This window comes from Onychostruthus taczanowskii, unplaced genomic scaffold (genome assembly GCF_017590055.1).
Source record: "Onychostruthus taczanowskii isolate IOZ18803 unplaced genomic scaffold, ASM1759005v1 scaffold23, whole genome shotgun sequence".
Taxonomy (NCBI): domain Eukaryota; kingdom Metazoa; phylum Chordata; class Aves; order Passeriformes; family Passeridae; genus Onychostruthus; species Onychostruthus taczanowskii.
The window spans coordinates 5,885,769-6,174,126 of record NW_024499573.1 but is presented as its reverse complement, the minus strand read 5'-3'; the positions used below and the strand labels follow the sequence as shown (position 1 = coordinate 6,174,126).

The 288,358-nt window shown below is 37.3% G+C and overlaps 2 protein-coding genes across 3 annotated transcripts; one reads left to right on the top strand and one right to left on the bottom strand.

The window, feature by feature from the left end:
* Window positions 1-49,683: 49,683 nt before the first annotated feature.
* On the bottom strand, window positions 49,684-190,681 carry TBC1D22A (TBC1 domain family member 22A). Its single transcript, XM_041405396.1, has 13 exons — window positions 190,497-190,681; window positions 188,093-188,149; window positions 185,902-186,242; window positions 184,985-185,164; window positions 170,035-170,105; window positions 165,853-165,981; window positions 164,653-164,715; window positions 159,008-159,122; window positions 139,514-139,623; window positions 129,691-129,766; window positions 116,932-117,059; window positions 82,356-82,451; window positions 49,684-52,910 (listed from the first exon to the last, which is right to left on the bottom strand). Exons 1-13 carry the CDS (start codon window positions 190,556-190,558, stop codon window positions 52,782-52,784), a joined length of 1,557 nt encoding a protein of 518 aa, XP_041261330.1. The 5' UTR covers window positions 190,559-190,681; the 3' UTR covers window positions 49,684-52,781.
* A 34,967-nt stretch (window positions 190,682-225,648) lies between these two features.
* Window positions 225,649-259,015, top strand: CERK (ceramide kinase). 2 transcript variants are annotated; one of them, XM_041405380.1, is made up of 12 exons: window positions 225,650-225,807; window positions 227,023-227,145; window positions 229,262-229,387; window positions 229,903-229,966; window positions 234,095-234,240; window positions 242,908-242,982; window positions 244,449-244,601; window positions 245,402-245,507; window positions 248,196-248,266; window positions 252,942-253,147; window positions 255,114-255,322; window positions 256,299-259,015. In XM_041405380.1, the coding sequence occupies exons 1-12, from the start codon at window positions 225,783-225,785 to the stop codon at window positions 256,396-256,398; spliced, it is 1,404 nt and encodes a 467-aa protein (XP_041261314.1). In that variant the 5' UTR covers window positions 225,650-225,782; the 3' UTR covers window positions 256,399-259,015. The 2 variants fall into 2 exon arrangements, with proteins under 2 accessions (XP_041261315.1, XP_041261314.1); XM_041405381.1 differs by lacking the exon at window positions 229,262-229,387 and having other exon boundaries at window positions 225,649-225,807.
* The last annotated feature ends 29,343 nt before the right edge of the window (window positions 259,016-288,358 follow it).

Genomic DNA, 288,358 nt, shown 5'->3' with positions numbered 1-288,358 from the left:
GAAGTTGACAAGTAAATCTTATTATAAAAGTGTAATGATACAATGAGATATTTTATTCATGCATTTAGCCCTCACTCTCTGACACTTAATTATATCTACTGCTGCATGGTGATCTGAAACATTAATTTGAAAAATCAACTAAAATCCTCCATAGTAGACTGATTTCCTGCCCTGCTCTTAGGGTTCTCTTTTAGCATATACTGAAATTACTTATAGCATGTACAGTGAACCTTAGAAGAGCTTGATGGTAATGGGGAAAAAAAGGAAATACTGTACCAGGTGTATTTCGTAAAGAACTGCAGAGAGAATCGAATCTGAACTTGTGTATAGGATGAAGTTTTGCAAGGACAGAAATGGGATCTTCCCTAATGAGAGCAACATAACACCCATGCATCTGCTCCACCTCTGTACAGTGAGCACATAATCAAAGAGTGTTATGCTATTGCACAGTGCAGCCGAGGCTGCTTCCCAGCTTTTCATGGTGCTTTGGCCCAGGGACCTTGGTTCCCATGAAGACATGCACAAATGTCCATGCTGGCCAGGGAGGCTGTAGTGTGAGCTGGACACTGCACACCATGGAGCCCTGAGCACTGCTGGGATACAGCAGATCATCCTTTTTTTTCCTTTAAGGCAACCAGCATTCAGCCTGTGTTTAGGTTTCCTACAACTCCTCACCATCACAGGATGGATATCCCCAGAGCTGTCTCAGGTCTTGAAAGGAAAAGTAGTAGATTATTGCCCCTGCTCTGCAAGTGTACACCCCTTATCTCATGGTAAGAGCTTATGGGGCAGCCAGTGACTGCAAAGAGAGTCAGGGCCAGACATCCTGCAGATAAATCAGGCCTGGGGTCCACTAAGTAGAAGACCCATTTGATGCTACCCAAGAACTCTAGCAGGTTGACTCCACCGCAGCCTGAAGATACTCCAGGACAGAGAGTTTGATATATTCATTGGAGCACTATTTCAGGGATATTTTTAGAAGCACTATTTAGATGCACCAAAACCCTGTTGCACAGCTCTCCTCCAATGTTCCTCTTGCACCACTGAACCATCCCAGTCTGCATCCTAAAAGATCCCCAAAAGTGCTTGCAGGTATAATGGCTACAGAGACACACCTGCATGGAGTTAGAGCTTGAAGGGGGAGGCAAGTCAATTGGATCTGCAACTCTTAATATAAAAATATTCTGAAATTGAGAAGACAAAAATTATATTTCCCAAACTACCTATAAATTTTGTTCCCAACACAGGGATGATCTCCAAGAAAATAATCTCTCATGCTGAAAACTAGTCTGCCCCTGCACATTTTCAGTAAGGAGCCCACAGACAATAGAACAGGGACATTTTAATTTTCTTAATGTGAACAAAACAAAGCATCTCATAAACATGAACAACACCCACCCTCTTTAACTAAGCAAGGTGACAAAATTTCCTATCTTGTGTAAAGGACAATGGAAGAAAAAAGGCTGAACCTATCCTTGTGGTGATAACTAAGTCTAAGAAAATACCATTAGAGTTGCTGCACAAAATGTAAAGGAGAGCTTAAGAAACTTTGGCACTCAGTTTTTGCTGAACATCAGCTGGAGGTAAATTACTTACTTTTCTGCACTCCTTCAAAAATCCTTCTGAAAACTACATTCACTTCATCACCTCAGTAAAATTTTGTCTTCTGCTTGCATATCACATATCCCATCAAACTTGGGACTTGCCACTTTAAACAGAAGACTTACTATCAGTAAACATGTCTTTTCCAGCCTTACTCTAGCATGATTCTATTCATCAGTAATAAACTCTGAGTATAAATCTTTTTTACTGCTGTACTTCTCTCTGTGTCAAAAATTCACATATAGATTTGGTACAAGCAAGTCCAACTTCCTCTGAAAGTTTAGGAGGCAAACTCTGCAATGACAGAACATTTCAAGTTATAGGCAACTATAAAAACATTCTAGTGACAAAATATGCCTGTTTGCAATTCAGGGGGAGTATCAAGACAGCAATTCATGCTACAGGTTTCTGAATAACTAAACCTCAATAGCTGGGACAAAAGATTTTAAAAAATTCAGATCTCTCTAAGACACTAAAGGAAATGACCAGGTTTTAATATAAAGTGAGCACACAAGTTGTCTACTAGGGGCTCAAAGTCCAACTCTAATTGTGATCAACTCCACTGAAAAATAAAAACTAGCCCATGAATTATTTTCAAGGTCTGTTCCTTAAGGACATTTCAGCAAAATTCTGGAAAAAATGATATGAAGAGTAAAGCAGTTCAAAATCATTACTTGACCCTTATGTCCATACTGCTTAACCATAAGCTTGGGTGCAAATTTACCATATGGTAGTTAAGTCATCTGCAGCAGACACACTCTGAGTCACAACTGTCTCCTTCAGTTAGTAATATTTAGGCAGTAAGCATAAAAATGTGCTGCAATGTTATGAATCATTTAGGGTTCCTATAATGGTTTACCTCCGACTCTTTCTCAAAGTCAGCTATCTTCTGGCTGGGAATAGGTGTAAATTAATCTTTTCATCTAGGAATAAATAATTCCTTCTTAGTACAGTCTTCCTCTGATTTCCCAATGAGTCTTTCTTCTTTAATGATGTTTTAAGAAGTATCTTCAATTAAGGAGTAAACAACCCATTCTGAACTTGTTATTTCAGCTCAAGAAAAATTATTAGTTCAGTTCCTTGTAGTCAAACTATTAACTTGGAAAGTTATTAAGGACCAATTAGTTACTATGCACTTCTGACAATAAGTCCTTAAATATACATATCTGAATATAACCTAAATTCCACCATTTATATGGAAAAAGAATTTTATACAGTAATAATTTTTCTATTTTTAGAGAATTATATAAAACACATTTTGTTTTTAAATTGGCAGGTATGAAGAGCATATGCATGAAAAACTTTTTTGTTTAGTAACCAAGAAACAAGTTTCAAGAATAATGTGACAACTCAAAAATATACGATATTATCCTCAGTAATTGGCAAAATCAATACCTTACTGCATGACCTACAGTATCTGTTCCTAGGGGAACAGTAAATTGAATCCACTTCAGCACAGGGAACAGTGGTAAACAGAACCCTAATCTTTTCTAGAACTTCATTTGTCATGTATGATTTATCATTATTTTTTTATTTCACAATGCAAGTGTCACTTGTTGGTTTCATCTTCTGTGGAAAGCAAATTGTTTTGATGAAGGTCAACTGTATGAGTTGGGTAAAAAAGGAAGACTGGTCATGATAATTCACTTAAATGGAAAACCATCCTACATGAATGCCATTAACAGTATCCTTCCTGATGGCAGAGTATCTTAATGCAGTGACCCAAGAAGGGAAATGCTCAATCTCTGAGTTTTACCTCAGGCATATTGAAATGTAAGTCTGAGTGTAGAAGACTAAATACAAGGTATTTTTCAGCCTTCCTTGCACAGAAAAAAATAGACTCTAATGAAGACATTTCAATTTGCATTGCAAATTTTATTATAACACCTAGAATTTTCCCTTCCCTTAACCATGCTTTACCCTATTAAGCACTCATTTTGTTAAATACTGTTGATAGATAGAGGCCCCCATGGACTGCAGCTCAATTGGAACAAAATGAGTGAGAAGGAATGGGGTAAGAAGGCTGGAAAAAATCCCACGGTTATTATGGTAGACTATTAACATTAAAGAATTTGTTATATGTACACAAGGAATGAGGAAAGGACCATGAATTAATTACCTTTCTTTGGAACTTCTTTATGGGATTAATGATATGGAGCAAAGAGCACATTGTCTGTAGAAGTGATTGAACTAGTGGAAATCAGTACTGTTGACAAAAATGGGGTCCATGGACAAGAAAAATTATGAAGGACAAACTATGAAACCCCTAGAGGACAAGAACCTGTGATGCACCTTGACTGCAGTTTAAGGTTCAGTCTGATACTGACATGACTATCTTCTGTAAAAGAGAAAAAACCATAACAATTCTAGTTTTTGTAGGAAAAAAATGTAAATATTTTGTAAGAAATTAGTGTCACGGAATCTCTTTGCTTTTGCAGAGTGCTAAGGGAGATTCACATTCCACCACAACAGTCATACTTCCATAAAATCCCATTGAGTACACCAGTTTTTACACAGACTGTGTTCTGAATGGAGCTAGCAGAGATCTTCATTATTCAAATATATTTGATATGTAGAGCAGCCACATGTGATGTAAATCACATTTAATAAGAAACCTAAAGAACTCTGCTCCCTCTCAGCCCCAAAATTCTCTTGAATGGAAAAACTAGATGATCTCCAAAATGTCAGTCTCTTGTTTTCACACAATATTAAATCAATCTCTCTCTAATGCTTTGTGTTACTCAATTTGTTTTCAGTAATGTAGTTTTCCCCCTCTTTTCCTACATAAGTAAAAGTTATATTAAATTATTTAATCACTAGAAATCTCTGTCCGAGATTAAACTGCTAGTAATTCAACCACACATCTTTAGACCTTTCATGTCTCCTTTAAAAGTGAGCTGTCTCCTCTGAACAACAGAACTTGCAAGATGAATTTAAGAGTCCATGTCAAAAAGAGGTAGCAGTAAAATGGAAGACTGATGCATATAAAAAAGACTGGAGCAACTACTGTTTTATATTTTATTTCAATACTGAAATCTCTTCTGCACTAAAAGTTGCTAAATCTTTTCCCTTGATCATGATTTGTGAACAATTCACTTATCAGTTGCACAGATTTTTTTTTTTTTAATAATTCCAGAGGAAACAGAACTGTCCATATGCCATGGTCATGCTGCAGTCTTCCGAAGTACAATCAATTTTTTTAATATCTATATCAAGATATCCTTCTGAGTAACTCCAGGAGTAGCACGGGCCAGATGCTCAGTCCTGAAGTGAGCTGAGACCCTGGAGTCCTGGGTAGGGCATTCTGGGAGGGTCTGAGGTGAGGGGGCTCAGGGCTTCCTTGAGGACCCCTGATACTAATAATTCCAATGCTTTTCTCAGCTCAGGAGTAGCATATTATTTACCACAAGTGTACATGTGTAGCCATATTTTATGAAAAAATCGTTTGCCAGAATTTTTTCTCCTGAGGAGCTGAGGAGCCTCGGGAAAGAAATAAACAATAACTATCTGCTGCTGTGGAATGCAACAGGTGCAGCTGTGATTGGGGCATGTTGGTTGTTTCTAATTAATGGCCAATCACAGTCAGCTGGCTCAGACTCTGGGAGTCAGGAGTCTTTGTTATTGCATTCCATTCCTGTTCTTTCTAACCTTCTGATGAATCCTTTTCTCTCTATTCTTTTAGTATAGTTTTTAATATAGCATTTTAATATAACATATAATAAATAAGCCTTCTGAAACATGGAGTCAAGATTCACTCTTGACTCCACATCTCTTTGCTCATGCCGGGAGCCTCCTCACATGAAGCATCGACCAGATACATGTGAAACTTGTTCTATGTTGAGTCCTCTTTCACTCTAAAAGGGTCACTCCCTGGGAAAACTGAAATTCATCTAAGGCATTCTCTGAACAGTTTGGTCCTTCTCTTTTCCTTTCTCATGTCCTTCTTCTTGTTTTCCTCCCAACACACAACTCCCAAACATGGAGTATTCTGCCAAGCATGGTAGAAGCTGAAATATTAAATTCACTTTGAATTATTCAAAGAAATAGGAAAGATTAAACCCACTTCCACCTCCAGATCAATTGCTCAGCTGCTTAACCTGCATTTACAAAAGGGAAGAGGGGACAGTGCTGAGACACAAAATGGTGCATGGAGCCACAGTGACCCATTTCAGCTTTCAGGCAACCTCTTGGGCCCAGGTTTCAGTGCTGGCAGCAGAGGGAACAAGAGAAGGGGAAGAGCAAATTATAAAATTGCTGAAGTGGTGTGACAAGCCTCTTTGGCAACAGTTAGTGACTGTCTGGCAGAATTAACAAGAATCAATCATGCAGTAAGTTCATCAGAAAAAGAAAATGACAATAACAAAGGACAAGCTAAACAGTAGCTCAATAAGGTGGAAAGGCAGATTCTCAACAGGCTGGTGAGAAGCAGTTGATGGAGGATATTACAGCCACTGAGGCAAGTAATTAAGCATAGGGGCATTGTCAGAAGGTGGGTTTGAGCTGGAAAAAAACTGCTGTTCAAATGTGGGAATGGCTCTGGTCAATGCTTATTCCAGCAGAGCTGAGCAAGAGGATGATCAAAGCTGTCAGGATGCAAGAAAGAGTCTGAATAACCCTTGGGTGGATAGATATATTTTTTAACTACTGTACCAGGTATGGACCTGCTATCTTGCAACAGAACATAGCTTAACAGGGCTTATAACCTTTAACAGCAGAGGGACTTTCATATCCCTATTTCTGTGTTGTGAAATGAAAACTTACTTTTACCTGCCCCATACAATGTAATTACATGATCTTATGTCAATATTTAATCCCATTTCATCCACAATAGTCTCACCTGCTTCAGGCAGGTAGTCGTAAAACCCTTAAAGGTTTATCCAAAGGGTAACTTTAGATATATAAAGAAACAAAACTAAGATAGTATATAACCTAATAATATAGGGATTCCAACTTCTGTTTACTTGCATTTAAAATGTTTGATTGTTTTAATAACAGGCTCACTGGCAAACTTCTAATTTGGATCTATTATCTTCCTCGTTAGAATTCCAGTGGCAGGGTGAGCACATGAGCTGCTTATTATACAGGAGTTCATTATCAAAATCTACCAGAGATTGATTATCAATAAAGTGTTTTTCATTTCCTTAGAACTCTCATCACAGCACTCTTTTTATTTATTATCCTTCCACTCTCTTTTCTTTATCTAATCAGCCTGTGTTGAATCAGCTGCTAAGTATTCAAGAGCAAATGGTTTCTTCAGCCTTATAACCATTATAAGTCAGTAGGAGCTATCCTTCACACCAATTGTTCTGCTTAAGATCCAGCTCTCCTTTCATTTTTAAATCCTTATAAATCAAGAGTGTAATGATACCAAATGACAACCAAATGTTTTTCAGTTAGATATATAAAATACACTTCAAACAAAGAATTTACCCTTCCGATCTAGAAAGTCGGAGTGTGGACATGCACACTGGAACCTTCCTCCTCCTCACCAACTGGGGAGATCAAGTACTGCCCTCCCTGAATTTCTGCTGGGAGAGAGAGGGGCTTGAGAGAAACCCAGGCAAGCTGGAACCCAGCAGCTATAGCTCAGTTAAATGGCTGAGGTTGAGTTGCACACAGCTGGTCTCTCTGGGTGCCTCTCTGATTAACAAGGGTGTGTTAGGAAACAACACATGGCAGCTGAAGTTCCTGCTCATCTGCAATCAGTGAAATGGAAATAAGCCTCCTCCAGTGCTGTGATGGGTAGGAAACACGAGAAAATCAGGGGCAATGTTTAGATAACATCTTTTGTACTTAAAAGTTTCCAAAGGTCATATAATAAGTTATAGAAAGAGGAAGTGCTGGGCACACTTTTCAGTGGAAAAGAGGGAAAATAATTCAGGAGGCTTAAAGATCAGATCACCCTGTGATACTAAACCAGGGAAATACTTCATTCACCACCTATTTGGGCTGAAAATATCAGAGGGAACTGAGATGACTGGAAAATTTTACTAGCTCTGGTAAGGTTCATTTATATGACAAGGTAGTTACATTATTTGAGTCTTAGTACTAGTAGGTGGAGATAAAATAAGAACTAACTACCTCCACCTACAAGCCAGAGAGGGAAAAACCTAATTTCTTCTCTATGATTTCTATCCCAGCTGTTCTTATTTACATGAAATGTTGTGCAGGATGCAGTACTATTAGTACTCATTAGCAACTAATGAGACTCAAAACTAATAATGACTCATCTGACTTAACTGATGATGTTCCATGAACTGCTCAAAGCACACTCTCATAAACAGTCACTATGAACTGACTGTGGTCCCTCAGACATTTGGAAAAGAGTATTTCAAGGAGCTTTGAGATGGACTCCCCAAAGCTTTCCAGCTGGGCCATGACATGCTGTGCTGGCTGGTTTTGTGGGACCCTGCTGTGCTGCCTGGGCTATCCTTGGCTGCGGGAAGGTGATGGCTCTGCTGGCTGGAGGCTGTGGCACTGGGGAGCCTTCTCTCTGCAGCTGAGGCAGACAATGCTCAGTTTCAACTCATGGGTGAAGTTTCAAAGTGGAAAGGAGAACAGTATCAGAGCACTGGCTCCAGACAGGACAACCACATCTAACTGGAGCAGCACTGCAGCACATGGCTGATTTCCTGCTGCAGTTTCACTCATCTGTTTGAAAAGAATACGTCACATGTTTTACTCCCAAAAGGCACTTACATATCCCATTCTCAAGCATTTTTTTCATACCTGAGATAAAGAAAAATCTGTAAAGACTGTAAATTACTCAAAAAAACCAGTTAGTGACACTGTATCCATGGTATTAATTTAAGAGAAGTTCCTTAGCAAGTGGCATCTTGGTGATTCTCTCATCCCCAAGGCAGAGGTTTTAAGGAAACCCAAAACTTTTTATCTGAACCTGTCTTCTCAACTCTATCTTTCTAAAGTGACTGACTCAGTTCCCTGATTCACCATTGAGCTTTACTAGAAATAACCCTGCAACCCTGTCCTGGGTGTTCTCCTGCTGTAGAACTACAGAAATAATTTTCCTTTACATTTGGAAAGCTGTCCTTTTTCTTCTTGTATCTTGGACCACAAATCCAGACAGAGTGGGTGAAAGACTCAATTTAATGTTCTTAAGAAAAATTTAGGAGTCTTATAGAAACATAAAAACTGAGGAAGGATCCTGCACCAGAAAAGGTGCATAAAGTGAAACACTTTTTTTTTTTTCAGTTTTTTTGTTTATATGTAGGTAGATGAGGAATGGTTTTTGTAAGCAGATGTTTTCTTAGTATTGAAAAAGGCTTATGATATAATAAGCAAATAACCAACACAGTATTTAGTCAAAATGTTAAAATGATAAAATTTTACCAGCATAAAGTACAACTGCACAGAAAAAGGCCATAGGTAGTTCATACTAGCTGAAGCAAGAACAGTAAACTATATCAACTGAAGCCTGAGGGCTCAAACTGATCAATGCTGGAAGCCAAAAAGGATTTATATCCTCTTACATAATATTTTATTCCTGTCTAGATATCCTGTGAGCTTTTTTCTGCCCTCTTTGACAAGCTAGTAGACTTGATGAATCATTGTTTGTTTTCTGATTTGGCAATTCCCATGTTCTTATAAAGAAAATAACGTATGACAAGGTCAAGAATATGAACACAATTATAAAGGAAGCTTGACAGATCAGATAAAACTTCTGGGGTATAAAGGGAAAAATGTAAATAAGGAGTTTGAGAACGGATATTAGTGAGCATAGTAGGAATACAAGCATAAAAGAGACAGCTTCAGTCCTAGAAAGTCACAGCAGTCAGTTATTTGTCAGTAATAGCAAAAAAGAGGGGAGACGTAAGCATTGTTACCTAGTTGCAAACTAAACCAGGAATGGTAAGGTATACAATCATTGTTGAGTTTGTTTTTTTTTTAACTAGACCAAATTTAAATGAAAGAGAGGGAAAAAAAAAAGATTAATTAAATTCTGAGAAAGCATAATTGCAAATAAATCAAAATTGATGTCAGCCCACTTACATAGCATGCTTCCTGCAAGGATCTGGTCTGGATACACTGCAACTGGTGTTAAAAAATCTGTGCAAGCCAAGGGCACAGAGTTTGTCAGAAAATGAAAGACTGAGATGAATAGATTCAGAACGAAGAAAAATAATCAGAAACTGCATATCAGGTTTCAGGTAAGCAAAGAAAAGAAAGTCTTCTTGAATGAAAAGCAATTTACAAGTGAGCAGAAGGAAAAAAAATTATCTGAGGAACATCAAGTCTTTGGAACAAGAGGGGAAAAGTTCAATAAAAATTAAATTCTTTTGATATATGTTATGGGAAATATGAAAGGATTTGGGGTGACAGTGAGAGATGGGTATAGAGGAAGAAGGTGTAAAGGAGAGAGAAGAGCTGAGGTAGAAAGAGGATGGTGTGGCAGTCCAGATGCTGCGGGTGGGACTGTGATGAATAGCATCTGTTTAATTTTCTGGTTTGCAGTGAGTGTTTTTTATGTTCCTTTTAAAAATCAGTGGCTAGATTGGTAGCAGGCAAGAAGACTGCTTGTCTGCCTTGCCTTGACTACTTTGCCACTGGGCTTTGGCAGTAGAGGAACATTTGACAGACGGGGCAGTTGCTTCTTTTCTGACAGCAGCTGAACTTGCTTAGCAGGGAAAAGGTGAAGGAGAGCAGAGCTTGGCATCTGGGAAGGGACAGACTTGGCAGGCAGGGAACTGCTAAGGTGGAGAAACAGGTGGAGGAGAGCAGAAAACACACATGGTAGTCCAGAGCTAAAGGAAAAGGAAATTTCTGAGGAACTTGGTAGGATGGTAGAAGCTGATCCAAAGCAGCAGGCTATTTAAATGTTCTAGGCTAAAAACAGGGATGGAAGGAAAGTCCTGCCCAGTCCAGTACAGGAGATGAAGGTTTGTAGTCTTTTGTTTTCAGACCCTTACGAGTTTCACACTTAAAAAAATATATACTGTTCTGTTCTAATAAAAAAATAGTGTTAAAAGTTCAATGTATTCTGATACATTTTGCAGCAGCCACTTTAAGAAACAGAGGCAGACTATGGCTTCACTTCAGGGTGAGGATATATTCAGCTCAGTTTCTAGTCCCAGCACAGACATTTTAGGGGATCATGTGTAATATCCTTTTTGTTTCTGCTTCAGTCCAAAGTTTCTGATATGTAGATAATATATAGTCAGTGTATGACAATAAACACTTGCTTAATTCTGGAAATTGCACATATCCATATAAGTATAAAGAAACTACCTTTGTCTGTCCTTTAAGAATTTGTCCAGTTTCTGTCATTTGATACTTGTGCGAAAGCTTTTCCATTAACAAAAATACCCTGGGTTTCAGGTGTGGTATAATACAATATTAGTGCTAGTGAAGGTATGTACTAAACAGGAGTATATGCAAAAATGAAGTGCCTCAGACAACAAGTTAAATTTTAAGAAGGGAGAGGGAGCACTGGAGATGGAATGGCTGTAGCTTTGTTGCTTCTGCCAGTTTGAAGTGATGATTCCTGCAGGCACACACTGTCAGCAGTGAAAACAGGAAGAAAACAGAATGTCATGAGCTTACTCAGACCTTGTGTCCTTCCATTCTGAAAATCCAAAGGAAGACCCACTGCCTTCTTTAAGCTCCTGCCTAAGACCACTGAGCTTGGCTCTGAGCTGTAAGTTATCTGATAACTCCATTCTGTTCAGCAGAAAGAGATAAAAAGGGTTAATTACTTACCCTAATGAGAGCTACTGGCAGCATGCACATCCTGGCTAATGGACCTGCAGCAATGGAAGACACCTTGCCAGTGAGAATGCCTCTCTGGTCAAATGCAAAGAGTACATGAGACTACAACAAAGTAATGCACTTTCTCAAAACCCAAGATATGTATTCATGAGCTCATCATCACAACAGTGATGCCTACAGTAAAGCTGATAACTGCTACTGTGGCCAGCAAAAACACAGGATGCTGAAATATTGTGGTGTGATTTAGCCAGCCATATAGGTGAAACACAAGAGGTACTTTTGTATACTGAAACACAGTTCAGGCACTTAACCTACATCCTTGTAGTAGAGTTCAACCTGTTCAGTAACAAAACTATTTAAGGAAGGAAAGCTGATATCTATTTCATGAGATCATAGTGCCTCTGGCACTATGCCAGTGTTTCAGTGCCTCTGGCTCTGTTTTGGTGTGGATGTTGTTTAGGAAAGAATTCTGATAAGTAGGCTGAAGAAATGCAGCATGTTAATATGTTAAGAAAAGTGACATATTAAATTATGTGTACATTGCATTAGCTGACACTATCTCCATATCACTAGGCAGTGTGTCATACCTGCTTTGAGATTTTTTTTTTAGTTGATCAGTTATAAACAAAGGGAGTAAAATTTTTAAAAGGTGAGCCTGTATTGCACCTATAAAACAGGCAATTTTGTGTCTAACAGGCCATACAAATGCACTCTCATGTTCTTGAGGATTTTCTGAGCAAAAACATTATTATGGACCTAACTGAGATTGAAGTGACAAATGGTACAGCCTGAAGCTATGTTATCTATTGATAATAATAATCTTTCCCTCTTGAAAGCTGTATCCAATCCATTATATGATTTCACGGTAAAATTAAAGAAATGTGTTTCCTGAAATGGAGTATGGGTCGATCCAGCCAGACTTGGCTGGAAGAAAGATAGTTTCAATCCTTTATTGCAGTCTGAATTTGCAGGGAAACACCAACCTTTGAACCTGTGCAACTGGAGAATGGAATAAAGAAGCTATAATAAATTGTGTTACTCTATTAATGGCTAAGAATCTTTCAAGCAGCTGCAGCTAGTGCCTTGCTTTTTAATTATGTAAGATAACATCTTTAAACATAGAGAAAAGCTTTGTTCATGACTTGTCCTTCTGCCACAAAAATGTGTAATATTGCTGAATTCAAAGGCATTATTTTTCATGACCCATTTCAGGCCAGAAGTTCACAAGTGCTTTAAGCTGGCATTTGCCAGCATTGACCCTAAGAAAATTGCCATGCTGACTTCCTCCACTTCTGCTGATTTCCTGCATGTCTCCTGCCTGCTGTTGCATTTCTCCACCCTGGCACAAAGATATATGAAGCTGAGTGGCAGACTAGAGCAAGAAGCTGAAGCAAGCTCAATTTGAAGAGGGAGAGGGGATAAAATGCTCATTACATTATTGCATGAGAAATTTAAGCACAAGGATGAAGGCAATGAACTAACAAGATCAGGCAGAAGCTGCTGGGAAAGGGTGTTCAGCAAGGTTGGCGCTTTGAGCGCCTGTGCCAGCTCCTGGAATTATGGTGTGTGATCATCCTGCTCTTGCCAGTGACACTCTGCACCTTTCTCCTTCCCTTCACTGAGAAATCTTCAAATGCTGAGAGAAGCAGGCTAGACATAGCCCTAACCATGTAAATGTGTGTCTCCAGCATTTCTTAAATCAGTTATAGATACTTCTAAAACTACAGGAAATCTGTAATTTACATCCTACAGAGTTTTCATTTGCACACTGAAAACAAGTCTATTTGAGTTTTAAGTCTTTAGAGTTGTCAAAGCAAAATATCAGTTATTTGGTGTTAGTTTCGTGTAAAATCTGTCCTAGAACTTTCCTTTTTGCTCTTCTGCAAGAGTAGTTGTGACATTATAATACAACTTTGGTCCAATCTAAGAAATGTGTGCAATGTAAGCATAGATATGTTGTATCCTATGCTTCCAAATAGAAAGTAATTAAACATCCTGAATCACAATTTGTTCAGAAAAAGTGTCCCACGAATTCTCTGTGGGCAGTATTCCATATTTTGTCTCCCATTCCAGCACACTAGAGGAACAGCTTTGCTAGAGAATTGCATATCTAAGGAGGTAAAACAGGATTTCTAATAACTATTTTAATAAGTGTTCTATTTTACATGATTTTCTTTTTGTAATAGATATGAGTTCAGAAAAAAGCATCTCCTATTTCTATGAGATAAAATAGGAGTGAGACCAAATACTCATCAAAAGCTGATAGGTCATGGCATGCCTGGTTTGGAGTAGATATTACCTGAGGAGAAAAGCTTTTTTTCTCTAAGAGGGAAAGGGAAAAATATTCAGTGAAATAGAAAACCTGCATGATGATTTCATTATGTCAGGTCAGTGATCCAGTTTGATAGACTAGGACACTTAGTACCAGCAAATCTTCTGGCTAAACATGCAAAGCAGGAGGTTACTCACCCTTCCAGGCTTATTTTAAAAAGACTGCAGGCATCATGGAGCCTTTTAAGGACAGTTAAAGACGGTAGTTGTCTTTGCTGGTCACATATAGTTAGGTAACTTGTTGCCTGGAAACACAATCCCAGTGGTTTATACACTATAAAGAGTCAATTTAAAAGTTGTCTTTGTTCCAAATTTTAGGTATTCTCTTATTTTCAGCTTTTGCCTCCTATAAGACAACTGCTCTATATTTTATAAATTGGCCATAAAAGACATTACACTGATTAAATCCTTTCATAAAAGTAACCCTTAGTAAAAATAGCTCATGGTAGTAATGAGTACTTGAAAAAACACAACTAACTTAGAAGTGGTGTCAAGGACTGAGCATCCTTTTGTCCATCCTTTCTCGATTGACTGAGTAACAGAAAGGTGTGAGATAAAGTAAAAATCACTTTAAAGTGCCCAAGAGGTAAAAGTGGGGAAAATAAAATAGCTCTGGAAAGCTATTAAGGGAGCTGGCTGCAGGCAGCACACTTGTGTTTGCATAAGGGCTGTCCTTCAGACAGCATGCTTGGCCCTTTATAGAACATCAGAGACTCTGAGGCTCAATTTAAAATAAAACCTGATCAAACACTGGATGTAATCTATGCCTACCCTGAAGTGAAGGGAAATACTCCTGAGGAATGAGCTATGTGCTGTTTCTGAATTACAAACACCTCAGCCCAGATTACAAAGAGACAAGGTGCTCAGTCTCACAGCCCCATTTTAGGAATTTGGCTCCGTATCTGAAGAGATGCCTCAAGAAAGGATCACAAAATAAACCTGCTGAAGGGGAAGCTGCTTATCTAGCCCAGAGGAGACAGAATAGGTTTTTCCTTTTTTTTTTTTTTTTTTTTCCTGTTCATCCTTTCCATCTCCTCCCATCTGGAGGAATCTGTCTGAGATACTAACTGCCCAAGGGTAAATCTTTCTTCTCTGAAACTAGCAGGCTTTCATGCAGTTGCATGGTATTTAACCCATGTAAGATGCAGGCTGTTTCATTCCCTTCATCTCTGTATATTTTGAAACTGGAATTCAGAACTATCTCCCTGGAGGAGACTGAACTGCTGGCCAGGCTGTGGACAGGCTGTAAGGATTTAAAGAACAAAGTAGCCCGTCTCAAAACACTGATCCACAGAAGGACCTTGCCATAAGAAAAGCCACCACAGTGGGTACTTGAAATAAGCACAGAGGGGAGGAATTTGCAATAGGAATGTGCTAATTCCCAGTCTGGCGAGGCGAGATCTGGTTTGCACATCCTGGTTAATGCATCCAGACAAAAATTCCCAGTGTGGCAAACTGTGAGGAAGGAGGCAACTGCTCAGACACATATCACCCTAATTATAGGGACAGCATCTGCAACCACCCTGTGGATACCTAGAACTTGGGCTGTATAAAGGTGATATGTGCAGAAGAACAACTCCAGGGCCCCCAGCACTGAGAAGCCCAGGGTGAAGAAGGACCAACAGAACACCACTGGATTCATGGGTGGTGCCTCTCTTCTGCTTGATCTCTCTCTCCTCACCCTGCCACCCCTCTCTATTTCTTTCCATCTCTCTATCTCACTCTTAAATAAAATCCACATTACTGACTTTGGCATATGGTCTCATTTGCACCTTGTTTTGGGCAGAGGCACCTCTCACTAACCAAATCATTGCACCGGCTCTTGCCCTTGTCAAAGTAACAGTGCAGTCCTGGCTGAAAAACCAACAAAGGCACAAAGAAAGCTCCCAGCAATGAAACTGGATTGCTGCTACACCACAAGGGAACACGATGGGGAGGGGATTTCTGGCATTTCAGATCCCACTGTAAGCATTTTACAACCTAGATAGCATTTTATTCAGATACTGCATAATATATCAACAGTCCTCAGTAAAGGACTGCAACTCAGGATTTTCCTTTCCCTTCTTTCAAGTGAGGATCCCAATTTCTGATCCAAGAGCGAGGCTGAGAGCATGTCTAATACACCAAATATCCATGCTGAGACAGATGGCACAGCATCCACTTTGTGAAACGTGAAAGCACTCAGGTGTAACACAGATGCCAAAATGCTCGATGTTGTCAAATAGAAGGCATCTGTGAGCATGCACAGAGGCGAAGTTCCATGTTTCTATAGCACATAGGGTTATCCAGCAGCTGAGCAAAATGCTTTGGGATTTAGTCATCAAACAGTACTTACGTCTTTCTGAGCAATATAGGATTTGATCTTCAAACCCATGAGTAGGATTATTGTTTGATACTTTGTCACTGGCCCATCTGGAGCCTGCCATTATAGCTTCCTCTGGGACAAACCATTTACAACATGTGGAATCTGCCACCGGAAAAGAATTAAGCTCATTTAATTTTCAGGATTAGAAATCAGTCTACAGGACTGTGTTTTGTGAGGAATGGGTAGGTCTGGTACAGTTTCCAAAGTAGCAGACAAGTCTGCAGGCTAATTGCAATATAGGGACATGAATTAGTAGCTGTTATCTTATTATCTGGCTTATTATGCACTCCAGACCAAAGTCCCAAATGCATTTGTATATTCTCTCCCACAGTACTCCCATATTTTATGTCCCAGACATGGATTCCCTTTTCTGCACACAGGAAGAAATGAGACCTTGGTCTGCTTGGAACTGCTGCAGCAGCACTGCAAGTGTGGAGAGAGGTCAAGAAAAAAGAAATGCTGAACTGAAACCTGTATCTGAAGTATTTTGTGCAAAGGGGGTCTGAAAATATTTCTTAGGGTGAGGTACTCATATCAGTCTTGATATACAGACCTTTCATCTATTGGGGGAGGGGGGGGGGGGGTTGTGTGCATGTTTGTATTTAATACAATAAATTCAGGTGGGGAGTGACCTCAGGATGTCTCTAGGCAAACCTCCTCCTCAGAGCAGCGTCAGCTCTTAGATAAGACCAGGTTACTGAGGGCTTTATCTAGCTGAGCCTTGAAAAACTAAAAGGATAAAAATTGCATATATTCTGTGGGCAACCCAGCACATAGCTTCATTGCCCCACAGAGAAAAAGGTCTGTCTTTCTTTCCTTTCTTCCTTTCCTTTCCCATCTGAACATCCCTGTTTCAGCTCATGCCTGCTGTCTCCAATCCTCCTTCCATTTCCTGCTGTGCAGGGCCTGGCTCCACCTCTTCAGTCCCTTCCTGCAGGCCCTTGGAGTGGCTCTTTATCCCACCAGGAGCTATCCCTGCTCCAGGCCAGACCACCCCAGCTCCCTCTGCCTCTCCTCACAGGACAACTGCTCCAGTTCCCCACCATCACGGTGGCCCTCAGCTGAACTCATTCATGGTTATGAGTTATGAGACTCTGCCTGGGGCTGGGGACTAAAAAACTTTTCCTCTCTTTTCTACAACACTTCCACCGGTTGATACAAATACTCAGAAATCTCCTCTCCAGGGCCTTCTTCTCTTTGTGGAGTCAGCTTCCAAGCCACTTCTCTGTGCTCCTTAAGACTTTTAGATACCTGGTACTCTAGGGATGGGAAGGTGTGTGCTCTGGCCCCTACAGCTGGGGATGGAAGGTGGATTGAGCCACTGTTCCAGATTTTTATCTCCAAGTTGTTTGGGAAACAGGGAAGAAAGGTGAGTTTTTTCCTTTTGCACTTCTTTGTTTTAGCTTAACAGCTGCTTCAATCAGTTGAACTTTATAATTTCTCATCCAGAGTGATTTTGAAAGTCCCAGCTTATCCAGCTGTTTTGAATGGCTGTAAGCCTTAAGTGTCCTTGTTAAGATGAACTTAGTTTTCCAGCTATTGATCTTACCTTCTAAATTTTTCATTCGCTTTTTGAAGCTGCAGCCAAATAGAAATGTTCTTGCCACTGACTGTGATTTTCCCAGATGAAAATTAAGCTCAGTGTATAGTGGTATGTGAAGGTAATGAAATCACATCATCATCTGAGAAAAATCAAAGCCTTTACCAAGTAGCTTTTATGAAGTTTTATGAAGTTTTTCTCTGTTTCCCTGTACAATGGAGGGCCATAATCTCTCTTGGCCTAAATGAGGCACTATTCAGATGATAAAAATATTCTGATTCCATATAATATTCATAATGATTCTGTTTACTCTCATAGATTCACTTTCAGCAGATTAATGATTGTTTTCTTTCTAGAGAAGATGATTCAGTACTAATACTTTCAGGTAAGAAAGAAAAACTTACTGGATAGAATTGCTAATGTTTAGGTGAAATATTGTACAGGACAGAATTGTAAATTAATGCCACATACACATACCTGAAATGCCTAAAATTCAGCTGAATTTTTTATACATTTACTCTTCTATGAATGTGGGGAAATTAGTTAGAGAAAGGTGGTGATCATCAGTCAACTATCAGATTAAGAGGTAGGAAATGTTGACTTCCTGGACCTGCAAGACTATGCAATTAAATTTTCTCCTATTTTTAATCAGTGTAACCCTAATTATAAATTCATAAACAAGCCTACTGACCAAACTACTCCAGGTAAATTGTTTCTGTGCACAGCCCCTGAGTTGCAAGAAGGGTATTTGTCATAGAAATGGAGGGAAAAGCAAGAATTAGAAAAAAAATTCCAAAGTTGCTCTGAGTTCTATTTTACCATATCTGGAAGAACTCTTACTTATTGTGGGAAAGCTATAGTCAGACAGACTTTTTAGGCATCTAGTCTAAGCTCTGAAGTGCCTCCTGGAGGCAGGTGTTTCAGTGTCCCTACGTCACCAAGTAGCCCCTGAGGTCTGAGTGCAGCTCAAACCAGCAGAAGCCGAGTGCTGGTGAACAGCTCGGGCACAATGGTGGGATGCTCCTGGAGCCTGCCAGTGTCAGAGCACGGGCACTGGGGGGTCTGCAGAGTGTGGGGCTGCAGGACACGCTCAGCACTTGTGAAGCCTGCTCCCCAGCTGCGGATGGATGCAGTGGCACCTCAGGTTTTCCAGAGCCTGGCAAGGAGGAGCAGTGGCTGCCAGCCCAGACAGGGGTGACACTGCTGCTGCTGCTGCTGGGTGTCCCCCCCTGGGCCAGCTGTGCGGTGTGGGAGGGTCAGGCACTGCCCTGCAGCTGCAGAGAGAGAGCGTGTCACTGTGGCTGAGCAGCCCAGGGACTGGGGGACATGGTGGGGTGTAAATCAAACTCTGGTCCTCAAAGTCCGACGGATGCAAGAGCCATAGGGATGGCACCAGATACAAAATTTCCCTGTGTACTTTCAAGCTAGCAGGACTTCTGGCTACCCTGTACCGCCCTCTGGATTTCAGTGTCAGCTCTCAGTTTTACATGGAAATCACTCAGATATCCCAGGGATGGAAAACTGTTTAAAGCGAACAAACAATTACACTTCCTTCACTCCTAAGCATGGTAACCAGTGCAAATGTTAATACAGCTGTTAATTCCCCATTTCATAATGAAAATGCCTGTCTCAAAACCTGTCTGACTTTTATCTGTAAGCAATGATACTACAATGCTTTGGCCATCCTTTGATCTTAGATACAATGAGACACTGAAAAGCAGCAGCCTGTCCATTCCAGCCTCAGAAGTCTCCTCTGTGATCACAATGTTTCTGTCAGAACAACCCTACTTTAATGCTGCACTTGCAAACAAAGGTCCTGCCTTCTTTCCTTGCCTCTTCACATCTTTTGTGACCTATTTCCCAACAAAACTTTGTTCTTTTCAGAATGGTAGCTCAGAAAATTTTGCATTTTTCCTTAATTTCTGGTTTTTTTCTTTTCCTTTTGTTGCCATTGGTGACATGCTGAACTCAGGACTGCTCTCAGCACTCCCTCCCTCTGGCTCCGTTTGTGCCACCCCTCCCCACCTTCCTGTGCTCCTTCCTCTTTATGCTATTTGGTTTATGAACTCAATGAATATAACTGTTCTGTTTGGGGAAAAAAAAGATCACATTTTCTTTTGATCCACTTCCAGTGCTCATTCTACTACATCTTATTCCATTTCTTCTACAAAAGTCATTGTTAAGACCTTTTTTTCAAAAGTATATGCCTTTTTTTGATTCAAAAATCACTACTTCAGTGCCTTTTGAGAACTCTTTTATCAGTGCTGATATTTTTTGTCAACTCCCACTACATTTTCAATCTCCATTTCCCTCAGCATGATCCCTGAAGAATTGTTGTATTTTTCTTACTTCTCCTCAGTACTCATTTCACACAGGTTCCCATGATACAAACAGCACAGTTACTGTAATCCTTCATATTTTTGGACAAACTGCACATTTTACCTTATAAACATTAGTAACTGAAATTTGCTTTATGCTTGTCATTCCAATTCATTAAAGTCATACTTTTTTGCTCTGCAGAAACAAGAGATTCTGCAGAGCAAAAAAGTATTTACATTCATGCTCCACTAATCTTTGAACAGTTTACAGTTTTCCCTGTCTAAAAAATGCCCATGTTGTGATTTTCCTCATATTTGTGATGTATTTACTTTCTAAACTGAAGAATCAGCATCTTTCTGACCCATAACTTATTTTTGTACTATTGTCCCAAGCCACTTAGAGCTTTTGAGTATACTGAGCTGAGCCCAGCAGTGCTCTAGAGCACTTAAACATTGACTTACTGTTCAGCACACATGCAATCTGCCCCAGGTGGAAGCACCTGCTCACATATTTAAATTTAAGAATGAAATTAAGTCCTCAGATGGATCAGAGTTCATGGGTCAGTCGCAGAGCAGAGCCTCATGTTTTCCTCTGACATCCTGGGGTGCTGCTCAGTGCGGAACCACATCCATGCAGCACTGTGTTCTCCAGAGTCAGACTAAAACACTACATTTTTTGTAATACTAATGTGGGGGAACTCTGTGCCTTCTGTGTCCTCCACATTTAATTTCAGTAAAACCAAATGTAATGCTGGCAGACACACCCACCTGCCAATCACCACATTACCAAGTAGCTGTCTATTGATGAATCAAGTCATTTTACCAGTTCTCTGTTGAGTAATTCCCCCTGCTCTTCAACCACCACCCCAGACACTCCCCAAATTAAACTAGATTTCCTACACTACTGTTGCAATAACTTTAACATGCATCCTAGATTGCTTTTCAGCACAATGATCTGTTACTTGTAGCACAGGAGGAAATACAGCCTGAAATATAAATTTGGAAATGAATAGAGTCCAAGTAATTATAAAACCTGATACTGGAATATATTATAGTTATGAAAAGCATACCAGAGAAAGTGGAATAAATTGAAAACTTATAGGAGAGAGGATATTAAAAGAACAGTACAGTGCAGAGATCAAATTTACTCGTGAATATCTGAGCAAACTCAAAAGTGGTAGTGCTGCATATGCTAAATGGTTAAAAAAATTTTAACACTAACTAATTGTGTGTCTCCTACAAAGCTATCTCATTTTCTGCTTACAAAAGCAGATGATTAGTGTCCCTTGAATCAATATCCCTTGAATATCAACTTTTTCCCATGCAAACTTGACAAGGAGTGATTGAGTTTCAGTAAGAATGCTGTAAGCCAGGCTTTTTTGCACATTTGCCTTATGGAGCTGCTTTTCCTATCTAGATCATTTCTGCAAATTTCATGAGGAATTAATATTTTCACTCTGGGTCAAGATATTAATTTACTTTCTAAAGTGTGTTCCACTACTGAAAATGCAAAATATAAAAGCAAATTATACCAAAAAACCCACTAATTCTCTCTATGTTTTAAAAAAAGCCACTGTCTTGCAGAGAATAAGTACCAAATACTGAACCTAATCTTCAGAAGAATGTGTTCAGTTTTATAGCACCTTCAGAACAACTGGAAATTGAATAAGACATTTAGATTTAAAAATATTCTGGAAAAATGATTGCTTAAGAGCAAGTTTTGGCTGGCATTATTTTTAATCCTTTATAAATTTCTAAAAGAAATGGAAGGTGAGACATGTTTTGCAGATTTAAATAATGAAGACACAGATTAGGTAAGGGGGCTGGATGACTCCCACTGGTGCCTGAATCTCCCAAGTGATATGACCATACAGCCATGCAGTTTCTCTGTGTTACCTTGAAGTTTTCCATCAGTGAAATATCCCAACCTCTGGAGATAACATCAGGAAGTTAGAAGCTTGACTTGAGCATCTGACTCCAGAAAAATAAGGAGCAACTTCAGTATTGCAAGAGCCTGCAATACTTGCTCCCTCCAGGGCTGAGTCCAAAGCAACAAGAGTGACTGTGAGCTGCTTTAAAAGTTTCTTAAAATTCAACTGAGAGCTTGGGCACAGAGCTCACAGCTGAGTAAGGAGAGATAAGGACCTGAAAATCTCTTTTGTGGACTTTCTGGACATGCTCCAAACACATGTGGTGTGAGCAGGCTCACAAGTTTAAAGCTAAACAGATGCTGAGACATCCATGGGCCCGAGGACAACAGCGATCCTTTGGAAAGAGCTGTGATGTTCAATGAAACAGCCGTAGTGGCCCAGCACCTGCCTGCCTGCAGAGATTGCAAGGCAAGCTGAAGAAGCTTGTTAAGAAATGCTTCCAGCAAAGCAGAAAATATCATTCAAAGGGAAAAAAAGGGAACACTTCAAACAGAGCCAAAAATGATTATTCTGCAAATAAGTGCTGCCTTCAATCTGAGTAAAAATACCTGTTAGCATGAAGCCAGCTGTGGAGGAGAGCAGTGCATGCTTTAACTTGTAAAGCAAGAGGAGAGAACCTTTGGGGTCACACAGCAGAGCAGCAGAGCAGGCATGTGAGAAATCTGCTCCCCTGTCCACTTCTGCACAAAGCCTTCCTCTGTGCCTCAGGGGACAGCTCAGCCTCACAAGGACCAGCTGTGGAGGGAAGGGTGCTCAGCCTCCCCAGGCATTCCCTTGCCCTCATGCCCAGGTTTCCCTGGGCTGGCAACACCCACAGCACAGCAAGGCACAGTGTGTGGCACCTGCAGGCAGCACCTGCCTGGCACATCTCCCAGGCCCCAGGTACCTTCCTCAGCACCCAACTTCAGAAACAAAAAGGAGAACTCAGTTTTCCACAGTAGAGACCCATTTAGGGAATGTTTTGCCAAGTTTCTTTGAAAACAAAACAATTATGTAAATACAGACCAGCCAGTACAACAAATTCCTTCTTCCCTTACAGCCACTTTCATTCCTCACTTCAGGGAGCAGCAGGACTTAAAAACAGAATGGGTCCTCTGGAAGAAGCCAGGCTTTGGGGTTTGCAGTGTCTTTGAAACACTGTTATCTCCAGCTCCTTCTTGCTGTCCCTCTGGAAGTTCAGGAGAGGAGGATGCCATGGGCCTTTCCCTGTGTGCAGGTGATGCTGCTGCAGGGCTGGGACACCCCAGACCTGGCTCTGTCAGCCCCCCTGGTCACGTCCAGAGGAAGAATTCTCAGGCTTGGCAGCCTTCTCCAGTGGCTTGTGTGGTGCTTCTCCCCTGCCGTCACAAAGCAGCTCTGTCGTCTCCTGAGTGCTGCCCACCACAGGAGGAGTTTTAGCCCTACTCAGCTTTCTAATGGCTTGGGTTTGTACTTTTGTTGTACTTCCTCTCCTCAGATGGTTTCCTTTGTGAAACTGCCAGGAACGAAGGTTGAACTTTGTTAAGTGTTGCCAAATCCAGTAGCCTGGCAGAGGAGAGGCTGCCACTGCTCCTGTTCCAGGGCCATCCCAAAGGGACCTGAAGGTCCATGCTGCCTACTGGGAATCCATGAGGCTCCAGAGACCATTAACACCAGGCTTCCAGTCCCTCCAGTAGCCAACTAGAGTCTCTGGACTATCCAGTGCCCATCCCAGTGAGGGCTGTTTGCCTGACTGGGCTACTGGAGCTTACCCTCTTGCCTTCCCTTGTGCCCCTGTGTTCTTTACATATGCATGCAGATGGTCTTTTAATCCCGTCATCTAAAAATTTACGTTAGCATCTCCATGTTGTGCTGAAATGAGAAGTTTCACTATGGAAACTATAATTTGGTGGGTATTAAAATATTACTGGAATTCATGTGACAAGTAAAAATATGTACCTTTTAAGAATATCTTCATATTTCCACACCATAATCATAACTTGCTTCAGATGGGCTGAGATTTATCACAAAGGACTAAGGAAAAGATCATGCTGTTTCTACAGCTGCTGCCTTATGTCTCTGTTTTCCTCTAATGCCTGTCCATGTATCCCCCAAACTAGAAAAAGCTTCTCTTTTTGAGCAACTGAAAATCTTGAGTGAGATGTAGAAAGACACTTGCACCTAGTTTTATATTTGAGACATTTCCAGATGAATCTTATATTTCCATTTAGTAGGTCACTTACAAAGAAAAGAATATAAATTATTAATGGAAGAATGGATCTCTTTTTTTTTTTTTTTCTTTTTCATCACTCCCACTGGGCCCTTATCAGTGGAGTTACACCAGAGATTAACTGTACCACAAGCAGGTTTTTTTACAGTCTGCTTTGTACTAATCAAAATGCAGAAGCAACTTGTTAATCAAATTACTTCAGAAGTTGCATCCTAGCGTTCAGTGATTGTTCTAACTCATTACTGCCAGGGCAGAATCAGCTTTCAGATTCTTTCCTTTTTTGCTATTCTAAAGTGTATGTACTTCTACAACAGAGAGGAAAAGAATAATGTTCATGTATTCACAGTAGAGATTTTGTGTCATCAAATGTTACCTTTTCATGCTGGCATATAGTATTGCTCTTAAATAATCAGACCTTCAATTTGTGCCAGTAAAAGTATTACTGTGATTATTGGGGAAGCATATTTTGGAGATAAAAACCCACTCTGAAAGGCCAAACTGTAGCTCTCAACTTACTGAACTCAGTAGGACTTAACTTAGGTCCAGTAACAAAATTTCTGGAAAATTCAGGTGAAAAAAGGATCTGTCTTTTTGATATTACACATCTCCTTTTCCTTTCCATCTCTATAGTTAAAAATACTGAGTTTGTTTCCAATTATCTTTTATTAAGCTTGTATAATAAATTGGGCTTTTTAATTACAGAAATAAAAAATATTAAAAGCAATTTGAAACACAGAATGATTCTTTCTGCCACCAGAGGTGGAAGATAATTACCACCAGAGTAAAGTATTATTTGTAAAAGACATCAGGAGAGGAACAGCTTTTCACAGTCACAAGTGGCAATTATACACTAACCTCTCCAGGAATCTCCATGGCCACTGAATGCTATCAATGCTTCTGTGAAAAACGCCCTTGTTAATGTATTTCAGCATCTCTTGCTAGCACTAAAATAGGTTATAACCTGTTTACAAAATAAAACACTAGAAAAACACTGGCAAATCTACATATGCCACAGTTGACATCCAGAGGTTTGTGAAAGTCTAATGACTGAAAAGCTCACTACTGCCGTTGCCAGGTGAGCAGTGAAGGAGGCATGTCCATAGACAAATTTTATTTTGCAATTATGCGGTCCCTTCTATGGAGTTTTTTTATGCCTAAAAATTTAGTTTTGCCTAAAATATTGATTCATGTTTTACACTACAACCTTCAGTGGAAGAAGATGATACTGGCAAAAGGAAGTGTCAGTAAAAACCTCTCTGGAGTAAATACAAATTTTAGATGCTACTCAGTGGGAAGACGTGTGGTTCAGAAAGTGCAGGGAAATATATTACAAGAGTTAGTGCAGGCTAAGTAATGAAAAACATGCAGAAGCACATTCTGCAGTTATGAATCATTTTTCTATCACAACTATCATTTTTATTAGCTGCAATACTAATTGAGTTTCTTTGTAGCTACTTCAGTTCATCTCACTATTAGCAGAAGAGATATTAAATTGCAAATCAGAGCCTGTGGTGATCTCATGGAGGTAGGTTCATAATGAAGGAATAAAAGTGCCCATTTCTGCAGCTATGCTTCACGAAGCTGCAGAGAGAATTTACTGAGATCTCACTCAATTTTCAGCTTCTGAAGCTGACAGGTAAATGTTTACATGCCACAGGAAAATTAGGAAGAGTGGGGAGAAATATGATATATAGAATGAGTTATGTTCTCATCGTGCCCTGAGCCTCTTAGAGCCTTCTTAGGAGTGAGCTAGTGGAACCCCAGCAGGAACAGTGCCCGAGCCCACCAAGCTGCCCTTTGTCACTTAAAGCCATGCTGGCTGCTGCATCCTCTGCTCACAGGGCTTACCAGCAGAGTTCCCTGCAAACCTGACATCACCCCACAAAGATGTCAAATCCTGAACTTAGTAGAATAACAGGGCAGCATCCGTTTTTCTTTTCCATATAGCACAATGATTCTGAGCACATGAATTCTGAGCAAAACTCTCTCCTAATTATGTTTTTTCCACACAAAAACCGGCCCGGCAGATATCCCTTGTGCCATGTCACAGTTATCAGTTATTAGTTGGCAAGTTGATGAGTTTGCAAATAACAAGTCAGCTGCATCAAAGTTCTGCAATAATGATCTGGTCTCTCTTTTTCTGTTTACTGTAAAATATTTTGTATGCATTTGTGTATGTATGGTTGCTACATTTCTGAAATTAAAAGGTTATGAAGAAATGCTGTTAGTAATTGTCTTTGGGGCCAGAAAGTGGGAGTAGGGGACTGGAATGTCCCCTGCTATCTGGAAGGCTTTTGCATGCAGTGAGCTGTAAGGTTTGGCATGTCTGATATCCAAGATCAAAGTTACTTGCCTGCAGGTCTGTCCATTGTGGACACAGCCAGGTTAATCACAAGGCTGGTTTATGGAGGTGAGGAGGAAAGGGGATTATAAACTCTAGTAGCACAAAGTTGTGAAGGAACCAAAAGGTGACTTAAAGCTGTAAAATGCCATTGGTGCCACCAGGTGGACTGAACCAAGTGGCTGCGAGAGAGAGGCTGGGAATGAACAATTCTGTAAGCAGAAGAGGAGCAAGAGACCGACAATGACTTAGTCCAGAACAGGAGTCTCTGTAAGTGAAGGAAACAGCCAGAATCAATAAATCAAACATTCATAAAGGGATGAGAAAGTCCATGTGTTTGCTTGTTCATTTTGGGGGGTTTAGCAGGGTTTTATTTCCTGCAGAGCTATATGTTCTGTGTTCTGTTGTAGGATATGTTCTTAGACCTCAAAGTCACAACAGGCCTTACCTCTTTCAGTCTGTGAAAGTTCACCTAATGCACATTTGCATGGAGCAATAACTGATTTTGACTAAAACTGTGTCTTCTAGATGAGCCCTAGGAGCTGAAGCATTCAGCACCCTCTCTAATAGTTTGCTGTAACAGTTAATCCTTATGTGGAGGACCTGAGCTCTGTTTCCTCTCTGAAACAGGAAAAGAGCTTTGTTCATGGCAGAGGTTGCTCAGCATATTCCTGTTCTGTTTGAGAGAGCACTCTCACAGCAATCCCATGCAGTGCTGTAGGCTGGGGGCAGAACAGGCTCTGGGGGTGCTGAGCCTGTGTGTGTCCTGGTGGCCAAGAAGGAATCCTGGCTCGTATCAGAACCCATGTGAGCAGCAGGAAGTGATTGCCCCTTGGTACTTGGCATTGGTGAGACCACACCTCAAACCCTGTGTTCAGTTTTGCACCCCTCACTATGAAAGACAGACACTGAGGTGCTGGAGTGAGACTGGAGAAGGGCAACAAAGCTGGTGAAGGGTCTGGAGCACAAGTCCTATGAGGAGCTGCTGAGTTAGTCTGGAGAAGAAGAGCCTCTGGGGACCTTTTCACTCTGCAACTGCCTGAAAGGAGGCTGTAGCCAGGTGGGAGTCAGTCTCTTCTTGCAGGCAGCTGGTGACAGGAAGAGAGGGTGCAGCTTCAAATAGCACCTGATGAGGTTTATGTTTGACATCAGGAAGAATTTATTCACAGAAAGCATTGGAATGGCCTGCCTCATGGAGGTGATGAAGTCACTGTCCCTGGAGGTGTTCATGAAATGACTGGACGTGGCACTTAGTGCCATGCTCTAGTTGACAAGGTGGTGATGGTTCAAAGCTTGGACTCAGTGATCTCAGAGATTTCCAACCTTAATGATTATATGATTCCTAGATATCAAATGTATTTTTCCTGGAAGTACTTATATATTGGAGTAAATCATCTCTCTTTTCATTTTGATAAACCTAGCAATCTCTTTTTAAACTTGATATCATTAGGCTTATTTTCCAGCCTCTAATCATATTTGAAGGGTTTTTTTACAGCCATTTGAATTTTTTCAGTGTTTTTTATTTGTTCAGTGTTTGCTCTAGGACTGTTCACATGTATTTGATGAATTTATAGAAAGACCCTTCTCAGCTTTCCTTCTCCTAGATTGAAGAAGCTGAACTTCCACTTGTACGCAGACTCACCACTCCTCCACCCTACCAGACTTTTCCTGCAGCTAGTCAACACAGAAATCCCCTTTCTTGACCAGGAGTGTCCAGACATACACACATATATTTTAGTCATCCACTTACCCCCATGTCAGTTGTTTTCCTTACAAAAGTCTCTGTAGTTTTTTGTGGGTTTTTTGGTTTGTTTTGTTTTCTTAGCAGCTGCTAAATACTACTAACATTTGTGCCTCTGTACATAATTATTTCCCAGTCTGAACTTTACAGTGTTCCCTCTGTCTTTAGCAGTAAATAAGTTCTGGAATATTCAAGGAATGTCTTTTTCAGTCATTCCCTTGTTGTCCATATCTGCTACCTGGTACACAGTGATAACCAGCAATCTGAGTGTGCTGCCTGTGCCAGTGAGCCCTGCTGGCGCCTCAGACGAATGTGCTTGAGAATGTCTGGGACAGAACAGAGTTCTGCAGGGACCTGAGAAACCCCTCTTCAGCTGTCATTTGTAGCTAAATAGAGACACGTCCATACCTCCAAAAGAACACCTCATATTTATTCTCTCTCTTTCTCTCAGAAGCCATAAACTAATTTTTGCTGTTCAACCCTGGTTATTCCCTGAAACAGGGATCATTTACTCAAGGACTGAAAACCCCAAGTCACCTCAGAAGTCTAAAGATCTGAGTCCAGTGCTCCTCTCAGACAAAAAGAAACCTCTTACTTAGACATCAGCACCTAATAGCCGAAACCACAGAAAAATATATAGGAAATTTATTCCTTGCAATATCTTTTTCCCATCCCTCTGCATTTGAAGGCAGTCAACTTGTTACTCAGGAAATCAGTGCCATGGGATGTGGCTGTTGGATAGCCAAGGTCATTTTGAAATGTGTGTTTCTGATGGAGGCACACTAAGGCACCTGTGGTGCAAAGTTGAGATCATTTAGAGTGTCTTCACAGAGTGCACACATAAAGGAATCAGTTTAGCTTTTGGGCTCCCTGTATTTAACTCACTGGTAGTTACTTCCCCAAACAATAAGAGCATCAGCCATCAAATGATTGCTGCATTCAGCTGTATTTCATTGAAGTGAAATTGAAAGTCCTGACAAAGAAAGGGGAAAGACAAGATCTTGTTTTATCATTTTGTTGACTTTTGTCTTCTAAAGAAAAAGAATAAATTGTAATTAATAAAATAAAACAGTTCTTGAAGTGAATGCCTCTCTAGGTATTAACAGTAGACAAAATGTTATAAAGGCTGTCTGAATAATAGAAACCTTATTAAAGAAATCAAAAAATGGCATCTTATATGAGTCAGAGTCTCAGACTTCTGTTGCAAATTGATGCCTAAAGAGTCATGCTCAGCAAGCAAAAGGCCACAGTTCTGCACCTGTGTTCTCAAATATCCTGCAGTACAACTTCCAAAGAAGCCCTGCTGTGTAACATCTAGGCTCAGTGCAAGACCAGCCACTGAGATCAATACAGACACTCAGAACCCTGCAATACTTATAGGCCATTACAGCAATTCTAAAATCAATGGAGTATTTAACAAGGTGCTAATGTAACTCCATTGAGACCAAGATAGCGAGCCAGCCACAACATGCTTGTGACAGATTTTTGCAGAAGCATTTTCAATTGCTGTGTATTTTTGAAGAAAGGATAAATGGCAGTGTTCTTTGTGCCTGGCATCCTAAACAACTCCTCATCCCCAGCATGCCCACTCTGCAGCTGACACGGTGCTGTAGTGAGGCTGCTGTGCTTGCACCAGCCCGGCTGCTAAGCCAGTCCTTTCCAGCAGTGTTCCTCAAGGCAGCTCACTGCCCACACCCAGCTCCAGTGTCACTGTTCTAGTACACTGCCAGGAGATGGACCAGAGATAAAAAAGCAACACTGACAGCAGCCTCTTCAGCTGCAGCCAATTAAATTCCTCTAGAGTTTAAAGACCTATGCAGAGTGCACCTCAAAGGTCACTTCTAACTTAATGCAGGCCAGTAAACTGCCCCTTTTTAACATCTAGTGCCCACAGCAGGTCCATGGCAGCAACATTGGTGGAAAATTCTCTCTTTGCATGGAAACATGTAACCTGCAACTGCAACTTTTTTATCCCGAAGTAGAAAAGGGAGAGAACTGAAATGATATTGCTGTAATCCATCACCTTGTTCATCCAGTCTTAGGCAGTGACTAGATGCCAGTTCTCTACAACAAAGGCAATATAAGAAGTTCCCATTCTGTCCATCCTCCCTCACTGCAATTTTCTGCATCCAGTTCTGCAAGCATCTGTTGGAAAAATGTTCTAAACCAGACCAGTCAAATGACTGTGTTTTTAAAAACAAAAACCGTTTTAAAAAAAGGACAATTACCACTCATTTATCTTGATTCCATTGCACCAGTGGCTTGGACCGTGGGCAACAGGCAATTGCATTTGTGAGACCAGCTTCAGGCAGTGTGTGGAAAGCTTTGCATCACAAGAGAAAATCAGCGTGGAACCAAAAAACCTGAAAAACAACTTTATGATTGTTGTCTTGGTCCCAGACACCTTGCTTCTGGAGAGCCCATAAATCTGTCCTCTCTTCCACCCTGTTCAGCTGCTATAAGAAGCTGCTGGAGGATGCCCCTATAGTACAAATTAAGATGCCAGCACTATACTGATGGACTTGGGAAACCTTTGGTTCACATACAGGAATCTTTATTGTTTCCCAACTTCTAGAAACTGTTGCTCCAAAATTTTTTCTATGATGTAGCATTTGCACACAGGAATTTGAGACTGCAGAGAGAAAATAAAGATTAATTCTTAAAAAAAAAATAAATTAGGGAATCAGTCAAAAAGGTAGATGAAGCTTGCAGTTGTTACTTCATGCTTTTTATCTCAAGAGTCATAGAATTATAAAATGGTTTGGTTTGAAAGGAACATAAAGATCATCTAGTTCCAGCCCCCCTGCCACAAAACCAAGTTACTCAGAGCCCCATCCAGTCTGGTCTTGAACACCCACAGGGATGGGGCATCCTCAACCTCTCTGGGCAACATGTTCCAGGGCCTCACCACCCTCACAGTAAAGAATTTCTTCCTAATATCTAATCTAAACCTGCCCTCTTTCAGTTTAAGGCCATTCCCCCTTGTCCTATCACTACCTGCCCTTGTGAAAAGATCAGAGAGTAAAGCAGCCATGTAAAACTCTAAAGCAGTTGGGCTCCATGTCCCCCTTCCCAGTCAATATCTGAAGCTGTGGGGTTGAACACAGCTTTCATAAAGGGAGATTTTTTCTTTCTCCCTCATCCTTGTCACTTTTTATCTGTTCCCTGAATTCTGCTTTTATTTGAGATCTTTTAAATTCACTAATCTAGTAATTTTTACAGTTCAGTGTTCTCCTGGAAACATTTAATTGGGTCAGAGCTTTGTCTCTGAATGCTAGATCCTGCACAAAGTAAACTGTGCATTGCTAGGAGCCACAGAAGAGGTGATGAATACCATCACATTTAAACCATGATGCTGCACAAAGCCATTCACTGGGTACCTAAACTCAGAGTGTTTTCCCGTGATGTTCTCAAGCTATTTTCATTGGGATATGATGCTGCAGTCAGTAGTCATTCTGAATGACTGAATTCTGGTCAAATTCTTTGAGTCTTGATTTCAAGAATCTGGAATTATCTACTGCCTAGCAATAACACTTCTGAAAAACAAGCTCTTTTTGCTTGGCTGCTAGTACTAAGTACTAGGATATTCTTAGTTCCTGGTATAAAGTATTTCTATAACACTGTTTTTATAACATGTATCAAGCTACAATTATAAATCAAATTGCTTTAAAATTAAAAGACTTACTTGGCCTTTTTTATCTTGTGAACATTTCTGTGAAATTGGAGCCTTGCTGTGGGGTGTTTTTTTTTACATAATTTAACCTTTTCACTAATCCCTCAATTAAAATGTATAACAGCTTCTTATAAAAAAAGAGCACAAATTCATCAAAACAAAAAACAGCCCAAATTGTCACTGAATTGTTGCATCTGTGCTTCTTAGAGACGTAGTTAGAGATGTGGAAAGTAATGCAGAGGTGCAGATGGCATTTCATTCTTCTTCAGTGATGTCACTACAGACTCTCAGCACTCCTCCACCTATTCTCCTTCAGGACAGCAAAATGAGCAGTTCCTTTGGAGCATGACTGCTATTTGCAGCTCCTTGATAACATCTTTCTACTAAACTATTGTTTTACCTCGCCTTTACCATTAAAAGTGTTTATGTCTGCAATAATACAGCCTTTCTCTTCTCCACAGCCCTATATAAAATCTGTCAAAAGGATTTCTACTCAAATGGAAGAATGCATAATCCACTTTCTAGGACAAGTTATCTTCATCCCTCCTATTATAGTACTACCTAATTTCAGAGAAAATTCATTTATATTCTGTCATAGGCTCCAGCCTTCCCATATTTGTCTGCATCATAGCATGGTGCAGTAAGCCCATGACAAAACATGGACTAATTTTTTGTGGCTGCAGGAAAAATCATGTGTGCTGTAGGCTACAGTAATTGGGTGATCCTACTGGGACACTGATTGTCACTGCTGGATTTGAAGTGGCAGGTGTTTAGTTGTGATGCAGATTCATCCTCTCATGCCTGCACTGCCTAACAGCATGAAGGCAAATCCAAAGCTTCCAAAAGCCTGTAAAACTCTGATAATCCTGCTAAGATTTATTGCAACAGTTCAAGAAAGAGATACAAGCAAGTCCTACAATCAGATAAGAAAAAAGGAAACTTTTTTTTTTTAAGATAAGTGAGTCCACTCTAATGGAAGAAAGCCTGTAATTCACCTTAAGTACTAGCCAAGGAGAAACTAATTCCTTTCAGATGCAGGGTCAAGTTTTATGTGGAGTCATCTTGACCTGTAATCAGTTTGGCTATGAATAAACATAAAGGAACCATAGAGAGAAGATAAAATATGATCACTAACACATCTAGTCCAACTCTCTTGGAGCTCTGTGGAAAGGCTGCCATTGATTTTGATGGGATTTGGATGTAATTCTGTCATTCAACACAGGTGCTTTTATTCAGGACATTTTGGTTCTCTTGGTGTCAGAAAAAAATGCCGCCCACATTATCATCAGGAGAAACCAGAAAAGCTTGGTGCTTGTCAAAATTAAGCTAGAAAATCTTTTAGAAAGAGTTGTGTTACGTCCAAATGAGTCCTTCTCTGCTGGTGGTGAACACTAGTTCAAGTGCTAGTTTAAATTGGAAAAGGGTATTCAGCACAGCTGGAAAAAGCAGGGAGAGATTTTGTGAAGCTGGAGGTTTCTACTTTGTCCTTCCATGAGTGGCAATTTGTTTAACATATGAATTCTGGGGCACTCATTGATGACAGCCATCACTAACCAGTGGTTCCACTTCCTAAAGTGTAGGGAATAAAAATACATAATTGCATTTTGCAATGGTCAGTGCATTAACAAAAGAGTTCCCTATTTCAGTGATTTCTACAACTACCAACAAAATGACCCAAATTGCTCTTTTTCAGACACACCAGCTATAAAACTCAATTCACTTCGCAACGCTGAGATCCATGGGCTAAGTTCTTCTTGGTGCATGACACACAGGGCCATAAAAAAATGTAAATCATATTTCTGATTGTTAGAGCCTTGGAAACTACATAAAGAAAAATATCACTATCCATGACTAAGTATTTGAATTTCAACTTCTGTCTGGAAAAGAAACTAGAGGGAAGTTGTAGAACCTTTGAGGCAAGGCTAGAAGTAGCTGTTTAAATCAGATAGTCATACCAATCCACTCTGATCATAATGACATTGGACAGTAGATCAATGGCTGAGCATAACATTGGCACTCTATATAGCCTGTTGATAATATTTTGTTTCACAAAGTTTGTGTCAGAAAACAGTCTGAAAATGAAAGCAAAATTCCTTGTGGAGAAAAGTCAATATCAGTGATTCTTTCCACTAAGCAGAAGGAAGGACCCCACAGACTCTTGTCAGACTGGATTGAACTGGAATATTTGTGGTTTTCAGATGGCTTATCCTCAGCCCCCAGCAGGACAGACTCCTTGAGGCTGTACCCCAGCCATCAGTCCCCATGCTCCATTTGAGCCTTGCAGCCTGGAGAAGGGGGAATAATGGGGATCCCTGGCAGAGCAGCTCCGGTGTCAGAGCTCACCTGGGCCACCCAGGACAGTCTGTCAGCTCAGTGCAATGCCAGTTCCTAGTGACACCGCCTGTTCCTTTATCCTCCCCCTTTCCAGCCGCATGTCAGACACTTCCTGGCTCCTGCTGGCCACTGAGGACCATTCTTTCTCTAGGAGTTCTGGTTGGCCAAGTGAAAGCCCATTCTCCTGTCCTCAGGATAACCATTGAAAAATTATGAAGCCTTGCCATTTTGCCAGTTACTCTGAAACTGCCCTTAGGAAAGCATAGGAAAAGCCAAAAGCAAATCTGAATACCAAATTCAAGAAAAGCAGTTCTGCTGTCTGTGGAAACAGTTGGACAGAAATGAAGGGAAACGAAGCATGCCTCACACGTGACTGCCCCACTGTCATGGTCCAGCTGAGAAGTTGCCAGCCACTGTCAGCCCTTCTGTTGAGGACACTTTTATCCAACCTTGTGTCCTCCATTTGTACTCTTAGAAGAGGATGGGGTTGGAGGGCATCCTAGTTTCTTTCACAACCCAGCTCCATGCCGGGGTGTAAGTCAAATTCTGAACTCTCCCTGCTTTTTTGTTTATTAGCTCAAACAGAAACATCTCTACCTCCCTCACATAAAGTCACTGCCTGTTTCAACTACTTTGCACAGGCAATACCACTCTCAACTGGTCATTGCTGACCAGAGGCAACCATGCCCAGAATAAACCTTAGTATTAGCTTATCATAATGACTTTTGCAGGGACATTATGCAAAGGCAGGAACAAATTTTTCACATGTAAACCTTAAATTCTGCATATTCATCCACCTTGTTAATCATGTTTAATAGGATGTCACAGCCAGACAGATACATGCAGTGTATTACCATCAGTCAGTTAAGACATAATGGTATCCAGCTCTGAGAAGGGAATGAATTTGGGATCCTCACATCATCCTCTCTCTTACAAGCTTGACTTTAAAGGTTCACTTGGAAGACAGTCAGCTGGATAGCAGGATGGCAGTTAAATTTTCTGGACTCTGAAAGCAGCCACTCACAGGTTAGGTTTCCCTGGAAGCACCTGTCAGACCACACATGGCTGTAAGAGATGCAGCTGACTCAAGGCACACAAGACAGCAAATCTGTAGCCAAGCTGTCTGAAGCAGTTGAGAGAAGAAAAACCTTCAGTCATCCAGGCTGGAAAATCATACTGTTTGGTTTTCATAAGGTACAGTAACACCTACATTGTTTGCCACTGAAAAATTATATTTACAGTCTGTTGAGATGAGATAATGTACTTTAATCCATGAAATTTAGAAAAGCTGAAAGGTTATTTTTTAAATAACATTCTCTGTTGCCTGAAAGTTTTTACTGCAGACTATCAGACACAGCAGTAAATGTAGTCCCTCTTCAGAGCCTGAAAGCTAAAGTGGCAGTGCTGACATGTTAAATAGTGAATAATACAATTAAAGTAGTCTGCTTTCCTTCTAATATGAGCTTGGAGATGTCAGTGCTAGTACTCTTCAGAGTAATAACATTGTGCATTATTAAAGACAAGATCTCAACAGCTGTTTAATGTTAATACAAAACCCCTAAACACATTCTGAGAGGTTCCACATCAGTCCAATATAGGCACTACAATTTTAACTTACTAACTTCTCTTGCACTCTAAAAGTTTATTTCCTATTTTGTCAGGAATCATTAATCTTAAAAAAAAAAAAACTGAGTGTTCAGAAAAGAACTCCTAAAATCTGCCCACAGTTCTCCATATTCCTATTTGAAGAAAGTTACTCTAGAGTCAGCCAAATCTCTGCCCCCCTCCTAGAGCCTTGGTATTCATGCCTCGTCTCCATTTTGCCTTGAGTAGAATTCCACTGTTCCTGTTTTCCAAGACTGAGCAATACTGGCAGCAGCTGTGTTCCTAAAGAGCCTCATGCAAGATCTGAGTTTAAATTCTAGCTGTTCACACACTGTGTGCTAGCATATGTTATAAGGAACTATAAATTGTGTACAGATGTATTCCAGAATTCCAGTGAAGCCAAGCTAACAACATTGAATAACAGCCCCTGTGCTTTGTAATTATACATAATGCATTTGCAGTCATATAACAGAGTCCATCTCTGTGGCAGGATTTATCCACTAGCTTTGGAGGCAAGGAGTAAGAATTACAGTGTTATTTTCTAAGCAAGATTTTTAATACAAGATATGCAAACCAAAGAGAGATGACTGATTTCTGGGGAACATTTTATGTAAGAGATTTTTATTAAATGAGCACACAAGCCAGGGTTTAAAAAAAAAATTGTTTAGAACACTCTTAAAGGTCTAAAGACAAAAACCATCTACATATAAGTAAAAAGTATGCAAACATTGGCCTGGTTGGAAATGCAAAGTGCCAACAAACAGGAAGTAGAGATAAGCACAGTAAAGGAATGGGGTGGGGCAGGGGGAAGGAAGAGGGCAGGCTGCTGTCAGAAGACGACTCTAATGACAAGGAAGTGTAGGGCTGAAGGGAGATGAGCATCCTTAAAGTACCCTGTACATATTCTCTGTTGTACTCTCATGCAAAACTGATTCTTTTCTTAGACAGAAGATTGCTCTCTGTAAATTAGAGTTAGAACAATAAATGTTGGGAATATTGCCCATCTTTGTTGCATGGAGAGGGAAACCCATCATTGCTCACATATCAGATGTGCTCTTTCCATGAGTCCAACAGAACAGCAGCACTGCTTTTCTTCTCCTCTGACCAGTGGCAAACACCAAAAAGATACACAAAGCCTGACTGGAATAATTCTTTTCTTTAAGCTGTGAAAACAATGCAGTAGAGATAAAAAAGGCCTGAACACAGCGTCAAAATGTGTGCATAGGTTAGCTAGCAGCTGGCAGAAGATCAGACTTCAGCAGCCTGCCCCACTTAGAGCCCTCAGGAAAAGTATCTCACCGTGTGTTTTAAGCTAATCTAGATCAAGCTCTGGATCAAGTCCCACTATCCTGCCCATTTCCAGATTTTTGTGCCCTTCTCTGTGACTTGAACACAAGCACTTATTTGTAGTACACAGTGAAGTGGTTCACAGGAAAAACTGAAAGCTTATGAAATAAAAGAATTAGCTTTCAGCAAGGTAAGTTACCCAGATGGGATCCACACGAAATCAGAGAGATGCCAGGGCTAATGCAAGAGTGGGGATAGAGGTGTGTAGCCTTGGTCCCCAGGGAATGTGTAGGTTACAGTCACCTAGTCCTAGATTGCCTTGAGTTGCTGTGGAAGCACGCCCTGATGCCTCTCAGAAAATATCACAACTTCTTTGCAACTCCTTAGATAAAATCCTGCCTCTTTGGCTAATAGAGAGAGACACCTTTTCTTATAAACTAAGATGCTTTGTGGTTCCTCTACCCCAGGTTGCTTTCCTGATTGAAAAAGGGCTTGTAGGTTTAATGAGAGTACTCTCCAGTAGACAGTAGCAGCAAATCATTAGTGAACAGCATCAGCTCAGACAGAGGCACAGCTTTCAAGATTCATCCTGTGTTTGAAGGTGATTTGCTACATAAAAGCTGAGAAAATATATTAATAAGGCAAAGGGAAAAAACTCTGGAACTTTGATTATATCTTGCTTTTTTGTTATTGAGTTTACCTTTTGGTATAGATCTTCTTTCTTCTTGTATTACACATTCCAGTGCATTTCTCCATATGCGTAGTACTTGCATCATTTGGCAAGGAACATGAAAACCTAAATGATGATAAGACTGTGCTGGAAAGGGTCAGTTAACAGAAAACACAGGCAGCTAAATCACATCACATTAAATCAGCAACATTCTTATCCCTGAAGCATGGCATCTTATTATTTATGGACTATTTATTCTTGACTCTTTGGTCTCCTTATATCTCATGAGCCTTATTAGCTACATATTTGATTGTTCCATTTCCTCCTTTCTGAAATTCCTTGGATTAATCCATACAGGTCATTTTGCTAACCCACTTTGTCCAGACTTGTGATACCGTTTGGTACCCTCAGAGTCTACCTTACAATGTTGATAATAGCTTAACACTGGCTGGTCTCCAGCCTTTCCCTGCCACAAACAAAAAGATGAATATTCCTATCCCTTATCTGGGAGGGACAGACACAGCTGTACTTCCTAGCTCAATTTTAACTGCATATTTCTGAAAGATTAAGGGCTATATACAAATTCAAAGTGAATCTTTTGAAAATATGTCTATGGAAAACATGTAAAAGCACAGAACTAACATTAGAAAGGGCTGTGGCTCAAAAAATCTTAGGTAACATTAGATTGTCTGCCTACAGACAGTCAATCACCAACACAGATTTCTGCTGTTTTATTGTCCTACTGCGTTTTATTGTGTTGGATGCTATATTATTTCCTTGAGCCTTCTCTTGAGGCAGACTGTATCTAAATGCTTCATACAGCAATGGTTCTTGATTTTCTGGAAGAACTAGTCTGAATTACATGACATTATGTCACACACTGATGGTGGTAAGAGGCAGAAAACTCTGATACCACTTTCTGGACAGGATAAACTGCAACAGAAACTTGGTGACAAGTTACACTGGAGGACTTTTTGCAAGGGATGACATTTTATCTGTGTGTCCTAAACTTCACCTTAAAGCGTGTCCTGTCTTGGGCAATGGAGTTCGGTGGTAATGGTACAGGACTTCACAAAGGGCCTGCCACCAGCTGTCAGACCAGAGTCATTGTGGCAGACCTGGTATCAAGTCCAGGGTGACTCGGTAAGAAAGAAAAGTATGAAGGTAGTGTTTTATCTAGTCTGCAAGGGATGACATTTTATCTGTGTGTCCTGAACTTCACCTTAAAGCGTGTCCTGTCTTGGGCAATGGAGTTCGGTGGTAATGGTACAGGACTTCACAAAGGGCCTGCCACCAGCTGTCAGACCAGAGTCATTGTGGCAGACCTGGTATCAAGTACACAGCATCCAGGGTGACTCTGTAAGAAAGAAAAATATGAAGGTAGTGTTTTATATAGTTGTGTTTATATGGTGTTTTACATATATAGTGTTTATTCTATATGTACTAGTGTTCTAGAACATATAGAATAACCCTGGTCTCAACAACAACAAAACAGCTCTTGTTACAGGCTCTAGCAGGCTCTAGCCATTTTAATACTTTTTAGAGAAAAGCAGCAGGAGTTGCTCCATCCCAAAGGGTATGTGTTGCTACATCAAAGAGCAGCTAACTACATTGTTAGGACTTCAGCTGTTTAGACTTAGCATGCTCCACTGCATTCCCAGTCCAGCATTCCCTACTTAACAGATAAGGAATTAGTTTGATGATTAAATTATTTCCATCAAATGCTCCTCCTTTCAGCTATGTTAGTTGTCCTTTGTTGCTTTATTGACCCCATTTTCCAGGCCATTGAATTTCCAAACAGCAGTCCTCAGAATTATCCCATTAGGGAAACAGTTTTCAGATTTTAATTTATCTGGGGCCTTACTGGTATCTGGTTGCATTTCTTCACCTGTTAGCTTGCTTCAGGAGGTTTTACATGACTTTACTGCTGTTTTAATTGATTGCTTTGGTTTATTAGGAGAAGAACTACCCCAGATGCAAAGACCAGTGCCCAAGTACTAGACCACATTGTGCTGACATACAGTGCAGCAGCTCCAGAGCTTCCCAGACTTCAGAGGCAGGGAGAAAACTGCTTGCAAATTTTTGCTGCAGGAGATAATTGTGTTGTCTAATGACAAGTGAGTTCGAACTGGGAAAGGTGCAATAAGTGCCATAGCTGAACTTTCAGAGGTCAGTCTTGTGTCAAGACATGGTCTCCCCATTGGAGCAGGAAAACAGGGTTGCCTTGTGCAAAAAAATGAGGCAGGAGCATGACTCTGCTTTTCTCCTTCATGATACCATGGGGCAATATCTGTCCTTGTAACGAAGAAACTATAGACACTTTAACTGGGATTTATCCCTACACGATGCAAGTGCTCATTTTGTCTCCTACCATTTCAATATTGAACCAAGTTGCAGAGACAAATTCTGGCCCCATGGTATTACTCAAGGTGAACAGCTGAAGCATTCAGATAGTCATCTTCTGAATCAGCTTGCAGAGACTAAGTAGCTAGATTAAAAGAATACAGGTGGGAGAGTGATAAATCCCGTGATCAGAGGCATTTACAACGAGCTGTGAGACTCTGCTTTGTGCTGTTTGTTGCTTTAGGCTGGGATTTTTAAATCCCAGTCTTTGTTGTTTTTTCAGCTTTGTTTGCTCAAGGCAAAGTGACTGTTGAATACCTCACACAGAGGCCCCTAATTCTGACTGGGACAGCCTGTAATATAAAACTTTAATGAGACACAGTACCAGTATGGAGAGATATGTCATTCCAATCTTGCTGCTGCTGGTATTTCGCTAATTTTACCATATGGTCCTTGTCTTCAGTATGCTATTTTTCTATAGCTTCAGCCCATATACCAAAGCATAGCAAGACTTACACTAAAGGTCACATTTTGCTAGATTTATTCCCCTGAAGATGTGTCCTGCCAGATCAGACCAGCCCCCCCAAAAAGCCACAAAAGGCACACACGGGATTTTCCTGGTTCTGAAGGCAGCATCATGGCTGGTTAAGCAAATTTCTTTTGACTGGCCTGACTGAAGGGAAGCGAGTAATTTCTGAAGCCTGGCTTGTAATGTAACCATCCCTGTCTGGCATAAGCTTCTGGACCACGGCTATTTTTGCTATTCCTGTGTTCTAGCTGGAGACGTGACTGCTAAAGTCGGCTTTTGTATCCCAGAAGGAAAGGGTTCCTGCTGCGGAGCCGAGCGCGGCTCAGGCGCTGCAATTGTAGGATAAACGCGCCCTCCCGTGTACCAGCGCTGAAGTGTTCGCAGAGCCACAGCCTTGGGACATCAAGGCAACCTCTGGAGATTTGGGATTTGTTTTGTTTTGGTTTTATTTCATCAAATAGCAACTCTGCCAGAAATTATTGATAAAAATTTAATTTGGAAAAAACTGAGCTGCTGAGACTTGCTAAACAGAAATAATAGTGGGGCTGAGTCCTCCCCACATGGCTTTTTTTTTTTGCTTATGCAGAGAATCCAAGTCAGAAAAAACAAGAATACATCCACCAAGAGATTTTATTACTCCCAAAGAGGATCTAATAAGACTTTATACATCCACCTTTCATAAAATCAGTAAAATTTCTGTCAAATAGAGAAGGGCAAAGAAAGAAGTATTTCAAGGTGACAGTCCCTTTGCATGAACTTCTTTGAAGAAGTGTAGCACCAGCTGTACATTTTAATTTCAGGGAAGCAGCAGAGCTTAGGTAGAACCACTGAGAAATCCTTTATTTTTTACATACTTTGATTTTGACACCATCATTGCTCCACTGATTCACCACAAAATATCGAATGAAAATAATGGCCATGAGTATCTACATATAACAATGGAAATTATTGTGTTTTTCAGGAGTCTGTGTTTCTTCCTAATGTATGAGGACATTGTTGTTAAATTGTATATTGTTAAATTGTAAGGTATCCACATTACAAAACTGTAATACAAGAATCTCCAAATTGCCCAAGAGATGTTCTTCATTGGCAAGGAAAGGGTCCTGGAGATAAATCTATTTTAAGTAGCAGAAGAGTTATGTCAGACATTCTTTGTTACATGCCACAGCATATACTGCAGTTGAGATAGCCGTGATACACATGTTATAAATGAAAATTGCGAGTCAGCCAATTTTAATAAAAAATATGAAAAATAAAATTTATTTCGCGACTGTAATAAGGGTCCGATAGCCACCACCAAAAACGGACAGCGTATCACCCCCGGTCGATGATACGGGTGAACGAGAGGAAAGCACCCCCTCACTGGTGCCTTGACCTCCCCGTCCACACCAACTGCTTCGAGGTAGCAGTTCTTATACAGTTTATTTCGCCCGCAGCAGAAAGTCTTTGTTTCTTTCGGAGTTCTTCATATTCATGTCTTTCTCTGGCTTGGGCTGCACAAAGCCTTCGTCTGGGAATAGAACGATGCACTTCCCTGGTTCCCGGAATCTGGCATTCAGATTCAGGGTGATGATGATCCTGGCCCCCCCCTCAGATAGGCATCTGTCTGGGCCATCAACACCTGGCCTCTTTGGGCGTAGGGGCTGTTGAATGCTCGTCCTTGGTGCAGCTGGAATCCTCTTTATATGCAAATGCCGTGAGCCGTGATATCCATCTGCCGTGGGTCATCTGGCCAAGAATTCCCAACCTGAAGGAAAAAGGGATTCTTCCCCCCCCTTCCACAGTTTATTTTATACCCTTATATTTCATACAGCGTTTATTCCCACGAATTACTGACTATATTCCTAACACACAGAGTATCACTATGCAATTTCAGAAAGCTTCAAGCCATGCAGAGTAACACCTTACCACATCAGAAGGCTTCAAGCATCTACCCATACAGCATAACACCATTCCACTTCAAAAAGCTGCAAGCATCTGCCCTTCTTGCTCTTTAGCCCAACCTTTTATCCCCTCATGTTGATGCCCTGCCCCTGTGTGCTTCTGCTCCCTTTGGTGATGGGTCAGTGCCCCTGGGCACTCCATGGCTCATTGCTGTCAGCGCTGCTCACCTTACCTACACAGTTGTGCCCTTGGAGATGAGGCTCCACTCACAATTATCACACACTGTGCACCTACAATTCTTTATATTTTCCCTCACCAATGGCATGCAATGAGGATTCACTCCTATTGCCTGTTTTCATGTAGCTGACTAATCCATCTCAGTTCTTGGCACATGTCCTCAGTGACTGGGAGCAGGACAGAGGTTGGAGGCTGTCTCCATATCTTTGTCTCTTCATGGTCCCCTGGAAGCAACTTAAAGAGATCCTATGAGCAATGTAGGCAGTAAACTGTCTGTTTAAAGGTGGCACTGTGAATAATACCTGTTGGGTGACGACACAGCTGCTTCAAAGATATGCTTTGCCTTCCTTCTTTCTTTATCCTTCTATTCAAGACAATCAAATGGTCAGTGTCTTTATTAGGTGAGAGATGTATTGGACTGCTTTCCTTTCAATAGATTATCCAGTCAGATTAAATCTTGTCTATTTTTTTTTCCTTTTTTCTTCTACAGAAAGGAGTGGTATTTCTGTCCTTGGATCTTTTTCAGGCTATTTCTCTTTATCTCCTATTGTAGTTAGGGAAATTCCAGATGCATTTTTCTTCTATTGATCTATTTTGCCTAGTCACCATAAATTTCAATGTTCTTCCTCTGCTGCATTTGTTTCATCAGTTGTCTTAACTGGCAGTTTCTTTAATAGTCCTTGTTCACGTATGAGATTTTCATGGCTTTGAGCTACTTCATTTCTCTAGAGAGAAAATTAATTTGCACTTTAAACATAAGTAACACTTAGTCCCCATCCAGGCTGCTCTTACACTGTAGGCGGTCTCAGATCTATCAGGTTTGTTGTTGTTTTTTTGCCTGAATTTGTTTCTTTCCTTTAATAAAAAAGAATCTTGTAACTGGAACCTGGTTTCAGGTCCTGAAATGACACTTCCTTTCACTCAGGCCAACCAAGAAAAGAAACCAGCCAATTATTTCTGATGTTTAAATCACTTCTTTTTCAATAAGCCAGAACCTGAAGCTGTATCATTTTCTGATTCTGTAGCTCCTGTTAGTGTGCCTTAAAAGCCAGTGGGGGGAAAAAAATTCTTATAAAGAGGATTATAAAAAAGTGAGGATTGATGTTTGTGCCATTACTAAATTCTCAAATATATTTGATGCATACAATATAAAGTTACCACATAATACAACAGATTAGGAAGACTTTTTAGAGTTCTAACACCTAGGGCCCAAAACTGCCTTTGACAAAAAATTCAAGAGTACACACAAATGTTTTGCAGAGTTGTTTTTTGAACTGAGTTGAAAACCTAGCTGGTAGTGTTTACTAGTCTCCAAGAGGTTGTCCAAAATGCATGCTGGCCCTCAGGATCCCAAAACTATCCTATATTGGTTTGAAACTAATTTCTGTTTGTTGGGGCTGTATCAATCCATAGATAGATTTACAGGTAGCTTGCATGAGCTCCACGATATGTTACCAATTATGGCATCCATGCCCTCCAACCACCATTTTCCTCCAACCATTTCTGATATCTCTGAAGTTAGAGGAAAGTTGGTTTGTTCTGCCAGCTAAAAAGAAGTCCAACAAAATCTACATCAAGAGCCCAGAGCAGTTTAAGGAACTGAAGCAATAATTCAGAATGAAAAGAGGCATCTTCACAATGTTCCTGCTCAGTAAAACTTGATGTATTTTTCCCTACCTCTACTTGATAATTTGAAATTAAGAGAGTACCTGTGCTGTCTTACAGAAAATTTCAACATCATATTTTACAAGAGCATCGTATAAAATACAATCAGTGTATACAAGTAGCAAGACAAAAGATTGATGCTATTAATTTAGTTGAGGAACAACAACTTAAAGTGGACTGGTTGGGCTCTTACGCAGATGGGTTTCAAAACTGAGGAGGGGACTACATGGAAACCTGCCATATCTGAAGCCCTCTGTATCAAAGCTTGCCTTTTCTCCTGACATAGTAAAAAACCCCATTAATAAAAATGAATGCAAGGTTTAAAAGAGCTCTGAGAACTAGTCTTACCTCTAACATGCAGACAGTGTGTGTCACCTTCTATCACATGCAGGTGCTTCTCAGATTGCTGTTGGATTAATTCTAAACTTCAGCAATAGCCTCCAATTTTTCCATTGCTAATACAGCTGCTTGATAGTGTACTTCAACAATGGTTTCACAACACTGAAGTTACTTTGTTTATCCCATGGATTGATAATATGCTACAGGTGGGTTACTAATTTGGGGAGGTTATTTATTTTTGTTTTAATAAAGAACACAGGACACAATCAGGCCATTTTATTGATAACATTCTGTGTTCCCAAGAAACATGCAGGTACATGAAGTCAATGTATTTCACACTAATTTGTGGATTGGCAATCTGGTCAGCTAAGCAGGACCTCCTCTGGACATTTGTCAAATCCTCGGTCCCTGTCAGATATCCCCATCCCAGCCAACACTCCTCGTAGTGCTCCACACATTCCATTCTGTGAGGTAGAATCTTTATCTTCCTTACTGTCTGGAAAACAGATTATACAGTTTGGATGCTACCTAAGTAGGGAGAGTAAACCTGACTATTACTATTACTTTTGGTTAGACAGAATGGGAATTTGTGTCCTATACATTTTAGTTAGCAGCCTATAACATTTATTTACATAACAGGCGGTAGGAGGAAGATCACAGTGCAAAGATTCCGTTTTAAAATGAAGTAATTTGTCAACATTTGTTTTTCCACTCATTTCAATTTGCATGCAAGGATACTAAGTTTTATCTCTGGCTGTGCTACAGGGCTATAGTTTATGCACAGCAGGAGAGAGAACAAATATAAACAGCAAGCTAATGGGCTGAGCAACCATCTAGCTGGAGCTGAAGCTTACCTTCAGTTGATGTCACAGTACAGTAGCTGCAGCAAACAAGTCAACGTGAGCTGCAGATTATAATTTATCTGGGCCATGAGAATGAATATAAGATTTGAAATTCAAGTGTGCATTTTAAGAATGTATCTGAGGCAGCTTGTGATTCTTTCTAATTTATGTACAGGAATGCTGTTTCAAACTGCAGTTGTAGCAGCCACTAAAAAAACCAAACTGGCAATGTTGGCATCTGTCTGTAGATGTCCACTATTTGTCCTCTGAACTCCTTTAGAGCCAGTGGAGAGAAAGAAAACTTTTTGGGTGTCACTCACTTAGAATCACAGAATCATAGAATGGTTTGGGATGGAAGGGACCTTCAAGATCATCTAGTTCCCACCCCTCTGCCATGGGCAGGGACATCTTCCACTAGACCGGGTTGCTCAATGCCCCATTCAACCCAGCCTTGAGCACTTCCAAGGAGGAGACCTCCAGAGCTTCTCAGGCCAAACTGTTCCAGTTCCTCACCAGCCTCACAGTAAAGAATTTCTTCCATATATCTAACCTAAATTTCCCCTCTTTCAGTTTGAACCCATTACTCCTTGTCCTGTCATACAGCTCCTGATGAAGAGTCCCTCTCCATTTTCCCCCCTCAGATACTGGAAGGTTGCTATGAGGTCTCCACACAACCTTCTCCATGCTGAACCGCTCCAGCTCTCTTAGTCTGTCTTCATAGTGGAGGTGCTCTAGTCCCCTTATAAATTTCATGTTCCTCCTCTGGATTTGCTCCAAAGGTTCCATGTTCTTCATCTGCTGGGGGCACCAGGCTCTGGCACTTGGCACAGTGCAGGGGGGTACTCAGAGACAGGCACCTTGGAGGGCCTGAGATCAGCTCAGCTGGCTAGAGCCTGGAGCAAATAACACCAAGGTTGTGTGTTCAGTCCTGAACAGGTCATTCACGTTAAGAGCAGGACTTCAAGATCCTTGTAGGTCCCTTCCACGTCAGAACATTCTGTGGTTTGGAAATAAAGACTTGATTCTCTCTCCTGGCTATGAAAAGAGTGTGACAAAAGCTCAGATGTAATGTTTCTCCATTTCTGACATACTGTAAGACTGGGGAGGTAGCACCTTGTATAAATAAGCAAAGTTACTACTTATCCAACACTAAATCTTTTGTCCATTGACATACCCTGTCAAGACAAATATTTTGTGACTACTACATTTTGTGGGGAATGCTTGTTGGATTTGGGAATCCTTTGCTGGATACAAGTATCAATATAACTTAAACTGCTATGAAAATTGAATAATATTATATATGCATATTGTATGTAAAATATATTGTTTTCAGAACATTTCCATAATGAATACAAGTTTTCAAAACTGAAGAGATGTCCTTGGATGAAGAAAGATGGACTTTTCCTTATTATTCTATCAAAGATAACAGAGATGATATTATCCAGTATGAATTATCTGGATTAGCTATTATAACCCAGAGGATGACTGCACATGCAACAACAGGCTGGCCCTTACCATCAAAACATTCACATAAAATTTCTTTACTGAGAATGTGATGGCTGCTTCACCTGAATGTGAAGAAGTCTGATGCCCTGTATTTGATGATAGTGATGGAGAGAAAAGTACTTCTTTTTAAAATTTATACAGAATTTTTCACTGATGTAATAATAGTAAAATATCTGGGGAAAAATATAACAGTGAAAATTGTCTTTACTGATATGCCAGCTTTATTCATTTCTGCATGCAAAAGCTGAATTATTTATTTGCATGAGGCAATTCATTCTATACAGTTGCATCAAATACTTGTTGATGTCTTAGGAAAAGTTTTTACTTGATCACATAAGTATAGGACTAAATTTCATTATTCAGATATATAGTTTATTGTTAGCTACAGTCCGAAAGTGCTTATGCAAACACAGCTTTGAGCTGGAGTTACAGACTTCTTTTTTGACCACAGAGATGAAAAATTACCAAGTCTTTTTGCTGTTTGAATGAGATTTTATGAGTGAGATAGCCATCTAACTATTCATAAGCCTGGGTATCTCATTGCCTCCTGTGAGCTGTCATGACAGATATATATTTTGTATTTCTGCTGCTGCTGCTAAAAGAGTGAATAGAATTGATCAAATGGGCTGGTAGCAGGAACTGTTCACTGGAAATCTCAGATCTTTCTGGACGAAGAGGGAAATATATGAAAATACATAAGCTTAATTTCAAAAAAGCTCTATGTGAGAGATTGCATCCTGAGTTTAAGGATGAAGTGGTCTAAATACCCCAAGAGGCACATTTTCTCCTTTCCGGAAATCAGAAATTATTTGGAATAAAACTCCTCTATTCTCCCCGTGTGGTTTTGTTGCATTTTGTTGCGTTCTTCTACTGCTGTAAATTTCAGAATGCTCTTCTTCCCATGAGGAGGATCTCTGAGAAGGCACAAGTAAGTGATGGCTGGATAAGAAATTTCTGGAGTAAAGTGGATTGGATCCCCAAATCCAGGTCTCACAGAAATGAGATCTCAGTTCTGAAGGATACATAACAGGAAGATCAGAGAAGTATGTACACTAAATCTTGATTGAATTGATAACAAAGACTGAGCACCTCCGTCCGTATTGGTTGCAATTTCAGACTTTAATTTTCTCTCATGTGGAAGTTTGATTACAAGAACAAACACGGAAACCCAGTTCAAACAACCATGTACTGTGCACATTAATTCTCCTTTGGAGACACTTCAGAAGCTTGTAGGAAATTGTAGGAAATTCTTGTGGCCAGAAAAAGCACAATTTTCAGAGTACCTGTCTCTGAGAGACTTTCACTAGCATCACATCTCTCAGCCTCTCATTTCTGGCACATGCATTGACTGTCCTGTGGGCTCCACACAGATGACTTTGAAGTGTTAAAAGAGTCTCTGATGTAGTGCCACAGCAATTTAATTATTTTCTCCCGTGCTGCCTCAGCTACACTAAGCTTAAGGAATTAGATGGGATGCAAGATTTTAGCTTTAACTTATAAAAATGCAAATGATCTGGAATTAAATTGCTCAGGAACTTGACTCTCCATCACACAGTGATAAGAAGCACTTGAGCTACAGTTCTTTCCCATGGCACAGAATTCTGCCTGAGTGATCGCTGGACTGGGAGCCTTTCCACCTCACCTCCTCTTCCAATCTCCAAAGAATTTAATGTGCTACAAAGTACTTCCACTCCACTCTGTTTTCAAGGAGGAACTGACCTGAAGCACGGATCAGAAAGTCCTTCCTGTTGTACTTCATATTTATATCCATGGAAAGTCCTCCATCTGCCCAGACAGTTTTCCAGGACTTCTTTTGCACAAGAAAAATCAATAAACAAATACTAGCACATACCTTGTGACCCTTTGGGCCTTTACTCCACCTTCTTGATCTCTTCTGCTTTCGAAAAAACAATTTGAAAGACCTCTCATTTCTGATTTTATGCAGGATCTTTAGAGGATTATAGCAGATTAAGAAACACAAGTTTTACTGGAGGTGAGAAACCAGCATGATTACAATTCATTGTCATTCAAGTACATAACAGACAGACTGCCTCTGCATCTCCATCTCTTTTCCCCTGAATGTGGTGTGGAGTTTTAAAGAGAGAAGTTATTGTCTGCCTTCCTTGTATATTTTCTCACCAGATAACAGTGGAATACTGGAAGTCTCCCAGCAGCTTTCTTGACATAAGAGACTTGAGCTACATATACATATATGACATCTCTCCCTGATAGTTAATCTGCTTAAATCATCTTAGTTTCCAGGTCTTATCACCTGTCTACTGTTTCCTCACTGTGAGCTGTTTTCCCCTTCTCCTTTACCCCCAGAGCTGTACAGAATTCTGTGCTTCCTCTGTGCGCCTTGCCCTGATTTGCTTCACCTTCTCTTCAATTTCATTTGCTGTGGTGTCAAATCCATCTTCACCTACTCTTTCCAGAAAATGCTCCACACCCTGTATGTACACAGTCTGTGCACGGACACACCCGTGGAACTTGCTTGTATTTACCAACTTGCAAAACCTGGGCAGAGAGTGGCAGAAATGTAATTGAGAACTGAGGTTCTGTTAACCCATCTCCTCTGGTGATAAAGGCTTTTGGGGCTGTAAAACAGAAACACCGAATCCATGCTTCGGCGTAGGGTGCAACGTATTTGAAGGAAAAATAAACACAAGCTTTCCACTCTATACAGCACTTTATAAATATGTGTTTATTTCCTCATCTTTCACCAGTTTTACAGTTTTAACCAGTGCCTCAGTGGTAATGTTTGTCAGAAGCATACAATGGAACTTCAGCTAGTTCTGTTCTGTGGTTAGGAAACTAAAAAAATGAACAGGCCTTTCCATACGGAACTGCGCCAAATAATAATGAAACTAATTTTTTATAACATATTACAGAGTTACCTAAGATTTCAACTTACATTTCTATCTTACTCCAGGTACTGTATTTACACAGTTAACTAATTTATTATTTACATTTTTCAAATTCTGTAGTGATAAATCTTTTTATATTGTACATTCTAGTTTAAACTTTTATTACAGAAATTATTTAACACGCATTTCAGACACTGCAATTTAAATATTTCACATGAGTTCTAGGAAATAACTGCCTGGTTTCACTAGTGACGTGTCAAGATGCCTCCTTCATAAGAAAATGCATATTACAAAGGAATTTTATAATATTCAGAATCTTGAATTTTGAAAAAACTAAGTACATGGGATGTAATAATGATAATGCTATTTCCTTTTCTATGCAATATTTTTTTGGAATGACATTTTACCTGAGATGTAAAATTGTTAAAATGTGTGGGCTTTTGATAAAAATTTGAAATTTTACATAAATGTTGGCCTTCTATTTACTGATAACTACTCCTATCTGCATAGATATATAAATGTTATTTATATATCTATATCATATTTTCCAAAAAAGTCTATATCTACATAAATAAACATTGATATTATATTAGGAAACTTCCCACTATCCTTAAAAAGCAATGTGCTCAAGTACAATATTCAACTTCTGACACAGACACAATAGTAAATGTGACCTCTAATGGTAATACTTCCTTCCAAGGGAAGTAAGAGGTACCTGTTGAATTTGGAAGACATGACAGACAACTTATGTGGACCCAATGAAGGAAACTTCATATATCCAGTCCCAAAAATGTTATGCAGGAGCATCTGACACAGCAGACAACTTTGGGTCAACTTTCCATGTTACATGTAACTACCTAAATAACATCTTAATAGAAAAAAGTTAATTATAGAAAACCCTTACACCAGTTAATGCTGTGTTGTCTTCTCTCTCATTACAATAATATGCATTTCTGTTAACAAATGATTGCAGATACCAAGTTTAAAGCAAATGGTCGTAGATTTCATGTATCTTTTATTCTGTTATTGGTAGACACTGTTAGGCACAATATGACATTCTTTGTAAACATAAATTTTGATACATTAGACCACGAACTGAAGTTACAGAAAGCAGTACACAGACATGTAAGAAGCACAGATCCACTACACATTCCAGGCACAAATGCAGCCATCTGGGAGGCCTGACCCTGTATCCATCACAACTGAAACACCTGGCTGACACCAGTGGAAAAGAAATGTATCCTAGCTGCTGAACACTCTGGCTTCTGAAATAATAATTTTTTTATCTTCTACCGAAGATTTCATATACTTTTAAAATATAGATGGTCTCATAATCACATGGTGGTGAAAAGGTATTTTACTTTATTTACCCTGAAACACCTAATTGTTATGAAGTCTGTGTGAAGAACTAAGGCCCCTAAAGCAAGTAATGTAACTAATACATTTAGAAAGCTCTCTTCTAAATATGTCTCTACATATTTTTAAGAAGTTGAAAATAATCTTTCAATAACAAGTCATAAGAGAAAATCTCTTGAAGGTTTTTTATTTCCCAAACTTAAAAGTGCACTACACTTCCTGTGCAATGCTGTGCAACTCAAGAACCAAACTGAGGAAGTCTGAACTTTTAAGTGTATTGCTTATTGCAACTCCCAGCCTTCGTAACCTGCACGTGTATGGTAGGCACAAATTAATATGAGTTATTTACACCCAACAGAGCAAAATTAGAACTCTTACCAGGAAATATTTCTTGAAAAAAAACAGTGCACTTGAATTATGTAGGTTTTAAGAAATTATTCAGTATTCCATGGTTATATGAGGAAACGTTAATTTTAGTCTATAAACTCATAGAGCATTTTGGTTCTGCTAATGACCCACAAGCAATCTGAGTATACAGTTACTGTTTTTGTTATTGGGAGCTAGCTCTCTTCCTCTGAGTAATCAGGGAAAGGGTATTAAATTATTTAACAAAAAAGCTTTGGAAAGATATATTAATTTTCCTTTTCTAATCGCTAGAAATGGAGGATAAGGCAACAACTGAGATAAAAATATATCTTGCTTAGTAAACCAACCTCCTTAATACATTTCTTAAAAGTGAAATTTCATGCTGAAAAATTGCAAGGCCTTAAAAGAGAAACTTTAATTACTTTGACAAGACCATGCCTTCTCTTTAATTCACTATTTTAAAGCACTCCAGAATATATTGAGAGGGATTTATTTCAGTGTAATAGATGAGTCTTCCGCTTTAAGTAACTCCTTTTTATGGCTAAAAAGCTTCTATAGCATCCTTCAAGACTGAATAATGTTCAGAAAAATGCCACCAATTTCCATTACAACCTTCTATATTCATATATTATAGAAGTAATCTAACCTAATTCCATGGAAAAACAACAGATGGTGTGCTAATATCAGTGTCTTCTGAGTTACAACCAGACCTCAAAACACAGGCCTTGCTGTCTCATATGGTCTGCATGATCAAGGAAAAGTTCTTTTTTGCCACTCAAAGTAGGCAGATTTCACCAACCAAAACTGGCTGATAAAGTCATGGCAGGTGACACTGAAATAATGACAAAATCATTCCATAAGCAGTTTAAAGTACATAGAAAAGTCGCTCAACATAAATAAGAGAGACAACAATATTATTTAGGGAAGGGGAAAAAAGAAGAAAATTGTAAGACTTCTGAACTCATTTTTCATGCTGAGCAAAAAAATTCACTTTTAAGTTCATTCAGTGCTCGATATCCTGCTTTGTCCGCTTCTTTGGTATTCTGTTCTCATTCTGCAAATTCTAACAGAATTTTAATGGTCATCTTACTTCAAATGAAAGAGCAATGAGCTGAAAGCATAACCAGAACAACAGATGCCATAATACTGCAGAACAGTTTTATTGTTGCTTGTAATGATTTCTGTCTCTTTATATTCACTTCTTGTAATGATTGGGGGCGTCCGCAAATGCAAACTTCAGTTTGTAGGCCTCTGCCAGAAGTACACTGATGTCTTCATTTCCCCAGTGTACTGTGGGCAAATTCTGTAAAAATATCAGTAACTCCTAATTGAAAAAAAAAAAAAAAAAAAAAAAAAAAAAACAAAAAAAAAACCCAAAAAGAGAAGTAAGTATATTTTTTCAAATAGCAGTGTAATAACTACGTATTACTTACACAATGATCATTTATAAGCAAACAGTCGTGTAGCACCTCTGTATCCCAAACAAACCTGAGATCCTATTAGGTTTAGTGATTTTTACATAGATACTTGCTATTCAACCTTTCAGTTCAGAAACCTGCTATTAATTGTAGCTGAAATATGGTCATTTGATAGATAATTTTTTTTGAGAAAAATAATCTGTGTTGCTGCCTATCCAAATTACATTTATGCTCCAGGGCATGAAGTTATACAATTGGATAAATTTTCAAAATTATGGATGATTGCTAAGTCTGGGATTCTCTCACACAATGCACACAATGCAAAGATAAGCTACTTCTCTACTTATACATGAAGAATTATGAAATAAATTATTGTTTCAGTGAGTTGCAGTCAACTCCCACCTCGATTCTTAGCCCACGTTTCCCACTCCCTGCTGGTTTCTGATCCCAAAAGAGTTTCCTGTGGGTCAGGTTTTTTTCTCTCTCATATTAAGTTTAAGCAAAATTCACTTCCAAGAAGCCTAAGCCTAGAAACAGAGGTAACAAGAAGCTCTCTGGGACAGTGCCTCTATGTTCAGTTCTGATGAACATGCATCAAAATCCACCACGATCCTCAGCAGCACACAGCCCCAAATCCTCGTCTGTAGGCTGAAACCTGCCAGCTCTGAGAGGACTCTTTGGAAGATCAGCTACCACAAACTGTCTCCTGACTTCATGCAAATGACAATTTTTATAAGGCTCCCAATTTGACTAAACTCAGGAAGTTAGTTTGCTCTTTGAAGAAAAAAAACTGGTGACCCATAAGGTCAAGAACCTTCAAATGTGATGCAAAAGCCACCCTAAATTTGAAGTTCATGTTTGAAAATTTCCATAGAGCAGATCACCTGTCTGTTTTAATAGTTTGATAAACTGTGGCAAAACAGGAAAATAGACGTTTTGGATGAGTCACAAGAAAATGAATGTGGATTTTTATGATGGGAGGTATTAGGCAATCTTAGGAATAAGTGAAATTGTTAACCCTGCTTGTATCTTCTAGGTGCTCTGTTTTTGCAGAAAAAATGCAGACAATTTGTGCACATTTGTATACATACATATGTATTTGTGAGGGTGTGTATATTTTTGTATGAGTACATCTCCTCAGATTTATTCTAAAGATCAGAAGTAAGTGAATAGGAATGCAATTAAAACCACAGCCATTATCATCTTATAAATCTGAATCCTGCAGTATAATGTAAAATACCCAGGGAAATTAGTCTTCTTCGTAAGAGTTTTATTTTCCTTGCTCCCCCTTCTCCCTGCTCTGCACCTTCCTTCATAGGAGATGGCTGTAGAAGCCCTTAGCAAGGATTCACTGATTTTATGAAAAGCCAGGAGCAGAAATTAACATTAAATTATTTCTTTTTGTTTGTGAGAAAATTATTTTGACTTCATCTATTTCACAGTCTTGCTATACTGGTTCTTGTAATATGAAAAGAGAAAGGCTAGAAGTTGAGCAGTACTGTATATTTAATTATGAATAATAAGTAGCAATACAACACAGCATGAGAATGTCTCTATTACACTTGAGATAACACATTTTTAATAAAGCATTGTACAATTGTCAAAATCCCACTCTTCTAAAAAATTTCTATGTATTTATTTGACAGTTATGTTGATAACTGTAATTAATAAATTAGCAATAGAGTGTAGGAAGGTTGTGTGGAGGGATCATAAATGCCTTCCTCCATGAAAGTTCTTTTCTCCTTTTACAAAACTAACTTTCGAGCAGCCCTAAGACACAGCAATTAATTAAGTGAGCTCTGTGAAATTACCTCTTTTACTCTTTGCAGTCTCAAGACTTTTCTGGGTCAGACTTCTGGTGCAAATGATTCATATTGCTGGAGCAGTGTTTTGGTTTTCTTTTGGGCTTTGGTTTTCTTTGGGCTTTGGAACATCCAAAGACTATAGCTTTGACATCCATGCCATTTAACTTATAGCTCAAATCTGAAATAGGACTGTTAGTGATGAACTAGTTTAATACTTCTACCATTATTTTCAAATTTGATAATAGTTTTCATTTGAATTAAATATATAAATACATTGCAGAGTAATGCATTTACTGTCTCAAAGTCCACTTCTGTTTGAGTGGGCATTTTGCCACTGTTACCAGGGGAGAAGACCAAAGTCTAACACTGATACTGACGAGTGAATATGTGTTATAAATCCATGTAAAGTAACTGGCCAAAGACATACTACTTGTATTACTGTCTAAAGATAAGGCTTATCTTCCTGTGATCTATTACAGAGCTTCAAAACTTGCTCAGATAAAGCTTACATCTTCTTAAAAACAAAAAAGTTGGCAAAAACTTCACTAAAGAAAATGTTATTTTCTTTAAATAAGAAAATTTTATTTATCTTTAACTGCTAAAGAAAATCATGCTGCCTTTATTGCTGCGTATGGAGCATTCTTTGGAAATAAGGAAACGACTATAAAGAAACTATCAAAAACCCCTAAACAAAGTCTTTGGATTTGAAGAATTGTACAAACACACTACTTAATATTTAAAAGACCACATGACAAGTTTGTCTAAAACTGCTCAATTCAGCATTTTACAGTTAAAAAAAAAGGAGCAAGAATTACTACAAGTGACTCAAGATTACTAATTTATTTTTAATTATCATTATTTTTTTTGCCAACAGATAAACAGGAACTACTAAGCAGCATGTACAAATGAGGCATGCATACTAACTTCTTAGATTCATTTTCCTATCCACAACAGTATTAAAATATAAGGCACTCTTTGAAATATGATTACTCATAACGTGAATTAACATTTACCATTAAAAACTTGTAGATGATAAATTGCCTGGTCTATTTCAGATGAAAACTGAGTCTAAAAATCAATCTTTGTAAAATATTCCTGGAAGAGTTTTCTTTTCTGCTTAATTTAAATGGTATTGTGATGACACCTGGCTGAAGAATCAGGGCAGCCAGTACATCATCATCATCAGAGCTGGGGTTTCTAAAAGCCCAGTGCAATGTTTGTTTATATTTTGGCTTTACCAACAAAAAATATGCTCAAAATTATGTCCTTTGAAATTGGCAAACAGAGTGCCCTGGTTTCCTGGACTCTTACTGAGAGGAACAGCTATACCAATCCCTTGAACCGGGGCCCAGCCTGCCAGCACAGCTTCAGCTCTGCCCATTTGTGGTGTCTGCCCTCTCATGCCACACCACGGAAAGGCATCTCCATCCTCCCTCCCTCCTTGCCAGCCAAGCAGAGGAGGATCAAGGTACCACTGGTATTTGCTCCTGCCCCTCATCAGGCACAAAAAGTGAAGAGATTTTAGCCACAGTGTTATTTCCATAGTGAGGGGCTGCAGCTGATGTTACCCAGGAGAGTGTGAGCAAACTGGCATTTGTTAGCAGGGAGAAGAGAAGGCTCCGGCAGGATCTAAGAGCACTTCCACACAGAGGGGGCTGGAAAGAAGAAAAGAGGTGCCAAGAGGCAATAGTAACAAGCTGAAGCTAACACTTGTCACACAAAAACAATCCTTTGCAACGAGGGTGCATGAGCAGCTTGCCAGGGAAGCTGTAAATCTGTCCGCTGGGATTTTCACAGCTCGCCTGGCACACCCCTGAACAGGCTGCTCAAGCTCCAATGCTAACCTGGCTTGCAGCAGCAGCAGGACTTGCACTATGGACCTCCCTTACACGGTGAAATTTTCCAGTGTTTTATTTTTTAAAGGACCTGGGCTTAAACAAAAAAGAAACCCAAATGGGGGGAAAAAAAAAAAAAACAAAAAAGGGGGGAAAAAAAAAAAAAACAAAAAAGGGGGGAAAAAAAAAAAAAACAAAAAAGGGGGGAAAAAAAAAAAAAACAAAAAAGGGGGGAAAAAAAAAAAAAACAAAAAAGGGGGGAAAAAAAAAAAAAACAAAAAAGGGGGGAAAAAAAAAAAAAACAAAAAAGGGGGGAAAAAAAAAAAAAACAAAAAAGGGGGGAAAAAAAAAAAAAACAAAAAAGGGGGGAAAAAAAAAAAAAACAAAAAAGGGGGGAAAAAAAAAAAAAACAAAAAAGGGGGGAAAAAAAAAAAAAACAAAAAAGGGGGGAAAAAAAAAAAAAACAAAAAAGGGGGGAAAAAAAAAAAAAACAAAAAAGGGGGGAAAAAAAAAAAAAACAAAAAAGGGGGGAAAAAAAAAAAAAACAAAAAAGGGGGGAAAAAAAAAAAAAACAAAAAAGGGGGGAAAAAAAAAAAAAACAAAAAAGGGGGGAAAAAAAAAAAAAACAAAAAAGGGGGGAAAAAAAAAAAAAAGCAAAAGAAAAAAAAAAAAAAAAAAAGGCAAGCTAAACATTTACCCCTTCGGATAATTTTAAGAAACAATAAAGGTATGCTTCCTGACAAGTACAGGTTTGTATTTTTCATTTGCAATTAACGGATATGGGGGCTGGTGGCTGGTGCAGCAGAGTTGCTGGGTCAGACTATGAATAAATAGATCTATAAAGATCTATAAATCAAACTGACTTTTAAGTATGGCAAAAGATCTGATAAACTATATACTAGCCTTTGTCAGAGATTTCTGGTGTGAGATTTACATTGGTGTATTCAACCCACAATTCTGAAATAATTCTTCAGTACATGTGAAAGTCAACATTTTTGTTACCAAACAAAAACCTTATCTTCTATAGAATTGCACTCATCATATTTCCACAACTTTAACTACATTTGGATTTACATGATACTTTACACATGTGTGTTTGTAAAATATGCTACAACACTTTATATATAGCATGCTCAACTATGCTACTATATATAAAGTATATTTAAACACTTAGGAGCTGCTATATAGCGTGCAATTTTAATGTAAATGTACTTTCAAAATCTATTTTTTCTCAGAAAATTAACATGTATTCTAGAACTATTGTCTTCACCTTGTAGTCAAGACGAGACCGTGGTAAACATGCTGGAAGTGCTGTGGCATCAAAGCCCCTCTAGATGTATGAAGAGTAAAAGTATGAGGTCTATGTTTTACACACCACAACAGTAAGAGCAATATTGCAGGTTAAGCAATAGCTGTTGTCAGACAAAATTATTCTTGAGGGGAAAAAAATGTTATCCCAGAAGATCCAATACATGTATCTAAAATAAAATACCAGACTACCAGATAGACAGCTCAAAAAAGGTGATTTCCAGAGCCTTTATTCCTCAGTTTCCTCTAAAATCAAAAAGGTCAAGGTCTGCTCCTTGCAGACTAAATCAAAACTGAATATTAATAAAACTTCACAAAATATATTTATAATAATTATTACAAAGTTACCAGCCTCTTTCTCCTCATTGAGATTTTAACCCAGTGAAACCTCAGCATATTAAAACAATCTTTAAAAACTGAAACCTGAGCATATTAAAACAATCTTTAAAAACCCCAAACCCAGAGCAAAGAAAGCTGATTTTGTTGTGTTTTGGAATCTGGTTCATTACCAAATCTCCTTACAGTAGGATGTCTGCTATAATCCTGTTAGAAATACACCTTTTAGCATAAGTTTGGCCAATAATAATGGTTATTTGGCAATGGCTATCTGTAGTTGTTATGCTATTTACTATCACCCCTACTCTGACTCCATATGTGGATCTTGAAGGAAGGAACATAAAAACCAGTTACAGAAAACATGTTGATAGTCTATAAAACATAAAAATGTTATTCTAATGAGTAGAACATGAAGGTATCTTCTGTGCTAATCAAAGCAGTATATTTAATTTGAAAATACAGAGTTTTTGTCTGTGTGAATTATTGACAAAGTTCAATTGCAAGGTTTGTTTTTTTCCTTAAGAGAAGAAACTTAACAGGACATAAAAGCCAGTAATAGTGTTTCAATTTTAGCTATATAAAATGGCAGTAACTAAAGTTAAAATCAAACTTGAACATACTGAGGACATTAGCAGAATTAGTTTTTAGTGTCAAAACTGAGAACCAATCTATTAATTTACCAAATAAAGGCACTCCTAAAATACAGTACATTTCTATGAGAGCTGTTAATCCTTCCTGCTGTTAACTGCAATGTAATTACAGTCTGAGCACTCCTGGTCTACCACAGCTCTATTTTATACTGATAGGCAGAACCTACAATCTTGCTATACTTTATGATCATAAACTTTACAATATTATACTTTAGGACTGTATATAAGTAACTAAAAGGTAAATTAAATTTATATACAATCTTCAATGATTTGATAAGAAAAATATAACAACGATAATTTTAATGAGAGCTGTATATATTACACATTATGAACACATATAAAACACTGCAAAATTTATGCTGGCAATTTGATGAAATGGCCCCTTTATTTGTACTTTCCAAAGTCGTAACTGAAATCCCAGAACATAGCACCTACTTTTAAAGAACTAATGAAGTAAAATTCTACAAAAAAATTATTTAGAGTAATTATTGAGACAATCTAAGGAGGAAACCAATTATTGCCAGGGGAAAAGAAAAGACTCATTATCTTTTCAGATAATAGAAAATAGAAATAAACCTTATGCATGCATTAAAAGAAATCTAAATTTTTTATGGTTTTATGGGAAATTGCATAATGTTGGACCAGAGACAGAGCTGGATGATGATTCATTTGTTTGCAACCAGATGTAACCATTATACAGGCAAAAAAAAAAATCCTTAATATAGGGATTATTTAATTCCTATTTCCTTTACAACATTCTTTTTCACTTGATTGCACTTGGGATTGTCAAGTGTGAGAGGAAAGGATGGCTAGTGCCAAGTGGGCATCCCCTCGGTGGCCTCGGTCCCCTTCCCTGCACTGCGGAGCAGACAGACAGACGGACAGATGTGCCAGAGCTGCAGTGCCTCACACCCTGTAAGAGCTGCAGTTCCCAGGCTGGCACGGTGCTGTGCCATGTTAACCTCTAATCCTCTTCCCAGATATTCAGGATGAAGGATACCTGCTGCTTTGGGACTCGGCCAAGCTCAGTCCAAATGCTCCCCTGCCCGCCTGCTATCAAAGCAGTAACTGCAGCGCCGAGTGACACGAGAGCACAGGTCCAGCACGCTCTGCGGAGCCTGATCACCTTGTTCAGCTGCCTCAGTGCCACCTTTCCCTTCTCTCTGCCCCTTGCTGTTGATATGATAGTGCCCCAAATGAATACAGCTCTAGCTCTGGGACAAGTTCTCTTTTCTTTCTTGAGTACTGTTCCTTGCAATGTGCTCAGCAATATTCCCTATGCTGCTGCCACTTCTTCCTTCCCCAGATGTCCCAATCTGCTACATGGAGTTGCAAATAATGAGCTCTGTTTCTGGAGTGCTGTGCCTCTTATTAATTACCTGTGTCTTGGAGTCAGAGAAAACATTTTTTTCCTGTTGGGCCCAGCTGGAATTGAGAATACTAAGATTTCAAAATCTAATACTAAAGAGCTAGTAGGAATAGGTCACCTACGGCAACTTAAGAAATATTTGGTGCAGATATGGGTTAAAAGGCATAAATAGACCGGGATCCTTCAGTGGTACAGGTGAGTGCCTGTGCTGCTTCCTGAGCATGGAAAGCTCACAGCAGCAATGGCTGAGGTAGCACAGAACAGTCCATTTTGGATCCTGGATGCAAAAATGCCTTCCTGGTTCCTGTAACTTCAAAGACTATGGATGAACCAAAACTTTGATAAGCACAAGATGGGGAAACACTGGTTTATCTGTGCTAAGTGGTAGGAGCATTGAAGTCTGCATTCAACACAGTCTGAAAGATTTGAGAGGCATATTCTTGGTCAGTCATGAAGCAGTGTCACTCAAAAACTTACACGTGGAATGTGAAAGTTTAGAGGAAAAAAACAAGAGTCAAAAAACCCCAACTCAAATATTTGCTGAAACACTGTAACACTGAACTTCCTAAATTCAATGCAAAATTTTATCTTTTCTTGTACATTCCTTTATTGTGCATTACTTACTTTATGCTCCTAGAATTCCTTGAAATGAATATTAATTCTTTCAGTCAGTCTTATACACCTTAATTTTGAACTTTTTTCACACACCACGGCATGTCAATCAATAGACTATAGCACATAGAACTCAGAACAGTAGGAATAAATTTTTTTTCTACAAAGAAAAAATTATATTCAGAATTCCAGCTAGACTTGTTGCATCTTAAAATGAATATTTTTTTAAAAAATCACAATATTTTGAAGGTTAATTTCTTCTGCTACCAGCTTACATTCAGGACCACAACGACAGTGGTTCTCACAAGGATATATTTTTTTCATCCTTTGATTCAAATATAGTATAAATATATATTCTTTTATTCAAATATACATTTTAATTCTTCATTTCAACTGATCAATCTGCCATTAATCTTATGAAAACATAAAGAATTATGCTATTCTTATAATTGATTTCATATTCCTAATAAGAAGGTCACATAAATACACCTAAACATCCTGAAAATGAAAGCTTATGGAAAGTTGATGGTTTTATCATTTCCCTTTCATGTTTTCCTTTTCATGACAACTGAAAAAGATTCCAGGACTCAGCATACTAAACTAGCAATTAAAGTCCTGTTTCATCTGGTATGGATCTCTTACACAAGTTATTAGCAACCTTAATCACTAATCATAAAATATGTAGTTCTAAAGGACTCTGTCAGAGAAGCTGTGCTTAGCTTCAGCTCACTTAGCTGAAGAGATTTACATCTTCATTTCCAAGAGTATTGGTTGGAAAGCACATTAAAGGACCACATCTCAGCTGGTATGGTAGGTAGTCTTATTACCTTGGTCCCAAATAAAAACCAAAGGCACAGGTAATCACCATCCCTAAAACAAGAATAAAATTTGAATGCTAGATCTTTTTCTCAGCTGAACTTACTATCCACACATTATTATCTCAAGTTTATAAGACAAGGTTAAGAAGTTAGAATCAAAGCAAGCATTGCCACAGAACCTAAAGGATTTAAGGTCCCTTCTGTCCCAAAGCCTTCTATGATTCTATGATACTCAAACACTGGTTTAAATTCAAACTTAAATTGGACAGTCAAACAAAAACAGTCCTAGTTTCTTTCTCACATTTAGACTAGAGAAAACAGAACTTCCATTTTACATATCTCTTATGGAAACTGAGTATCTCAGGAAGCTTCTTCACACTTGTATCCAGGAAATAGAGCTGACAGTTCCAATTGCTAGAGCTCAGAACAGAACAGTCCTGAACCACTGTGATTATAATTTTGGCCATATTGTTTTATGAAATATTGTTAAATTGATGGTATTTGGATATATCTGTACTTCTTATGTACCAAAATATAAATCATAACAAATAAATAATAAAAAGCCCAAGTATGTCATTTACCACTAGTTCCATCCAAAACACAACAAATAAAGGAGAACAGATGCAAATATCCAGAATATAAAAAGTCATGAAGATTGGTGGTCATTCTATAAAAAGAAAATCCAAACAAAATCCATCCAAACACAGAATGTACTGTACCAATTAAGGCTGCAGCAATTATGGCAGAATTTAATTTCTGAAATGACCTACCAATAAGTTACTACCTTCTATCTATTTTTTTTTCTGTAGTCAAGCAAGATCAAAATATTCCTATAGCAGATTCCAAGAGAAAATTTACAATTCTACCTTTCCATGAAGTCCATATGCTAACCACTCTTCTTGGTTTGGTTTTCCTGACCATAATTTGGCAATGCATTTTAAGTGGGACAATTCTACAGCTACAAATTCACACATATTTCATTTCCTTATCTACAATGACTTAGATTTTAACACTGTAGTATGTATAGCTAAAAACTCAGCCAAAAATAAAGGAAAGAAAATCATAAAATACCAACTGAATATAATGAAGCACAGGAGAAAAGTGTATAAAAATTGTATGTATTTCTAACCTAAAGTAATGATTATGTTTTGACAAAATGCTGTAAATTGTTCTGAGAAAAATCTCATCTTGTTTTAGAGAAAACATATATTAAGGATGGCTGATGCAAAATTACCTGGTTTCTGTAACTTAAGTAGTATTGCCTAAGATATGTAACTTTTACATCCAATAAATATGTCACAGTGCAGAGCCTACTTAAACTAGTGTATTTTCAGAAGTAAAACAAGCAGTCCTAAACACAGCTCAAATGGAACATTGTCAGTATCCAAGGGGACAGAGGACTGAAAAGCCATTTCCATTACATTGCTCAGTCACCACCAAATGAAGCCACGTTTTGGTGTTTTCTTCTGAATAACAATCTTTCCCCACTTGCCATGACACAGCCCATAAGAATTTGTGCACCTCTAAGAGACTTAAGGACAGCAGTACAGAGAACCAACGACTTGGCAGCGTAAGAGACCTTCATGAAGATAAAGGAAACAAGGAAACAACCTGCCCCATCTGATAACTGAAAATTTCCCAGTTAACTTGAGGAGCCTCACAAAAATCAATAAGAAGTAATCCGAAAATCCCTTCATCTCTGAGGAAAATGCCACTGTTCAAATTAAGAAATCAATTAAGCTTCCTTGGTGAGCATAGCACGCAGGCACAGGAACACAAGACAGGGGATCACCCAAGCTGCACAGGTTTTGCCAATGTACAAAAACAACAACATCCCCTCAAATTTCTATACATTCCTTGATGCCTTAAGAAAAAAAATATATGAATGCTTCAGTCAGAGAGAAATTCCAAAAGTGCATCCATAGACAATAGACTGCAGCATCAATTCAAATTAACACAATGTAATCCAATTGTAAACTATAAGCTAAAGAATTAAAATATCCTAAACCAATAAATACTACATGAGAAACATAATTAATAACTGAGACTGTGCTCAAGACACCTTCATTTTGTTTGGAAAAATCCCGAACCAAGATGAATCTTCCTGTACCACACAATAACATAAATTTATCAAGCTTTGTTAGAAAATATATGCTGCTCTTTATGTCCTGATATTTCACATACAAAATGCTTCACTTTATCTAATGGTTTATAAATCAAAGTGAAATAATTTATATACTTTTGATCTTTCACCAAAATTACATTATGACTTAAATCTTTACCCCCATTATAAAGCAATCCAAAGGCATTCTAGAAGATGAGAATATTCTCTATCAAGGTTTGCTTCACAAGGTTAAACAAGCAACATTCTTCTAATACTCTCTGCTAAGGTCAGTTCTTCATTTCCCAGTCTACTGCTGTTAAACACAATTCTAAAGAAATTACACAAAACCCAAATAAATAATTCTCATGCAAGTCCCAGAGAAATGCAATTTTTAAAAATAAAGAATATATTACTGGAACCACAGAAAAATAGTAATTCTAAATGGAGTACTTGGAAGCCCTAAGGTACATACAAATATCCTAAGGCCCTGAACTTCTAAGATGATTAAAATACTATCACACTTTCTTTATATAATATTTAATTGCCTTTCTTTTACACAACTATACTGATAAAAATAGATATCCACAACTCAACTTCAGCCAGCCAGAATTTGAGGTTAAATTTCTATATAAGTTGATAAATTTTTCATGAAAAAAATGTGTTTGTAAACCAAGAGCTGAATGAAGAGCTCCAATGCAAAACCAGTACATTTCTTTACTTATCTACAAAAGAACAGCCTCCAGACAAACATGAGAGAACTGAATGTCTTTTCTGTACGCTGGGTGACAATGGGCTAGGTTAATCTTTTTGGACTGCTCATTTTTAAAACTTCCAAGATGAAAGTGGTAAAAGCTCTGAGACCATAACTACCTCTTCTTGGCAGTCCACGCACATAAGGAAATAAACAAGTTTACACTCACACTTTAAAGAATCTGCACACTGAAAAGCAGTGGCCTCTGTCATGGTATTAATACCCAAAGAGCAGTTTGGCCAAAAAACATTCTGACAATTGCACAGCAACTCTAGAATGGTCGTCAAAGACCAAACAGGTCAAAGTCCTTCACTTCCCACAAGGTACGGAGAAATATTACAAAACCAGAAAGAATCAAAATGGAGAGAAAAATACTGTTTCCATAATAATTATTTCACCATGTGACTGAATACAGCAAAATACTACTCATAAACTGAATATGAGTAATATTTTGCTATATTTCTCCCAGGTGTTTGTATAAAACCACTTGGTTTTATAAAAACGCCAATCACATTACGAAGAAGGTTGTGGCCTTCAGAGATTCAAAGAAAAGCCTACAAAAAATCTATTTGAAATGGTTATCCAAAGAATCAAAACCACACATAAACCAAATACGTTTTAAGGACAACATTATACCTAAATTAACTTTCTTTAGATAACTGGACTTGTGACAACATTATTTCTTTTACAAGGCCATACCTTGTGAATACAATGTCCTTTTGCTTAAATAAATAAACATGACCAAAAAGTGTTTCAGGGTCTGGCAAAAAAAACATACTAACAGTTCTAATGGATAAACATTTCAGTGATGCATTGTGTGGCAAAACGTGTTTGAGGGGCTGGTCACCGACAGTAATGCATCTCTGATCTGTTTCTGCTCCTTTAGCAGGCAGATGAGAGGAGGAATTCCTGTATTTATCACAATAATCTCCTAGAAAGGACACTATAGCACAGCTTGGAAGATGTGACCTTTTCTCACAGAAGAGAATAAAGAAGTCAACTACATGAAATATAACTTTCAGAGGTATATTGCTGCTGGCAGTTTCGGGTTGCTTTAATAGGCTTGCCTGCAAGCTGGCACTGCTATAGCAGTTCCATGCCGTGCTCTGTCATCTCTTCTCAGGGGTGGCAATATTTAAGAAAGGATGTGGTAGAGAACAACAGCTATTAAGGATTTAAAATGCCCCTTTTTAACCTGCTGACCTATGGGGATCAGTGCCTGAAACTAAGAAAGATGTGTGAGAATTGCAAGAAAAAAATTAACACAAAGCTTTAGCGCATCAGCTCCCGAGGACTGGATGGAACCATTGCTATTTATTCCCTTAACAGCAAGCAAATGCTACTGTGAAGAAAACAAATTAAGATGGGATAAATGAGAGCTCTTTGTATACTTCAAAAGGGATGTCTAATGCAAAAAACACTACAGAGAGCAAAGAAGCTGTGCAAAGATTTTACTCTTTAAGGCAGCTGAAAGATCTAACCAGGAGGCTACGATAGTAATAGTAAATCTGCCATAATGACATTTCTGGAAAAAATCTAATTCTGATTTGTTTACAAGGATTGCAAAACAATAGGCATTTCAATTCTTGTTATTTTTACTGTCTTGCAGTTGCAAAGAGACAATTTTGTTGTAAGACAGCAAAATCTACATGCACTAGGTTTTAGGAAACCATAGGAGAGAAGAGAAAATTGAAAGAAAGAAAATTAATCCTCCTCCATCTTCTTGTCTCAAAGAAAGGCATATGTCACTTCATCCTATTACTAAGCTCATACTCCAAAAGCTTCTGGTTTCTCTTTGTTCTCTTATCAGTAGTTTTGATTGAGTTTGGTTGTCAAGTGTACAGGCTCCTGTGATTTTAGTCTTCTCCAGGGTTACACACTGATAAGGCCAATAATTGACATTGTTATGCAGCAGGTTCTGCTGAACAAATAAACATGGAAAGAAAACAGTTTTCTTTGTAGAGAGATGTCTCCAGTGACAGCTGTGAATTACTAACTAAATGGAAGTCCTGCCAGTGCATTTAGTTTAGCAGGTCACTTAAATTGCACAGGATGAACAGGAGTTCTTCCTTTGTTCAAGAAAAATCCTTTTTATATTGAAATGGAGAAAATGCAGAGATCCCTTTGTGGTATTTACTGAAAATAAATTTTAAAAAATTGGTTGGTGAGAGAAATATAGGATCTAGGAAATACAGGATATAGGAATCAGAAAGTGCTTTTTCTAGAAACTTACAGGACAGTAAAATCAGATTTTCATTGTGTGGAAGACTTGGTTTAAAACTTGGACAGTATCAGCAGCACTCTGAAGTAGAAGCCATAGAGCAAGGCTTACTGGCAATCCCTTCAGATTATACACACCTAGCATCACATCTTCCCTTTCCTGTAGCAGGAATCAGACCAAACACAACTCTTGCCAACATGTGCAGATGAAGGGGACCCCAGTTCTGTATCCCAGCCTCCAAACCACACTGCTCGATCCCTACGGAATTTAGTCCGAGCATCCTTAGAGGCGTAGAGGTCTGAACAGAAAATATACATATATTTCTTTTTACTTCATGTAGCCTTCCAGGACAAGGAAGGACACAACTTGGACGCAGAACAAAATCAACTTGCTTCTAGAGATCAATAATGTTTTTGAATAAAGCCACAAAAAATAAAAGCAATAAGGAAAAAAACAGTGATTACTCAACAATTATTGAATCTTTTTTTATTCAAAACAGTGCTTTTCCTCTGCAAGTAGGCTTTACAGAGAATCATAGTTTTACACATATTTACCACTGCAATATGGTTCTAGCACTGTGTGCTCTCAGTTGGCAAAGATAACTAAAAATTGCTAGAGTCCAAAATGTTTAGAAGGTATTTGTAGACAAAAACATTATACATGTTTCAGGAATGGTGACTGATAATTCAAAATTATACACTAAGGCCAGTTCATTATCTAACTGTTTCAACAACTGTGAGAGCTTCAGATGCTTTTTGCTTTTTTACACATGCTAGCAACCATGTATGTCAGTGGGAGTATTACTTGACAGGTACACAACATAAATTTGGGGCTGGTTCCTACAATCATAGATGATACTGTCAGAGAAGATCATTACTTATCCTGGTCTCACCTCCTGTGTGGATAACAGGAACTAAACCTAAACATATGGTTACTGGTTTTTTTTAAATTTCAGAAAAACACCAATTTGAAATCTTTAAGAGCTACAGAAATTCATTATTAGTTAAAGTCTTGGGGGTTTTTCCATATAAAATTTCTCATATATGAATCAATTCACCTATTGGTTTTCTTTTTGACAAAGTATGTGAAATACTTCACCATGCTCTCTGAGCCCTCTCTATGTCCTTGACCTAAGACATCAGAACTGAATGCAATATTGACAAAGAAAGAAAACCACCAAAAGGCAAAACAAGCTCCAAGTTTCATTAATTCAAGGATCCAATCACTCCCATGTACCACAGCATCATTCTGGGAGCTCATGAGGAGAGATGTAGGCATCACCCACCCTTCTGACGCCACAGGTCACCGGGTACAGTCTCACACTCCAGAGGTATGACCTATTCTAATTTACTTTATTTGCATTTTTTTTTTCATTTGACTATATCAAAATACAGCTTGCCTGAAGAGTTCAACTGAAGAAGTGATTCAAGATTTGTTTATGTAACTGCTCTGTTCTCCTCACTTTGTCAGAACAGTAAATCTGTGTCATCTGCAGATTTCTATTATCAGCTATTTTGTTAGTAGAAATGCTAAATAGCCTCATACTGACTCCCACTAAAGAAGCCTCCTCTTGTAGATGATTAACCAAAAAAAAAAAAATTAGGAGAGTGTATTATATTTTTGTTGATACTGTTAAATGCTATTTAAGTGTACAGAATAAAGTAGACCACATGAAATTATTATACGGCACTTTTGCATCCACCAATCTAGGTTCACTTTTCAGAATTAAAGACAGAAATGAAGATGTTAAGAATAACATGTGGGGGAAAAATATTTCATTTGTTCTTCTTAACTGATAGTAAGAAAACTGGTTAAGTAAATACTAATAAATAATAATTATTAGAGAGATAATAAGTAAGGATAATATAATTTAATACTTGTAATCAAAACTATATCTTTATTATCTTCCTGATCATAGTACTTTCTTCCTACTGTGCCTTCTGAGACAGATAAACAAAAATTGCTACACATACAGGAAGCACTTACGTGTCACAAGATTTCCATTAAAATCCCTAAAGAGAAATTAACATCTAGCTCTTTTTGCAGATAATATTAATAACTCATTACTATTGTTAGGTGGACACACTGTGGTCACTAGAAAACCAGTCTCATCACAGTATTATCCTTTGATATGTTGGAGTTTCCCTATTTACAGTCTTCCTGAAAATTATGAAAAGCTTTGGATAGCCTACTGGTAGAATGAACAAGCCCATCAATTGGATGAGTTCTGATACCTGTGTAGATATATTAACAAAAACTGAGTATTCAAAATCTACATGGAGGCAAAAATAAATTTCCAAAAGTATCCAAATAGCTAAAAATATCCAAAATAATTGTAATTTCTTTCTAAAAAGTAAACACAAATAAAGATAATAAAATGGCAAATTATTTCATTGCAGTTCCATATTCATGACCTAGGGTGTATTGCTTATTGGTGAGTGATCATGTTGCCACAAGGGAAATGATAACACACTCAGCAAGACTGAAATGGGACTAAAGTATGAAATAGCATCCTTGCAGCCCCAGCAAAGCACAAAGTCAGACTACTTATGGTGACTGGAACCATTCCAAGCCTAAAGCTACCCCATTTATTTTCTAACACTGTGTTGAGATAGCAAAATTGCAGTAGGGATTTGGAAAGCCCCAACAGTCCACTGCTGATTCATGCAGTTAAATCACGCTGTTACTACAATATTTATGCTGTTATCACACTACTTCATGATGGGAGACTTCATTATGGTCAGAGCCAGAGCAGATGAAGAACTACACATCAAGAGGAAACATCAGTTGCTTCCGTGCATTAAAATACAGTTTGAATATCAGGTGAAATTAATTCCAGTGATTAAGAACCATTCCCAGTTACAGTCACACAGAACCCTATTTCAATGATTATGCAAACATACAGCCATGTCTTGCCAAATGAAAGATTTAGCTGTTAATTACATGAGAACAGCTTATTTACATTGAGATTCTAACAAGAGGTTTTCTTTTTCTTTGATCCAAAGAGTCCTTCTTTAGCTGTGTGTGTTCTTTGTATCTTCAGGAATACTGTGGTTTGGATTTTTCTAGGGTTTTTCATAGTGTATCTTCACCAATTCTATTTGCCAACTATAACAAAATAACTTGAAGAAAATTCCTGGGAACCCAAACAGCAAGAAAACCCCTGGCTTACTGACAAGATTATATCTGAAAGTCAGATTTCAGATTTGGAAAGCACTATAGAAATACTGTCTACTGATCACCTCCAACCTCCAATCAAAAATTCACCTTTTAATTTCTAATTTCTTTGATCAAATCTTCAAATAAGTTCAATCGTTCCACTGTAGTATAATTTTGGGTACTGAGTTTCTTTTACTGAATACCTGAACTTTGGCTGCTCTGAAATAAACTGGAATACTTTTTTCAATTTTATGATATTAATTACTTAAAATATTTTTAGATATTTTCATCTTTCTGTAAGTAAAATCTAGATTTATTCCGTTTCTAATTCTCTCCCCATTAAGATTGTAGAAATGGGAATTATATAAAATAAATGTTAAACCAGTTTCCAATTTTGTTTCCAGCAAACATTTTGTTTTGGTCAACTTTCTCAATTCTATTGATCTTCACCACAGCAATTTTAGCTGAATTAGCTTCAGTATAATTTGTTGACACACTTGACAGACTGGCATTGTTTTTCTACAGCAAATACCCACTATTATGTAGACATTTTTATCCTAAGGGTCAAATTGTTAAGATAGGCAACTTTACTGAAGTTAAAATATTATAATTCTGCAATTAAGATGAACCTAATGTTTTGTCTGAGAAAAAATAAGTAATTATGATGAAACTATTCAACATACAGCATGACTGTTATGTAGCAAAAATGAAATCTGGACTGACAAGAACATCCAATAGAATTTAGAAGAAACAAAAATTCCCTCCAGTGCCCAGAAGTGTAGTATTCTATCAGGTGAAAATTCAACATCATGGAAAGTTACACATTATGTGCTGTTCCAATGCACAAATCATAGCTGGGATGTATAGAAATGAACCTAGGAAAAAGCACAGTTGGTTTTTTACCAGACAGCATAAACAGCTTCTTCTGGTTTGGATGGTTTTGGCTGGGCTTGTGGGGGCTTCTTTCCTCATTTGCTTGTTTTTTAACATAAACAGACATCCAGTACCTTTGGGGTTTTGCCAGACTGAAAATTTCTGGTGGTAATTTTATTTTCTATTGGTAGAAGGCCTTCTCTGGTTTTGGTACTTAAGACTGGCTAAGAACAAAACAGCATTTTTTAAAGACACCAGAATATGGATGCAAAAGCCTCAGCTCAGCTTTTCCATATGATTTTCTGTCAGGATTTTATGCAGTATTAACAATGATACATGTAAGTCTTCACTATGAAGCAGAAAGACTAAAACCTCTGCATCTTGGTAAAATGCTCTGCAAATTATACTTGAATTGCTCTGCATATTTGCAAAACACTTTTTGTTTTGAAGCCTATTTACTGAACTTATAATCTATTGATTCTCAATGTGCCCAAGTGAATATGCTTTGAAAAGAGGTATGATTATATTTATGTAGCAGCAGCATGCCTCTGGATCCCTGAGAGCCTACTCAAAATATTCAAAATGCTATGCCTTTTTTTTTTCCTCTATGTTCAATTTAACTCTTCAACAGCAGCATTTACTAAAAATGGTGAATTCAATTTGTCAAATAACTCAACTGAAGCCAAAATCAAATTATTATTCTGGTTCACTTAAAGCCATCCAAAGACCTAGAGGGTTATCAAGAATATACTTCATGGATAAGAGAACAAAAATCAATCTGTATTCTTGCATCCTTCCCAAAGGGTTATTAGCCCAGCAATATTCATCAGCTGTTCATTCTGTGTGAATACTTGTAACCATATTCTTTTTTTTCAAATAAGCAAAATAGAATCCTGTTTCAATTATGGCATGCACAATGTGATTTTCAGATGTAACCACAACTACTTAACCTAAAAGTTATTAGAAAATTGTGCCAAAGCCATAAAGATTTAGAAAACGTTATCTAAACTTACTGAAAAAAGGCCAGATCTGTTAGAGACTGTTAAGAGTCCTCTGACCCTAAACAGGTATTTTCCCTCTTCATATGCAATAGTCTTTTAAAGAGTTGGAGGAGAAAAAAGTTTCCTACCAACTTAATTTTAACCTGCAGATTTATGAATTCTAGGATACTATTACATTTTCATAGATTTGAATTCACTGCGCTCTTTGTACATTAGAAGAATTAATGATAAGTGTCCTTCTGAACAGTACAGATTTGCTACAGCTTTTCAACCTCTACCTTCTGCAGTTGAATATAACAAAACTGTGGTTCCCCTATATCACAGGAAAAAAATGGTACTAGGGTTTTGGGCAGTTTGTTTGGGTTTTTTGGTTGTTTGTTTTTTCCTAAAAAACCTATCCTCACCCTGTGCAGTACTCTGATAACGTGAAGAAACATAAAAAACATATGGGTGCCACCAGTTGTATGACTACATTACAGGTCTGTTAAAATTAAAAAAAAAAAAAAAAAAAAATACAATCCACATTATAAACTGTAAAATCATTTCTGAACTGCAAGATCATTTTCTGATCTTCCAATGTCCAACTACTGTTCAAGTACTTGCACAGTAAAATCCACAGCAGAAAACCCAAACTACAGTATTCCTGAAGATACAAAGGACACACACAGCTAAAGAAGGACTCTTTGGATCAAAGAAAAAGAAAAACTCCTGTTGAAGTCTCAATGTAAATAAGCTGCTCTCATGTAATTAACAGCTAAATCTTTCATTTGAAAAAACATGGCTGCATAGTTCTATAATCATTGAAATACGGTTCTGCCTGACTATATCTGAAACTTGTAATAGTTCTTAATCACTAGAATTAATTTCACCTGATATTTATTTTCTTCATGTATTTTAATGCAGGCAAGCAAGTGTGAAACTCCAAGTACTGCTCTTCAGCTCAGGAAAAAGTTGTTATCCATCATTAAATATCTTATGCATGAATGCTTTATGACCCCATCAGAATATCTGAATCCAAACACTGGCTTCTGTAACACTGAAGCACTTTCTGAACACTGTAACACTTTCTGTTCATAAAGAAACCTCCTTTAAAATAGCAATGATGATGCTACATTCTGTCCAGGCCAGTCTCATTCACTCTAAAAGTTGCATTTGCTATTCATTCTTGTTGCTACATCTGGACCTATTTATTAGGTTAATTCTGCAAGGACAACCATCAAGAAAAACAATCACATAAGGGACATAAAGCCATATTAACATTTTCCTGCAATTAAAAACAGCATTAACGAAAACAATAAAGAAAAAAAGCACTTAATCTAGCACAAATTTCATTAAGCAATTTCCATTAAAAACTGAGAATTAATTCCTGGGGAAAACAGGAAAAGCTGACCAACTACATTATAAGGTTAATGGGATTAATCTAATCACATTCAAAATATGAAATTTTCAGGGAGCAAAATGAAATAAAGACTTTGGTAAACTGCAAAACTTTGAATACGCTATGTATTCAGCTTCAATAATTTAAAGAGCTGAGATCCTAGAGCTATTATAGTACCCAGAGTTCGAGACAGAAATTATAACTATGCCATTGTTACTGCAATGATCTCTGAAGTTCTACATCCAGGAAAATCTCCATGTCTTCTATTTGTTTTAATCCTTTGCATTTCCTTCTTCAAGAAACTCTGATTCTGAAGAGACTGGCAGGTAGTCAGGGACCAAGTGATGTGTTGGTAATGCCCTTTTTTTAGGTTGTTCTGCTAATTAGTCACTATGCAAAATGGGTAGTAATGGAAAGGTTTAAACCCAATCAATAAAATACATTAAATCAATCATTGGCAAGAATATACAGGACACATAGTATGATTTTACAGAATAACTATGACGTAAAGTAAAAATTAATTCTAGAGCTCACTCAGTGACAGCAAAAAGTAAGATCCGTTACTAAAAAAGAGTTAAAGTTATTTTCCTACCATGATCACAAGAATGCATTTCCCACAAAAAAAAAAAAAAAAAAAAAAAAAAAAAAAAAAAAAAAAGCCCAAATCATATTCAAATCCATAACACTAAATTCCTTAAATTCAAAAAATAAGAATAGGGGTGCACACAAAGGGGCTCAGGGGTCTCTGAAGAGTCAGGTAAGTCTGTCTGAAGAAGGAATGCCTGCTAACGAAACAGACACCTTTTCCATGAAAATATGCAGAATGTAAAGGGATCTTCCAAGCTATATGAATTTATAAACACTGTGTCCTACAGCTTTTCTCCACACAACAGCAAGTTTTAGAGGAATTATGTTCAATATGTCTTTCCCTCTATCAAGCAATCTCTACTGGATTTGTTCCTGGATGCTTCAGAGCTTCCATCCCTCTTCTTTACTGGCAACACCTCTGGTAAAAATCAGTACAGGAAACAACATTTGGGCTTGCAAAGAGACATTCACATCCTCAAGCAAATCTTCACAGAGTATTTAATATTCAGACCATTAAATGTAGGATTTAACAGATGAATTCTAACTTCTGTCAGTGCCATACTCCTTCATAAATAATACAGTGACATAAATATTTGTACAGGATGGAGTGAGATCAGATGTGACTAATTCATACATGTCTTTCCACTGACTACAAATGTAATTTAAAAATGACTTTATTTCTAATTTAGATCTGAGTTGGAGGATTCACTTTATTTCACTAAACCTTAAGCCAAAGTACATAATGTAACACATTTTCAATCTAACTGGTCTCTGAAACACGAATCATATCTTCGTATAATATTTGTACTGAACTATGCAGCTGGTTAGTATAGTATCTTCATTACTTAAAAAATAATATTTGAAAAATAAGGAAGGCATTAGCTAATATCACAATAATTGATTTAGAAAACAAAAATAACTGCTCACTTTTCATATAGTTGCTTAGGGTTTTTTTTGAAGAACACAAACACTAGAGTAAGAACTCTATCATACTAATATAAGGTATAATGAACTCAGCTGTCAAATACACTACAGCTGTTGTTAAAGATTTTGCTCTGTATGAAAGAAGGGTTGGAAGTTAATGAATTGCAGTATTCACACATGAAATCCAAGCACAAATCTGCACTTTCAGTGCTTACATTTGAACTTTTTAATTTGATGTATCATCTAAAACTGCAACACATCCCCTATCAGAAAAACAAACTATTCAAATAACAACTTAATTTGAACTCAACTGTAGGAAAAAACCTGATGAAATACAATTTTTCAAATGGCGTGAACATTTACACAGAAGAAAATACAGACTATTCAGGACTGTAAATTACTGTCTCCCTTTTGGTATTTTTTTTAAATAGTAAGCAAACGTGAAAGTGTTACAAACTGACACTTGTGTGCAATGAGTCAAAATGTATCTCCAACAATTCTCTGTACTCTTTTTACATCTTACACATTTCCTCTAGAAAGAGCCACTGCAGCTTTTACAGTGAAGTACCTCATTCCCTTTTAGATGCTCTCAACTGGGGTGCTAGGGAAGAAGGCACATTTTACTATCTCCCAGTACCTCGATTTTCAGATTTGTTGAACACCTGAAGCGTAAAAGCCACATGCCTTGGAATAACACTTAAAACAGTTGAGGGTAGAAAAGAAGTTACTAAATCTCAACACTCTGTCACAAAGATTACAGTTAGAAATATTTATAAAATAGTAAGATCTTCAAAAAAATTTTAAAATATTATTCTACTTATATCAATATCAAAAGTTGAAGATCCTTGTCTGTTTCTTATCAGCAAGGTTTCAGTTTTTCACTTTTCATGCTGCATCCCAAATAAAATTTCTACTGATACAGTATGCTGGCCCTGTGGAGCTAGTTCCCTTCAGCAGGAATTTAAAAAATTTCTTCCTGTTTTGATCAACCAATTACAGTACCCCACAAAAAAAAACAAAACAAAAACACAACAAAACAAAAAAAAACCTGGATAGATTTCCAAGAAAAGTCAGGGCTGCAGTGATTAGGTGTTCAAGGACTACTGTTCTTCCTCAAGTGCTTTGGAGAGCAGGGCTTACTGACTGCTGTGATTTATCTGATAATATTAGACTAGATCATATCACAGAATAACTTCTGAGTTTCAGTAGCAAATACATATATTTAAGCTACTTGTAATTCAAAATGACTGTACTATAGCCAGTTATTTTATTATGTGCCACTGTTCCAAATATCTTGAGGAGGGAGAAGGACTTCTGGGAGAGAGCTACAGAGAAGGAGGGCAACAGAAACAGGGGCAAATTTCAAATTCAGATATTACAAAATTTACCTGTATTACTGGTAGTATATTAAATATTATTTTTACAATGCCAGGCATGAGTAATATATTATTCCTATAGGCTCTTGGCCCAGAAACTCAAGCAAAACAAAGAAAAAGAGGTGAATTTAGGAGTGAAAATACACACATTCCTAGGTATGTAAGATGATCAAAAGTGGGATTGGTTTGTTTGGTTTGTTTTTTTTTAGACTATTTTCATTCTCTGCTGCACACTTGGAGCCAAACGTTGGGGGAAAACAATGTATAACATAGGAAAAGTAGGTCTACAGTATAATCAAAAGAAAATGGAAAGCCATATAGCAAACGATAAGTAAGGGTAGCGTTACAATTTTAATTTCCTTTTTCATGCTACTTAAGCCTGTTTTATTGTATTATATAAACTATAGAATCTTCTAGTACCTTTCCAGACAGAGGGCAAGTTCTCCTCCTAGTACTAGACAAGTACCAATGTTAAAGGAAGAGTGACCTACAGTCTGTTACATTTCAGTTCAATGTTAAAATTTTGCAATAATAATTTCTGTGGGACAAAACCTGTACTTCTAAGACTGAGTGTTAAAACATCTTTGCACTGTTCTGTGTAATTTACAATAGACTCACACATGGAGACCAAGGCAAGACATTCATGACAATCAAAATATGCAGAAACTTTTGACAAAGTTGAGCTGGGTTGATAACGGAGCAGTTAAACTATTACCACTCACATCATTCTCTGTTCATTAAGCTCTGCGTGCAAAAATGAAGTCAGCAATGTTATTATTGCAAATTGGCTCTTCTGAACATAAATGATTCAAGAGTGTTGAATCCCAGCTGTCTGCTACCAGTACTCAGAGATTAAGAAGTGATCTCACGTTAGGTTGCCAGCTATGACTTTCCAAGTCTAAAACAGCAGAGCTTCCAGTTTCTCGAAACACATTACAATATATTGAACATCTTCCAAAAGTGCTCTCAGCAGGGAATAAAATCACAGCAGTGTTGCTAGTCAGGCTCTTTACAGTTAGAAAGATTTCCATGTTCACAGTTTTTAATTCTTTACAAGTTTTGGAACATCCACAGAAAAGACCCCATACACAGAAGAATGAGGGCACAAATTCATCTAATCATAGAGCTTAGAGGGAAGGAGGGCAAACATTCCTCTGTTCAAAAAACTAATCCTTTCTGAAACACATTTTTCTCTTTCTTTAATTGAAAAACATTCATTTTTACTGCAGGAGCAATGGAAATTAATTTTTTAGCACAGTACATACCAGGAAGCTAAATTAAAATAGATTTATTAGCTACACCTCATATGATATGAATTAAGAACTCCTATAGTTTCAAGCAGAAAAAGTAAAATTTAAAAATTTACATCATAAACTATGTAAAGATCACAAAAAACTAATGAAATCTATATTACTGTGGTTCAGTGTAAAAAGATAGTATGAAAATACATTTCTGATATCTGACATGTTTCTACAGTAGATAATTTCTAGGAAAGATATTGATATAAAACTTTTTTAAATAAAGCCCATTACTTTTATAGACAGCAGACATGAATTTGTCTTCTAAGCACCTTGTTATTCAGCATTTATCTAAATTCTAATAAGACATACAATTGTGTGTGCAATCATTTTGGCAAACAAGTCAATAAAACTTACTTCCTATATACAAAATAATAATTAAATAATAATTATTTAAAATATTATGTAAATAAGAATAAAGCACAGTCCCTATCCTGAAGATTTTATGGCTGAAGTGTAAAGCAAGAGACTATAAATTCACAGAAAAGTAAAAAGAAGCAACACAAAACTCATCAACGTGACTCTAAGTGCTACTAACAGACTAAAGCCAACCTGTCAAATCTATTCTGGGCAAAGCAAAAAACTTAGCATGGCTTAGAGCAAAGTAGCTGAATATCTGCATTAGGTGCTCCATTTAAGTAAGGTGGCAAAGAGGCAGATAGCACTGCTACTTTCCTGTGAGTGCAGGTGGGTGATGAAGCTGTCATCACGGGCTGATAGACTGCAGGCAGCAGCTCACTGCTGAATCTCAGATGTACGCCACGTAAGGTGTCAGCACCAGCCCATTAAAGGCCTCAAAAGAAAAAGTGTCTAAGTTTTCCTTGGTGCTCTAAAAAAGAGGGAGCTAAGGGAGACGCGGAGCAAGAAAGCAAGAAAAAATGATGGACTGAAAAATTACCTTTACAGCTTCTTTGCAGTCTGGGTGAATATAATTGGAGCAAAAATGCATTTGTCAATGACAAAGAAAAGGACAATGCAGTAACAAAGATGTGAGTTGGTGACAGCATGGGTGAAAATGTCTTTTAGACAGACAGAAAAGCCTGTATCTTAAAATCATGAGTAAGAAAAGATCTGCAAGAGAGATTCCTTACTACAACATACTGAATATATTTTTGTAGCTCAGCTATGTCAACAAAATGATAATTTCCTTAAAGTACAAATCTAACAGATAAGCCAATATGAATTCAACTATTACTAACTAAATTATAATTACCATTAGCTTATATTTAGTTCAACAGTTGAATCTAGTCCCTGAAATCTAGTTTCTGTAAAAATCTTTCCAATATCTTGTATTTTCCAACTCAGTAGCCCTATTTTCTATTAATATTTTAATTCCAAATATGTTCAAAATCATACATGAATATTTTATCACTTAACAGCATCACCTATCCACACCTCTCAAGAATTCAGGAGAATTTTGGATTTATGGCTGTAGTTAGGAAAATGAGTAACAGCAAGCCAAAGTCTGAGACATGCTGATGAGTAGAAAGATTTTCATTACTTGCACATTTAATGACTTACGCTTAGATACTTAAGCTAAATGAATTTTGTATTCAAAAGGCACAATGTATCACATTTTTAAAAAGTATTTTTATTTATATTAAGCTCATTGCTTTTTTCTTTTTTTTTTTTTTGTCTGACACTAGTATAGAACCAGTAAATTAACACAGAATATTCATATAATGAACAGAAATGTCAGAAACCAAGAATGACCTGTTTGAGTCTATAAAACATCAGACTTGTTACAAGGGAAAAATCTAAGGCAGGATTAAAACTTCTGCCATTTACTGCTTAGCCATTGTGTTCTCTGCTGCCCCACATGTGAAGTACACACTGCTAATCAGAACTATGAACAGAGCAACAGAGGCATCCAAACTCCCTCTCTGTACCTGGCTTTGTGGGGCACCCTATCTAGATAAAGAAGACTGTCTAGAAGTGAGAACCAAGAGAGAATAACAAGCTGTAATGAAAACTAAAACAACCCGCATTTTTTTCCATAATATTAATCTTTCTATTATACATGGGCATGAAACATTTAAAACATCTCCCAGAAAACATGTCAGCTTAATTTCAATGGTATCAAAAGGTGACTCTGGGGATTTTGAAAATTGCTGAATGTAACAATTTTTGTCCCCATTACATAGCATTGCATCACACAGCTCGTTGCATTAAATAGCAAATTTCAAAATGGGATTATAACTTACTAGAAAGATTACTGAATAAGCAGGACGAAATGTAAGCAGCTTTAAACTCCTAGGAAAATAAAACCAGCTGATATTTTGTACTTAATCAAATGAATGTCAGTGCGAGCAATATGATTCAAATGATTCAAAAGAGGACAACTATCATCGTGACTTGATTATCACCTTACAATGAAAAAAAATTGACACAGTTTTATATGCCTGTGTTCCAAGTCCATATATATGCCTGTTTAGGTGTATACATGTACATCTGCAATATATACATATCATATATGCACAAGAACATTTGAACATTTGGAGGCCTGACTTGAAACATTTATTTCTTCCACCCTTCCCTTAAAATTTACTTCCCTTAGTATCTTAATATTTAATTTTACAGATATAAACCAAATACCAAGCAATTTTCAGGTTGTATCACTCTATAGTATGAGTCCAGCCTAACCTCTTCCATTTCAAAATTTATTTTTCTCCTACCTGACAATACACAAAAGAAGTCCCCAGAACTACAGTCGCACACATTGTGTGTCTGTAATAAGGAAATATTGAGGAATTAACATTTGGTTTCTAAGTCAATTAATCTGCTCATATCAGGAAGAATAAAAATCATACTTTTACTGATTGCTTGGTTGCAGACATACTTAAAAGAACAAAAACAAGTATCTTAATAGCAAAGACTATTTTCTATCATCATCCTGTCTGTAATATTACTGATAATGTACTTCATCAAATAACAAGAATAAAAGTATTGCATAACCAATTCCTTTAAAATTGGTCTTTCATTCAAAATCTGTTCAGTGTCTCTTCTGGCACAGCGTCACATCTGATGTTCTTGGGAAATTATTCCAACTTAAAATTCCTATGAGGTCTGTATTTCTACTGAAAAAGGTTAAACAGACATGTAAAAGAAGAGCAGGAGTTTTCACAGCTAGTAGAAAAGAACCAGGCCCTCTGACTGACAGTTAGGAGAGACTCCCCTAATTCCTGTCATATGCAGAAAAACAGATACAGCACACGCTATGTGCAAGAGAAATGACTGAATGCATGTGGTTCTTGATACAGTTTATGGAACAAAATCTTCTGTACAAAATGTACCATAGCTATGACTTCTCAATAACGTGAATTCAATGCAATCAGAGTACTCCAAACAGCATATACTGAACTACCCAATTTTCCAATGTAGTTTAAGTGCTTATTACTTTGAAGACTAGGCACTGATCTACAGCTATTATTAACGAAGCGGAAGAATAATGGATATTATTCTTGCCTGTGGGACAGAAGTATCATTTAGAGAATTGATAACACTTTAGTTCAGCCATTTTAAAAGGTCATGTTACACAATAAAGAAGGCCAAGGCTTTTAGTGATAACATATGATAGTGATAAAACCACCATGGATCTACAGATCCTTAAAATTACCAATTGCATTTCTATGTTGTAAGCAATCCAAAGCAGTGTGATAAATGCATTCCAGTGTATTCCTGATTTCTGTACTTTATATTCTAGTTCTATTCTATGGCTTATAAAGAAATTAAACCATACAGAAATACCTTAGCTATTAAATAAGTAAACAAATCTGAATGCGTGTATGGAGAACAAAACCAGTCTTCATAGTACTATACCATGTTATTATTGAAGCATAGTTGTAATAGATTTGGTAGAGAGAGGAAAATTATGCTCTTTGGTGGGGGAAATCAACATGAAAAATTTAATAGGGAGGATTAACAGTGAACAATTGTAATTGAGAGGTATGGATACCAACATTAGAGATGATTTTGACGAAGTACCATAAATTGAGAAAATCTGACAGTGTTAGCAGGTAGTAGAAATTAAAGCTGTTATGTTGTGCCCTTAGGGATTTATTCATTTCAAAGACAGGCAATGACAGCTCCGAATAAATCCTTTCATGAAGATAAAATAGATTGAAGTGATACACAAATTTGCACAATGGTTCATTTGTAGAGGGCCACAGAGTTCAGTCAGCTGGAGAGAAAATAAGCTGGTAATGGGCCATTTCCCTGGGGTATGCAATGGTGTGGGCTTTGCAGCACAGGCTATTCACATTCAGTCTTCAAACGAGACTTTAAAGCCTTTTAGGCATTCAATGTGTATCATAGGGTAAGATTCAATATAAATATTTCTATGAAAGTGAACTGTCACCAGTTCACAAAAATAATTGGACTTCTATGGATGTATGCAAATGATCTGCCTATCTACCATATTCTAATCTTCTCACAAACAATGTCCCGATATGCTTTTTGCTGAAAAAATGTAAGGTTTTGAAACATAGGGCCTGAAGTCCTTTTACTTCCTAATGAAAAACAAGTTCATTATTTTAAAAGACTGTTTGCCCAGCTTTTTTGAAAGAATGAACATGACCTTGTTAGAGAATGTTATACAGAGGAGAAATTACAAATAAATTCTTCAGCGATGCTTTAAAGATTTAAAAAATTTACCTTTTCAGAAATCTCTGAAATACAAAGGTAACAACATCCCCAGAAATCATCTTCTCAAAGTCTCCCTCAGTTAAAACAGCATTTTTTTTCCAGAGTGGACAAAGAAAACACATCTCTTACTGCTTACAGTACATCACTTCAGGTCTAACAGTTTTGGAGCAACTCTAACTAACAGTAAGATATCGCCAGTCTTGCTGCTCCTATTTTGTCTTAAATTCATCCCCAAAGTAATGTTAGGAAGGTAAATCTAACAAATGCCACCCTGTGCTTGAAAAATATCCTCTTCACTTACTTGAAAATCTTTCTCCTCCAGGATCTCTTTCCTCCACCTGACAAGGAAGGCAGCGCAGACGTACAAGTGGAAGTGAGAAAAACCCTCTGGTTCAGACTAGAAAAAAACAAAAATAGATCATCCTTTCAATACACAAATAATACTTTCGATCACCATATGTCCCAAATGTATTTTTATGACATTTACTTCTAACTACAAATGTCAGCCACATCTGTTTCTCTTTGTATAACAAACATGCTTGCATTTAATCTATGCCAAACCTATTCACTGCTATTATCTGTAACAGGGACAGAGGTGAGGCAGCTTCCATTTCTCATATTTAAATTCATTCTTTACTGATGTGTTTTCCGTTTCTGGTGTTACCCATTAGCTTATATCTGGTATGAAATACTGTACTGTCCAGCCCAACACTGTGGTGTGAACATATGTTTCATCTCTGTTATTAAGTCAACTCTTCTACTAGCAGTAGCTTTTGAAGTATAAATTTTGATATAGGAAATTATTAAGCATTGTAAAAATAAAAATAACTTGTATTATATTGAACTGAATTAGATGTTTTCACTATAGGAAGAAAACTTATAAGATGAAACATATACAGCTCAGTTTTGTATTCAGATCTGCAGCTTTCTGTTCTGGTTCGAGTCAGTAGATACCATTCCTTTATAAAACTCCCCCTAGAAATTAGTATTTTATAATTTCACATAACAGTTGAGAAAATTTTGTGATGAGGTCTTTAAAAGACATCACTAAGTTTTCTCCTATTATCAAATTAATCTCAGATTTTATTTTCTATACCACTAAGAACTGAAAAAAAAATTTTATATTAAATTATCAATGTTATGACTGTGAAATAATGCTATGTGAAATCTCATTAAAATAAAATTTGAAAATAATAATTATAAAATTAAAGTACATAATCTGGCAAATGGAGGTGTATTTAAATGCTGATGTCTATATAATTCACAAGATCTAATTATAGTGCTTTGAAAATATAGCAAGTTTTTTTCATATTCTTTGCTGGTCATTTCAAAACTGAAGTTTACTCTTTAGAAAAACACAGTGTTCTGCTCAAGTATAGTGAACTGAAACAATTTCTTACACAAAGAATAACATGATAAAATACCTATTTTATTGCTATTTAACCCAGAACAACATGGTATTTAAAATTTGTGCAATAAATAAACTTCCCAGCTATAACAAGTGACAAAGGAAAAAAATTCTCCTACTATTACTTTTCCTTCTCCTCAGTTCTTGACTGATAAAAGAGCAGAGTGTGCTGCAAGAAGTTTGTAAAACACCTTGTTAACAGCTACAGAAACTACAGACCATCTGGTCCACCAAATCAGTAAGGTTCCAGAAAAGAGATAATGCCAACTATTTGGAGGGAAGCTTTTAAGTTTAAAAGTGTACTTGGAACTGAAAATAAGAATTAGCTAATTTTGGAAATACTTTTAAGGAATTGCAGAAGAATTATCTGTATGTGTATAAAAACCTGTACTTTGTCTTGTGATTCTTCTGGGTTTTTTCACCAATAAAAGTTTCTTCAAAATGAATCTCTTTTAAATGAAACCAAATAGGCTTAAAAATGCAATTCATTAAAGAAAAAATGCATATCCCCTACAGATTTAAAAATTCATCATGCTTCACAGATAAGCCTAGGTACAAAGTATTTCCAATAGATAGTTTTAGACAGTTTTAGAAATTGAGTAAAACAGGTAATGCATAATTGCCTCTTCTAACACCTGATACCTATTATACTTTTCCATTTGCAGCTTTTGAAGTTACAAACAGTTTGATCTCTAAATGTACAGAAATGCAGACTACCAGCTAAAAGCTATTTAAAATCAAGTATAAACAATGACCTTGATTTAAATATTTCAGAAAAAAAATCTCAAGGCAGATGTACAGCCTTCCAGAAGACTTATTCTGAACATATTACAGATGACTCTGAGCACATTATCTAAGAACCATCTGTCATTATCAATAAAAATCATTTAGATTGTTAACATCACAAGTATCTCATTGCCCTGCAAATGCTGGATCTCCTCTGCAGCTGAAACAAAAGGCATCCTTTGGATTGCAGTTCCCAAACTTCCTGAATTAGACAACCACCAAAAAAATGCAAATGTTGTTGTATGACTAGACTGATTAGGCTAAGCAGCCTTACACCCTGGATACTTCAACATTTAGGGAGTGTAATACCTAATGCTATTATATTTGTATTTATATACAATACAAGGTTATTGTTTAAGTACTCAGAATAATTAAAGCTATGAAATTTTGTCAGGGTTAGGTACTAAACCACATTTCACACTCAAGTAATAGCTCAGACAAGGACTTCCAAACACTCAATAATTACACATGAATAAAGCAACCTTAAGCAACTCCATTTCTACCACATTACAAAGAGCAGATAGTTTAGGTGAAAAGAGATGTAAATAATTTTTGCCAATATATCGAAGCAATCTATGCCAGAAAAAGAGAAAGAAGCTAACACATGAACATCATGAAACGTGGAATATGTTGGCTGCTCCTCCAACTTTTGCATTTTTGATCAGCCAGGAGCCTTGACTTCCTAGGCTCAGACTCAATTCACTGTAAAAACAGACTCGGGAGTTCCAGTCTGAGAAGAAACACAGCAAGAGCACACCAGGGAGGTCCATGACAGTAATGAGCCTCTCAGCAGGAATGACCAACAGCAGATGACCAAGTACAGGAGTGCAAGATACAGCAGTACCTCCCCAGAATACTCAAAGGTTTCATGTTCAGAGATGTGCTAAGAGAGGCTGCAGAATATGTCCATTTAATAGGAGCTAATGGATTTGTCTTAACTTCCAAAATCTTTTTGCAACTGCAAGCTTTTTGGGAAAGCATCAAGTCCTGGAACAAAGAACTCCAAAACATGAGTGCGTGCCACATAGCATGTCAGGCTTAAACCTGCTAGTTTCATTCCAAGTAGTTCAGATATTTGCAGTGAAAGAGTATGAATCACTTCCTGTTCACTTTCTGCAATCCATTCTTATTTCCTTCTCTTCGGCAGACAAGAACTGTTTTGCTGATTCCACTGCTCCTCATGTAGCAATTCCACCCCCTTTGCTTAGCCTTCCTAAGCATCCTCTCCTGCAGTTTTCTCATTTTGAAACAGGGCCTGACCTGTGTATAGCATGTAAGTTACAGAAAGAATATAACTCTCATAGTGCTTACAATGATTGTTTTTTCTTCTTACCTTTTCCAGTAATTCCAAACCTTTGGGTTTTTTTTTTTTTTTGGTTTTTTTTTTTTTTTTTTTTTTTTTTTTTTTTTTTTTTTTTTTTTTTTTTGTTTTTTTTTTTATTTTTCTATTCTTGACTGCTAAAGTCAAGAATACAAGCTCAGTGCTTGTATTTTCCTTTTGCTCTTGACTGTAGGAAGCTACCTTGAAGCCCATAGTTGTACCAGTAAAGCTAGGATTGGTCCAAACACACAATATCACTTTATTTTACTTTATTTAGTCCACACCAAATTTCACATGTTATTTATGCCAGGCTAACATATGTAACAGAAACCTGAAGTCCTGTGATTCTTTGCTGTCCACCTCTCACCTTTACCACCCTTAGTAACATGTTGTTGTCAGCAAACTTTGCTGTCTCAGTTGCTCTTCTATCCCTTTTTTATCTCTTCAGCAGAAAGAGCTTAAGCCTCTTGACAAATTGAAAAAGAATTACATGTTATTTCCTTTAATTTTGAAACTTGCCTGCTTGTTCTTAACATTTGCTTTCTATCTTTCAGGCAGTCATTAATATTCATACAAGGGCATTCCCTTGAACTGCACAGCTGTGTTTCTTCTTTAATAACCTTCAGTGAAGAATGCTCTTCAATGTTTTCAATATTCTGCATCAACCTGGTACATGTCTTCACTGGCTCTCAAGCTTTGTGAGGTGTGATTTTCCTCTACAAAAATCATGTCAACACTTTCTTAAAACGACATCATTAATCATGGTGAAATAATATTGCAATCAAGTTTAGAGAAACACTGAATTGAAGTCACCTTAATCTTGGCTTTCTAAAAGATACTTTGCAGACTGCAACTATTTTTATTGTACACAGCAGCCTACCAGCTCATGTGGGATCATAACCTTCTCTGCTTGTCAGTTTTCCAGTCAGTTATAAAATGAAATTTCAATTATTCGAAAAGTGCTAAAAATTTTAATTTTATTCATTACACAGGTTAAAAAGTTTTTTTAGTTATATGCAAAAATACCTATTAACAACACTTTTGCTGAGTTTGCACATTTTGGATTGTCTTGTATCATTGTTTCTGCTTCACTATGTCTATTCCCAAGAGGATGATCCTAAAATCAGTAAGTGACTACAAGCACTTGTCTAACTGAACCCGTTCTCACCATAAATGCAGCAACAAAGTTGGATATTTTATGTTCTAAAAAAACCAAAAGAAACAAACAAAACATAACCTACAGGTAAGGCCTACAAGCAGCTGTTTTTAATGCAAACATCCATCAATTAACATGAAAATTTATGGGCAGGTTTGATCTTTGCATAAAAGAAAATCTAATCCAAACACATTTCATAGCATTTCAAAATCTTTAATGGAAAGTAACGTTTCCATTAACATCATGCCAGAAATATCTGTCACAGCCAAAAAACTATGCAAATATCTCAACTCTTAGAGTTCACTCAATCCCTTATTTTTAAAAAATGTTACAAGAACTGTGTTCATATTCCCTATTTCTGCTAGGCATGTTCAAAAAAATTATTTATCATAAAATCTTCCATCAGATTTGGCAAATTTATGCTGAAAACTAGGTGAAGGTCAGTTTTCACAACAATTTAGTCATTGGCCTCCCTGATCTAGTCACCAACAACATGGAAACAATTCCTAAAATATGACTTGTGATATAAACCTCTGCTGTGAAAACCCAGCCACAAAGAACACAGACCACTGCTGGAATTTTTTTGGATCAATACCTTGCCCTGTTGGAATGCTCCATCGCATGCAAAATTCATGTTAAGACTATGAATCAATGTCAAATATAAATGTATGCTAGTGATAATTACTATTTATCTGATTTATGCACTCTTCAACTAATAATTTAGTTTTATGAAGCATCTTTCATATAAATTTCCACATGACCTTGTATTTTCAGAGTGGAGTTTCAATTACTGCCCTCTTCACTTGCTAACATGCTCAATTCAAACAGATTTAAAAAATAACTAACAAAGTGTGTATTTGACTTTTTTGTCCTAGCTTTTCCAGAATAAACTGTGGTGGAAAGCAAAAATCAATGTTTCTCATTTGGTTCTTTTAAGGAATTCACCATGATGTTTTTAAAGAGTTCAGTCATGACTAGGATGTCAAGTGCATTCTCACTCACTGAAACGCTTTCACATCCAACACCGACCTGTCATCTTTTACAGCTATTTTTCCTCCTCTTGTGTGGTGGTTTATTACCTTTGCACACAGGAGTGTTGCTAGATCTTAGCAAAGGAATGGAGCTTCTTATAGAGCTCCCTTAAAGCCTTTTCTTGCTGAATTGCGTATTGACAGAAGAAAGTGGAGGAAAGCAGTTTTCTTGAAAAATGCCTTGGATACAAATGCAAGAAGATGCTGAACTCTACACAAGGGAAACACTTTACAACACTTATTTCTAACATTATTTTGAAAAGAACCAAGATAGACACAGAAGCATTAGGGATAGTGAGATTATCAGAAAATATAATTTCTCTAATTTCCCGTGTTAAAAAGCCTCTTCTTGTCTGTAGTGAAGAGTGACCAGGAGTTGCTCTTCATACTTGCTGGAGAAACTAATACTAATCTACTGCTTTGAATTTCTACAATTTGAAAAGGCAAACAATTTCCATTTTACCTAGCAGTTATAACTACATAGAACATAGCAAAACAGGGATGTGGCAATGTGAGCATGAATTCTGTCAGTGATAGATCAGCTGCTGTGATTTCAGATAACAACAGTGAGGGCTGTAAATAATACATCTTATAAAAAATGTATTTTACATTTTGTTCTTCTAGTAGGAATAAAAAATTACTATCTGCAAGTAATTTGTTTGTCAATGAGAACGGAAGAACCAGCAGCAAGAACTAATGAAACTCTTCCAGGTTGATTTCAGTGCATTAACAAGTAGGAGCCACATTGCATTATACGCTCACACCAATAACAAGAGATAATTTACAGTGTTTAGCTTTTAGAGAAGAGTTTACTCTTACTGATTACTTACAGCTGTATTTGTTGATTACTTACAGCTGTATTTTCATTGTTCACATAGCCGATGTACTAAAAAACAAACTATTTAGGTTAGAGCCATTAATATGCTTCCTAATTATCTTACCAAACCATGACAAAGTGTAATGACTCAAAGTAGCGAATCTCTGTCTAATTAACACTGAACACCACTACGTCATTTACTTCCTCGAACAGCATGAAATACAAGCATACAATTAATTCTGTTTCTCATGTAGCATATACTTCCCTACACACCTTAGTCCTGAGTCTTTTCCTCAGAAAAGGCTTAGGCAGACAGATCACACAAGCTGCAAGAGTGTATGAGAAGACAAGACTACCAACAGCCTTTTCAGAAACTTCCACTGCTTGAAAAGTTTAATTCTTAGCTATTTCCCAGAAAATTCACTTTGCATCTTTAATTTGCTGAGATTGCCCCACCCAAATTTAAAATTCCCCTTGCAGGTATGAAGTTACAGAAGCACTGAGTGTTTATGGGAAGTCTGAGGAGCAATAAGATAAGGATAAACCCAGAAGTGAGCAACTATCTGCCTCCCCAGCACAGGTGAAGTCGCAGAAAAAACCTGATAAAACCTGCGGGCTATTTCTTTTTAATAGGTTACAAGGCAGATTTGACTAAAAATATCCAGACAAAATATTTTCAAAGGCATGCATATTTGGGATACCAAAATTTAAATTTCATCTTTGTTTCACCATTCAAGGATAGAAAGAATATGAACAGCAAAAACTTCTTATATTTTAAGCTAGCTGAAAGCTGGGCTTCAATTATTCAGACATGACTGTCCGGCTGGAAAGAAATTGGTTTTGAAGTTTCCTTCTAATTAAATTCGTTCTATCTGAAATCACTAATTTAATTTGTACTTAAACATTAAAACTCTGTCTCAAGTCGAGACTTGACACCAATTAGCTGGCCAAAAATGCGGTGGGGAAAAAAAAGCAAAGCTATGTCACATTAAAATCAACACTGCTTTTAGTCACAGAATTCCATTTAAAAGTATGATTTAACTTAAAAAGCACAAACTAAATCCAGATCATTAGTAAATATCATCAGCGGCAACTGATTTAATTCTGAAGTACTTTGTTGCAAGGCAAAATATCTTTACATAAATGCCAACCTGCTTTAAGCAAACTACTGTGGCAACTTTTCCACCTGTGAACTTCAGCAGATCACAGGAACCAAAACCAGACAACACTTCCCCATAACCTGCTTTTAAAAGGCAAATGAGCACAAATAAGCAGTATGACTAATATTTACCAAACTAATTCCCTATTTCACCTTTTGAATTTCAGAATTATTTACCTCATGTATCATTTTAATTATTTTTACAGTTCATTCCCAGAGAACCGCGATACTGGGAAATTAATTAATGGGCACTATAGAAGAACTGTCAGCATTGTTTAAATATAATTTCTGCACTAACCTCATTTACATGTATCCCTTTATTCTAAACAGAGGTACTGCTGAATTTTCGGTATGAAATTGTTAGTTCATTAAAAAGAGCACAATGATATCCTTTTCTGAAGATATTAATGGGTTATCAAATGTACTGAAATACATGCTTGAAACAATCATTAGAGCTTTTAGTCCATGGATTTCAAAGACACTGAAATTGCTGTATAATAGTTGTATCATTGTTTAATTGGCTTTAGCTTTATCATATTATTAGTTTTCATAAAAGTTATCAAATTAATACTTCAAGGCAGACCTACAGAAGGTATTAAGTGCTAATCCACCATTTCACAACTGAAAAAAGTAGTAAGAATACCTCTACACATATATTTCACATATTTATACTGAAAGACTAAAGCAAAATCTAAGTAACAGTATTAAAAAATAATGGTTGCTTATTCCAGCTTCTGATCAAATAACAAGAAATGCTTACTAGAAGAGGATTCAAAGAAATCCTCTCGTGAAGTATGTTTTAGGCTACATATGTCACTTCCAGATAGTGAGGTTCTCATGTGCCTTTCTGGACAAAGTTGGTGGTCAGATTACAGTGAACTCTTAAAATTAAATATTATAAGTCATTTCAGAAAAGTATATTAAACAATCCAACAAAGATATTACTGAATTCTTTTTCAGTAAATAAAAACTCTACAATCCCCAAATTCCTGCTTTTCTAAATTGGGGGATGATTACATCAATGTAATGTAGAAGTTTTGTGAAGATTTCTGATTAGATTGACATTTATACCAGAACTTGTCTGTTCTAAGAAAAACCTATTTTCTTCTTAATAATAAAAACAAATAAATTTTCACTCAAACTATTTCCAAAACTTTTTGTTTCTCTCAAGGAACACACCTTAAGAGCTGAGAATGAACAAATATGTCAGGTGTTCAGTTTATGTTTTCTAATACATTGTGTTGTTGACTAAGATGATAAGCAGAAATACCAAAAATATATTTAGTAATAAGCATGAGGTATTACCTTCCTTCCCTGTTCTCCAAGCTAACAAGTTTAGGCATGACAGAGTCAAGAACATCCAATTTCTAGCACAACCACTATCAAGATCCTCAAGACACATCATTGGCTGCTTCCCCTTCTCCCATCATTAAACCACACTAAACCACATTCTACAAAACAAGAAACAAGTAGCAAAATCCTTAATTTCTGATCACCATAATCCCTCTTAGAGGCTAGGAAAGAGCTGGGACTGGTATTTTCCTTCATTTGCTGTCCTGCAAAAATCTTATTCATGAAAATACTTTCATTGCACAGCAACACTATCTGAATCAGTCTCTGCTTAGGGATGGCAATTTGCCTGAATGTTCAATCTTGCTTCATGACGATGACTTAATTATACCAAGCTTTTTGTGACCATATAACTACTTACAACATTCCTTGGTCTGCATGCTTCACATTTAATTCAACGTCCATTAAAACAAACTAATAGTGCCGCTGAAACTAAAGGAGGCAGTTGCTGAATGCAGCAACATCTTGTGTGATTAAAGAAAAGCACAACATCTGAAAACATTACTCAACAGCTCTTCAGCTACATCCAGCACAGAGGCTCTATAGTCATGATGGTGCTAAACTGCAGGTTTATAAAAGGGCTTATGTCAAAAGCAACTAAAAAGCCAACACTATTACTCATTCCAAGTACCTGAAAATTGCTAGTCACTCAATATCACAGCTGGAAATGTTAATAATGCATGAATTTTAATTAAATTCATTAAACACTTGATCGCTATCACCAGGAGTTTGATCTTGTTGGGATGAAAAATACTAGCTGCTTCTTTTGTTAACACAAAAGACTTACCAAGCTAATCCAAAAACTACTCTTCAGACCACTTCTATTCCCATCCACCAACTGCTTAGCACACAAAGAATTAATAGTAATGATCAGGTGCAGCTTTGCTGAACGCTGATCAGAATGAGAGACTACATCTACTAAATATGACTGCCTTTATTAGATTTAGCAAAAATAATTCCTGTGAATAACACTACGGTTCTCAGGATGCTAAATGACTCCATAGATGCCACAGCCTGCTCAGAACTTAAGTATCTTTCAGGACACTGAATCAAGGTAAGATCTTTGATTTGAATCTTCTTAAGATGCTGACAATCAACTGCAGATCAAGATAAAGTCTGCTTTAATAACAGGTCTTCACAGCAGACCACTGACTGAAGACAGCAGCATAAAGCAAAAGACTCATGTGGGAATGGCAACACCTGTAGTTATTGCTATCTGCTTTATCAAGGGTCTCTGGAGGTTACCTCTGAAGCTACTATTCTTATCTCTGAAGAATGAAATTTTTATGTCGATCTTAAAGAGCCCTGAGCAATTATGAGATTATTGCAGCAGTAACAATTTTATACTTTTCTCCATCTCAGGTGTATCAGCCACTAACTATCAATGCTTTCCTAGCAGCCACTTCCTTAGAAAAGCTCCTAGAAGAATATCTTGCTCTTCGAAGCTTTTCCCTTACTGAAAGCCTGATGTAACCTGCACAGCTTCATGTCTTTCCTGTTTGACATGACATCACCAGACTGAAGTTTAAGTTGCTCAAATCTCTTACTGCTGTCAATAAACATGACTTGCTGTTTTCCTTCCATCAGCTTTTGTGAGCAGCACTCCACTAATCCATGCTGACACTGAAAGGACTGAGTCTTCAGTACCAGGAACCTGAGACACTTCCACAGAAGACAAAGCAAACAAGAGTGCCCCAATCACTACCCCTACACTTAAGCAGCTCAAAACAGGAGGACAGCTTTGATCCAAAGAAAAGCTTTCTGGCTAGTTTTTTTGACCAAACACAAAATCTTCAGCTAAAATTCACAGCATAACATCTAGTACAGTACTTCTGCAAATTCCTTTAGCAAAAAATACTGACCAAATACATTGAAAGGACAATACTAGTCCCACTGAAACAGCCTGGACACCGCATTAGATTCCTAAGCATCTCTTCAAGTTTTCAGAAGCATTTTACTTATTTCTTTTATTTAAGACTTTAAAAGAGTACAAAGTGAGGTTATAAATGGCACTTTCTGGATTTCTTTTCTACTATTATAAAAGAAAAAAATTACATACAATTTTCTTTAAATCTCTCTTATTAAGTTGTAATAGGCAACAAAAAAAAAACAACCATAAAAAATTAGGCTGCCAGGCTTCAAGATGAATTTTATCAACAAAATGAATGTGAATAAAACAAACAAATATGCTCCACAGTAACAACTCAGCCTCTAGAAAATTAAAACTGAAACCAAACAAAATATTATCTACCCAAAGTGTGAACTAAAATATTTACTTATTAAAGGATGTAGCATGAAAATGTAACTGTTAACTGTATCTGTCCTTCAGCTTTATAATATTTTTCAAATTCATCAAACTGATTTTTCTCACATGATTTTGCTTATAGCAATGAAGGCTGAAGACTTTGAAGTTTTAGACTTTAAAATCTGACCAACATAGCCCAAAATGCTGGAAAGAAGGACGTAAAGCTGTATGTTCAAGCATAAATTTAAGTAAATGTCAATGTTTTCATATCTCACAAATATTGTAAACTGCAAATATAACTTATTTTGGTACATAGCTACAAGATTTTTAACAACACTAACTCTGTTACTTTGGGTACATAGTAATTTCTTGATTCCAAAACACCCTAAATCAATATCAAAATAGAAAAGGATATTAAAAAATTAAGAAAAACTATATTTAATGCACTTATGTGCTTTACAAAAAAAAAAAAAACCAAAGCAGAGATTTTAAGATACTCAATACCAATCACCCAATACCATTTTGGAAAACTGTTTTCTGTACACCTTATTTTTCAGGGTAGCATTAAAAACTTACTGGTATAAAATCTCTGCCATTACAGAATGGCTCTTTGGAAAGATGAAGCTCACCACACACTGACAACATCTGTAGCTCATTCCAGCCAAAACAAAAGCAGCCCAGTGTGCATAGCTGGAAGAAACATGTTTGAAACAAGCAATGTGCAAAATGAGCATCAGCTCACACAAAGTTATACTGAGAATTTCTAGATAGAAGAGACTCCCAGAGCCAGGCACCCAGGCACAGTGACAGAAACAGAGGTGGCAAACTGCTAACTGATTCCAGAAGTTTCACAATTCTTAGGACTAGTGATGAGCTACTGAAGATGGATCCTGGCCACCTTTCAAGAATCTGCATTTGCCACATGACTTTCAGACGGCAAGGACTGTGTCGGGAACATTCCAAGGGCTGTTTATTTTCCATGTTATCCCACTAAAGCTTGGCTAGCCTTTGAAGGCTGTGAAAATTCACTGCATCCCTGGGCACTTAAACAATAAACCAAATTAATGATCACTTCGCAAAAACAACAAGGTGCTGCTACTATGGAAACAGGTGGGAAGCAAAGGTTGTCAGCACTGCTCAGTGGGAGCCTACAGGGAACCAAGCAGCAGAGCTCTGCTTCCGTAACAGGTATCGAACCGAGAGAAAGGGAATTTAAAACAAAAAGAAAAAGAAGAAAAAAAGAAGTCACAGCCCAGACAGAATAAGAGCCACGAAGAGTGCTTGTGTACTGAAATGGGACTCAATACCAAAGAGGAAGAGAAGCTACAAGTAAAAAAAAAAAAATATCTTTACCACACACCTGATTTACATAGCAGATATTCAGAGATTATATTAATAATCGCACTTAAAACTTGAAAAATAAATAAACTGCAATCATATAAATATTTAGTCTGGATTTAAATATTTAACTGCAAAAGTCATAGAGTATCATGAAACCAAACTTTTTAAATTGCATGTTATGGAAAATTGAAAAAAATTGTATTTTTAATTATGAAAATGCTTTACTAAAAAGCAGGTGTTAGCTTGTTTCAAGACAAACCAAAAGCACATAACCACCAGAAAAATATTTTTTTCTGAAATACTAAAATAAAGTTAAAACATACTTAAGAGACAACTTTTCTCTGTCTGCAACCTAAGGTTTAAAAATGTATCACCAATGAAAGTTGTTTATACTTCTCAGAAAGGACAGATTGATTCACTCTCCCATTAAAACACTGATTTTCCACAGTCTTGATAAATTACTATTAACAAGGAAAGAATCCCATTAGAAAGAAGAAACCTGTTTATTAACAAACTGGAAGATTATTAGACCTTAAAGGCTCAATCATGAAAATGCTACTATTAGTTTTGTGGATCTTTTTGAGCACAATGTATAAGACTTTTTTCCAGCAACAAGAAAATCTATTAAAGGATAATCAGAAGATACAGTCTTTGTTTAGCTGATTTCTATTTAACAATTTATATAAAACTTCCACAAAGTCTGTTCTTTTACAGAATGGAAACAGTAGGTGATGTTATCCGGAAATTTTCATCCATAACTTTTTGCAAGAAAGAAAGAAAAACTGACTGTATTGAAATGAAAAAGCAAGAAAGCACAGATATTTCCACTGTTATCTCTATTGTCCTATCTACTAACCATGTTTCCTCTCCAAAATATTAATTTCTGCCTAGAACGCAAAAAGCCTGCTGGATAGCTATTTGTATATATTTAGCTTATTCAAGGTATTATTACTATTTCCTAAGTCACTACATAAAACTTGCATTTTCAATACTACTTGTTGTGTTTCATAGAAGTTCCATTAGAAACAAATTCAGAGCAAATAAAAGTTGGAGGCATCATTTCCATTTATTACTTTCATAATATCTTTTCCATTCAGACATATCAACACAATTTAAGGAATTTCTGCCATTGTTCTCAGAGACAGATAAATGACAAAAAATTATCACAGCATGCAATTGTTCTAATGTACCAAAACAAATGGAAAATGTATTAAAGGTTATGTGATCCAATGTACAGCAATCCTATGGATATTTACAATGATCCAATTGAAGAGTATTCTAAAAGATTATTACTTGCTTTCAGTTTGTGGGAGTTGTATTCCTTTTCAAAAACAGACACAGGAGGTCAGGATGATGTCTCCAGAGGAAAAGTGAGATCCCTTAAGAGCTTCCTTTCAGACAAATTGAAAATTCCAGGGATCACTGTGAACACCAGGAGAAATTACAGCAACAACACCAACCAGAGCTAGAAAGACTGATGGGAGGATCAGGAGGTAAACAGAGTTTGATGAAAAGAATCTTGCAGACGACAGAGAGGGCTCTGAGGAGTTTTCTAGGATTCAGAAAGTCATTTCTGAATGGCACAGCTACTGTGGTTTAGTCTGGATTGCAAACATTCTTTTGAAAACACATTCTCACATATAGTCACGTACTGAACCATGGCTAAGGCCAACCTGAGATCTTATAGAGCATCCAGGGTCTTGTTAGAGTTAGTACATGTAGTTATGAACTATTCTCTTGCACATGACAGTCTTCTTGCAAAGTTTCATTTATCTCCTATTTCTTCATTACTTAAAAACATAACAGAAAAAATAATTCAGACCGGGAATTTCATGTAATGTTTTCCCATACACTCCCTCTCTGCATGAAAAAACAATCAGACACAAACTATATAAGTTTCAGAAACATTCTCAGCCAAACTAAACCACAGAAGAGCCTTTGATTTTTTTCTCAGTCATCTGTTTCATTTATAAGCAAAGACTGTTCCATGTACTGCAATAAATTCAAAGCCTTCAATCCGTCTTCTGTCATAAGAAAAAAGAGAATGTTGCAGTGTGAAAGATGGGGAAAACTATGCATTTCCATTAATACCTGAAGTGGCCAAACACCTTTTGACTCCAGACTAAAGCAGAATATCATGCCCAATTTCTTTCATTCTGGTATTCAAAAATAGAGAACTAATACAGCCACAAGTCTAATTACCACTTAAAAATGAAGATTTCTCAGAACTTGGTAAACATTTATGACATATTTCTTAGTACTCTTAAGTCAAATGGACACCTCCATCTTCCCTCTAGGAAAGGAAAGCATAGCTAATTCAGAATTATTACCACATGCTCTCTTTCATTATTCAATCTCTTTAAGAAAGCACGACATGCACAATTGCTAGTCCAACCTCCAGCAGTAATAATATTCATCAGTAATCTTCTTGTGAGCCTTTACAATGGCTCTACTACTTGACTTCAATCAGCTGTAAAGCTCTTTTATTCTGTTATCACATCAGTGCGAGGGAATGAATGCCAAGGATTGAATGCCCTCCTAAAGGAGCGCAGTCATGCTGTTAGCATAGCAATGAGCTTCATCTGACACTGCTCAACACCTTCTTTCACACTCCCTCACTCTCGCAGAGAAACACAGGCACGACAAAAATAAATGTCTGTTGAGTGGGAATGCTAAGAAACAAATCTACAGAATAATATACTAAATAGAGCATATCACAGTTTAATAGAAAGAGTTGGAAGTTGATAAAAAGGATGCAATTAATAGACAACTGGCAGCAGTTGTGTTCCATTTGTCAGAGGAAAAGGATGAGTGGAATAATTATGCTATTAGTGAGAAAAATTCAGAATTTTCTACACAGAATGTCTCATCTATTAATACTCAGTTCTTCTTAAGCACATTCTATTTTTGTTGATGTAAGGACCTAAGCACAAACTCGTTCTAAATCATTTCAATAAAGTGACAAAAACTAGAGGTCAGATAAAAAATGTATGATTGTTGACAGTTTAAGCAGAATCTTTTGATAGCTCAGCCTGTCTCCTCCCTGCACTGTTTGGTGTTGTGTACATGGCTTTAGCCAAAAGAAGCAGATAAGCCTGACACAAAATCTCTGCAAACATGCCCCCAGAATCTAGACTGCCATATTGACTGTTATAGGTGAAAATGAAATAGGCTCAATTCTAATAAAAAATATCCCTAACATCGACAAAGCTATCAGACAACTCAGGAAAGCCACTGAATTGCCATTTATAACTTAATATTGCTTTTTGGACAAAATCAGAGGTTTTTATTTTTATTTTTGTAATTTGAAATATATCATCAAAACTCCACCATGAAAGTAAGCTATATTTTGTCAGGAAATATAAAAAGTGCAGTAAAAATAAAAAGTGCATTTTTCTAGCTCACGTACATTACTGATACATTCAGTAATAAATATATTATAAAGTGCTTTTCAAAAAATGTATGTCTCAATAGTGAGTTATGATAAATTTCACTTTCTGACCAGCTATAAAGCAGTGCCTTTCCTCAAGAAAGCTTATTTCTACTAAATACTTTTAAAATATTTAAATCAAAACTTATTTTCACAATGATATGGAAAAATCTACACAGTCTGTCAGATGGAATGGCTGAAAGGAGGAAAGACATCAGAAAGCTGGCATAGAAAATGAATCAACTAAGCTAAGAAAACTTAATTATTTTTGTAGGACATTCTCTTTTAAATCAACACTAAGTTGCAAGTCCATTAATTCTTTAAAACTGACACTTCATAATCACATACCCAATGGGTTTATGCTCCTACTTCCTCACAGTCATTAAGATATTCTGAATTTCTCCCTTAATTTAAAATGTTTATACCAAAAAGAAATAATCCTCCTTGCATGAGAGCTTATTTAAATTCCTGTGCTGCTCCATAAAGGATGAAGGATGGTGCTGTAGACTGTGAAATGCCTTTGTGTTTGACCAGAAGCAGATTATTTCAATAGTGCTCCACACTCTACAGTCCATTTTAGAGTGAGCAGGAACACAGTGACATCCCTCTGCTGTGAAGTATGCCAGCATCAACTCCAGCTTGGAGGAACAGAGAATGACTTTTGTGCCTCTTCTCAGGAATAAGGCATTGATGTGGCAAGTGAATGAGGCTTCTGAACACTGTTTTCAGAACACAAACTGACATCTCAGCACACCAGAGATGCAATAAAACTTAATGAGTGACTCAACTGATCACATTTTCTTGAGAAACTACACTGCTCCAGTGACATAAACAGCAACTTTTCCAGTAGGAATGTGTTAAATAGTTTCCTGCACCTCTCAATCATGCTTGTAAAAAGATCAAAACTCAGGATGAAGCTCTACAAAACACCTTCACCAGTGAAAGTATATAGCTAAAATCGTATCTGCAATGGTGCTAGACTTTATGATATAGTATTTTGGTGACATCTTTTCCTAGTAATGTAAGGAAGAGAAGACATCAATAGAAATCAGTAAAGGATTAATACGTTTCTCTTTTTTTTTAGTGTAGGTGAGCAAGAAAAATTTATCATAACATGGTCAGGCAGCTGGACTAGATGATCACTGCAGGTCCCTTTCAAATTAACTGTTCTATCCAATTCTATTAATTATATCATAATAAACAGTTACTAGCAGTCAGTAAAACTGACTCACTTCTCATGTAGAAATGGGCCAGAAATGACTGCCTCTAACATGGCCAGCCAGCCATTCCCTGCCTCCTCTCACAAAAGCGCGACACAGAACTGCCCAGCTCTGCCTTGCCCTGAACTTAATCACGTCTAATAAACAATAAAAGGTTCCTCCTCATAGCCATGGGCAGAAGGAAAGAACTTGATGGCAGCTGAGACAGCCCAAGTTCAACCCCCCTCTGACAGGAGAACAAGAAAGCACCCACAGCTCACACTGGTCTCAGTAAATAGCATTATTCAAAAGAACTAGGCTGCACCAAAGGGAGATTGCAAGAAGACACATGAGATAAAGACAATTCTCAAGGATGTTAACACACTGTTTTTACACAACATTAATGAACTCATGGCCATTAGTTTCAAGATTAAACTTGATTTAGCACAAGTATGCATGATTCCACATGTGCTCATCTTCACACTTCCAAGAACTCCTTCTAACTATGAAGAGTTTTCTGATTCAGTATTTATTTGCACTTCTAAAAGCAACGAAGCAGAACAAGGACAAGAAGAAAACAAAACAGTCTTGGTGAGTAAAAACTTCTAATGAAGAATTAACTCTACAAAGTGTACTTTTCTACTGATACTAGCAGAATTTTTGGAAATTACATGAGGGGAAAATATTTATAGCAACAAGCTGATTAATCTGAATAAAAGCTAAAGGGATGAACTGCACAGAGTAATTTAAATCATAAGTTCAAATGCACCTAAAAGAAAACAGATAGTCATTACATTTTAATAACAAAATTAATAATTGTTAAATTCCCCATTAAAAAGTACTTTACAAGACTTATTTACTACAATGAAAGTACCTGCAACATTATTCTGACTTTGCATAATTTTCTGTTAATTACTTAGACTTAGCAATATGATGGAAAACCTAATAATGTTTAGTACTTATATAAAGGGACAACCTGGAAGGAAACCAAATTCCAAATGGTTTTAAATTACCCAAAAGATGAAAGAAATTTTTATCTTCCCTTCATTTTCCAAGCACTTATTCGAGGGATCAAAGCATGTTAACACAACTGCTTTATTTAGAAGTATTAAAAACAAGATGACTCATCTCTCCTACACTTTGTTCTCCCCACTTCATCCCTGCTCCCCTGCTGAAAGAATAACATTAGGTTTTGTTAATGCTGTTAAACAATATAAATGTCTTATCTGTAGTGGAAAACTATCATGATTAAAATTAAAGAAATATTTATTTCCAAATGTATTTGCTTCTGACATTTAAACACATATAAAGGCAAAATGCTTCTGATATGAACAATGTGGAACTAAATAAGATATAAATTATTAAAAAGGGGATTACTGGAAACAGTGAAGGTCAAAATGAATGTTTGCTTGAGACCAGGAAAAGGAAGCAGTAAAGACAGGCCACAAACAAAATATCCATGAGCAATATTAAAACCTAAAGGAAACCACTTTGCAGTTTGAGTAAGTTTATTAACACAAAAAGGTCCACCTATCATAATCCCATTAAAAATAAGAACCTTGATTAATAATTATTTAAAGACTTTCTTAATTAGAAGCAAAAATATAATTTTCCTGTAATACAAATAATATTTTATGTAAAATATTTGTATCCATTTTTTTCTTGACACTTTCCACTGCTTATTTATTTGTCAACAAATCAAGCAACCTGCTGACCTGGACTGAACGAAGAAGCCAGCTCTCCTCACAGCTCTCTTCATATATTTGAAGACCAAACAAGGAAGTTAAATTTTCCTACTGTGTTATATTGCCAAGTGCTCAAATAAAATGTATGTGGGAAGGAAGAACAGAAAATATATTTGAAAAGTAAAAGAGGACACATTTCAGAATATTGCTTTTAAAACAAATTTACACAGAAAACACAGATTTCAATATAGCACAAAGCAAAATGTTGCACTTTTCTATTTAAATATTTAAACTAGTAGAAAAATTCAATATCAATATTGAATATTGCAAGCTAAAAAATACCGTGGACAAAGAAACGCTGCCTAATTGTGCATTTCAACTTTGCATTCCTTAGACCCTAGAGATAACATAAAACATTCCAACCATGATGTGGTTATGAAAAAACACAGTGCCTTGTGGAAGAAGAAGAAGGAGTCATGAATCACATGGAGTTTGTAAAAAATTGTAAAAAAAATTAGCATCTTCTTCAACCTTTCTGACCTAAAGATCTTTTTCTATGTGGAATATATGCACAGAGTTTCATATATCAACAGAGTTTCGGAATATATCAACAGTTTCAGAGTACAGTATGGCTACTCTAAAAGAATCTAGGTTCAGTGTCTTGTCTTTGAGTAAGGGAAAATCCAAGTAAGTGCAAATTTTAGGTAACTGCTTCCCATCCACCAGCATCACAGCACAGAGGTATCTTGATCCAGATATTAGAATCTGCTTCAATTCCTAATGATAGATTTTTCTCTTACAAGGTTGCTCAGTCCCTTTTTGAATCCACATAACATTAAGGACCCACAGAGTGTTGTGGTAAGGAATTCAACAATTGAACTGCTGTGTAAAGAAATACCAGTTTTTATACGTGACTGAACTTTCCCCTGTGTCACATGTACTTTGTACACCTATTCTTCATTCTCCTCTCAATCATTTCGCTCCAGATCTTGAAGGTCTTCACTTTGACTTATTCTTGACTTCCTCCAACCTTTCCATAGGAACACTGTAGATTTATATAATGGTAAAATTAGGGTCTCTTTCATTCTTCATTCTATCATTTTCCTAAAAGTATTCTGACCTCCAGTTCTTGTTCTAGGTGGTAACACACAGTTCATGGTTAAAGATTATGTACCAGAATATAATTTCCTCTTTCAACTCAAATCTTTCCCTGTCACTTTACATTTACCTGAATGGGAATTTTAAGTGCCATTGTATCCTTGTCACTCTGTCTCAGACAGTCTTTCTGCTTTTCTTGGTTTGTAAGTTCAGTTCTATGCTTACTCTGAATGAGTAAGCATAGAACTGAACCAGCTGCAGGCTTTCCTGTTCTGTTACTTGATTTCCTTTCCTGATCACTTGTGATGATACCTCATAACACATGTACAACGAGCACACATAGGAAAAGTACAGACAGATCTGCAGTACTTTCTGTTCATCAACTTAAAAATGTATCTTCATATAAAACCTTCAACTTGTTATGCTACCAGATACTACTCTTTTGTTCAGATATGAAATAAAGGAATATCTGTTTTGTTTCAATTTCATCTACTGTGCATTTCAAAGTAATTAAAATTGACCCTTTAAAAATTTCTAATAAACAAAATAAATTCCTTCACAGTCAATAAAGGAGAAATAGGTGATACATCAAAATACCTTTCCCTTAGTACTTCCCAGAGGCTCGCACTGTCTTCTCTGAATTGGTAACTACTCAGCAACTTTATTATGTCAAAACTGATAACAAGAAAATGTTCACCAAAGATACTTTAATTGCAAACTATCCTGAAATGTGTTTAGTGGGGATTTTTTATCTGTTCCCCAACAGCAGTACTTCTGTTCAACTCTTCTCTTTGACATTTTAATAACAACACAGCTATTAATATTTCCTCTGTGTTCAGTCTCTGAAATAATGTGATACAACAGAAAGCAATAACAGAATTAAAATAACTAAGTATATCTAAAGTATACTAGGATAAAATGACATGTCTTTTTAGTCAGTAGGAAGAAACATCACATTAAATTTAGAAATAACCCTCTTATAATGAATCTCTGTTTTAAAATACGACTTAAACTGCAGGTTGAAAGATTATCACACAGGAAGATAATGCGAGCTTTGTATGAATCACTACTAATCAGCTATCCTCAAAAAAGAAAGTATCTTTGATTGAAATGCTATATTAAAAAGTATAGAAAGTATGTACCTTAGTTCTTTTAAAAGTATCAGTTGTAAATTTATAAACTATATTTTAATTACTGTTGATGAGCATGATGTAGGTTTTCCTGTTCATTACTCACAGTTGCATACCAGCTTGCCAGTTAAATCTTTGTTAATCTCATTTCTAAGTGCTTTGAGTGTGATCAGTGCTTACTTTCTGCTAGAAAAAAGGCATAAAACACAAGTTCAAATGATTACTGGGTTTATGAAGAAGAATACTGTAAGAAGGATTGCTTTGACAGTTTTTTTAGATTAACACAATCCATCAGCTTGCACAACATACGTTGCTCTTCAAAATGCAGGTATGGCAACTTCCTTAGTGGATGCTAATGCATTTAAATTGAAAAGCATTGGTATCACATCTTTCCAATGCAAATTTCCACGGAAAATAAATTGAAATACACTGAATGGCATCTGATAACAGCATTTATAAACACAGTCTTCTCACAAAATAGTAAGTTAAAAAGAAATTAAGCACAACTACCTGTATGTTTTCTCATGAAGATGAAACTATATTTTTAAAATGCACATGGAATTTGTAACTATTTTACACATATGAAAAACTACATGACAATTTCTGGAATTGTTGAGCTATATAGGTAAAAAAATACTACAACAGAAATTGAAAAATTTGCAAGATAGTCAGCATGGGTTTATGAAAAGCAGATCCTGCTTGACTAACCAGACTTCTTTCTATGACAAGGTGACCTGCTATGCTAGGTTCTGTTTTATGGTTGCAAAAATAAATTATTAATTTTATTGTGCATGTAATGTATCATGATACAGCAATGTCATCATGATACATCAATGTCATCAAATCTAAATATATGTGAATTTTTGTTAACCGAGCACAAATAGTTTGAAATGACTACTGTAAAATGTGCACAGCTTTTCCTTTTTTTTCAGCAGATGTTGAAGATGCACTGAGTAACATTAGATACTGACTAAGAACCATTTAATAGACTGCACTAATTTCCATATAATAACAAAATGCACTACTGACCTTGACATAATATCTAATTAACCCAGGATTATGTAAAATGGATTAAACAGGGTTATCTGAAAACTTGTGTCACTTTTCACATTAGCAAGTAACTGAAGGCAACAGGAGATGACAGGAAGATGGGAGCAGCCTGGGCTGAGGTTCCTACAGGATATTGCCTATAAACATCTACAAGAACAAACCTCATAATGAGCACCATGGCTACTGGCACCACACTGTTCAAAAATCCAGAAGTTTTATTTCCATGGCTGTAAAAAATACATCTTTAAAACAACAACTTAGTGGGACTGGAGAGAGAAAACATTTTTAATTTCAAAAAATCCATGGAAAATACAAAAGCTGCAGTTGAAGTACTTGGAAACAAAGGTAGAAAGGTTGGTAAATTGTCAGTGCTGCTTAAAACAGCGGAGAAAGAAAAGCTAGCCTGTGTGAAATTAAAGCATTGTGAACCCCTGCAAATGGAATGAACAGAAATCACAGTAATCAACTAAATACAATTGTGCTTTATTATTCTGATAAAGTGGGCTGAAGTATCCTTAGTGTAATAATATTCAACATTTCAAAATAATAGTAGCTAAGTTCAGTATATATCCCACTATAAACATTAGAGAAAAGGGTATTGTTCAACTTCACAAATTACCAGAGGCACTTAAAAAAAACAGTATTGCTTTTTAAATTCATTTCATAAGTTACTTTCAAATGAAGTTTCCAAATTCATTTTTTCAATTTCTGTCAGCATACATGAATGAGAAACTTGTGCCATTTGCAACACATAATTCAACTTCTATATGGTTGCATGAACTCAGTATTTCTCACACATCAGGGTCAATACAAACTGAGAAAGCCATATAAAGTACACTGTTCCTTCTTACAAATAACTTCTTAATTAAACAAAAATCAAGTCCTATTTTTCCCTCCCTACTGTGGAAAAATACAGCTCCAGAATTTAATCCACATATCTCCAGCTTGAACCAAAACTTGTCTGCCTTAACTTATCTACCACCAGTCACAACTTTCAAAAACTACAACAGCAGATGTGGAGTCACCAGCTCTGAAAGATGCTTCCCACAACAGCTATTTTGACTTTGTAAACTCTTTCTTTCATTGTTTGCAAAGTCATGACAGTACTGCAACACAGCAGTGATGCTCAAGGTGTGATTCAGCTATTATACTTAGTCTTGAATGAGTGTTTTAAAGACATTGAATTTTAGCTTCATTGAAAGTTATCATTACTCTATGGAACATCATTGAATACAACTGAGTTAAATGAAATGAATCTTCCCCAATGACTCCCCTGTACAAGTTTGTTTGTGGTTTATTGTACACTCAGGGAAAATGGATTAGGGTGTAGCCAAAAGAATGGATTAGGGTGTAGCCAAAAAGGTTGAACAGAGAAATGAATGTTCATTCACAGACATATGTTTTCAACAAGGCAAAATAGACTAGGCAAAATTTAAAACAAAACAAAAGATGGAGTCATCAAATTAATTCACTAATTTAAAACATGCAGTTACTATTAGTAATAGCTGATTTGTATAGTCAATCAGAATAACCAGTATATTAACTACATATTTCCCCATTTGTACTTTCACAGTATATACTCTGTTCAGAGATCTGAATAATGAGGACAACTTTATTTCTGAACTAGTGCCCAACTGAAGATTTCCATGCTGAAGTTTTTTTGTTGTGTAGAAATGTATCTTAACAGCTGAAGGTGGCAAAGATTTAGCGAAATAATGCTGATTAAAGACAGCCCAGAGGACTGCTGAAATCAGATTTAACTTGAAAATCATTGTCCATTTCTGATGCCATGTTAGGCATCACTTTAGAACTTCTTCATATTCACCTACAGACTGCAGCATTATTAGCATTACTTCAGTTTCATACTACAAAAAAATTAATTCCAACTATGCACAGAACAGCCAAAATTTATCAGATTTATATACACTTTGATATAGTTGGAGATTTTTGATCAGTAGTTTCTGACCTACCACTGGGAGAACAGAAACTAAATTGGGATAACCATATGAATACATACAGAGGAAAATGTCAAGAAATGAAAGAACTGAATGATGGAACATCTGAGTAATGACAGAAGAAGAAAATTACATATTCTATCTGATTTAAAGGGATTCATATTATGTGTATTAGATGGAAATTTAAAAAAAAAAAGAATGGGAATTAGGCTTTTTGAAATTCTGTGAGAGAAAAGTACAGCACAGATTGTCTGTAAAATGTATGAGAAAAATATGTTGAACCAAAAAATCCTATGCAGAATCTACTAGAAAAAGTTATAAAATAAGAGAAGCAAGAGCTCTATTGAGGAAAGGAGGAATTCTTGGTATCAGTAACTGTTGTCAGCTATCTCAGGAGAACTGCCATGCAGACGTTCTGAAACACGTATCTTAACTAAGGAAGGCAGGTCAGGAAAAAAAGTAGATATGCAAATCATCAGCATAAGCTGACAGTGAAATTTTAAGAAAGCCTCAGATCACCCATGAGCAGGATGGAGGAGGAAGAGTGAAAAAGAACCAAGAACCCCTGTGAGACAGGAAGAAAGGACAAAATAGCTCTCAAAATAGACAGCCAAGGACAATGCAAGTGGCAGAGCAAAGCACAAGACTGTCACATATCAGGAATACAAGAAAGGCCAGAATATTAAAGAAGTAGTCATCACTACTGGGAGCTAAGGACTGGAGAGACAAAAGAAGATAAGTTCTAATAACAGTTCTAATGAGGTTGTGCATTCCAGAAATAAACAGTAGTTATACCAATTTCATAAGCCCTTCACAAGGATCTATGCTGCTATAAGGAAGCTATTTTTACTGAATTTTACTGGATTTGTCAAATATTAGTTTGTCCTTTCTCCCCCGCCCCCCCAAAGATGTGTTTGAATTTCGGTATTATGTCTTACACAGTGGTAGAGAGTTAAAATGTCTTTAACATTTAATAGATTTTCTGTGCAGGCTGCGTTAGCTATGGATGTCTTAATAAATTTGAAACAAGGAACCAGAGAACTGTACAACATGTTAGGACCTTTGAACATTTGTTCAGGTTTTAACAACGAGAAGACATCAGAACAAAAAGGGAAAAGTCAAATGGCAGTCATGGTTTAGTTGTTAGTGCTCACTTCTATGAACAATAATAACTGACACAACTAAATGGAGCTTCAGAAGAGAAAACTAAGTAGATTTAAAATACTAAACTAAACAGCTTGAAGTTGTAGTGTAGTCTTAAACGTAATGTAGTCTTAAAACACCAGTGAAGCTCAGTGAGGAAGGGCTCTATGGGAGGAAGGAGCATAACATTAAAGAGCATATAGGTGTAAGGAATGAAATTTGCCTTTTTGTCTTCTTGTATAGCAACACAATTCTCTTCCAGACTTTGGTCTCTGAGAACAATATTAATTTTAATAAAGCCTTCTTCTAAAAACATTTGCTACTTCAAAGTAGCCAAGGAGCAAAACAAACTGTTTTCTAGACTGTATCTAACATTCTACAAGTATTCTATACTCATTCATCAAGATCCTGATCAATAAAGCACTTGAGAGTACATGTTTAAATAAAAAAATTCACAAGTTGTTCTACTGAAGTCAATGGGATTATTCACATTCTTCAATCTAAACTCAGCTAAGCATAACAAAAAGTACTTTTTCTCTGCATTCACAATCAACTTTCATTTAGCCACAGAAAAATTAACATCTATTTCAACAGTACTGGAAGCTGCCTAAAGAACTTGAACTTCCTATGCATCACTGAGTTTTGATTTGCTGTTTTTTTCATGTCTAAATACCTTCCTTATAAAAAAGCATAAGTTTTTATCTTTTTCCTTCTTTTACTTTCCACACTGAATCTTCCCTGATGTCAATGAATGCCTCCAAAGAAAAATGGACAAAAATTAGCAATACACAAACATATTTCTAATTCACACTTACTGACATTAAAACAGTTGATCAAGTGGTCAAGAATCTCACAACATTAGTGTTTATAAAATTATTAAAATAATTTTAAGTCACTTTTTGCAAAAATGCATAGAGCTTCCATTTTGAGATGAAGATTCTAAAATCTGAGTGCCTACCAGCATGCTGTGTACTTATGCTACAAAGTTAATGAAGATGGAGTCAATATGTTCAATGAAGCCTAAAAAGCATTCAGCTGATAAACCACTCTAAACCACACATAGCATAAATCACTCTACATCTCTCTCTAGGCTCCTGAATTTATTTACTGGGTGAAGCTTAGATACCCAACACAGCAATGAACACAAACTTACAGAAAGACACCTATCTTCTTGCATTTATATCTCAAACTGAACCCCACCTCTGCTGGTCACAGCAAGCCCACTAGTAGGAACTGGCCCCCAGACCAGGAACTTTGGAGTTCTGGATCTGACAGACCTCTAAACACAGAAATTCCCATGTATTGGCAAGCAATAGGCAAACCCATGTAAAGGCATGCATTTGTTCCAGTTAACAACTTCAGCTGTCATGGGGAGTCATACACAGAGGCTGCCACTGTCAGTTTGGTATCTGCCAGTGCCAGTGAAACTGCAGATCACAGCTGGGAAGCTGGATGTGCACACTGCTCTGTGCTAGAATGTGGTCCAGCAGAAAATCAGGACCCACTTAGTCTGCTTTCACTGAGAATTTGAGAGCCCTGTCTCTCCACAAGAAACCACAAAATAAATAGGAAAAAGTCACAAACTAGACTTGGATGATCAACAAAAGATACATACACACATTACAATTCTACAAATACCATCTGGCTTTTTTGTGTTATAGGAGAAAACCTGTGAGCTATATTCATATATAAAACACTCTTATATCTGAATGAGAGTATTCTAAATTCACACTGAAAAGCTGAATTATTGTTTAAGAAATTTGTTTTTTCTCCCCTGTGCACGTAATCCTTAGGCATGTTAAAGACTTTACATAAAGTTGTACATGTATATATACGGTTGTACATATATATATATGGTTAAAGCAGTGTGGTTCTTTTTTTAACTAACACTCTTACCTTCTTTTCTTTGAGTTTTCCATTATTTCAGATTGCACTCAACACAAGACAAGCAATAAGAGGTTAGTGACTTCAGTAGTGCTGTACCACTGAAATATAATTGCCTGCCACAATAAATTCCTAATGAACACAACTCTTGCCAGTGGAAGGTTGCCCTGGCAACAAAATTATTCAAGAAGGTAACTACCCATTTGGTAGAAGGCAATGACATTCAGTTGCCTGACAAAGACTTGAAAACTATAAAAACTTTTTAGCTGCTCAAGTTCAACAGAAACTTGATGAACCAGGACTCACTTGACACAAGAAAATATTGATTTGCTGAATACAAAGGGATTGAGAAACTTCCAAATGAATGCAGCGTCAAAACAAGGACATTATGTTAATACAGGTACACGTTTGGATTGCCAGTCTTGCAATAAAAAGTTCTTCTCTCACTTGTCCGTGTCTTCCTATGGTTCCAAATAATTAAATATTATTTAAACCATACTTTTACATTTACTTTTAAAGAGAACAATGTGAAAAGGTTTTCCTGAATTATAATGGAAGCTGGCAAGATCAAGGCTGGGCTCAGTAGACAGTAGGATGGTGAATTCCAGCTCTGAGGTTGAGAGCTAAAAACATTCCCAAGAGAAAACAGGTGGCAGGATCAAAAGTAGAGGCATGACCTGCGTACAGCTTCCTGAGGATACTGATGCTTTTTAACCCAGGAGCTGTTTTCTCTTACGGTCTATGGCAGGTAGTGACAAAAAGACTCACTACCAAGACACACAGTATTTTTTACCTTTATTTCCTAAGAAAATTAAACCTTCACGTTCACATTTTTATCTGGCAGGAAAGGTTACATCCCACTATGTCTGTCTCCCCTACTCCATAACATTTAGCCTACTAGCCAGTTTCAAACTGACTAGAAATTTGAAAGACATGATCCTACCCACATGTTAGAAACTGGATATTAAATATTCATATGTCCGGACACGTCTTACAAGGTAACTAAGTGAGATTCTAAAATTAAGTTATTGTCAAATCAGAGAGAAAGTATTCATAAAGTAAGAGGACAAAAATAACAGAATAGAATCTGTGTTGTTCAATAAAATACTAAGGGGTCTTGAAAAATTTTAGTTTGGTAGAGATGCAAAATTATTCCAAATAGCTTTTACTGGTAAAAAATAAAGTTGGCTTCAAAAAGTTTCAGAAAGCTGTTGAGCCACTGAGTAATAAAATGACAAATGAAATGCAGTCTGGATATATACACAGAGGTAAAAACACTGCAAAGCATAAATATCTGATATCATCCACGACATGATGAGACAGTTAAGTTGGACCAGCCATGCCAAGAACAATTAACTGATATACTCACCTTTGAGAGGAGAAATGGATTCTCAGCACTTCTGGAAAATTGTACCAATATTATTTCTTAATACTTAACATTAGATACCTACTTTTAAACAAAATCCCCTTAATCAATACCTAGTAATGAGCTACATAAATGATACCAAGAAATAAATGGCAAACAAAGATTTCTGTTACCATATTGATCAATAAAGCATGAGGTCCATAATGAGATAGTGTTCATTTTTATTTTCATGTAAGTCAAAGAAATGAAAAATACACTTCAGTCTTCCTTGCAGAAGGGAAGATGTAAATGGTGATCAATACATTTACATTTTCCAGGAAAAAAATAGAGTTTATTTTGGGCAAAAAATGCATCAATCTTCTCAATTAAGAAAAAAGAATAAATTTCAAGAATGAAAAAAAGGTATTTTTCTAGACCCACCTGCAGGATTTCAAGAAGAAAAAGCTGGCATGCTCCACCAGCAACAGGTGCTCCCTATTGAAGTTTGTCTGAGGGATGCAACCTGAGAAATGTACTATCTTAGAGGGATGCACATCTGAGAAATGTACTATCTACCAAGAAAGAAAATCTGCTTTGGAAAGATGGCAAATAAGGACAAGCAATCATTCTGATCTAACACTAGGGCTGAAATCACAGCTCTTCTCTCTCATCCTCTCTCCCTTGCACCGGCTGTGGTACTCGTCAGCCTCCTCACTTCCCTAATGTGAAGAAAACTAACAGATAGTGCCAAGGAGCTGAGGGGAACAGAAACTAGAAGAAAAACCTATTTCAGCAGTGAGACAGTAAATCAACTCATCAGTACTGTCAGATTCTATCAGTGTTATTATTTGCCTTTTTCTGTGTCTTTTGTTAATCTTTGTAACTGTTTTGCATTTTACATGGCAGGATTTTATAAATTCTTTCATTTGTGCCTAATTTTACACAGTAAGCTTTAAGTACCTTGGTAACAGTAAAGTTTTCCTCACACAAGAATAGGGAAATGCTGCAAAGCAGGACAGCAGGACACTGCAAACAGTACCCACCTCACCTCCCTGGTTTTGTGTTTCCAATGAGTCTGAGTGCATTATTCATGTCAACTGCATCAGCTACTTACTGGTGAGCTGGCAATACAGCAGCCAGCTAAATGGTATGAAACAAAAATGCCTCCTGGCAGGTGAAAACATTAGGCTGTACACTTCAACTCTAAACATTCACACAGCATATGACAGCATGTATTTAGAACTGAAAACTAACATACATAGCTGCTACTTTATTCTCCTTTTCTGTTTTCCTTTTTCTGAGCAAGTTTTTAGCTCTGAAACTTGTGTCGGTGTCTCTTCTTTGAATTATGTACTACTACTATGGTGAGTTACACAGAGAAACCACTGCACAAAAGACAGCACAAAATGTAATTTATGTGAGAACATCAGATCAGAAGGTAAACACTTTAATGAAAAATACATCCACTCCATTCTACATGAAAAATAAATTAAGTACTTTTATGTCTATGAAAATTCCTATCCTATTTAAAACACCAGTCAGTATAAAACCTTGTTATCTTGCATCCAGATAATTCGATGGCATTGTTAGAGACTTCCCTCCAGCTGCAAACTGCTTACGAGTCAAATGCAGTTTTGAACTCCATATTTAAGCAGTTAAATACACTGACACTCAGAACTAAACACCGTCCTGCTCTGAGTACTGGTATACAAGCACTGACATTCAAGTCCTGTATTACCATTTCTAGTCAAGGATGAAGAACTGGGAATGGCTGCCAACACTGAAATGGCTTTGCTACCTATCCCCCACAGAGGAGCACACAGCTACATAAACACAGCGTATCTTACAAGTGCCTGAAGGACAACACACATTTTAAGAATTTAAATAAATAAAAATAAAAACTTCAATGGAAACTTCCATCAAATGTCTTAATTTGAAGAAAGGATACTTTCTGAGATTTGATGGTAAGCATATAAAACACCTATCTAGAGTAAGACAGCACAGATGCTGAGCATTGAGGCATCTCTACCTTTTCTAATACAGTATGTTAAATCTTGAGTTAAAGTTAGAAGCCCACAGAAGTCAGTTTCAAGCAGCAAAGCAATCTTTAAAATAGTGTCAAAGCATCCTTCTGTCAAGGACCAAATATAAAACTAATTTGTATTTTGTAAGTCCATGGAAACGTGTTAAACACTTATATATGCTGAATACTTCAGCCATCACGCCACTTTGTTTTACCAATCCTTTGTGCCAAAAAATATGATAACATATAAGATAAACAGGCAAGATATAATAAAAGATAAAACTCAGGTCTTATGTTACACTATTTCGGTTTGTGGACATGAACATTCATATTTATCAGTTTCAGCTCTATGGATTTAAATTTTAAATGTCTTGGATACAACTTAACAAGCAATTGGTATTTTGAAAAAATTTACAAGATATTTAAAACAAAAACAAAACAAAAAAAAAAAACCCCACCACCAAGGTCTGAAACAAGTGAAGAAGCGGGATAATTCACTCATCAAAATGCAATTCAGGTTAAAGAATAAATCAAACTAAATACTTACAGCTAAAAAGCTTTCTCAACATATCTTTTGTAAGAAAAATTCATAACGTCTCTCTACTTTTTCTACTTTACACGGTTCTTCAGAAGACAGTGATGTATTTTAGTGGATTTCAAGATACAGAATAACAGAGCATTTACTGATGTGAGGATTTGGGAGCCTTTCCAAATTTCTCGTCCCCTCAACTCTAACTAGCTCAAGTACAGGTATTTTGGATACATTCAACGATTTACTCCACAGACCCTAACAACTGACTGATGCATCCTAAATCAAACTAGACAGAGAATATGACTCCAGCCAGAGTACTCTTACTACCGTACATTCCACCACAGAGGTGGACATCATTAAAGTGTCCAATTCTATTCTCACAAAAGTCACTGGAAGAACAGTAACAAACACTGAGAGAATGCAGTTCCAACACCTCCAGCCAGCAGCACTTATCTCTCACACTAGGAAATACACAACAGCAGACGATTTAAGTGTGTTGTTATTCCCCTGAAAACCCTCTGTTGCAGTTCATGAGAAACTGGGGCCTGTTGTGAGAATCACCAATCTAGAATTTAAGTGGAAACAGCACAATATTTCTTTTTCCACTGAAACAGAGGAAAACAGGCAGCTTGCCAAAACAAGGTATGGTTTCAGCTTCAATGGGGAGAGAAGAAGACAGTAGAGAGAAAAATGTTATTTTCCATTAAAACATCAGCAGATCCTCTCTTTCAAAAGGTGCCACTGGCCTCTTCTCATTGGATTTCTGCAGGAAACAGAGCCAGAATGCACTCTGGGTGCAGACCTGAAGGCACCTGACAATTCTGCCTGCCTTCCTATTCCTTCCACATGACGGAATCTGACTGTCCCACCCCTCCTGAACCCTCATCTGACACTGCTTCTATGCCATTCCCACATCATGACACACATTGGGACTAGAGATGTCTGTAAACAGGGCCTTCAAAATGCCCCATCCCTTCCCAAGAGCCACCAGGTAGTCAGAATCTGAGCAAAAGCCCAACATCAACAGTGTAGGGATGAATGCCTGTAGCCCCTGCTGATGTTACACAACAACATGAGCAGTTCACCTTTATGAACTAAGTGCAGGTAAAGCTAATTCTGTTTACAGTAGTTCAAGATTATCAGGGGGTAAAAGTCAGTACAGGCACATCCTAAGTACCCACTGAAACAGCAGACAGTAAAACTGGGTAAATCTAAGCAGAACTCCCATGTGTCATTAAATAACTGTTTTAGGACACATGAGGTAGCAAAAGCAAGCCTGATAACAGGAACATCAGCCTTTGAGTACAGGAAGAAAAGTAGTTAAACATCTATCCAGCCCTTACAAATATTAGTAGGACTGTTCCTCACATCTGTATCTGGAAAGCTAATTATAATTCTTGCCTTTACTCATTTTATGTGTCTCTTTCAAATCAAACATCACAGGTCAATCCATAGCTAAACCCTCTGAAAAACTTCTTGACCAATATATCTCTAAATGAGAGATATATTTTGGCCTATAGCAGGCTTTACAGTTAAAAATATGAAACAGAGAAGAAAACCACCTGAATAAACTCCGTCTCTGGTGTGTTTTCCATTTATAAAGCAGCACTGCTAGTACAGCTGTAAAGAATTAACTCAGCAATCGCAGGCAACAGAACGGCTTAATGACAAGTTGGGTAAAAATCTGTAACATTATTGCTTGATACCTTAGCAAAAACTTTGCATGAACTTCACTGGCTCTTGCAGGTTCACTGCATTTATTATCCATAGTATCAGGGTGAAAAGATCTATATTATAGGTTGATAATCAGTGTAATACAAGCACAACTGAAATCTGATTAGCAACTTGAGGCACTGCTTGAAGTTGTTTCAGAAAAAGGTGTCTAAGATATCCTTATTTAAATACACTGTTAGACAAGACATGCATACAGAGCAGTCTACTAAATAATGAAAGCTAGAAAACAGCACAAATCTGCTGCACCTGCTGAGTCAAAATACAGAATTACTCCTTAAGCTTGTTTAATACACAAAAATAGTGCCCACTCTGCGTATGAGAATTCTATGTAGGTGCTTGGATAAAAATACCTTGAAGAAGGTATTTAATAGATACGCTTGGAAATCTCATGCAAAGACTTAAGTATCAAGCTTTTAAATACTACTTTAAATACATCAGATTTTTAAAAAAATTATAATTAAATAACCAGAAGCACTTATTTTGGATAAAGATCCTACTGAAGTGCAACTTGAGAGGTGCCTATGGACTAGCAATGAGAAAGGGCTCCTTTCAGCATGGCAATAGTTTGAGAAATTAACCCCAGATTTCCTTTTCAAAGGAAAAATTTCAACATTATCATAAAATAACAGCTCAGAGATGAACTCAAATTGAAATTCTGTCAAAAACATATCTTTTTGGGGCACATATCAGTAGTTAGCTGGATTAAAGAGGCTCTCTTACATTATTTTATCATATAGATAAGGCTGATGATCAGGTACCAAGAGCAGTGCTAGAGGTAGCATGGTAAAAAACCTTCAGGGGCTAGAAACACTGCAGCAACAGCAACAAAAATTATTCAAAAGGAGATAAATTAGTTACAGTAAAACATTTAAATAGCTCACTCTTTCAAATTATAAGAAAGATCTTACAAAAAATAAATTTTTTACACTGGAATAAAATGCCAGGTAATAACAAATATCATAATGAGTTACAGATATTATAATGAAACAAAGGAGGCAAAAAAACCTCAGATGAAACCAACAGCCATGTTCAATTCAGATATTTGTTGAAGATAAACTCTGCAAGGATACAACCTCTTAGAACAGATTAACAGTAGAACTGATAGATTCCTCATTTCCTAACATGCTCTTATCAGATTTGGATACCATCAGACTTCACTGAAACAACATACTGGACTCATTAAATAAAGAGCAAGCAGTTCTTCACCTTCTGGATAAATGATCTAGTAGACATTCTGGCATTAAAGTGTATGAAACTAATAGAACATTTCTATATAATGAGTAGATATAAAGAGGATATTTAGACACTACATCTCTTTACAAGGCATAAATTATGAGTTAATCTCATATTTAGTGATCAATACAATTAAAAATTCTTAAGGAATTTTAAATATTGTTACTTTTCCTTCCCCCACCGACTTCAACAATGAAGTTGGTAGATCAGGATATGCAGTTTAAACATATAGTCAAGAATTGCAACTAGAAGCTACTGGAACATCAAGTAATAGAACTAAGAATGCATAAAACCACTTTTCTCGAACATCCATTCTTTCTCTTGATGATAAGAAAAGAAATTACTGAGGAAAAATAATTACCACAAGAGGTCAGCAACATCGAGTTTTGTCTGAACAAACAGTAAGACAGAAGACATGACAAAGGACAAAGGCTGAGAACTGAAGATTGAAAGCTAATATTGGATCGAGTAGTTAAGCAGATGGCCAATAAGAAGCCTGGAACACAGGATTGATGGAGGGCATTGCTTAGGCACAATTCAGTGTTTCACTTCTCTGAAGAGACAGAAGGGAGTATTGACATTGAGTGAGTGTTCAATTTAGTACTATAAACTATCATGACATCAAGTGCTTGGCTTTGAAGGGCAAGAAGACTGAAGACATTAAATGTTTCTAAGTAGTGGTGATCTTATTGTGATTTTTCTCTTATTGTGGTGATACTCAGACAACACTAAAGCAAAAGGTTCAAGAAAAACCACTCACAAAGATACTAGCATGTCCAAAACAAGAATACCAGAGTTAAGGAGGTTTAAAAAAGTACTTACTTGGTATGTGTCCCATAACCTGATGGTACACCGTAAAGGGACTTCTCTCATCAGCAAGTTATTCATCCAACGGAAAGCAAATTGCAAGTATTTCACCTCATGCTGATCCAAGTGCCTATGAACTTGTTCTGAAGACAGAATAAACAGGTATTTTACTGCAGCTTTTCTGAAATCTTGAAGTATTAAGTTCACTGTCTAAAACAATAAAATACTCCTCCAATCTTGAGGAAAAAGCTTGTGGTGGTGCATGCAAATTCTCACAACCAAATGAGAACACTCAAAATATAAATTAGTTAAACATTACACTGGACTGATTTTTCTGCTACTTCATAGATTACATAACTGGTCTGAGTTCCACTATCTTAATAAAACATTAAGATCGGAGTTTTACAATACACAAAGTTATAATGTGAAATCATTAGGTACATATATCCTCACTAATTGTTTAGGCTACAAATTTTCTGGGGCACCACAAGAAACATGGTTTCCAAATAACATAATGGCCTCCAAAAATAAAATTTTGGCAATCAAAAAAGAAAATTATTAAATTAAGAAGGTAAAGAAATATAAGGAAAGGACATGTAAAGGTTGCATTCATTTGAGACAAGAAAAAGTGAGATTAATGTGTAGGAAATACAGTGAGAAAAATAACTAATTGACAGCTTAAATAGTTTTTTAGTATTACAAATAAATGCAAATAAAACCAATACAAATCAGTGGTTTCTAAACCAGTAGTCACACACACTGTGTTTCTTGTAGAATACATACTATTTGAAAGCTGTGATAATCACTTGCATGGGTTATTGCTAGAACTAATCTACTATATGGCTTGTCTATATTGAGAAAATTTTCTGTAAAAAGATTCTGTTAACAGGATTTAGCTAACAGGCTCAAAATTAGCATGGTGTAGATAACAAATACTGCAGAAATGCTCATGTCTTATTTTGGACAAATTTATGACAAGAAGTCTTTGTTAAAGCCTAAGTAAGACATTCCTACTATCCTTCTGTATCTTTAGAGATTTGTATTGCCCAGATTATCCCTCCATCCAAATTCACAGAGGTGTATTACTGGCTAAAACAATGAGTAAATGGTCATCTTCCAAACTTTAAAAATCTAAGAAATATCAAAAAAGGCACTAAAGCACTAAGTTAATTAAAAGGATAATCCCAAGAGTATGGAAGCACTATTACAGGAAACATTATCTAGAGAATAAGGTAACAGAAGTTAAGTGATACTAAATTATAATAAAGACTGAAGCTGTTAATTTTTTTTTCCCTAAGAATGTATTTTTTGGCTATATGAAAGTGTCAGCCAATATAAAACAGTTGTTTCAATATGGAAGCTGAAAATATAAATCTTTTAGATTTCAAAAACAATCAAAAATGAGGGCTTTTAAAAAAAAAAAAAAAAAAAAGACATTACAACACATTACTCCAAAGGTCCACTTAACACATCTTGTCTCCAATGACAACTAAAAACAAGTATCAATGAAAATGTATTAAGCACCGGTATCTCTACATAGCACTTGTCAGCCTCCATTTATCTGTGGCTAAAGCAGTCTTCAGCAGACCTGGTATTTATGAAGCTAAAGTCACACCCTTCCACAATATAAATATAAACAAATATAGACAAATTCTTAAATTGTAAGGCCCAGAACTGCACACGATGCTCAAGGTGATGCTGCACCAACACTGAACACAGTGGGATAATAAACAGTGGGATAATCAAGTCTTCTGGCCAGCTGGCAATGCTGTGTTTGATGCACCCAGGATGGGATCTGCCCTCCTGGCCAGGACAAACCAGATCCCTTTCTTCAGGGCTGTTCTCCAGCCCCTCCTCTCCCAGTCTACATCTGTGCTCAGAATTAATTAATCAAGAGTGCAGAGCTTGTAACTTGCTAAATTTTCAAATCTTAAATAAATCATTGATGATTGCCTAATGCTCCAATCTAACAAGATCCGTCTCCAAGGCATCTTGCTCCTCAAGAGTCAACAGTGCCCCCCAGTATGGTATCATCTGCAGACTTGGCAATGTTGCGTTCAACTCCTGCATCCAGATCACTGATAAAAATATTGAATAGAGCTGGCCTTAGACTTGAACATTTAAGGACATCACTGGTGAACGCTCACCTGCCAACCCTTTGAGTCCTGTCCTCTGCCAGCTCTCCACCCAATGCACCATTATTAGATCACTTACATTACTAGACTTACACCAAATGCTGAATTACTATTGTGTGTCTGCCTTTGCTTTAGAAAAATTTAGCTGCAAGTTAAATATACTGAAGTGAGATATGGGGTTAAATTTATTATTTGAATGCCACATTTGGATACCTACATTACAGAATACTATGATTCAATAATCTAGTACATCAAGCAGGATGCAAAAAAAAGGCAGTTTTATTTCTAAGCAAAGTTACTATCTCAGAAATTTTTTTTTCTTCACACAGCAGAAACAATTTTCATTTGGTTGTTTGCAGCCATTAAAAGTAACTAATGAAGAACAATAAATTGTGCCAGTTGTGATATTTCAACTATGGTAGTTAATGGGCATAATGAATTTCTTCAAAGTTGCTTTCTAGTCTAAACAAGTTGAAAAATGGGTTACTAAACTCTGTGCTTTATACCTAATTGATGCAAGACTGGAATAGAAGATGCATTGAGTAAAGAAGCTAATTCTTCCTACTTTGAAAGTAATTGTAAGCAGAAGCTGATTTGCTGATAAAGGTAATTTGGACTGGCATAATCTAAATCTAAATTTTCCATTTCAATGAAAATAAGTATGTATGTGCAATGAACAAGAAGTTATATAATTACTGTCAGCTTTAGGACATGAAGTATTTTATAAAAACTACTTCTACTGCAGTTTCTGATAGCACAATTATTTTACAGTTAAAAAAATAATTATTTAATCAAAATTCAAAAGAAATAAAAATTACATTTAGTAAGTTTCGCAACATTTTCAATAAATCTACATATAAAGTTTGGGTGAAGGAAGTCTAAGACTAAATTACATTACAGCGATGCATTCCAAAGTAGCATACTGTCAAAAATAGGTAACCTGTAAACAAAAACCATTTATAAGTATTCATATTTTTATTAAATACACTTATTGGTACATTATTTTGAATGATCACATTTAGCCACCTTAAACAGATGCTTCTCATACCAGATGGGCCTACACACATAAAATATTTATTCTTCTTGTTCAATGTCAGCATCTCATGCTGTTTCACTGAAGTCAAAATTAAAATCTGTATGATTACAGAATCATGAACTAAACAGTTAAGGACAGAAACAACCTGTCAAAACAACTTGACTGCTGTCCTGACAGGAAGATGGTGTTAGAATGAGTCCCTAGGCAAGCTTACACATAAGCAAAGAAAAACAGCAAAATAATGTAAGATTATGCCTGAACTGCCAAATTACTGTGGCACAGCATAGTGTCACTACATCCAACATTTCAGAACATCATCCTTTTGGCACTCACCTTTACTCCAAGATCCCTACGAATCCTAGCAATGCTTTCTGATGTTTGACCTAGTTTTGAAATTTTGAATATTACTTAAAGTTTATTTTTCAGTCAAATTTCATACCCTGAAACACTTTGTTGTTAACTCTATTTTATCAATATTTTATACAAATTCCACCGTAAATATAAAAAGCACTAAGTGTTACAAATTATCTGAAATGCATGTAAGCTAACAGTCTCTTATAAAGAGGCCTTTTAGTTCAACAAAAGGAAGAAAAGTGTGTATTTCTCATGAGAATTTTTCTTAAAAAGTGCAAGAGTAACTGCTCTGATACCAAAGCAAAAGGAAAGTAAAATAATGAGCCAACCTTTGCCACAGGATCTTACTGGCATTGCCCTTTGCACGCACAATGATTTTTTGTTTGCATTGACCCTTAACATACGAAAACATGCTACAGAAACCTGTTAGCACTCCTCCATGGAATCATAGAATCATTTAGGCTGGAAAAGACCTGTAAGATCTTGATCCTAAACCATTAACCTAACACTGCAAAGCCCACCAACAAACCACGTCCCTACGGGCCCACATCTTTTAAATACCTGCAGGGATGGTGACTCAAACGCTTCCCTGGGAAGCCTGTTCCACTCCTTGATAATCCTTCTGGTGAAGAAATGTTTCCTGATATCCAATCTAAACCTCTCCTGCCACAACTTCCTCTTGTCATTTCCTCCTGTCCTCTCACTTGTTATTTGGGAGAACTGACCAACCTCCGCCTGGCTACGCCCTCCTTTCAGGCAGCTGTAGACAACAATAAGGTCTCCCCTGAGCCTCTTTTCCAGGCTAAACACCCCCAGCTCCCTCAGCTGCTCCTCATCAGACTCGTGCTCCAGACACTTCCCCAGCTCCGTTGCCCTTCTCTGGACACACTCAGCTCCTCAATGTCCTTCTTGTTGAGAGGAGCCCAGGAGTGAACACAGGATTTCAGGTGTGGCCTCACCAGTGTTGAGAACAGGGATAATCCCTGCACTGGTCCTGTTGGCCATGCTGTTTCTGATACGAGCCAGGATTACACTGGCCTTCTTGGCCACCTGGGCACACGCTGACTGATGTTCATCCAGCTGCTGCCCAGCACCCCCAGCCCTTTTCTGCAAGGCAGCTTTCCAGTCTGCCCCAGCCCATAGTGATGCAGCGGGCTGCTGGGACTGAAGAGCAGGACCTGGCACTTGGCCTTAACCCATTGATCCAGCCTGTCCAGGTCCCTCTCCAGAATCTTCCTACCCTCCAGCAAATCAACACTCCCACCTGACTTGGTGCAAACTGACTGAGGGTGCACTCCATCCCTATCTTACAGTTCCCACATACAGAACCTTGCAGTCCAGAAGAAAGGACCTTGTCACCAGCCAATGACTGCTTTCTTTTTTAGTACTCTATTTGTTGAAAGTTAATTTTTAATCTAATTGTCTGTCCTGAATAATTTCTACATTGTTCAAAGCCAGGATATTTATGGGACGCAAAGGTAAGAGTTTGGAGTAAAATCCCAACACCAGATGTTACCAGTTGCAGAGATAGAAAAGGGCTTACAACCCCCAATATGAAATTCTGAACCAAAGTAATTCTGTCAAGACCACAGCTTAGCAATGAGTTATTCATAGTTATGTATATTAACTTCTATTAATATACATTAATTACAAAGTAAGTTCCTGATGACTGAAGAAGACATTCTAAAGAACATAAATGCGCACCTCAAGACATCATCATGATGCCTAGTTCTACTTCAAGTAATAGCAGAGATCCAAGTCAAATATTTACATGCTGATTATATCTTATTCCAGACTTAGTCTATTTTTTATAACTGTTTATACTGTCCACTGTAAAAAATTACAATAAAAGCATTAAAAAATACACTGAAAATTCCTAAATTTTAAAGTTTAACTGGCAGAAACACAGAAGTATTGCCAATTACATTCTCCTCATGACCTACAATTTAAAGATAATGGTCTATTTAAGTTTAGCTCACTAAACGTATAGCTCATAGCTAGGACTGAGAAGCATCTTTATCATAACAAAAGATTGGGTCCATATGCGAATACTGAAAAGCCCAAGATAGTCATAACAAAACAAAAGAAAATATTAGAGGAGGGAAGGAAAGAAGGGAAGGCCTGGTTGCCTCATGAAATCAAATGAAAGTAACAGTTCTGTGGTATGTAACACCAAATGGAGGAACATATTAGGAAAAACACTTGGTAGTAATCAAAAAAGATCTAACCTTCTAGCTAAAAGTTAAGAAAAACCCCATATTTGCAGGTGGTCCTAAATACTCCAAGTGCAACAAACAACGGGGAAAACACATTTGATGAGACACTTCTAGGTACCATCACTGGACTTCTCTAGCCTGTTCTTCTAAATCATAACTGTATGCATTGATAAAAGTGTTTATGCCTGACACTTTTTAAATTCCCCATCATGTGAAACATCTCTTTTCTTCCCTTTTTTCTTTTTTTTTTTTTTAATTTGCCATGAAAATAGTAAGGTTTGGCGATTTAAAAGTTAAAGTACTTACAAGTACTCAGGAAGTTACAAATTATTTTACAGTCAGTCTCAACTCTTGCTAAGGTCTCTGAACTCCGTAATAGCATACAAATATAATCTCCACAGTAAAACATAAAAATATTATTTAAAAGATATATCAATTAATTATAATGCCCAGTGAACAGCACTTACAAGTGGATTAAAGTATAATACAGTAATTACAACCATAAAATCAGATATAAAATAACTACTAGTGAGCTAAATAAAATAGCTTTATTAAAATGAGAAAGAGCTTTGGAGTGCAAATTAATTAAAACAATTATGAAATGCTTACAAGATTTTCTATCACTTCAGCACCAAGCTGGCATAGAAAGATGGACCAAGAAACAAGGTCCTTATTAATCACTCATTCTCAATAGCTCCAGTAAGGTCTAAATAAATTCCATGTCCATTTCCAATTCAAAATACTTTCACAAGCCTGAGAATACCCGTTTTGCAACTCTTGTAATTAGAGCTCTTTTTTCCAGATACTTCAACACAATCCTAATTCAAAGTTACTGGTGTCTGTAAAATGTTTTACAATATAATTAAACATGAACATAATTTTGCACATATAATTATGCATTCTTCAACCATCAACCAAAAAATCATTAGCATGATTGAATACATAACAAAGATAGATCAAGTGTCATCTATTACCACAGTTTCATTATCAGTTCATTGTATGAACACCCAAGATTCAAATTAAAAGCCAAATTAATTAATCTATATCTATCACATATATTGAACAGATAATTTGTTGTGTGAGTTCTGATTAAACAACAGTAAATGGATTAATAAGAAAATGTATTAGTCTTGGTTGATATTTTGTCTTTCTGAGAGTCAGATTTTCCTAAAGAAAAAAGCAAAACTATTTTCTCTGCAGTTTAAAAAGTTCAATCAGCAGAGAAACTGTATGTCCTCCAGAAACTGTGGAAGCTTAAAACTACTCATGAGGTATCTCTAAGTACTTTTTGGCTTAACTCAACATATGAAATTAAGTTCTGAGCAGAACTGTGATATGTTTGTGTTTGGAGCACTGGACAGTTCTATGGGAATAGGCACCTTTATCTCCTGGGACAAGAACCTGCTGAATGTAAACCATCCACACAATACGCAGAGAAGAAACTGTAAGAATCCCGAGTGAAGTCTGGACATTTAAAACTTTGGCAGTCCATTAAAAACACACAGCTCTTAAATAAACTAAGACCTTAGAAAGGATAATCCTACAAGTACTAATCTGATTCTATTGAAGGATGTTTTATAAACTTCTCCAATTAAATAAGAAAACATATTATACATAAATATTAAACATTTCTACAGCAAATATTTCAAAGCATGAGAAGTACACAGAATAGCACAATTAAATAAGCCTTTGCACTGTGGTTAAACAAAAATGCATATAAAAATGAAAAAGTTTTAACTGACTAAATTTCATTAAGAACTGCACATATTTGCACACAACACATAACTGTTTACAAGACAGTTATATTTTAAAATTTTATGTGAGTAGCAAAACTATCCAAAATATGAATTTAAGGCCACAACATGACAGTACTTTTTTACAAGTCCTTAATTCTGGCATCATCTACAGAACTTCAGATAATGGGCCACCAAGACATTTGTAACCCAAGAGAGAAATAAGTATGATTAGTGAAGTCAATAATCATTTGCTCAGAACATTAAGACCAGAGGTATTATCTAATTTATCTGTCATTTGGTATGAATGAAAACACATATAAAACATGGCAGCAATAAGAAAAACAGGACTTGTAACATTTTTACAGAAGATGGCTTTAAAAGGTGAAATATCAATTTAACTGCACTTAGGAATAACAAGCAGTATTTCCTCAAACAATACTATTCAGTATTTATTAAAAGTCATTATTTTAAGCAATCCAAATATAACAGCTTAAATTTCTCACTAAAAGCACCTCTTAAAAAAAATTAACTTTTTTTACACCAACAAAATACAAATAAACTAGAAATTGTCCCAATGAAAACATCATATGTAGGAATAGCTGTGGTAACTCTCCAAAACAGATGATCAGAAGATGCATTCACAATGGAAACAGCAGAAATTCTGAAATTTTATTGACCCTTTGAAAAATGTAGCTGAATTCCAGAGAAAATTAATTCTTCCTCATGAGACAGTTAAAATGCAGCACTCTTTTTATGTTCCTAGGTATTTTTCCATTACTTCCATTTTGAAGAGAAGGGGGAAAGTATATACAGCAGCAGTAAGCTTTTTTAATTATTTTCAATAATTTTCTGCATTTTTCCATCTCGTGTTACTACAATTCAAGGGAAAGTTCTACAAAATGATTGGTGATTTTCGGTGAAAGAATGTGAAAGAGTAATAACACACAGTTTCTTTATCTACAAAAAAAGATCTGTGCAGAACACAAATGCAAAACCTTGAGTTGTTCTAGAAAATATGCCAAAAAAAGTATTTTCAAACTTATCCCCACACAAGACACAGAATATTTTTTCTTAGTTGTCAATACTGGCTTTATAATTTTCTGTAATACTAATAAGAAGCCAACATACATAAAAAATACATTTAGCATTATAATTGGCTAAGCTATTTTTTTTCCCTAGAACTGCCTTATTGTTAATTTGGAGAGAATGCTACACAATTGTAACACTTTTTATCAATGTTTATGGACTCCCCAGACTATTTTATCTACAAATGCTCAGCCTTCTCCAAATGGCTACCTCAAACTCTCATGTAATTACAAGTTGTCTTACAGTAAATTGAAGAAGTTGAGACTCTCCCAAGCATGACACCAGCCATGTGCTAAGCACCTGTAAATTCCGGAAACACAAATCCTGAATTAATTTGGGCATTCCTATACCATGTCTCTTTGATTTCAACTCTAAATGAAGTAAAAGTGGAAGGTAGTGTGCCATGTGAGTATGACCTTTTACAAAACATGAGAAATGGTTCATGATTTAGAGCAGAGAAGCTCTGCTGGCATTACAAGAAACAGAAAAGATAATTAGTTAAAAGAGATTCCTTGTATTATTGAGCTATCTGTTGATCCTCCCTCTCATTTTTTTGTAAAATTCTGAGAAAAATCTCAAAGATTATGACAAGTAGACTAATGAGATTGAATAATATTTTATCTTCAAACTCCATCTCATTAATAACAACACTCCATTAACAGACCAAAAAAAATTCATTAAATACAATTTATCAAAATTATTCTCTGGAGTTTAAGCAGAATGAGATTATGATTAAATTAAGAGAGTATTTTGGCTGTTTGAAGTCTTCTGCAATATTCTGGAGTGTACACACAAGGACGGGTACTTTGAGGGGAGTTGTGATCCATAAGGCTGGGTAAATGAAGGTTGGTTGAATCACTGACATAATGCATTAGCACTCTCCAAAGCACAAACATCACCTTTCATACACTGGTAATCCATTACTATTAGCAAACAAGCAGTACAGGCTTCATCCACTCACACAGCTATTTATTACATCAAGATTTGCTTCACCATGCAGTTACCCAGCATCAAGAAATAATGTGACACAGTACCAACAGGAATATTATTTTCTTGCACAGCAACCTTAATGAGCACTTAGGCTAAGCATAGCAAATACAGATCATGAGGGCCTTTTCTAAAAAGCAAAGTCGCTAAATTTATATCAGCCATACATTTCCCTTTAACTGAAGTATAGCAAACCCAGAATAAAAAGACAAAAGGAAAAAGGAAATGAAGAGAAAACCACAATATTCAATCAAACTATTCATGATTCCACCAAAAACCTAATAAATTCAGGATCCCTTAGCTGAGGCATCCAAAAGGTTATGACTGCAATACACAACTACCTTGTCTAATTAACAACTAATACTTTATTTTAACCTTAACATACCTTGGTGTGCTTTTCTTGTAAAAGAAAGTAACTAAGTAGACAATCTTCCAGACAAAAAGAAACAGCCCAAAGAATAATGAAAAATGTGTATCTTTACTACACAAAACTTTTAACTGGGTCCATGTATTATAAAGGTTCTGATCAGCAATATAAAGTCCAGTTCACAGCTAATTACTAATGATATCCCTCTAGAGTCAGCACTAGGGCCAGTATCTTTGTTAAAAACTAATGATAGCATAGAATAGACTCTGTGTTTGCAAATGATACCAGATTGGGAAGAGTGCTTGACACACTGGAAGTGAGGGCTACTATTTAAGGAACATTGGCAAGCTAAAGGAATGGCTAAGAGGAATCTCCTGATATTCAGGAGAGGCAAGTGTCCTCTGATGGAGGGGATGGAAAAGTGTCATTCAACAAGCACTGACTGGGCACTGCTTGATGGAAAGCAGCTCAGCCAAGAAGGACATGGGGATCCTGGTGGACAGCAGGTTGTACCCAAGTCAATAACGTCCTTGCAGCAAGAAAGGCCACACATTTGTCAGGCTTTCTAAGCAAGAAAGATGCCAACAGGTCAGGGGAAGTGATCCTTCCTCTGCATCCGCCACTTAGGAAATCCTGTCTGCAGCATTACGTCCAGTGCTGTGACACTGGCACACATGAGCGAGGCCAGTGGGGAGCAGAGGAACCTGGAGCACTTCACACATGAGAGGAGGCTGAGAAAACTGGGATTGCCCAGCCTTAAAGAGAAGTCTGTGAAAAGCTGCAACTACCTAAAGGGAGAATGCAAAGAACGTGAAGGCAAATTCTTCTCAGAGATACACTGAGATAAAAAAAAGGGTGGTGGACATGAGCTCCATTTAAAAAAATAATTATTTATATAAAAATTAAAATGACAGTGGAAGTAGTCAAACTCCCAAAAGAGTCCTACCCAAAGAAGCTGCAGAATTTCCATCCCCGGAATCACTCAAAACTCAACAGGGCAAGACTCCACACAGCCTGCTCTAACTCAGCCCTGTCCCATTAGATAGAGTCATGGAGGCAAGGGCAAAGGCTTGGAACACTGACTTCCAGAGGCCCCATATAACCTAAGCAGTTCTACATGTCCACCAATATTTACTAGAAACACTCATGATATCTACTGAAAACTACAAAAATATTTATAAAGACCTCACAGCTTTATTTTAAATTAGATAAAAAACAGGAACTCATGCTTTACTTTCAGTAGCAAAGGATGATCAAAGAACAGTATAAGATGACACAACTATTTGTTACAACTGACTTATTTTTTCAAGCATGAAGCTTTAAAAATAATGCTTCCTAAACCTAATAATTGAGAGAAATTATTTAACTGTATCCCTAAAGCACTGAAAGTATAAATAAGACTTCAGCATTTCTTTTTTTCTTTAAAACAAACAATAATATATTGTATTAATACTTAACATTTTTATTCAATCAAACAACAGTTTACGATCAGAATGCTATTTCTAATTTTAAAAACTTGGTTGAAGAATTTACTTATATAAATGTTCACTGACCAAGTTAAGGAAGTCTATTTACACGAATTTTAATTATACATTTCATTTAATATATAATAATTTGCTTCTGAGATGTAAACATCAATTGATGCAAGACTAAAATTACATCTAAAAAATCACATTACGAAAAGTTAGATTATTTTTAAGTGAAAAAGTACACTGATTTAACAATATTTTTAACATAAATACTTAGTTACCCAATATACAGAAATATGCCCTTATATTTTTCATATTCATTGGTATTTTAAAAAAATATATCTACAACAAAAAGTTTTACATACATTTAAGTTTATAGTGTGATTTTACACAAACATTTTTCTCCTGCCCCTGGTTTTTGATCATGAAAAATACCTTAATATCCTAGAAAAGCACAACGACAATAATAAAATATTAAGAATGTACATACAAGCAGGCAAAATCTCCTATGACAAGCACAGGCACAAAAAAAACTCCACAGTATATGTAACAAAACCGGGGAATTAATGTTTCCAAGAAGATTATCAAATATAAAGCTACACAAGAAATATTTTTTCTAAGTCATCACTGACATGCTAGTGTTGCAAATATATGCCCGGTTCTGCTTGGCAACATTTTGTTAATACTCTGTTCATTAATTTAACAAACTACCAAGAGATTATGTTTAGAATGGTCAAGCATTATCTCTTGCATTTCATTTAATTAAACCCTGTTCTAGCTATATGACAGTCAGCATTTCATGAAAGGAATTACTTTAAGGATGAAGGTAAAATATTTCAAAGTGCGCTGCTTAAACATGAAAGAATAATCTAAAATTATCCCTGCACATACTGTAATTTATCTGTAAAATTAAAGATGTTATTTCCAGAGTTCATAATTAATTGGACTCCACAGAGAAATTATGCAGGCATTCCTGATAGCAAAATGATGCACAAAGGCACAAAACAGAGTGCCGAAGGACAAGCATAAACAACCGCTGTGACTTGCCTGCATTACAGCAACCATTGAGGCTTAATGGGAAACGAATACTGGCTGCCTTTTGGATGTGGTCATTACTCTGCTGCAAAGAAATTGCCATTGAATTTTGATTATATTGCCTTAATAAAAAGTAATGAAAGAGGCTCATGCTCTAGTGGCTTTCTTTTAAATGATACACGACAGTGATCCACAAAGGCCAGTGTGCCACCAGCCAATGATGACACCTCATCTGAGGAAGGCGACGTGACCACTGCAGGTGACTGCAGTAATGGTGGCTTTTCTTGCAAACATTCTAACCAAACACTTTCAGTGTAACATCAGTTAGAAATTAATTTGCCTTTGAGACTTACCATCAATCCGACTAACAAGTTCTTCCAGCATTTTCACTTTCTTCTGGATTCCTGGCTGTGCAAATGTGTAGTTATCCTAAAGAGGAGACCACATACAAGTATTAGTTGCAGAAAAGCAAAAAAGGTTTCTTTTATTTCAATTCGTTTTCTTAATCCATGTATTTTTCTCTGTTTTTTTACAGTGTTTCTGTTTTGTGACTACATTTTCTAGGTCTGCTTCTACAGTAAAATAGTAAATCATCACTGTACAGTCCTGTGAGCCCCCACCTCTAACAAGCATAATCTGTAGAGCTATTCCCACATCAATTGCTCTCTATTTGCTAATCTAGTGAAGTTACCTTATTGCAGAAATCCAAGTAGCTTTACAAGGCCCTCATTTTACATGCCAAAATGTGCCATGTTAGATATTTTTAAGGTGATTTTTTTTTTCTCGGAAATCTACAATTCTACAAATAATGTAGGAAATACGAAAATTTAGCCTATAATCAGAGGCAGAGAAAGAATTTGATCTTTTGAAGTACAGAGTAATAACTTCAAGCAGCATAAGAAATCAAAAGTCTGTTTTAATGTACTTATAACTGTTCTGAAACCAAGATTACAGTTAATATCATGAATCAAAATCTAACACACAAGCAATGTAGCTAAAAGGGCATTATATTTGTATATATTTATTTGAATGAATTAACTCTAAATGGATTTTTAATTTGTGGATTGCAGCTCTATAACATAAACTTGAGTTTGAAATAATGAGAGCAAGAAAGATAACTCAGCTTGAAACCCAAAGTGAGCAATCTTTTTAAATAATGACAAAATTTAAATATACAGCAATGTTTCTGAATATTTAATTGAGAATCCCTCCATTCAGCTCATTTTGTTACAGTTGTCTTCCCGTTGCTCTTGAGAGATTCAAGAAAAGAAAATTATACATACATATTTTAAAAGAAAATTGCTATGTAGAAGGTTTTTTCTGTGTAACCACCACACGCACAGAAAATCAGAGTATAGGATGTTTTGCCTCAACTGCTACTGTTTGAGTAATTCCTTTATCAACTGGAGCTTATTAATCCCAAAATATTAATTTTTATTGACTTTATTTCAAATGTTAACTTGGTCTTAGAGTAGAATAAATGATTACCAGTTCATATATTTTATGTATCTGTTCATTTTCATGTTTTTCTATTTAAAACCAAAAAAAGTCTTATTGACTCTCTTGACTTTATTTACGTGGAGTTTTTTTAGGTTTTATTTGACTTATGAAACTGAACTGCAATTTAATTTTCAAATTCTGTAAAACTGCTATAAAGTGTGAAGCCTAAAAGTTCACAAGGCAAAATGATACACTAATAACTCTGTAAATTAAAGTACTTCAGCCAACAAGCAATTTACAGCATCAAAAAGTATCAAAAAGTCTACTGTATGCTCTGATCACTTGTAACTGACCACAGTAACAGCTATTTTAAAAATTATAGCAGATTCTTCTACTAATTTAGCAGTAGCCCTTTCACAGTAATTAATACTATAAATCAGTGTATAAACTAAAACAGTATGGATGAGGAAGCAAGAATAACCTGAATTTTTTACTTTTCCACCATCACCAAGTAAAACAGGCAACAATTTCAGCTTGTTGACATTATTTCACAAACAGAACATGAGCATCCTTTTTAATGCAATAAAGTACCAAAACTAAAAGAATGGAAAGAGTCACACAGAATTCAGATCTATTACAATCTCATTTCAGGAAGAAAGAAACTATCCCATGCACTGGAACACTGCCTTTTACACAAGTCTGACACACAGCTGGATTAGTCATGAATAATATCCAGGGCACAGCATCTTTAGGAAATCATAAACACTTTCTCTACAGAACGTACTCTAACAATAAAAACTGTAATCACTTTTTTTTTTTTGTCACAAAATGTTTATATACTGTTCTGTTTATTTATTTAAACAAAGTTAACTGGTGTTTCTAGAAGTAGCACTGCACTAAAAGTATAGCAGCATGGTATTTAATTATTTCCTCTGTAACAGAAGATCCTCTGTAAAAGAAGCTCCTGTATGTAACACTGAAAGTCAACACAGAGTTAAAACACTGGTGCTTCCATCATTAGTCTCTCCCCAGGTAGTGCAACTCTGGACTGTGATCTATGAATCTGAAATGACTTTCTTTCTCAAAGCCTAATTTACTCCATACAAACCTGGAAATGCAAACCAAAACTGCCATCTTGATTTGAAAATAGGTAAATTTGCTTCTCACTACATTTGATCTTTTGCCTATTTATTTCTCTGTTCATTATTTCAGCTGCAAATGAACACAGCTGGGGGTCACCCTTCTACTTGTGCTGACTCACCTAAACTGGAAAGATCTGTATTGGATTCCCCAGTACTCTCTTCTAATTAAACTGTGTTGTACATATGCCCTCCTATGACACTGGTAGTTGACTTCCTGGAGTTGTGAAACTGTGAGAAAGACTTTGTAAATGTAAAAGGTATTCTGTTACCCACTATTCTTGCTCCTTTTGTGCTTATAGACGAAGGAAAAATAGCAAAACAAAACAAAACAAAAACAAAACAAAACAAAAAAAAAAAAAAAAAAAAAAAAAAAAAAAAAAAAAAAAAAAAAAAAAAAAAAAAAAAAAAAAAAAAAAAAAAAAAAAAAAAAAAAAAAGCCAAACTCACAAAATTCATTAATTATTGCTCAGGGTTGTTGAGCCAAGACAATTATTTTCCCAATTACTTATGACTATTTCAGAGATTGTCTTTTGCTCATTATTGATGGTCAAAGTTTCAAATGAGGAAATATAAAAAAAAACTTCAGGATGAAAACTAGGAGTTCACATAAAATATCTCTTATTTCCAAACACTGTTCTTGACAGTAAGCAATCACATATGACAAAGTATGTACACCCCCTTGATAAACATAAAAATTCATGCACTGGTGTGCAATGAATATCTAAATTCCTTGATGTACTACTCAGATAGGTTCCAACACACTTTCAGTGAACTATGCTACCCCACTTCACAGCTGAATGGTTATAATATCTAGTTCAGACTGACACAACATTAGTTTCACCTTACAACACAGAAGGTTAGGACTTTATAATGTCACAAGAGATCAAAACTTGCACCAGCTTCAAATCTCTGTGCTAGTAGTCTGCATTTATTCTGCAGAAACTGGTATAACACCCTACTCCCCTGCAACGACAACTAGGTGTGGATTTCTCAAAACCTAGCTGCTATAATTTAAAACAAAATACTAACATTACAGACTTCACGGAACATTTTAAAAACTATTAAGCAATTCCTTCCTTTTTTAAGGGTAGAGAAATTTTAAATGGAAGAAACTTTGAAAAATGCTCATAACAAATTAAACTGGGACTGTCCTCCCACAGAGGGCCAGGGAAAGAGAGAGACTTCATAGGCACTAGCTGAAGAAAATCCCTCATCTTTTTCTCTTAATACGTGATGATGGGATAATTTTTAAAAAAGAAGCAGCAAGCTGAAGAGGAATGGAAAACGATCTTTCATGACCTCATGAAGAAGAAACAGAGCCAGCCAAACTAAAAGGAAAAAAACACTGTCAGTAATTTGACATAATGACTGCAGCCAAGCAGAGGCGTAGGCACAATGCTTCTCATCTTTTCAGGTCATACACACTCTTCACCAACACTGTACTGAAGAAAATATCAGAACCATTTCTAGAAGCAAATGGAAAGTTTTGACACAAAGTGCTCAAATGTTGTTTGCTCACGTTTTATCAATGAGATCAGAGCTTTTAAATATAGAGGATACACTAAGCAATCCGTATAAATCATACAGACATACAGACCTGGATGTCTATTTTCTCTACCAATGCATATTTAAGAACTGCCATGCATCAATTTAGTATGTTCAAGTGTAGTATCACATGAACAAATCTTATTTCTTATCCTCATTACGTCACAGAGATCTCCTGAATTCTTTTTTACTCATTTAAGTACTTCATTCACATATTTCTGAATTCTCTAAGCAAACTCCTATTAAAAATCTTGGTTCACCTTGCTCAGAAAGTTATGCAAAAAGAGAGGGGCAGGAGGGAGGGAAGCATGACACCAGATAATGATAGCCACTAAGTATATTAACACTGTCAATGCAAGCACACTTCACCCAAAATGTTTCTTGAAGATAGATTATAATGTAAATTCACTCCTGAGTACTGCTCAGGATGGAGTGTGCATGCACAAGAACAAACACACAAGTGTGCTGAACTATGCTGCTGGCACAGTCCATGGCATGTTCCATTATTACTCCAAGACACTTTCTTTAGAAGAAAAGGTCTGTCAACCACTACAACTATTAAGCCTTACTTTTCAAAATGCAAAATTTCCTAAGTAGTAGGAAAAATATTTACGAAGCATTGCAGCCCAAAATTTTTTAAATGCAAAATGGTATCTTACTTATTCCTACATAACAGGACAAAAAACCCCAACAGTTTATTAAAATGTGGGTATTGATTCTCGTGTTAGAGTAGCACCCATAGAGTCAGAACCCAAGATCCAACCTTCTACTGGTCTGTATAGTCAAACCTCAGTTTAACCCACGTGGATGGATTATAAATTACAGAAACTGTTAAAGTAGCAATGACAAAAGAGCTCAGGGTATATTTTTGGATTACAGCATAGGCCAGGCAACAGTTCAAATCTGGATAAGAGTTAGAAATCATAAATACAAACATGTACAATTCCAAAAGCTGATGCTGCAAATTTTAGGTAGAGGATAAAATATTTTTATGCTGAAGTATACTGACAGCACAGTATACTTCATCTACTGATTACAAATAGATTTGCTGTCTTCCTGAAAATTTTACTCTCAGTGACAGACTGGAAAACTACATTATTATGCAGAAACTTGTGCAGGAGTTCAATGAAAAGGTACAAAGAAAGCTATATTTGACCTATTTTTCCTTTAAAATAAACCAGGGAGGTCCTGTGAGGAATTTTCAGAAGACTTAATTCTGCACATTCTTCTCAACAACTGAAATGCACGTTCATATTATTTATTGGATCCGGCTTTCCAAGCACCATTCCTTCCTTCCATCCCTCCATCTATCCATCCATCCATCCATCCATCCGTCATTCAGACATATGTAAGTACCAACTTTCCATAACCCAGGAGTAAGAACTCTGTAGGATTCCCTTTGAAGGTCATAAATCTTGCTATTTTATCAGACACAGAAATAGCTAATATGTACCTCAGCACACTCTAATCCCTGGATATGAATTATCTCACTATTCTAATAATTACCAGGCCCTGATAAATGATTATATTAATATTTTAGTGCTATTTTTAATACATGTGGTTAGATCATTATGCAGTGCATGTATTTCCCCTTTGGTTATTTTATTACCAGTATACTTGAACTTAAAATGAAAAGTTATACTCTATTTTATACATGAACATTACATTTTCAGGTGGCACAGATCAATGTGAACTTTTTACTTGAATGTTAATGAGACACTATTGAGGAAAGTGTTATAAAGGACAATTTAGTAATAAAAAAAGAGTTAATAATCTGGATATATGGGAATGTCTACTTAATTACATAGAAAAAATACTCATGGGATAATTCTAGTTTTCCCATATGAACAGCCACAAATGAAAATACAAAAATGCTCATGCATCATCTACAGTTTAGAAGAGTTGTAAAGACAACCAGCTTTATCACACACAGAGAAGATATATTTTGCATATGGCCACACAGCCTCAGCACCAGGTTTTCATAAATCAGCACAAACCAGCACATCTTGCAAGAATACAGGCTGGAGACGAGTTCTGTGCCAAAGGACCTGAAATCTCAGCAGACAGAAAGCTCAGACTGAGTCACTGGTGAGCCCTAACAAAGCCACCAGCAGACTGCTGGCCCATGGAGGGACGTGATTGGCTGCCCAAAGCCAAATCATCTGGAACAAGCTGCTCAAGGCCATGTGGACTCTGGGTTTGAACTTCCAGAATGAGGATTCTACAACCTCTCTGACCAAACAGTTCCAGAGTTCAATCTTTACTGTGTAGATTTTCCTTCAAATGTTTAAAAATAATTTCTTGTATTTCAAGACCATATCTGAAATACCACATCCAGTTTTAAGGACCCTGATACAAGAAAAAGGTAATAAACTTCAGAATAGATTGAAACAAGAGCAAAAGGTCACCAAGATCCTAAGAGAGATGGAGCACGTGTTCTTTGAGAGGTTGGGAAACCTGGGCTTGCTCAGCCTGAAGAAAAGACAGCTCTAGAAGCATCTAATCACAGCCTAATAAAACCTAAGTTATCAAGATGACAAACCTCCATTTCAATAGTGGTGCCCAGTGGGGAAAGCAGCAAAGAGATGAGCAGCATAAACAAGAAATGTTCCATTGGGGAGAACCTTCAACATAAGGCCGAGGAAGCAGTGGAATCGGTTAACCACCAGAGACTGTGAAGTCTCTGTCCTTGCAGGGTTCAAGACCCAGCTGGACACAGCCTTGAGAAACTCAGTCTGACCTCAGAGCTGGCCCTACATTGCACAGAATTATCCCATGTTCTTATGATTTCAAAAGATCTCATTTGTACTCCTGACATAAATAACAAGCAACTGCAGTGAGGCACAGTCCTTTTGGGACAAAAACTAAAGAAAAAATCAGAGCATAGACTCAGGAAGCACTGGAAAGGAAAACCATTACACACATCATCAAAATTGACTGTGATAAGACAGCTACAGATTTCAAGATTAAATGATATTTTAGAAAAAGAAATTTATATTTAAAAACTCCTGGTATTTGTTAGATCAATTTTTAAAACTTCAATCAAACTGTGATATGACACATGTGCAGACACTTAAAAGCCTAAACTTAGAGACAACCAACCAAGAAAGAAGATGCAAAGTAATCTAAGAACAAAAAATAGATTAAATTATCATGCAAGCTTAAACATTAACTACTGGAAAAGTTCTGCAAACTCTCTAGCTTAAGCAAAAAACATACTTGCATAGGAACCTCCAGATGACAAAAAACAGCACAGAGCAATCTGCTAAAGCGACAGATGATCTGAACAACATTTTATTTTTTCTCTCAGCTGAGAACTGTATGCATGTCAGGAAGTTACATGTTCTTTATTGCACAGGTCTCTGTGGTTCAAAGATGCATTCTTATATTAAAAATACACGGTCACATTAGATACGTAAGGGAAGAAGGTAAGATGAGTGAGGAATGAAGAAATAATAGATACTATGTGTGGTAAAACTCCAGCAAGAAAGGCATATGTCTTAATAACACCTTTGACAATTCAAGAACCAAGAAAATGAGACCATCTGGATAGACGGGAAAAATAAATGAGTTTTCTGTTAAGAATAACAAAGGGGTACAAATACAATCATACAACCATTCTTCCATTACACCCTTCTGCATTGAAAAGACAAAACACACAAAAAAATGTATCTAGCTCATATTAGCCAAAAATTTCACACGATGACCCTAACAGTTATCAAAGCACACGCTTTAAACTTATGCAATACTGGTAGGGCAACATGAAATGGAAATTCATATTGACAAATAAATTAATGGAAACACTCTGCAGAGATTCTTTGATTGCAGTTACCACATGTCACATATCCCTGTACAGTTTATTCAGACATCTCAAGCCAAATCATCACATACAATACATAGGAGTCTTCTATGCCATATTTTCAGAGAGAAATTATTGTGCATCCAGAATGCAAGTCAGCCAGAACTATAGCATTACACAATGAGTCCACGGGGAATCTTAAAAGTTCATGTAGTCCAAACCTCCTGCTGTGGGCAGGGACAGCTCCAGCTCGATCACGCTGTTTTACAGCCACATCAGTCCTGACCTTGAACACTTCCAGGAAGAGAACATCCACAACATCTTGGGGCTCCCTCATCATAGAAAATGTACTCCTTATGCCCAATCTAAATCTACTCTGTTTTAAATGTTGCCCCTTGTCCTATCACTACAGGCCCTGGCAAAAAGTCTCTCTCCAGCTTTATTAAAAGCTCCTTTTAAGTATGAAAGGTTACAGTAACTTCTCCCCAGAGCCTTCTCTTCTCCAGGCTGAACAACCTCAATATTCTCAGCCTTTCCTTATGGGAGAGATGCTCCAGCCCTCTGATCACCTTCATGGCTCTCCTGTGAACTCACTCCAACAGGTCCACGTCTGCCCTGTGCTGGGATCCCTGAAATGGCTGCAGCACTCCAGCTGGGCACTCACAAAAACCTGAGGGGCAAAATCCCCTCCCTCACCTTGCTGCCCACCTGCCTTGCATGCAGCCCAGGACACAGCTGGCTTTCCGGGCTGCAAGTGCTCACTGCCAGTCCTGTCCACCAGTATCCCTAGTCCTTCTCCACAGGGAAGAGACAAACAACTCTACAAACAACTCTACCTGCAACTACATGACTGTTTTATCTGTTAAGTAAAGTGGTATCATCACAGAAAGGAAACAAAACAGGAGAATGGGAGAAGAAAAACAAGAAACCCTTTTACTTCAGCAGCATGGCAGTTGCACTGAATTAACTGTAACATCATTAGTCACACCACTAGCATAATCTTTCAAGCCTTCTTTTGATGGATGAGTGCATCCCTGAATACATCCAACACTACTCCATTTATATAACAGCTTAAATTTTCATTGATGCAGTTTAATTCCATTGCAATTGGTTTCCATATTTTGCTTCTCAGTACCTGATAGTTTTGTATGAAAACAGAATTTTAAGGAGAAATTGCCTAATCTGTGAACTTCCTTTCCTAGGAAAAAAATAAAGCAACAGGCCACTGACAATGATGTTCCAGAAGCACAGAAGGAAGGCTTGCATTTCTTTACCTGGCTTTCTTCCTTCCCAGTAGATTTCAAGCTCTCACTTTTTTTCTTTATAACTCTTCACATATTTTTGCTATGTTGTCAAATATTTCAAAATTTAGAAGGTCTGAGACATTGAAATAAGGAAACCAGCATTTGTTACAGGAACTGATGTGGGAAAATGACTGTGAATTTCAAAAGTGCTACACAGAACACTGAGCTTTAACCAGGAAAAATACACTTAAAACACCTTCAAAAAAGTTAAAGCCTTTTGTTGCTGACTCAATCCTAGAACCATTTTGTCAAAAATGAACTCTTTTACAAGGTTCAATTCCCAATGAGCCTTAGCCAATGAAACATTCATATTAAAATGTCATAGGAAAGAATGTTGTAGATACTTCTAATCTTCATAAACTTTTAAGCCCATGAACATTTACACAAAAATCTACAATTATTAGACTCCAACTTGCTGCCTGTAACAGAAAAATTGTGACTTCATTTATAGCCTTTCCACAGAGAAAAAAAATCAAACTCTCAGTGAAGTAGCATAAGTGCCAAATTTTAAATGGGTATTTTAAAAATATGAAGATAATTTCAGGAACTATTAAGACAGCAATCACTTACAGGTTGCTATATTAACAACTGAAAAATTAATAAATAAGCCAGGTTTTTACCACCTCAGTGAGATTCTGAGCAACTATTCTTCATGCTTGGTAACAGATTTGCAAAACATCCATCTAGAACTGGATGTTTCTGTTCTGCTCTGAACAGCACACACAATGAAACATGCAGGCATTTTGATGAACAGAAGTTCCATGGGTTTTTTTTTCCTTTTCCCTTCTTTTATTTCTATGCCAAACTCACAGTGGATTTCTCCAATAGGAAAATCAACTTTTCTCCTGTTTTTCATAGATATACTCTTTTTCAGCCTTAAAGTAGTTCAAAGCCATTATATTAATCAGTTAACTCCACAACTTACAGACAGGAAAAATCAATTTACCTGAATGCCATCAAGCAACTTGCTCATGCACCAATAACTGTCAGCTTCTATGTTCTGCAGTATTTCTTCAGGTAGACTGGAAACATCAAAATTTTCCACTTCTTCTTCTTCTGTTTCAGGAAAAGAGAGAGAAAGACAAGTCAATGAAATGCACAGAATAAATAAAGCAAAAATGAGGAAAATAATTGAAAACAAAGACAACCACCACTTATCTTCTAGTCAGAAACCAATACACATTTACTTTAACAGGGCCTAAATGAATAATTTATTGCTTAACTGTGTCATCTAATGGCTTTAAATGTTAATGAATACTTAATTTCTTGCACACTGCGAAAATCTCAAATCATGCCTGGTTAACCAGAATTAATATATAATAAATCACTTTATTCTAAACATTTCACACCTGAAAGAGGATCAGAAGCACTTTGAGAGCCCTCAAGCTATATATGAACAATCCCTGAAGAAGATGACTATGTTTGCACCACACACAGAATGTGCAAATATGTTGCCAGTCTTCACAGAAGAAAAAGCCCTGAAAATACTTCTCAGAAAAGCACTGAACTACAACTTGAATTTAGAAAAGAAAAATCTTTCCAAATAGAAAAGAAAAGTAATGATGTATCTACCACAGCAGGAAACAAAACTTTGGTACATGTTCCACATATTAATTCACAAAAAAAAAAAGTCTTACAGTTATAGAGTTTATTTTATTTTCATAAATCAGTGCCCCACTGGGAAAAAAAAGTTCTTGTTAATATTTATAACTTTCATTTTAATATTTCAAATAGCAAAAAAAGAAGCAACCCATTCTCACTCTGTCTCACTATGTCTACAGAAAAAAAACAGTAAATGTACCAGAGTTCCTCGTATTTATATAAAACACAAACATATTCTGAAGCGTCTTCCCTTGGAATGAAGTCTTCAGGCCCTCTCCACCTAACATTTGCTGAAAGAATGAGATTACAACTACTTTGACAATGTGCTCCTTTGCAAATTTTCTGCCTTGAAGCACCTTTTCTTTTCATGACACTGGTATGACATTTCTGAAAGAAAAGTTAGTTATAAACCATAGCACAACACACATGGGTATGAAAAGATAACAAATGAAAAAGACTTTTTATGTTCTCTTTCTCATCTTTCTTATCTTACCTCATTTTTGTCTCTCTCTTTCAAAATCTACCATTTCGCACTATATTCTCACATCAAGTTTTAAACCAACAAAAAAGCTGAAGATCCATACAAACATCAAAGTGGGCATCTTCACCTCCCTTCACAGCCAACAAAGAAGACCAAGAAGTGACAGAGTACTACCTGACTTGTTCTAAACTAGAAAGATAAATAAATCAGATGAATCACATTTTTAAAAAATCTTGCTTCTCAGCATTAGCTAGAATTTGCTCTTAAAAGGATTGTCTCAGAATGCAGACCTTTAAACTGTGGAAGTCTAAACTAAGCTGAAATAAAGCTTAAAAAACACCCACCAAATGATCTACTGCCCTGTGACTGAACTGCCTGCAAGTTGTAAGAAAACCAGGGCAGTTTGTAGGCAGGCTAAATGATGCAACCTGGACAGCAACAACACTCCAGCATTAATATTTTGGAAAAACTAGATTCTTATTGTTCTAATAAAGATGGATTATCAAACTAGAATGACCAATTTTTATTCCCCTCAGAAAATACAATATAGCTTTTAAGAAAGCTAAATTATCTTTCATTATCTTTCAATGGTTCCAATTACTGTTCATCAGAGGTATGTTCTCCAAGCACAAAGAGGAAGTCAGGACAGGCCTTTCTGAAAAGAACACAGGTCTGACACAAGTTTACTACTCTAAGTAAAACTGTCATTATTCCACAGGGAACAACAACAGACGTTGATAGCTTTTAGGAGTCTTTCTTCACTGAAAGAATTGGCAGTCTCCAATTACAATGTTACAGAACCAAATGCTCAGCCATTACAGACATAAAAATAGCAGGTTTATGTAGTACTTGTCCTGCTGTCTTGTTTTGCCTCCCCTCTGAAGATCTATCCAAGAACATTTTGCTTTTCTGTGGCTTAAAGAGACTGATAGAATTTCCATAAGCCTCTTAAACACAAAATAGTTATTCAAGATCTTTTATATGTTCTTTAAATATATAAGATACTTTTAGACCAATTTTCAATCTCATTGTGCTTTCAATGCATCACACTAAGTCATCTCTTCTAAAGACAGATAATAAAGTTTTGAAATTAAAAAAATTTAATTAAGTGTTTCAGGCAACTCAGTTGTATTTCTATTGTACTCTAGCAGTATTTCCCCTGTGTAAAGCAACTGTGTCAAACTTTGGCTTAAAATTCTGCAACCATGTATTTCAACAAATAAATCTAATTACTTGAAGCTATAATACAATACAGCTTCATTAAATCAGCTAAGATGTATATTTTTGGATATGTTAAGTTAACTAGTACTTTTTGATTCAAATGTGGTCTATGATGAAGAAGGAGCAGCGCTGTGGAAGCACCCAAGAACTCTTCTAATAAAGATGGCACAGCATCACAAAAGCAAAGTCTCAATCAAGGAAGTGCTCAGTGATGTCAATGGTTTCTGCTGCACCAATCCACCTTACCGCGCTACACTTCACTGAGGAAGTTCAAACTGACACTGAATATCCAAAGAACCCTTTTCCAAAGGACAAATGAAATTTAAAAAGGCCATCCCTTTTTACAAGCTCCAATTAAGGAACATTTGATTGGCAGAATGCCATGCAAAATCATAATCTACATATTTAGAATTTATTCATTTATTTGGGTATGCACATAGTGCAAAATGTTTCTTTTCCTCTGCAGTTTTAAGGAGAAAAGCAATCAAGCCCCATGTTGCTCTCTCTCTTTTTTTTTTCTTTTTCTTAGTTGGATGAAGAAATAAACAGGAAAAGTTCTATAAAAGTTCTGAAAGGAAGACAAGGGATTTCAGAAAAAACAGAAGGAAAAATGACAAAACACCCATCCCAAAAGTATGTAAGATCTCATTTGTGCTTGAGAACATAATTGCAATTTCTGGTTTTAAATAACTTTAAATTTCTTTTCAATGAGTGAAATCTGAATGGACAGTAACATAAAGACTGAATAAAAGAATGTGGACAGAAATAGCAGGCCAGTGTGTGCAATATCTGGGGGAGAAAAGATCACTGCCTAAAACTTCCCAATTATGAAGTCTTACAGTTTCCTGTGGAGATCTTTATCATATTATCTATACAACTGTAAAAGACAAGAAAATGCCTGGTTGCCTGAAGGAGAACTGTAGTAGCATGGAGTCTATGACATGCTGATCTGAATATGTGCATTGCTGTAAGCATGGTATTAGCTCTTCTTTACTCACTCCCAGGGTATGCTTCTAAAACTTCCCACCATGCAAAAAGACTAACTTTGTCTAAACAGCTCTAACTGTATCCACTCACAAAGGCAGAGACATAAGAATAAAATCAAAATTTAAAAAAATACTGCTTACAGCTACTTACAGATTTAGTTTCCCAATGACAGCAGAAGGTAAACATGCTAAACAGTTTGCCTCCATTAAAAGTAGGTTTTAATTCAAGATTAAGCCTAATGGATGATTTTCATTGAAGTTGTTCAGAATGTTAAAATTAAGTTCACAACTGATCTTGGTCTTTTAGCTGTAATAGACTTCTTCTAAAGAGTGCTGGAATTTTAACTTTTCAGTACAGATCAGGGGTTAAAATACATGCAACCAACAAAAAGGTAGTTTGCATTCAGAACTTCTCTAAACCTGCTACTGACACCAAAACTCAATCTTTATAAAGTGTGAAAAAAATGAATGTAACTTGCTAGTTTTCATACTTCATTACACCAAGCAAGTTCCTACAAAAGATATCTCCACTAAATAAAGCACACATTCTCTCAAAGGATTTTTTAATGAAACAAACATTTAATTGTGTTACTAATGTTTTAACTTTAGCTTTTTATCTTGAAATTGCTTCTCAACACTCAGAATCAGCAAAACTCAGATGAATTCACTGGAGTGTGAGGTAGGGGATAAAATGGATGGCAGGGTAAAAAAGACCTAGTGCTGAAGCCCAAAACAGACTGCAATATCACCAATAAATTATGATTGCTCTTTACATACACTCAATATACAAAATAATACATAAGAACATGAGATCAGTTAATGAGCTGAACATTTTAATTTTGGAGATTTTTAGCACTATTTTGTGTGAATGTAGAAAAAGCATTACCACATATGAGAAGTCCACAAAACGTATCTCTTGCAGCAGTGCAAGGAAACCATTCTGACCACAGATGCACAGGTGTTTCTCTGTATAAAGCTCACTGTGCTGCTGTCTACTTCAGATGTCACAGCTTCAGGCAGACCTAACATAAAGGTTACCACCCAAGTATGCAAAGTACAAATAAAATCATACACACATGATTGCATGCAGAGATGCACAGCAATATTTCTACACTAGATCTTACATATTCCACTCCAAATTCAGCTTTCAAAAAGCCTTATGAAACACCTATTCAGTGACTGCTGCACTAAGGCAATGTCTTTCTAAGAAGATCAGGACATAACAGAGCATTTAAATGTAAATTATTTCAGTAACAATTTCCTAATTAAATATGTATATTACCATATCAATATCTCCCATTGAAAAAGTCCTAGTTACATATTAATCTCGACAGAAATAGCTCTTGAGCTGTTAAGGATGAATCACCGAAGTAAAACCTTCGCTCTTCTCTGTGGTGCTGCAGTCACAAAGTTAAAATTTTAAAAAAACTTTAATCATCTCATCAGTCCTGGCTTAGGTAAACATGACCTTACTTCATTTCAAATATTCTCCTATAACCAGTCATGTTCTCACATACAAGATATATTGACAAGTTGTCTATTTTAACATTGTTAATAATCTTACAATTGTTTCCAATTGATCCTCCACAATATCCTTCAAATGCAACAGGAAGCAAGATAAAGATCCTTATACACCAGTGTAAGAATGGTGTTTCAAACATTAATCATTATATCCTATTCATATGAATTCTCTAAATAATTTTGCTGCACATGGCGACTGTTACAATCTTGTGTGACCTGGCAAGCAAGGTAAATCATCCTGTCCAAAAACACCGTCACATGGACTGAACTTCTATGCTCATCAAAATTAATGTATGACCCTGCAAATACTCTCAATTTGCTCTGCCACAAAGCGTATATACTTCATACACTTTTCCTTTAATTCCTGATTCTGTATGAAAGTAATCAGTAAAACATTCAGAGACTTCCTTTAGTGGTCCTACATTGCTTGCCAGTAAGATCTTTTCTACGCAGGCTTTTCCTTGGCTAGATTTTCATTATCTATTTTTCTTCCTCACTAAATAATCCAGAATTTGCCTTTATTTCATATTCATAAGCCACTGCACATATATACAAAAAAAAGACATGTTTTTAAGGATGGTGAATTTATTTGAAAAATGGAAACTCTCAGGTCACATTGCAAATTAAACAAGACATAGGCTGCAGGCTGAGATTACTGCTTCATGAGTCAGACAGAAGGAAGATTAAAAGCTCTATGGCCAAAACACGGTACAAAGGAGAATTAAGTAAAACTGGTGGTGCCAACATGTCTTTGACTCACAGAACTTGCATAATGCCAAACACAGGACAGAGAACCTCTTCCACACAGGTGAGAAATCAGCCAGTAAATGCAGTTTGAAATTAGATGAGTATAAGCCACATCCTTGGGCATGACATTATTATTAAACAGAAGCCTTCAAAGCTTGTAAGATGGCAGCTCGCATTAAAAACAGATTTCAGCAACAATGAACACAATGATCAGAACAAATTCCTCTCACAGTACTCACTTCAATGGGTTTGCTACTCTCAACCAAAATAACTTGCCAGGGAGAAACTGTGCATGTAACACCAAATTAAGGAACTCATAATTAGCAACCAGTATGCATGGTGAGCACAGGATGCTGACGAGTATTTTCTTAGAATGCCACATAAGGGAATTCCCTGAGAAATCCAAAAGGTGCTTGGAGATTAGGAAATGAAAGATTAAAGGTTGAACATGTCTCCCACATTGCATTTTTAATTAACTAGTTTGTGCTTCATCATTTAATTTTTTAAAGCAACACACATATCCACAAAGACATAGAGACAAAACACCTAGTGTGGGACAAGAGCAAGCCATAGTGTGGTCAAAAAAGTTTAAAGCAAACCTCAGGAACACAGGTTCCCTGTGTTCAGGTATGGGATTGAATAGACACTTAATTCAGAACTATCACCCTAGCACTGCAAAAGCCTTCAAAGAGAATCTATAAATTAATGTAGTTTTGAAAAATAACTATTTATTTGAGATGGAAAAAAGTCAACTGCACTAAAAGCTACAACATATTTAAAAGATAAAGAAACAGACATATCTATCTGCATATGCAGGGGTGAACTTTAAAAGTACTTCAAAAGAAAGAACTTTAAAATTAATACTTTGTTATTGAAAATATTTTTAAAAAAAGAGAAAAGTCAAAAAAAGAAATTGTCTTGCATGTAATTACATAATAATAGAAGGAAGGCAAAGAGAACTCGTTTGAACAATTTCATAAATAGCAATATGTTTAATACATTTTCTGGAAAACTTAAAGGTTCAACTCTAACTTGGGTAAATATAAAAGCAATACAAATTATCCAAGAACTTGTATGTGAATATAAAAACTACTAAAAAATTCAGAAACGTAATTTTTCCCAAGACTGAAGACTCAAAAATTTGCCACTGTCACAACAGCTCATCAACCATTTACATATGACCATAACTCTCTGTAAGTAAAATTTCGCTCACTCATGAAACTTTATTTTGTCATTTGAATGGCATAACAAAACAACTTCTCAAAGTAAAATGGGCAGCAGAGGAAACAACTGTCCCTCATGCCCACGTGTCTGTGACTGTGGCAGTTTCCTGCAACCCACACTGTGCAATATCCAATTTTCAATTGGATATATATCAATTTTCTTAACCAAAATTACATGCTTCTGTGTTTTGTAATCTCCCACATCATTCACGGCTAATAAGAAATTCACCTAACAGATTTCTTGCCTTATTTACAACAGAAATTAAGTAACATCCATTATTCCTGCTTTTTAGCACAAACTGCAAATACTGAATTTGAAGAAGCAAATTTGAGGAGAATGCACTCCACAGGGAAAAACTACTTCTTCTACTGCTTAATTGCTGAATGCATTCCTTAACTACCTTAATCTGCTGTGACTTACACTTTCCTAATGGAACTGCTAAGTGTGCTGCCGAGGCAAAAAAGCCACAAGGCTTGCTTATTTCATAAAATTCAAACATACATTTATATATTGCATAAGTATTTATTGTCAAGATAAAGAAATACCTCTAGGAAAAAACAAAGCCTGCTCTGTCTGTTGAAAAATAATAGTATGATCTCTGATTTTCTCCAGCAGTGTTACTGTAAGAAAGGTAGTTATCTGTAAATTTCAGTCATACCACAGTAAATTTTTATGTCATAATTAACTAAAGATGGAACACACAAATGCGTTCACAAATGTTTTTGATGAAAATGCAATAGATACGCCAATTTTTTTAGAGTACTGGGGTTTGTCAAAATGAATGTTCTATAAAAGCATAAACTACTTTCTGCTTCTATGAAATAATGTAATGAAAGCCTACAGAAGAAAAACTGTTTTACAAGAAAACTTTTTTCCCTTTTTTTCATTCTTGTGCTCAAGTACACAATTTTTCACTTCTCTTTTAAAAATTGGTTTTCCACAGCTTAAAGCAAAATTTAAATAATCATATTTCTCAAATAAGAAACCAGCAAAATATCCCCATGCTAAGGAAAAACCCAATTACTTCATTACTATGATTAAAAATGGTTTACATTTAAATTACAAATTTGAATGCAATTTGAAATTTCATTCAAATTGAAGTTTCAGCACACAAACTTCTGACAAATTTATCTGTATTGGTTGACACCTATAAATTATTAACTAACCATGCATCTCATTGAAAATAAGACAAAAAATTTTTCTTACAATTCTTTTTAAAGGACTGATCCACCAAATTTGAAAATTTTCTCTTAGATGTTCAGCTGCTACTGATCTGTGCAACAGGATTGGAATGTTATGCTTTTGGCATTTGTAAAGCATGTTGTCATTGCTTAAGCATTGCTCTTTCTCTTTTAGCTTTTCTTCCCACAAGTTACTTCCTAATAAACACACAAAGCTTGATATTGGGATGTCAAAAGCCACTTTTAATGGCACAAAAGCCATTATATTAATTTCCCAGTCTGTTGGAAAGCAGTCTTGAGAAGTCTTAGATCTGGAAGTATAAGCACTTCTGTGCTGCTTCACTGAAGAGAGATGATCACTAATTAGAGCTATATGGAGACCATGGGGAGAGGAGAAATAAGAATGCAGAAGCCAAAACTAAAATATGCTGCTCCCTTTGGAATACATGTCTCTCCCATAGCTATATTTATTGCAATTAACTTCCTTCTTCACAATTCTCCCATTTTTATACGTGAAGAAATTTTTTGGCTTCTCTTCAATTTTAGTTTACTGCTTCTACCACTATTCAAGATTTTTTTTTTCTATTTATTGCCAATATTTCCAGTCTGTAGTTTCAAACAGAATACCCTTCACTAATGTCTCATTACTTCCTCATAGTACGAGTCTATTAGTTTCTTAATTGCCTTCAAAAATAAGACAATATAAACCACAAAATGTATTTCAAACTTGGAAAATGCACCGGTTTTTGCATTAGCATTCATATTATAAAATTAATTTCATTTTTAAAACACTGGGAGTGGGCACTAAGCATCATGAAATACCACATCTTCTTTAGACAGATACATTTGAAAATTTAGAAACACACATATAGATGCAAAACAAACTTTAAAAGCAGGTAATTTAAATCCACATCATCCTAGGCAGTAAAAGAAGACTTTCATTGACAGATTTGTTTTAATATATACATGGGGAACTACAATTCTTTTTTTCTCAAGTTCTTTTTAGTATACGTCAGAGAAGAAAAAAAAAGCAATCTTGAATGATACAAACTTGAATGATTTAAAAGACAAATCTGAGTTAGCTGAAAACATCAAACACTTCAAATCAATAGTAAGTCTAGAGCTGACTTATTTATTCTGATTACTTAATTCTTTTTAGTATACGTCAGAGAAGAAAAAAAAAGCAATCTTGAATGATACAAACTTGAATGATTTAAAAGACAAATCTGAGTTAGCTGAAAACATCAAACACTTCAAATCAATAGCAAGTCTGACTTATTTATTCTGATTACTTACAACAGAAGTTTGAGTAGTCCCATTTGACCGAAGAATTTTTTTATTAATTCAGAGATTTCTTCTATATATATCTCTTATAGAAAAAATCTAAATGAACACCTCTTATTCTGCCCATAAGACAGGATTTAGAAAGTTCCTCACAAGAAATATCTAAGCAAAAATCCATACAATCTCCTGCTATGAGGTGGTATTTTATAGGTTCCACCAGATCTCGTTCAGACTTTTTGCCTCTTTGATATACTTCCAGACACTAATATGATTGAAGAAATTTTTATCAGTAACTTTCAAGTTCCTACTTGGCTTTTCCTCTGAAGTGCAAAACTATGACAGTCATCTAAAAGATGGGCTTTACAAGGGCTTGAACTCCCCAGTTACTTTTTTAAAAAGTATTCACTCTAAATCACAGCTTTGCCACAAAAATTCAATGGAGGGTGGGCCATACACCATAGTGTGCTGGTCAGTATCCTCCAGACACACTTCTTTGATATGACATGAAAGCATGCAATAAATATTTAAAACAAACAAAAAAAAAATTAAAATAAAGGCTAACCCAAAACACTGAATTCCACCCACAGATGCCTCCACTCGCAAGAATGGGGAGTGCAGTACAACAAATAACACGAAGCTGTAAGTTTAAGGGAACATAATCCAATTATTTTTGCTCTAACATCAATAAGAAAACTTTGTAATGTTAGGAAGAGTAGGAAGATGATTGTAATCTCACACCTACAGATGTAGTCAAAAACGTTTTTATGAATCGGCAACTGCCAATTTTTCCGTTCCTATCTTATGCCACCAAAGATTAAAAATTTTCATTTAATTCCCTACTTCACAGGACAGCCAGTCATATACATCCTTAAGAAAAGAACATTTGATTTAAACAGTGGTACACTGAAGCTATTACTACCAGCCATCAAAAATTCTTAGGTCTGAAAAATCCTCTGTCCAACACTGATTTTAATCTTTGAGAAAGTAAGGGTTTGCTTCTTCATAGCTGCTCTTTAAGCTGTTCTCCACAGCCAACCTTTCTTAATTTAGATATTTTTTTTTTAAAGCTTGTAAGTCAAACACAGATCAAAAAATGCACGAACTGATGCTACACTTTCAATGAAAATATAACGAGGTATGAGTCTGTTTTGAAACATGTATTTATGTAGGGTAAAGTGACAGGTTTCAGACTTGGAGCACAGCAATTTCATATGCAGATGCTATTTTGAAAAAAAAAAGTTATGTAGATTGTCCTTTCTTTAAAGATCACTTAAAATTTTAAAAAATTTGAAAGACTAATAGACCTTAAAATTTCAGGTGTTAAGGGAGGTTGGGGGGTTTTTTGCCTTGTTTTAAACAGACACTCAAAAGAGACTACGAGCAATTATCACCATTACTCAAAATACTGATTTTCTCTCACATACAAAGCTAAAAATAACAGGCAATTAAGCAGTTGGATATACTTGAGATAATCCTAATGTCTCTTTTTTGCTTGTGACAGCTATTATTAACAACAGCCCGAGAATTCTAACTTTAATTAGGCTTATTCCACTGTGAGTAGATAGAAGCCTTTTTTAAAGTTATCCATAAAAACAATTTTAGTTGAATTACATTAATTTTTTCCTGAAAGATAGTAAAGCTGAGGTACATCCTACTTTGTCAACTAATACATCCTTATGATTTAAGTATCCAGGACTATTACTACTCCATATCTGTAATCAAACTGAAGAAGTTATTTTATCACAGCCCATACTTTATTCAAGCTAAAATATGTGCCAGTTCATAAGAAAAGAATTTTCATTTTACAGTTTGTGTGGTTAACTGACAGATTTTTCAAGAAATTAATTTTGTTTCAGTGGAGGTCATGAAGATTTACTTCAATGAAGTTACTTTCTCCATTGCATCAATATGATATGACTTTAAACACTTTGATTACTAAGAACTACAAATGTACTTGAAAAAAAAAAGTAAGATTATAGAAAATGTGACAAAAAATCTACACATGAAAACCAAAGGACGGGGGCAAAGCCCAAGTGCATCCAACATTTCAGATGAACTATTCTAATTAGCTCAGAAAGCTAACAGTATATTAGAGAGTGAAATAAAAATTGAAACAGAGAGAACTGATTTTGTCAAACTGCACTGTCTATAGTAAATCAAGGTCATTCAAGACAGTACTAGGAAGCAAAATAATAGAAAAGCATGTTGCCATATCCCATATCTGTCTATGATCCCTAACCTGCTAAGCAAAAAGTAATTCACAAATCCTTATCATGAGCATGTGTTATTACAGAGCTAAAGTAGTCTCAGTGCTACCGGGCACTTAACAGACCTTTGCTTCTCCCTTCTTCCCTGACCTGCTCTTATCCCCACATCAGTACTCATATTCTTCTCTATTTCTCAAGATGAGTGCAGAAAGTTAAATAATCAGTTTATCACAGGTCTAGTTCCCAGCCAGTTTAACTGTGTCCAAGGAAAGCCAATGCAGACCAAAAAGAGAAGACAGGAACGAACAGTTTGGGTTGGAAAACAAAAAGCAAAGCCACCTGTTTTGACAGCACAGAGCCCTGCTTCAGCCGCGTCACCTAAGTACACAGCAAGCAAACCCTTTTCTGACCAACTAAACCTAATCTGGAAATACTCAAATATGTGACTCCAGTGTGAATTTTAAGGAATAGAGAAATGAAGCTAGAACAGGCAGGGTACACTGACCTCTTGAAAGAACAAAAGGGATTTGGAAGATTCTACAGCTCATAAGAATCCAGTTCACACTGTCCCAAGCCCTCACAGGGAACCAAATACATTAAAGAGTAAAACACATGCAGCAATATACCACTACTCAACTACAGCATACAGTTACTTGTAGATATATGCTCAGCTGCTCATGATTGACACCTTCTCTCAAGGTTACTCTGTTCTAAAATATGCCAAAATTAGGTTGGTGCAATTAGCCAAAATGCCACTAACTACAGAAGTAAATCACCTCATTTTATCAAAGCCTGTAGAGAGCACTTAGGCCAACAGATCCACTCATACAGTTGATAAGAAATGCCACCGCAAACTTCCGGTAGGTTAAGCAACCAGGGAAAAACATTAGAGAATAAACTCTACCACTTGCAAGTCACACACAAACTGCGTATCTGAGTAAAGCTTAACTACGTTCATCAGAACTTATATACTATTGTAACTATATTGAAACATATTCCTGAAATTTAATCGTTTCACAGCTCGAAGCCAGAACAAAATGTCTGCTAAAGAATGGGTCCGATGCAGCTAAAAAAGTAATATTACAACAAGTCATGCTAAGCAATAAAGATTCATTTCTACAGGTAAATAACAAAAATAAAGATTGAAACACAAAATGATCAAAATATAAATAGGAATTTATAGTCCATTGTATCCTATCAATCAATTCTCTCCATTATACATATTCTGCCAACGCATTTGCCCTTCTTCACGCTCCTTTATTCCCCAACCCCTCACAAACTAAGTATCAGATGTCCTCTTAATACCATGTCTGTTTTCCTCAGCTCTACTTGGAATGCCTCCAAATATCTTGCTTTATGAACCAACCCTAGACAGAACAGTGTATCATAGCAAGCACTGCTAGCTAACAAACAATTCAAAGAACTCACTAGTAGTTATTTTCACATGGATTCCCCTACTTGTTTAAAGTGAATAAAAGCATGTAAAATAGTAAGGTTTCTTTACCCAATTAGGCCTGAAAAACATTATATATTAATAAAGACAATTGCTCAGAGATTGTGAATAATTCATTCATTCTTAAGTGAGACATACATAAAAACAAATTAACAATTTAAAAGTATAATCTGTCCAAGTGCTTCAAAAGCATGCTTTTTAAAGCACTAAAATTCAGGTCTATATTTTTATTGTCTTTATTTCCAGGTAATTCACCAGAAGGAACTTTGGATTTTTTTCAAAAACTACAACTCAAAAATATTTAAATTAATGGAAAAAATTTCAGACTGCTTTCCCACTGCAGCCAAAATCAGTCCTGCTTCACAGCACAGAAGTAATCAAGAACTCTGTGTGTGGGCTCAACAAGAGTTTCTGCCTGCTTCTGGACCTTTCCCATAAGGTCCAGAAGCAAGCAGGAGTCATCAATTTGTAAAACCAAACTCAAATACTGTCTGTCTTATTCATTTACAGTTCTCCCTCTCTTCAGCTACCCTGCAGCAAGTACAAAATACTTTCACAAACAACTGATTGGCCCAGCAACAGGAGGAGAGTGGGGCATCATATTTCCAGAAATTAAGAAGGTGAACAGTGGATATCTGAAAGCAAGATGAGATAATGCTGAACAACTTCTATGCCATGTTACACATATATATGTAAATCCAGGTGTACATATACATATAATAAGTGTTCAATAATATAGGAAAGCAAAGAGTGCAGCAAAGAAAACTGATGGGTAAGTAAAAAGATTCAGGTCACTGAGTGGCTTGTGTGCATTGCAGCTTTTTCAGAGGAATGCTTCTGATGTTTCCTGGACTTCCATAGAAGATGTAATTGGCTTTTCAGTACTTTCAAGTCTTGAATTCAACAGTTTTGTGTAAGATTCCTTCATTCTTTGCTCACCTAAGTCACACGGATAACAATACTCCATTTAATTATCAAAGAATATTTCATGGAATATTGCTTATGTTTATGATAACTTGAGTCAACTTCCCTGATGTCATTAGTATTACTAAAAATTATGTAAATATTAAGAAACAGCACTGAAATATACTTTTGTACATGGAAACTACATTACTAGCAATTTGCATTACGGACAAAAATATCAATGTGATTAAAAGGAACTTGTGCTATGGAATTTTCATTTGACAGAAAAGTAATTTTAATTATTTTGAACAGTTTTTCATAAAATTTTACAAGGGTTTTAAAATACCATTTATTTTCTTAATGCTTTTACAACTTGCAGGAAAACACTAAAATATGAATTATGCTTCATGTCCCCGCTTTTATGCAAATTCATTTTGTGTTTCATAAATCATTTCAAAAAATGTGTAAATAAAAACATTTTAACACAATACTGTGAAAAACCTTTTATTTGTTTAAGCAAAGAAAAGCTGAAAACAGAAGTTAAAAGTTTAATGCCAAAATTAAAAGAGAAGTTGAAGAGCATACTATAATTGCAAATAAAATCTTTGCAACTCTCTCAAACTGAAGAAATCCCTCATATTCCTGAACCTCAGTCCTGGGAAGTCTTCCAGAATTTCTCTCCTGATAAATCAGAAGATGGAGTAACTTGAAGGCCCTGGGAGAAGGAGAAGCATCCTGTTAATCCAGTTATAACTCTTTGTTCTAGTTTATAAAAAAAATCTGTCATCCTTCAGTTTCAGTCAGTCTCTTCCAAATAACTACAAATATGTTACATCTTTTCTACTTTCTCTCCTCAAAACGTCAATGTACAAGTCCTATTCATAATTCTGCAAGTACTAGTGAATTGGTGGAACTGAATAATAAAGGTCTAAATAGTTAGACAGCATGAAAAATTATCTCAAATTAATTTATATACTGTAGTAATCAGGGCTTCAACTTGGTCTTGTAAAGGAAGCAATGCATGCTGAACAAAATTTTACCTTATAACCCTGTAAGCATGAAGAAAAGCAGTTCCCTAAAGTCAGTGGGTTAATGCTCTTTGCTCTCTGGCTTGCTTTCTCATCATTCAGAAAATCAGTTTTATGGGCATTCCAAACAGATCTATTTATTCTGCAAAAAATACAACTCTCCTGAAAAAAAAAAACAAAAAAATCTCTGCTTAACTAAAAAAAATTCATATTTTATAAACAAATACTGAGGAATTACCTCAGAAACAGCCCAGCCATGACAAAATGCTCCAAAACTGTATTCCAATTATACAATGAAAATAACTATTTTTGGTACAGTATTCAAACTGTGGGGGGAAAAAAACCCTTAAATTAATAGTTTTAAATACAATTATTGACTGTTGAAAAGGGCATAGGGAAGACAAAAATGAGACTGCATACTAGTTACAAGGGCAGGAAGACTTCCTGCAGCCTAAGAGAGGGAGTGGAAAAAGAAGTAAACAAGAGAGTTATAGACAGATGAAGGCATTTTCAGGACCGAAGAACATTTCTTCACTCATAGGAAAAGTAGTCTGCAATAAATCCTATCCCATTTCCACTAGGACTTGGGCCTAGATTAATTATCCCATAAAGTCATAGCAGTATCAATTCAAAAAACACTAGGTAACAGAAGTTTCATTTAATGCCATCTACAAAAGGATTTAAGATGACAATAGAAAATACTTACAAGGGTAAGATCTCTCTTCTCGAAGTTTTCAGTTCATGAGTTCTTGTAAGCATCATCAGCTTGTCTCAGGCTCCTCTATTTCAAGGAGATTGCAGACAATATCTCAATCGCCATTCCAGTCTTCAGCAGCCTCATTTTTCTTGTCATTCTTTATTTGACAAAAAATGACCAAGTGCTACAATAGTGTTCATTTTCTGCCCTTGACTTCCTACTGACCGCTAATTTTCCCTAGGGCCAATACTCCTAGGCATCTTAAAATTATTTCATACAGCTATTCCACTTAGCAACAATCTGACATGCATCCTTATCATGGTGGAACTTCTCTGAAACTTTCATCTCTCTGGATGGTGAATAAATCCAGGTCCTCTTTGGGGTTTTAGATACCCACACAAGCCCAGTGAACGAAGATGTACTGGAATGTCAGATAAAGTGAACTGTAGGTGAGTGAGAGACCACAAGTAATTGTACAGCACAACTTAACACAGGAAACAATGTAGCTCTGCAGGAACTCAGGGCAAGAGGAAGGTGCACAAAGAGCGTATCTGTGGCAACTTGGAATAAATAGGACTTGCAATCCAGTGCAAAATTTCCTTGTCCACATTAAGTCTACAAATATATGGTATATCTTATCTCATTAAGAAAAACCGCTCTGGTGCATCTGCAGGGATGAGATTCATTTTGACACAAACTAATATGCTACAAACACAAAGGGCTTCCAGGAAAACTGCCCTGACAGAAATTAGCATTTGTTCTGACAGCACATGTTACAACACTACTATGTCATGCAGGAGGTTAGAAGTAAGCCCAAAATAGTTTTCCTGCACCCCCAGTGTTTGGATTTCTAAAGAGGCTGTTATAGTATGACAAAATAAGATTAAATACCTCCAGCATTTTTCATGAGGAGGAAAAATTTTATTTTAAATGTTGAGAATAACACACACAATCATCTGGTATAAGAAACCTAAGATTTAAAATCATCCTCCTCCTAATTTAGACCAGAAAATCGAAACAGAAACTACTGTATTCCAGTAGGGGCCAGTATCTACCCCGTCTGAAATTTTCTTTAATTATGGTTTTCCCTCTCCTGGTTTCGTTTGACAATTAAGTTTTATCTTGCTGAAAATGTTACAGCATTCTGTTTTTATTGCAAACTGGAAACTCATAAGACATCATCAGATTACACTTTCATCATACTGGTGGAAAGTTTGAAAGAATGTCCTGAACACTTAACACGCTCAATTCCTACATTTGATAACTCAATATATTCTGAATGTGTGAATCTATGTGCTAAAATTAGGTACCTCAATCCATACTAAACCATCAAAACATCTATGACTTCAGCACTTATATACACACACAAAAACCTAATTTATGGCACTCAGATTTGAATGAGAAGTAAATTGGCATTTTCATACGTGTCATTTTCATCTTCAGAAGTTCCTCAACAACACTTTTCCAGTTTGCTGATGTCTTTAGCAAAGCAAAGAGACTCCCATCACTAGAAAAACTATGTCACACACTTGTTATGCAAGATTAAGTATTAAGGGCTCTCTCAGTTGTCATAAAGCTAAAATAAACTTGGCTTTCCTCCCACCAAAATATTTGACAAAACTGCAAATGTTTTGTCAATTACCAGGATGTACCATCAGATGACCTAATCAGCACAGACTTATTATTAATGGCATTGTCAATCATAAGAATTTATTGTTTATATTCAATAATTCTTTAGGACTTGTTTTAACTACAGAAAGAACTTAAAATAAAAGTATTATTACTTTCAACTGTATAAATTGGGATCGAAGTGACTTAGAACTGCAGCCAAAAGGTTTCAGTTAAATTAATAAAAATACAAAAATCCATAGTGAAAAGACTGCAATAAATAAAGCTGTTTAATGTACAAACCAATATTCATGTAAAACCAAGAAATGAGATCTAGAATAAAAGTCTGAAGTAAATACAAAATGTTACTGAAATAAACACAAATACACTAACAGTGTAAGCATTTTTGATAGGAAAATTCTGCAGTTCTGTGTTTGTTTCTATACAAACTACTAAAGCCCAATTCACAGTGTTAGTTTTGAATCCTGTAATAAAATTACAGGATTTTTGATGTACTTCATAAATGCAATGTCCCCATTTCATTTATTCATTCTAACTTGAGTGCATCACTCAGTGTAACTTGAACATATTGGAAAGTTTCAAATCAAAAAGCTATTTAAAGAAAAATCTTTGAAAGTTTTTGTATGTCCTTGGGGGAAATAACTGCTGTTAGCCGTGACCACCACTACACTAGAAGAAAAACAAACCTTGATTTTGCTGTTTTTCTTATGATTTAGACAGTAGTTTTTAAATGAGCTTTCAGAATACAGTTTTCTGAGCTTCATACGTTTCCCCCAACTATCTTCTAAGGTTGAAAGTTTCCACATTTTGTCTTTCTTCACTGAACACTCACAGGAGCAGCTATGCTCCCCAATATGACAATCCTGACAAAGTGGCAAACACATTAACAATCATCACTGTCCAAATGTAAGTTGGTGGTAAAGACAAACTTATTTACCATATTAATTAAATGCCCTATTTAACATGGAATATCAATTCTCTAATCACATCTCATTTGAACTTCTTATTTCAATTAGCAACCCTAAAGTCTAGTAGAGACCCTACTGTTCTAGGATCATTAAGAACATTTTCATGATCTGTCAAATGAGGGAGCAAAAGGCAGAAACTGCAAATACTCTCAGGAGTAGGCCTCTACCCTACTTAGGAGATGATTAGGGAGAAAGCAGCAGTAGTTCTCATTAGTTGCTTAGCAATGAAACATCCCCCTATGAAACAAGAAATGAACAAAGCAACAGAGGTGTTGCCATACAAATGAGTAAAGGGATAGTCTATCATCCACTCAAGGATAATCTGTCCTTCATTAAAACTAATCAACCTGGATTAATACACCAACAGATATCTTGCACAGACAAGGTAGGAAGAATCTACTGTAGGTAGCCCCACTGAAGTAGCCAGACAATACATTGCTCAAGTTTACAAACACAAGACTTAAAGTTTCACTGTATGTGTGTATGATAAACACAAGTACAAGAAAAACAATTTCAACTGAAACCAGATTAACATTACCATTTTTACTGTTAAACCTTACCTTTTATATACATATACTTTTATACTCAAGTTATTAATGACTTATTGTTAACAGTCATTCTCTTAATGCTCACAACTTAAATACAAATCTGTAAATTTAAAATTTAACCCACATCTAAGTTATTTTTTCAAAAGTATATTCACACATAAAGCCACAAACTGAACATGAATGGAGTTGTTGACACTACCATTGTCAGCAATGCTGTAAGTCTCAGAAGAGCAGAGCTCTTAACCAGAGGAATTTGATCACTGTTGTCTTTATTGTCAGACCCTAATTCCAGGATGCCATTATTTCAGCCACAGATGCAGTTTAATAGATTCCCTTTATTTCAATTTCCCCACAACTGATTTAAAAATATCCATGTTTCATGAGTTCCTTTTTTTGTTTTGGTGGCTTTTTTTCCTGCAGGGCAGGCATTTTTTGTTTTTGCTGCTCTTGTACAGGTCATATGTACAATATAAAGTTTTCAAAGAAAACATGAATTAGAAGAGAAAGGGAAAATAAAACAGTGAAGCAGAAATTTCTGAAGCAGAAATCAAGATGGTTCCTGAACTTCACTGACTACCTAAAATCTGGTTGCTTCTCAGTATATACTTAAAGCAATACAGATTTATAATTAAAAACATTTATGATATAACTCATGTATCAAATTATGCTTTGATTAGCTCATCCAAAGTGTTAGATTAAAATGAAAATTATGTTTCAAAACCAATACTAATTCATAATTCAGTATTAAGACAAATCTTACCTATGTATTCACAAACGAAGACTACAAAAAAAGGAGTAACAAGATCATTTATGCCCTGAACATATCCACTGGCTGGATGACGTATTGCCCAGATAAACAAAATTCTTTCAAAGATCTGAAAAAGAGTTAAAGAAACCACCAATTTAATTGAACAAGTGATAAGCACATTTTAAACAAGACACTTGTAAACTATCATAACATCATAGAATTACAGAATATCTTGAGTTGAAAAGGAGCCATTAGGACCACTGAGTTCAACTCCTGGCCCTGTACAGGACACCCCAGGAATCACTCCATGTGCCTGACAGTATTGTCCAAACACTTTTGGAACCCTGTCAGGCTTGGTGCTGTGACCATTTCCCTGGGAAGGCTGTCCCAGTGTTCAACCACTCTTGGAGTGAAAAACCTTTTCCTGATATCGAACCTAAACCTCCCCAGCTCAGCTTTGTGCCATTTCTTTGAGTCTTTTCCCTGGTCATGAGAGTGAAGAAATCAGTACCTGCCCATCTGCTTCCCCTCGTGAAGATGTACCCTGTCAGGCTGCAGATAAATTTAACATAGTGGAGTTAAGTAGTATAAAAAACATGCATACAAAAGCATAAATGAACACTGGTATTCATAACCAACTCTCAGTGCTATGCAAGCTTCTCAGTTCCTCAAAAGGAAGCATTTTCAGGGTATTAGCACATGTTAAAACCAGCCTAGTATACAATTCAGCTATAGTAGTTAATACAAAGTAGCTCCTATTCACTGGAGCTTTTCCAGTAATATAAAATTCCTCTTCTCTCAAGGGAAAGCAATATTAAATTATCTTTCCATAATTTTACATCTCTTTGGAAGAGGTATTCTACTAAATATTCTATTTATTCCTAAGTATTAGAAAGAAGGACTTGATAGTTTAGATTTTTTTTTTTAATAACATGCCTATAAAAAGAGATTCCACAACAGTTAAGCTTGCCTAATACTACAGTGTGGAGATTTACTCTCCAAGTATCTCCATACCAGTTAATGAAAAACCTGAAACAATCAGGAAATGTAGAAATAAGGCAACTGCACGCCATATCACAGAACTTCAATCTCTCAAGTCTAAACTGAAGCTTGCTTAGGATCTGCAAAAGCTCATGAGGCCACACTGTATCTCAGCATGAGAGCAAGGAAAACAGAACATTTTTCTGACTCCATTTAGGTCTGTGACAGGCTGCATTTTGTCTCAATTATTTCCTTCTGAAGATATTACGTGCCTTTGAAAGACTGTAAATAAGCAGCAGAGTGAAAGCTGCTACATGCTTTGTCCTAACTACAGGCATGCAATCAGGGATATATAATCTTCTGAAACAAAAGAACGTTTGCTCATTCATGAGAGCACAAACTGTATTACTCTTCAGGTCTGGCCTCAATACTAAAAAAAGAGTCATTTTGGAAGGACCCAAAGGATTCCATGGTTTGCTGCAACTCCAGAAGTCAACAAATGCTCAGGCTTCAGAAAGCCAGTGAAAAAATGCAATACGTGGAGGAAGCTTATTTGTGAAGTCAGGGTTATTTACATTCAATCTCACTTTAAGTTTTTGTTAGATTAATAAACTGACTGCTTTAATTCAAATTTAAATAAAGACTTATTATTTAGTTTAAAAGTCCTCTTGCAGTCATTTTTAAGTAAGGAAAGGTCTCGGCATAAAGGACTCACATCCTGTTGCATGAAATTCCCGTCACAGCCTTCCACATAAGTTATCTGAAGCTGAAATATATTTGCACCTTCTGCTCTGAAAACAAGTCTCAAATATCAACATCAACATCTATCCTTCTCCTACAGGCTTTCTTTTGAGAGTCAACTGCCCTCCAGGTTTTTTATTTCCCTGGTTGAAAATTCCCAGAACAGGGGAGACAGTCAACAACAGTAAATACAAAAAGTTTTGGTGGGCACTGAAAAACAAGCCTTAAGACAGCTCACGTCTGATCCATTACAACCCCAACTGTGATTCAGTTTTTGTGCAGTGTGATTTCAGAGATTAGGCAAAAAGGGAAGTATTCATTAGCAAATCCTCCATAGAAGCCGCTTGTTTCCATTAGCCAAGATCCTTATTCCTTTAGCTACGAATTCTTGGTACCAGTTCTGTCACCTCATGCATTTTAACAAGAGCTGCATATTAAACCAAACCAAAAAAAAAAACCAACCTCTGCCCTGTAAGCAATAGACAGTAGTGTTTCACCGTCTATCAATAACTGTATAAAGATTTTACACTCAGCCATTTACAACATGCTTTTACATTTCACACAATCAAACCCTGATGAAATTACAGTTGCTTATGTAATATTTTTAGTATTACTGGAAAACTGCCAATCTAGCAAGGTTAGTTAGCTCACAGTCACTCTGCCTGCCTCTGTCCATTGCCATTTCTATTTTCAGCAACAGTAGTTTCTCAGAATTATGAGAGTTATCATTCTGCATTTCACTTCTGAAAAAGGGCATGTTTAACATACTGCAAATACAAACAACTTTCTCAAAAAAGACACATCAGAACAAACTGACTAGAGAAACCTATTAAAGTAGCAATTGCAAAATGTAGAATAGGGTTATGCACTAGGCTAAATGAAAAACTCATGGTGTGATGGGGCTACAAAATATGCACAGTCAACAACCAACCAAATTCAGTAAGAACAATCAATCAAAATACCCACTGCAGAACCATAAACAGTGTTTTTTCATGAAGGTATGTTTGAAGTCAATTCACAAATTTGTACCACCAACCTTTCATTTCCTCAGAACCTGATAAGATACAGTTTGCACTGCAACTTGAGAAGCCTATGGATTTTAAAATGTTTTTAAAATCCAGGTATGAGGGGGGTGGTGTTTGCATTTGTTGGGGAGGGGGTGTTATATTTTTGAGCAGGAAGCACCACTCAGAGAAGGCACATCGGCTTTAATATCCCAAAATGCTTATAATCAGAAATTCTGAAATACACACTGATATAGCATTTTCAATTTCCTCCCCATTTTCATAAAATTTCATTTACTGTTCTGAATCAATAAAAATGAGCACTGAAAACCCAAACAGCAGGCTGATTTAAGTTTCTATACAACACTCGTGACTGTATTCAAATAGGACTCATTAAAAAGGCCACTTTCCCAAAAGGATCCCTTCTTGATTTCCAAACCAGCAACAAAAAATGGAATTATTTTTCTACTGTGAACCACTGCATCTCATGAGATGTCATTACCAATCATTTATTCTCTTTTGAATTTGATTCTCATTCATAATTACAGCAAGAATTATATTCATATATATAAAGAAAAGAATCCATCAGGTTAAATGAAGGTTTGAATTACTTGTGGGTTTTCCCACCTCAGAGGAACTTCAAAACCTCCAAAGCCTTAATTCAAAAGCTTTTGAAAATTTGCTTTTTGTTTTCTAAGTAGAGAAGGGAAAGGGAAAAAAAAAAAAAAGAGAGGGAGGACAAAATTTAAACTATTTTAAATTGTGCAATTTTCTTGAAATTATTATGTATAATATGCAAGCATAGATGGGAAGTACACAGCCATGTGCTTTCCATTTCAACAAAATACAGTTAAAGCAAGAAAAGATAATAAACTAGACCAGACCATGTTAGCTAATCAAATTTATTACAACTAAATAATAAGTAGTATTTCAAATAACTTGACCTCACTATATGAAAGACCACCTTCCCACTCGTCCATTCTCCTTTTTCGGGGACACTATTAAGTAATTTTTAGTCCTTTAAATGCTTGCTCCAACACTACCCTCCCCTCAACTCAGGAACCATTCAACTCCCATAAAAAATAAACACTTTAAACTGATTTTAAAAGGAACACATAATAACTAGTTATTTCAGAACATCAGATTCAAAACATCTTTTTCTAAACTGCAACATTTTATTACATAAACCAAACTCTGAGATCAGGTAAGAAATTAAAACAGCCTTATTAATTCTAATTAAAAGTTCTTCAGCAACAGAGACTGATACCACCAAGAACAGTAAAAATCTTGGAATAGCAACATTTGAAAATTTAATCACGAGACTGTGGTGTTTATCCATGTGCTGCCTTTCTGAAGCTTTAACCAGTGCTTTTGTCCAGTTCCATCAACTAGTCTCTTCATCTTATGCTACGGGAGATTCTTCCCAGTAGTGGTATCAATACTCTAAACCTTTGCAGTATCAGAAGTACGAACAAAACTCACCATAAGCACATAGTGTCATCCTTTAAAACCTATCTTTGGCCTTTACTCTGATTCCCCTCTCCATCGCCCTTGCAATCTCACCTTAAAAAGGTGAGAGCGAGTGTTGCTCACCAGAGACCAGCACCATCTTCTCTCTCTCTCTGAAGAATCAGCTCTATCTGCAAGAGCCCTTGGGAGTAGGGAAGCATCCCCGTGGGGCTGAGGGATTTGGTGGTGCTATGGTAGATCTCCAGAAACTCAGAAAGCAAGGGAAAGAAACATTGGAGAAACTGGGTGGTATGACCCTTTCAGCATGTTTTTTTACAATGGCATTAGGCCAGTAGAGTTTGGTTAAGATCATAGAGTAAAAGACAGATGCAAGCCCATTCTCCCAGCAGCCCACTGATCTAATTAATTTCCTTAATAGTTTATTTCTTACTGGTATTGCTTTGTTCTTGTCACTTGATTATACTTATACTACTCCTCGATTCATCCCTAGAACAGCCCAGGTAAAACACCACTGTGCAGACAGCAGATGGAAAGCCCTATATTTATAGGTTTTTCTTTTGAAACTCTGTACTAGGCTATTTCTTCAAACCAATTCTCCAATGTGTGGAAGAGCACTGCCATTAAACAAATAATTGGAACAATGGAAAACCAAATGAAAGCTAGTTCTGCATTTAAGTTCTCATAATGAACTACCAGATTATGTTATATTTGGATCTACAATTGCATGAGCAGAAGCTTCATGGCAGTACATTTGAAAGGCTAACTAGAACCATTAGAAAGGAGAGTAAGGTGAAGAATTAAACTAAATAACTGAAAAAGGATAATCCACACCATCGATGCTATTTATGACTTATATACTTCAAAATGAAAAGTCCCTATGAGATTCAATTCCCCAACAATATAGGCCAATTTGATTAATATATTTACCATTAATCACATTTAATCACATTATTATGTATTTACAAAAATTATATAGTTATAAAAGTAGTAAAACAATTTAAATTGTGTACTCAACATACAAAACTGACAAGGAAGCAAAATCAGATAAGGCATTCAAAAAGGATAATTTCCCAAGTGGAACACTAAGAATTTCCAGACCTTAAATGATTTTGACAAATACATGGAACCACAGGACTATGCTCTGGATTACTTAAGAAACACAGTATTAACAAAATATATAGAAAGGAAAAAAAAGGGGAAAAAAAAACCCTCAAGAGCACAAGACCACAATAAAAACTGACAGATTCAATACAGGAAATTAATGAGGCGCCATTGCTTTTATTACTCATACTTACACTGCTATTCTTAACCTCTACTTATATGTCCTAACTTTTTTATTTCTTTAAGCTTATTCTGAAGTCAAAATAGCAAGTGTAATCAAATTAATTATTAATCAAACTGGGATATCAGATTCATTAATAAAATGTTTCCTCTAACAGAAAGAAAATATATCATTCTTACCTCTGTTACTTTGGGCTGAAGTCTTAAAACTTCAGGACTCATGCGTGGTATATCTATGTGGATCTAATTAGACAAAGAAGAATACTGTAAAAGGAACCAACAGCACACTTTCTAAGCAACATGATACTTAAAATAATTCTATTGGTTTACACTATTAGTAGCAATTCCATTGTATCACTATTTTTGAGATAACATGGATTTTTACTGTATTTCAAAACATACAGCCAAATCTTTAAGTTAATCTTTCAGTGAAGCAAAATTTAAAAACACATATATTTGTATTCATATTCTAGGATCCTTACATCACATTTTAATTATTTGCAAATTATAATCATATTGGCAATACTCATTACCTTAGGGTAATTATGAGTAAACACATACTGCTACTTCTGCCAAGTCGTATTCAACTGCCACTATCATAGAATAGGTTGGAAAAGACCTGTAAGATCATCAAGTCCAAATGTCCAAAGGTAAAAGAAGAGTTTAGCACCGATTTTAATGTATTTGACAATCAAGAAGAGAGCACAAAAATACCAGTATTCCTAAAATTTTTATTCCAAACTTCACAAAGGACTTTTATGCAACAGAGTGCTCAAGTGATGCTTTTGTCTTCAATTCACAAGCCTTATCTTAGTGATGCTATATACTTCTTGCTACTAAAGATTAGTCTTGAAGCTGAAAGAAAGATCTTAGCTTCTTCTGTCCCAAGGAAAGCTGAAGTATCATTGCTCAGTATTACAAACTACTCATTTCAATACAAAACTTGAAGCAAAGTTATGTGCTTATCTGGGTGGATGTGAAAGTTTGACACCCCTATGTTTACTGCACATCATATAAGGTTTCAACTTCTTATGCAGAAGTTCGGAGCCAGTAAGAAACAGTCACTGTTGTACTTTCCCCATCCATCTTCACTTATTTGAAAGAGGGCTTGAGCAGGAGATCAAAGACTTGAAAATGCAACTACTTTTAAACAGAAAACCATGGCAACACTAGCACTAACATTAAAAGAAATCCACTATTTTGAATTTCAGATCAAAACTACTACTTATTTTTCTTCTAAAATTTAGGAAAATTATTAGAGGGCTGTCTATCAGATAAGATTAAAGAAACAGAGAAAAACAGCAGCAAAGTTCAAAAATAATCTTTAAGTCCTTTAGCAAGTGTTCTGTAGAAAAAAGTCAATTCAGTCAGGTGTTCTACCTGTCTGTAGGTATCTTGGTGGCTTTCATCATTTCTGGAATCATAGTATTGTTCAACAAATGCAAAATACTCTTTGCGTTTTCTTTGTAAAGTGCTTTCTCTTCGGTCCACATTTGCAGGAAGATAGCCCTGAAAAAACAGTGAAATGATAAAGATATTACTCTTTGCCTTACAAAAAGCACGGCTGGCATTTTATTACATGTGACAGGAGATCTAACAAACTGATGCACTGCCATATACTCCCACACAAATCTCAATAATCCTTTACTAAACTATTTTTTTCCTTTTCTTTTTCCTACAAAATGCAGTTTCTCATCAAAAATACTAAGAAGGTGTTGATTTTTAAGGAGAAAAGCTTAAATAAGTAAGTTCAGGTAAATTTAATAACATGTGAGTTACTTAATTTCTATATAGCCAGTATTGGAGCAATTTTATTAAATTTTTAGACACTGCGTATTAACTCAACTGCCTTTAAGTAGGAATTATATACATTAGCAAGGGAGGCTTAGATTCGATATTAGGAAAAACTTCTTCATGGAAAGGATTATCAATCACTGGAACAGGCTGCCCAAGGAAGTGGCTGCGTCACCATCGCTGGAGGTAGTGAAAAGACGCGCTGATGCGGCCCTCAGGGACGTGGTTTAGTGGTGGGCTTGGCAGTGCTGAGTTTATGGCTGGACTACACAACCTTAGAGGCCCTTTCCAACCTATACAATTCTATGATACTATATTAGAATCATTGAAAATGTTATTTCTGCACACTTTAATTACTTAGTTTATAATGACAGGAAAATAATTACAAGCCATATTACATTCCAGATACTTTAAGAGGTACTTTCTTTGGCAAAATGAATTACTTTAAGATATACAGACATGTGTTTGATTCCAAGTACTTTAAATCCCACCAGCTTCACTTTTTCCTAAAGACTTTGCCTGACATTTAATGTCCTGTCCCAGTGTTTGTGTTAAATATTGAATTTATTCAATAACTTTATTGAATAAAATTTATTTATTCTCAACAGTAGTGCTCCCATTTATTCTCAACAGTAGTGGTTTCTTCCCTGTAGGATATCTTAGTTGGTTGCTTTAGAAAATAATTCATTTTTAAAATCCAGTGTGATTGTTTGAAGCACATCAATACTTTCTCAGCAAGTCTTTTTGCCATTATTCGGTTTCAAAGACTGAACTCATCTCTCAATTCGACATGCCGTGTTTCCTGTTCACTTTACAAATTAGATTTTATTTTTAAAAGTTGGGAAGGCTTGCAACGTATCAGCAGCGAATAAGTTGGCGGAGAGTTTAATCCATTTATTCATTAATTTCCTCCAAAGGCTTTTGCAAACATATCTTTGGTGTTGTTAGTCAAAAGAGAAGAGAGCCTGTATAGTTCTTCTTGCTGTTTAGGTACAGTGTACTTAACGTTTTTGCTATATTTTAAAAATAAATAATGTCTTTTTTTTTATATAGGATGTTACCAGTAGAGATGCATAACATCAACAGAGTATTTACTGAAAAACTGTCCTCATCAAACACTCGTTGACATTATTAACATGCTGACTATGTAACAAAGAACTGATCAATTTCTTAAAGCATATTTTTAGAATTCCAATTTCTATGCTGGTTTCACAAACAAGACAATTATCATCTGTCTCAGATACCACCAAGTATACTCCGTTCCCTGAGAAAAAATTAAGTTTGAGCTTTTTAAATAAGACTTTTGAATAATTTTGAAACAAACATATACTAAAACCATAACTATACTTTGATTTCTTCAGTTTTCTGGTTGTTTTTTTAGTATTGCAACACATCTTTAATCAAAATATCACTCGATTTTTACGAACACTTATTTCCCCAGGAGCTCCTGGTGACTGCATAGAATCATAAAAAGGTTTGTGTTGAAAAGGACCCTAAAGATCATCTAGTTCCAAACCCCCTTCCACTAGACCAGGCTGCTCAGAGCTCCACCCAGCCTGGCTTTAAACACTCCCAGGAATTACCATTATTACTCCCCCTTACCTGGGACATTAACAGTAGGTCACTATTAGGTTACCACCAAAAAAGCATGGTGGAGCTTATGACCACAAAAACTGAAAGCACTTTTCTTTCCCACCTGGGAAAGAAGATGAAAGAAAATGCTGCCTTATAGTAAAGAAAAGTAATGATTACTTACAGACTTGTCTTTGGGTTTCCAAAACATACTACATGACCATATAATTGATAAGAAATCACAGCAGAACTTACTTAAGAAAAGCTAAGAATTTTCAAAATATTGCCATTTGGAGGTATAAAAAACAAACAAACAAAGCCAGTTTCATAAATCTCTTACTCCCAAAAAAAAAAAATAATCCACTTACTTGCTAAAGTACCAAAAAAAGTAATCTGAAAGCAGGTTTTTGCAGAGGTATGGCAAGATGCAGTTGCAAATTGAACTGAAATAAATTCTGGAGTTGTTAAAGCAACAGAACAAGAAAACTCTACACTTAGGCATTTTTCTAGACCAGGAATACTAAATTTAAATCAACTTCTGGAATTAAGTTAAAGCTCCTGGAAAGTCTATGCTCTTACAAGAAAGCAAGAGTAGTCAGCTCATTTTATATTTTTATAATTAGCATAATTCCAACTCTCTAAACCCCAGTGTCAGTCTTCTGATTCAGAACTTAAAAAATACTTATGCTTTAGCTTACTATGTTTCAAAGTCAACTTTGAGTTAGCCATAATTTTTCTTACTTTTAGTATTTCAAAACAGACACCCTAAACTTCAAGAGAAAAAAAAATGCCTTTTTTACAACCAAAATCACATATAACTTTGGAAACAGAACTAAAATAAATTGTAAGCTCCATGTTTAATTTCAATTACAGCAAGATATTTGAATATCCACCATTAAACTCCATCTGCATTTAGCATTAGAAGGAACTAAGCTGCAAATTTAGTAGAACTCATCAACAAGAAAGACTCTTTCAGTCACTGGAAATCAGTGTCAATCTGAAGTAAATACTTTGCATTCCTACAGAATTATTCTATAAAAAGCAAAGCTATTTAAGTCTACTCTCTGAAAAATTTCATAGTGCTAAACTGGTGTGTGTGCATAATTCAGAATTTTAAACAGTTCTTAAATGCACAAAGATTTGCTGAGAAAGTGTCTTTCACAGCCTCTGGAGAGTAGACATCATGAGAGTTCTGCTTCTTTTTATACAAACATCCTCATAAACTTTCTCCCAACCACAGGCAGACAAACAACAGCTAAAATGCTTAACTAATTGTCATCACAAGCATTATAGCTGAAAAGATAGACATGAAAAATACCTCTATGAAGAACTGCATTTTTGCAGAATATAGTGCAAAAACCTTTTTAAAAATAGTGCAAACACCAAGATGAAAAAAGTCCTGTTCTGTAACACCAAACCCAGTGAATCACGTATTTCCACAAGCTTCTCCCACATGCCCAAATGAAACACTTCCATGGTACTTCAGGCAACCTATTCCCAAGCTACGGCCACTGCAAAATCCTCTGGCCACAGGGAAAAGATCAGAGTGCTCAGCCAGCCATAAACTTGCACCACAAAAAAGTGATTAGCTTTTTTATGAGGTTGTCTCTGAACTGCCTCACATGTCTGACATCAGGAGAGCCAATGCCACAATTCAATTTACACAGTGGTTCAAAGTTGTTCATCTTAAAGCACTATAGAAGAATCAGCCAGAAAAACCTATAGATCCTATCACTGCTTTTCCTCACTACAGTGTTAATCCTTTCTTGCAGTTACTTTAATGTGAAGTCAGAATGAAGCCTTTCGTAGGACGCTGATAGTCTTTGCTTTCCCTACTGTGTGTCTATTTTCAAGAAAACTGTTAAGAATGTACTTGTCTTTGGACTCTCCATCATTCCATCAAAACTGGTTGAAAGAAGCCACTGTTATCACAACCCCTTCTTTCACAGAAAGCCAGGCTGAAAAATAGAGATACACAGCTAGCATGATTTACTACTACTTCTCACCCCCCTCCTTTCAACTTGATAGATAAATCTTGAAATTGAGTAAAAGAACATAACTTCCATTACAATTCAGCAGAAGACATGTTTCCAACCATCACTGATGGATTACAGTTCACGCTAAATCATTTGCAATGCTTGAAAAAGCTATTAGCACTAAATGCAGAAGAAGAATAAAAAACAAAATACAACTTACTGAAAGAAGCTTCCATGCAATTGGACGAACCCGTTTGGGAATGCCAGACCAACTCAATTTTCGCAATTCATCTATTAAAACACAATGGTTTCATGAGAAGCAAGGAAGCTACTATCAATTTACATACACAGACACATTCAAATTAGCACAAAGGCGCTCACAACAATGGTCTTCTTAGAAAATCCAGTGAATACAGAAATATAGGGCAATCCTAATGAGTTAATAAAATACTGGATAATTGTTATCCATAGGGACATGTACGGTAATAGGTACTGAGTGTGATAAGGTAACTCTTTGGAGTATTTCTCAGCATTACTGTTTGGTATACATGCCTTATATTGTCACACTTGGCAACTTACGACATAAATTTATTATTCTTCCAAGCATTTTTGAGATAGATATGAAAGGAATACAGAGTATAAAAGCAGTTAAAGCAGTTGTAATATTATTAAAGTCTACATAAAATGAGGAGCAGCAGCATATGCTTTCAAAAAACATTAAGAAGTTCACAGTACTTCTGCACACTAAATATGCATGGATGGAGGAAGCATGAAAGCATGCTTATGCACAGAAACCCAATAAATTTCACAGTTCACAATAAATTTCCCCCTCATCCTTCATCTCAAGGAGTTGAGAGGCATTGGAAGAATAAAAAAATGACCAAAGGATCAGTAACATTAGAAAAATATGACACTACTAGAGTTCAGTGTGAACCGAAGTCCCAAAGAAACAATGAAAACAGAACTTGTACAAACTATAAACACAGATTAAGAGATAAATTCAAGAAGTCACAGGCTGGCACAAAAAGTACACTTTATTATGTGTATGCTGTCACATAGGAGTCAATGAGAAAAAACACACAAGGAGTCAATGAGAAAAAGATGTAACAAGCAACGGAAAGAAGTTTAATTTATTGTCATACTCCAGCTGTGATCATGACACACAAGCTGCCCAACACGAACTCCAGACAGCAGCTGGTCACATCCCTTAACCCTGCTTCCCATTTTTGATCTTTTTTTTAGCACACTTCTACTTCTTTTTCTCTGCCCCATTTGACAAACCACTCAAATTATTTCTTCCCTTCATGGTCCAAGTTTTGCTACTGCTATACCCAAATACCATTTCTGAAATGATTATCGGGCACCGTTGGTCTTGTAACACTGCACTTCCCTAAGTGATCTCAGTGCTTCTCTCCATACAATGGCACTGTGTGGGCACCTCCTCACACAATTCCCCCTTGACTACTTGTGAAATCCAGGCACACCATAGGGTGCTATCTAAAACTTGTGTCAGCTTCTCACACTGTGGTTTGTTACAGCAATTTCTCACATCACCTACAGTAGTTCTCCACATCCCAGGGAGTTTGCTCAGCCTCCAAGCAGATTTAGCATTGGCTTGCAGCCCCTACCACTTGTGCAATTCCACCCATGATCTGATTCCAAGTAAATCCCCACCATACCAAGCACTACAGCATAAGTAACAGAATCACTTGTTATATTCTTCTGAAAGCCAGAAAGGCAGGAACTGGTCAGAAGATGTAAAGGCAAAATAAACATATAATATCAACAAGAGTAGAAAAACAGTATTTTGTATCATTTATGAACAAAAACAATAAAAGAGATATCTGCCTTAACGAAACAATCTACAATTTATGTATTTCCCTTCCACCCAAAGCATGACAGCTAGCTCCAGTTATTTTAATGCCAATGTAAACCCCAAGTCTTCAAAAGCAACATCTCCAACTGTGCATATTTCTGCTCTACTTGTCCTTGTGCAGTATTTACGAACAAATATGCTTTGCTGGGTCTGATCTATCTCTACTGGGCTGAATAAAAACCAATCTTGTGCATTAGTTTATTACTTCCTTACACAATCACTTTTCTCAAGTTTTGGCTACCTTTAAGCACAACCATACCATTTATGAACTATGTAATTAGTATATGAAGAAAATAAAAAATAAATTGTAACTCAGCAACTACTTTTATTATTTTCTAGTAACACAATTGTTCATTCCCAACTCTATACCCACCAAACCCACTCTAATATTTCACCTTTCCATATTTTTCCTCCACTCTTAACTTGACTCAATAGGAATCTGTGCCCAAACATGGATACCAACCTCTGAAAACAGCACATGTAAAGTAAGAAAAAGCATAAAAAAGGAAAATACGCAGATCTACTGTCACAATCAGAAATGTGAAGGATATAATTAATTGAGTGACAGATCATCCCAAATCACCCAGTACAAAAGTTCCACTTACTTTTAAGCAACTCATTTAAGGCCAAACATAGGAAATACACAAGCAAATCGGAACACGGCTTATTTTCCCTCCCTCCCCTCCTGAGCCTATTCTGCAATGAACATACATTTCCTTCAATTAGGGATAGCTTGGACTATCACATAATTCCAAACAGTAACACACACCATGGGAGTAGGTTCAAAAGGACTGCTCCTTCTGGAAGGAAATCTCAGCACCGGACATAGAAGTAAAAACCAAGGACAAATGATCTTTCTTTTTACAATATAACACTTAATTGAAACAGATTCTTTATTTATCCATCATGTAGGATTTGGGAGTGAATACATCCCTACATTCTTCCATGCTTATTCAAATAATTATTTGAACACAAATAATTATTCATATTGCTTTGCCACTGCCTTATCCTCTAGAAGCTCTTTTTACACCTAGATTGCCTGCTGGGCCTACAAAATCTTCAGTGATGTTCCTTCTCCCAGTGTATTTGAGAAAAACCATTTAAAGCTAGTTTTTACATGTTTCTAAGTTGTTTCTCAAACTCTCTTTTAGAAATGCTTCCATTCATTTGGCCTGACAGGATTCATATTCTGCTCTGCTCTCCTTATTTGACACAGAACTTTACCTTTTGGATTGTATTTAATAACCTTCTATTGTATTTAATAACCTCCTCTGCTCTGTTGTCATGCCATCCTTCTGCACCTTCTCAAGGCTTTTGTTTCTGGTTTTGCTTTTGTAAGTGGTACAGTAATTGCTTTCAGGACAGAGGACTGTTAGACAGATGATTGCACAACTGAGAGTTAAGTCAATTCCACTACAAACCATTAGCCCTGGGTAGTTCTATTTCTTCACACTGACTGCTGTCCTATATCATAATTTTCTGAAATTCTAGGATCCCAGACTAATCCAAAAAAACATATAGAATTCTGGCCCTAACTTTTCACTATAGTGAGCTCAACTACTATTTTGCCAGTGACAAAGAGCACACAGTAAAACTCAAAAGAGGCTATGCAAGAATTCTTATCAGGTGTAGTAGCAAACCCCAAAAGCACACACTCTGACCCTTGCATGACACTACTGCTGAAGCATTAATTCACATTATGCTTTCCTCTGATGGTTCATCACCAAAATAAGAGGAAAAGAAACAAAGGACCCTGCCCTTTCTAACAGCAATTACAACAGCAGGACCAAAGTTGTTCCTGGAAGACTTAGTCTAACCCTACTATAACATAAAATAAAAACACTTATGGTAATGAGAAATAAGAAAAATTGAAGCATATACACAAGAGTACAATTTTAGACATGCATAAAAGACTGTCATTAAAGCTAAATTCTAATACTGCTGTTAAAATACATGAACTACATGTGCATTTTATTAAACATACATAACTAAATTTTACAGCAAGTGTCTCTATTACAGTCTTTAAGATGGGCTTTATTCTTATAAATGACTCAACAGGTGAGTTCCTAAAAATCAAATAACATGTAATTGAAATACTCACATTCCAGTTCTCAGGTTACCTTGAGACACTTAAATTAAAAAAAAAAAAAAAAAAAGAGGACCCTGGAGACTACTGACTGGTCAGCCTCACTTTTGTGCCTGGGAAGATCATGTAACAGAAGACCTTCCTAGAAGCTCTGTGAAGGCACATGCAGGACAGTGATGTGATTTGAGGCAGCCAGCACAGCTGACCAGAACAAGTCCTGCCTGAGCAGAATTTTGGCCTTCTACAATGGAGTGACTAATCAGTGGACAAGGAAAGGCTTTGCAAGTGTCATCTATTTAGAGTTCTGTAAAGCCTTTGACGTGGTCCCCCACAAAATCCTTCTCTATGTTGGAGACAGAAGTGGGTTTGATGGGTGGACTCTTTGATGAATGAAGAATTGCTTGAATGTCCACATCCAGCAGTAATGGTCAGTGGCTCCATGATGAGATGGAGATCAGTGACGAGCAGTGCCCCTCAGGAGTTCATACTGAGCCCAGAGTCATTCCATGTTGGTGACATATACTGCGGGATCAAGTGTACCCTCAGCAAATTTGCAGATGACACTGAGCTGAGTGGTGCAGTTGACACACCTGAGAGCTGGGATGCCATTCAGAAGGACTTGGACAAGTTGAAGAAGTGGGATCATGGGAATGTCATCAGGTTCAACAAGAGCAAGTGAAAGGTCCTGCACCTGTGTTGGGTCAACCAACCAGTACCAATACAGGCCAGGGGATGGAGGTAATTAGGGCAAAAAACCCAGGAGAAGGACTGGCTGGGACAAGAAGCTGGACAGGTGAAAAAGCTAAACATGTCCTGGGCTGCATCAAAAGCAGCATGGCCAGTAGGTCAAGGGAGGTAATTCTGCCCCCTCTATTACACTTTGGTGAGACCTCCAGGTGGGCATGGAGTACTGCATCCAGCTCTAGAGTCCTCTGTAAGAGAAAGACATGGACCTTTTGGAGTGAGTCTAGAGGGCCATGAAGATGATCAGGGCGCTGTAATGGCAAACAGATTTTTGGGTTTTATACATTTTCCATGTATTTGTAGCTCTGTGGACTACTATTATATACTTATATAGCTCCTTAACTAACTATAGTACTTTTCCTAGCCCTTTACCTAAATTTTAGAACAGTAAGCTAACCTTCCTGGAATATTATTTATTATTCTCTCTATAGTGTGAAGCACTATTTTTTTCACTATATATTACAGACATAATAAATGCAGGGTTAGAAGCTAGGGGCAGCTTCAGTGGAGGACAGAACTGAAAGGGAGGATTACTTAATTAACTTTTTGTTTTTCTAATTGGATGATTTCTGTTAAGTATGCGAATTGGTTAAACTAATAAAATTGTCACACTGTATTACGTGTGCATCTTGCTGTATTTGTACCATGAAGAGCTTTCATTAAAGGAAACTGTTTGGCTTGTGGCATCAGGCATCAGCTGGACCACCTCTCCCATAAATATAGGCTAAGAGAGATGGAGTTGTTCAGCCTAGAAAAGAGAAAGCTCTGGGCAGCATAGTTGTGGCCTTTCAATACTTAAAATGAGCTTATAAGAAAAATGGCGACAGATTTTTTGTCAGAGTCTGTTTTGATACGAGAAGGGATAATGGTTTTAATGTAAAAGACAGTGGCTTCAGACTAGATGCAAGGAAGAAATTTTTTACAGTGAAGATGGTGAAACATTGGAACAGGTTGCCCAGAGGAGTTGTGTCTCATCTCTGGGTGAGGGTCTCGGACCAACCTGATCTGGTTGCATGTGTCCCTGCTAATTGCAGGGGTGTTGAACTAGATGGCTTAAGGGTCTCTTCCAACCCGAACTATTTTATGAACTTAGTATTTTAATTAATTATAAAACTATTTGTCATTGGCTGAAACATTACAATCTCCCAAGTCAAAGAGTAACTTCAATGAATTGTCATTAGAGCAACTCCTTCCCCTTGTAGATTTCCCAAGGAATTAGACATCCTAGTTTTGAGTCACTGAACATGTTCCCAAGCACAGACTTTCTACAAAAGAGTTTTAATAGCACCTACAAATCAAACACACATTTTCAATCAGATAATACTGCAAAAATATTCTTGTTTCAATACAATTGGTATTTTCCTAAACTACCAGAAAAATTATTTTGAAAATGAGCACTTGTAAAGATTCTAATTACAGACACAATCACTTGTTAAAAGTGTGAGCAAGGAAGCAGCTGAAATTAGGCAGATCCAAAAACATCTGTAAAACCCTGTCTGTGAACTCTGTCCCAAACTAAAAGGATACTTTCTGAAGAAACAGTTTAAATCCCAATTGTTAGCCTGTTTTTCAGCTGCCTCATTATTTAACATAATTCTGTGACCAATGAGTATGAAAGAATTTATAAATCCCCATAGATTTTAGACAAAAAGTACCTCAACTTGCTCGCACTAGCCAACTATCACTTCTGCTTAGGAGACAGCAGTTACTTTTCACAGAAATGTTGCTTTAGGATATCTTATTATGAGGGTATAATGTGGTATGAAAATGCTTCAAATTAATATGATTAATTTAATTTAGGAAAAAAATTGTTTTATCTGGCTTACCACAGTACATTTACAGATATATTTTCTCTCTCTGAGGAAGAAAAACTTGAAAGCAATTGTTCTAACAGAAATCTTAGAACTATCCTTTTACTGCATTTAGATTTAAAGACTTCTCATATTCCATGAATATTTCATGGGGAATTTTACAAAGAAAACATGTCATTAGTTTGCCAGCTTTTAACTGTACAAGCAATTACTGGAGTTATTACCCACTACACCTAAAACACATGAGGGCAAACAACCAAGTCTACAAGTATTTTTCTTGGAAGTACAAGCTAATCATTCTACCCATTACAAATATATTAAAAATACGAAATATTAAAGGAGTTCAAAATTTCTTTGTATGTATTATTCATTTTGGATACAGCTGTTATTTCATTGAGATTACTGTAAATGGCTACATGAAGCGATGGCCTGCATGAGCAACTCCATGATAGATATGATAAACCAGATTTACATGTTTTATGTTCCTACAACATAAATTCCTTGGATATTTTAACTATACAAAGCTGGAAAATTCTTTCAAAAGAATAGATGCACAGAACTGCAGCTCCCCCAACAGCATGTTATAATACAGGCAGTACCTATAGAAAATAACTTTAATACAGGGCTTGTTATTACTATGGCAACCACAGCAACTGGTTTTCAAAATGAATAATAGCTCTGTTAGGCACTTCATTAATTTATTTTTTTTTAATCAAACACTGCCCTTAATCTTCTCAATGGAACAAAGAGTTATTCTGAATGCTGCAGAAACAGGAAATAAAGTCCAATCCACCTTTGTAAATACAGGGTAAGAGCCTTTTCAGAGCCTTTGCTAGAAAAGAGCAGGAAAGTACATCTTGTCTGCTACTTCACATAAAAAGTCAGAAGTAGAAGCAGATGAGGTTGGTGTTACAAGGTACAAGAAAGTAAGTGATTAGGGAAACTAAGGCAAAAAGAAGATTATGAAATGGCTAAGACCTTCAACACATAAAGCCAGTGATGGAAATTATAAGTAATGGAGAACAACTGTGACAGCAGCAGATGCTGTTTTTCATAGTTCTCCCAAAACATCCAATTTCTGTGCATCTGTTTTTATTTTTGTTTCTGTTTTATTTCTGTTTTTATTTTTTATGTTAATGCCATTGAAACAATTTCTAACCTTTCATGTACAAGTAAGGGAAAAGCTTTTAAACCCTATTCTCAATGTTAAAAAAAAAAAAAAGCAGCTCTTACTGATTCAATTATGAGTCTTTACTTCAGTGGTTGCACTGGAAGTATTATTTTAGTTTAGCTTTACATTAGGTTCTATTATATCAAATTCCTGTATAAGGCTAGCCCTTAACCTCTAATCCATGAAAGTTTTTCTCAGTTAACTGCAAACATACATCACATTCAGAGTAATTGTCCATTGTGGCTAAAACACACATGAGGGCATACCTAACCAATAATCTGCAACAGTGAGGCCAGCATAGCAGAGACATACACAGTGAAACATGCTCCACTGCGTTTACCTTCCCAGACAAGTTTTATGCACTTCTTCCAGTTCTAGGCATGCTGCTAATGAAGTAACAATGACTTGTGTTCCAACATTGTTAATACTGAAAGAGATGCTGGCAAGAAAACCTAAAGGATTAATTATACTTCCTTGAGCCTTCATAAACTGATTTACAAGCTGTATGTGCCACTCATTACAACATGTACATTGCTAATCTTGATGTTCAAAAGCTTCAGGAAACAGAGCATGTTCAGAGGTCTCAGTAGTCTTGTTGGTGACATTCCCATTAAGTCCCTCCCGTGCTACAAAGTCTGCAAAAGTCACGGGAAGAGGCAAAGCTGCTCCATCAGTCTATGACTTCAAGAGAGAACACTGAACTTCTGACCCATCTATTTTACTGGATAATACAGGTTTCACAAAGTCCAAGTTCAGCTTTCATGATGCTCTCAGGTAAGGAAGGGAGATGGCACGCCAAAAACAAGTAAACAAACAGCCATTCAAACACAAAAACTACAAGAACACTTCATCATGTAGTACTTCTCTTTCAGTTCATCCAGACTAAAATATCCCTCTTCACTGTATTGTTCACCACATGGCTAAGATTCACAGACTGTTTCTGAATACCTGATCAAAAATCAGTGCAATAATCTCTTAAAAATTCTGCTAAAACTTTAACAGACACAAAAAAAAAAAACCCCTTTTAATTAATCAATCTTGCAATCTGGAGTAGAATGTTAACTCTTTTCTTTTTTGATGATCAGTTAATTGTAACTACCAACGCAATTTTTTTGTGTACACAGAAATTTGAATGATAACTTAGTGATTTTTTTTAACCCCTTCACATCAGCTGAACTTAAGGGTCCCACTGTAATGCTCTACATCCAAATCCACTTGGAAAAAAGACATAGTACAGAACTCAATTCTTTGTTAATGGAGCCATGAGTATAACATGGGAGTTTTAAGGACTGTGCTAAGAGCACACTTCTTTTTGAACAGATCAATGGTTTTGACCTGAAATGTTTTCTGTGGACATCCACACAAAAAGAAACAGCTTAGTCTCTAAGCTATTCTGATAAAAACAAAAATCACACAGATCTTCTATTTATAGGCAAGAAGTCCAGAACCTCAGAACTAGGCTCATCTGTGTAGTTCACAATACCTCTCACCCATTTATTAATTTGAGTCATATTTGAATACCAAAACTCTTGACCAGAAAAAAAAAAAAAAAAGGGAAGGCTTTAGGTTACAGGCTCCTTTTTCAGAACTGAGAAAAGGGAAAGATTATCTTGTTTGTTAATAGGAGCTGCAGCTGTTCAGTCATACTCTTTTTTTCTCCCTCAATAAAAGCTTAATTCAACAATAGGTGGTGTTTGGAACACATAAGAGTAAAGAGTCTTCACTCAAGTCAAAATTAACAAATTAAAAATTAAATCCTTGTTAGAAGATAACAATATTAATCTACAACTAAACTACACTTCTTCTGCAAAGCTTTTGATACAGTCCCACACAACATCCTTGCCACTAAAACTAGAGAGATTTGTTTGAGGGATGGGCTGTAAGATATGGACATCCAGTCAGTTCTTTATCCCAAGAGTAAGGACAATTTTATAATAGTAATATAAAAATATAACAGTAATTTTATCCTGTAAAATTATGTAATTAGTCAATAGCTCAGCTCCAAGTGGAAACCAGTAATGAGTGGTGTCTCACAAAGGTCCACACTGGGCCAATACTATTTAGTATGCTCCTTGATGACACTGACAGAGGGACCGAGTGCACCCTCAGTACGCTGGCAGATGACACCAAGCTGTGACACAGTGGATTTGCTGGAAGGAGCACATCCCATCCAGGGAGACTTGGACAGGCTTAACAGGTGGGCCAAGGCAAACGCCATGAAGTTCTACAAGGGCAAGTGTAAGGTCCTGCACCCAAACTGCAGCAATCACTAGAACCAGCACAGGTCTGGAACGACTACGTCAATCTAGCATCTTAACAAAGGAAGAGAAACGCATCCTGAAGAAACAAACTCTGCAAAATCTTCTCAAAATTGTTTCAAGAATCTATTATTATCTAGTTACAAAAAGTCATAAATTAATACCTTTACATTGAAATATTCCACCAGAGCAGTAATCAGAATAAATGCTTACTATTAAACGAAAAGACAAGTTATGAGACCAACCCACAGAAAACAGGAAGACAAAATACTAACAAGAAGAATATTTAGCATTCATTTCAGAAGACTCTAAATTAATAAAAAAAATGTTACTAAGTCTAATGGTACAATACTACCTGATTAATAATCTTTTTTTATTAGCTAAATAGGAAAGCATATTTTGTAGATAAAAAGCTAAGTATAACAGAACAAGAATCAGAGAGGACACCTTTTAATGATAATAATTTGAAAAGACAGATATGACTAATGACATCACACAAAGCAGCAGTAGGACACATGTTAACTTTATACTATATATCAACAAACTGAAAGAATAGGCGCTCACATGATCAACTACAAGTAATTCACAGCTGTAGGGGGCATTAAAATTCTAAATGACATGGATGTACTTGGAGCACAGAGATAAATCACTGTGTAGCTTAGTGCAGATAAATTAATGATGCTGGGAACAAAATTAATCAAGTTCATTTCAATTAATGCATTTTGTAAAGTTATTGAAACTTTTCAATAGCACCAGTTTGGCAAGCAATTTTACAGGACATAACAGACTCCTGTTACAGAATACCAGATTTATGAGCCATAAGTGAAAGAAAAGGTAATTACTATGTTAGATCAGGTTTAATATAAATCTACAATGGATGTGACCATGAATAAGAAAATCCTATTTCAAGTTGCTGCAACAATACAGAAGACCACTGTGATGGGAAAAAGAGACATCTAACATGTTTTCTTTCTGAATTTAATCTCTAGAGAACCACTCTTGAATTTTTTTATTATAGCACACAGAGACAACCAGCTATTGTTACAAAATAATCTGAGATTACAGCATTTTAACTCCTGTAAAATTATGTAATTAGTTTTTGCCACCATGAGATAAATCAAAAGTTCAGCTATTCTTTACAAATTCTGTAAGACTTCACAACATTATCCACTACTTTCATTGCAAAACACTAGCTAAGAGACAGCACCCAACTCAGCAGCTTGCAGTACTCTCTGAAAAGGTTACCTTCCTGAGACTTGGTCAAAAGGAGGAAGAAAAATAGATGAGGTTTTTAAAAAGTACAATGAAAGGTGCTCTTGAATGTGTACAGCAACTGGAGTAAATTTAAGATGGGAATACTTCTCCATTTTCATGGGTGCTTTTACAGGGCCTTCTATTATTTTTATCAAGGTAGTATGCTAAAACTTCAACATGTTTTATTCAGCTTGGGATTTGTCGTGACTAAGTAGGAAAAAAAGTGACCCTAACATGCAAAACAATTATACAACTTAAGAAATTAGTTGTTTTGACTCTGAAATAATATATATATTATGTTGCATAACAGTACCATTACAATGTTTTGAAGCTTTATAAAATCAAGGGAACACAGCACACCAAGTTTACCATTGGTTGTTATTTTACTTAAATAAACATGTTTCTCACATCCAGTTACATACTCATTAGCCATATATGTGTAAAAACCAGAAAAATAGTTGATTTGAAGATAAAGGCATTAAGGAAGTGCTTTAATCAGCTGATTTTTAAATTTATATTAATAACCTGCCATACATCAGCTATGCTGAACTTGCAAGTATGCAATAACTTGTTAGTTGCTTTGTCAGATTTTATCAACATTGCTTACATTGTGTTTGCACAGTAAACAGCTCCCTAAAACATTTTTCAAGACTAGTAAAAGCACAAGTTTAACAAAAAGAATTAAACTTCAATGGGAAACCTGAAAGACATAGCAGTACTGTTCCTCTAATATAAACAAAGTGGTCTGTGAAGGAAAGTAAAATTTCTTCTCAGAAATACTGCCACCACACTGCTTTGTTAAAGTTCCGTTCCCCCCCTTTTAAAGCGAGCACCTGTTTGCAAAAATTCTGCAAGCCTGTCTTCACTTAGTAATGCAAGGTCCATTACAAGGAAAGACAAGACCTGAAATTCAGTAAGTTTGCAGCAAACTGACTGCTAGTCAAGCATAAACACAGGTTGATTGCACAAAAGTACTGCGAATTATTCCTGCTGAATAAGCTGGCATGCACTACCAGGAGTGGGAAGCGATGCAGACAAATAGACCCTCCAGTCTGCTCTGCAGCTGTGTCCTGAACTCAGCCATCCCACCAACAGCCCCACTCTGCCTCCTGCACCCACACTTCTTACTGTGATCTAATGGACAAGGGTCACTCCTCAAGTCCCCATCCAACCAAACTGCTTCTTACAGTATGCTCCTTCCACCAGCCCACATTTCTTTGCAGTAACTACCTATTTCCACAAGTTCAAAGCAGCCAGCCTGTAGACCAAACCCAACTCCAAAATCTGCTAGTGGTTTCCAATGACTAAAATAATCTTCACTTCCAAATTCATACACATAATTCATCTTTTTGAGATTTTTCTTGTGAAAGAACATGCTCTTTCACACCACTAGTTGGCATACACAACTAAATTATTCAAGTGTGACTCAAAGGATTTCAAGGTTATTTGCATTACTTTATATTCATAGTCAATGTTAATTTCTCTCATTATGATAAGAGAATACATGCATGACATGGCTACAGCTCCACAAATTAACTTTTATTTTGCTTTGAAAGGACTTGTTACATAATCTATTTCAACAATATGAGAAACTATACCAAGAAAACAAACATAATAACTTGGTACTTCTACTTCCAAGCAAAACCAACTCTAATACTTTCAGAAATGAAGAGAAGTATTTACAAAAATGTCTCATGTTTTACTAATTTAATTCATTGTGACAAACGAATCCCACTATTTGTGGCTCTAACACAAAACAGACTCACGCTTACCACATCACCCCACACACACAGAGACAGAATAAGCCATCTGCAACAGAACAGCCACCTATCCCTATATTGCTCACCACAAATTTTAGCTTGGAGCCTATTGCCTAGTTTCTACCTTAGTACATTTCCAGTATTGTTCTGAAGAAAAACACGGGAAAAAAAAACAAACACCAAAAAAAACCAACAACAACAACCACCCCAACAACAAACTAAAAAGTCCACCACACAAAACCTGTATCACTTTCCCAAGCTACTGCTGTCATTGTAAATCAAGAATACTTTTTAAACCATCTTCACAGCACAGAGCTAAACCAAACATCTTCCAAAAGTTCATACATTAAAAATGCATATAGACATGCACACACCAGATTCTGAAGAACTGCGCATACAGCAATATCCAAACACGTTTGCATATATATATATATGTGTACACACACTTTCCCTAACAGATACCAAGAACTCAGTCCAAGCACTACTGTCATATATGATCTATTCCCAAGAGCTTCATCATCATCAAGAGCTTGCATGTCATGAATAACGAGTTCATTTCTTTCACTAAAACTATCATGTATTACCTGTAGATAGATAGATACAGGTATACGCACTATTGGACATATTCCAGACACAGAAGTCAAAATATTCACATCAAAAAATATCAAAACTGGGTATAAAATTCTATTCACACACTTTTAAACTGTACTTATCACTTTGTACAGCAAGAGAAAGAATAAGCTTCCTATAAACAGATGTACAAAAGGCATTATTTAGTGGTTTGTATGAGAGCTCACTAGATATTTTCCACACTTAAATATCAAGGAAGCACATTCATATTTCACTTTCCTACATATAATTCAGTGTGAGATTCATAAATATATATAGTTTGTTTAAATAGCATTGACCAAGTTCATCACAGACAGGGTGACTGCACTCTTAATAAGAGTGGAAATTGTCTTCCAAAATTATTTCACTTTAATACATAAATCTAATTTACTGGTACAGTATTCTAAACTAAATAGACAGCAAAAGTGAAATTGATAGTTTTAAACTGAATTCTGTCTTTCCTCTGATTTTGCAAACTTACGTAACAAAGATTTCTACTATCACAACATTCTTAAGCTATGAGTTTTCATGTCAGTCACAATCACAAAGGTCATAACATCTGTTAGATCAAAGGGCTAAAAAGCAATATTTGATTACCATTTTCAAGTTTATATAAAATATGTTTTAACACCTCCCTTTATTCACAGTTGCATTTCATAAGGCTGTCCTATGACTCACTGAAATGCTCAATCTCATGCAGTTATTATAGTCTCCATAATTGTACTTTCCCAGCACCAACCTGACAATAAGACACAGCATGGAAAAATAAATAAATAAAAGCTACAGCTTGGACTGTAGTATATTGAAGAAGCCTCATGACAATGACCAGGCAAGAAGAGCATCAATTCAAGAACTGTAAAAATGCAATTTCTACTTCTTTCTTTAAGTTTCCTGGAGATATCTTCCAGAATGGTCTACCTCAAAGACATTTTCTTTATTCATTATTTTGTCCTCAACTCCTAATCACCAAGTTCTCCAAATGGAGTGTACTAATCCTGCTTCAAATTTTCACTTGGGATACAAAGCCATTTGATTCTGTGATACCCTCTTGGCACTTGTATTGACTATTCAGCAGCTAAAATCCAGTAAACAAAGGGAACAGTCAAGTTATCTGACAATACATTTGTTTTGCAATTGACTTGTTGTCAGCATTCACAGATGAGACACAGAACCACTGTATCAGCCTGTGAACATAAAGAAGGCTCACAGAGAGACAAGCAGTAATACTTACACGCCTCATCGTTCTTCACTCCTATTTATTTCCAAGCATGAAAATCACACTTCTATACCACGCTGTTCCATTATCAGGCATTAACAATAAACACAGCTAATTATACTTTGGTTTTTTTTCCTACAGAGGTTAGTCTGGTAGGAAGAAATAATGTGAGAAAGAACAAGAACCCATTGAACACCCTACATATATGAGTAGGATGTATGCAAATCGCTTATTAAAAACAGGAGTACTACAAACTTTCAGTTTTCAATGTTGAAAGGATTAGATCCTAACCAAACCATATGGCAGGACAGTACATCAAACAGGAAAATTCTATATTTTAGGAATAATTTAGATGCAATTCACAGGTCCTATGAGAAACACTCACCAAGATCTGTATTCGGGCCAGCAAGTAGCTGCTTAAATTTGTCTAGTCGAGACGCTTCTCTCTCAGTTAACGCAGGAGTAACTGAGGTGCTGTAGTCTGCCACTCCACTTGTCAAGGGAGGTATGGAAGTTTGTGGAAGTGACTGTGATCTCTGCATGGAAGAATTTTCACTATCATTATCTGAAGGGAAAAAGAAGTATAGCAGTTAGCCTCAGCTAGTGAGAAGGCTATTAATCAGTTGAATTTAATTTGTAAACTTAAAACAGAATTCTGTTTTTGAAAAATGCAAACTCAAGCATAGCAGAAGTTCAGACTTCAAATTACTTGGATTTAGCAGAAGAAGTATTTCTCTTTGAAGCAGTATTCCACAATTAAAATACATCAGAGATCATATTAATAGCAAGGCTCAAGGACTTCTAAAATCTGTGCTACTAAAAGCTGTTTTCATTCTCCCTAACATTCTCAAAAAAAAAAAAAAAAAAAAAAAAAAAAAAAAAAAAAAAAAGAAAACATAAAAAAACAACCACAGAGAAATCTTGGAATTATTGCAATTGAAATCTTATATAAAACCATAGAAAAGATCACATGAAGGTGAATCTCCCAGTCCACCTGCATGATTTTCTCCTGCTTTTCAATATATTTTAATTATATTTAAATTTTAATTACAATCTATTTATAATTTTTCACAATAGCAAAAAACAAATAGTGAAAACAAAAAAAGTTTAGTTATCCTTCTCTTACACACATGCATTACAGTTTTGTAAGGCATGCAGTCTTCCTCTCAAATAAATCACTAGAGATAAACAGTATTTTCCTGCAATATTAATAAAGGGTTGGGAAGGGTTTACTGTCTTACAGGGGCAAATATGGTAGCTCTCATCTTTAACTTCCAAGATCTTTTTCACTTTTCAACATACCGAATGAACTTGATGTATGACCTTCACTGACTGATTTAACAAGCCTATTATCACCACATGCAACTGAAGTCAGCTGTGCAAATTCATCTTGTTTTTCTTCCTGTAGATGTTCTTCCTGAAATTTGTGCTGTTCTTGTAGCTTGCTGTGATTCTGAATTACTTTGTGAGCTGTTTCCATGACCACTTCTGTATTTAAGTTTTCAGCAGCTATTGCTAAGAGTTCATCATCATCATCTCCAAGATCCCAAGCATCACTTGTGTTACTTTCAAATTCTTGGAAGGTGCTGACTTTCTTCAATTTCACTGGAGTTGTAGGTGGCTTTGAACCTGGTTTTATCAAGCTGTTCAAAAACAAATAACCACTATTTAGAAAACTAGTAATGAAGCAAAACACTCTGGCTAGGATAGGACCAAACCCTAAAAGTTCATAGTTGACACTACATAGGTAGGAAACATTTATCTCTATCCCCTCATGTTGCTACTACATCCACCCACAGTAACATACAGCTAAAGAAATCTGGAAAAAAGGGCTGCAAAAACTGATACTTTGTTGATTTGAATAGAAGTGAAACAAATCTTTCCTTCCTGTTTCTTAAGAAAACAAAACAAAACAAAACAAACAAAAAAAAAAAAAAAAAAAAAAAAAAAAAAAAAAAAAAAAAGAGAGAAAAAAAAAAAAAAAAAAAAAAAAAAAAAAAAAAAAAAAAAAAAAAAAAAAAAAAAAAAAGAGAAGAGAAAAGAAAAGAAAAGACTGAGCCCAAAAATCACATGAAAGGATTACTACTAGAATAGCTTATAAAATAGGACAAAATAGGGCACACTGCACTGCTCTTGCTTCATCCATTTCTGTAGATTTCAACCCTTTTAATGCAATTGCTGCATAACAGCACAGGAGCTGCAATCAAGTCATGGTCTACTCCTAAGTCATCACAAGCAATCATGCAACACAATCACTGCCATAAACAAACCAAGTCTCACCTTAAAACTCATTAAATCTATCATTCCTCCCCATCCAGGCATGCCAGCATGGATTTCCTTCAGAACTTTGCTCTTCTCAGAGGAAAGATATTTCTTCTAGATACCAGTCTAAGTGGACCCTGATCAGTTCCCAACCTTTTGCCCCTCTGTCAACACACAGCATGAGATATGAACCAAGTATCCCTCCCTAGCCTGGAACTTGTCCTCACTTACAGTAATGCAGAGCAATCACATCACGTTTTAGACGTGAGCTGAACAAGGTATAAAGTTGAGAGGGTTTCTTAGTCTGTTCCCAAAAAATAAAGAAGTTACTGACATTAATTTTATTGTGCTTTCACAGAGTGGGTGAGAGGGGAAAGGATCACAGAGGGTCATCTTGCCCAAATTCCCTGCTCAAGCAGGGTCATCTTGCACAGAATCGCATCAAGATGGTTCCTGAGCTCATTTCTGACCTCCCTCTCTCTCTCGACCTGGGCTAGTTTTGGTTTTTCCTGTTAAGACAAGGCAGGCAGCACTGCAAATCAGAAAAAGTTCTTACCCAGTTCTCATATAGTATCATTTATAAGGTTTCTGTTGTGTCCTACAGGGAGTATCTTCCCTAACAGGTGTTGCAACACTGCACTTTCACCTGACTTGTCATCACTGTCTAAAACAGCAAGGTCTTTCTCTAGTTCTGTCACTTCAAGCAATAAACTTCCAGTTTCTGTTACTGGGTCTCTATACCTCCGTATTTTGAGCCAATTAATCTCATTTATTTTAATTTCACCCTTAGGATCACACATTTCAACTGCCTCCAAGTCTGTATCATCTGAAAATTAACTAGAATGTTTACTTCTTGTACTATCTGAAACCAGCCCTTGAAAAAATTTAGTAGAAGCATGACGTCCTTCCAACCAAATACTCGTCTTTGTAACACTGTTTTTTTACCTTACCACAATTTCCCATGTATAAGGCATTAAAAATAAATAGTAACAGCTGGCAGTCTAGGTTAGTTAAGATCTGAAAGAGCTGATTTGTTCCTGCAAATACGGTAACCATCAGGAAGTCACAAAGGAGAAGTCAAAACAGAGAAGTCAAGATTATGACAAAAATTGAAAAGGGAAGATCAACAATAAAATTCATAGCCAACAGGGAAAAAAAAAAAACACCAAACAAGAGAGAAGACAGAGGAGACACAAAATACTTAGAATATTTAAATATAAGGTTAACTCACGTTCCATGCAATAATGGGTCAAAAGGTGGATGCTGAGCTCCATACACATGTTGAATACTAAAGGAAAACAAAGAGTTATCACAAAAATAATAAATATTTGTAGAGTTTCTGTGTTTTAAACAGTCAATAATAAACAGAACTGCAACGTTCTAACAGTTGTCTGTTTCAAAAACTAAAAATAATGAAGCTGCAATTGATGTGCATACTGAGAATTAATTTAATAAAAATCATAAATTTGCTAAACAGGAACTCTGTGAGACAAAAGCTAAGACTATTTTAGGCTATTTTATTTTTCTAACCAGGAGCTAAAATAAGATATAAGTTAGACTCTGCAGTAAGAATCTATGAAAACTCTCTTCCTAGACTTATCATTTCTTTATCTCTTGCAAAAAAATTAAAAATTCTCAAAGAAATATCTATAAAGATTTAATCTTTTATGTACCCTTGTCACCCAAAATCCAACCAGACAGTTCTTAAGCATTACTAAAGTACAAGGATGACAAAGCTGCAGAAAAATGCAGAAGGTGACAGCTTAGAGAATAAAAGCCATAGGAGTACTAAAAGAATGCTTTGAAACAAACTTCCAAATACAGACTTATTCACTAACCTCTAACACTACAACATAGCATGTTACTGTGCGAAAACCAAAAATCCCTACAAACTAAAAGTTCATTACCTCCCAGTTACTGGGTATAAAACTATTTTGTAAGTAAAAAAACGCCACAGAAGACACATCAAGACACATGTGGCTTCATATTAGAAATTATTACAACTTCCTCACTCTCTCACCGTAAGAGAAATAAACCATGTGCAACATTAACAACTACCCAAACCTGTAATAAAAATCACATAGAACAAACATGCTCTCCTGACATACCAACAACAATCTCCAGACCATAAGGATAAGTAAGTCCAACCTTAGCAAAGCTGAGACAGAGCCAAGCCAAAAAGGCTGCAGTCAAAACAGATTTTAAGAGAGGCTTAGATTTTCACAACAGGTGCAGCATTACCACCAGTGAAATTAGCCCTAGGGGTGACTGAAAATGGTGGTTTATCAAAACTTTTAACAATTTTTATGTGATTCCGTGGAAATCAATTCCCCAGCAGCCCTTCCACAGAACCATATGCCATCCTCTCCACAGGCACATCCCTGCCCTACGCTCACATGAGGGTCAGGTGTCACTGTTTATTTCCATACACACAGCACTTGCCTTTTCTTTACACCACTCTGTGAATATCTGCAATGGAAATCCATTCAAACAGAAAGCAACAACAGTCCTCTCCATGCCATGAAAAAAATAAATAAAAATCAAAAACACCTTCTCCACAGTGTCCTTGTTTTTCCACAAGCCTGCAGTTGCCTGCAAATTAACTGGAACTATTTATAGATCCTGTGCAAGGGAGGAAGGCCAGAAGTGTTTCACCCTCAAGAGATCCAGCAAAGTTACAAAGAAAACGTATTAGATGAAGGACAACAGTTGGACTGAAAAAGTTAGTTTGTAACTAAAGAAACAAAACCACTCCCAGTTAGTGCCTATGGGTCACTGAAAATATAAGAAGGTAAATGATGAGCAGGACTATATTGCTGATTTCATGTAAAGGGCATAAAATACAGTTACTGTTCCCTGATAACCACAAGTACACATCAGTCTTAAAAAAAGAATATAGAAAACTGTTATGTGAGAATAATTTTAGGATAAGACCAGAGAATGTTATTGTTAAATAAAAATCTGAACATGTATTTCCACCCTGATGCAATAGTCAAAAGAGTTAACAGGACTTTGGGGATCTATTCCCTGGAAAATCTTCAATGGGAGAATGTGCTTGCAGAACTTTGCACTAATACAACAACTGATCTGCTGTTCACACTTCAGAAGAAAGTTGTTCTGAAACGCGTAGCAGAACACGTACCATGTCTCTATGCCTAGAAAATACAGTTTCCTACACTGTATTTCAAAAATTTCATAACTTGCATCAAGTTTCAAAACATCCTAACTTGGCACTGCTAAGAGTTCCAAACACATTCTCCCACTCAAAATTTCCCTGCCAACACATTCCCAAGATCACGTTAGCTCCTTTAACCGCGATGTCAGGCTGGGAACGCACATTCAGGTAATTATTTAACAACCTTTCTGACACAAGTTACAACCAGCGCTAAGTGACCACCAGCCATTTCCCCCAGACAACTGGAGGCGCCAGCGCCGGAAGGCTCCGCGCACTGAGCTAACAAGGGACCCGCGTCCGAGCAGTGACCGACCGGACCCGGTCCCTGCGGCGGAGACCCGCAGGTCCCGTTGGGCTGGGCGCGGTGTTGGGGTCACAGCGGAGCCGGACGGGCACAGACACCGCCCCGGCCCGGCACCGTCCGTGGCCGGCGACACCGACCTTCCGCGGCTCCTCTCACCTGCCCGGCACCTTCGCGCCGCTCCGCTTCCAGAACTGCTTCCTGCCCCCGTCGCTCGCCATAGCGGCGTCACCTCATCCCCCTCCGCGCTCGCGGCCCCGGCCCGCTCCCTCAGGCTTCACTCCCCGCCATTCCCTTCCACAGAAGCAGCACTGAGCGCCGCCATCTTCGGACGGGAAAACAACCCCGCGCCTTATTGGCCCCCCGAAGCGGCCCGGAAGCCCGAGCCAAGCAGAAGTGAGATTGCTGCCGGGTGGGCCCGGGCGGGCCAATCGCAGCGAGCGGAGGCGGGGCGGGCGGGGCGGCCCCGGTGCCCGTCACGGCCGTGCCGTTTGCATTCCCCGGCGTTCCCCGGCGTTCCCCGGCCGAAACTTTCCTGTGGCTCAGGAATTGCTCCGCGGCTCTCCGAGTGTGGCGTTTTCAGACTGTAGTCCTCTTTATTGAACCGTACAGAGCAATTCCTCAGAGTACTCCTTAGAGTGCAAAGCTTGCCGTGTAAATGGATGGTGATACTGACTGAAGATCGGTGGGCATCGGTTTATAGCAAAATCCATCACATTTTTTCTACTTTTATCTTTTTACATTTATTTCCAATTATTAACGCGGTTAGTGGGGGGAGCGGGGGGGCTTTAAGCTTTCTCTGTTTGAAAGTTCTCCAGTCATTGTACCCACTTCATTTAAGGCTTTGAGATGGTACAAGACTGGGGGTTTAAATGTCTCTGTTCATTTCCCAGCAATGCATCTCTTCACAAGGATGCCTCACTTCTGCCAAGAAAATAAGTATGGTTTTATGTTATTCTTTCAGCTATGGCTTTTGAGAAACCAGTGCTGAGTTTCAGGACTTTTTGCTGCATCTCAGTGCAATTTAGCATATCATTTAACATGTCAACAATTGTTCATGGAACATCCTGCCACAATTAAGCCCAAAAACTGGCATATACTACAAGAGCTGGTCTGAAGTGCAACCTTTGTTCTTCAGTATGTATTTCACATATCAGTTATTTCTTAAAAATTGGGGGGAAAAGTTTTCCTTCTGCTTTGGGATTTACTTCAGCAGTTGCCTTCTAAAAACTGACAAAAATGAAATGTTTCACAGATCTTGCTAGATCAGTGTCCACAGGTGAAAGCTGTCATTTCAATGCCTTTTATAGATATGTATGCCGTAGGAAGTACCACCTTCCTCATTTGTGTCCTTTAAGTAGGATTTGTCTCACACATTCTGGACCTTGAGTATCATCAGCATTAATGGAATACACAACAAAAATAATATTATCTATGTCTGTTAGCTAAAGTGAAATGAAACCTGCAAAGTCACGACTGGAACTTTACATGGTTGTAGCTAGATAAATTTAAATTATACTTGTTGCTGCTAGAATACAAAAATGAGGTGTTTCTCTTGTGACAGTCAAAAAAGTGATAAATCCATAAAACATACATTCCATCATTAGCATTAAAATGGATGTTAAAACTGTGCTTCAATTTTTTTATTTATTCATTGTTGATATTTAACAAAGAGAAACATAGATTCAGCCTAGATAGCCCAAGCCATCTGTGATCCTTATGACAGTTGACCTGAATCCTGGAGTGACACTATTTAATTTTTGTGTCAGTCTGGCACAGCCATGTGGAACTTCTGGTTCATTTTAGCAGTCGAGGTTTTGCTGCGTTACATAATCAAGTCAGCACAAGGTTAACTGTATTGTTAATATTTCATTATATTAAATATGTGTTTCCTTCTACTTAAGTTTTTTATGTGGTTCAGAATTTTGTGCTGTAAACAATTGGCTGTTGCATGGATTGTTCCATGAATAAATCTGACTTGCATATGGGGCTGCATTTGTATAAAGAACTGTGAGTGCCCTCCTCTGCTACTGTGAAGGGCTGCTGCCAGTTTTAGACCTGTGGACTGAAGTCCTACAGAGCTGGCTGCTGTTGACTTTCAAGAAGGCAAGGATACTGTTTGTATTTCCCTTCTCATTCATTTTTATATTTTCTCCTTAACCTGAGTGTTGTTTTATCCCTGGCACAAACCTGTGTTGCCAAGGTTCTGGAGATGCAAGGGATTTGGAAGGAGGAGCCTTTCAACACCTCATCGGGTGAGTTAGGTGCAATTCTTCATGCCCACCACTCAAGCTGATCTGGCCACAGAGTGTGTCCTTGAAAAGAACTTATCAAATGGTACTAATTGAGTATCACAAGAAGGTAAGTTCACAGCTATGGAAGGAGAATTTGTTCTGGGCATGTATTTTAGCAGTGTTACTGCTTAACTTTACAGAAATGTGACATGGACAGCTGAGGGTGTGCACAGGTTCCACTGCCAGTCTCTGTGTTTGAGGAGAACTGCCAGTGTCCAGGTGTTGGCATTCAAGGACTGCAACAACACTACAGTCACTGCTGGGACTCACCTGCTGCAGCTGGTGAGCACAGTCCTCAAGAGCAGCCAAACATCCAAACCAGCTATTTCAAATCTGCACAGCTGCATTAACTAGGCTTTGCCTCATGGGCATTGCAGTAATATTTCAGGTACCATTTCTATACGAATTTCTGTTTTTTTCAGATTAATAAAAAATATTAAAATATCTGCTGTAGTATTTGTTTTGTTTCATGAAAAGTTGTATGCAAGAATTTATAGTTAGGAAGTGGTCTGTTGCCAGTATGGTCAAATAATGTATTGAGCTACAGGGTGTTTTGTAGACTTCTTCTTTTTTTCCTTTTTCTCCCTTTTTTCACTTTTGATTTTTTTTTTTCTGCTTTGAGTTCCTTTTAACTTGACCATTTTTCAGAATCAGGTAACTGCATACCATTGATGACTGTTACTGAGGGTGCTCAGGAAGTTTCTGTATATTTTAGAATGCACACGTGTAGCCATGCTCTTGGCTGACCAAAATTAGGAGTGTTGTAGCTTGCACTAGCAGTGTTTTGAACAAAGTAGGCACTGAGATGTTTATTTAGTGTGATAGCTGGTGAGCTGTGCAGCCAGGTGGACATTTAGGTTGAGTTTTAGCTGGTGTTCTGGACAGATTCTGCTGTGCTGGTGTGGTTACACAGATAGCCTTCTCTGTGGAGGGGCAGCGGTGTCTTGGGAAAATAAGTTTTTCTGATGACAGATGTGAGAGTATAGATTGGTGCTAAACATAGTAAGCTAAGCTGACAACAACACTCCTCTGCTAACTTAGCTGCACGCAGACCAGGAGGATCTGCAGATAAAGTTGCATAAGCTGAGGAGTGCTTTTTCATGCTGATCCTTACACTGCTGTGTCAGCAACATGCTGCAACTGTGAGGTGTGGCTTAAACTCACTGTACAAGCTGACGAGGGCATGAGTCTGTACATGCATTTTTTTTCTGTTTGCTTTAGTCAATAAGAAATAAAAATTAAAGTGAATTCAAATGAGACACTTCCATGCTGAAGCATTATTTTATGCACTTTTTTACTGCTCCAACAAACTAGTGGAAGTTCTTCTGAAGCACACAAGGATTTTTATGGTTGCTGGTCGCTCTTTTGTCTGGTCTGTGGGCATGCCTTTCTACAAAGCCATTGTCTCCATGTACTTTATTGTGAATATCATGGAAGGAACAGTTCTTGAAAGTAAAACTGAGCAAATGGAGTGAAGATACCAAGCAAAATCAGAATTCAGGTAGAATCAGAGAGAGGAAGACAGCAGTTATTCTTGGATAGCAAACAATCCCAGAGAGTACAGTACTTGGTACTTGGTCCAAAAAGGTATGATAGGTAAGATAAAAGGACAAGCAATCATGTAGAACCAAGGAAGAAAGAAAACAGGAATGTTAAAGAAGAGGGATAAGGAATAGCTACATTCAAAGAGGTTGGACATGGTCCAGCAAATCACATAGACAAAAGACCTCTGTCACGGTAGTGCAATTTTTCTCCAGAAAACTGGAGAGGAAAAGAGAGAAGGAATCAACATGAGAGTGTAATAGCCAGGAGGAGTCATCATTCAAGACTAGTATTTTGTAACTTTTTCTCTACAAGTGGCCTTTCCTATTACACATGAATTGAAAAAGATTTTGAAAGTAATAGCAAATTTGCAAAAATATATTTACATTGGTAATGCACATGTATGGAATCATGCACACCCCCTCTATTCAATATCAGTGAAAGAAGGCTGTGAGACAGAAAAATAAATAAATAAACAAACAAATAAATATGGGCTGATTTGGGGTAAACGTCTTTGTCTTGTTTCTCCATCTAGAAGAGTGATTGATGTGGGTAGTTTTCACAAGTTGTCATTCACTAAAATATTAGTGGCAATGCTCATGTTGACATTTCATGCATTTTAGGTGAAGGGTTTTTTTTAAATTTTTCCTTGTGTCCACACATCAACTGACACAGCCTGCTGGGTGTAGCCTGTGGCTGCACTCTGTGTCCAAGGACTGCTGCTCACCGGCAGCCCAGTGGATGGAAATGCTCTTTCCTGAAGTCTCACACAATATGCAGTTAAGGCTTAAATGACTCAGAGAACGAACACTTTGTAACTGGATGTACTGGGTAGAAGACAGAAAAGTTTGCAAAAACAACAGGTCGTCTTTCAAATGTATTTCTAGTCCCTTGAAATTCCAGCTAGTTTTCCCTCCTGTACATACAGCAAGTGTTTAAACATAGTATTACAGCATGACAGAACTTCACACCCGGAGTAATAAATCAATGTATATTTGTCTCTGAGCCACAATAATTGTCTTACATTCATTGTTGAGAGAAACTTCTTTTCTTTAAAGTATTTGGTTCATATCGGTGTCTGAATTTCACATTCAACTTACTATCAGAACAAGGTGAAAAGCAAAGTCATTGGAGCATTAATTTATGTTTCTTGAAGTTAAAATGCCTAGAGATATTGGGAGAGCTTTAGAGATGCCAGGACACCTGCTTAGTACTGTGATTTGATGAGGAGATAGCCAGCACCATTTCTCTAAGATCAGTACGAGAAGGCAGCTCCTTGGAACAGACACAGAACCTATTTTGTTTGGTGGTTTTTGTTTTTGTTTTTTTTTAAATGCCAAATCATAACAAATAGCAAAGCTATTGCTTTAGGCTAAAAACTGGGCATGTACGAGAACGATGTAAAAAATGTGTGTCTGGAGCTTTTCTGAATCTACAGATTGGGTTGGTTTTTTCCTTACATCTGTAATGTACTTGAGTGCAAAACTAGATTTGGGCATGTAATATCAGAGTGAGCAGGGTTCTGGATCCCTTAGGTTTCTGTTTTAAACAGCCATACTCATCTTACTTACTATGTGCCTCACTTTTTTTCTTCTTTTCACAGTTTGTACTATGGAAATTGTTTTGAGAAAGTACCTGAAACAAAGTGTCTTGTAACTTTAAGAAGGAATTCAGCAGCCAGCTTAGGTGCTTTGGTTCAACCACTCTGTTTTGGTTGTTTTTCTTCTAATGGACAACTTAATCTCAAATTTCAGAAAAACACCAGACACAGACAGAAGTATTTTTCAGCATTGTTTACTTTTACGTCATTTTAGTTCGTTCTCTGGACAGTCAATTTTTCTTTTTGTATTTGGTCCATTGTTCCCAGATGTATTCAGCTTGGAGGCATTGCATTTGGCATGCCAGTAGCATCAATCATGTCCTTGGTCCCTTCCTTGTTTTGGTCAAGAAAAGCTCTTTACAAGTAAATCTTTAACTCCTCCTCTAAGAAGAGTGGAGACATGATGATACACAGAAATTTCAATGGATTGTTTTCAGCAGATATTTTCAGGTGTTAGAATGCATTAAGCTGTGTGTGAATTGACATCTACCATTTATCTTGAGAGCACACATTTGTTATCTCACAATATTTATGACTGACAGCTGCAGGAACTGGGTTTTGGGATTTGAGGATTTTTTTCTCTTGTCTTGTCTTTGACTATTCAGCATCATCACCAGTGCTTTTCTGGTTTTTTCTTGGACCTCTGTATCCAAGTCTGCCACTGACACATCTTTTCATGTCTCAAAGCCCCTGTTAGTGCATTTTTCGTATAATTTGTGTCTATGGGAGGGACTCATTTTTTTGGTGTTTCTTGAAGATAGCAAAGCCTTTACTATGCTATTTGACCCTATTTATCTCTCAATTAATTTCTTATTGATCCAAATGTGTATTAGAAGGTAATTAAGTTTCACTGTTTGCTTTTTAATCCCATTTCAGGGTTTCTCTGCATAGCACTTGAAATGTACACTTGAACTGAAAAGAGTCTTTCTTAGTGTTCCACATATTTTCAGCATTAAAATCCTATTAATGCAATTTCTGTAAAAAAGGATTAGTGGTAAAGTTCAGGTAGTGTAAGGTAAATGAAAAATCCCAGATAAAATTTTAAAAATTACAGCTGGCCTTACAGTGTATTGCATAGATATCATTCCCAGAAGTATCTTCAGTGTAATAATTGTAGCTGTTATTCAATTCAAGTAGGTTATATCAAAGCCATGGTTTTTTCTTCTGAAAGAGGAATGGACTTTGCTACTTAAGAGGTAAGTCTGTATCAGGTCTCATGAACTGACTGTTATTGAATATTTATTGCTGGTTTTGTGGTTTGTGTATGCTTTTGTTGGAGAGCAAATATGAAATGACCAATGAGTGTAATGAAGATAATGCAGTTGGAGTCCCAGTAACAAGAGTCTTTTCAGCATGACTTTCAGTAGAAAAGAGTTACTGAGTGCTCCTGGGGTAATGCTGTTGCCTGAGCTGCCCATTTTATTAGTGAGAGTGTTGGCAAGGCTTAGAATTGAGTAGCAGAGAGGTTGAGAGCTTAGTGAGACATAAGCAAAATTATAGTGCAAAGGAAATGGGAGTAGCTACAGATTTTTGGGTGAAAATATATGATAAATGTAACAAAGTACTTTATACATTTGCTTGTAGGTGTTGCTGCTCCTTATCCAAGAGGTATATTCTGTTAGTGAGTTGGATTTGCAAAGTAGTCTTTAGCTGAAGATGATAAATGCTCTCCCATATTTAATACTGTTGGGGGAAGAAAAAATCAAAACTTGCATTTTTTTTTCTTTTTATATCTTGCTACTTTTGAGAAGTGGGTAGGAATAGTAAACAGTTTTCAGCTAAGTGAAAAAAACAAAACTCAGACTAAAAAGCAAGATTTAAGCATTTTTCTATTCTTATCACTTTCTGGTATAACACAGCATGTAGCGTCATGTAAAGTAATAAAAGAGAACAGCTTAGCTTCTAAACCTTGAAATGAAAATTTGCAATTTTGCTTGAATGGTCTTGACAGTTGTTTCAGGACTGGCAATCTTTGTGCAAGAAATGAACTGAAAATACTGATGTAACACCACCAGAGAGTCCCTAAGTTTTCAAGAGAAATTGATAAGGTAATCACAGAAAGCTCTCAGAAGTTAAAGCCATTTTAAATTGAAAGAGCTCAAAGGTTTAATCCCTTCTACTGAAATCTTGAAGTGTAGTGGTAGTAATTCTAGTACACATGGTCATTAAAATAAGATTTCACAGGGAACCAGAGCAAATAAATGTGTTAAATGTGTAATTTTTCAAAGATCTCTCCAACACTGAAACTCAGCTACAGCCTGTAGAACAGAAACAATATTGAAATATTAATGAAGTCTGAAAACTTCTGTGTTTTTTCCTTCTTGGTTTTGTTTTGTGAGAGGAAAGACTTGCTTAAGGAGATTGTGTCTTACACTGTACTAGTTAATGTAGCCAAGGGAAGATCAAAGAAATTTCTACCAGACAAAGCTCATGTCATACTGTATTTTTGTTCCCCTATTAATAACACTGTAATTATTATGACTGTCTGAACCCCTACCACCTTTGTTGTCTATGACTTATAAATTTGTGTGTGACGTTCTTCTGTTTGTACCAGTTCTCAGTCAATGCTAGCCAACATTTTTACTAATTCTCTAAAAATTCAAAATCACTCATGGCAAAAATTAAAAGTTTCAAGTAATGAAAATGGCAATCGAATGTAGCAGAGGCATAACATGAATTAGTTGTTGGGAAGTAATTCTATATAAAGTGTTATTAGTTTTAGTTATATTGCTGAAAACTTTGCTATGCTTTAGCTATAATTCATCAGTCCTGACTGAGGATTTTACTATGTGAAAAATCTATGTTCTTTGTGCAGAAAATCAGGGGAGATGATCATAACCATCCCTTGGGCTGCAGAAGCTATGAATTGCTCTCAAAGCTATTCTGTTTTTAATTTCTTGGTATTATTCAACTCTCTTTGGCTGAGTTAAACTCTCAAGAGTATTATATTGTTTTAGATATGGCATATGTATATATATGACTGCATGTTAGATACAGATGCTTACTCTTATTTAGAAATCAAATTAAAATGTGGCTTTGTTAGAATATCACCAAGAATAGTGGACTTTTCATCTTTCTGGCAAAAGGAAATTTAATGGAACAAACTTATTAAATTGCTTTGTCAAAAGTCTCAAAATGAACTTTCCTATGTTTGTGTAGTGAAGAAAGGAGGCCACATGGCTCTGCATAGATTTTAGTCCAAATAAAATCTAAACTACTGTCTAGAAGTTTGCTCTCTCTCTCCTCACTGAGAATCAGGAGAGTTGGCACCTTCTCTAATATGGCTTATGGGAGGGGGGTCTGTCTTGGAATCTTTTCCTTTGGAAAGAGTAACAGGCAATTTCTTCGTAGTTCTTAAATAATTACCCAGTTGAAGTGTGAATATATGGGAACAGCAAAGAATAAATCACCACAGCAGCAGCTTTATGCATTTTTTATAGTATCCCAATTTTCTCTCTTTCACACTGCACGATAGAAGAAAATGTCCACTTTATTTCATTGCTAATAGTTGGCAGTATGCTGAAAACCAGTAAAATTAATGAGAAAATTATTATGGCAGAGAAATACTGGTCAGTTTTCATTAAGTTTTTAGAAATGATGGATCTAGGATAAAACTGCTTTTCGTAGGCTTTGAATTTGGTCATTTTTCCTAACAGCCTTGCTGTTCTGTAACCTTTCAGTATCTAACTTAGCTTTGGAAATTTTCTGTTGTATTTATAAGGTTGAAGCTTGTACTCTTGTTTTCACCCATATCAAAATGGAAAACAAACATATGTTAATAAATCCTTGTTTGCATTCAAGTTCTCCTTTCTTGAGGGCAAAGTGCTATTCATCACTGCATCTCTGATGATGATGCAATCTGAGAAATGAGATCCATCACTGCATCTCATTGCTCTTTTCCATGTGCTCAAGCATGTCTGTAGAGGGGCTGAGGTGCCCTTGGCTGTACTGGAAATATTATGTCATCGCCTAAACAAGATGTTGTTATGCCAGGAAAGGATCAATACTTTGATGAGTAGCTGCTGGCTCAAAACTGCATTGTTATTTTATAAAGGACTACTTGGAATACATTCCAAAGCATTTCTCGTGGTATGAAGCTCTAGGGATTTGATCTGTCTCTTTGCCCAGGAAAATGAGTTGATTCATCTGTAAATACATGTCTGCCAACCTCAGATAATAAGAAAAAAATGCATCTTGTGCCCACATCAGGCTTCAGCCTTTCACCCATTTGAACAGTTTACTCTCTTTGTGAAGGAAGTACTTCACATACCAAGAATTAATTCAGTGGGGAAGAGGGGAAAAGCTTTTAGTCTTTTTCCTGCTTCTGAGACCAGAGGAGCATACCCTTGGGTCTGTGTGACCACACAGCCCTGGCAGTGCTTCACTGTGTGGGGTGAAGGGCTGGCAGCCCCCAGAGGCTTAACTTTGAGAGGGTGCAGTGCTGCAGTCCTGGAGAAGGTGCAGTGCTGCAGTCCTGGACAGGGTGCAGTGCTGCAGTCCTGGCGAGGGTGCAGTGCTGCAGTCCTGGAGGGGATGCAGCGCTGCAGTCCTGGCGAAGGTGCAGTTCTGCAGTCCTGGCGAGGCTACAGTGCTGCAGACCTTCCCCCTGCCCCCCCCAGCCAGGCTGCAGTGCCAGTGCTGACATCTGTGTCTGCCTCGGGACCTGCAGCTGAGACAAACCGGAGCCACAAGCCTCTGGGCCAGCGTGTTGGGAAAGGCAGGACAGATGCAGCTGAAGGGGTCTTTGCTGGAACAAGTTCATCTCTCTGCTGAGAAACAAGTCTTGGAAGAGATTAGTGCTGTTCAGAGTACTAAACTAGCATTGCTTTAGATGATATCACTAATATACAACAACCAAGGATTATGTAACTGGTTAGCAAAATGGATTAAAAAACTTTTCGGGGTCTTCTTGCATCCTTTTCATGCAGTCGGCAGTGGCTTTAGGAAAAAGGCTGTATGGAAGTGCTGTAGCTCCTTATGAACAGCCTGTCATCTGAGTTAAAAACACTACCTTGCATCACTAACCCTCCTGTTGACTCCTTTGATTCTTCTATTGGCTCAAGTCCCAAGTAATCCAATTTGAGGATTTAAATGCATGAAGACATGGAATTATTTTTGTGAAGGTCTTTTTCCTTTTATACTGATGAGGAAAAAAAATTACTCCAATAACCTTAATATGGGAGAAGAAAAAAGGGAGAATTCAAAATCTTTCCATGATATATAAATTTTCCTTATTCTTCGTAGATTAATTGTCTGGTTATATTAACCTTGATAGAGCCTCAGTACCTAGTACAGTTTTGAATGAATTTGACTTGTCTAATAGAGAGAAGTTGCTCATTTGTGTTGTCAGAGTAAACAGATATATTTACCTTGACAGAAGGCATTCTTAACTCACTTCTATCCTACTTGTTCAGGCCTAATTTGCCAAAAATGCTCCCAGGTTCTTCCTTGTGTTCTGGGGTGCTGAAAATGTTGAAGAATTTATTTTCAGTCAAGCTCAGTTTAACAATTACAACTTACCATCAAAATGCTGATTATAACATTAGTTGTAAGAGCTTCTGAATTATTGACAAAATTAATGGTTATTTTCTGGAAACCTAACCAAAGCAAAACCTGCTTTTCATACAGAAACAATGTGATTCACTGCATCTGGAAGGCAAGGTCAGCCTGAATACTTATTTCACCTTAAAAGAATTCCTCAGTGTTTGTTTGCTGTTTTGTTTCTTTCAACAGTGAAGCCATATGATATTTCAGCTGAAGAAACAGGCAAGGAATTTTATCAGTGCTCTTGTGAAAACCTTTCATAACATCCGTCAGCTCCTGAAAACTTCAGTGGGATTGTTCATCTCTTTGATACCAAGGAAAAAGGATCAATATCTGAGAGATCTATTGTAAGTTTAGGAGTCCTGAAGAAATCAGCTAGCAATAGGCATCTGAGGTTCTTTGAATGTTTATTCTTTCATGCAGTCTTTTTTTCTTTTGCCACCTGCGCATCTAACCTGCATTGTTATTGATTTTTTTCTGGCAGATAGGCCTCAATATACACATATGCTGTGCCTGGGAGAAACTGAACCTAGGTGGAAAGGTTTCACGCTGCCCTGAGAAACACTGATTTTTCTAAAAAGCTCAGATACAGACATTATGAATTCTAAGAACCGTAACCTTGAACAAAGACCTTTTTTTTCACAGAAAATATCTGAGAACTTTTTAACAGACACAAGAAAGAGACTTGTGCGCTTTTGAGAGGACTGAGCTTTGTAACTTTGTCCCTTCTGTTAGAATTAGTCCATTTCATTTGTTCTCTATTATGCAACAAACTGAACTTGTAGCCTCACTGCATAAGTAGCTCTCACTATCCTTTCACACAGGATCAATGTTTTTTCTCATTTAAGCAGGTAAAAATAAAAATTTGTCTTATTATTCCTCATATAAAAGTATCATCAAAGCCCATTTTCTTAGTTTCAGTTCTCTGTTGACCAAGTATTGGACTTTAAATGTTCAGTTTTTCCTATTGAAAGAAGCACTTAGCTCAAGAGCATCTTCCCACTTGCAGAGGAGGAGCTGGAGAACACCTACCTTGCCACCAGCGTTTCCATCCTATACTCTGCCCCAAATGGTGTTTCACATTTACTGATAATTCCTCTCTGAGAAAAAGCAAGCAGTTTTCTCTGAGGTTGTTATTAATATCTCATTATGAGATTATGATAAGAGAGCTTCCTGGAGTCTGCCAGCAAAACAGCTGTTGGAGTAGATGTGTCAATAATGCTCAGTGCTGTAATGTTTTGGTGATCTCAGTCTTTAAGATAAAGACAGGCATCACTTGCAGCATGTCCAGGTGTCAGCCAGCTGCAGACCAAGGAGTTCTGGAATGATGTTTGAACCTGGCCTTTCTCATGGCAGAATGACCACGGGGTTGCTGATCTGCATTTTTGGAACCTACCTACTTTGATAATTAGTGTATTTATTAGAAACAAAGTGTCTTTCTTAGAGTAACTGCAACATTGACATCAAGATTGTGATGGAAATGTGTTAATACAGGAAAGGAGAAAAAGAGTCGTTCCTGAATTTTGAAGAGTACATTCTACTTTATCCCACACTTGGAAGTGTTGTCCTTCTATACAGAAGAATGATTGGAGGGTGATTTCTGCTTGAGATGAGTAAAAATTCCTTCATGTTTCTTTATCTATTTGTAAGGTGGGTTTTCAGTCAATTCATACTTTCCCTATACAAAATTCCCAGAGATTGGGCAAAAAATTATTGACTTAGAAACTAATTCTTCTTAATTCCAGTGCTATGATAGCTGTGCAAACTCATACAAAAGCTGCTTGAGCAGCAGTAGTAAAAACAGTGCCAAATACATTCGGCTGTTTACTTTCAAGCTAGGAAGTGCTGCAGGGATCTTGGCATATGGCCCCCACTATTTGAAATCTGAGGAAATTCCCACTGGGTCTGAGACCAAACACTTTCTTGCAGTCATTTGGTGGGCTTTTACTACTGTGGTGTTTTAAAAGCTGTGATGGTTAGCAGCCTCTCACTGCTCAGGAATCCAGCTGAGCTGCCCTACAGAGTGCTGTTCAGTTTGCCATGGTTGCAAGCACAATTCAGCCACTCCCAGCTGTGTGCTGCCTACTTACAGCAGTGATTAATTTCTTCCCAAGACTTCAATATAAAAGTCATCTGAACTGAGTGATGTGCAGTGCTTCATTCTTCTTTGCTACGTTTTTTAATATAAAAGCTGTGAATGACTGTTTTTTCACATTAGAATTTTCAGAAAAAACATCCCTTACGTTCCTGTTTTTATGTGTCCCTACATAAGCAGGATGAAAACAAACCAGTAACTCAAAATGGGGTGTTTTGTTAATGTAAGAGGCAAGATTAAATCTCTTTAAACAGTACTTACTACTTATTGATTAATATATAATTCATGCATATTAATAAGAAAATTGTTGATAAAATCAGAGGCAAACCCTCTTACCTTTCTCATCACTCATTTTTTACCAGTTTGATGTTTCTAATGTGTGTTTTATACTGAGTAGGAATCAGGACATTATGGGGGTTATCTCATGATAATGACAGTAAAGGGTAGAAAAGCTGATTGTAGACTACAAGGTTAATAGGCCCAATATTTCCTACATTTGGTCAAAGTAATCATGGGTTCCAAAGCCCTCCCCATGGCTTCTTGTCACAGCTTCACTGCTGCAATTCAGATTGGTGCCCAGCTATGGGAGGTCAGCTGCACTGCAGCCTGAGAAAAGAAGGGTAACCATTAAAACCAATTTGTGTTGATTGTCCTAGAATATTGTAATAAAGTGTTTGTAATTGGAATAGTTTCCAACAAACCTTGAAACTATTCTTAAAGTTGCCTCATTTTGCATTAAAGAGAGAAATGTTATAATTTGTTGAACAACCACAGATTTGATGAAAGTTTTTGCCCACTCATTTCTGAGGCTTCCCATGGGCGTTGCAAAGGTCAACCAAATTCCAAGCAAACCATTTCCCCCACAACAAATATTGCCAAATGAGATTGCATCTTAGGGACTGCAGTGCTTATGTTATTTTGTGCATTTGTGCTATGCCCTGCTGTCAAATAATGAAGAACATTTACTCCTGAGCTATTCCATACTACAAAATCTCATGCAGGATTTGATCACTCACTAGTACCTTGCTCTAAACAAGATGATTAGTTTATATACTGATTTTCTGCTTCTACTATGAATTTTCAAATATTGGTGCCTCCAAGGAAAACAAAAGATTGTTTACTAAAGAGGAAAATGCATTATGCCTTCCAAATTAATTGGTAGAAATAAATTTGAAACTTGACTGCTTGTGTGGTTTAGTTATTGCATCAGCATGAAGTAGCTTCTTCACCAAATTAAAGAGACTCAGCCCTTCTGTGCTCACCATGCTCCTGTATGAGTCAGAGATTTCCATAGAAAATGCATCCACCTGTGGATTTCTGATCAATGGAGCATTCTGTGTACCTGTTCTTATGAAAATTTTGTTCTACATTTTTGGATTTAGCTGAATTGAAACTTTATCGAGTCATTTACAAACAAGTCCCAGCAGCACCTGGTAGCCTGTGTAGACAATATGAAAGTGACTAAGTTAATTCCATACAGTCAACTGGAATATGTGAAAAGGAGGATGGATGGTATGATAATACCCCAAAGATACTCTAGAAGCAGGTTTGACTGAACATACCCTGCCAGCTAGTGCTTCTGGACACCTAAACCAAAAAGAAGAGTCTTCTGCAAGGGGTTAGAAGTAGCCACAAGTGTGTTAGCACTTGTCCCCTTACAGCAACAGCACCTTTGATAATGATTAGCTGTCCATTACATCTTTCAATAATAAATAGATATGGAATCAGATATTCTATACTATTTATTTGAGATGTGAGAGATCTCTTGTAGCAGTGGACAAATAAGGACTATGTGTTGTATTATTGGTAGATTGGAGAAGAGGAAATAATGAGGTGAGCTACTCAGCCAAATACTGATTTTGTAGAGGCTGTCTCTTTAGATTCAGTTCCAGATGGGTGAATACAAGATTCACTTGAGCCTGATAATAACTTCACCCTTACAAAACTGTTTAAAACCAGGCTATTTTAGTCCGGTGGTCACCAAAATGTTTCTACACTAGCTGCTGTCTCTTGAAGTTACTGAGATATCAGCTTGAGGTTATTACAACTCAACCATCACTTTCCTTGAAACCTGTTTGGCTTTTTGAATACTTGAACTGTAGCTGGAATTTGAAACACATGAAACTATGGAAGATCAGGTTGTGGGCATCAACTCTGAGTAGTCCTAACTCATTTTTCGCCCAGTGCCCATGATAATTTAGAGACTTGGTGACATACAAAGGCCAGTAAAGGCAGGAGAGGTGCATTAAAAAAAAAAACCAATTATGTTTTCTAAACCATGGAAACTACTACACCAAAAAATGAAGCTGATAAAACCATATAAAAGGTCTAGTCTTGTGGCCTTGGGCTAAATCTAAGTTTTGAAGGAGGATTGTAACCAGATCTAGATTAGCAATATGATTCAGAGCAATCATGAAGTTTTGAAGCAAATATCTTGGTAAACTTCAGTTACTGTCTGTTCATTAAGTTCTGAGGACAGCTGTGGTATGTACCCATGAAACAGATTCTGTTTGGAAGAAAACCAAATCAGGTGCTGCAATGCTTTTCAATAACGTTCCTGATTTGGTTGTGGAATATGCCACCAAAAGGTGCTCCAGTTTGTGCCTATCATTTTTCCTTGAGCATTGAACGTAATGGAGATATCTTAACTGGGAAATCAAATCACATCTAAACAAGGGAGAGCCTCCCAACCCTCTTATAATGGATACGTAAGGAGTCTTAGCATGACACACTTTCATCTGACTGCACTTCTAGTAGAGGACAAAGTGAGTATTATTAGAAGTGCCCTTGGCTAAGACACCAATCCTGGGATTTAGTGATAAAAGTCTTGAGGTCTCCCTGATAGGGAGTGTCATCAGCCATGAGGCACAATATTCTGCTGCTCAAACCTAGGCATTTAGAGCTGTTCTTCATGTAGAGTAGCTGTAGGGTATCCCCCAGCCACTGGCTACTTATACAGAGCATGTGGGTCTTTTCTGAGACCCTGTGTAATAATCTGCCTGTTCCAGACAGGCATCTTGGCTATCCAGAGGCCTCTCAATTAGCATTGGGCACTTTGCTTTAGGCAGCTGGATCACAGTTGGGTTCAGCTCCCAAGTATGTGCTAAACAAAACCAAAAAAATCTGAAAAAAACCCCTGAAGTTGTGAACAATGTCAGAAAAGATTAGAAATCCAAAAGCTTCCATGGCTTGGGTCCAAATTCAGAGTTTTGGTGTGTGTCCAGGAAGTGGAAGAGGGATAGGAAGTGAGGGTGAGGACATGCATTTTAAATCTGCTTTATCCACATATGTTTATGCCTTTACATAATTCATACCTTCAAAAGTAATTTAGGAGGCAACACTAACACTCATTAGGCTGTATCTCACTTTCTGGAAAGAAAGCATTATTTATTCTCATATATCACACTCTCTGAACAGCTAAGTAGATTACCAGAGAGCTGAACACAGAAAGGAGAAACTTTTAGGATTTTTAGGATTAGCAAATTAAATTTCAAAGATAAAGAAGTCTAGCTGCATTATATTTTCATCACTCTGGAGTGTTAAATAGTGGGTGAGGTGTTAACATCATTATTATCCAGTGAATTTGGACGTTCAGGTAAATGTTTTTCCATCTGGATGTACATGCACACCTGCACCCATACCCACATGTTTTGCAGCATCTTCAGAGAATGAAAGGGATTAACATCTTTCTTCAGTGTTGTCATTGCTCGTGTTGCTTTTTCTCTGATGATAGTTTTTAGAGAGCCACACTGTCATTGATTCACATAAGTAGGAGCAGTCTGTCTGTTTTAACCCAGCCTCATGCTGTGCTGCTGTCAACACTGCTATGCATGTTTCTCTAATGAGCCACATGAACCATTCATGGTCTGTCTTCTGAAACACTGCATCATGAGTGCAGAGGTTTGTGCTGGTTAAAAAGGCAAGATGTGGGGGTTTATCTCCTTCTGCTCATCCTGTTTGTTGTTGGGTACCATCAGCTTCTGTTAAGCCTAGAGCTGCATTTCTGGTTTTTGCCGAGGCGATCTGTAGGACACTTCTCCATTTCTCTCTCCCCACTTCATGTTCTGTCCCACAGTGCTCATGGCACTTCTGTGCAAGACCTGAATGATTTGTGATTTTGAGATTATGAACCATGTGGTACAGGCAGTAAGTCACACATGCTTTCTCAGTAGCCAGGGATTGCTGGCTGTGGAAGACACATATAGCATTACATTACCTTCTGTCCTAAGAATTCTAGTCACAGCCTCATAATGTTGTAAGAAAAAAAAAAAAAAAGGCAAGAAGAATTAAATATTGTACAAGTTTAATTAGACTGAATATTTATTTTAACTCAATCCTACGTCCCTGATTTCTATTATAGTTGCTGTTCTGTCCCTTTATGGGCTCATGCCCATCCTACTGTGACAGAGGAGGAAGTTTTTCACAGCTAAATCTAGTACAAATGTTTTATTAGTTCAAGTCTCATTATTGCATTTTCTTTTCTAATCAAGACAAAGAATCAGCTATTAAGAATATAATCTTTTTTCCCACTTATAGCTACAACCATAAAAGCAATTGGTTTGAATCATTCCTTTGCCCTGAAGGTTCTTTTTTGAAACATTGATTAGTCCTAATTGTCATTTCTCATCCATAGTGATTTAAAATTGTGTCTTTCAGAGTCATGATTTTTGCAAAACAGTTCACATTACACTGTCTGGACATAGTTTTGAGGTGATTGATTTTTCAAAGCATTGCACTGAAAACTGATTCATAGTTCTGACTAAATTAGCTGATTGACTAAAACCCTGTGCAATCTTTTAAAAACATATAACTTTCATCAAAAGCTACAATTTGTATAAATTGTATTTCAAATGACACGTAGACTAGTCAGCTCTAAATATATTTCCCATAAAATGGTGTGCTCCAAATTAGTTAGCCATTGCCACCTGGTAAGACAAACAGCTTATAAATGTGTATTGCGTTACTATTCACTCTTTAGTTTTTCTTTTCAGTATACTTATAACTATCCCCAAAATGACTGTCATTCCTTTGAACAACTATAAAGTTGAGTCCAGCAAAATTCCTTAAATATATTTGTTTACTAGAAAGAAATATTTAACTTCACTTATGAGCTGAACCTCTTTCTTCACCATTGCCTCTTTTTTACTGTGCCTCTATTTAACTGTGCCTTCTGTTCTTAGTTTTCCATTTAAATATAATACCAGAAAATCAAAAAGAAAGTATGTCAATTCAAGTCAACATGCGTGCTGAGATGTCAAAAGGCATATGCATAAATAACTCTGCTTTGTGGATTTTATGCAAAGTATTGGCATGTGTTTGCATTCTAGTATCACTGATTCAGACAGCTTCATACCAGCTGTCATCATCTCTACCACAGTACGATCTGAAAAACAGTCAAAGTGAAAATTACTCTATTCAGACAAACTGCTTCAATCCATCTTTGATCTTACCATTCAGAACCTTGGTCTGAAAAAGAAAATTTTTCCACAGAAATCACAGAAAGCAATGTTGTTAATTAAATCACATGAATTAACTAAACTTGTGCCTAGGACAAAATTCACTCTTATTCAAAGAAAAAAAACCCCTTCCTTTATTTACCTTAAATCTGAAAATGCAACTCTGAAAGAATCTGCAAACAGGATCTTTGTCTTTACAAAGGTAGGTAGTTATGAAAAAATACATTTGTGAAATTTGCACCTGTAAACTTTCCAATTATATAATAAATCAATAACATGACTGATGAAACTGGGTCCCAAAACTAATAAGATGGAGAAAATAAATATTTTTTTTATTTCTTACACTCCAATCTTTTCTGAATAACTTTTCTGAATAATAATAATTGTTCTGCTAAATGTATTGTGTAGATTTTCTTTTTTTCTGATTAAATCAAAATGGTGGAATAATTTAAATGAAAATATGAAAATATAAATCTTGATTTTAAATAATTAATTTTTCAAAGTGGACTTTCAGTAAAGTTAACTCTGTGCTATTTAATTTAAAAATGACAGTATTCACAAGAAAGAGTTTAATCCATCAAATATTTTTAGTTTAGGCAAATGTCTTTGCCCTTCTGATCATCCTTCTTCCTCATATAGTAACTCTGCTTTCTTGTAAATAGTGGCTGTGTCTTAGAACCTCTCTTGCTCCTGTAAGAAGATGGAATTCAAGATCCATCTTTAACCAATTATTCACAGTCATGTAGACATAATGAAAGACACATGAGCCTGTGAATATCAGTCAAAATGTTTTCCAAGAAGGCTGGTGTGAATGTTTGTGTTTCATAGTATATTTGATAGGTGATAAGTTCAAAAGGAGAAAAATTGATGGAAGTGTTGAGGAACCTTTCAAATGTCAAATAGGAAGTAGGAGGACTTTTTGGTAACTGGTCATTCGGCATTTCACAGCTGTTGTCTGAGCTCAGTCTACCTATGTTCACAGGAATGATCACAGCTTTAGTCAGAAATGATACATCAGTGTCATTTCCTTGGTGATAAGGAAAAAAAATGAAAATTATTTAACATAATGTAAACATAATAGGTTTGTTTCATCTGATTCAGTCTGTATCAGGTTGATTTATAATCCTGGCAGCTATACAGAATCAAGAACATTTTAAGAATGTAGATTCTTCGCATAAACATTCTAATGTCTGTGTTGTTTATGGTTTTTTTTTTTAAATTTATTAACATTGGGAGGCTACAGATATTTGAACTGATACCTGGAAATGAATAATTGATTTGACTGCCATGGATGACATTGCTGTTCATATGGTTTTTATACATTTGGGTTTTATTTTATTTTATTTTATTTTATTTTATTTTAGTAAGGTGATCATGGGCATTTATATAATATTTATATATTATTATAGTAAGACCAGATTATAGGTGGTGCCTACAGAGATGCTTCCATGGTTGCCTAAGTACTAGATAATTTATCTGGTTTTATCTGCTAGAATAATTTGACTAATTAGTCCAACTAAGTATATCTTAGGTAATATTTGGTCTGAAGTGTCACAATAAATAATGGGGCGGTGCTTATTTGCTAGTGTTGATAATCTGATTATCTGTATTTCTGTTTAGTTCCTGTGTTGTTAATGAGGCTATGCAGAACTGAAGGAAGTAAATAATATTTTTCATTGTGAGATTGTTTTATTTTTTAAATATTTCACTAGTTGTTTATTTTAAGTCTTATAAATATACCAGATTTTTCTTTTCTGCTTCAGAGAAACAGAAGCTGGTTTGATTTATATTCTCTTTGGAAAGGGGATGTTTCTACTGCCTCCACAGTCTGTGTGATTTTATTTTCTCCCCTGTGCTTTCCTATTATTTTACTTGCAGTGTTGATTAGTAGTTTTACAGTGTGTTCTTCTAAAAGCAGCATAAAAATAAGTCATCTCTCCATCTTAAATGTAAGAATAATTTTTCTTTATTTTTTACTTTATGAAAGCCATGCTGCCTGGTGCAAGTTAGAAGAGCCCTGATATGGATTAGAGCCCTGACTGCTGAAGAAAAGCAATTAGAGAAGCACTCTGGGAGTAAAAGATCCAGTTAAGATGGGTCTGCTTAGAGGTCTAAAAATGAGTTGGGAGAAAAATTATTGCTTCAGTGATGGTAGGAATTTTTATGTTAACAATACTTTCATCCTGAAGCTCTTTTGTTGTGTGGATTGGAGCCCACACTTGAAATTTGTCAATCGTGTCAGGCTGGTGGGACACACATGCCGTGTAAAAACCCTTTAGGCAGTTACAAACCATAAAAAAAATCCTACTGTTCTTATAGTCAGAATGTGTAAAAGTTAGTACCTACGAGGGAGGTTGCTACTGAACATGATACATAGTTTGATAATACTTCAATACCAGAGCTATAAAAAATTCTCTGTCTGCCCAGAGTTACAGCTCCTTAGAGCTCTTCTGGAGAAGAAGAAGGTGTCCCTTCTTGTCCCCTTGGGCAGGGACACCTTTCATTGGACCAGATTGCTCAGGGCCCCATCCAGCCTGGCCTTGAACACTTCCAGGGAGGGGACATCCACAGCTTCTCTGGGCAACCCATACCAGTGCCTCACCACCCTCACAGCAGAGAATTTCTTCCTAGTATCCAATCTAAACCTACCATTTTTCAGTTTAAAACCATTCTCCATTGTCATATCACGCCATGCCACTCCCTCCCCAGCCTTCTTATAGGACTCCTTTAGGTACTGGAAGGTTGGTCTGGCACTGGCAAAAAACATCATCACTCTGGCAGACAGGGGCCTTTAGATTTCATTCTTTCTTAAAAGGATGCAGTTAGTTAAGGGGGAGGGGGGGTCTCCTCTGGGGCTTTGGTTGAGACTAATAATTAAAATAGAAATAAGGAACTTAACAAAGAAACACAAATCAATATTTCTGTATATATCTGTAGGTGGGAGCCACAGCTACAGCAGCTTGAAACAAATAATATTCAGTATTTTTCACAGTGATAGGCAGTTCATGCAGAGAATATACAGGGAGGTTGGAGCTTTGGAAGAAAGGAAGGATTCTGTAAATTTCCATGGTTCAGGAACAGCATGTAATATTTCCCTTCGTAAGAAAACAAAGTACCTTCTGGATCTCATCCCACATCCTGCTGTATATCAACAACTTTCTCTCAATTACCTTTTGGCTCAAGTGAATAAAGGGCTGCAATCATCCTTTTTAACAAGCCTTTAAAATTCTTTTCTTTTTTTTCCCCCACCAGATCATTTCCAACAATAAATGCAGTTTAAACTTTTATGATAAAAGAAGAGCTTTAAAATAGCTCAGGTATTTTTCTAGAGAAGGTGATGTCATTCTTTCCATCAGCAGAAATGCAGAACTCATGCTTTAGTCTTTGTTTGCTGATAAGTAGAAAAGGAATTAGAATATTAGGATTTTGATATTTAAAATTATTCTTTTCCTCTGTTATATTATCTTTGTCAGTTAGTTTTCATTTTCCAAAAGTATTTCAATTGCCAAATTTGACCTCTTGGTGTATTTACACTGTTCTAATGTGACTTATGTGTATAACTGAGAACAGAATTTGATTTATGTGTAAGTAGCTTGAGTTGTTATGTGTATGCGTAAGTAGCTCAAGTTGCCTGACATGAACTGAGATAAAAAAAAAATTATGACTCCCAAGCAACCTTTTAAAAACTTTCTTGGGGTATTTTTCTTTGGAAGAAAAGAAAAATTTCATAGTTACTTGTAGATAGTAAAAAAAAAAAAAAAAAAAAAAAGCAAAACCCTTACTGATTTTGGTTCCAGTTTTAAATTCTTGAGCAGTGAGACTAAAGTTTCACTTCTGCACTAGTTGTCATTTGGACAAGACCACAGCTGACTCCCACATACATATTCAAGGAACAACATTAGGAACAACTTCACCAATGTTGAGCTTCCTTCTCTTCCCTCAGCAGGACTGAGCATAATTGCAGACATTCCTTGGGACATGGAGGAGCCCTTGAGCCTGCTACCATCTCCCTGGAAACACTGGGCATAGCAGCTGAAGGGCTCCCTTACATATCTGTGACCAGCTGTGTTTTCAGAGCTCCTGCTACAAATCTGTGATTCCCTCTAGAATTCCAACTCATAACTCAGTAGGGTGGCCAGTTATGGTGGAATACGATTCTTTGTTCTTCAGCATATTTATGTGAGCATTATCCAGCTTTCACTGTAGTTAATATCTTTTTCACTTTAGTCTCACACTCTCAGATAAGATTGGATGCACAGTACTTTCTACCTCTGCCAAAATAATACAAGGGCATGCTTGATTTTCACTATGGAAAATAAATTAGTTGCAGGATCCTAATGAAGAAGTACACATGCAAGAGATTTGGAAGAGTGATAGCTGGAGTTCCTAATGATTTAAATCAATAGTTTGGTAATGCAGGTCATGCTGAAGAATATGTCTCTGCTGCTGTTGATTAGATAGATGCACCTGCTTAGAAGAGCTCCTTAACTGACTGCCTGCATTATCATGTAATGATCCTGTTCAGTATAACAGAGTTGCTAGAGTTAAGTACTTTCATAGAGATCTCAGAGTCATAGAATGATTTCCTGCAATGGACAGGGTAACCTTCCACTACACCAGGCTGCTCAAAGCCCCATCCAACCTGGCCTCAAACGCTTCTAGGGATGGGGCATCCACAACTTCTCTGAGCAACCTGTTCCAGTGTCTCGCCACTCCAGATGGGTCTCAAAAGAGCAAAGGGGGAGAAATATCTCCAAGGGTGAGGCAGGCTGGCCACATGTCTTTTGATTTAGCCCAGGATACAGTTGGCATTCTGGCCTGGAAGAACACATTGCCAGGTCATGTTCAATTTTTCATCCACCAGCACCCCCAAATCCTTCTCCTCAGGGCTGCTCCCAATGCCTTCATCCCTCATCCTGTATTGATACTGGTGATTACCCTCACCCAGGTGTGGGACCTTGCACCTTCCCATGTTGAACTTACTGACGTTTGCAAAGGCCCACTCTTCAAGGCTGTCAAGATCCCTCTGGATGGCACCCCATCCCTCAGGAGTAACAGCTGCAGCACTTAACTTGGTATCATTTGAGATGAATGACCTACTCTAAACTCAGACACTGAGGAGAGAAATTTGGCTTTAAACACTATGTTGTTTTCTAGATAGGTAGTAAATGGATCATAGCAATAAACTTTGTAAGTTGTGTTACCTTCCTTCATTCTTCCCATTTGACATTGTGAATTGTACTCGTTACATAATGTATTATTATTCCCAAGTTAACTACTATTGCAACCTTTCCTGTGGCCTCTCTAGACCTGTAAGTAAAGTTAGGTGTTTTTACAACTATGCCATTTCTCAGGGTGTAGCCCTGTGATGGGACATCTTTACCACCAAGGCAATAAATCCTGCAATTTACTGGCATCACTGCATCCACAGTAATGTCCCCTCAGTGGTAATTACAGGCTTAGGTAATAAGTAGTAAAACAATAATTGATGTGTGTGCTTTGGTCTACTAAATCAGTCATCCTTTAGAAATTATTTCTCTGTTACAACAGAGGGAAGAAAAACATAAAGTACTAAAACTGGTTGAAAATAAAAATATGTTGGCTCAAATTTGACCTTTACTTTTTAGAGACAGATGCACATGTTGATATTCAGGGATCTACCAGAGAGTATCAGAGCAGACCCAACAAAGCAAAGGTAAGAATTCCTGCAAGACATTCCTGTAGCATGGAGCATCCCAAATCATGGGCTCCTCAGCACAAGAGAGACATGTTGCTCCTAGAGCAGACCAAGTGGAGGGCAACAAAGATGATTAAGGGACAGGAGAATCTCTCTTATGAGGAAAGACTGAGGAAGATGGGCCTTTTCAGTCTTGAGAAGACAAGAATAAAAGCAGACCTCATCAATGTATATAAGTATCTGAAGGGTGGGTTCCAAGAAGGCGGAGCCAGGCTCTGCTCAGTGATGCCAAGCAATGGGACAAGAGGCAACAGGCAGAAACTGATGCAGAGGAAGTTCCACCTCAACATGAGGGAGAATTTCTTTACTGTCAAGCTGACCATGGACTGGAACAGGTTGCCCAGAGAGGCTGTGGAGCTTCCCTCAGCAGAGATTTTCATGAACCATCTTGGTACAACTCTGTGCAATGTGCTCTAGCATGGCCCTGACTGAGTAGGAAGGCTGAACCAGATGACCACTGTCATCCCTTCCAATCCTATCCATTCTGTAATTCTGTGAACAAAACATTAAAAAAATGTGCAAGGAAGAAAGAAGTGGCTTCTTCTTATCCAAACAAGTAAGAAATGTGGATGGATGCCATTCCTAGTGCTAGTACACTTTAGTAGGCGTCTAACAAACCAGAGAATATTTTATCAGTTCTGTATTTTACAGTTCAAGACTTTAGCCTTAAGTAAGAAAAAGAACTTTTCAAATTAATAAGAATAAAAGGAAACCATTATAGGCAGGAATGGTAAAAGGAATGAACTTTTTACTTCTTCAGCTAACATGGTTCACAGTGTAACAATATTGATTCTGGTGACTGTAGGCTATAAAAGATTAAATCTCATTTGTCCACTGGAGGAATGATAAATAAGTACCCCTCTGTAATATTTTTAAGATAACAGCTTTGTATTAGTGATCCATTCAATCTTGGAGCATGTCTGAAGGGTTCAAAAGCAAAAGCTTCCTGTGGGAGGGAGCCTGTGCTGGAGCAGGGGAAAGACTCCTCTCCCTGCTGTGGCAGAAGCAATGTGTGATGGACTGAGTAACCCCAGTGCCCCATTTCCCTGCCTCTGCAGGGGAAGGAGGTAGAACTGGGAATGAGGGAGGGGTGGAGGACATTGTTTTTAAGGTCTTACTTTATTTCTCATTATCCTGCTCCAATTTTCTTAGTAATAAATTCAATTATTATCTCTAATTTGAGTGTGTTTTGCCTGTGACAGTATTTGGTGAGTGATCTCTCTGTCCTTATCTCAATCATGAACACCTTGTTACATTTTCTCTCCTTTTCCAGCTACAGAGAGGAGCAATAGGCTTTTGTGGATGCCTGGCATCCAAACAGGGTCAACCCACTACACCACCCAAGTGCAAGATGAATGATAAGAGATGACGTAGGTGGCAAGATACAAGGAGATATTAACTACTGCTCAGAACTGCACTTGGCAGACTATTGTTCACAATGGATTTTTGCAACAAACTTTAAGTCTCAGTATAAAGAGCTCTACAGGTGTTTGTGGAGGGACAGATCAAAAAATGTAAAGAACAAAACAGTGGACAAAATATTCCTTGAAATTGTGGAAGTGTGGTATACCTAGGTTTGTTCACCAATAAAGGTAATATCGTGTCTTTTAAGCCCAGAGGAAAGACTATTGGAATAACTGTGATAGATGACAACTAGTATTTGTTGTACAGGAAGACTATCTTCAACATGTAACTTGGATGACAGTGCCTAGCTCAGTTGTTTCCAGAAGAAGAAATCACAGAATCACAGAACGGAATAGGTTGGACAGAACATTAAAGATCACCTATTTCCAACCCCCCTGCCATGGGCAGGGACACTTTCCACTAGATGGAGCTATTCAGAGCCCCATCCAACCTGGCTTTGAACCCTTCCAGGAATGGAGCATCCACAGCTTCTCTGGACAACCTGTTGCAATGTCTCACCACCCCCACAGTAAGGAATTTCTTCCTAATATCTCATCTAAAGCTACCCTCTTGCAATTTAAAGTTATTCCCCCTTGCTCTATTCCCTCTTGTAAAATGTGAACTAAATATGTGTATATTACAAGGTTCAGAGCAGAGCTGAACGGGTCCCGGCGGGGGCGGCCTGCGGCCAGCGCTGCCCCGGCGCCCGCGGCGGACTCTCCGCGCCCGGGGCTCGTAGAGCATCCGGAGAGCTCCGTCGGCGTGAGCGCTTCCTGCCCTCGGGCGCCTGTGCGGCGCCTCCGGGTTCAGAGTCCGACGGGCGGAGGGCGGCCCGGTCCCACGCGGGGCCGGGCAGGGCGCTCGGAGAGGGGCGATGCGGGCCGGACGGTGCTCGGCAGCCGCCGGCTGTGCTGAGCGCTGGTCGGGCTGTGCCTTCCGAAACAAAGGCGGGAGCTGCTGTCGCTGAGGCGCAGCCCCTGGCAGCCAGCGCAGCGCGTCCCGCGTGTCGCGGGCAGCCCGGCCGAGCATCTGTGCCGAGCGTGCCGCTGGTGGCACGGGGCGCACACCTGGCCCCGCAGCTGGCCGGGCAAAACGCAGATTTGTTCGGCTGAGCCCCTTTGTTTCTTGGCGTCGCCACTACGGAGAAGCGTGTAGTTTGTAATATATTTAAAGTAATCGTAGCAGTACATGAGAGACTTACAAAACTTTAAAAGCAGTTTAGGTTTTTTTATTTTAGTTACAACAAGACTTGTGGTTAAAAACGCTTTCCTACTGAGGCAGTGTCTCAGGCAATGACTGCTTTTGTTGTTTGTGTTGGGGTTTTTTTTTGAGCTTTTTAAAAAACTCTTAGCTTTCTCAGGGGCTTAGTGGAAATTTTACAAAGGAAGTTTAACTTTTTAGATTTACTGGTTTGGAAATATTTAATATAGGCTACTAGTTTGCAATGTGGTAACAAAGATTTCTATAGTTCCCTTTTTGTGCAGTTAGAATAGTGTATACAAAATTGCCAGTATGAGAAGTTACTGATGAAAGCACCTGAAAAAAACAGATTAACTTATGAGGCTATCAAACTTTGCATACCAAACTTTCTAGTGTACTTTTGAGAGGTATTTTTTCAGGGACTTTGACTTTGGTGGTTTTATATAGTAATTATTCCCATTGTTAATGTAGCCATATTAACATTATGTGAACATTTGAGAATGTGTAATGTCCTTTTTTTCACAGCAGCTGCTTTAGAGTTGAAAACTGCTGTCATCCCCATTTTAGAGGTTGCAGAATCTGAGACAGTGAAACACTAATAATAGAAAGGCTGACCAGAAGTTTTATCTGAGAAAGGTTTGAATATAGATGTTTCTAATCCCTGGCAAGTCCCCAAACTTAAATAGTTAAATAGTTCTTCCATTCTTACCAAGTACCTTTGTTAAATATTTTTCAGATTTTTATCATAATATCTTATTGGCCTGAGGCTTTTTTCAAGAAGGTGAGGGAAAAAGGGGAAAGAGAACTCAAGAATTGTAAGAATTTGGTGTGACAGTTTACATAACTGAGATTTGATTATGTTTTAAGTACAACCCTTCTTATTCATAATATAAAAATAAAGTTTGTTATCCTTCCCTTGCTATTGTGCAAGTAGTTTGACATAATCTAGTGTTTATCGACAATACTGATGAAAAAAGTAATCAAAAACTCCTGAACTTTTCTGAGTTAAAGGAACTTTAGACTTTAAGGACAAATTGATTCTTTAATGCTGCTGAACTTAAAACATTGTTATGAAAAATAGGCTGTATACTTTTCAAAATTAAATGAAATCAGTCCAGGTAAAGGTACCTGGATCTTAAATTTAAAATAGAAAGTTTCAAGGCCTTTTGGGATAATTTCTCCTCCTAGGTAATGTAGCTCTTACTTTGGAGATAATTTGGTTGAATTGTGTAAAATCCTTCTAAAATGCCTTTGCAGAGTCACTAGGAGACTGATGTGTAGGCTTAGAGCAAGTTCAAGGGGAGTGCCATTCTCCTGTCTGATGAATTCCTTTAGACCAAGCACCACAGATTCACACTAGCTCTCTCATGAGCACTCTAAAGTTTACAGCTTCTTGCAGTTGAGAATTTTTACTACTTTTTAAGTTGTAAGTTTTCTTGACTTGCTCCTGGTAGACCAAATGGTATATGCACCTGCCCTGAAGCATGTTCCCAATGTCAGAATGCTGGGAGTGGTGGAAGGAGAATGGGACACAGTAAATTAGAGTTCAGTATGAGTTGTAGATGAGGCAGTTTCTGAAGTAATACCCAGCTGGAGATGCTGTAAGAGGCAAGTGTGGTTACAGAGTGCAGCTGCCGTCTTGTAGCACAGCTATTCGCAATATTTTGGAAAACATCATGTGAAATCACAAGAGAAAAGAGAAGAAAAAGAAATGCTTAAGTGTTCTGGAGTCACAGGTGTAATTTATGTAGGGCTCAATACAATAGATAATGTACCTTCTCTTCTCAACACACTCATTAATTCATGTGTTCCCTGCACTCAAGCTTTAATTTCGTCACAGTTTTGTATTATTGCTGCCCTTTTGTCTCCAAGCTCTTTTTAAGACCTGTGATGATTCATTGTGTTCTCTACAATTATTTTGGAAATATGAGCGGCATACATGACAATATATAAATAAACTTAATAATATGGAAGGTGGTTAGTTAGAAGCATATAATTTCAAAAGAGTTGCTTGACCAGGATTGGTATCTTTCTACCATTTAGCCTTTGACTACATGACTACACTGTGTCTAAATACAGACTAAATTATGGAGTATAAAAGTGCTATATTTCTTGTTTAGTAGGTAGCTATTACAGTGAACCAGTTGTCTTTAAATTGTAAAAAACTCAGACTGCTTATTTTCAGAGCATTTATTACTATCTTGAATTTAGGTATATAAATAAAAATTGTTTGGTATATGTTTTTTCAAGGTTTTCAGACTTTGACATATACAGAACTAGAGCTATAGCTAGGTATACTGTAGAAGTGTTGAAATGTTTACTTTCCCTGTTGCATTCAAAATCAGGAACAGATAGGAAACAACACAGACTTTGTCCCATTGTCCAGGAAAGTACAGGTTTAGATAGTATGGGGAGATTCTTCTGTTTTCTCATCTCTGTACAGTGATATTTATATACATATATGTATAGATGTATGTATGTATATATTTAAATCTCAGTTTGTCAAAATGCAGAAGTATTAATTCAGAAGAATTCTTTTTAATGCTGTTATTTGGAAGATACCAACAACAACAAAAACATCAAATGTTTGTTCAAGTCATGGTGTATTTTTAAATTCTGAAACACAATTTCCTACTGTTAGACTTTGTTTAACAGCATCATAGTTTCAAGTTCTCTCTTCAGTGTAATCAGGTTCCAGTTTCCTGTTCTTTGATGGTTAGACATGTTTGAACTTACATGGAAAATCTTTACCTGTAAATTTTCGTGTGTTTCTCTGTTACTTTCAGCTATGAATCTTTTTCTCCTAGGGATGCCTTCATCTTAATTTTTTCTGATGAACATTATTTTTCAACCTTGTTGCATTTTTCCATGCGACTCAGTCATTAATCATAAATAGCATATGCAAAGCTGGTCAGCTAAATTGTTTTTCTCAAGTAACCCATGATAAAACTTTTTGTATTAAACTCAGAGCAGAGTGTATATTATACTTATTTCCTTAAAGGTATTTCAGAAGCATTGGCTAAGGTTTTATTGTGCCATTGTGCCTGGTACTAAAGGCATTACAAATGCAGAATGAGATTCTCCTGTCATTTTTTAGGATTTTTTTTTTCTAAAGTACAAACATGAAGGGGATGACCAAACTAGACCATGAACTGTATGCATTCACTTACGGCGTATGCTTTCTTTAAGCTTTTGTATTTCAGAATTCTCTTCCATGTGTCCTTTCCAAAAGAAACGCCTGAGCAAGCCTCAGTACTAGTGTTCACAACACTGCTGTCATTCTGGTGGATTCTAAAGAAAGCTCACTTTGATAAACAGGGTGCTTAGCAGAGGGTGGGCCAGCTTGGCAGAAAGGTCTGTCCGGCACCTGGTGCTTGCAGAGTTTTGGCACATCCTTAGTCAAGGTCATTTGTCATCAGTCATTCCCATCTGGCAGTGGGCGTGTGCAGAAATGTGAGCCATGTTTCTCTATAGGCAATGCCCACTGCATTACAGAGTAGGATGGTAGGATGTGGGGAGCAATTGCTGCAGCAGGCATTGCCTCTTTGGAGTGTGTTGTCTTCTGGAAGATACATTTTTCAAACAGAAATGCACACTCCGTTAAACAATTCATTTCCCCTCTAAAGGTGAATAAGTACATCTTGCTCTCTGCTTTATCATTGAAATATTCATAGTTGGGCAGGAAAAATTTTATTTGGAAGTTCAGAAGAAACAATGGGAAGACATTCAATAGTATGATTTAAATATTCAAGTTTACCCAAGTTCAAATTGCTGTGCTTTGATTCAGATTCATGTGGTGAAGTAGCTCTGTGATCATAGTAGAAACTGGTCTGTTGGTTTACAGAGTACTTGAAGATTTACTTTAAAATAAAAGGAGGAAATTTCCTTATACATGGCTATACATGGTGAAATCATGGTCTTTGGATGTTTGTGACTCCTCCACAGGATTTAAATCAATTGTGATACCTTTTTTCTTCCCCCTTCCCCCTCAATTGTCATTGATTCTGCTCTATATCCTACCTTCTCTTACTCTAGAGTTTGTTAAGCACAGCTTTCTATAGTGCATGATTGGTATAATACCATGTACCTTCTGATAGAAAGTATTCCTGTTTTCTTGCTTTTAGGTGAAGGCAAATTTTAAACCTGAAAGCTTGACTTTTCATGTGGGCTCTAAGAGCAAGTTAATTTTCAAAGTGACCGAAATACACTTTTTCTTTAAACCTATATCCCAGCTTTTTACTTGTTGATATTAAGTCATGAGAATATGCTAAAAGTTTAAATTAATTCTAAATGCCTACTGTGGGCCTGAGCTGAGTTTTAAGAATAAACCAAATGCCGTGATCAGCAATGTTTTTGTGATTGTGCATAGGTCTGTGTTGCCTTGAGCTAACTCATTTGTGAGGGGGAAGTTTAGTCTGTAGGATACGTAGCTGGCAGTGATGAATGAACAAGTCTTGACTGGAGTTCTGAGTGAGTGTTCATAAACTCAGGAAGCGTTCTGTGGGAGTGGCAGACAGCAGTGACACACCAGTGTCTTTTCTTAACACAGAAAAACGCACTTCCCAACTGCTGGCTGCATTTTGCACAAAGAAAGCCCACTGTTAATGTGCTTACCTTGGTTTTGTTTCTGTGGGGTTTTTTTCCCCTCTCCCACTTGCTTAATGTGGGAAAAGTAGTGTGCATCTAATCCAGCGTTCTGCTGATTTATCAGTTTGCTTTTAAGAAGAATGTTAAGATTAACAGCACTGTGACCCAGCATGAGTAATGACTGGCACAGCCAGAGTGCTGAGAAGACTGTCACCTGTTTACTGTGTGTTTTGTTTGGCTTTTTCACAGCTTTTTACCTTTTTACTCTTATTTTTGCCATGCCCTTTCATCTAGCTTCTCTGGATGGTCAGCTCTTTGTCTCTAATATGCTAACCATTGACCATGGTGAAAATTTTGTCTAGAAGCTGTTGTGTGCCACTTGGTTGAATAGATTGGACTGAGCCAAGTAAAGTTCTTCATTTGATATTGTCTGAGCCCATATTTCAACCTTTTTTCATTAATGTTAATCTTGTAGTACTGGTGTAAGCAACTTTTTTGGTGTATGTTTGTTTTGTTAATGTGGCAATAAGGTTTTCCATGTTTTGGGAGAAACACATAAAGCTGAAGGCCTTTGAGTGAACACCTTCATGCTATGTTAGTGAAATAAATGTCTCATGCTACTTGATAATAGGGTAAATCCTAGAAAAGTAGCTGTGGGAAAGGACTATAATTAGTGCATATGTGAAGCTTCAAGAGAGGCTGGGTTAGTGCTATTTTTTGTGGGGCAGGTTTTGGTGACTAAATGGCAGATGAGGGCGTTGTGTTCATAGGAACAGGACTCTTGTGCTTGTACTGAAGGTCTCTGCTTCACATTGAAAGCTTCCTCCTGGGGAAAAGGGGGAGGGGTGAGTAGTTGGTTTGCAATGTGATGAAACAATATTCTCTGTAGCAGTAAGTCAAACAGTGATAGAGATATTTGGACTGATAGAAATTCTTGAGTTCTATTCAAGCACATTAGAATTTGTTGTTACAAGTGGTAGGGAATGTTCTGAATAACACATGTTATTTGAGACAGCTCTGCATCCTTCTGGCCATCTGCAGTTACTGGGTTCAGTAGTGTGTGACTGCCTTGAGACTGGAGAATGCTGTCAGGACAGTGGAGTTGCTTTCTTGTGGTGCACCAGTTTAGTTGTTCTCTTGCACTGGGTGATTGGGAATTTGCACAGAATAGTTTTGTATAGCTTATGTTATATCACGTGGTTTGTTACCCCTTTTCCCTATCCCATGGCCTTTCCCTCACCTATGCCGGTACCACCTGGTGGTCTCTCCCCTGGGTTACCCCTCCCCTCACACTCCTCACTGCTGTCCCATTGGCTGTGGACCTCTCCCTCTGTCCCCATCCCGGCGTATAAAAGCTCCCTGCTGCCAGGGAACGCCCTCTTTTCCCCCATGAGTTTGTCCCCCTGATGTGTGTCTTGGAATAAAGGATAACGTTTCCCACGTGGAGGAGAGCGCTTCTCTAATCTTTTACCTTCCTCTGTGAAGTATCTTGTGGGCACGGGTCTATAGCTGGCCAGAGTGGACCCCCAGCAGCCCAGGAAACACAATTCTTCATTGCTCGATGCTTTAATGGTGCTATGTGGTACTGAGGGGTGTCATTGGCAGAGCTGGTATTCCCAGAGCAGAAAATCCTCAGACGTTCACCAAAGCCAAAAGTTTACAGATAGAGAGTGGGATCTGTTCTTCATTTTTATTCCTTTGGGTTTTTTTCCCCTCCTGAAGAGATTTGCTGGAAAATCAAAAGAGTCATGCAACTGTCAGAGAGGGAACACAGAATTAGAAGAGCTTATAAGTGGTTTCAAGGTTAATAGAAGCTGTGTAATGTGTGCTGAAGTATATACTCCAAAGAAGTGCTTTCAGTGATAGATTTGGAAGTACTTTAAAATCGATCAGCTATCTGTACAGTTGAACAGCTTTATTATATAAAAAAATGCCTAGTAAGACAATTACTTCAGTTGCTGCTCCCAGCATACATGCTAATAAGTGTACACTATGTACAACTATTTCCAAAAATGTTATTTAGAGCACTGTCATTTAAATGTTGATCTAAATGTAGTTTCTAAGTTTTACAGCATGTTTTTGAGGAGTAGCAAAATAAATTACCATTTAAGTGCAGTCTTCATAGATGCAACAAGCTTTCTTTCATATTTTGACATATGGGTCAGTGGCAGAGCCAATAGAAAAATAAGTAAAAGCAGTTTTGGGAAAGAAAGATTAAAGAATGTACTTCCTTTCCTTTATTGTTCCATCTCTGTTCTGTATTTCTTTTTCCTTGGATAAATGTGTAGGTTAATCATATTGGCAGATCTTGTCTCTGTTAGGAAGACCAAATGACTGTTACTGTCCAGTACTAGATAAGTCTTACATGTGTGTATGTACAGTAAGTACATACAGTATCAGACATCTTAGAGTTTATCTCTGCTCCTGGATCTTTATAACCACATTATGTGACTACTGCACTTCCCTGTCATGCCTTGAGCATAGTAAATGCAATTATTATAGGCTGTGAAATTTGGTTTTAAGTTGAAACATTGAAAGACAGCCAGATTCCTAAATGACCTCAGAGTAAAGTTTGAAGGCTGCATTTCTTTTGAATCATGCTAAAAAATTCAGGGAAGGTAAAATTACTAAACGAGTGTAAATCATGTCAAATACCAAAACCCCTTGAGTAAGTAGTCCACAAATTGTCAATACATGTGATAATATGTAAAGACTCTTTTGACTAAACCAGTTAAATAGGATGGGAAAAAATAATAAAAGTGGATTAGTGATAAATGAATTGCAGTCATCACTGTGAAGACGTCAGGGGAGCTTTTCACTCATTTTACATTTCTCACCACTTCCATTGTATTGCTGCAAGATAGTGAGGAAAATGAAATGTAGAATAAACCCCAGTAACAGTGGTATCATTGTCTGTATTTTAATGTGTCGAATATCTTGGTATCACTCCCTTTGTATATGTGAAAGAAGCAAGTTTATTATAATTCTTATATAAGAGATTATTTACATAAGATTGTATTATTGTAATAATATAAATCTTTTTTACAGGTGTACGCGTACAGAGAGTACTTGCTTGTACTTAAATACAAAGCATGCATTTTAAGTTTCACTTTTTTGAGATGAAGTAACAACAGAACAGTGTTGAAATCAGTAATGAAGATGAGACAAAAGTCTTCAATTTGACAGGAGTTAAGAAGTCTGAGATGATGTTTAGGAGCTATAAGAGAAAAGAGAATGAGGTTGAAGGAAATTATTTCATAGTCTGAGAACAAGAGGCCTTTAATTCTTAAAAAAGAGTAGTTTTGAAGCTGATATGAGGAAAATATTTCACAGTACATAAACGTAACATATAGAATTCTCTTAAGAGATACTAAACTTTAAAAGCTTAGTGGGATTTAAAATCTTAAGAATTCATATGAATGCCTTTCTTTCATAAGCCAGATACTTACTTGAGAATAACAAATAGCCTTTGTAGTCTGTGTTCTAGATTTAGTTGCACATTCTTTGAAATAGCTTGTGCTATTCACTGTCAAGTATCTGGACTAGGCCTCAGAGAAGGGGCAGTTTAATTACTCTGAAATAATGTTACTGTATTTTGTTGCTTCATGCAAAAATATTTTTATACATGAAATACCTTATTTTCTGAGAAATCATAGGCATTTAAAATACTGTTTTGGGTAGTTGGTAGGTGGCCATGGATTATGTGAGTTATTATGTGGATTATTTTTGACTAAAGACAAAAGAAAATTGAAAATATTCAGAAAATTTCTAGTTATGCTCTTGGTTGTGCTTATTGAGCAACTGCTCTAATCATATGTCTGTATCATATTAGGTATAGAAATAATCATTCAGGTGATGTTTGAAGATTCTAACATGTAAGATCTTGTGTTCATACAGAAAACTGTTTTGTACCAATCTCCGAGATCATTGCTGTAGAAGAAACTGAGTTTAACAAGAAACAGCGTAACATTGGCAGGTGGCAAAAAATGGCGAAGCTACATGCTTTCACAGGTGAGGCAAATAAGTCTCTGGATGCTTGTGCTTGTTATTCTGTGAGGGTAGTTTAAGGCAGACTCAAAAGGAATTGTCAAAGTTTTGGGGTTTTTTTTAACAGAAATGATGTGTTTAAAAAAATTCCACATCCAAAAAACAAAACAAAAGAAACCCCCAAACCAAACAAAAACAAGCAAACAAAAACCACCAAAAAAATAACCCAAAAAAGACCCCCCCAAAATTTTTTTTACAAAATCCCCACCAAAATCTCAAACTGAAATAAACCCAAGCAAAAGTCCCATGAAAAACAAACAAAAGGAGCCCTACCAAAAATCTCTTGGTTTATATTTAAAGACCCTTATTTGGAAAATAAAACTCTTCCTTTAAGATCATGTGCTGTGTTTAGTTATTTTTTTAATGAAGTTCAGACTAATGTCTGGGTGTTCACCCTAATGTCTTTTTGCTGCTGAATGACTCTGCTGCAGGACACTTTCTTTCTACTTCTTGACTAGAAAATTGAGAGAGGGTGAAAGAATGAGTCCTAAATGCTTTTAAATTACCCCTAACCATCAGAATGTATGCATGAAAGTTACTTTGTTTTATTGACTGCATTCTTAAAACAAAGTGCCAGAAATAAGTGTCTGACTTTGGAAAAGAGCGGTGACTTCTGTGCTAAAAAGATGTCATGCCAAAATTTTATGTTGTATTTTCCTCACATTTAGTCCTCCAGTAAGAATGATTTGAGATACTGTATATGAAGTGTAAATGTAAGGTCTTAATCCATAAGAAAGCAAAATCATTTTTTTCTCAAATTTTAGCTTTATAGAATGAAATTCACTCTGTTGGTTACATTAGAGTTGATGGCAGTGTGGCTTATCTTCTTGAGCTTGTGGCTTTTTGTGTAGATACTGCAGACTTTATTACAGACAACATGTAAGTTCAGTGAACTTCTGAACAAGTATGTCTGTAAAAAGTTGATGAGACATGGTTTCTTTAAAAAGTCTTTGTTTGGGTGTCTGCTTGTTAGCAAGTGTTTTCGTTTATGTTTTATTTGGACTCTCTACAAATGTGCTGGTCATACTCTGAATGGGTTTGTCATTTGCAGAAGTGTGTAGTGGAGGTTAATTACAGGTCAGTATTTTGGAGATCTTTCTGAAATGCGTTTTTCGTTTCACAGAACCATCTCATTATGGTTTTTATTTTGTTTGGTGTTTTCTTTTAAAATTTAAATAGTGCATTATGTGAAGAAATCCCGAAATCACCGCTGGCGGTGCAGTGATGCGACGTTCTGGTGTGTTGATGAGCACTTATGTAATCAGTGGACACAGGCACTGAAGGAATTACTTGAAATGCAGAGTAAGTTTGAATAAACTGTGAACATCTGCACCATCATTTTTTAGGCTTGTACATCAATCAGTGTTATTTTGATATATCTGCTTTTTTGAACTCTTAAGAGCAGCTTATGCTCAAAAATTGAGGGAGCCAAGAGTTGAAGTATTTCCTTATCACTACTTTATCTTACATATTCACTAAGTTGTACTGAGTGCTTTAATCAGTGAGGACTGTTGGTGTCATATAATTTTGCTCAGATATAAATTATTTTCACAAAATAAAGACACATTGGAAGCTTAGCAGAGGCTTTAAATGACTGTAGCTTTGGAAGAAGTAATGGACAGATGTAAACTCGGTGATTTAAGGTACTCTAGATATGAGGTCAAGGACTGTAGCAATTGGAAGATTTATGGGTGTGTTTCACCTTTCCAGACTCTGTCATCAGGAAAATGTGTCTAATGTAGTAAGAGTTCACATTAGTAATTTCTGAGACTCTTGGACATCTACTTCATGGGAGGTTACAAGTAATTTTGAAGGAGTTATTCCTGAAAGAGATAACCTTGATAGATGTCAGGAAGCAGCAGGAGCAGAGAAACTGACAGAAAGGACGTCAGGGGTGATTGTAGCAGAGGCAGTGCCTTGCTGAACAGGGTCCCACTGTATCTGAGCAGGGAGGGCAGAGCAGGGCTGGGGATAGAAACAAGTCAAATTTACAGCCCAGGTGAGACAAAGTAATTTGGTCTATCCAGGGAGACCAGAGTGGGGCAGGTGGAGCTGGAGATGGGACTAGGGATGAGCTCCCGACAGTGTACGTCTGAGGCCCATCTGAGATACAGAGCTGGAGAAGGGATTGGATACAAGTACACCTACAGTAGGACTTAAGCAAATACTTAAGGCTTACAGAGTAAAAGTTAGTATTTTAGAAAAACTGTTCTGAACAAGCAATGGAAGCGTTATTAAAGTTTTTGTTTTGTATACATTACACAGAGTACATCTGTCTTTTTCAAAAAATGGGGTTTGTGCATCCATTCAGTACACCTGTGAGAAATGTGACCTGAGCAGTCAATTCATTTGAATGCAGTTGTTCATTTTATTGGTAACAAATTCCTTCAGGAAAGGGAATATGTTCTCAGATGGGCAGAAGAGTGCTCTGAGTGTACAGCAAATTTAAACCACTCAGTCTCTCTAGCTTGGATGGATTTGTTGTAAAAGTGTGCTGATGTAATAATCTGGTATTTTCTCCTTTTAAACTAATAATCTAGAATGTCTTTTCAGGAAATGCAGATGTTAACATTTTTGTCTGCTCCATAAAAAGGGATATCTTCTAGGTGCAGCAAGCATTACTTTTTTGTATCTCTGTTAATACAGCGGTGTAATAATTGTTCTAATTGACACTACTAGTCTAAATCCATAATTGTTTGGACAAATTTGAGATAGTAATATCAAAGGTGCTTTTGGAGGGGGGGAAGGGTTAACACTTTAGGGCAGCTAACACTGTAAGACAAGCACTTACTCTGCATCATGTAGTTTTGTGAGGCATTCTTAGTGTGACTTGATCACAGAAAGGAAATAGATTTTAACCATCTTATTAAAAAAAGAAGTTTAAATTTATTTAAAAGTATTTTTATGTATGCTTCACTTAGAAGTGGCTTTGTTGTTGCTGCCCTTTTCATCTTCTATGCCCATAATACTCATGCAATTAGAGTAACTTAATAAAGTGTTGGGTTTTTTTTCCCTCCATTCCCCAGTTGGAGCCTGCTTTGTTCTGTTTCCAGGTCACATCTCTCAGTAACCATTTTGGAAATATACCTTTCATGGGGGCGCTGGCACTGTGCCAGGGTCAATCCATGGCACTTGTGTAGTGGGAATGTACTGCAAGAATGACAAGTAAGAATGTGAGATAGGGAGTCAAGAGAAATGATTCTGAATTTCATCTGCTGTCTTATTAACAATTTATTCAATACTGTTGATACAAGTATAATAAAGAGAGCAGATGAAGCAGGCTTTTATAGCTCTTTGTTAAAGAGTTACAATTCTATTACGCTGTTTGCTTTGTTGTTAATAGGTTTAGGTTTGTATGGCTTGATGAGTGTTTTAGTTTGTGTACAAAAGCAGTGCACTATGGTTTTCCTTACTGCAGAGTCTAGACCAAAGCAGCTGCTTGTGTATATTAATCCCTATGGAGGAAAAAGACAAGGCAAGAGGATTTATGAACAGAAAGTTGCTCCACTCTTCAGTCTGGCTTCCATATCAACTGATGTTGTTAGTGAGTAATGAGTGCTTTAATTTCTTGACAAACACAGTATGAACTCTTCAAAACAATCCTGAGTAGCTGAAGTTCTTTCTGTTAGTTACCTTTTCTCACTAAGGAAATGAAAGAAAATGGTAGAGAATGTTTTCTAAATAAACATAGGTAGCCAGATAAATGGCAACCTTCTATCAGCTTCCTGCTTACTAAAATAAAACTTCTTGTGCTCCTGAGCTATTTGAGCTCTAAATAAAAGATTCTGCATTTCTTCTCTTTTTCAGTTTCACTGTTAAAACTAATTGATCATTTGCACAATTTTTACTGAAATACTTTTTCTATATGTACCGTGTATGTCTCCTTTAACTCTTTCCCTTACAAAAATCTTTTGAGACACATCTTATGAAGAGGCTGTTTTACAGTCACATTGGTAATAGAATCATGGTTATTAATTATTTTATTTTTATAATTCTATATTGTATATAGCTTTATAGTAGTTTTTAATAATAAATTTTAATGTGTTTATTTCTTCACAGTAACTGAGCATGCTAACCATGCTAAGGACAACTTATTTGAAGTTAATATTTATAAATATGATGGGTAAGTAACTTTACTTGCCTTTTTTAATTGTTTTTGAGCCAGTAATTATGTAATTGGTCTGTTCCTGTCTGTAATTTAAAAGGGTAGCCTTCATTACCAATACATTTTTTGCAACAGCTGAAAGTCCTGGGGCATGTTTCTTTTTGTAAGAGATCCACATTTAGGAGGATAAAAAGAAAAGTAAACTCTTTCAGTAAGCTTGTTCAGCACAATATATTCGAGCATAGTATAACAATGTTTGCATGAGATTTGTGTTCAAAAGATGAATGTTAGATTAATTCTGCTCAGTTGAGCATTCTGTTGTAGCTCAAAAGCTACCCAGAAGTGTTTTGTGGTCTTGCAGTTCAGAACGCTGCACCAGTAGCATTCAGCCTGTGTTTAAACACGCGGACTGTTCAGAAATATTTGAGGTGGTTCCACTTGCCGTATATGACTGTTCAATAGTGGCTACATTGTGGCTACATTTATTTGCATTTCTTCTGTTACTGCTTTAAAAGAAGACCTGACTGAATGGTGATCTTACATTCCATTATTAAATCTGCTGTAGGAGCAGAATATTTTAATAAAAATGCTAGTAATTTCTGTTTCCAGTTCATGACATGAAACAAGTTACATATCTGAAAAAACATGAAAATGTATGCAGATAAGCTCTCATAACTGTAGTATTTTAGAATTGTATTTTGTGGTAGTTGACAGGTACATTTAAACTGGTAAGTTGCAAAAAGAAAAGACATTGAGTCTTCTCAGAGTACTTTTGCTGTGGTACTTTGCTATATACATTGTCTGTGTTGAGTAAGGGCATGATGTTGGGAAATGGTGTTAGTAAGAAATTACATTCATAGACTGAGTTCCCAGACTTGACCTTCTTTAAAATGACTTGCCTTCAAATAAACAGTTTTGTCTATAACTGTGGATTTTCTTAATTTTTCAGAAGTTCAAGGAAGGGAAACATTGATCCTAGAAAGACCTAGTTAGTTGTTATTTTTCCTTTTCGTTTGATCTGTGATTTGAAATAAGGGTTCTGATGGTTGGTGAAATTTCAATGCAGTGCAGAAAGGGAGGAAAATGAGCCCATGTCCACTCCTAGCAAATTGTTTTTTACAGCAAGTGGCAGTGACCAATTGTGGTAGTATCTGAAGTGTTTTTGGCAGAGTCAAAATCTCATATTGTAGATTTTTTTTTCTTTTTTTTTTTCTTTTTTTGTTTGTTGGTTGGTTTGTTTTGGTTTGTTTTGGTGTTTTTTTGGGTTTTTTTTTTTTTTGGTCTCTAATATTCCAAGATGACCAATACGTCAGAGAACTGCATCTTTTTAGACTCTTGGGATTCTTCTGTTCCTGGGCTGGGCCTGAATGGCAGTTTGCTTGGGATCTGCAGCCTGTCTTTCCAAGCCTAACTTTTGTCCATCATGTACAACTCTTTTTCTGTGGTCAACAGTGGTGTTAGGAAGGACTTCCTGAATTAAGACTGCTTTTTAAATAACAGATTAAGTAGTTATTTGGAAAATTTTAAAAATGGTTGGACCACATAAATCTGTGTTTCTTCACGTTTGACTTTCCTCACATACAGTAAAAGGTTCTTTGGATTTCTGCATCTAATTGATGTTCGACTGTCCCTGTAGACTGGTTCTGATGTGTGGCTTTCCCTTCATTCAGTGATGAATTTCTTCATTTCATCTCCAGATTCCCTATTCAGCAAAGCCATACATGGAATTCTGCAAGTAGATACAGGATTCTTAACGATAATTGCTTTACTTCTTCTCAAACGTTTTACTTTAGACAGCTGATTTAAATAGCTTATATGGGTTTCCTGTTTGTTCTTCCTATTTTACGTTATAGGAATAAGGTATTCCTATTTTGCCTTATAGGAATTTCTAACAGTGAATGTAGTCACCTAATAGCTTAGTGATAGAACAGCTTTTCTTTAAGCACAGTGACTTGAAATACTCATTTGGTTACAGCGTAGCAGGGGTTTGTACATCACTGTGCAGAACAATCAGAACATGTTGTAATATCATGCAGGTAATAGCTATGTTTGGAAGAAGTGACACATATCACTGTGCTTTCTTATGCATATGTCTATTCCACGAGCCTTAGTAAAATTGTTTCTTTGATTGGGGTTTTTTGAGTTCATAGAATGGTTGAGATTAGAAGGAACTGTAATTCTTCAAAAACTCAATTTACTTGTGGATTAGCTTCTGAAGTCCTCTAGCAGATGTTGTTTGCTGTTGTCATCTATCTAAAAAGTTAAATGCTGTCCCTCTAGTAAAATAAAGCCAATGAGGAACAATCACTCTAAGATGCTTCTTTCAGACATTATTCACCAGGGGCCTTCACATGTGCAGTATATGTCTGACTTGTACATTGGTCTTCTGATATTTGCTGTGAATTTGGTTGTGCTGTTATTACATATGTGAAGCTTTTATCGTATTTACCTTTGATAGGTGTAGAGATTCCTGTAACTGTCCCCTCTGAGTCTGGATGTACTGTTTGTTATAGATCATCAAAGGGCTGGAGCACCTCCTGTGAAGACAGGTTGGGAGAGCTGAGCTTGTTCAGCCTGAAGAAGGGAATGCTCCAGGGAGACTTTAGAGCACGTTTTAGTACCTCAAGGGGACTTAAAAGGAGGCTGGAGAGATGTGTTTTACAAGGGCATATAACAACAGGACAAGGGGGAACAGTTTTAAACTGAATGAGGGAAAGTTTAGATTAGGTTTAAGGAAGAAACTCCCTGCTGTGAAAGTGGAGAGGCACTGGAACAGACTTCATAGAGAAGTCATGGATTCCCCATCCCTGGAAGTGTTAAAGGCCAGGCTGGTTGGAGCTTTGAGCAAACCAGTACTGTGAAAACACTGACCTTGAACTGACATGGAAACTTTGGTTTCTTTAGCCCATTTTTTTGAGTCTGCAGAGAAAGATAAGGCTAAAATTCAGGAACAGTGTAGTTAAACTATTGAAAGAGAAAAACATTACAAAAATTGAAAACAAATATGCTTTTATTATTTCTGTCTCAGTCTCCTAGGTCTTAACTTAGAATTGGAGAGTTCACGTTTTTAAGACTGTCCTCACTATTCATGGAAAAAAATTACTGTTTTTTTCAATCTTTCCATCTGCTGAAAATGCAATAATAACTAAATTTAAATAATCTGTACTTAAAAATTAGATTAATTTGTCTTGTGAAATAAATGCTAATTCTTCAATATCTGTTGCTGATAATGTGGAAGAGTATTAGTTTGAGTTGGAAATTATTGCTATAGGTAACAGTACACTTTCCTAGACTTGTGTGCTAGGAACTACATATGTAACTGTGGATTTCTCATGTGTTCTTTTAAAGTGTATTTGAATTAGTTTGTTTAGTTAAAGAATGTTTATGCTTGCTGAGTACATTTGATGGTTGTTCATAAAATGTGTTCTGTTGTAAAAGTCTTTTTACTTCCTAGTATTTGCTGGGCTGTGGACTCTGCCGAGCTCTAACATATTCACTATCTGTGCAGCTGCTGTACCAGCTCTGACCTGAATTAAGTTTGTGAAACAAAGTTTTGCATCTGGTAACATTTAGAACTCTGTCTTGTTATGAATGGTTATGTAGATATAAATGATTTCTGCCAGTTTCATGGGATCTGAGCATGTTCAAAAGAAGCAGGCATGCACTTCTCTGGATTTTGGCTTTCATCTACTGTTCATATTCCTGTTAAATAGTGTAAAATACACTTCTGCCTGAAGTGGCAAATGTTAACTTTTCCCTTTTTAGTAAAGGTGCCCTATTTCCATTCTGTGTACTTCAAAAGCTGTTTGTACAGTCCCGTTCAGTGTTTTAGTTGTATAGTGAATTTCCACTAATATTTGTTTGTCTGCACACAGTAGTAGAGGATAAAGATGTTTGCAGGTTGCATTCCAACATTTTTCCTAATGTTACAGGTATGTCTAGGTGCATTTGCAGTTTTGTAGCTTGATTTTTTTTTTTCCTGCTTTTTGTTAATTGCCTAGTTAGCTGTGGGCTACTATATCCTGTAAAAATGAAGGAAGACAATAGAACAACTATTTTTGGTGTGCCCAGTGCATGCCCTAGTAGAACACTTGCCGTGTTGTTTATTGACTGTTAGTGTGCATTCTAATTTGTGTTTCCTGGCAGTGTTGTTTGTGTTGGTGGGGACGGCATGTTCAGTGAAGTGATGCATGGTCTCATTGGAAGAATGCAGAAGGACTCTGGCATAGACCAAAATAATCCCAAAGCATCGTTAGTCCAGTGCAATATAAGGATTGGCATAATTCCTGCTGGTAAGAAAGGGCTGACTTTCAGTTTAATTTATTCATTCATTCTTGAAATTTTTTCCTTATTCATAACTTGATGAATTTAGGCCTAAGTGTAAGATCTGAGCAATGATATTCTATCAAGACACCTAACTAAAGCTGTTTGTATCCATATAACATTTTTGATCACATGCAATTTTACTTAGGAAGAATATTTTGTAAAGGAAAGCTTAATGTATAACTTCAGAATTTAATAACTATTTTTTCTTTTGTGTCTTACTGTATGGTAATATAAGATGTTGACAATAATAACCTTCTAAATGCATTAAGGAGTGGAATTTACTAAACAGAAATTTACCGGATAAATATTTTTCCAGTTCCAAATCCACTAACTTAGTTAGAATTATAATGAGAACTTTCTGCTGGTCTGGCAAACTCCAAACAAATGCTAAGATTACTGGACTCTCTTTTCTTACATTTTTTCTTGCAGCAAGTACAGGGCATCTACAACATTTCAGGCACTTTTTTTCAGGAAGTCCTGACTGCTGTCATTTGAGAGAACTCATTCTTCAAACTGGGGTCTTTCTTGATATGATTGTTGTCATTATTATTGGGCATAAAGGCATTCTTTGGATCAGTCTAACTGTTTTCAGTCTGGTGTCCCAGCTGTTATCTCATTCTGCCTATTTGGTCCTTGAAGATTCCTTCAAAAGCAGATTAACAAATTTGCTTTCTCTTACAGGACTGAATTAACTGTTGTAACTCTTTAACAGAATCAGTAATTTTGAGGTCTCTCTAGGAATACAGGGGGGCAGTCCAGTATCCTTTCTATGCTGTTTGCTTTTCTTGTCTGATGCCTGAGCTTTGAATTAAAGAACTGGGCATGAAATAAACATTGTGAGCTTCTGGTTAGACTTAAAATAAAGGCTTCTGAGAAAATTTAGTTCAGGTTGTAAAACTGTACCAAGTGAAGTACAACGTTTGTACTCTCAAACTATAGGTGACTAATTTTATATTCGTTTCATCTTTATGAAAAATGTATCCAGACTCAAACATTCTGATTTGTTGCTTTCAAGAAGCTTAATCTTTTCTGCTTGTAGTATAATAAATGTTTGGTATCTAAAAGTTACAATGTGAATATACCCTGTTGGTTTTTCACCTTCGTATTATATTTAAGTATATTCTGATTTTATTTGTTAAAGCTTTGTACTAAAGTCGGTATGTATAATGAACTTCACAAGAATAGAACTCAAAAGTGTTCTTCTTCTCCTCCTTTTTCTTACTTAGGCAAATTTCTTGAACTAAAGGTTTTTTGCTTTCATGACTGGTTTCAGAAGATTTTGCCTACTGATGATATGTGACCATAAGAAGATAGAATTGAAAAACCAGAACCTCAATATTAAGAGCTATTTCTTTGTCCTCAGGAGAGATTAACCTTGCTTTTTCAGCATTATCTTAATGCATTTTGTCATTGGGTGCATTGCTTTTGCACCCATAAAGTATGATCGTCATTGACATTTTAATTTTGTTAGCATGTATCAAGTCACTTCTCTTACATATTTTAATGTTGTGTTTATTGTGTTTTGTCCACGGTATGCTTTTGCTATTTGAATGTATACTGTTTGTTAGCATGTATCAAGTCACTTCTCTTACATATTTTAATGTTGTGTTTGTGTTTTGTCCACGGTATGCTTTTGTTATTTGAATGTATACTATATGTTCTATTCCTAGAACTGACATGAGGTACAGTCTTTGTAATCAGTGCTGTAGTTCTAATATTTTCTCAAAGTCATTATTCATATCCCTCAAAATTTTTTATAATGATGTGTAAGGAAGCTGGCCTTCAAGTTCTGTTAATTAGGTGTTTGGAAATAGAGAGGATAATATATATCTTGATCTGTTTGTCTGTTGTATGGTATTTAAAATCATCCATGACTGTATATATGGGAAAGTACTTATTTATTGAAAAAGGTAGTCAAGTCACTGAACAAATCTTGACACATCTAGTCATTACAAATTGAGTATGAAATAGCATAACCCTCCCTTAAGGCAGCAAGATTTGGGGTTTTGTTCTGGTTTGTATTTTTCCAGCCCCTGGTGAAGCTGTTCTCTATTCATCTTTGCTTGATATAATTGACCCCAACAGATACTCTAGCTCTATCACTAGTGCAAGAAGTCTGTTCCAAAAATAAGTGAAATTCTTAAGACCTTTTTTAAAAAAAAAAACAAAAACAACGAAACAAATAGTCCTGAAATACAAGACAAAAGTAATAATGAAATACTAATAATACATCTAAAAAACTTCATCCACTGTGTTCTACTTCTTTATAACCAACCTTTTTTTAAAATATCCTAGGAACTCATTAATAGATATTGAAAACAAAGACTACTTATAGTTTAGAGCTGAAGATCTAAAGCTCTGGATGTCTTCTGATACATAAGATGGTTTGCTCGGTGATGACAGGAGCCTGGGTTATGGTGACAGTGGATCAGTGTTTTCACCTTGTGTATCACTTAGTTCCTGATATCATTGTATTAAGAGAAATGTGGTAGGTTGTATTTTGTGGTTGTGATTAAACAGTTTCTGTATTCAAACAAGCACTAAATTCAGCAGATAGTCTTTGCTCAGAGACTGACAGTTTAATTGTACAAAGGTTCAAAATTACAAATGAAAGAGATTTAATGCTAAAACACTCATGTAAATGACTGTGTTTCAGTGACAAGCTTTATTTCATAGCAGAATTCCATTGTGCAGGCTCTTTTTTTTAATATTGAATACTATTTGTACATCATGATTCTGACTTTCTGGAGCAATTCCCTGCTTGGCTCTTTTTTTTTTCCTTGAACAGTTGTGTCAGTTTCCCAACAGCCTCTTTCCTTAGTTATCTTATTGTTGAAAAATATAATTTATTCTTACGCATTATGGAACATTTTTATTAAAAAATTTGTGGTTTTGTTGACCCAGATAAAAGACTTCTACTCAAATGGCAGTTTTAACTTCTGAATTTCTCTTAGTTGCAGCCATTCTTCAAATCTGCTAGTGGAAATTGAATGTTTGCCATTGTAAATGGATTTGCTGTTAAGAGTTCGTAGAAGCAGTACTCTATTTCTGAAAACCTCTGTTTAGTTATTTTTTCCTCTAGGCCTTCAAAGCTAGTTATTTCTTATTAGCCTTAAAAGCACTTTCAGCCATGTGGTCTCACTGCATTCAGACTAGTAATATGTGTCCATAGAATGATTCCTGATATAGCTTGGACACTGAGGTTTCATCCACATGTTTTAGTATTAAAATTGCACCCTCTGGAGTAAGCCAAATAATTTGCTGTTCTTATTACATAGAATAGAATGCAGTTCCTGGCATAGAATAGGAGAGCAAAGCTGTCAACTGCTGTTCTTTTTTTAGATTAAAATAACTTAATAGATTAAATATTCTTAATGATCTTAGCAGATAGGAAAAAACAATCCCACTTCACTCTGTGTTGTTGTACTGTGTTGTACTGCATTCATTGCAAAAATCAAGTCTGCAACCCACTGTGGGGGAAAAATCTAAGCCCTTGGGACTACTGAATAAAGTATAGACAGAAGTTAATAGCTATATTGATTTTAGGCTTCTAGTGTATCCAGATAGCTGTGTTCTGGTGGTCAGCTCTGTAATGTTTAGGACTGAAGGATGTAGTATGATTATCATCAGAATGTTGATGTGTCACTGTAAAAGTTAAGAATGCCAAAGACAGTACAGGCTTCCTGTATGAATGTAATACAGGAAGAAGATGGAGGACTCATTCACAAACTTAAGAAACATCGAGTGTGTGACTGGACTCATAGCACTGCCATTTAGAGTGTAAAAATTATCTTTCAAATGTGTTAAAGCATAGCAATAAAAGCTATATTTCTTGTTTGATTACTCCAAGTGATCTGTTCTCAGCCTTCTCAGCTGCAAAGCTTGTAATGTTTAATGATCTTTGCCATTTAGTTAGCATCTCATTTCAAAGTTCACTATATTCACTTTGAAATCTGAAGTACATGTTTTATGCTCCTCCTTCAGTACTTTAAATCCATTAAACTTCTTGAAATGACAATCTTAGGGCTAAATACTGCATTTAATATAGTGGGCCTGCCATGGAGACAAGTCAATATTACTTACTCCTGTGATGTTAATTTCATCTCTAAAATCTGCCATTATTAGATTAAACCTTTTTTGTTGTCTTGTGTTGCTGAGCTTATGCTGAAGTAATTATCTACCAAAAAAATCCTATTCCAAATTCTTTCTGAACTGTTTCTATTTAAGCCAGTCTGTTGTTCTGCAGATGAAACTTGACTTGGTTTCTGTATGTGTAAAGGAAGATACACAAAACTTTGAGTAGGTACATGGGTGTAAGCCCAGACCCTTTGTCTCTCCCTGTGGCAGTAGCTTCTCCCCTTACTTTTGAATCTGCCAGCTCCTTCTCATTTAGGAAGCACTTCCCAGAAACATAGTTTTGTAGAATTTTTCAAAATATTAAATGCTGTTTGATCCAAAAACATGGAGTTACTCCGTCTTTAGGGTAGCTTACCTGACAGTTCATCTGTGTGATGACTGCATGGATTATGGATTCACAAAAACTCTGCACAAATATGAGACCCCCCACTGAAGTTGCTATTCTACCTTTTTTCACTACAAATACTGTTCTTATACTGATTTGTCTGAGGATTCTGTAGGTGCCATGGAAGCATCTGCCTCTGTCAAGAGTATCTCACATAGAGCAATTCTCATGAGCTCTAAAAGTATTTCTATTTCTTTATTAAATTCACTGCTTTCCATAGGATCAACATCTAACTGACTAGCTTCTGTCACCTGCTTAGTTTCATACTTCAGTTGCTTTTAATTTGTTTAGTTTTCCATCAATAAAAGCACAAAAATAAATATTTGTACCCCACACCATGTGTGTGTTCTAGTTTAAGAAACCTTAGTTGTAAGCTAGTAGTCTAATCATGATTCAGATTATTAAGTCTAGCACTTTGGCTGTCTGTTGTTGGTCCACCAATCAATGGCATGAACTCTTCCATTCAACCAGCAAATTATCTGATTTTTGCTTAACCACTTTGGTGGTTCTGTTACCAATTTAAACTTGCGAAGTGGTGTCTGAGTGTACCTGTCTGCATGACTTGTCTACTCACAAATATCTAGCAATGTTCACATGCAAATGGGAAATATGGTGATCTAGCTGTACTTCCTTCAGTGTAATGCAGTCCCTCACTTTGCTTTTTTTAATTTTGCTTTAACAAAGCTCACTTATGCAGAGTACGTGCTCATTCCTACTTCAATAAATATCTTGATCATTATTCCTTGTGACTGATTAATTAAAAAGAAGGATTTCCTTAATTTTTATATCATAAATGTATTTATATAAAAGATTGCATTTTTCATACTTGCAGAGGAAAAGAATGTAGAAGAACTTGCCTGTATAACAACCATGTGGCTGTATGAGACCTCCTAATAAAAAACAGACTTTGGGGAAAATGAGTGATGTATGGTAAAGATTCAAAGTAATTATACCTACTTTGTCAAAGACAAGATCTGTGCCTTCTACATATTTCATGTTTTCAGTGAGTTCTTAATAGCAAAATATCTGTGTTGAAAGCTTTCTTTAGCTGGGAGAATTCAGACATTCAGTATCTGCCTGTGGTACGGTGCCACCATCGTTGAAATGTACTGGCTCTATGCAAGATGATTGTAGTGCTAGAGTAGGACTTGGAGGACAAGCAGAATAATCTTCAGCACTGGTGGTTGGTGGCATTTTAGATAAAGGAATAAATATCCTTAAGGTGAGTTTCAGTTTGAAACTGACGCTCAAATTTTCGTGCTTACATTTGGTGTCTGCAAGTGAGATGGGCATCTGTACTTACAGCAGGGTTGTCTGGTCAATAGGATCAGCAGAGCCTGTTGATCTTCTGTTGCATCTGCTTGTCACATGCAGATGTCCTGCTTCCCAAGGCCTTCCACTGAGGTCTGTGTGTGAGTACCTTGACTCAAGCTGAAGCTGCCATCAGCTATTCCTGACAACATGTCCTTGACCAGAGCAGAAGCTTTGGCATATTGTCTGCAGTGTAATGTGCACACATATAGCTGTGTGTGTCTTAACCTGAAGCTTAATCATTGCTTTGCCTGCTGATTTTCTTCTCTACTAACAAACCAATGCAATAATTAGTTTCTATACTGAATATGCTTCTGTCCCTTTTTTAAAGTGAATTAGGACCCAGCTACTTTCTTCACATTTGCATGTAGTTCTCTGCAACCCATAAAAACCTCTTTTTATGTTCGTTCACTCAGGCTGTTGCCCTTAAAAATCCCCAAAGAAAATCTGGCAGAATATGTGTATAATTTTTCTGTTGGTTTAGCCAGAGTGTACAATACCCACCACTTAAAATTAGTCAAGAGTCATGCTCTATGGGAAGCTTCTTGCCCAAACTGAGTGCTCTGGCAGTCCTAAGATATTAATCATGAGATATTATTCAAGCTATATTTACATTCTAATCCTGCTTTTCGTATTAGACTTATACAGATGAAATAACCCAGATTTTGGTGGGTTTGTGTGTCCATCTGTTCAGAATGTTGTGTCAGCAGTTGTAGATTCCTCATCTAGTGAAGATCGACCTAAAGATCTAGAAGTCTTGTTTGGTTAAGTATTCAAAAGAATTCAAACCTTTAGTCATCATGAACATTTTTGTGACCTTTAAACAAGTGCTGTTAGGTTCATGCTTGGTGTAGTGTTACGGCAAGTTACATTCATATGTGTGGAATGCCATAGTGGTTACATCTGTGTAAATAGGTCACTGGTTTTGTTGTTCCATACTACCAGCTCCAAGAGGAAAAAAACAACAGTATTTTGCTGGTTGGTATGTCTCCCATTTTAGAATCTCCAAAATAATTTCAGACTTTAGTTGTAATTTTAGCCCTTCCTTACTAGTTAATGAATAGAAATGTAAATAAGATCTGTGTAATTGCCAAACAGATGAATCAGGTTTTAATTGAATAGGAAGATCACAGGGAGGTGAGCGTCTGGTTGAAAAGTAGCTTGCATGAATTCCCCTCTTCTCTCATCTGTAGTGTAAAACCACTTGGAAGCTCTGTTTGCGTCAAGACAAAGGTAATTGAGGTAATTGTAGGAGCAAATGCACACAGATGTGGAAGAAATGTTGGATGAAGTGTTAGGCTTGTACATTCAGCAATAGAAATTTAGGTCAGATATCTCAGTGATTGTTTGTTTTTCTTTTCTAAAGTAGTCTGAATTTTCTGTTCATGAGCACAGGAGACAGTCTGAAACTTGGCAGTAAAGTATAGCTTCAGCTTTAGAAGTCCACTTAAGATCTTTTATAGAACTTTAAATGTGACATGAGATTATCATCTGTGTACCTCATCTGTTGTGATACTGAGGGAAATTGGAGTCCTCTGTCCTGCAATGACATATGCTTGTAATGGTACCCTGGCACTGTCTTGAGCCTCAGCCTTGTAGTGAGAGGTCTGTTTAGTCACACTGTTTCTTTTGTCCTGCAGTTATGTTATATTCTCTTTAACTAGCTCCTGGAGCTGCTGCTTGTTCACTGTGATAGATTGCTGCATAACATTTACTTGGTAAAAGCTTCTGTCCTGCCATTCACAGGCAGGGGAAGTGGTGCCAATCTTCTGAAAAGAAAAGGATTTTCTTTGCTCCCATTATTAATTGCTAATGCCCTGACTATTTCCAAAATGAAAAAGAACTAAAAGTGGTTTTTAAATAATGGTTGCTCATTCCTCCATTATTAGTTTTTATTTCAATTTGATATGGCCTCAGAAATCAAGTACACTGTATTTGAGCTGCTCCACCTAATGTACTGGTAGGAAATCTGAGAACATGTATGTGGACAAAGTTTATATTTTCAGACATCTACCTTTGACTTTGAAGGAATTCAGTTTCATGGAAGGGATGGGAGAAACTAAGATAAATTGGGAGTTAGATGCTGCAACAAATACAGTTCTGTATGTCTGGATCTGAGTTCCAAGTCCCTGCTGCAGAGCAGAAACCAGATCCCTATGCTAGGCTCTTGTTTTCTATAGGAAACAGGGGGGGTTGTCTATTTCTAAACAGCATATAAGTGAAACTTAAAGCTTCCCCGCTTTCTTCTTGTAGGTATTTTGCAGCAAGTCTGTAAAGGTACATCTCTGTCCATTTTGTTACCCTATCTAGAAACTAATTCCTGAAAGCAAGTATTTTTACTCATTTTCAAATAGAACAGAGTAGAAGTATCTGGTGTAAGATGACATCCTGAAATTTAGATCAGTACCACAAAAAACAGCAGACCAGTCAATTTCTCTTCTTTTCATGAGATGTCAATGAGCAAGAAATCCTAAACAGAGAAGAATCAATGTATGCCTGCCTCATTTGATTTAAAAGCTATAATGTAATAGTGAGATTTTCTGTGTAAATTAACTTACTTCCCTTCATAACTGCTACATATTTATTGCTTATATTTTGAATTTTTTGTACTCTATATAGAGAGCAGGGGGGATGTTATAGTTTAAATAATAAAAATAATAATATTGTATTCCTGTATTTACTTTGTTCCATAAAATAGAAAGGATCAAACCAAAGGAACATAATGCTTTTATTTGGAGGACTGTGCCACTAATACTTGTTTTGCAAAGATCAAATTGATGTCTAGTTTTTTATTTTTCAGGATCAACAGATTGCATATGCTATTCAACTGTTGGCATTTCTGATCCAGTAACTTCAGCTCTTCATATTATTGTAGGTGAGTGGTTGCAGTTCGCTGTGTTGTTACAAAAATGATGGAAGTAGCCCAAAATACTGTTTTCATTTAGTTCTTTCTTTATGTCTGTGAAATATAATTTGAACATAATGGCTGAGTTGAAATACAAAGTTTTTTTCTGGGACTTAAGTCTCTGATTTGAAATACAGGAGGTTAAAACTAATTGCTTTCTCTACAGTAATTCATTGTTTTCAAGGGATCATAATATTCCAAAAATGTTGTTCTAAAGTTTTCATTAATGTCATTCTTTTGAAAGTAGTAAAATGCAATAAACATCAGTTGTTGGGCTATATCTCTATATATATGTATATCTATCTTAGAGAAAGCTTTGAGGAATGCATGTACACTTGAATGGTACTATTTTGTGGCAGTTGTCCAATTTTCCTGGGCAATTCAATATTCCCTTGCCAAGTTAGAGTCATGATACCTTCTGGTATCATTACTGAGTAACAGCTGCAGTTTTAGGATCTGGTGTTGCAAAGATTTACACATGTGCTTCTCTTAATCTATGGTTTACTCTACTCAGCATCTGTGTAGTTAAAGCCTTTGGACTAGGATTGGAAAGATGTGGCTCTGCTATATCATAGTATTGTAGCTGTTTTGTTAAGTCCCAGAATCACAGAATGGGTCAGGTTGGAAGGCACAACAGTGGATCATCTGGTCCAACCTGCCTGTGAAACAGAAAAAACTCCAAACACCAAAATACCAAACAAAGCAAAAAACCCAACCCTACAACTCCCACCATCATTCCAAAGTTTGCATGAGGAGGACATCAGAGAAGTGGTGTCTTCTTAGGGATTTCCAGGACTTGACTGGATAAGCCCTGAGTAACCTGATGTGACCTCATAGCTGAACCTAGTCTGAGTGGAAGGTTTGATGAGAAAGCTCTAAAGGCTCCTTCCAGCTTGAATTATCTTCTGATAGTATGACACAGAGGTTTAAGTAGTACCCAGGAGATGTACAAGAGATACGGCATCAATCTGCTTAGGGAGAGGGGCTGCCAAGCATTGACACAGGGTGCCAGTACTTAGAAGGCATGTAGATGTGGCATTTGGGGACATGATTTAATAGTGGCCTTGAGAGTGCTGGGTTAATATTTGGACTTGATGATCCCAAAGGCCTTTTCCAATCTAAATAGTTCTTCAACTCTGTCCCCTCCTACTGCCACAGGGTGAAGGACTGTACATTCTTCATTACATGTTTTTAGCATACTGAGCCCTTTCTTCTTAGTGTTTAATACTTTTAAAGTATGAAATTAAATTGGTATTAAAAATTATGTTTCCTTTTCTTTATGTGTAAGAAGTATATGCATTTATGACATATATATTAACATAAATGCAATATGTATTTTTTATTTTTAATGACTTTGCAGTGTTAAAGTTACTATGATGCTTGCAGCTGCAAATGAAATAAAGCTTGACAGACCCTTACACTTCTAATCTTCGTAGGTGACTGTCAGCCTCTGGATGTCTCTTCTGTACATCACAACAACACATTTTTGAAATACTCTGTGTCATTGCTGGGTTATGGTTTTTATGGAGATATATTAAAAGATAGTGAGAAGAAGCGGTGGATGGGTCCAATGAGATATGACTACTCAGGTAATTTTTTTAATTACTACATTATTTTGTCAGCATGTAAGCATATTGGAGTAGTTGGTTTATTCTCTCCAAACCAATCTTCTTCCAAGCTTGTAAACAGCAGAAACAGACTGACCCTGATTTTAAACTCCTTGTAGTACCACATATATTGGATTACATTATATAAAGCTCTGTAACTTTAGGGTTAACATCGAGAGTGGGCTCAGTAAAGTTGTGTTGAGTATGTGCCACCTATTGAAAATGGCCTAAAAAGTAATAACTTCTCTGTCCTAATCATTTTGACTTTCTTTTTAGTCACTTAAAGAGAGAGATAGGCACTCCTCCATCTTGAACATTCAGTTGGTGGAATGAATTGTTAATTTTGCCCTTCTATAGAGAGATGAGTGATTTAGTCTTGTTACCTAATATTTGGATGTCTTATGCTAGTGGAAAGTATCCTTTTCATTGCTTGATTTATCTTGTGTTAGGGAAAGAAGGTACATGAGGAGTATTATAGTGCAGGCAAATTTTAAGATTCAGCAGTGATATATAACAAATTTTTTAGTTGGTTTTTAAAGCTGTCAAGTGAAATAATGGCATTTCTGACAAATGTTAAAACATTGCAGTGGTGTTGTGGTATTTCCTTGTTCCTTACAGTCTAAAACATTGTAAGAAAAGGATTTCTGAGCTTGAGGAGGGCTACTATTGTTTTGCAGTCCTTAGAGAAGGAAAGAGATGAAAAATCAAGTAATGTATGCAGAGATGTTTGCCATGTGGATTTATAATGACTTAATGCTGCATAATGCCTTTTTTTTATGTAGGCTTCAAGACTTTTCTTTCTCATCACTATTATGAAGGAACAATTGCTTATCAACCAGCAAAACGCACACACGGATCTCCACGAGATAAAGAGAGCTGCAGAACGGGGTAGGCTAATGTTTATCTCTGGATATTTGGTGTGAACTGTTTAAAAAGGCCTGTACATAAACAGAGGTTACAGAACTGTTGGTTTTAATGTCAAAACACTTACTCTAAAAGAGGTAAGCTTGTAAAAACAATTATTGACTCATTAAAAAGAACACCTCATTTTATCAGATCATTAAACAAAAATCTAATAAAATTTTGTTAGCTGGTTCTCCTCCTCCCTCAGTTTTAAGTGAAGCAAAATATAACAGCACAGGACCAAGTTACAAGATGCTGAGGATACTATGCTGTGTTCCTTCAAGAAATCCAAAATCTTGATGCCTTGTAGCGTCTACAAATGGAAATAATAATTCAGAAATTCTCAAGTGTTCACATCCTAACTACATCTAGAAATTTTGGTGGTTGTTTTAGTGCCATAACAACAGCTGGCATGGCTTTTCCTGAGGACGGGTCCTCTCGGGAGTCAGCCTATTTAGCCTGTTTGTTTGTATACTACTATGGTGCTGTATGAATTCTGTGTGATATTCTTTCTTCACTTGTTTCTTTGGTCAGGGGCCTGCCTTAATCTCCTAGTGCTCCTTCCTTTCACCTGCTTGAAGTTATGCACTAGTATTTATTATTTCTCTTCATATATGGATTTAGCTATCAGATAAAGTACTTGTCACAGCACCAAACGGCACAACAGGATACAGAGAAGCCACAAACTTTGTCCAGAAATAATGAGACTGCTGTGCTAGTGCTGTGACACGCTAGAGATCAGACTCCAGTATCAGCTGGAGCAGCTTTCCTGACCCATCAGGTGCCCTGATGCAGGGGAGGCTCCAGAGGGAGAGAGCTGTCATCCAGGTCTCAGGAATGGAGTAAGGAATGCCTGGTGCCTCACAGGGGATTTTTTACTTCCTGATAACTGCTGGAAGGGCAGTAGGGCCAGGCACAAGAAATTTAGGAGAATCCTAGAGTAATGAGATTGATCATGCAGGTGATTGACAGGCTGGCTAGAACAACTGCTCTGCTGGTCTTGTTACAGAAGATAAAAAGTGGTGGTGTGATGGTTGAGGGCAGTTTTGGCAGTGGTGACTGTGAGATTATAGAGTTCTAACTTCTGAGAGAAGTAAATGAGACAAAAAGTAGAATTGCAGCCTTGGGCTTTAGTTTGGTTTATTTGGGTGTCTTGGCAAGATTCCATGGGAGACTGTCCTGGAGTACAAAGAGGCACAGGAGAGTTAGTTGGTACTTCCTCAAAGTTCAAGAATAATCCATTCTGATACTCAGGAACTTGAATAACCAGGATAGAAAAGCAGTTTGGATAAGCAAGGTGCTGAGTAGTAAACACAAGGTGAAAGTGGTATGGGTTACTTTGGGAGAGCACTAAAGACATTGCTTAAACATGCAGGAATGAAATTGGGAAAGCCAAAGCTCAGGCAGAGTTGAAATCAGTGAGAGATGTGAAGGATTTTGTTTTTATGAAGGGATTATTTAAATATACTGGTCATAACTAAAGGCTGAAGAAACTATGGGCTGAAGGAACTTGCTGATTAGTGGCATGGGGAGCACAGTGATAAGATATATCAAAAAGGCTGCAAAGTTACTCCTTTACCCCATTTTTCACTAATGTAGGTTCACCCCAGGCCATTGAGGTCCCCAGGCTCCCGGATGAAGGGGAAACAGTGGATGTTGCACACCTTGACTTTAACAAGACCTTTGGTCCTGTTTGCTGTAGTATTCTTAAAACTAAGTTGATGAGGTGTGGACTAGGTAAGTGGGTGGGTGAGAAACTGGCTGAACTGCTAGAAAAGTTGAGAATGCCAAGTGTGCCTGGCAGCCAATTACTAGTGATGTCCCTTGGGAATATTGGGCCTAATACTGTGCAATGTCCTTATTAATGACTGGAACAGTCTCAGAAAGTGTGTTCTCAGCAGTTTGATGGATGATACCAGATTGGGAGGTGTGGTTTATCTTGAAAGTCAGGGCTGCTATTCAGAAGGATCTTTGTGGGCTGAAGAAAGAAATGGCTGATAGGAATCTCCTGAAGTTCAGAAGATGCAGATGTCCTGTACCTGGGGTGGAATTCTCCCATGCAAGTGTGTACACTGGGCACTGACTGGATGGAAGGCAGCTCTGCCAAAAACATCTTCAGGATCCTGGTGAGCAACAGCTGTACCTGAGTTAGCAGTATGTCCTTGCAGCAAGGAAAGCCTACCTTATACTGAGTTTTCTAAGCAGGAGGGAAGTCAACAGGAGTGATTCTTCCCCTTCACTCAGCACTTGTGAGATGGAGTGTCTCCGGTATGTCAGTGTCTTTCACTGTTAGAGCAGTCAAATGTTGGAACAAGGTGCCCAGAGGTCTGTGGACTTCACCCTCACAGATCATCAAAACTTGACTGTCCTGATCCTGTAAGACCAGCTTTGAGCTCTCCTGTGAGACCACCTTTGATCACATCAGAGATCCCTTCCAACGTGTGTGGTCGTGTGGCTCTCTGCTGCTTTTACGTCTGACATCCAGTAGTCTTTAGAGCCGTACTTAAATAACTGCACTGCCTGCAGGGCTATGATTATTCATGCCACATGAGGATTGTCAGTGCTGTGGTGCATCTTGTGGTGGGGGAAGAGCTTGTAATGACTGGGTAAAATAAAGTTGAAATGAGTAATAGTGGAATTCTTTCAGGAATTGAATGGTATTTTTGTTTCCAGATGTTACATCTGCAAGCAAAGTGAGAAACAGTTGGCAGAACAGAGCAAGGAACATGGATTAAAACATGAAGGTAATTTATCAAAAAGTAAAATGTGATAGTATTACAGATTTTTTTTTTTCAGAAGATAGCAGTTCAAGTGTGCATGTATTTTGGTTTTTTAAGCATCGAGTTACTTGATAATCCATTGTTTCTTTGAGCTTACAGAAAACGCATGTAAGTGTCATTGCCCCTGTACTCAGCACTAGTGAGGCCATACCTTGAATCCTATGTTCAGTTTTGGGCCCCTTGCTTTAAGAGCATGTCCAGGGAAGGGCAGCAGAGCTGGTGAGGGGTCTGGAGCACAAGTCCTTTGAGGAGCAGCTGAGGGGGCTGGGGTGTTCAGCATGGAGAAAAGGAGGCTCATGAGAGACATCATCACACTTTAGAACTGCCTGAAAGGAAGTTGTAGCCTTGTGGGGCTCTCTCTCTTGTTCCAGGTTATGAGGAAATTACCTCAGATTATGCCAGGGAAGGGTTAGTTTGGATAGTAGGAAAAATCTCTTAATGGAAAGGGTAGTCAAGCATTGGAAAAGGCTGACCATGGAAGTGCTGTCCTGGAAGGGTTCAGAGGGCACATGGATGTGGCACTTGGGCAGATACAGTTTAGTGATGTTAATTTGATATTTGGACTTCAATTTTAGAGATCTTTTCCAAACAAAATTATTTCTCTGACACTATGATTCTAAGTAGGTGAAAAACACGTGAGGTGTCTTGTCCATCCAGACCTCAGAAAATTCTGATAAAATTATGCTAATTGTATATTTCAGTGTGTTTAGTTTCTTTAAGAAAAATAATATTCTGTGAGCTAGGACAGTGGATTTTTGTGAGAAGGACTGAATGGATAAACTGTGAGGTGTCATAGAAGGAAGCAGTTCATTAAGGTAGCTTTTAGAATAGATCAGGATTAAAAATTTGTGTTTGTTAGCACAAATGTCATCATACTGTGAGGCTGTGAACTTGGACAACTAGTAGGTGATCTAGTGGACTTCAGTATTTCTGTACAACATCCCACCAATACTCACTATAAATGAAAATGAAAATTCTGTCCTCCTTCTCCAGTCATGCTATTCTCTCTAGTCATTATTCTTTCTTTCATCCCCATTCTAACCCCTGTGTATACTTGTGTGGTTTTTTTTTTTTTCTAATGGGCATAACTTTTCTTTCCTCTGGTATAAACAAGTGTTAATGAATGCTCTTCAGTCATTCCCCTAGTTATCTCTTTATGTCTGGCTGCTACATCCTAATGGGAAGAAGTACTGATATTGCTACACTTGAGGCCTTGCTAGAGAAAGATAACATAGATTCACTTGAGTTTTGCCTGCAGCTTTGGTTCGTCATCCTGGATAAACCCCTCTTGAAGAGCAGGCGGGAAGCTTCTGTGGCTGCTTCTTTCTGCCTTTACTCTGTTTTTATTTCTTCTTGTAGAGCCCAGTGCATGCAATTGAAATTTTCTTAACGAGCATTTGGTCCTTATGACCTACATTATCTTACAATTGTAGGTTTTTTGCACTGTGACTATGCCAGGTTCTAGGCATTTTTTAGGAGAAAGATTATCATACTGCAGAGATTCACTGGTAGCATAAAGATTTCTGTGCAACTTGAGTTCCCATTACACTTGTTTAGTGCTTTCATCCTAGCTGCTGCTTTCAGATCTTTGATGTAGTCAAAAGATGGTCAAATCAGAATATTTCTTGGGTTATTTTAATCTTTGGCCAGATTAGCTAAAGAAAAAATTTTAGCGTATAAATAATGCATAGAAATAATAATATAAATATGACAGTAGATTTTTTTGTAAGAAAGAAAATTGTCTTTTAAAGAAATGATTGTAGCTATAAATTGACAACCTTTTTTCTTTTGTTTGTCGGGGGTTTATGTGCATTTTTTCATGTTTGTGTGTGTTGTTTGGTTTTTTGTTGGCTGGTTTGTTGGTTTGGTTTTTAAATCTGCCTTTTTGTTACCTTTCTTCTAGCAAAGGAGCTACTAGAAAGCTACAGGTTAGTTAGCAATCAAGACAGTTTTAGCCAACATTGCAAATGATATTAAGCAGCTGATTATGTAGGATATTGTTTACTTTATTCCATTCTACTTCTGGCAGCTGGCTTTCTTTGCAGTGTAGTCTCTTATCCATGCAGTACTGGTAAGGAAATAATACAATCAGCTACTTTTGATTCACTATAGAAAGGATTTTAAATCTCCACTTCACATAAGCTTTTCACTCAGCAGGGTGTCTTGGCTGACTCATTCATTGTGCCTACCAGGTTTGTGTGTAATTCAGATAAGTTTAGAAGGATGTTGAGTGGTTGTTGCTGAACATATTTCTTTGTATTGTGCAGGAGTCTCTGTGCATGTGCTGAGTAAATGTTGACTGTTGGCACTTTATGCTGATTTCAGCAACTTGCAGTGTGTGCACACAATAGGCCACTGATGAGTGTCACTTATGCACTCCCTGCTTATGACTGCCCTACTGTAAGATATTTTGAGCAAATAATTTGTGCTGTTACAGTGATACACACTGCAAAATGGTTATGAAAGCAGTTGTTCATTTAAAATGTGATTGTTACCCTGACTTCGTTCTTACTTTGAACAGTGAAGGTGTTCTTGGGTAACATGCTGAGATTTATACCAGACGAAAACCATCTATTACAGTAACATAAAGAAGTATTTTACCTTAAGCATACTTAAAATGTTGGTGCATATCTAGACACACTGATGACTAAATTACTAATGCTTCTCAGAGAAACAGCAAAATAATTTATCAGTAAAGGGAGATATTTGCATTTTGTTTGTGTATCAAAAATGTCTGTTGTTTCCAGCTCCAGTAGTTTATGTTCTGTTCAGTTGCCTTCATTTCAGAGCAGGGTCTTGTCATTTGCCTGCAGCCTGAACTATATTCTATAGTCTGACATTTAGGTATGTCTCATCTCTCTTAAGATGCACATTTTGAATCTGATTTAAATTACTTCTTTTGGGAATGTCATGTTTGAAAGCAACACAAAAAGATCAGCAGTAAAGCAAGCAATACTAAAAAGCACTGTGGCAAATTAAACAAAAATATTGAATTTAAAAGCCGTGATTTTTTCTTGCTATTTCTGATTTGTTTCTCAGGAGGTAGAGGGGATAGTCTAGATGGAAAAATTATAATAAAGTTTTTTGTTTTAAGTCTTTTGTCACATAAGCTTCCATGGTTTTTCCTGGAAAACTGTTTTTCTTGTTCTGTTGCTAGAGAGTGGATAGTAAGAAGTTTCAGTTGAATTCTAGAAAAAAGAGAAGTTCAAAGAATGAAGAACAACTACAAAATACTTTGGAAACAATTTTTTTCTTTTTATTTTTCCTGATGTATAGAGCCTGGAACACATTGATTCAAAATGAATGCATCATAGATTTCAAGTTCAAAATAACCTAGACAATTGTAATAATGATTCTCTAAATTTGAAGTTCCTAGAACTGAGACAGTAAGGAATATCAGAATTTCAGGACATGAAATACATAGCATAAACATAATCTGTAATCCCATCAGAAAAGCACCTTGAAAATTACTGTAAGTCAACCAAAATGTGGGGAACTGAATCACGTTAGAAGTTCGAGTCCATGCCACTTAACATTCCTCAAAATCTCTACCTTGTATACATAAACAAACTTAAGCCTTTATTGTTCACTCCTTCATTTTACCCCTACTGGCACTTCACTCTTCCCAGTCTTAGAACAACATGTATATCCATAGTCTGTTTTGCACTCATTACTGCTGTGGAATTGTTCATTTGAAATGAGTCCACTTACATTGGTAGGAGAAAAATAGTGTTATGGCTGCCTTTTGGCTTTTTCTTATTGTAATAAGGAAGACAATTATGTGTAATCTAAAAATAAAAAAGGCATTTTACATATATTTTTATCCATGTTCAAGAAAATACAGTGTAGGCAACAACTCTGCATTGTCTGCCAATGCTTCTTTGTTCTAGAAAATTCTTCTGCTTCCTGGTAGATCAATACCCACACACATTTAATCTCAGTCTTCATGTAATCTCCAACAGAGTTTCAAGGTATTGAAAAGAGGCTTTATGTTGTTTTCCAGAAATCTCTGAAGATTTGCACACAGAACATTTAACTCTGTTAATAGTTCTAATCTTGGGACATTTGGGGCTAGAGTGGAAGCAGACTCCTGATATGCTGCCTGCTGGTCCTTGCTGCACCCTGAGTCATCCCTTCCCTTTGACTTTTTAAAAACATTAAGTTGCTGCATTGAGGCAGAAGAGAAACGTTGCTTCAGAAACCAAATACTAAACTACAATCCTTGCATCATTGTTTATTTAAGATTAACAAGCTGAAAAGCAAAAACAGAATATAAATGTTAATCCCTCTGAACTTTGTCACTACAAGATTTGTAACTTGCCTGTCTTTTCCTTTCCTATGGCTTTGCAGGTTTTTCCCAAATAGCACTGGTCCTGAATTTGACATGCATAGGCCAGAGCAGGCAAGCAGCTGTGGGAGATAGTTGCTTTCTCCCTTCTGACTGTGACTTTCTCTGTTAGTGTATGAAAAACAGATACTTAAAAAATATTATTTTTAAATGTAGTTTATTTTAGACATTTATTGACAGTACATGAATATGGCCAGGGAAGATTTTTAAGTTGCTATTGGTTGCTTTTTAGTCTTCTTGTGAGTAGATCAAATGACTACCTATCTCCATGTCTTTACTGATGTGTTTCAGAAGGTGAAGAAGAATGGAAGGTTATAAAAGGGAAATTTCTGGCCATCAATGCAGTAAGTATGAGCTGTGCCTGTCCACGAAGTCCAAAAGGTCTTTCACCAGCAGCTCATTTGGCAGATGGTTCAGCAGACCTCATTCTAGTTCGGAAATGCTCCAGATTTGATTTTCTACGGTATCTTGTCAGACACACAAACCAAGATGATCAGGTGTGTATTCCTTTTAACAGTGTCCATCAAAGGTGTAAATATTGGTATTCTTGTAGGACAGAAATAATATCTATAAAGCAGGTTTGTTTTTTTTTTTTTTAATTTATGCATTTTGTGTGATGCAATTTCAGCATGTGTATCATGGGGAAAAAAGGCAGCTCAAAACATTTTACCAAAGTCAACTCCTTGGCTGTAGCATTTTAACAAAATTCCAGTTTTGCCATCTGAATTCAGTTTTGTAACGTTTTCCGTGTATTTGCTGTTTGAACAATATTTAAAGTTATTTTATCACATCTGTGCCCTCATGTAGTTGTCATGAAAAACTGCTCACGGCATGAAAAACTACTCACAGCATGAATAGCTGAGGTATTTGTAGTGAAGAATAATAAATCACTTTTGGGAACGGTATGAAAATGTGGTTTAGAATTAAGTTACCAGAACTGCAATTTGATTGTAAACTGCAGGCTTTTAGCAGTATTTCACTACATATTAGTGACCAGGATGAGCTTCATGCATTCAGCTTGAAAATTATTTCTTGCATGTGTTGTAGCTGTCAGGCAGGAAGATTCATCACTGCTTTGGATCATAATATCTCTTGAAACTGAGCTATGACTGTGACTACACATATTTAATATTTGTCACAACCTGATTTTATTAATATCTTCTGGAAATCACTTGAACAATGGGCTAATGTCATATCTAGTGCATAAAAGCAATAAAAATTGCTTTTACCCCATGTCTCTCTGGGATGTGCTGGTTTTGCAGTGGAGATTAAATGCAAGGTTGTACAAGTGTCCTTATCTCAGGTTAATGTCCACCATAAAAACCCTTCTTGGGAGGCCCTTCTTGAAAACTTAAGGAAATGTGAAAAAAAAAAAAATAAATAAAAGGGTGACTGTACATCAGTAGAGATTGGTTTTCACATTTGCTCCCTTGTCATCCCCTTCCTGGACACACAGAGACATACTCCATGGCCTTTGCTAAATGACCTGTCTGTATTCCATTCAGCTTGCTGAATAGTTAGCTCTGTATCTGTTAAGTTGCTTTCAGGGCTGATGGGGGCATCCTCTAATTTATTGTCCCTTCAGTTAATGATGCCTGCTTTAAAGCATTTGTTCAATATTGTAGTGTAAATCTGCAGCCTGGGTTTTAAGAGCAGTCTTCTATGTGACCTGCTTTTTTTAGCTAAATTAACTAGTTAAAATTATTTTTATTTTTTTGGAATGCAATGGGAATGTGGTGGGAACACTCAGGTGTGTCCCCCAAAGAGGGCAGGTTTGACACTATCCCTTGTAAGACTGTGGATCTGTTGCATCATTTTGCATCATGTGCAGTGCTCTGGTGCAGGGTCTGGGGGGCCCCTTTGAGGGCAGCCTTTGATGGGCCATGACAGCCCCTGTGGTGTCCCTCGTGTGGATGTCCCTTGGATGTGCCTTTCCAGGGTGAAGGGCCCCTGGAGCTCCTCTGTGCAGCAGAGGGTGGGCATTCACTGCCCCTGAGCAGAGGCTTTTTCACCACACACCCAGATCCTCTCCTCCTCCCTCCTTTGTGTGGGTCTGGGGAGCCTGGCAGCTGATAGCCCCAGGGCTGTGGTCTCCCCCGTGAAGATGGGGGCTTAATCCTCCTGTGAATGTGTTCTCCTAGCCCAGCCCAGACCTGAGTCTCTTATCTCCATCAGCTTGCAGCCCAGGGCCTCAGTCAGGAGGTGAATTCAGGGTGGGATGATCTTCCATGCAGCTTTTGTTACACAATTTTGCTATAATAGGCACTATACAGTGACCATTGAGAAGTAAAGTTTCATTTTTCAAAAGCAAATATGACTTCATGCCTTAGTTAAGCTTCTCTAGAAAACTGGAGTGGACAGACTTTCCTGGAGTACAAAATGCTGCATGCTGAGTAGTTTTACACATCAAATGTATTTAATTATAATTGCCTGATTTGCCATTTTTTTGTTTGTTTTTTGTAGTTTGACTTTCCATTTGTAGATGTTTATCGGGTTAAGTGTTTTCAATTTACATCAAAGCTTTCAGAAGACAATGAAAGCAATGTCATGGACATTGGAAAGAAACGTTTTGGCCAGTTCTGCAGAGATCATCCAGCCTGTTGCTGTAATATTGTTAATAGCACCTGGAATTGTGATGGAGAAACTCTGGATAGTTCAGCAGTTGAAGTGAGGTAAGCTTCAGTTTTTCTGTCTATATAGCAGAACACATTAAGACTTCTCATTGATTTTAAAGATGCTTATAAAGACATCCCAAAAAATGCCTGTGCATAGCAAATTTGAGTCTTCTGATAAGAAATCTAGATATTTTTGTTACCATTTTGAATCCTTTCCAGAGAATACTGCAGCGATGTATGTTTAAATGATCACTATGAATGAGATGGATGGCCCTACCTTTAAAGTCATACTTACTTCTTAGGAATTGTTATTTTGTGTTTAAAGTGCTGAAAGTGAAGATGGTGTTGGAAGGATTCTTTTTAAATGTATGGAATGCCTCATTACTCTGAGCAATAGCTTCTCCTGTTTGCCTAAGTAAACATCTTTGCCTCACAGAAATACTGCATATGTCCCATACTTTGTGGTTTTTTTGCACACAGCATAGTCTTATCTCCAGTCTTCGCATATGGGGAAAGAATTTTGCAGTTATGCAAATAATCAAATTAGAAAAGAAGTTTATGAAATTTGAAAGGGTTTTTTGGTTTGTTTGTTTTTTTTGTTTTTTTTTTTTTTGTTTGTTTGGGTGGTTGGGTTTTTTTTGTGGTGTTGTTGTTTGGATTAGTTTTGGTTCCTTGTTTTGTTTGTTGTTTTTAGAACAAAGGGAACCAAACCCACAATATTTACATACAAGTGTGTTGTGTTAAAATATAATCCCTTAGCAGTCCAAAGGGGGCTTTTATAAATGCTGTATATTGTACAAGATTGACTCATCTGGGTGCCCATAGAACTTCCTGTGTGGACAAGGGGCATAAAAGAGGATACATCCAGCAGTCTTAGCAGGGAAGGATTGTATCTAAAATGAGGGCATGGTTTCTGTAGTCAGGAGTAAGAAACTTTGTGCAGCTGTTTGCAGTTAATGGATTATTACAATTAGATTACTAGAATTAAATATGTGGTACCCATTTATTTCTTACTAATTTCTATATTTTTCAGGGTTCACTGCCAGTTAATGAAACTGTTTGCAAGGGGAATTGAGGAAGACTGTAAAGATGAAGCTGCCCACAGCCAGAGTAGCATTGAACAATTACTATAGACATTGTTCCTCCAATGGGGAGAAGAAAAAGTAAAAGCTCAAGGAAATTGAGTAAATATGCATTTTAGTCAAATTGACAAGTATTTTAAACTTCTAGGGTTTTTTTATGGCTTCATTTTAGACATCTTACTGTATTAAAAAAAAACAAACAAAACATTGTAATCATTAAAGTATATATTGGAGCAATGTAATCTGTTATGTTAGAAAAGATGGCATTGGCCTATATCTGTATTCATGATGACTGATAACTCTCTTTGCTTTCCTAGAGAGCTAATTTAGTAGCTGTGTTGCAATAATATCTAAATGTTATGAAACATTGGACTTCCACTGGCACCAAGATAAGACATTTTCAGTGTCTGAGAAGATGTTTTCTGCTGGGAGTGTTATGTAATTGTGTGTGGCTTAAATGCTGGACAACGGTGTTGTCATTAGCTTTTTTTTTTTTCTTTTAATTAAAATATTTCATTTTGTAATTCTGACAATACCTTGCAACTTATCAATGCAATTCAAACACACATTCCTGGCTTTAAGTAATAACAATAATAGTGTTCAGATATTTGAAAAATAAAAGCACAACTATATACAGGTCACACCTCATCCTATATATTCTGTCTTTGAAGGTTTCCTTGCATCATGCTTTTGGAATTATAAAAGGTTTTATGACTATATGGATGATACCAAATACCACACAGTGCAACTGAAAAGTCTTGCAAGCAAATTGCAGGAGTACTTGTATAATATCAGGAGGGCACAGGAAAGGAAAATATAAATAAGTTCTCAAACACCAGCAAGTTTTAGGTTATAATAATATCTGATATTAACATATTAAAAGCTTCCCTCTTCACAATTCTCTGGACATTCTACGCCATGTGTTAAAATGTCTTTGCAAAATAAGATGTTGAAGTGTTTAGAAATATGATTTGATGATTGAAAATCCTTAAAATAATCTAACTAAATATGAAACAAAATAATTTGCTTTGTGAAGCCAAGGGAAGAAACTGGCATCTGACAAATCATGAATTCACTGTGCTGATTTGTTTTTATAACAAAAAACATTAGACTGTCATATAGAGCTATGGAGTGATTATTTAAGTTGTATATAGTTTTGTGTATTGTGGCACATACATTTTTTGTGTCCAGGGTTGGGGCTAAATTTTGCTCCTCTTGTACAGCTTATTCCTGTTTGAGGACAGAAGTTAGCCCCTGTTCTATTCTATCTTTTTTAAGTGTTTCTTTAAGTTCAAAATTCTCTTTAAAACTGACTTTATCTGAGTTTTTTTTGTATCCAAACAGCTGATGATTCAGTATTTCATGTATATTTATATGTACTTCTGTCATCCAGCTTGTGTTAGTTTCATGTCTCTCATATATGTGGTCAGTGTAAGCCATGGTGATTGGTCATTTCATTACTGAAGCACTTGAATATTGTTATAAATGGCAGGTTATTTTTTTTTTCTATTGAAGTTATTTACATTCCAGTTTTGTGTATTATCAAAATTGTGTTCTATATCTTTGCTACAAAGTATTATTCGTATTGCTCTGTATGAAAAAACACTTGCAAATTATATTTGCCTCCAGTACAATCACACAAAGTTTAGGAACTTTATTTTGTTGTACAGTATTTCAGGAAAATACTTGAAGACTTTTTCCAAAACTACCGCTCTTTGCTTTCTTTATTAATGCAATGAGTTGAAATGTTGATTCATCCAGTGTTTTTTTTTGACACTTCTAACACAGGTGTTACATATACTGTGTTTTTAAAGCCATGTTTAATAAATGAAATTGTACTTTTGAACTAACATCCCATTGAAAATGAAATTATGCCGTTTTACAAGTGTGAATATTTTTTGAAAATGTCATTTGTTAAAAAATGTCAATAGTTATTATGGTTAATCCATGAATATTGTGAGAGTACCCAGACTTTGAAGTTACAGTAATTCTTGTGCAGGAGGTCATGGTGCACACTCAGCTTACCAACAGTGGAGGCATTGCAGCTATCCAGAGCACATTCTCATCAGTGAGAACTGGAATAAATAGTAACCAGCTCTTTCCATTAGTTTACTAGCCAGTCATAAGACCCCTACTTGAAAAAATGGAGACTTAATCTCATAGTGAATACATATTGAAATGCTTTGAATATTTGAGTATCTGCAACTGAGTGCTTGGTGTTCCCAAAGAAAGCCACAGTGAAGGTCTCCTTTCTGAAAAAAAGCCACCAGAAAAGGATGAAAGATCATTGTATAGTATTGTAAAGAAGTGTGAAAAATAATAAAGGTATTGCAACATAATAAAATTTAAAGGTCATAGGTAATAGAAAAGCTGCATAGTTGCATTTGAATAATTCTATTTGTAGCATATTAAAGTAGCAAAGCACCATATGTGTGTTCTATGACATGTCCAGTTTATTTTTAAGAGCGCTGTTTAAGTAATGTCTTCTTACCTTTTAATTCTAGGGATTTTTTTCTCCAAATGTAAACTTAGTATGGAAATTATGTATAGGAAAACCAGATTTGATTTTTTTTTCCCAATCTTGCTGGCTTCAAGATTAGAAAATGTGTTCTGTTTTATGAAGCTAGGGCATTTCATTAAAGAAATAAAACTGCGTTGTACAACAGCACATTGGTGTTCTTCTTTTCACAACTTGATTTGAAAAAAAATCTCACTTTGACAGAAATTTGGCAGCAGTATGCTTAATGTAACCACTGTGAGCAGATCAAACAAAGTGAAGATCAAATAGAGTGAAACTATTCATAACCTTCCAGTTGGGTTGACGACAGTTTTGTGGCAAGTGTGAGTGTGAACAAACACTGAGGGTGGAGGAAAGCAACTAGTGAAGCTGGACTTAGGCTAGTACTAAGCAACTCTATAAGGGTAAGCTGAATATGAAACTTATTACAATGCAGGTATTTAGAGTTGTAATTACTGTGGAAGTAAAATAAACTGCTGTTCTAAAAAGCTTAAATATGTATTATACTATAAATAGTGTGGTAAATAGAGGGGGGATCTAGAGTTTTGTGGCAATAACTGCTACAGATGAAGTATGTATTCTAAGAAAGACATGTTCATTGTAGATAAAGTGGGCACAGAAGGAAAACATGCTTTTCAGCACTGCAGACACTTCTGCGTGTTATTGTGTTTGTGTGGCAAGGCTTTGGTAGCTGGGGACTGCAGGGGTGACTCGATGGAGGCAGCAGAGGATGTCCCCATGTCAGACAGTCATTTCCCCAGCCAGCTCCAAGATGGACCTGCCACTAGCCAAAGCTGAGCTCATGGGATGGCATTGCTAAGAACTTCTGTGATAAATAAGAAAGGGTAAAAAGTGCTGTTCAACAGCTGTGAAAGGAGTGAGTGGAAAATAAACATCCTGCAGATACTTAAGTTCAGTGAAGAAGGGGGAGGAGGTGCTGCAGGCACCAGAGGAGATTGCCCTGCAGCTTGTGGAGGACCTCACTGGAGCAGGTGGATGTGCTCCCAGGAAAGCTGCAACTTGTGGAGAGCCCATGCTGGAGCAAGTTTCCTGGCAGGGGCTGCAGCCATGGAGAGGAGCACATACATGAGCGGGTATTTTTCACAGGAGCTGTGGCCCATGGGGGATGCTTTCCTCCTCAGGAAGGTGAAAGAAGTAACAAAGTGTTGAACTCACTAGAACCCCCACTTCTCCATCTCCCTGCACTGCTCAAGGCAGGGGGATGAGTTAAAAGAGTCAGATGTAAAGTTGAGTATAGGAATGAAGTAGAGAGTGAGGAGAGGAGGTAGTGCATTTAGGTTTGGGTTTCTGTCTTACTCCAGTATTAACTGGCAATAAATTATATTAATTTTCTCCAAGATGACTTTGTTTTGCCCCTGACTGTAATCACTGAGGGGCCTCCCTGTCCTTAGCTTGACCCCGAAGCTATTTAATCATTCTTTACCCTGTCCTGAGGAGGATGCTCTAGAATCAGAACTTTATCTTGCAAGAAATGTGTCTTGCAATTCCAGTATTAGAATAATAGGATCTTAGAACCATTTAGGTTGGAAAATCCCTTTAATATCATAAAGCCCAATCCTTAAACCAGCACTGCCAAGACCACCACTAAACCATGTCCCTAAGGGCCACATCTGCATGTCTTTTAACTGTCTCCAGGGATGCTGTCTCAGCCACTACCCTGGGGCAGCCTGTTCCAATGCTTGACAATCCTTTCCATGAAAAAGTTTTTCCTAATACTGAGTCTAAACCTCCTCTGACACAACTTCCTAGGAACTTGGATTGGAAGGGACTTCAAAGATCAACTTGAGTCTGAAGCTCCTATTGGCCTCAACTGGAGGCCATTTCCTCTATTTCCTCTTGTTCTATTGCTTTTACACGAAAAAGGAGACTGACCCCCACCTGGCTACAAGCTCTTTTCAGGTAGTTTAGAGTGTAATAAAGTCCCCCCTGGGCTTCCTTTTCTCCGGAATAAACACGCCCATCTTCCTCAGCAGCTCCTCACCAGACTTGCGCTCCGGACACATCCCCCAGCTCCACTGCTGTTCTCTGGACACGATCCAGCACATCTAATGAGGGGCCCGGAACTGAGCACAGGATTCATTTCCCCAGAACTCCTGCCTTAATCTCCATGAAGTAAATGAGTAATGGGAGTTCATCATTTTTATTCTCATTAGTGACATTGTTCTTGTTTCAACTTTTCAACAGGAGAGTTAAGTAATTTAATAGATTCTAACTGGTGTTTAAGTTCCAGTAAATTAGTTCTGTCCCTAATGAAGGGACAGTCTTCCCAGACTTCTCTTACCCACTTTCATGTACATGATCTACATCTTGCAAAGGCTTATGCATGTTCTTAATTAATACATGACTAGTCCAATTAACTGGAAGGGGTGGAGCATTCATTCTTCAGTCATGCCTTTCAAATACTCTGCAATGAGAGAATTAACTATATTTTTAGTCAATTTCCCGCTGTTGAGAAATGACTCCTGATATGTACCTACCAAAATTGCCAATGAGGTTGTCTTCAAAAAATGTTAGCTCCTTTGTGACTCTTCCATGTCTAAAAAGATGATTTGCTCTTGTTGGTAGCTATTTTACCTAAGGTGCAATTTTCTTGCTTATTTTATAGAAATCCTCTTCCAGCAACAAAAAAAAATTAACAGGTTTTTAATATTTTTTTTCAGTATTTCAATAGTGTAGGACAGGAAAAATATAAGTGGAAAAATAATTATTCATAAAGGAAAAACACTGAACAAATAACAGAAGTGATGCAAATTTAAAAATCCATGAAGAATAAATTCTGGAAAGGATGAAAGAGAGCAACTGCAAAATAAATATTAAAAAGAAAAATAAAAGAAAAAATAAAAAAAATACAGATCTTTTTTCCATTTTTCTGCTGGAAAGCTTTGCCTGGGTACATGCACTGTAACTGCACAGTAAAGCTAGCACTAAAGGTTTGAGTAGATTGCTAGAAGTTTGACTATTTACAACTGGTAGAGAGAATAAAAGCTTCATCACTGTTATGAAGACATATTTCTGAGAAAATGCTGTGTCACCCTCTGTATTTTCACTCACAAACTTTACCATAACAGCAGCACAGCTAGAAGAGCTGCTAAAGGAGAACTGTAAAAGCAGCTTCATGGTTTCCTGTAGCAATGTGAAACATTCTGAAATGACTGTTCTATTTAATCTCCCAAATATTATTTTTCATGTTAATATTTAGCAGCTGTATTTTAGGAAAGGGAAGTTTGGACAACAAGAAGAAATGCTAGGTTAGTGTTTCAATGCTGCTGATGTCAAGGTGGTGGGATAGCAACCCACCCCAGCTAAGGGTCTGTCCCATAGATCTTGTAACATCAAAGTAAGTCCCCAGAGAAAATGCTTCCCTGCAGAAACACCTGTGCAGTTCCTAGAACGTGTTTCTGTAATCTGTTCTTCTGAGCTTTCAGTGATGGATATTCAGCAAAGCAGATTAGCTATCAAAACAGATTCCTTAAAGAATCTGAATTCTTTAAACAGATTCCTTAAAGCTGAATCTCCCTTGCTGTATTTACACGTGGGCACAGAGAGCAGCTTGTTGCCTTTGGGGAATTCACTCCCTGGGCTATTCTGTTGCCTCTCAGTCTCCTGTTCTTTGCCTAAACAGTATTACTATTCAGACAGAGAAGGAAAAACCCTACAACTGTCAAGTACTTATTGATACGAAAAACCACTTGAAGCTGATTTTTGTTTACCACCAAAGGGGCTCTGTAGAAGAGAGCTGGTACTGACAGGGTTGCTCTAGAATGAGTTGCATAAAGTCTTCAATCAAATCAGATTCTGTTTAGTACCTAGATCCCATGTTTTCACAGAATGCTGTTTAAAGCTCTGATGGATGCATTTAAGGTAGACATTTCCCCTCAGCAATACCTATCAGATAAACAGCTATTCTGAGGATTACTCTGCTGGTAGATGCTGCCCTACCCCTAGACCAAAGAATAACCCAATAAGTAGCTCTCAGATAGTCGGAGCCTCCCATTTCCATTGTGTCTTACAGTGTCTGAACTTTCTATGGAAAACAGGCAAAACCTAAACACCTGGGTATTGCTGTGGTTGTAACTTTCTAGTGAAGACTTTCAGAAAATCCTCAGCACATTGGTAGTAGGGTTGGGAAAGAGTAAACATAGGTGTATTCTTTCACCAGAACAGCAGATAGTACTATTTGTTCTCCTCTGTGTGCAGACAAAGCTTTGAGCCAACAGAATTTGTAATTTTTGCTGCATTAAAGAGTTTACAGACTCAGTGGAGGAAAGTGAAGTGGGGAATAAGCACAAGGTTGCTACTTCCTGTGCTCAGGGAGTCCATCCTGACGCTTTTGTGGTGGGAGCACCAGGTACTAATGCATGGACCAGTGCAGAAGAGGGATGCAGTGAGCAGGAATAGCCAAAGATCAGAGGCTATGCAGACTGGGCAGTCCAAACTCACCCACCCAGTAAATAAAGCATTGCACCGTACCTGTGTCAATTGCTCAGGTTTGGGACTGAAGCCATTGCTGTCTGCCCTGCCTTCATTTGTTGGAGGAAATATCACTGGTTTGGGATAAATCTGTTCTGCAACACTGCTATGAGAAAGCACAGCGGGAATTTATTAGCAAAAGTGACTCTGTTGATGTTTTCACTAGAGATAAAACAGAGGAAAAAGGAGGCCAAGAAAGGGTTGTTGATTCACACTGCCCTTCCTGAAGTAACCCAACACAATGCACCTCACATTGCACGTGCAAGGGGAGTGGGAGGCTATGGCTGCTTGCATTGGTTTCTACCTGGAGTTCTGGTTTGTGCCTTCCAACAAAGCTACTGAGATACCAGAATTCTGTTCTCCACTTGGCATGGGCAGTGTTAAAGGGAGTGAATGTTATTCACATTTAAAGGCACAAATAGTTGTATTTGAATTCTCTTCAGTTCCAGGATACTGCATACATCCTGCACTAGTGACAGCCAGAGCTTCCTGTGGAGTGGAAAATGCATTCCTATGCTGTAAATGCAATCTGTCAGTGGAAAGAATTACAGTTACTGCGGGTTTAGTGTTTTTCATGAAGACACTCAGGTGGGAATGCATCTCTGCTATGTTCAGAGAGACTGGGCAACTCACACTGGGCCATAATGACCCCTGCTGTGCCCTTTCTACTGACATCTACTGATGCTTTAGACAATACCAACAGGCTGTGGGCCATGTGAAGGTGTAACCAGCTGACATCCATCAGTGAATGAGGTCGGTACTATCTTTGAGTTGGGGCTCAGACATTTTAGCAGAAGAGTGCCTATTGTTAATGACTATGCAGTTCATACACACTGAAATGTGTGCTGGGAAACCAGGAGGAAGAGGTGGCTATCTCCATGGCTGGGCAGCTGCTGTGGGTGAGCAGGGGTGACCTGTGACCCTCAGGAGCACCAATGTGGAGCATGCCTGGCAAAGGACCTCATGCTAGGTGTGCACAGCGTTGGTGGCTCTGACACAAGCCATGCTCTGCCTTTACAATGCAGATGTGACACTGGAGCAACAACCAACAGGGAGCAGACAGAGCAGCCCAAATGAAACAGAGGAGAGGGCAGAGATGGTGTTAGCAATGTCTGTAATGGACTTGGTGACTGTGCACTGCGGTGCAACAGAGCTGCAGGGGCTGAGCACGGCCAGCTCACTGAAAGCAGGGAGGCCTGGAAGCCAGGGCACCGGCAAGTCAAATAAAGCATTTGTAGGTGGGTATGGTACTAGAAAGGCTGAAAGGTCCTGATGCAAGTCCTAGATTACTAAGACATAGTAAGCCTGATCTCATGAGTGGTGGTCTCTAACAAGTTACTCATGCTCCATTTTTTAAATAATGGTTTGGACAGCGTGGCTTCTGAGAAGCTCTGGGGCACAGCATGGTGGCTTTTCTACCTACCCAAAACTCTCTCCAAACTCCTGTTTGCTAATTTGCCTTTCTCTTCTCAAAGCCAACTAGGCCTTGAGGGGAAGCCTTATGAAGAGTGGCTGAGGTCACTTGGGCTATTCAGCCTGGAGGAGACTGAGAGGAGACCTCACTGCAGTTACAACTTCCTCATGAGGGGAAGAGGAGGGGCAGGCACTGATCTCTGCTCTGTGGTGACAGTGACAGGACCTGAGGGAGTGGCCTGAAGCTGTGTTAGGGGTGGTTTAGGTTGAATATTAGAAAGAGGTTCTTCACCCAGGGGGTGGTTGGGCACTGGAACAGCTCCCCGGGGCAGTGGTCACAGCACCAGCCTGACAAGTTCAACAAGTGTTTGGACAATTCTCTCGGGCACGTGGGGTGACTTGCAGGGACAGTGCTGTGCGGGGCCAGGTGTGGGACTTGATGATCCTTGTGAGTCCCTTCCAACCCAGCAGATTCTGTGATCCTGTTAATACCAGTCTGTTCAAACCTCCCAATGAGCAGGAAGAATACTGACACAGACATGTTGTTGCACCATGACCTTTTATTCAGGTGGAAGAGCATTGCCTTGTCATTTGTGTTTGTGTCACATACCAGGTGACATGGATGTGTCATGGAGAGGACTAGTGCAGTGAAGTGAGTGACTGAAGAGCAGCCCTGCTGCTGCCGCTCCTGTGGTGCAGCATAATTTTGACTGTGAATATTTGGGAGCAATTTGACATGATGAAATAATTGTGACAAAGTGTATTTATTTTTGAGGCCTCTTCATGCCGGTCCGCTGGAAGACATGCTTGCATTCTTGGATGTAGTCTGAGACTTGTAAATAACATCAAATATTTTGCTGTAATGTCATTTTTCTCTGTTCAAGAACCTGTCAAGATCTTGTTTTTCCATCTTGGCTGACACTGCCGACACTGTGGTGTCAGCACAGGGAAGGCTCGCCAGCCTGAGCAATGCTAAACATCTGTGAACAGCACAGTGCTCAGATGTCACTGCCTGGCCTGCCTGGGTAGGGACGTGTCAGGGGAAAAAGGCTCAGCGCGTGCTGAGTCTAAAGGACAACCCTTGAAAATGACACATCCGCAGAAAACTGCACACACTCGAGTTCTGCCTTTGGGTAGAAGCAGATTATTTTGCATACAAACATGAGTGGATGGAGACAGCACAGACAACTCTGCCTACAGCTCTCCCATGTGCACTGATTGAATCTCTGAACGTGCAGTCTGCAGTTACCATGTCGGAAATATTGCCACTATCTTTCAATAAGGGAAAAAAATATAGCTTTGTTTTGCTTTGGGAGTCTTTGTATTACAAATCAGTGCCTATAATCCAGGAAAACAGAAGATTATTTTTCAGTAAAACATTGAACAATGCCATTACATGCAATTACAAACGTCACTTGTTTTTCCATACACTAAGATGCAGTGGAGAGTTCTAAAGTTTAAATAATTTTATGATAAAAAACCTTCTGGTACTGTTTAATAATTCTGCATGTTAACATAAATACTTTTAAATCTACCTTGCTGCAGTGACTGCTATTCAGAATTTTAAGTCTGACCTGATCCTGCAGCTCCCTCTACTGAAAATTAGTTCTCTTGAAAATAACTCCACACTTCAAAATACAGCAATCATTTTTAAGGTAGTCTGGCAACTCCATTTCCTATGGCTCCCTACAGATGAGATTTGCAGTAACGTTATTTCAATTCAAATTGCATGTCACTTCACACCAGTGATTTCTACTTTTAATTTTCTTTACAGATTTCAATGTGATCAAACAGTGATAGATGCTATGTGGTTGCTTTTTGCCTCAAAAAACTGAACAATTTGAACAATGTCTTCCTTAAAAAGGGACAGAAACACATCAAGCAGGGGAAAAGTACAATCATAAGTTTTAGCATCTGGCACCCTCGTTCATATACCAACTTTCTCAACTCATCTGAATTTGCCTGTGTTGCAAGACACAGGCACAATTGGGCACACTGTTAAAATGGCTTAAATATTTGTTTCCACCAGGTCTCAGATAGTTCTAGTTCTCACTTTACTCTGCCCTAAGCAAGTGTGGACAAATGTCATAAATACAGAAAATCAGCTGCCATATCTGTTAGGCAGAGAGCCTGCAAGGATACACCAGATGTTGTCATTTTCAGTCAATGCCACGAGGTGTATGGGAGGTGGGAACAAGGCTGACTGGATCTGGTGTGGTTTTTCTGTCCCTGCCAGTTCCTGGCTCTTGGACTCAGCCCTGTTTGCTCCTTTTATGGCCATAGCAGTATTTCTGAGCACTCCTGCTCTCCCCCAGCTTTTCCACTTCCTCATTTCTGTCCTGACTTTTCCCTATTCCCATTACTTCGTTTCACTGGCCCTTTCTGGAGTTCAAGTATAGTACCTGTATGACTGGCCTGATAATCCTGCTCTCTGTTCCTTCAGTCTCATTTTCTTCACCTTTGCACTCCACCAGTCTGGCTGCCTGCTGCTCCAGCACAGAGGCTATCAAGCTCTTCTCTATGTTGTTTCTTTTCTAGAACTTTTCTGTTTGATTTTGTGATTCGGACATATATCTGAAATTAAGGACTCACTTACTTGTACATCTCTGAGAAAATATGTTTGACATCTGGATATGTCTTTGGGCGCCCGAGGGTTTTTTTCCGTATGGTATATCCAAGCCATACTGATCAGCTTTGGGTTTGTGGCTTTGTGAGTGTTTTTCTGTCTGAGCATTTGAAAATTCTCCAAAACTCCTTTTATCAAGGGGAAATATTGATGTATAATAAATGAGCAACAATAGCAATAGGAAATTATTGTTTGTTATGTACAGTTCAATTGCAAATAAGTGCATGTTCCCCAAGGGAGCATTTAAAAACCAAGTATCACTGATATGAGGCTACATAACGTCACCACTGGGGTAAGGCACTGTCATGTTCATACTTCTTTTCTGTCTAAAACACTAGGTAAAAGAAGCACATTGCTGTGAACCGTGAGCTTTTCTTATTTATTTCTACATTAAAACATATCTCCAAGGAAACAGAACTACTGTGAGGCACTGCTAAGGTGTTTGTTCTCTCTTTTAACTTTCCAACAACCATCTTTATTGAAAGCCTTTAAAACAATAATGATTTCTTTAGCATGTACAAGTATGAACAATCTGAATGTCAATATTTATGCTCTACATATTTTCTCCTCTATAGCAGAGCAATGATATATGTGTAAGAGCAATTTTGCAGAAAATAGGGTGGAGTGATTTCAGGGCAAATGTTCCTTGCATTTCTTATGATGAGCTGGCTTGTTTACAATGGGATCCATAATCCACACAACGCTGGATTGGAGTGCATCCATCCTAATGCTTGTAACTGGCTTTTATCAGAAGCCATAAGCTGGAAAACGGCTGTTCCCTTGGCCAAAAGGGCCGTGTAGTCTGTGTTTCTGTGGCCACCTTTTAATTCAGGAGTATTAAGATCTCTGGGACCTGTAATGGAAAATGGTAAGACAGAACACAAATCTGAAAAGGTAGCAGGAAAAGTATCAATCCCTGGAGGGAGCAGTGGAGGAATAATACAGAGCAGAGCAAACTACAAGCTGAAGCCAGACCTCTGCAAGCTGATGTATCGCAGGTCAGGTTACTGGCTGAGCCCAGGTCTCAGCCACTGGCACACTGATTACAAAATCCAAACTGACTGTGCTTTGGAGCCTTTGGCATGTGACCATTCCTCTTCAACAACCTCACATAAATGTTTTGAAACTCAGCTGTTCCTCAAAAGAGCCCTTGGCTGTCAGTACCTTGCTGAATGCCAGAGGGTTTCCTCCTCTTCTGAAGGGCAAAGGGACAAGACATGAATGGCATGTCCTCAGCAATGTCCTCAGCTGATGGAAATCATCTCCTTTGACCTTTAATAGAGCCACATCAGTTTACCACAGATGAAAATCTGCTGCTCCACCTAGCTGGTATATATGTTAAACCCAAGCACATAGCAGGAAGTATTGCACTGAAAATCTGAACAGACTTTGCACCCAAGGTATGACCTCTGAAATTGTGCTCCTTCAGTGCTAGCAATGAAGTAACTTTTTACTCTAATTCCGTGTACTCTGAACCAGAGGAACTAGACTAATAGGAGTGTTAGGTTTATTTCCAGCTGAGTTTTGAGTAAGGCAAATTTACATTTTCTATTGAATACACAAGGCCATCTAAACAGAGGAGAGGAGGAGACAGTCTATTGACATTATGTAAAGGCGGCATATCAGTTTAAAGGGTTCTGTTTGCCTAGAAGAGTGTGAAGGAGACTTTTTAATTACCTGTCTAGGGTTGACAAAGATAAACACCCTGTTATTATTCTATGTATTTGCTTGTAACTCAATTAAGGATGTGTACTTAATTGTATCACCAATATAAAGAAATAAGTGTTCAGGTGTTTGAAAGCTAGAGGAAATGAGATGTCCCTCAAGAAACACGAAAGGTCAGGGAGTAGAGAAAGCAAGGAAGCATAAAATTATGGCATTGGTATTCAACTAAGATCAGAAGTGAAGGGCTGTGTTATCTGAATTCCCAATTGTAAGGCTGAATTGTGGAGTTAGCAGAAAAAGCAGAGCAACACAGCACAGCAGAATGAACTAAATCAAACACATCTAGCTATTCTGACAGTGGTAAGGAGAGCTTATGTTCTCAAGTTATTTCAGTAACATTGAATCATCCCTGACATATCTACAATATTTGCTGTCTTCTGTGTACAACACTCTTGAATGATAGCATTTAACTCATGGCACTGAGTGATCAGCTTGTTCCATTTTTCTGTTTCCCCATATTAATTTTCCCATTAAAAATACAGAAACAACCAAGGGGATGAATTTAGGCTTTTTTTCTCAATTTTAAGATTAATACAGAGAGCTGTCTGATCATTTTCATACATGTCCCTTCTAATGTGCTTACTCTTTAGCGTAGATTATGACTGCATATACCACATAAACAAAACTGGTTTAGCCCCACCTTCACCTGATTGACATTAGCCTTATCATTTTGCACAGCAAGCACAGAGGAGCAGGATGAATTTCCCCACAAAGGTGCATATTCTGGAATTGTGGCCCTCAGAAACTTGCTCTTCCTGCCAGCATCAGCGCAGAGGTGTGGATCTAGCTGCCACCACCAAGGCAGTGAGAGCAGGGCTGATACAACACCACAGGAAAGCACAGCCACAGGCTGGTCCTGTTGTGTGGCCCCAGAGCAGGACAGGCAGTGCCAGACCATCACCCCTAACTGCAGCCCAAGCTGTTGTTTTGGGAGCAGGCTCAGAAGAATAAGTCATTGTGTGACTTCTACTGTTTCTGACTCTGTCTGTGGAATCAAGTGCTGTCATTGGTGCAAGTCTGAGGAGGGCAGGCAGCAGTCAGGAGATATCACTTGGCCATGTTGGGTGGGATATGGCACTTCTGGGATGCTCCAACAGCAGAGAACTGAGAGAAACAATTTTCCCTTCTTCTCCCCGTCAGTAAAATAACTCCGTCTAATCTTCCTTTTGACACACCTGACAATATAAACACATTCTTTGTAACCCCAGGAGGTTTTTCCAGCTGCAATTTATCACTGAAATAGTTTGATTAAACTAATTTTGCTCTTTATAATTTTTTTTTTCTTAAATTACCTCAGCACTTTCAGAGGAAAATGTGGGGGTTTTTAATCAATCTGACAGCTGATTGTTTTGAGGGTTTTTTTACAGCATCTGACACAGCTGACACCACTGTTTTTATCATAAATATCTGCCACATTAGTTTAAAACGGTGATTAAAGCTGCTCCACATGCTGCTGGCAAGGCAGCTGGACCTGCACAAATTACAATAATAACTACAGAAGCTCCTTCCTGAGAAGAGTGCTGTTTCTGTAGTCATGTCAGACAAGTGCTGCCTTTTAAGAATGATTGCTCTGCTCTAAATGACATTTTTGGCTTTCTCTTAGAAAAGTAAGTTATTTATTTTCCTGTGATTTTAACTAAAGAACACTATCATCCCTAGAGAACAATTTTGTTTTTCAGCACTGGAGCAATTACTTTCAGCTGTATCAAGTGCCTGAAGTATAAAAGTCTGTGGTTTCATGGGTTTGAAAAATGCCTGCTCTTAAGGACTCCTAAGCTAGATTCTCCATGGCCCTTACCAGACCCACAGTCTCAGAGGAAGACAGCTGCTTTTCACGTGGCCAGTGCTCCCTTACCATTTGCTGTTTGTGAGGCAGTAAATACATAACTGGGACATGGTTATAACCAGAGCTGGAACAGGAGATGGATGCACAGGCTTATGACGCCATCATTAAGATAGCAGAACTCTGAAAAACTGTTTTCATACAAGGCAATAACCACAGAGTCATAGAACTGCCCAGGTTTGCAGGGACCTCAAAAGACCATCTGGTCCACCTTTTGTGGGAGAATGAGCCTAGATGACTTGACCTGGCATCCTAACCAACTGCATCTTGAAAACCTCTGACAGCAGGGACTTCACCACAACTTCGGGTTTTTTGGTTTTTTTTTCCCAGTGAATGAGGGTTCTCACTGTAAAATATTTCTTTCTTATGTTGAGATAAAAGCTCTCCTGGTGCAATTTGTACCTGTTACCTCTTGTCTACTCCACGAGCTGCATTGTGAAGAGAAGGGGATATCCATGCTCTTTGTAGCCACCCTTTAATACTGGAATACTTAATGATATCCACACTAAGCCTTCTCTTCCCTGGGGATTAAAAACATAACTCCTTCTGTCATTCCTCAAAGGGCAGGTTCTCCAGTTCTTTGCTCATCTTCATAGCCTTCCTTGGGACCCTCTTTCTGTGTCTTTCTTGAGTTATTGGGACAGAAGTGAACATGGTACTTCTGGCAAGGCTGACAAGTGCTTAGGTCATTCAGACATGACAGGAAAGCAGCACATGGGGAAATGACAAACTCAGAAGGAACTGGAGAGCTTCTGCTGTGTCAGGGGCAAGACACCACTGACTGCCAGCACTTGCATCTCTCAGAGACAACATCTCCCATCTCCCCGCCTCTGCCAAATTTCTACCAGCCAGCTTCCCATGCATTGTAGGCTCCACCTATAACAATGCTGGCAGGACTCTGGCATGTCTTGGAGTGTCCCTGCATCTTCTGAGCAGAGAGTGATGGCACCAGCTCCCCTCCCAGCAGCTGGCACGGAGCATGAGCTGTAGTGCTGCTCTGGGCAGGTATGGCCATGGCCACTGTCTAGGTATCACATATGTATATGTTTTTGAATGAGGCCCGTCCCTGGTGTTGGAGCAAGGAGAACAGGACCACAGAGCTGAAGGCTAGATGCCTTGTCAATGGCAGAGTGTACCCCTGTGCTGATAGTTGATTACTGGCATGAATCAGGATCATGCTGATGAATGATTCACTGAGGGAAAGGCTTAAAAATGCAACTCATAAGAGCAAAACATGTATAAATACAGATCAATCTATAGTTCGGGATTACCAGAGGCATTTTTACATTCAATTCTTGCCCTATTGAATAATTGATATATTCTTTGTGCTAGAATCCACAAAATGGTATTAAATGCATAAGACCATGCTATTGCCATCTACTCATGCCAAGTTCTGGGGAGGAAAAAAAACCCAACAACTCCTGATACCAGAATGGTAAACAATAACAAAAAATAATGATACTTGTAGTAATCTGAGTCATTCTTCAGTTCTTACAGGTTTAAGACAAAACACATGGTCACCAGCTAGAATCAACATTCATGGCTTGTGTTCTGCTAAAAAATCCATTTGTTGTGTGTCCTCTCATCCTTTAATGGTATCACACTCCAGCCTGAGCCTCCCAGTGTCACAGAGCCCGCTCAGATCCAGAGGAGAGCAACAGCACTGGCGTTCACAGCTCTTTCCAGGGCACCTGCTTTGTTTGAGTCTTGTACTCAGCTAAAATCTCAGTCATCATTGTCTCAGTTTGTTTATTCCACATGGGTTAGAAAGTATTTGAGATAAAAAATAACAGCAAATAGTTTTGGCAAATAAAATAAATTAGTTTGGTGTAAATAAGCTGGTTGACTGTGCTGCCAGGGACCCATTGTACTGGGGAAAGCACTATGGCTGTGGGGCAGGACGATGGTTTATGGTCTGGTGGGGCTGGCCAGGAAAGGGTGGTGACCTGGGCTGGGGAGCAGGAGACGTTGTACCTGGAGGCACATACAGCTGGAGACAGAAGACAAGTCCTGAGTGCAAGTTACCATACTTGGCCTGGTGCATTTACCACTCGTTCCTGCTCAGAGGACCTAAAGGAGCAGACTTGGGCATTGCAGGAGGCTCTTTGGTTGTTAAATTCTATGACTTTCATCTACAATCCAGTTTTCAGGTCTCATGGACAAGGTCTGCATCAAAAATCTTAGGTCAAGCAGGGCATGTGCATTATGCAGTGCCTTTGCAATGGCCTTTAGATAGGCTGTCAGCAGAATTGCTGTCACCACCTCTCCTGAGATGTCTGTGAAACCTACTGGAGCTATTCTGGCCTCTGGCTCTTTTCTGTGCGTGCCCAGGCTGATGACTAGTACTGGTTAGTGCGTGGTCTCTGAGGGAATTTGTGAACATGCCCTGCAAGAACATCAAGAAACTAATTTGTTAGCATACCCTCTAGTATGCGGCCAAAGTTAGACCTTGAGTTCCTTCCCATCCCATTAACCTGAGGCTGTGCGGTGAAAAGGACTGGTGAGCCAGCCCACGGTGCTGTTCCCACCTTGGGACACTCTGACAGCATTGGCCAGCTGCAGTGACTGCTGGTGGTGCACACACCCCCCAAATTTCTGTTCGTGGCTCCTGTGCTGTGGCAGTCAGTCACAGCCCACTGTCACTGATTCAGTCTGAGTGACAGCTGTGACTGCTTCTCCTCCATCAGCCCCTTCCACATAAACTCTCTCTGTCCTTGGCTCCTCACCTCCTCCAAACTCTGACGTGGCTCCCACTGCTTTCTGGGGGTGCATGCAGGCAAGACAAGCCAGCCATCTCCCACAGCTTCTGTCCTGGAGGGATCCCCTGTCTGTGTGGGTGGCTTGTTTGTGTGTCTTGGAAGGTGAATGCATGGGAACTTCTGCCAAATGGGGAAAAAGGCCCAGTGTGATCTGTAATGGCAGAACATTTCATGATATAGCATAGTGGGGGAAGGCTTGTGAGTCATGGATGTGGGTTGGGATATGAAGTTCCTGTGTGACTCTGATGCATCTGAGGATGCTTCCAAGGAGGATTTCTGCCTCTCTGGGCTCTTCTGTGGTGAGTATGTGTGAGGAGTGGGAAGCTGAGTATGGGAAACTCTTTATTTCCTTCATAATCACCAAATATCCTCCATATTTTTCTCCTTATCTTGTCCCCAAGAGAGTTAAAGGGAGAGTTATTCCCTTATAACTCTCCTTATTCCAGGAGAGTTAAAGTTCACAGTGTGCATATGTCCTCATCAAAAAATATGGGAAACCTGAAAACATGGAAATTATAACATGGATAATGGACAGGATCCCAGCAACCCAGGCTGGGTTGTGCACTAGGGACTGCTCACCTGTCCAGAGACTTGTGCTGGAGTAGCACTTGTGGTGGGGAAGGCAGCTTGTCAGGCAGCCCCACCCCTTAATCAGGCTTTCCAAGAGATGGATAACAGTGACACGGCTCTCAGGTGCGTGGCCAGCCCCTGTCCCATCCCAGCTGGGTGCCTGCACTGCCCGCAGGGCCCTGGCAGCAGGAGGGAGCAGCACTGTGCATCCCTCTGGGAAAGGCCGGGGATGAGAGTGCTGGCTGATGGATGGCACATCTTGCAGTCACCTCTCGGGCATGAGGGTGTGAGCTAGCAAATGAACCTAAATGGGGCTGAGAGGCTAGAAATAGTGTCTGGACGTCTGGGGTGTTATTAGCAATCCAGGGGAATTAGATCTGCTGTCTGGGGCAATTGCACCATTACTCAGTGTAAGTTCATACCCAGAGGGGGAAGTTCACTCTTTGAGAGCCCTAACTAGGGCAAATGAAACTCAGTCACTGGGCTTATAGATAATTTATAATGCTCTCAATACATTTAGGCCATTTTTCTCTTTGTCTTTTATTCCATAAGAGACAACCTTTATTATTTTATTAATTTGCTTTTATTACTTAAAAAGTAATTCACGTACAGAGTAGATTGCTTGTGATATTTCTTCACTGCCAATATACTTGACAAAATGGCTATGAAATCTTGCCCATAGCTCAGAGAGCAGGAGCCTGGACAATGGCAGCCCCAGCCAAACTGCAGGAATATGCCAGCATCCACCTGGCCTTTACCTAGCCTGGGGACAAATCTGCCCTTTGGAGGAACACAGCAGAAATATACTCCCTCAAAAATATTACAATTATCACGGGCTTTCATTGATTCTGTGAGTTTGTATAAATTGGGCAAATGATTCTATTCCCTGCACATTCTACCATGTCTTCAGGGGACTGCACCATTTGAAGGTAAAAGGGTCAGGACTTAACTCCTTGGTTTTGGGTATATTATGTTATTTTAGCTCATCAATTTTCATGACTTTGTTTCTGTTCTTGAAAAAAAAAAAATTAATGCGGATGTTTTGACCTCACAAACCAGCAGTCAGTATTACTCCCTGAAGTGGGAGGGCTGGAGGGGTGGAGGGCTGCTGTTTTCTGTGATTTTTATGGGAGTTTATTACTTGACTACAGTTCATGTCTGGCTAATACATATTTTCTCCATTCCCATCACTTTCAAAGCATCTTTTTCATTTGTTCCCCTTCCTTAAAACCTGTGCTCAGAGGTTTCTATTTATGCCTTCCATCTTCCACTGACTGTATAGGATAGTTCCCAAAATAAAGTCAAACTCCTAACTGGACATATACTGCACTAGTCATACAAGTGTCCAGCTGTGGGCTGTTTTGTGTAAGAACCATAATTTAAATTAGCCAAGAAAACACAAAAATGCATCATCATTTTTTAAAAATTTCTAAATAGTTTCGGGTGACAGAAACAAAGCAATTATATAATGACACACTATTATAATAACAAAGTAACAAATATTTATAATTAATTAAAAGTACTGAAGGAAGGATTAGAATCTAAAACAAGAGCTGAGATGCTGTTTGCAGCAGCTGGATGGTGTGCACTGCTCCTCTCGCAGCATGAGACCCTCAGAGTGTGCTGGGGTGTGGATTGCGAGTGCCCCTCTGTGCTGCACTCCAGGAAGAGGAAATTAAATGTGTTGTCAGACACAATTAAAAATAAAAAATGCTTATCCTTCTTAATTAGACTGTAGAACACTTATTACCAACCTTCCCCAAAGCTTACTGTTGAAAGCAAATTATTTTGAGAGCATTTTTAATGTAACTGTTTTACAACTTGCTGAAATTTTTACCTCTTCCTTAGTAAGGCTGGTGTCTCGAGACTGACCAATCGAGCTCAGCCATGGAAGAAGGCTCACACAGAATTTAAACTAGACAACAAGCAAAAGCATTTCAAAGAGAGCAATGGCCTTGGCTTCAATCTACACATTCCTTCTTGGTGACTGGGAACTTCCCCCATTGTGGTAGTGAGCATATTAAAGAGAATGGTAAATCACATTTGAACTGTGATTGAACTGTTGCTATATTCTGGTAAATGTAATTTACTTTTGTATTATGTTTTCAGTATATTTTATATCACTCTGCTAAATCAGAAATACTATATAAAATCTTCAAATGGGTAACTTTGACATTAAGCCTCTCACCCTTCACCCATGGCATATCCAAAAGAATGAGAGTATTGAACTCCAACGTGGCTGCTTAAAAATGAGACCATTTTGGTACTATGTTGTTCATAAGTTTACGTGGTTTTGAATTTTGTCAGATACTTTCTCATCAGAGAAACTTATTTAAGTAAGCGCTAGCAGCAATGACAACTGGTAACTCTAATTACACTTGACAGAGTACAAGACAATCTTTTTTTTCCTACCAGATGCTTCCACTGCTGTGTGCTCTCTCATCTACTAATTCCTGCCCCCGGTAGAACTTATTAAGACATGCACCTGTCATTTGGTATATCAGAAATATCTGGCAAGACATGTAGAGTGTAGCAATGTACAGCAGGAGTGCCAGTGCAAACAGCCTCCCTCTGTCACAGAAGACTGCCTCCAGAAGTGAGGAATGACATGGGATAGATGCTTGTCACCAAGGCAAGGAGATGGATCTGCAGAGGAGGCAGTCAAGGGTTTGCATCCAAAAAAAGGTATCAGGGTGTGTCCCTGCCCACACGCTGTTGGGCTGATGTGCTCCTGTGATCCCCACGCAGTGGTGTCTGTGCCTCCACCGCTCGAGTGCTCTCTCAGACTCATGCTTGATTAAGTGGCGGAGGCAGACAGGATGATCTGGTGACTGCTGTGGTATGGCACCACAAGGTAAACTGGCTTGATGTTTCTGTTTCAGATAAATCACAGCATAGCATTCTGTCAGCATGCACAGATATTTTCTCCCATTTTTCTTCATCTGTGTATGAATTTTTGTTTAATGTCACATTAGTTTGCCTTCAATGTATAGAATACAGTAACCTAATTTTTGCTGCCAGGCACAGGGAGGGCAGAGCAATAAAGGTATTCTGTGGGGGAAGGAAACATATCATATTTCAAAGATCCTGGAACAACATTCCTGAAGTGAAGCAAGGTGATAAGAACAAGAAATGGCTGCACACTGATAGGGAGGTTGGTAGTGAGACCTTGCCAAGTTGAAATGTCACATCATTGGGAAAATGCCCAAGCAATGCCTCATCAGCTAATTGTGAAATATTTTCCACTTGTCCCAGCTGCTACCTACTGCAAATGCTTACTAATGAATTCTGGGAAGCATTGAGATATGCAGATCTATAGATCACATTTGCCCAGTTTTGTGTGAATGCAAATCCACCGTGATCTCTCTGGGCAAGAGACGTGCTGGTGCTGATGGAGAGGCAAAATTCCCTTACCTTTATTCCTTCTTCCTAATAAGCCTACCCTAAACCATACTCAAAATGTAAAAATGTAAATTGGAGTTTAGAGCATTATGGGCTGATGTTTGTTCTGCTTTATACAGAATAAGAACTTGGGAAGTCTTGTGGAGCTATTTTGTGCCTTCTGGGGAAGGAACAAAATGTCCTCTTATTTATGTGCTGCAGATAAAAATCAGGATGTTCCTGACAGTTATGAGAATTAACCCAGTCCATGAGCTTGTTACAATGAAAGGACCAACCAACCAGAAAACAAAATTAAAACAATCTACTTGCAAAGTTTAGGAGAAATCTTGGTAATCTAGAAGGTATATTTTTCGTATCTTCCAATCTCACGAGCAAAGAGCTTTTATGATTACTAGTCCAGATATTTTGAGTCAAGAATTAGCTGTAACATTTCAAAAATGGGTTTTATATGCTAGAAAATAATTCATACTTTAGGGTCAGATTTTTTAAGTGTTCTGGAATTGGAAGACTGGGAATTTTTCCTTTCAATTGGCATAAAGGTTTCTATTTCTAGCCATATACAATGTAGTATATATGGGATATTAAAGCTCTGACATTCCTAGGCAAAGAAAATTTGTCACTGTTGTAGCACTGACTCTTACCTTTCTAATAGCTCACACAGGTATCATTTTATGAGAAACTCTGTCTGAAATAAAATAAGAGGAAATATTAGCTATGTGGAGTTGTTCCTATTTGGGGGCTGTTGAAGTAAAAGCTAGGTGACCAGGTTTGAGAAGCAGATAAAGTGGTTGAAGGTGTATGACAAATTCAGATATAAAGTATCTCTGTAGGTCAGCTCCCCATCTCAAAATGTGCCACTATATATCATCTATGAGATCTGTGTGTGAGCACTGTTGATTGAGTGTCCAGGGACTGAGAGGCAACAAATACAAAACTCAGCCGAGGCCAGCTGGTCTAGTGCAGCTGAGTGGTAGGTCCACCTTTCCTGCGTCCATGTCCCCACCCCAGAAAGGAACCCATGGCCCCAGAAAGGAGCCCATGGCCCCAGGCCTCACTCCATGATACTGAACTCGTGGGGTTCAGAACTCGTGGGGGTCAGGCCAGTGCTTTGCCTGTTCCATTAGCACATCGGTCTCTGGGAACTCAGCAAAAAAACAGGCTGCAGTTCCACAAGACCCACTTTCTTCCCCCAGCCCCTTTGCTAATTTTTACTAATAGCCTCATCAGTCAGGAAGGGTTTGAGGAACCATTAAGAGCTGTGCCAAAAGGGTGTCCCTGGGTCAGGACTGTGTGGGACCATATAACACAATCTCTGCCCCAAATCACACCCAAGAGAGCTCAGTTGCTGTATTGATTAGCTGTTTACCCTGCTACTACATGCTTCCACTGAGGAGGGGGAGGCAGAAAATACATATGGGCTTTCTCAGCATCAGCTGATGCAAATTCCCAGTGATAGAGTGAAATGGGAGAAATTATTTTGTTGTGCTAGCTTTTGAGTGCTAAATGCATATAGAATACACCTAAGTTTTTAACTTTGGATAATTAGATTACTAAGTTGCTATGATATCAGGAAAGTAAGTATATAACATTTAAATAGTCATGTCTCCAGACTTTTTGCATATATAAATACAGCCCAGCCCCCACAGCCATTACTTTATCAGCATGAACATAGTGCTTTTGATGATAATGCACTCCCTAGTTTGTTCTTTCACTGTTTTACATTTCCTATAGCTAATTTTTCAAACCATAACAGTACTGTAGTGCTTAGGCAATTATTTCCAGTGTCTGGGCATATTTATCAAGTGGAATCAAGTATTGATTATCTGTAGAGAAGGTCTCAGCATTCCTTCATATTTTCCAGCTGGCCAGCTGGAGGGGAAGTTCATTTTTATCAGTGAATTGAAAGCTGGGTTTGTGTTCCTTTTTTTAGATAAAATTCATCAGGCTTTGTGGTTGCAGGTTTGTAACAAAACTCAGTCATACTGCCTGCTTTTCACAATGGCTGCCATTGATTTATTTGGCTGTTCTGTTTGAAATTTGGCACATCATGTTTTTATCGTACTTAGATCAAAAGAGTTAGTGTGAAAGGAGATAACTGCTATGTATGACAAAGATTATTTTAAGATTTAAGACTAAGTACTTAATACATTTTCTGTTCTTTTCTTTTTTAGCTGCACATCAGCTAATTCAGTCAGAACAAATTTCTGTCACCTAAATATCTCTTGCCAGGAGAATCCTGCTACTTTCAGGGATGAAGATTTCCTTCCCAGCATGATTTACAGGCCCAGCATCACACCAGTACTACTGTTACCAAAGCTGCCTCTGCTCTTCAGTCTTTGCTGCTGAGGTCCTTATTGCCAGAGGCTTTTAAAGAATTGCGAATTCTAAAGAATTGTGACATACTACTCTAATACAACAAATGTCTGTTACTATCTCTGCTTTGTAGACGAAAATAAAAAACTGGAGGAAAATAGGAAATTTACTTTACTGGATAGCCTGTGTGGAAGCCATAAGTGTGTCTCATGGTCTCCTTACTCTGTGTCTTAACTGTAGGTCCATCATTACCATTCATTTCAAGGATGCATTTATTACTGCTGCTGCTAATACCACTGTTTCTGCAAATGCCATGTCGAACTGATAGAGGAAAACATTCAATTTCCAATTTTTCTCCTTCTGTCCTCTATATTGCAGTGCAAAGGACTTTTTGGATGAAAAAGCTATCTGAGAACAGGTGTAACAAACTCCTCAGGCCTTTCACAAGGACAAACTGCATTTCTATAACATGCATTCCATGCGATATTTCATCATATATTTTCACTAAGAAACGTCCTGTGCAGCAAAATGAATGGAGCATGAAATGCATTAACACAGAGAATTCACAGAAAACTGACATTTTTATACTGATTTCCTCACATTTGTTGTTTGTTTTGTGCATGTGTAATGCCGCGTTAAGAGCTGGGGGAGTTCATAAGAAGGAGCCAGGAGCCACAACAGGGCAGCTCACAGCTGGGAAATGTCCCCCAGCCATGGAGTGCATGGTGACCCAGCTCCTCAGCACCTCTTGGGCACTGCTCCTCGTGGAAGTGCAAGGGCTGTGCTGCCACCACGGAGCCTTGGCCACGGCACACAGATTCCCCTTGCAGACAACTTATCATATTCACTCAATTACCTAATATTTAAGTGGCAGACTCATCCTTTTAGACCATTAAATATCTGTGTCTTCCTTTCCCAGCTGGAGGAGCAGGGTGTTGCATAGGAGCAGTGCTGAGTGCTGCTCCTGCAGCACAGCAGCAGCAAGGAGGGCAGTCACACTGCTCACAGCCAGACAGGTCATTGCCTAAACCAAAAGTTGGAATACACTGTGAGCTGCTTCTCTATTCTCCATCCATTACCTTATCACGTGATGTGTCCAGTCTGCTTTTAAATCATTTCAGAGATGTGACTTCTAACACTTTTTCTAGGGAAGCTATTTCACAGTTGATTACACTTCCTTGTTAAAATTTTGGCTGGATAGTCAACTGAAATCTCCATTTGCTCACTTTCTTACCTTTATATGCAATTATACCCCCGAGAAGTGCTCTAAACAATCTCCTAATGCCTCCTTGTTTGTACCCTTCAAGCACATGCAAACATTTACAGCAGTTTTGGATACCATGTGAGGCATCTTAAAATCTCTAGCTTGTAGGTCCTTTCTCCATGGATCATCCCCTCTAGCCATTATGTTAGGCATTTTATCCTTCTTAAAGTTCTTTATAATTAGTCATCATCTTCCTAGAAAGGCTGGTGCCCAGTTCTGCATGCAAGCTGTAATTTGTGCAACCAAGATTTCATATTCATAATGCTTCTAGGCTGCACATAGTTTTAAATTATGCTCAGTGTCCTACTTTCACCAGTAATTGTATCCCTTTTTTCCCTAACCTTATACAGAAAGAGAAATGAACAGATTTCAGTTTAATTAGTTTGGTTTCTGAAGGCCTAAATGGGCAGTGCTGTAAAGAGCTGCAATGTTAAAAGATTTTCCTGAGATGTACAGAACTGCAAAGAAAAAGACACACATTTTGCTTATAAAATAGAAGCAATGTTATAAGGGATAATAAAATATTTTCCTCACTTAAAGCACACAACCACTTAAGGAACATGTGTTTGTCATCCTCACTCCTAAAATAAACTGCAAATAAACATATTCCTAGTACCATCCAGACATTTTTCATGACTACATGACAGTCAGATGTGACAGACAAGATGCTCTCTGTTGGGACTGAGAACATTCAGTGTCACTGCATGGTGGGAGCTCTCGCTGCATAACAAAATGAGTGAGGTCTCCATAGAAGCTACTTGTAATGTTTTGATAGAAAAATTCTTACTGGCAATCAATAAAAGCCACTTTTTATTGGAAAAAAAAATATGTGCATGAATTTATACCAACATCTGATTTCAGTTTCCTAATAGGCTTATGTAAGAAACTGCATGAAAACTTTGGCACTGTGATAAAAGTGAGCACACCAATACCCTGTGGATTTCAGTATGGTTTAGAGCAGTCAGGATGAAAATAACCTGGGCTGATTCTGTGTAATTTTTAATTAGAACAATTTTCATGAATATGTAGAATATTACTATTATTACAAATAATAATAATTTGAACTAAATTATGCAAAAACTCAAATTAGGATCTGAATTCTAAAAAAATACAAGATCATTTTCATATACATATCACATGATCACCTGGACTCTCCAAATGTTCTCAAAAAAGGAGAGTTCGTTTTTTCCCTTCAGGTGAGCAGCCTTTTTGAAGTAGTCTAAGCACAGCTGGTATCATATCCATCTTCTTGCCTCATTTAGTACAGTGAGATAAAAAATATGAACAAGCATGTGAGGAAAAAATATATGAAAACCAAAGATTATATCTTTTCATGAATAGCGTGGTAGAATCCAACTATTGAAAGACATCGCTTTATTAACTTTTCCTACTGTACCTTCACTTGACGATATTTCTACCTCAGACCTTTTCAGTAAAATTTTACTCTCCTCAATATTTATTTCCTGGCATTTGGTTTCCATCTAGCTGCTGACTGACACTCCAAAACATAAAGCACTGCCTGCAAACTCCAGCTCACTTAGACTGCTGATGTGTGTTAGCAATCTTGCCTCTTTCACCCGGGCTCTTCTCCATCAGGATGCGTGGGGTCAGGGCGCCCAGGAGGGCTGGAGCTTCTTCCTTCAGCAGCCCCTTAGATCAGCCACGCGCTGCACAATGGCAGCTGGAAGCAGCTCACTTTGTGGCCTGAGCTGCTTCTGTGAGAGAGTGAATGGGGACTGCAATTTCAGGAGATGGTCTGATTAAAGCACATAAGCCTTTCATCTATTTTTGAATCCTTGTTTTAAGATTACAGTACACTAGGCTGCTCTGGAAAGCATCTGGACAACACAGAACCAAGCACCTCTAAGGCAGAAGATAAAGATGAGTTTAAAGAGGAAAATAAAATTTCCATTTTTTAATTCTCTCGAATGGATAAAAATAACCTTTAATTTTTATTTTATTTTACTTCTTTTTTTTAAAGGAGAGGAGGAAAATATTGACATGGGACCATAACTCATAAGACAAAGAAGGGATTCAGAGAGGCCATGTCTTCAAGATTTGATACTAAACAAACCCAGTGACAACTCTGCCCTTTGCACAACTGTCCCACATGGGACAAACTGCCAGAACCTGAGTATGAGAAGACAAACACCTAATGGGCCTCTTCTGAATGGGGCTTACCAGGAAGCCTTTTTCTGAGTGTTTGAGTACTTTTGAATGCCAAAAGAAACTTATTAATGAGAATCACCCTCAATATGTAGCAACCATAGACAGAAAACTGCAGGCAACTGCTGATGTTGTGCTGGCAGCAACAGCAATGCAACCCCACCATTTTTCCTGAGATGTGGTGTAAGGCTGGATTCTGGGAAGGTCTGGTGTTCCTCGATACTTGGGCTGGGTAATTTGAATTGGATAAAAATTCAACCATTTCTACAGATCAAAGATATTGAATTGGTTTTTTCTTTATGTCATATTTGAGTGAATTTACTTTGGCAGAATTCCCTCTTCCTTGTGCTTTCTGTTAACTTACCAGTTATTAAATCTGGTGAAGGTGTTCAGAGAGGGTACATTTCAATACCAGTTTTGTTCTATATCAGGTCCTATATCTTATTTCACAGTATCAAGCTCAGAAGCTTTCTTTCTCGGAGTGCATGTAGCAATGTGATGACAGCCTATCTGTCACATTTGCTGTGTCCAGAGATAGGTGTCTGCAGTGCAGCACATGATGCTGCTGCACACACAGCACATCCCCACCACTGATGGGGTGTGCTGTGGCTGGCAGTGACAACTGCTGGGCAGGGCCCGGGGAATGGGTGTCCCTTCCCCACCTCTTGGCAGGAAGAGACCTTCTGTCAGAAGCTCAACTTTTCATTTCCACTGAATCTTGGGTATTACCAGCTGACAGTAACATTTTCATAAACAGCTTTACATGCTAGATGGGTCAGAAAGAGCATTGTGGTCATCAGTGATCAAATACTTCAAGATAGTGCATCAATTACAACTCAAAACTGCCTAAAATGAACATTGAAAATGTTCAAATACTTGAAATAGAAGGAAATGTCCTCCTCTGAAAAGTCAGTGAGTGTTTGACTGCTTGTATTTTGTGCAAGGTTGGAATGAAAGAAACATGAATATTGTCTTAAGTTGGGAAAAAGGTGAAGGTACAGGTGAGAACTAAGATGAAACTGCTCTACTGTGAAGATCTTGTCTAATATGCAATTTGTCTTCTTCCCAATACTGCTTACTTCCTAATCTTTACCACAGAAAAATTAGCAGTAAAGAAATCCTCATAATCTGCTGAGATGGACACTGAAAAGAATAAACATTAATTCAGAAAATGAATAAACCTGTAATTCATAATAACTTCTCAAATCTACATTAAGTTAAGATTAGAGTTATTTAAGAGAACTCTATACTCTCAGTCTCTTTTTTTCTCTTCTTTGTTTTCATTAAAGTCACTTCTATTTCCCTTTTAAAACTTCAGGTTGTGTTTAGCAAGGAGAATGCTTTGTTTATAGGGCTCCTCATGTAACCTGGAACCACCAGGAGCTTTCCTGTAATTAGCTCTGGTAGTCTGACTGTGCATTTTAATTTGAATGCTTGACTGATCTTCCTTTACTTCTGAGATGTGGCCTTCATTCACACTTATTGCAGATATGGAGACAAAAAAAAAATAATTTTCTAAGAATATTTTATCTTTAACTTAGTTTTTTGGGTTTGGTTTGGTTTGGTTTGGTTTGGTTTGGTTTTTTTAATTAAAACTCGCTACCAGGCTTCTAAGACTCCTCAAAATACTCTGAGTTTGATTTTCAGTGTTCAACACTGCCATAAGGCCAAGGAATGAATACACCAGGGAGCAAGTGGGCCCTCTTTGCGCCAGTTTTCCCAGAATAGACCAGTTTTCCATACTCTATGAAGGGACCATGCTGGTGGCAGCCATTAAAACACACACACAGAACCAGTGGTGTTGTTGCTGCTTGCCAGGTGTGCACTTCTCCATCAGCAAGCACAGCACTGATAACCCTGAGACTGCAAGGTCCAGATCTCATCAAACTCACCATACATTTCAAACATACACAGCAGGCAAAGTTGCTGAGAGAAATCAGCATCAGTGGGTGTGAAATACCATACATTTTAATGTAAATTTACTCTTTCACTGAGTTTGTGCAGTGATCAAGAAAGGTGGGGTGGAACTAGATTGTGAGTAACATCTGGCTTACCAGCACTTAACGTGAAGCTATCACACATTTAAACAGCTCCTCCTTCTGGAACTGTGGTTGCTTGGTGAGATAGGTGCAAAAATGCTCAACAGATAATGCTGTCAACACTGGCAAGAAGAGTGCCCTGAGCAGAGAGCAAAGTGCTGGAGTCAACAGTCCCTGTTGAAGTCATGGGATAAAGCCTGGATAGTCCAAGCTGTGCTTTACTGGTAGCTCAACATTTCAAAAGGTGACCTCTTCGTGCTGCAGAAAGGTATCTGCCGTGGGTTGAAGCCCTGCCAGCCCCATGCAGTGAGAGCCAGGCTGGGACACGCCGTGGGGAGCAGCCCGTGTCACTGACCCAGGGGTGCAGCACAGCACAGCACTTCACAAGGCTTTGCCAAGCATCCTCCTCCAAATCCACCAGCCTGTGGCTAGCCCATGGTTGGCCTTAAGAATGTGACAGCCATTGGTGTCAGGGGAAGGGCAAGAAGCCACAGTGGGTTTGGCCATCCTCTGAGAAGCCAGACCTCTACATATGAAGTGTAAAATCTTCCTTACTCGGCCAGCTGCTGACTCGCCTCCAGAGCATCACAGGAGTGGGGACTAGGTGTAGGGTAGCTAACAGTGTCTAGTCCAGCAGCCTTTGGGCTCTCTTCGGTACAGAGTACAGAGTGTGTCCTGCTGTGGAGCTCTTGTCCTCAAGCTTTTTGTCTTTGTTTAACCCTGACGTGCTATGTGCCCCCAAGTGCTTGGCAGCAGTGTGCAGTGACTCCAGCTGTACTCTGCCCTGCAGGGCAACTAGTGTGATTTAGAAAACTGAGGTTCCTCTGCTGCGTCTGACGTGTGGCAAAGCAATAAAGTACTTCTCATTATTGACATCTGTGGGATTGTCTCACAGGTCCAGCCTACTACCTAATATATGTCTTTAAGTGCATGGAGACACAAACACCAGGAAAATAGCTTTCAGCTCAGCCTGGATCCTCTCCCCAGGAATGTGATAATCCTGATTAGATGATGCTGTGGACAGACTTCACTTACTTCCCAAACAAGCTCTGCTACTCAATGAAATGAACAAATCCACTTCCAACCTCAAAAGGGATTTGAACTTCTTGTTTCTTTAAATTAAGCCTGCACTGCCTCAAACTTTTACTGAAGTGACAGCAGGTACATTCCAAAAATTACATCTGTAGAAACAACTGTCTTCCCCTCCTGCTATTCTTTGTTCATCCATGTGGAAGCTAATTCTAAAAAAATTAAGTTATCTGCTAATAATAGTGATTGAATCTCTGTTCTGAGGTCTGACAATTGGCGGGGCTGGGTCTAACAGCCTGGGTGAAGTGATTGCCACTCAGTGATGTACCAAAACAAGGGGCAGATCCACACTTTGCACAGTTATTTTGCTCTAGACTACCCATCAAATCAAATTTTCATGCTGTGGTACTCTTCAGTTGTGTAGCAAAAAATCCTCTCTATTTTTTCATACCTCTGTGAAAATTAGTTGCATAGTGCTGCATATCTCAAACCTGTCTTTATTTGAAGGTTCATGTCCACTTTCCAGTTGTTTCTACATTCACAACAACTTAATAATAATTACAGCAAACATCAGCTTTGGTCAGCAACTAAGCCACACACAGCCACCTTCTCACTGCCTCTCCAGCAGAATGGGAAGAGTTAAAGTGAGAAAACTTGTGGATTGGGATAAAGATGGTTTAATGGGACAGAAAAAGGAATCAAATATACAAAACAAGTGATGCTTAAGGCAATTGCTCATCACTTGCCAACTGGTGCCCAGCCAGTTCCTCAGCAGTGGCCCCCAGCCCGCTTCCCCCATATGCTGAGCATGATGCCACATGGTATGGAAGTCCCTTGGGTCACTTGGGGTCAATTGTCCCAGCTGTGTCACTTCACAACTCCTTGAGCCCCTCCAGTCTTCTCACAGGCAGGGCCTGAGAAGATGAAAGTCCTTGACTTGTGTAAACACTACCCAGCAAAAACGAAACCGCCAGTGTGCTATCAATATTAATTTAACGCTAAAACCAAAACACAGCCCTATACCAGCTACTAGCAAGAAAATTAACCCTATCCCAGCCAAATGCAAGACAGCATCTTTCAGCCAGACCATCTAGCTTTGGAATGTATTTCACCCCAATTAAATGTCACTTCACATGGTTGCTGCAGGAGACATCAGGAGACATGAACTCCCTCAGCACTGCTCTGCCCCTCTCTTCTCAGGGAGATTGCCATGCTGCTTTCCACGAGATTATTTAGAAATCTCTCAATAAAAACAAAAATTCCTCATCATGTTTGTTAAACAAGGAAAAGGGGTGATGAGAACACAGATGTGGGAATGTGTGATGCATCCTTGCAACCTCCCAGCCCAGGATGGCTGTCCAAGATGCTGTGTCAGCACTCAGAGCCGTCTGCGGGCAGGGATCCCTGAGCACCAGGACCATGGTTACTTCCTGAGGGGGCTGGAGTGGCAAAACCCTTTTCTTGAAACAGCATTGAGCAGCCTTGTCTTACACGGGCTCCACTGCTGGAACATGGATGAGAAACTCACTTTTAAGAGGTCAGATTTCCTTTGTAGTTTTGGGGTTTTTCTTTTCCATTAAATAAAAACTACATTTCCACTCGAAATGAAATGAAAACCCAGTGAACAGCTTTTTCTTGAATAAGTATAAATCTAGGTGCAATTTTTTTTGTGTTGAGAGATTTCTGCACTGAAGTGTTTTCCAGCTGTTTTCATGCACATTTTGGGTAATAAATTTATTTAGTTTCTATTAAATTCTGCAATTATTTAGTGAGATAATCCAAAAACTTTTGGGAATTATGTCTATTTATATGTTTCTACTATTCATAAACCAATGATATATGACAGATTGTAA

Coding starts and splice junctions, on each gene's coding strand:
- TBC1D22A (XM_041405396.1), bottom strand. CDS start 190,558: ATGGCGAGCGACGGGGGCAGGAAGCAGTTCTGGAAGCGGAGCGGCGCG. Junction 139,624..159,007: donor CTTCGTTTGTGAATACATAG/GTAAGATTTGTC, acceptor TTCCTGAAACAG/AAGAAGAAGAAGTGGAAAAT. Junction 117,060..129,690: donor ACTTGTTAGTCGGATTGATG/GTAAGTCTCAAA, acceptor TTCTGTCTTCAG/AACAAGTTCATAGGCACTTG.
- CERK (XM_041405380.1), top strand. CDS start 225,783: ATGGCGAAGCTACATGCTTTCACAG. Junction 242,983..244,448: donor AGCTCTTCATATTATTGTAG/GTGAGTGGTTGC, acceptor TAATCTTCGTAG/GTGACTGTCAGCCTCTGGAT. Junction 248,267..252,941: donor ACATGGATTAAAACATGAAG/GTAATTTATCAA, acceptor GATGTGTTTCAG/AAGGTGAAGAAGAATGGAAG.